A 288,358-nucleotide genomic window follows, 5' to 3' on the forward strand; every position below is an offset into this window, starting at 1 on the left:
CTATATCAAATAAGAAATAATTAGGCTTGCATAACCATGGAGGCAAATTTTGAAATGTCATGACAAATACACACAACGTCATGCATGGTTCTTACGATGTGTTCACTTGTGGTGCACAGTTGCAGATTCAGGAAACTGCCTTTACAGTCATGGGAGAATGTGTGATCATACACTGCAGCTCCCTTGCTGCTACCTATACTAACCCGCAAACAGCTGGGATGCAACTCTGAATTTGGGGAAATCAGGATAGTCTGGGCTTATCTTTGTCTTGGTTTCTCACACTGCCAGTCTGTTGCAGAGTACCAGTAAATGCAATGCACTTCCTTAACACACTGTAGGACTCATAATGAAATTTTGTGTCATGCTCTACTAAATGCAAAAATACTGGCCTTTTTGAAAATCCACTCTAAAAAGTGCTCCTGGTTTTAGGATTTAGCTGATAAGATAGACAAGAGTCTCACTCCTAGAAATAGTTCCATGTGCTTTCTTCCTTTTCCTCGTGCAGTTTAAGAAGTTGATGTCTCCTTTCCCTGACTTGTACTTAATGTTGATTTGTTCAGCTCACTGCAAATCTGCCACTGCTATTGCATATCAGCCACTTCCTACATTTCCAATTTCTCCATAGATAGAGGGTTTTCATATGCCAGCAAATTTTCAAACGAGATTGTTTCTCAACTGCAGTTTCAGAAATATGCTGTGTCATGCAAAAACATTAGAAAACTATATTCATAAGAATAAAGATTTAGTTGTGGAGGACAGCAAAGAAAAAATTACACTGTCTAAATATTGCAGTGTTAAAATGTGTATTCTGTCTGGGCACATTCTCATATAAATATTTTAGCAAATATTGACTATTTCTGGCAAAGTTAAAGTGATAGTACCAAGGTGTCCTGTGTAAAGAGTGCTAAGTGCTTATTCAACAAAGGCTAGGTTTCCACAGACCCAGTCCTGAATTAACTTCCCAGAGAAGTACACTTGTAACCCTGGAAGAGGGTGTCTTTAAGTCTTAAAACCCTACAAGTGATTCAAAGTCACAGAAGACCCTGCCTGGGTAAGCTTGGACTCATACACAGGGTCAGAGATAGAAATTCCCACCTGCAAGGAAGCGAGGGCTAGTTTCTCTTAAACTACCTTTAACCAAGTGTATGCAAGACTTTATGCGCAAGCAAGCTAAACACGCTAAGCTCTCACAGCACTTTTTTTTTTCAGTACAGGTTTCCTATTGATGACAAACATTCAGATGCCTCGGGATCATCCATTTTAATTTGTGTTTAGATGCTCTCCCATGTGTAAATCAAGCATGGTTGTAACACGGTGTATTTTGGGATGGGGATGGAAATAACTGCAGTTGTAATTAATGGGGCTGATGCGAGGGCAGGCAGCTGGGCAGGCAGGTGAGTATGCATCAGTGCTGCTTTCCCTTGCCCATGATTTTAAGGCACCTGCCTGTGCTGTTCACACCCATCCCAGGACATTTATTTTACTGGAGTATCTCAGTGTTATTACAGGAGGTGATAACAGAGGGAGGGGGAACATACCAGGCTTGCCTGTGACAAGCTGTGGGATGGTACACAATGGTTAGAGGGACAGGGTGCTACTATGAGCCCTCAACCTGTTGCCCAGAGGTGTGCTGGGGACACTGCAGCACAGTCAAAGTCTTGCAGAGATGAGCTGGGGGCTCCTGATGTAGCAGGAGCTATAAAGGAAACCTCTGTGAAACACCTCAAGGGAAACAAGGGTTGTTCCACTAAGAAGGCGACACGGCCAACAGCCCAGATGAAATGCACAAAGCATGGGGAACAAACAGGAGGAGCTGGAAGCTGCTGTGCTACTAGAAAGCTATGACCTGATTGCCATAACTGAAACTTGGTGGGATGAATCCCACGACTGGAATGTGGCTATCAATGGCTACAGGCTGTTCAGAAGGGACCAGCAAGGAAGGACGGGCAGAGGTGTTGCCCTCTATGTAATGAAATCGATACAGGGTGAAGAGCTGTCCCTGAAGAATAGCCACGAGCAGGTCGAAAGCTCATGGGTAAGAATCAGAGAGAGAGGCAACAAAGGAAACCTTGTGGTTGGTGCCTACTACAGGCCGCCTGATCAAGGGGAGCCTGCTGACGAAGCCTTCTTCCTCCAGCTCCGGGAGGCTTCATGCTTGCAGACTCTCGTCCTGCTGGGGGACTTCAACCACCCCAACATTTGCTGAAAAAGCAACACAGCGAACTGTAGGCAATCCAGGAGATCCCTGGAATGTATTGAGGATAAATTTCTAAGCCAGGTAATAGACACCCCTACCTGAGGGGATGCAATACTGGACCTGATGGTCACCAACGCAAGTGAGCTTATCAGTGATGTCAAGACTGGAGGCACCCTGGGCTGCAGTGATCATGTGTTGGTGGAGTTCACACTCCTGAGGGACATGGGAACAGCAAGCAGTACAGTCAGGACCCTAAATTTTAGAAAAACAAACTTCCAGCTCTTCAAGGAGTTAGTCAGAAGGATCCCCTGGGAAATGGTCCTCAGGGACCAGAACAGGGGAACAGAACAGAGCTGGCAGATCTTTAAGGACACCTTCCATAGAGTGCAAGAGCTATCAGTCCCCAGGTGTAAGAAATGAGGCAAGAAAGGGAAGAGACCAGCATGGCTGACTCAGGACATGCTGGTCAAACTAAAAAGTAAGAGGGAACTGCACAGGCAGTGGAAACAGGGACAGGTGTCCTGGGAAGAGTACAGGGAAGCTGCCTGGTTGTGTAGGGAAGGGGTCAGGAAGGCCAAGGCGCAGCTGGAGCTGAATTTGGCAAGGGATTTAAGAATAACAAGAAGGGCTTCTACATGTATGTCAGCCAGAAAAGGAAGGTTAAAGAAAGTGTACCCCCCGATGAACAAGAATGCCGACCTAGTATCAACAGATGAGGAGAAGGCTGAGGTACTCAACAACTTTTTTGCCTCAGTCTTCACCAGCAACCTCTCTTCTCACCCCTTCCGAGTCAATGGGGGACAACAAGATGGGGACCAGGGGTGTAAAGCCCCTCCCACTGTAAGGGAAAATCAGGTTTGAGACCACCTGAGGAACCTGAATGTACATAAGTCTATGGGACCTGATGAGATGCATCCCAGAGTCCCGAGGGAATTGGCTGGTGTAGTTGCCAAGCCACTCTCCATGAAATTTGAAAAGTCATGGCGATCAGGTGAAGTCCCTGGTGAGTGGAAGAAGGGAAATGTTGTGTCCATTTTTAAAAAGGGAAGAAAGGAGGACCCTGGGAACTACCAACCTGTCAACATCACCTCTGTGCCTGGGAAGATCATGGAGCAGATCCTCCTAGAAGCTATACTCAAGCACATGGAGGACCAGGAGGTGATTCGAGACAGCCAGCACAGCCTCACCAAGGGCAAGTCCTGCCTGACTAACCTAGTGGCTTTCTATGAAGGAGTGACTGCATCAGTGGACAAGGGAAAAGCAACAGATGTCATCTACTTGGATTTCTGTAAAACGTTTGACACAGTCCCCCACAACATCCTTCTCTCTAAATTGGAGACATATGGGTTTGATGGGTGGACTGTTCGATGGATAAGGAATTGGCTGGATGGTCGCATCCAGAGGGTCGTGGTCAATGGCTCAATGTCCACATGGAGACCAATGACAAGTGTAGTCCCTCAGGGGTCTGTACTGGGACCAGTGCTGTTTAATATCTTCATCAATGACATAGACAGGGGGATCGAGTGCACCCTTAGCAAGTTTGTAGAGGTAGTTTAAGAAAAACTAGCCCTCGCTTCCTTGCAGGTGGGAATTTCTATCTCTGAGTCACAACGGTGGAGATGGAAAACTATAAATTTTATCCGTACGTGCTGCAGGCTCTCCCCATGCTCCCTGCAGGCTGCTCTGGTGAGGCTGGCCACAGGCCATGCCTTGGCGGCCAGGGCAGTCCATTCAAAACTGACAGAAAGCTTAATTCATCTTAGTTTAGAAACTAACCCAGGGCCATCTTGTATGGTATTAATTTCCATGTAGTCAAAATGGGCATTCTGTGTCCTTGAGACTTTGTTCAGAAATTCAGGTGGAGAAAGGAGTGGAGAAGCAGGAGCTGCGCTGGTGCTGGCGGGAGAGACAGAGCCTGTCCACGGCCCTGCCCTCCCTGAGCTCAGTCACTTGCCTCTGTTTACCAGCAACCTGGTGAACAAACCCTCCAGTTAGTTTGTGCTTGCAGTTGAATAATTTGAGGTAGGTATAATCTTAAAGATGGTTATATAATCAGCAAGCCAGTAAAATCAGTGTGGAATACGACACTATTTTGCAGAGGTCTTGTCCTGGTTTCAGCTGGGATAGAGTTAATTTTCTTCCTAGTAGCAGGCATAGTGCTGTGTTTTGGTTTTAGGATGAGAATAATGCTTATAACACACTGATGTTTTGTTTGTTGCTAAGTACTGCTTAGACTTGTCAAGGACTTTTCAGCTTCCCATGCTCTGCCAGGTGCACAAGAAACTGGGAGGGGGCACAGCCAGGACAGCTGACCCAAACTGACCAAAGGGCTATTCCATACCATATGACGTCATGCTCAGTATAGAAACTGGGGGGGATTGGCCGGGGGGGCAGCAATCACTGCTCGGGAACTGTCTGGGTATCGGTCAGTGGGTGGTGAGCAATTGCATTGTGCATCACTTGCTTTGTATATTATATAGTACTATTATTATTATATTGTTATTATTATCATTACTATTTTACTTTATTTCAATTATTAAACTGTTCTTATCTCAACCCAGGAGTGTTTCTCACTCTTACTCCTCCAATTCTCTCCCCCATCCCTGTGGGGCAGGGGGAGTGAGCGAGCAGCTGCGTGGTGCTTAGTTGCTGGCTGGGGCTAAACCATGACAGTGCTGTAGCATATACCGCCAAGTATGTGAATTCAGATTTGCAATGTACATACCCATACAGAAAACACAGATGAACATATTAATCCACATATGCACAGAGTGCTTCCCAGTCAGATGCACCCATAAGACTTCATTAATTTAAGAAGACCTTGGTGAAATTCATGTTCAGTGGGTTAGAAATAAAAAAATACATATTTGTGTAACTGTTTGAGTGTAGGCTGTCAGTTTACTGGTACAGATTTTCGGTCATAACAACTAACCTTCCAGGTAAGTTTTCCTTTTTATTTATTTTAGAAGTTTATAATTTGGGACTGGAAAATAAGTAATTTCATGCTTCAGGTATAATAATATATTGAGACTTCTTATCCTCTCCTCACACAAGGAAATGTGCTGTTATTATCAGACATGGTGCACCCAATATGCACCCCGAGTCTACTCCTGCTAACTTGTAAGGAGAACTTCCCTGATGTCACTAGGTTTTGACTTTAAAACTCATAATTTATTCATTCTTGCTGAAGATGACTGATAATGTTAGAATGGATGGCGAATATCTCAAAAGAAATGAATTTTTTGTAAACTGCAGCATTGGTTTAGCCATATTTACAATGTTTTTGGTATGATACCACTGGCAATCTATATGAAAAACAAAGGCATAGCCTTTGACTGCCTAGTCATAGTGATTTGCTTCTCCAAAATGATTAACAGCATTTTAGCTCCTGGAACTATAAATCTGAAGGTCAGACTAGATATGTTCTCCATTTATAGTAATTATAATAGGATATTTTTATGAGGAAAAGGAAAACAGCCATTTCTGCAGTAAGGAAATAAAATCACTCTTCTTTGAGTACATTTTCCCTTGGCCACTGATTTTGTCTGAATCATGTTTCTTCAAAAATTTCAAATAGAATTTTCTTTTCAAACTGTCAAAAATAATATGTATAAGAATAAACAGATGTCAGCAATTCACAATCCACCTGTTAGCTGACATCTGTGGCGTCACATCATTGTATAACTTGCTGTGAAAAAAGGCTATTTTGGCAACATCACATTCCCTGATGCTAAAAGTGAGGAAGAAAGAAAAAAACAAAGCTCTTCATTTGTTTTTGTGTCTATATATGTGTGTGTGTGAGTGTGTGTAGTATGTATATAAATATATATAACTTGCCGCATGGATGGGAAAGTGCAAGGAATTCCCCCCCTTCCAAATTAAAAGAACACTTTATGAAATAAGGGTCTGGAATAAAGGAATTGTAGTAAGTGTGGGGAGTCTGGTGCAATGCTTTGGATCAAGTGTAGGTGGCAGATTGGTGGAAGCACAAGCAAACAAACAGTTGGTAACACTGACATTCTTTCTCTAATGTGACTATGTTGTCTGCCTGTTTATATTTGGCTGTGTAATGCTCAGATCACAGCAATGACTGATCAAGAATATGTGTCCTTTGTAAGCATGAGCAAAAGTCTTAATTTAATGTTAATTTAGTCATGTACTTAACACACTGGTTTGCCCTACATTTCTAAAAAAGGGCTCCAAAGCTACAACTGCAGTCTACTAGTTCACCACATGAAAAGCAAGTGCCTGCATTTCTCCTGCTTTCATGAGACATCACAAGTGACATGCCAAGGTGATGGGGACATTGTTGGTTTCGCCTTCATCATAATTATGCGGGCAAAATACCAATCAGGTTGCTAATATCTCGGCTCTGTTGTCATCAGCCATAAACCTAGAATTCAAACCTGCTGTCAGCAATGACAAAGGTAACAGTCACTGTCATGACTGCAGATCTTGTAACCTCTGTGTGCTCTTGTATACCACAGAAATCTGTTAGAAAGACTTAATATTGTTGCTTCTTTTTCTCTTTCCTGCACTTTTTAGAACATCAGCAAGGGTTATGTATCAAAAGACTATCTTCTATGGAGCAGCCTTGTTTGAGATCATTCCTACTTTAAAAAAAGGAATACTACCAGTTCCATATCCTGTGAATTTATTCTGGTAAGGTATATTTGGTTGACAGATTTTTGTACAAATTTCCCTGAGTAAAACAAGTAATTCTGGCTTTTGCAGAGTCTGATACAACTTTGAAGAAGAGCAGGCTGTGATGGGAGATCTAATTCATCTCAGTCTCCGTGCTGCCACAGATCTGGAGATAAATCTAAAAGCAGCGGTGAGGATGAGCCTAAAGAGACCAATTATACTAGTCAAGGTACCATGGACTCAGTGCCTACAAATGCTTCTTCACTCAAAAGGGATCAAAAGTCAAGGAGCCAAGGAAGATTCCATTATACTGGATGCACTAAATCTTCAAAGCCTCGCTTTATCTGTAAGAAAGCTGTAAGACAAGATATCAATTGTTCTACCTGATCCTTTCCTTAGATGTTTTTGGAAAGCTGTCTTTGGACTGCCAGCTCAAAGTTTTTCTTCTCTTAATTTGACAGGTCTTAACCAATGCTTCTCACGGGCCTTTCTCCCACAACCACTTTTAGTCATTTTTAAACTTAATCTTTGAAATTTCTCTGCTAGCTTTGGAGCTCATAGCTCAATTTTTTTCCCATTTCCTACCTCCATTCAGGCTAGATGATGAAATATTTACTTCCAACTTTAGGATATCCACTGAACCAAGGTTCTTCACCTGAAATACAGACCTGTGGATTTCAGGCCATGCATTCCCTTCAGCCCAGCAGAACACTGGCTCTACCTCCCCACCTTTCTCTCCTAATACGATGGGTCTGACTCGGGCCATTTTCTTGGGATGACAGTTCAGTTCTGCCTTCATTACTGAGAAGTCTTGATCTGATTCTGGAGAGTGTTTTGTAAGGTAAAGTCAGGCCTTATAAAATCTTCTGCCTAGCCAATGTGAGCTGTGGGCTTAGGCCTGGATCCAGACATGTTCCAAACTTTACTGACTTTAGCACAAAGCTACAGGTTAAAATTGTAGTCAAACTCTGAAGTGTTTTTCAGCCTCTTCTCTTATGATTGCAATTGGCAACTGCCCCAGTAAATTGTCAAAGCTATGCAAGGCCATAGTATGGACCAGATTTTCCAAGCCATCGAGATCACTTTGGGCTATTTATGCTGTATAAAGTGAATTTGCAGAGCACTATGATGCATAGATTTAAAATTCAGAAAGATGCCGTAGTTTGAGTGCTCTGCAGTTGTGAACAAAATACTGCATTAAATAAACCAGTGGCCTAATCAAGCCCGGAAGATCTTGTATCACTTTTTGTTAATTCAAGAGGTTTAGACTGGATATTAGGAAAAATTTCTTCACCAAAAGGGTTGTCAAGCACTGGAACAGGCTGCCCAGGGAAGTGGTTGAGTCCCCATCCCTGGCAGTATTTAAAAGACATGTAGATGGGGTGCTTAGGGACATGGTTTAGTGGTGGACTTGGCAGTGCTAGGTTAACAGTTGGACTTGATGATTTTAAACATCTTTTCCAACCTAAGCGATTCTATGATTCTAAGAAATCTACCATACAGAAAAATAACCCTCTCTTCACCTTTGTAGATCTTGCAAATGCATATTCACTCTCCCCTTAAATCCATAGCTGGAAGAGAATTAATAGCTAGGATATCACTAAACTGATGCTGTACAGTATGGCAGGGTGAAGAGGTTTATGGGTAAAAAATAAAAGCTCCTTGCTAGCATTAGAAAAAAGTTGTGATCCTTTACTGCTATCACAGAAGTCATTAGTCTAGCTTTTTTACAAATCTTTGTACTTTTCCTCACAGTCATGCTAATTGACACAAGTGATATCCCTACCTTTACTGAGTACTCAACACCTTCTACTCTCCCAGTAACGACTGTGGTAAAAAGTCATGCTTCAGGGTGTAAATTAATCACCTGCATTTAGAGACTGAGAAAGACTCACTCAAAAACCTGTAGAACTCTTTATTTTAATAAATTTCTTTCTAAACACGCTTCAGCTCCTTTTGGCTGGTTATAATGAAAGTTTTCACTTAAAACATGCAGCCTCTTTTTACCGCAGACCTTGACGGGGCCCTGAGTGCATAGCTGGTGGGCAAAAGCACGGAGCCGGCCGAGCCCAAGGCCAGGTCCCTTGCTGAGAGGGGGCTCATCGTAGCCCCTCGGTGCTAACCCTGATCCGGACCCGCTGCCTGGGCTTTCTGGCTCAGCCTCAGAGCTGCCCCATCACTGTGGGCTGGCTGGGTTGATCACTGGGCTGTGCCTGACCCTGGTCACTGTGTCCAGGCCTGCTCCAACCCTGACGTGCTGCTCAGCATCCCGGCTCCTTCTTGCTGAGGTCAGGGCTCCCGCTGGCCATATTACTGCGCTGGGCTCCCGTGCAGCTGAACTGGAGGAGCAGCCAGCCCTCGCAGTGCTGGCCGCTCTCTCCGGTCTTGAGAGGGTGACAGTGCTACGGAAAACCTCCATGTAAGCTTATGGAAGTCAGGAAGTGTGTTGTAAAAATGGCAAGACTTCTTAAACAAATGAACCATCTGAAAGAGCTGTAGGGGATAGTGGATTAGTTTCTAATAGGCTGGTTTAGGTTTAATCTGAACAAACACCTTTGGTTCACAAAATATTGTGAAGGGCGACAATTACACAGCATGTACCAGTGTTACGTAAGGTGAGAAAATAATAGAAATGATAAGGTTAATTATTAATGTACATGTGTCAACAATTCTTGGAGTCAGGACGAGCTCAGTCAGCGATATATCTGTAAGTACCTCAGCTTTGTTTCTTTTTTCCTGGGAAGCTGGAATAAAAGATAGTGAACTGTCAGCACTGAAATGGGGCCTTTTTTCAGTTTTGTTTTTGAAAGGTTATTCTTCCATTCAGTCAGTAGAATTCAAATGGCTAAGAAGCACAATCCTGGCAATACCTCTCTGATCTGTTGAAGTATCGCAGTTCCCAGGCTAAAGGTGAAGCAGTGAAACACAGAAATCTACTTAAGACTCCATAGAACCTGGGGTTTATTGGTGATGTCACGAAATGTAGCCTAGTCTTGGAATAATGCAAATCCCGCTTTTCCCCGAACAGTCCGCACGTGGCAGGGAGCTCCTGGGGGGCTCCAGGGGGAGCTGGGGGCAGCCAGGGTCCATCCCAACCCCGGCCAGGAGCCGGCAGCCGGGATCACTGGGGCAGCCCCAGCCCCGGGCGCTGGGCACCTCCCCAGGGACAGGCTCCCCAAGAACAGGTCAGGACGTGTGCCCGTGGGGGGCCTGGATCGGTGGGGCCCACAGCCAGGCAGGGCAGAGCTCTGAGGAATGGAGATCAGCCTTGCGGTGGGATCTCTGGGGCAGGGGCTGATGGCCTGGCGGGGCTGACATGGGGTCCTGGGCCCTGGGCAGGGTGGGAGAGACCCGAGGAGGCTTGGCAGGGACAGTAAGGTCCATTGGTGCCTTTAGGGCCCTGACACAATGATTAATTAATATATGCTGATCTTTTAAATGCAATTCAGTTTCCCTTGAGTTGTTTGGAATTGACTTACAGGAATTAAATAGTTTTAAGTTGAAGTGCAAAAGATTTTTTTTTTTAATCCCAAACCACTGGTAATTCTTTTTCGATCAGATGTTGTCATAATAAGGATTTTTAGTAGGTTTTATTTCAAAGGCCTTTTTTAGTACAGACTTTTTTTCCTATTCGGAATATTTTGATTTACATTTCTGGAAAGCATGCTGAAAAGCCCACAATTTAAATATTAACTGGTTTAAAAGTCTTAATTTTTTCTGGAACAATTGCTACATGTTGTTTAACTTCAGGTAATGAAAAGACTGTTCCACGGGATAGTAGTTAATAATCCTTTCAGCACACAGAAGCCCACTGCACAGGACTCTGCATTGGTTGGGCTGGGGAAGCAGTGGATGGCTAGTCTTGTTCTGACATTATACATTACACACTATCTTGTAATTTAATTTACCAGTGTTTCTAGGAAACTGTTTTATATCAGCCAAGTTAAATACCTAGATCATGTCTTTGCTCATACAGGTGCTTTCTGGAACTCAAACCACATCACCAAGAAACCCAGTTTCTGGGGATGTCTCACACAACTAAATGGAAACAGGATGGAAGGAAAGTCACAGTGAACAACAATAGTGAAGTAACCTGGCATGAACCCAGCACAGGGAGTGAAACTGGACTTCTAGTTCAGCTTCATGGCATGAACTTATCCCATCTTTTTGCCTGTTTGTGTAGGCCAGAGAACCTTACACAAATTGTGTTACCTGACTACGTGACAGCGCACTGCTCCATTGTGGTGACCTGGAATTCAGGTCCTTCTGAGCAAAGCACCAGGAATTTTAATCACTGTAGAGAGTTGGACTCCTTCAGAGGGAGACTGAGACAGACCCAGCTAGGTTCCTGTATAACAACTTCTGCTGGCCTGAAGAGCTTCACATTAAGGAGAAGGACCACCTGGGCACTTTAAAGCCTAACCTCTCACTAAGTCAGGCATCTAGGTTGCCAACAGAATATACAGGGAATGCTACATGATAACCTTCTGTAAATTAGTCACAGCAAGTTCTAAAAAGGTGTGTGTGGTTCAGATGTATCCCAAGGAACTAGGCACCTTCTACCCATTGGATTTCCTAGTGAGGAACTAGGGATTTTAATTCTTCCATTTGTGGTTGAAAGTTGACATTTCAAGTACTGCACAGGGGTTTATTAACTGAGGAGTACCAAGCCAGAGGTTTTACTTCCTTGTAAAATGCCTTTAAAACAGGTACAGAAAAGTAAATAATTGTGTCACCTGCTACAGAATGTTGTATCTGAAACTTGGAAATTTTAAAAATATCTAGTGGAAAGAATCAAGAGCAAGAAATGCTGAGCTTGTCTGATCTTCTAGCTGCTAAGTTCAAAAGCTGCAGGAGTCTAGCAGTGAATTCAGTGCTTGTAAAGTATGAGAAAAAAGCAAAAGATAATCTGTCCCTCTCATAAATACGACCAGGAAAAGCAATTTACCTTCACATTCAAAAGATATTGGGTTTTTTTTTTTTTTTCATTCTCAAGCCTTATATGATACAAGACCTTTTCCTAGGCTTATTTTAAAATATGATCTGCTTGAAGGCAATGTGCTCAGTCCCTGGGTGGGAAATATGCTTCATTTAAGTCAACAGCAATCTGTACTGCTGATTAAAAAGCAAGTGCTGATGGGCTTCACAGGGAGTCTCATCCATCTTGCCTTCACTAAGAAGCTGGTAGACAAAATGGTGGTGGGAGGCAGGGAAGGATGGTGGACAGTGTTTCATGAAACATTGAACAACAACAGCAACAACAACAAATCATGAATTATCTGTACTTAAAAGTTCCATCAGTGTGGAAAACTGGCTCTGAAAAGATCATTTCAAACTTTTTGATGATTGCATATCCTGGGAATTCAAATGAACTTTGTCACCACTGCCAGTTTCATAAAAGAATGAAGTCTCCAGCAAGGCACAGATGGTATTTCTGAATGAACAGATGATTATGCCAAGAGAATATTATGCTTGGAAACACATTTTGTTGATATGAGTAAAGCTGTTAGAAGGACAGCTATGGAAAAGAGGACGTAGCTCTTTATGGAACACCTGAATACGATAAGAAATTAGGCAGTGGCTAAAGGTTATTTAGCACATTCTTCAGTCCTACTCACTGGGAATTAATTAGAAACCTATCCAGAAATCCTGAAGATTAAAATGGTACTATAATTAATGAGAACCACAAGAAGATGTGTGAACAACAGTTAGATGGTAAACTGTATTTACCAAACTGAAAAGAGATTATGCACTAGCTATTTGATTTCCAAAAAGCACCACTGCAGAGAGCTTAGAAGAGGAGCCAAATTCTGCATTGACTTTAAGTGAAGCAAAAAAATGTTACGCTCATTGATGTTTACAGACTCATAAGCCCAAACATATGCCCCTCATTGTGCTCTAAGTTAATGGGTTTACAGTGGTTAAATGCATTCACTCAATTAATAAAGTTACTTTTGATTACGCCTGCGTCACCTACAGCCAAGGTGGGTTCACTGACTTCAGCGGAAGTGCTATGACTGTAAACCATGGATCTGATTTGACAAGAGGTCAGAAAAGGGTGCATGATCTTTTACATTACTGGGTTTGAAAATGTTGACTTCGTACATGATATGACTATTTCTAAGTGAAGGCTGGAAAAACCAGATTTGGATTCTGCACCAGGTTTAAATTCAAAGTAGCTCCCTTGAGGTCAGTTGGCTCTTTCTCGCAACTTTGAGATGGTTTATGTAAGGGATGAAATGTAGCACATGAGATTTTTCTCAGGGGTGAAAGATATTCAGCAGTATATCTTGCAGGGCCAAATTGTAGGTGTCAGCCTCAGCTTTTCCCATACATTTTCTTGAGCACAGAGGGCAAGCCTTGAAGGCAGATGACCCTGGTGAAATAGTACAATCTCTGTAGCTTGAAGGAAACTATATTCATCACCAACATGACAGCAAAAATAATACATGTCCCTTCGACAGCATTTATCCTGATGCCAGTGATGAAAATATGTGAGGGATTACCTAAGATATTTAAAAACTACTTGTGTTCGGTTACAAAATTATTTATGAAGTTAGGAATAAACAAGAGATTTGGATTATACTGGGGAAAAAAAAAGAAAAAAAAAAAAAGGAAACATACTCTTCTAGGTTTCTTATCCAATGTGAGACAAATGCAAATTTTAGTAAGGGAGCAATTAGAAGGAAAAGAAGAGATTACAGGAATCCCTTCCTCCCACATGCTCTCCTGTTGCTGTAGTTGAGTTTTTTGTGTTATTAAATGGAATCCATGGGTCAGGTTCCAACTCCATTTTTGCATTCGTGCAAGCTGATTTCAATGCCAATAAAGTCATATTAGTGCAAAGCAGTGAGACATCACCCACAAACCCATTTTGTATGTGTGAGATGAATATATTAGCTTCTCAGCAGATGGCTGTGAATTCTTCCAGACAGAGCATGTCTCGGCTTTCAAGAACCATTTATCAAAAGGAACACTGAATTGTCTTCAGTTCTGCAGCAATCACTCTGGGGGAGCAAGTACTAAATGGTTTAAAGATAAGAGGCAATCGTACTGCAAGCCATTGTCAGCTCCAAATACAGTGCCCATTGGTCTATGCATCACACTAGTTGGAACTTCATGGGCATCTATTACTTGTTGCTTTGTGATGAAAGAGATACATCTCTCTACCTGTTCCTTCAGAAAATACTCTTCTTTTAGTCAGTGGGGGAAAGAGGGTGTGCAAATTACATTTTGAATATCCAGAATTATTCAGCAGCTCCATTTCTTATGTTACTTCTGTGATTCTGCCATTTTGAAGTGAGAAGTGGCCAGTGGAAGTTAAGAAATAGGACATCTGCATTATGTAAACAAAGAAAATATTTCCTAGCTTTCTAAACAGAACTTTTCAATGAAGGATGCAGAAATCTATTTTGTAAAAAGTTATGAAAGTTCAGCTAAAGAGATTCTGTATAATATTGGTGAAATAATAGGATTACGATTTGCAATTTTAGAACGCGTTCCATTGAACAGAGCGCAATGTGCAGACCTAAACTCATGAGGCTTCCCAGCAATCTAGTATTGTAGATAAACTTACCTAGTGCGCTACATTTCTCCTACTCATGTAGGATGAAGGCACGCAGCATGTGGGGAGGTGCATGCTGAAACTCAGGGAACAAGTAGTAATATTCTTATTGTGGATTTTCATGAAGTCAGAACAGGATTTTCTAAGTGGCTGATATAATGCTATAGTTTAATTTTTAGAGATCTCATAGCAGACACAGTATGTGGGGAATGTATAATGAGCCATTAGAAAAATTAAAGCCTGTAAATATCTGAAGGGCACTGGTTATGTTTATTGGCTGTCATTTAGGGAACAGGAGACAGCTGCTATAGTACAAAATGAAATGTCAGAATCTTTTAATCAATACACATAGGAAGGGTATGCAAACTCTGGAACAGACAAAAAAGGCAACTTCCTTCCCTAATCCTTAGCAGTCCAATCTACAGTACTCTGTCACAAACACATTTCATATGTATTTGGTGAATACAACAGACACCATGCCGTAATGTACTAGAAATGTTAATAGTGCAAGTAACAGTTGTACTTTATTTTTACTGTATATAAATGTGCAATTACACTTTGCCAAGTGTAAATAACTTGGCAAAGATTAGACAAAAATGATCTGAGAATGGCATTACCAGACAAGGGTGTAGATCCGTATACTCAGAAATGTGCATTGTTCTACTGGATGGAAACGTCAGGACAGTTGACATTCAGAGAATGATGGACTACCCGATCCTTCGGACAGTTGACATTCAGAGAATGATGGACTACTTGATCCTTCCTGGTTTCTTTTTTACCCATGTGCCAGTGCAACTCCATGGAATCAGATGATTTTGGTGGCAATAGTAGAATTAGTGCTGCTTTATTTGCCAATAAATAAATGGAAAATCAGATATCTTTGCAATATCAAGTAATAGTAGCAATTTCTTTTGTAGGCATATCTTACTGTTTGTATATATAATTTTATACAGATAATTAAAATATATTTTTCTGATTAAAAATAAAACAAAACAAAACAAAACAAATTTTGGTGACAGAAAATGTTCATCAAGATTTGGCTAGAATGATTCCAAAAACCTAAAGTATGCATCAAGATTTCTATAGCTCCCATTGAAAGTAATATGATCAGATGTTCAAATAGCCACCAGAGGAAGCCAATATCATAAGTAATTGAAAAATGCTGCTAGTGCCAAGGACTAATACCCTAATGAAGCAACAGAAACAAGATTCAAACTGGGCAAAAAGGACAGTGTTCAAAGTTCTTTTCCACACAGAGTTTTATAAGTACAATTGGTTTATGTGAAAACGCATTTAATGGGTATATGTTTAGCTATTTTAGTAGGCAAATGTACAGAACCTAAGGCGGGATATTTTCCATAGAAGACCAAAGAAAAACCTACTCATTCATTTTCTGTCCATTCCTTTCTCTCCAGTGATCTGGAGGAAACAGAAAACAAAACTTCTTTGTTTTACACCACTTTATCAGAGAAATTGTAAGCAAAAAAGTCTGATCCTTCATCCAAAGGAGTGAAAGTACACAGAACCTTCCCATAGAGAAGGAGAAAAACCAAACGCAAACTGTGTGTCTTCACTTAGTGAAGAGAGGAATAACAGTTCATATCCTCTAATAAACTTATTTCTTGGCAAGAATGAAGAAGATAAAGTTTTCTTAACCATTAAGTTTCTAGTCTAGTAGAGTGGAGTATCTATGAAAATGTACCTCAACACTTATTAGAGTCATACTTTAATTCTTTACCTCTTTTTTTTTCCCCTCTCCAAAAAATGGGATTGCAAGCAAGAGAAGGTTGAAAAGCCATATCATCAGACCCAGCACTAGTTGCTCACAGATCCTACTGAGCTCATGTGGTACTGATAGATTGCACTGCTCAAAGAGTGTCGGCAACCAAGAAGCCTTGTAAGATCAAGGTCTGCTCTATTTGGGAAACTCAGTAAGTCTAATGGATCTGTGTATGTTTGGCTGGAATTGGAATTGATTAGGATAACACCTATGAGGTAACTAAAACAGCAATTAGCACATTGTTTCCTTAGGAAATTAGCACATCAGTTCAAATTATGTGGGACCCACTTCTGATTATTGCCTTTTGTTTTCCTTTCCTGTTTTCCTTTCCTGTTTTCCTATTTGTCTTGATCAACTGTACATCAAGAAAACGGGTATTGATTTTTGAAATGCTGGTTTCTAAAACCAAACAATATTAAAAAACAATACCTGGTCAAAAGGTCTAAAGTAAAATCCTACTCTCTGATTTCTCTTGGAGCAGCAAAGTAGTGCATTAAAATGTTGACTTGAAGCAGAACACCTTCAGAATTCAAATGCAGAGGATACAATTTATATACTTGGAGAGAATGAAGCTGTGACTGGCATTAGAATAAAAGTGCCAGTATCTTTTATAGAATCATAGAATCGTTTAGGTTGGAAAAGACCTTTAAGAACATCAAGTCCAACCACTAACCTAGCACTGCCAAGTCCACTACTAAGCCATGTCCCTAAGCACCACATCTACGTGTCTTGTCCTATCACTTGTTACTTGGGAGAAGAGACCTACACCCACCTCGCTACAACCTCCTTTCAGGTAGTTGTAGAAAGCGATAAGGTCTCCCCTCAGCCTCCTCTTCTCCAGGCTAAACAACCCCAGTTCCCTCAGCCACTCCTCATAAGACTTGTGCTCTAGACCCTTCACCAGCTTCGTTGCCCTTCTCTGGACACGCTCCAGCACCTCAGTGTCCTTCTTGTATTGAGGGGCCCAAAACTGGACACAGTATTCTAGGTGCGGCCTCACCAGTGCTGAGTACAGGGGGACAATCACTTCCTTGCTCCTGCTGGCCACACTATTCCTGATACAAGCCAGGATGCTGTTGGCCTTCTTGGCCACCTGGGCACACTGCTGGCTCATATTCAGCTGGCTGTTGACCAACACCCCGAGGTCCTTTTCTGCCAGGCAGCTTTCCAGCTGCTCTTCCTCAAGCCCGTAGCATTGCATGGGGTTGTTGTGACTGAAGTGCAGGACGCAGCACTGAGCGTTGTTGAACCTCATACAATTGGCTTTGGCCCATGGATCCAGCCTGTCCAGATCCCTCTGTAGAGCATTCCTACACCTCCAGCAGATCAACACTCCCACCCAGTTTGGTGTCATCTGCAAACTTACTGAGGGTGCACTCAATCCCCTCATCCAGATCATTGCTAAAGATATTAAACAAGACTGGCCCCAATACTGAGCCCCAGGGAACACCACTTGTGAGTGGCCACCAACTGGATTTAACTCCATTCACCACTACTCTTTGGGCCTGGCTATCCAGCCAGTTTTTTACCCAGCAAAGAGTACACCTGTCCAAGCAATAAGTAGCCAGTTTCTCCAGGAGAATTCTGTGGGAGACTGTGTCAAAGGCTTTACTGAAGTCTAGGTAGACAACATCCACAGCCTTTCCCTCATCCACTAAGTGGGTCACCTTGTCATAGAAGGAGATCAGGTTAGTCAAGCAGTGCCTGCCTTTTGCAAACCCATGCTGACTGGGCCTGATCAGCTGGCTGTCCTGTACATGCTGTGTGATGGCACTCAAGGTGATCTGCTCCATAACCTTCTCTGGCACCAAGGTCAGACTGACAGGCCTGTAGTTCCCCAGATCCTCCTTCTGGCCCTTCTTGTAGATGGGCGTCACATTTGCTAACCTCCAGTCACCTGGGACCTCCCTGGTTAGCCCAGACTGCTGACAGATGATTGAAAGTGGCTTGGTGAGCATTTCCACCAGCTCCCTCAGTACCCTTGGGTGGATTCCACCCAGCCCCATAGACTTGTGTGTGTCTAAGTGGTGTAGTAGGTTGCTAACCATTTCCCCTTGGATGATGGGGGCTTCATTCTGCTCCCTGTCCTTGTCTTCCAGCTCAGGGGGCTGGGTACCCCGAGAACAACTGGTCTTATTAAAGACTGAGGCAAAGAAGGCATTAAGTACCTCAGTCTTTTCCTCATCCTTTGTCACTGTGTTTCCCCTCACATCCAATAAAGGATGGAGACTTTCCGTAAAGCAAGGAAGGTAGTTGATGTGTATTGTTGCAATAGCGTTTGCTCAGTTTAAATAACGACCTAAGTATTAATTTGGGATTAGTGATGTACTAGACAGTGGACTAGAGAGCTGGGTTCATTACTTCCTATGCACACTTCCTGAACATTTTCAGCAAACCCCTTAATGTATCCTAAGCACTGGATTCACTTCTGTGCAAGGAACAGGTTACCCATGTTCTCAGATGAGATCAGTGGTTGTGGATTATTTGTATTTAATTGATTTGTCTTTGTACTTGAGGAGAATTTTTTTTTACTGTGAACAACATTTTATTTACACTGAATTATGGAAATATGACAAGTACTGCAGGTTATAGAAAACTAATGTAAGTGTATGAAGTTGTAACTTCTGCAGTCCAAACTTACTGAAAAAAAGTCTTTTCATTCTGTACTTAGCTACACACAAATTTGGAAAACATAAGTAAGATATCCTGCTAGGAGTCTTTGTGCAATTTGCTCTTAAGAGATCAATGATCTGCTGAATATTCTGCAAATATTTATGATTAACAAACTAACATCAACCAAGAAAAGAAACACTTAAAAATACATACCACTAACATGTAATTCTGATGTAAAATTAAAGGCTCATGATTAGGATTAAATTACTAATTAGAAAGGATGGTTTGCCTAACTTGTCTGCTAGGCCAGGACTTTTGGCATGACAAATAACAAACCAAAAGCACTGAGACAAAACTAACTGTTAAGTTGGAGATGTTCATCCTCTATGGAGGATCATGACCTGGTGATTAGGGATGAAAAATGAAAAAAACAAAGCAACAGTTTTAGAAGCTTGATGGAAGGAGAACAATCACCCCCTTTAACATATCTGCACACAAGATTTATAATATTGAAACACTCCTGGCAGAGTAACATGCTGGAAACATCAGGAAACAATTCTGGAAAGGAACAGTACAGTTTAGGTCCTGACCTAAAATGTTCTCTTCATATCTTAGCTTTGAACCAGTTGACCAGGTAGAAGAGGTTGTGATCTCTTCTGCAGTAGACCCAATATATAATTACAGAGGCATAACAAAAGTTAACTAGCCACAAAGCGTACATCTGTAGGGAGCCACTCACAGAGTTTTAGATTGTTTAACAAAAACATTCAGTGCAGCTGTGCTGAAACTCTATGACATTATTTTCATCTTTTAAAACTGCATTTCTAAACAAAGCATTATGTTCAAATATACTTTGTTTGAAGAGTTCATTTTAGCTGAAAATACAACCTATTAAACTGAAATGGGTTTTATGTGTTCCGTACCTTACCAGGTTGTGATAACGGCCACATTATATTCTGCCTTGTATAAATGCTTCAGAGTTGACAGCTTCTTAAGAAAGTGAACTGGAATATTTTTTCTTGTGACTCACCAAATAATTGGTTATGTATTAAAAACACAGGGGCTTTATTAGTACTCATAAGTGATGTATGTATGTCCCTGTACAATTTGATTTTCACTTCTGAAATGAGGCATTGGCTGAAACATCTTTTCACTTGCAAGTGCTGTATTTTTGCTATGGAAATCACTGAAAGAATACAACCCACCATGCGGTGGGTTAGCGGTGCTACTTTACAGAGTAGAGCAGCATCTTAATGGATTTGCTTCCCAACAACTCAAAGGAAGGAGAAGCCCTGTAACTGTCACTTGCTTTCCCCTTCAGAGGTGTCTGCATTTGGAATTGTCAACTAATGATGAAATAATTTTACTGTGAAGTCACCCCACTGCGGTATTTCTTCTAAATGTGTTATATAAAGGTCTCCACAGATGTGTCCAAAACATCTTGATGTTGAGACTGACAAAATCACTTTCCATAGTATTTTGTCTGCCTGCAGCAACTCTACTGAATGCAAAAACAGGACAGAGTTTTCTGTGAGTGAGTTGGGAATGCCTGGCACTGTCCACAGGTGCAATTCAGCCTTCTGCCTGTGAGGGGAGAGGCAGGGAGGTGCACAGGGAAGCCCTTCTCTCCGAGTTTTACATTTCTTGGAACTCATGTGTCAATGTCAGATACAAGAAACAGCCAGGTAGCAAGTAGCAAGCTGAAACTATGCACCTGATGTGGAAGAATACAGGTTGCTTGGGTTAGGGACAAAGCTCCTACTAAAATTCAAATATACCAGTAGATTTCAGGAAAGGAAAACTGGACTGGGGCCTGACAGAGGGGGCCCTGTGTGATAGTCTGTGGAACAGAGAAGGGAAGAAGAGGAAAGTTTCAGCCTGCTGAGTACATGCGGGCAAAAAATGTTAACTGGTTCACTTACAGTTGCAATGATTGTATGCAACTGGGGAATCATAAAGCATGCTGGGCACATAGGATAATTTTCACAGCTACAAAAAAGATGATGTGTGATTTTGGGACTTGAGAGATACAGATTTCAGAATAGAAGACATGCCTTAGTGCTGATCCTGAGACTAGTATAACACCATCAACTATTGAAGAGTAATACAAATCTCACAGGATTTTGTTTAGTGGAATGTTGTTAATCAAAGATAGAGTAAGATGGCAGTTTTCAAGAAGGAAGCCTGCACTACTTCTCAGAAATACCAGTATCTCATTTCTGGACAAAACTTTGTAATTAGGGAAAAATATTTCACACACAGAGCTCATGATAGCAAAATTTAGAACTGCTTATTGCAAAGAGTTCTGCTCATTTACATTCCCTGAAGCCTTTATACTGACTTAGGTAGTGGTGAATCAAGTCTTGTAGTGATCTGGGGAAGTAAGCTGACACTAATAAACACAGACTGTTTGTTCTGTCTTCAAGCAAATCTTTCACTTCTTTTATTGAATGTTAACAAGGCTATATGGATCTATGAGCCTGATTCATTGTTACATTATGCCAATCTAAATTAGGAATAATAGTACTTCAGGAATAACAATAGTAAAACTGAAAATAAAAGGCTTGCCTCAAAATTAGAAAATCTAGAAAATTTAGTAAAGCATAATACAAGGGCAAAAATGGCATTTGAACTTTGAGACCCTTCTTAAAACAATACATAAATGGATCAACCACTTGGCTTCATTTATTTTTCCCTATAGGACAAAAAACAGATCTTTGGTAGAAGATTATTATATTATTTTCATTGCTTTCCTGTTCAATTGCTTAAGTAAACAGTTTTATTTTGGCTCAGAATTATCTTATTTTCTTCCTTGGTCAGTATTTGTTACAGTGCCACGCAATCAGCTGTATATGAGCAACTTTCATTAATGAAAACTGTGATGAACTCAGTGCATTGAAATGATCTTTCTGGGGAAAAATCCTGACAAAACTGATACTCTCAAGCAATTGATTGCTGTGTCTGTGATCTCCCTTGAATGACCAGATATTTCTTAGAAGAAGTAACTAAAAAGATCAAACAGCAGTTCTGTGAACTCATGACAGATTTGTACCAAGGCCTTGTGGCTGGCTCAAGGGCATTCTTACTAATTAGTCTGATGAGGCTTTTAGCATTGTTAGTGCTGTTATTGAAGATGAGAGGCATTAATCATCAAGCCAGATGACCTGTTCTTGTTAGAGAGGTACAAATGACTAATGCACATTCCAAACCAGAAGAGACAAAGAAAGATGACGCAATAGCTATCTAAAGACAGAAGAGTAAAATTATATTTGGATGTGAAGCAGGCCAGAAATATTCCAAAACTACCAGCCTGAATTTTTAAAGTAACTTTGAATAACTATTTGACCCCTCCCAATGTCTAAGTGCATGATAAGTGAACATGAAAGAAGAACTGGAGGTGAGATCTTGATCTCTTTAAGTCAGCATTTTAACCCAAATGTATTTCCAGACTAAATAATGATCAGTAGTTATTAACAGTGCTGTTCATCTTTCCTCTAAAAATTGCAAATACTTGCAATCACTAAAAGCAAAGATACTATCTGACTAACGCGAAGCTTACCACATTGGATTATGCTATTTATTTGAACTAAAGAAAATAGCGCTGGAATGAACTGTGAAAGGTCATCCAATCCATCTTTGTACTCCACTGGTCCATTTATTCTTGTACCTTGGCTGTGGTAGTTGCCCAGTCTACCCAACTAATTCCTGATTTTACCAGTTTATACTGCTTACATGAACTAACAAAAATGAAAGAAAAAAAAATCTGCCAGTCTTTTCATTTCAGAACTGCGATTATTTCTACTCCTATCTCTTTACAAGATAAGTAGCACGTAACTGTATCTTTAACTAAAATCTGTCATAACGGAAATTGTGTGGGCAAATACGCTTATATGCTTTATTCCAGCTACAGAAAATAGAGGGTTTACAGATCAAGGCAGTCAAGACCCTGAAAGGGTGAAGAGGGCAAACTTAAAGATAAATGTTTCACAAACACTTTAAAATATTGCTTTTCAGTCTGGACATTACAGGAAGGATGGGGGGCCTGGTTGTTTTTGTACCAAGTACGGAAACCAGTTGCATAGAACAACATAATGGTTGCAAAAACAGCTGCCTCTAGTGATTTGGGGTTTTCACTTCATGCATCATTTAAAACACGTTGCAGCGAGGCTATTAAATCAGAATATACCCTTAAAACAGGACTGAAAAGAAGTGAGTCAGTGATCTTTGAGGTTTTGTGAACTCCTGCAGTGTTCCTGCCTAGACTTACTGGGTATGATTCAGTTGTCCAGGCATAAGCATGTACTGTCATTTGAGATACCTTACATATCTCACCTGTCTTCCATCTACATCTTCTGAGGGGTAGTGGTCTGCTGTACCAGGTCCAGTGTCACTTCTGCCAGCCCCATGCAGATGTCTTCAAAAGCCTACAGCATCTCCAATGGCTGTAGTCATTGTAGTCAGCTGTAGTCAGCAATAGACTGAGTCCTACCTACTGTATTCAGTGGTAGTTATAAACCACAATTCACACCCAAAAAGTGAAAAATGGCCAGAGAGTGTTGAGAGAGCACATTACTTCAGCCCTTTTGCAGGGCAGGACACAGGGAGACAGCTCACATTTTCATTGCATCTTGTCAAGATTTGATGATGGTTTTGGTAGTGGGGGAATCTGATCTCTGTGTCCTTCTCTACAGTAGTTCCAGAAACTTCCCAGAAGTTAACAGTTTGGCAGTCTCCTTGTCATATCTTCTCTTCCACCTACAGTTGCTCAGTTAGATGGACTCCCAACAGCAGTGTGATAATTTTGTTTCATTACAGTAACTGTGGTTCCACAACAGGTTTCCAGCATGTTCTGGTATGTTCACCCTTTATTACAGCAGATTTCAGCATCTGACCCTCCCTGTACAGTACAGCTTTCTAGGAACTTTTTTTCCAGCTATTGAAATATATCTTGTCTGTAGCCTGAGAGGCTTTGAAAAGAAATGTACTTTAGATGGTCCTTGTAATTTTTTTACTTACCTATATATCTTCTCATAATTCTCAATGAATAACTGATTAAGGGTCACACAAATACACATATATCAAGAAAAGTGGTATTCTTTATTAAATCATTAACTATCTTCAGACTACTGTAAATGAAACTGTATAGAAGTATGCATTGGTTCAGACCACTATTGCATAGAAAAGGTCTCTCTTCAACTCTAGAAATTAGCTTCTTGCCTTTATTCATCTTAAGAGTAAAAACATACAGTTTTATTCCTGCATAGGTGTTTTTAAGTTTTTGCTGCCTTCTATTTTATTCAAAGATTCTATTCAAAACCTGTAATATAGGGGTTGTTGAAACATTTTCCATAACATGATTAGCGCAGTGATAAGAAAGTTAAGAAAATCTTTTAAAATCCCTCTTGACTGGTTAAAGCTCAGAAGTCCTTGTGGCATCTTGAAAAAAAACTATCTAATCAAATGTATTGAGACAGCAAGAAAAGGAATTGGGTCTCAAGTTACGGCTGGTATGAACTGAAAGAAATAAAAGATAACCTTACCCTTCACTGAACCCGTTTTCATTTGGATTAGAGTTTGCCTTGCTCACCATTCTGGCCAATAAACTCAGAACTATTGAGCTACCATTTAAAACACCATTAAAAGGTGAGAATCATAGAATCATAGAATATCTCGAGTTGGAAGGGACCCATAAGGATCATTAAGTCCAACTCCCTGCTCCTTGCAGGACTACCTAAAACTAAACAATATGACTAAAAGTGTCGTCCAGACACTCCTTGAACTCTGACAGGCTTGGTGCCATGACCACTTCCCTGGGGAGCCTGTTCCAGTGACCAACCATCCTCTCAAAGAAGAACCTTTTCCTAATGTCCAATCTGAACTTCCCCTGATGCAGCTTCATTCCATCTCCTCTTGTCCTGTTGCTGGTCACTGGAGAAAGGAGATCAGCACCTCCCTCTCTGCTGTCTGCCTTGAGGAAGTTGTAGACTGTGATGAGGCCACTGCAGGTGAAGAGGTGATGACATGTAAGAGAGGTGAAGAACATGTAAATACAAAGTGATGGTAAGTAGGCAGGGGTTGAATTTGCAGTATAATTGCACACACAAGGCAAGATTCTGTTTTCCTTGTGCTTGTTCCTGCTCTTAAATCTCTACATATCTATTTCCCCAAGCAAATACTCTGTAAATAGCATGCCAGATATCTAGGTATCCTAAGGAATAAATGCAGTTATGCTCATAAGGTGAGATTGTTTGGACTGATGCCAGTCATGTGACATGTAATGCATGCTGACCCCAGGTGACAGAAATGAAGAGGGCTACAGCCCTCTAACTGTTCCTGGTAGATCCTCTGCTGCTCATATTTTCCGTCCCTCTTTCTTCCCATAGTGCTTCAGATTTATGCAAGCCCTGACTGAAATTCTTGTCTCACACAGGTTGCGAACATCGAAATGCTTGTGTCCAAAGACTAAATAAACCCACGTAAATGTGGGATGTTTAATACCATCTTATGTGGAGTAGAGATTTCTGCTCTGGTAAATTACCTTTATCTTTGGTTATCCTCTGCCATGTCATGTAAGTGCCCCTCTATAAATAGAGTGTGCTTAGAAACAATGGCTATAAGCTGTTGATTCATAAGTTTACTCTATTGGAGAGGTGTGCTTTCAGAAGAGCAATGTATAATTCATTCTCTGTTTTATAAAAAGGATTATTTTCACTAAAAAATAATGTTTTACACAAACAAGTCAGCTTGTGAGAGCATGACTACATTAATCAAAAGGAGAGAAAAGGAGTCACGTTTTGCTTTTGTACATCTATATATTTCCATACAGTGTTCCTTTCAAAACATGGTGAAAGATATGTCAGGCTCAGTTTGGGTTAAATGGCACAAAACTGTGTTTCTTCCAGCCTTCATTGAACACTGTGCTCTACAGGCATGCTCTGCTGCTTGAAACACCAGTACGAAGATTTGGTTCCAATAATAGTAATAGCTTAGTACATCATCTGCAGTTTGTGCACCATTTAATATGTTTCAGCAGACTCTTCTCTTCTTCCGTATGTCTTCAAATAAAGGAAGGAAAAGGCAGAACCACTACCTTAGTATGGTCCCTGGCCTCTCTTTCTCCTTGTGTTTTTCAGTTTTTTAGGAGGGTGCCATACCTCTGCTAGTGATTTCCAATTTTAGGATCATTGCTAAGGTACTTAGATAAACAAAGAAAATAATGAAAAAAAAGGAGAGACAGACAACTGGGAACTTTTGAAGCTCTTGTTAGCACACAGGATATCTTTCACAAACAGCTACACCAATTTCTTTCTATAAAAATTTTCTAAGGAAGTCTAAAGGGGCCAATTCTCTTTATGTTCTGCTGTAAATGAAGAGTTACTCCACCACATAAAGCGATGCAGCTGGTACAGTTAAGCGTAGGATTAGTCCCAAGGACTTTTGTCTCAAAAAAAACCCAGCTGAAAATACAACTAACAGTTTAATTCCTTCCAGATTTTTTTATGTGAGCTGCCTAATACATCTGTGCTTTTTAGCTTTTTTTTCTTTTCAAAACTATATATGACATATGGAAATGTAACAGGTTTTACAAGCTTGATTGAAGTAACACCCATAGCATCCAAAAAACTCAAGAAGGAAAAATGATGTGAGACAGTTAATGGAATTGATGGAATCCAGAGAAGCCTAGCAATAACATGGGCCAGCTCCATCAGCACTGGTGGGTGCATCACATCCAGTCCCATGGACTTGTGCATGACCAATTTGTTTAAATGCTCCCTAAACTGATCCTCCCCTACTGAACCTGTTTTCATAGCCACAGCCTGGGGTACGGGAAATCTGTGCTGGAACCCTGGGTTGGTAGTGAGAGCTTAAGAGATACTGTCTTACCATGTCTTCTGTAAAATGGAAATAACAATACTGACCACCTTTTCAAAACAGTTTGGATGCACTTCTGAATGCTATATTAGAATGACTTTTTATTATTGCTCTCGGTATGTATGAGTGAAAATGTCAGAGTTAAAAATCACATGTGGTTGTGATCAACCATGTAATCAGTCATGCTGGTTTTTATTGCCTTCAACTCTACTGCAGTCCTGTCTTCTCTCATCTGAACCATAATGTCAACACATCAAGGATCCTGTGGGGTGTAATATATCAAATGTAAGCATTTAACAAATTATCTCCTCTACACTTCACCTATGTTACCAGTGCACATTATTATGTAAATGCAAAGTGGAGATTGCACTTATATTTTTGCACTTGTGCATACTGCTTTGAACATATTCCTTTCTCACTTTACTGTGTGAAAAGCTTGGCATTATTGTCACCCTAATGTAGTGCAGATATTACCCTGATATTTGAGAAGACTGGCAGCATGTTATTTCCTTCCAAACTTTTCATAAATCCACTGGCAAATAAACAGACTGGGATCTCCACAGTTAGCCGTTTCCCATCCCTATGTCCATAGCCACCTGTTTTTAACCTGTGGTGAAACAGGATTGTCAGTAGCCTACGGCTAGCATTTCTCAACATCATTCCCTGGATTCCTACAGTATTGTAACCAAAGTGCTATCATTTTCACATAAACTCAAATAAGATTTGTGAGAATGCAAATATTTGCAGCACAGCTCTATGAAGCATCTGTGATAAGATTCTCAAAGGTAATTAGGCCTAACTGCAGTCTAGGTGAACCTCTACGCCAGAGTGAGGTGTCAAGCTTCCCATAAAACACAGACAGCTCTAGTTTTTAAAAGAGGGTTCTTCAGAAATCATATAGTACAGGATGCTGCCTCTACTATCTCTGATTGATATCCAGAGAAGGATGTTGTTCTGATGTGACACCACCTACAACAAGCAGAAAATACGGTGTGGCTGTTTGAGCAAAGCACTCTGTTTGTCTTTTACTTCTTTTATTGGTGTGTGATGAGCAGTCCATAACATTAATGGCTTGGTGAATTATTCAGCTGCAAAAATATTACAAATCCAGGCCAGAGTTTGTCAATGCATATTGTGCTGCCTAGAAAGGGAGAGGCTAATCAAAGCTGAAGTTTTATGGACTCCTTGATCACAAATGTGAAAAGAGAGGGGAAAAAGTCAACATTCCCAAGAAATCATTGAACACCGTGGACAGCCACTCCCTTTGCAGGTTTGAAGGCTATATTTCTATTGTTTAGCTAAAGGGCTCCTTCAATTAATATTTTATTTCACTGGAGAAGGCTGAGAAAGGTCCTTTGATACTAAAATATCATAAATTATGTACTCTTTTCAGGTGCTATGCCTTAATCAAGGGAAAAAGGGAAAAATAAACACACCCCAGGACAGACATGATTATTGGGTGCAGGTTCATAATTTACTAACTGTCCTCACTATAGAAATTCCCTAAGGATAATGGCCAACATGGTAAAATACTTGTCATCACCTATAGCAATAATACAACCAAAGTAACACAGAATCTACATCCAAATGCCTGCTGAGGCTTACTCTAGTGACGTACTCCCTCTGGGGAAAATTATTCAGGGGTCAGGCAAACCTATGTGATCAAATCTGTATGATTCAGATCAGAGACCTGAAATCACATCCTATGTCAGCCCCCTAACCAAAGTATTTAACACACTAAACCAAGTAACAGTCAGTCTCAGCTAAGCAGTTTTTCCTCTAATGCGTATCTATTGCAACACCACCCTCAGTCTTTTCACCCCCTAACTAACGTCTTAACTAGGTCCCGTCCTGCCTCTAGTGTAGTAAGTAATTATACAAAGTAGAACAGGTTGAATGGGTGGAGGAGAAGATGGTACTCCCTAGCCCAGCCAGTTCTCTTGGGTATGGAGGACTGAGGCTCAAACACTGTTTCTGAAGGTGATACAGTTAAAGCTAAACTTATCACTAGGAGAATATATGGAGTTTGATGTTAATCAAATTTAAACCAGTTAAATAAGTGAGAGAATGCCTATTTTGCGAAAACTCTTTTGGACTTCTGAGGTTACAGCTTGAGCTATGGCTCTAAGGTGCTTGTTATGTAGCATTGCAGTAGCATTTTCACAGCCTGAACCTAAGCTAACAGACAAATGAAAAAAAACCCAAACCAAATCCTTGCATCTTCCTCCTTCGTTTCTGCTTTCTTGAGTCAAAAAAGAAAAAAAAAGAAAATAAATCAAATGCTGCAGCACAACATGTGTGAGTTACATCAGGAATGGGTAAGAACAGCAGAAAATTCAGAACAAGCTAAAAGCACAGATGTGAAGAGTTCCAAATAAATTATGCAATTAAATGTATGTCTGAAGTTTATATAATTAAATACATGTCTAAAGTGAACAGATGATTAGTGACTTGCAAAAGTCATTAATGAATATAGAACATTTTAGTTAGAAGCTCCAGAAACTAAGAAAAAAATGTTTATTTTTAGGCATTTGTGGTCAATGAAAGGTTACTCTTTGTTTTTGAAGAAAGCTGTTTCAAAAGTTTCTGTCATCCTGAATCTATGTTCATAATGATAGACAGTGAATGCACAACACTTAGAAGGAGATATCATAAACAAGTCTAGTCTAAATGGAGCTTTACGCATGCTCAGAAATACAGTGCTATGCTACAACATTATTTAGTCAACTAAGCTGCCAGGGCAACATAACTCCATTCAATGTTGTGCTGGCGGCCCATTGCATACCATAGCAACACATAAGGTAAGTTAAACAAATGCAAGAGGAATGCAGGAGGAGAGCTGAAAAATCCTAATTCACAAAAAAAGTGTAATATAAGAGACAAGTTTTTGTTTGGGATATAGAATGGCTTCTACGGTGGAGACCATTTCCTTGTTGGCATACTCCAGGCTCTGATTGCAAATAGGTAATAATAACCATGGAGTACTTTCAGTTCAGCACTGAAGACTGCCATTTCAGAAAGCATTTGGGAATAACCTTTTCTCACTTTGATCCTTCTGAATCCTTTCTATCTTTTTCTATTTGATCTGCCTCAGGCCTATGTTTTTTTTTTTTTTCTTATAAGTGCTTAGGAACACATAAAGAGATGAATCAGTTACAGAAAAAACTTTCACTCAGTACTCAGTAGGTAACTATGCCAGTTTCATAACACTTGTCAATAGACTTAATCTGATGAAGCCTATCCAAATCTAAAATGGAAAAGACATTTCCTTCTGAATGGTGAGCTGTCTGATAATGAAAGAAGGCCAAAGAAATAGAGATTTATGGGTCAGCAATAGACCCATCCTCAGAAATAACTGTCAGCCAATTTTATGTCTTGCATAATTTCAGTGATGATGTATCAGTATTATCATTAGCACAATTGTTAGCACAAGACATTAACACAATGTTATAATTGTATTGTTATCTGAATATGGTTCCAGTCCCATGGAGGTCAATGGTAAGCTTTCACTTACTTTCACATGAGCTGATTCAGGTTGTTAAAGAAGCACAAGTAAGCCATTTGAATTGGATTCATCTCATCTAACTTTAGAAATCTAAAAGTTAAGCAACGTATCTAAGCTACATGTCTATGTTTCCAGTGTAATGAATGGCTAGATGCATCTCCAGAGTGTGCTTCATTTCATTCTGAACTCAGTGTCTAGGAGAGGTGGGAGGAATCACCCACTTTTCTTCCCTTGACTATAGTGAAGCCCCATCACTGTCTTGATTTGCTGCCTAAGTTTTAGATGACTAAAGCTGGATGATTTCTGTGGGATACAAATCCAATCCATACAGCATCACAGCCATGTCATTGTAACAGTACTTTTCTTCAGACAGCAGCAGAGGTAGACAAACAATTTTCATATTCTCTTTGGCTTAGTCAAGTTACAAGAGATTAACAGGAACAATATCATGTGGCAGAGAGAAAAAGTCAGTATTAGAAAGGCAATCAATAGTAAGACTAATGTTACAATTTTTTTTAACTTACCAAAATGAAGATCTTCAACTCATCTGTTTCTTGGCTGCTAGTGGTAGCACTTAGTTAAAGTATTTGTGACGACACATAATGTAGAGAGTTACATCAGTACATCTCACATCCATTACACTTGGTAAAGCTCTATAATACAAAGAGAAGGCTGGTATTAGGTCAAGTTAGTAACATGACATCAATAGTATGTCTCTAATTAACAACTGAATGACTGCCAAGCTCTGCAAATGGAGACAACACTAAATGGATCTCTCTGTCTCCCACCACTTATTTTATTACCAGATAGAGCTAGGATAATGTGTTTCCCTGCAACCCTACAGTCATGATAAAGGCCAAAGCAAAAGAGAAGAAAAGCCCAAAAAGGGGTATTAGAGGTTTGCTTGGAATAGAAAAGCTTATCAATTTGTCTGCCAGACATATGCCAAAGTAAAGTGGTGTGATCAAGAAGTGATGTATGAGGGACTTCTGTCACAGATGTAAAGATTCAAGTATAAAGCTTTGAAATACAATTATTAATGCTTTATATGTCCCTGGGGCAAGTCTTTCCTTAGCTCTGAAATGAACATCAATTAAAGCACATGAAGGAGATCAACAGGGAGTGGGAAAGCGAGTGGTTCAGTATGGAGGTGTGAGATGGTGGGGAATGTAATGCCAGGATCATCACAGTCTGCTTGGCTTTCTCCATCAAACCATAAGAGGGCATAGCTGAACACTAGGCTAAGCACAGACAACAGAGCTTCTGCAGGGGCAGCAGCAGCAAGAGCAAATGGAGCTTTTTGTAAATGTTTGTTGGAGCTGGTTTAGCAGCTAACAATGATTTAATGGTCTGGATCCAGAGAACTGGGCCAGAACATCTCCGTTATGGCCCTGTTGGAGGTTCTAAATTGTTTTGGAGGCACAATAATGGCAAAATACGGGTCCCATAGCAAGGAAAGGTATGAAGGAAGGTAAAATCATTGTATGGATTATTTCCTCCACATTCTACCATGTCTTTCATTCATATATATATTATGTACTGTATTCTTTTTTATATTTATCAATAGAAATATTTTGTGACTCCGTCAAGGACATCACTGCAATGAAGAGGGAGATTATGTTAGAAGCTGCCTTAGCCATGAAACATACTGAAAGGAACATACATCTCCTAACATTCCAGACAAATTTGAATGTGCCAGAATAGAGGAACACTATAACACCAAAAGAACTAAAAATAGCTCCCAGCCATTGCTCAAGACCTTGCTAGTAATAATTAGTGACGTCCTCGGTCTGATGCAAAAGGTAAACCACCAACATGAGACAGGAAGAAACTGGCCACATGGCAGAGAAAACTAAATAATGTGTTTTCTTCAACACAGGTATTTTTATGTGTAAAACACACGGTCTTACCACGAGGCGTACTCAACTTCAGCCATAACTTCTTTCCACTCCATGCCCCTCCAACACAGACTGGTGTTAGACCTTCTTTAAAATTCCTGCTATGTATTTTTCCTCTCAGTAGACATCCCTTTTAAATGTACCTTTATATTAAAAAAATCCATTAGGGTTTCTGCTCAATATTCTAAAAGTTGATCTGTAAACCTTTATTTTGTTTTTTAGAACTGTGCAACACTAAGCTAGAGTCTTTCAAGTATAATATTCTTCACCCAAGTCCCAAGGGATAAAAATGCTTAATACATGATCAAAATCAAGTGCTATTTTTTTCAGTGTGCATCTGACTTTTGATCTAATCTACAGAGAGAGCAGGCTTTTAGAAATGATGCAAGCTGACAATTGATGTCTAGCTTATTGACATTTAGAAGGGTAATAGTTTGCTGGCAGCTTGTCCAGAAGAAGTTTCCGAAGACTCAGTGTACACATCACCCAAAGCTCTCACTGAAGGCCAATCTTCAAATGTCACTGGTAGAACATAAACAGATGAAAGGTTATCCTAATTAAAGCTGCGATGGGATTGTTCAAGACTATTAAAAAGAGGAAAAGAAATATTACAAAAGTAGTCTAAATAAAATTTTTGGTAAGAAAGATCAGGCTTTTGTTGCTGGGTTTGGGTTTTTTTTGTTGTAGTTTGGTTTGGTTTTTAATTTGGAAACAAGGAATTTAAGACATATATTTGCCTTTTTTCAAGTACATTCGTTTAAGCTTGTATTAATTCTCATTTTAAACAGGTCTTTCTAAGCTATTGAAGGCTCAGAATATTTTTCCTTTTGGAAAAGGAATTTCCGTTTGGGAAATTCTTGGCAGGTCTTGCAGTAATAAGCAAATTTTGGCATTATGAGGAGCACCAGAAGAGGCTACATAAAAAGGCTGTGTGAAGGATTAGGACAATGCCAAGAAGAGGACTGACATCCTCTCTCCCTATTCACTGCTGTGTTGGATTCCTGTCCTGTGTTGAAATAATGTCTTACTACTGTCTATAAAGACTCATCTGCATCATCTTTCCCATCTTGTCATAAATACTTCTCCCTTTTTCAGCCTCCAGAAAACTCTGTGAGTGACGCTGTTCTAACATTATGATATGAGGGTACTGTATATGAGTTCTGCCAACTTGAAAATTCAATGTCTGTCTAATGATCTAAAGAAGCTTGGCCTGAACAACAAAGCAGTACTGAGGACAAAGATATTTGGCTACTTTTCCCATCGTGTCTGAACAACTCTACAGAGGGGAGTGAGGAAACATTGTACATAAACCTATTGTCTTTTAAAATATGTCTTGTGTTATGCAGAGCTATATGAATCATTATAAAATCTGTGAGCTGCAAGATGAGAGATATGTTTTCATGGCAGCCTCTTCCCCTCTTCCCCAACACTGCTCCCAAGTGAGTTCTGTAGCTCCCACCATACACTGTTGCACTGTCACCAAAGGGCTGCCATTGCAAGAATAGAAGTTTTCTTTGTTGTCAGGTAACTGGCATGTTGGTGTTAGCCCTGGATAGGCCATAGTAGAAATGAAGAAGTTCACAGGATAATGACTAATAGCACAAAACAGGAGCTCAAAAAGGAAACAGAGATGACTGGACACTCACTGCACTAACAGTTTTCACACCAGGGTAGTTGCTGTCAAGTCCTCAGCATGAATGACTGGTGTTGCAACCACATTTAGAAGAATTAGAAATGTCAGTATATGTAGCTTTCCATTCATATACCATGATTAGATGAAAAACAGCGGTTAAAATAAGAAGCATGTCAGCAGTGCGTAGACTAATTAATTCCTCACCACTATACCTCACCATGTGGTGAGTCAACAGGAAATTCTTTCTGGACTACAGCCATTTCCCCCGAGGACAGTGTGATGGTAGAACATTGATCTGTGCTGGGTTCGAGCACAGGATGCAATTATATGTACAGTTTCTGCTGGTATTTCAGCTCTTGAATACATTCCTCAACGTATACCCTAAACCAATCTGGAAAAAATTACTTCAAAGGAGCTGAAGCCGACAAAATGATTCCTGAAATGTCCTGAACTTAGTTCTAAATCCTACATGTTCCATTTTAGAGCTCTAGCTGTATTCTCAAAAGCATGTTGTTATGCACAGCCACAGAGCAGCAGTTCCCAGTCTTCAATTAACTCTTAAACATATCCACAGTGCGGAACACACTGTCCTTCCCATTCCCAATGTGTTATACCATGAGCAAACATGTCAATCTCTAGGCCTCTGTGTCTGTGTCCTACCAAGATTTCCTTCTCCAGAAGTGTCACCCACCTCCTGCCCCATCCATTTCCCCAGTCTCTTCCCCCAGCTGTGAATGGGGTCTCCCACAGCTTCACCTCTGCCCCACAGAAGAAAGCTGCAGTGAGTCCCTTCTTACTTTCCACAAACCCTACCCAAATGCTAATGGTGCCCTCACCCAGTATGCGACTGAGTAGAGAGAAGTGGCCTTGTGCCTCCTTAGCCTGCTGCTTGTTGAACCTGGCACTCCTCCTCTGTCTCTTCCCTTTGGAAAGCCTTCATCTCCTGGTCAGCCACGTGCAGGAAGGGCGCACTGCCGCTCTGTGGAGCCACGTCAGACTTTCAGTTTTCTCTCAGTCTTCCTAAAATCTGCTTATTCACAAAATCCTTCTTCACTATGAGGCTGTCTGTGGGGTTAAGGAAGCATGAATATTGCAGTTTTATAGCAGACTTGCTTTGAAGATACTAGAACTGCAATCTGATTTCAGAACTTTGCCTTCCTGCCAAAAACTCCACCTTCGTCCTCTCCCCCAAAATCCGGAGTTGCTTCAGAGCTGACATTTATATTTTTATGGACCTTTCTGCATCCTGTTTTGGATCAGGGATTCATAACACTTTTTTGCCAAGTATAGGTCTGCAGCCTACACAGCGACAAAACATTTGGAGATTTGACGTAAGAGTGAATATAGGAAGGTGCTTAAAAAGACTATGAAATTATGACAGAAAAATATTGCCAACAAAACCTGCCCATGTAACTTGGTATATTGGGCTGTGCTGGATTGGACAGCCCATTATGAATGTAAATTGCTTACCTATTAGCTTTTATTTCCATTTAAAGATAGTGTAAATATAACAAGAGGAATTCTGGGCTATCAGATAAACAGCTGACCTCACAACAAATATAAGACAGTACTCCTGCACCTCTTATTTAGAAAAAAGAAAAGAGCTGAAGAGGTTATGCCAGTGATAAGTACAGAAATGAGTGCACAGCAGGTTTGCAGCATGAGCTTACTGTGGATTTTGCCATGAGTCTGAATTAAAGCAGAGCATTCCCATTGTCACAATTTTAGTTGGCTTTTGTGTGTGTGTGTGTAGTTTCTTTTCAGAAGGTGGTCCAAAAATATTTACAATTACTTCTGAAGAACATCCCAACTCCATCCCTTTGGAATTCAGACTTTCTTTCTTCATAAATTGTAAGAACAGTTTAGGGCCTAACTCCACATCATTGAAAGCAATGGCTAGTTTCCAACTAATATCAAACAGATCTGGATAAGTATAGAAAGATCCACTTCAAAATATGTATTGCTATTGTCTTTATGAATTGCTTCATAGAAAGTAAAATCCTCCCTTAATCCCTTACCAAATTGGAATGACAACTATTTCATACATTATATGGAAAAGCTGGACATTTACTGAAGGGCAGAAAGGTCTCTTTTTCAAAAAAATACTCTTTTGCATGTAATTTCTCTTGTCAGCTCAGAATACATTAGCATGTGGAAGAGCACTAGGTAGGTCTACAGTGCTATTAAAAATCTAGGAATAAAAGGGATCAGTGAAATGGCGGACTAATGAATATGAACATCATCTGTATTTAATTTGGCAAGCTTAATACCTTAATTAATAATTTAAATGAATTTCTTCTTCAATTATATTTCTCAGGAAATATTTATTCTGCACCCACTAAAAGCTGTCACCTACACAACTTCAGCTAAATGAATATTGTGAAGGAAAATATTCTATTTTCTTATAGAGGGTTGGTAACACAGCCTGTTATTAAGTTTGCCTGACAATTTCCATTATCTGACTCTGCTTCCAATTGCTTATAACTTTGTTAGACTCTCACCACTTGCCTGCCAGGTGCTACTTCAAGATGACATTCTTGGAACATTTCATTCAAAACAGTTCAGTCAATTATGAAATTAAGATAAGGAAAGAACACTGATTTCCTACACTGAAAGTTTTATAGCAATATTGTTCTAGGAGTTGCTTTAAATGAAGACTTAAGTTGGCAGAAAGTCTTTCAGTGCTTGAGCAAATTTGCATGCAAAGTTGATGGAGTCAGCCTGATATTACTGGTTATGTGCTATGGCAGTGACAGGTAATTTCTTAAAACTGTCTTTGCTTCTACAAAAGATTGGGCTGTCAGACAGAAAAACATGTGGTCTGCAATATGATCTTCTTTCAGTAAGAGTATTTTTTGTCCCCAAAGACCATATTCCCTGATCATTTATACTGTTTTCATTTTACAGTGAGCTGCCTCTCCCCATGCAGGTGAAATGACAGCGGTCCAGATGGACCGACAGAACAATAGCTCTTGCATCCACACTAGGTGTGTGGTTTTCAGATGTGTTCCTTTCCTCAGGGATGCCATGGGGTTCTGGCCCAACATTTCTAGCTGAGAAGTGCAAACATCATTGCTAAGCAACCCAAATTTACCTCATAAATAGTTGCTGATGAACCTAGTCAACAGGAAGAAATCTCAGAGTGTTTTGATGGTACGTATGCACATACTGCAGCCTGCTCAGATGCCCTTAATGCCTCTCTCACCAGTCAGCCCACACCTGCCTTTTGGAGTAGGAAACTGTGCTTCCCATAGCCAATTTGTACAAATACACAAGTGCACAGATAGACAAAAACCTATGGAAATTATCCCTATTTGGATACCAAGCATTCTTATAGGTATATACGTCTTCCCATACCATCTCTCAGAGACAGCTGTATTTACAGGTCCAACCCTAGCCGTGCTCTGCTCACTTAGCCTTACCAGCCGCCAAGCTGCACTCATTTTTCCCTACACGTGTCAAAAGCTGCGCAAAGCTCGCCCTGCAGGCAAGGCTGGCAGGCTGGGCAGCTGCGAGGGAGGACTACATGTGGAGGTGGGAAGACCAAGGAAGGCTTGTCACTGGCTTCACACTGAGGACATCTGCTTTGTCCCCTTCCTAATCATCAGTACCTGGCAAGGACCCTTGCTTCCCCCTCTCACAGCCGCAGCTGTGGCACAATGGCCCTGCACAAACAAGTGCCCACAGCCTTTCACATCTTCTCCTATTCCTGCCCGGGAACATTTGCAGAGGTGGAGTGCATCCTTTGCTGGTGATGTTTTGCACTGTTTAAAAACAACAGCTCTTGATACCAGGTGGAGTTATTCTACAGGGCTTTTCTTTGGCACCATAGTCAGAGAGGATCTGCATGGCATCTCCCACCTTTTATAATCTTCATTTCAGGCCCCTTGCAGCCCCAGGTTGGCTCTGTTAGCTGTCTAGTTTCGGAGTATCCCAGGAAGGCCAGGAGATGAGGGCTACCAGCAACGATCTATCTATGTTTTGGGGGTGTGGAGGGGGTTACTTTGGAGCAGTCTCATCTGGTCCCACAAAAGCAATACCCACACAGGCTTTCAGGAAGGCAGACGTCTAGTAGCAGGCTCTAGGAGGACATTTTAGATACCCATGTGCAAAAGTGGGACAACATCTAGCACAGAATAAACTCTTTTTTAAAAGGGCTCTTCACCCTTGACTGTCCCTGATGGAGCCATCGGAATAAGCCTGGCTGGCCTGACCTCTCTCATCACCAGTGACAAACACAGCATCTCAAGGTGGGAGCAGCACTGTGCCTGTCCCTCTGTACTGGCCAGCTGTGCAGAAGATGTCTCTTTCCTAAAGAAGCTTTCTCCACAGAGAATGAGCACCAAACAAGATGCCAGATCCTTCCCAAGAAATGGCCGTTGCATATATGGTAGCCAGACTGTGTGGAAGACAAACTAGTTCATGGTGAAGACACAGGAGTGAGAGGGTCTGGCAAGGAGGGGGTATGCTGGAAGCTGAAGGTGAGGAGGGTTCGTGATCATCATGTGTCACCCACACTTCATGCCACAACCTGTACTGAGCTGTGCTTCTGAAGGACCCTCACTGTTGGGCTGACATCTGCCTCAAAAACAGGATGCACTTGGGATTGTACAGATCCTGTGCCATCCTGCCCCATGGCTGAGCCCACCTCCCACTACTGCCAGTGGGGCAGGGGCAGCATGAGGAGGCTGCGGGGCTGAAGCCATGGGCCCTCTGGACACCGTGCAGCACAAGCAGCATTTTGCTTGCAGGCAAAAGCCATCCCCGTTTCTCTACCAATGCATTACTCTGTACGTTTCCAGTGGCTGCAAGCTGTGTTACTGCCTGTAATAAACTGTAAGGCTGGTCAGGCCATGTACCCTGGCTGCTGGGGAGTAGAGGAGGTGTGTGGGCAGCCACCGCCATGCACAGCAGCTGCTGTGCTGTGCAGGTAAATGCTGTCAGCATCAGGAAATGTTCATCGAATTTAGGTCAGCCAAAAGCTGACCCACTGGCAGGGGAGGAGGAGAAGGACCTGCAATGTGGGTGCCGTTCTGGTGTCAGGAGGGTGTGTGGAGTAGACCAGGGGCAGGAGCCTTTGTGGGATGAGCGCTGGCAGCCTCTGGCCTTGCTCCTGCATGTGCAGCTTCCCTGATGGCACGGCGATCTCCTTGGGGCCCTTCTGGCTCAACCTGAGGGACCTCCTGATATTGCCCCAGGAGCGCAGCAAAGGCAGGGCACCACAGGTGACCTTCCCTGCTCAGGTTAGGGTTAAGGTTAGGGATAGATTTAAGGTTAGAGTTCAGGTTAGGGTTAAGGTCCTCTCAGCTGGGGCTTAGTGAAGATTACTTAGGGATCACTGCTGAATAGTGAGGGGGCTTAAGGTTCTTGGGATGAATTCAAGAAGAAAAACTGGGGAAAGAGGATCCTTAAGGAGATACCTGTGCAATTTTTAAAAGAGTGTGAGAAAAGTCAGATTTTAAGAGAAAGCAAAGATTATGGATCAAAGCAACAAAACTGCAACAGCAGGAGAGAGGTTTCACCTATATGTTCTGAAAATTGGATATTGAATACTTTTTGAACTAGCTAAGGCAGTACTGTCTTGTTAGCCAAGTTCCTCAGGTCCTTACGTGCTCTTGAACAACAGAGTGTAAGGAATAACTTGTATAATTAGGGTGCTGATATGACTATGGATTGTTGCCGGTGTTGAGTTAATCATAAGGTTAATAACAGTTGAAAGAAGAGTGGTGTTGGGGGGAATTTCTGAAATGTGAACTAGTGGGCTGTATCTACTGTTTTTTTTTTCCCAAACTTACACATAGGCAGTATGTGTCACTGATTTTTTATGACTAGAAAATGAGATACTAGGACAAAACCTAGTCTCTGATAACACCTGTGATCAAATGTGTTCACCTGTGCTAGACTGATCTAAAATCAAGTTTTCACATTGGGCTAATGGCATTATTATTTCCCTGTCACATGTATGTGTGGTGAGGTGAGCTATTAGACATGTGTGCCCTGAAGCTATTTATAGACTGACCCTCATCAAGAGATACATTAACTGCTGTGATATGGTGTAGATTAACACAAGCAATCAAAGGGAAGACTGTCCACAGGCAGAAGCAGCTGCTCCCTGCGAAAAGCCTACACTGTGCGATGTCTCCCTCTTATCTTCCAGAAGTACAGAGCACCAACAAGGAGTGGCTGTGCTTGTCTGCCTGGCCCTGGCTTTCTCTCTTTGAGTAGCGCCAGAACGCAAGCATGTTCAGTGGATACAGAGCTGAAAGGAAAAGAGGTTGCTACACCTTTTTGGTGGGAAACGTACACTCTCGTGATGGTGTTTTGGCTGCACTGTCAAGCTGAAAAAGGGAGGAAGGGGTATGTGCTAAGACTGGAGAAACTGCTGTATGGGGGAAGCAGTGTAAAGTCCCTTTACAAGCCTCTGTTTTCATGTTGCTCCTTGAAGTCATAGATTTTTCTGGGTTTTACGTCATTTTATACACTTGGTAATGACTACTTATATGGATTCCAATAATTAAACAAAAAATCTATGCCAGAGACAAAGTTATACAAAAGCTTCTTAAAGCAATACTGGCCTCACATAATCCCTGTTACTTTTAGTTTCTTCACTTCCTCCTTCTGTAGCCTATTCTACTTTGATTTATGTGGGTTTTTTAACACTGCTTTCAGCTATTTGCTCTTTATTACATGCATTATTCTAACCATGTCCCATGCAGAAAATATTTGTTCAAAGTCCTGTCATTGTGTCACACCAAGAGCTATTTGTTACACAAACATCTCCATTCAGATGCACTTAATGACAACCCTGTCATATGGCTGGTATTTGTAGTGCTCTCGTAACCACAGTACTGTTCTTAGATTCAAACCAACTTAATTGCATGAAGCCAAGAACATGTGTTTGATCAGATTGTAAGTGTAAGCAGAAGTTGGAAACTAATTGTTTAACAGGTCTCCACAATCTCTTATTAGAGGAACCAACAGATGTTAAAACAACCATATACCTGATATTGATTTGTTTTCCAGCTGGTTCTTACTTAACTGTGTCTTATGATACATCAGTGAGTCACCAATATATTATTTATGAAAGTAGGATGCATTTAAGTTATATTTAGAATGCAAGTGTATCTTACTAGAAATATAATATTTAGCAGCTCGTGCAAGGAATACAGAACAGAGCAATTACTGCTTATGGGCCTAGTTTTTACAAGGTGAAAAAGAGGGTGGTCATTTATATGCTTGTATAGAGAGTGTAAAGTACTGCCAGAGCAAAGAGGAAAGATATTACCTTATCTACGTTGGTGTTTGTGACTACAGAAAGCACACACATTCATCTTTTTTTGGTTTATAAGTGAATAATAATGAGATGAGGTCTCTTTGCATTATAGAACAACCAAAGAACTATGGTGCATGGTGAATTATACAATGTTAAGTTGTATTACAGGACAACCTCCATGCAATTTTAGGCATTTCTGTCACAGGATGCTTAGCGGTGACTTGCGGTGACTTGTCTTATTACTTGCTATACAGAACCACTGAACAAATAGTGCTGGATCAATTATTCTTGTATTCTTCCTGTGTAAACTGTGAATCTGGCAGGAAGTTACATACCTCTGAAATGCATTTAAATGCATGTCCTGGTTTCGGCTGGGATAGAGTTAATTTTCTTCCTAGTGGCTGGTATAGTGCTGTGTTTTGGATTTAGTAGGAGAAGAATGTTGATAGCACACTGATGTTTTGTTTGTTGCTAAGTAGTGCTTACACTCGTCAAGGACTTTTCAGTTTCCCATGCTCTGCCAGGTGCACAAGAAGCTGGGAGGGGGCACAGCTAGGACAGCTGACCCAAACTGGCCAAAGGGCTATTCCATACCATATGATGACATGCTCAGTATATAAGCTGTGGAGAGTTGGCCTGGGGGCAGCGATCGCTGCTCAGGGACTAGTTGGGTATCGGCCAGTGGGTGGTGAGCAAATGCATTGCTCATCACTTGTTTTGTATATTCTTTTATCATTATTATTATTATTATTATTATTATTATTATTATTATTATTATTATTATTATTATTGCTTTCTCTTCCTCCGCTGTCCTATTAAACCGCCTTTATCTCAACCCACGGCTTTTACTTTTTTTTCTGATTCTCTCCCCCATCCCACCATGGGGGCGGAAGGGTGAGCGAGCGGCTGTGTGGTTCTTAGTTGCCAACTGGGGTTAAACCATGACAATGCAACATGAAATGTATTAACTATGGAAAAGCACATAAAAGTTGAATGTTATATGTGTAATTTTGCTAGCGTACTTCAAGAGTTACAGTGAGTTGTGACTCTTCAAAAATAGTTTCCCAGTAGAGCAACCTCCTAGTAAGGCACAAGATGAAGGGTTAAATGAGGGAAAATTGGTCCAAAGGGCCTTCCTATACACTGGACTGAGGGTGAGGGGGAAGAAGGAAGAGTTGGTTGGTTCTTTGTCATTGTTAGTGGTAAAATACAACCTGAGAGAGCAGCACTCATGTAGAAAGCATTTCTATAACTTAAAAGCTCTAGAGGTACTCAGCAATATGACTATCTTCCTGTATTTGAACCTTACATAATGCTGGCAGGGATTATTCTACATCAGGGGGTAATATCTCTGCCTTCAAGCTACATCTTGTTGCTCAGAGGATGTGAGTCTGAATGATCTGGTCTGGCATGTGCTGTATAGGGGCAGTGCAAATGCATCTTTCCTTCTAACAGATTACCTCCGACAAGATTAAAGAAGGAATGAATCTTCATTATTATCAGAACCTCTTTTTCCCCATATATTTCTATTAAGAGTATCTCAATAATATCACGCTTATTTGAAATTTGTGTATTGGAGGATTAAATATTTTTTCTCTTGGCATGTGTCAAGTAATTCCTGTTACTCAAAAGAAAAGACTTAAAGATATAGGCAAAATCTAAAGTAGGCAGTTATTGAAAATTATCAGTGTCTAGCAAATTCCAGTATGAATTATTCATTAATAAAATACCTATGTTAAGTAACTTTACATACTGCTTCCACTGATCAAGATAGTTTGAAATTAGTCTTACAAGAGTAAAATTTGTTATTCATTGAATAGGTCACTAAAGCTATGAGACATGATTATGTATGGGATTGTAATTCTTTAAAGTAGTGCCTTCAATAATTAAAAGTCGTGCTGTAGAACTATCTGTTCGTGGTATGTTACTACCCTGGGTTTTACATCACTGTATAACTTATTGTTTTCAATTTGTACTATTTGCCAAACTTTAACTTTGGTCTGACACAATATGCTAAGATTTAAGGGGAGGTTGTTTTCTTTTCTTTTCAAATTAAGATAATATATCTGTTCTTGAGAACAAGGCAAGAGAAAAGTTTGTATTTCTCACATTTAAAGAAAACTGTATCTAGAATTTAAAAATGGACCTGAAACTTGTCACAGAAACCTTTGCATCAGGAATATGCCTTTGAAAAGTAGCCCAAACCTGTCCTAGTTATAAACCATTCAAAAATTTATATCTCATATATTCTCTGACTGCCACAGCTACTTGTAAATTATTCAAGTATTTAATAACTCCAGTAGCACTCTAAGAGTGACAGATCATATTAAACTTCTCAGATTCAGATTTCTTGGTGCTACTGCCTGTTCTGACTCCAGGAAGACAACTGGGAGCATGGAACTTTTTCCCCAGGGCGCTTCTCATCTCTTCCAACAAGATCTAGAATCATGCTGAAGGATGCTGTCTTAGAGAAACATAAGTGGGATAAGACTAGGAACCGCAGAATAGGGTAAAGGAGCAATTGTAGGATGAAGAAGCAGCTGCGACTTTAGCATGTGAGACCCTCTCCTACAGAAAAAGCCTTCTGAGGAGGAGGAAAAATGGACAAAAAGGGTCTCTCCCACCTCTCTCATATCAATGAAAGAGAAACCCAGTGTTTGAACTTTTTATGTTCTCCTTGAAGGAAAGATATATGTATTCACAAATCCTGTGAAATATTATTTATTTGTAATTCACCTATAGACATTCTTGGAAAGAAGAAGGAAAACACTTTAGGCTGGCATTTTCTTGACGTGCACAAAGAGTTAAAATATAATTTGTGACTAAGTAGGAGACTGTCACAGGGTGGATCAGTTGCTTAAAACAATGTTGAATCTGGGAATGTGTTGGGCTTTTTGAAACTATCTGTACTGAGGAGGGAGAGAGAGATACTTGCAACATTTGCTGTGAGACTTCACTAAATAATGCAGTGGATTAGATTCATGCTTCAACTCCGTGATCACCTTCATGTATGACATGGAAAAAGCATGGTATTACATGAAAGGTATAAAGTATTGAGAGCTTAGTTTTCTTAAAACAGACACTAGGTAAAGTTCCAAGTGTAACTACTGCAAAGATGCTTTGAACTAAGTGTCTTTGTACTGTATTTTGTTAGCATTAATAGAATTCTAACTTTCAGTAAATATCAAGTTTATACTAATGTACCTTATTGCCAAAGTATAGCTTATTACTATGCAAGTTCAGCATTTGTGCTACAAAGTTTACCAGACTTTTAAAAATGCACACATCTTCCTCACAACAATGTAAATATGATCTTTCCAAATTTGTCTCTGAAATGTTAGTTTTGCAATGTTGGTTCTCATATTTTAGGTGTGCTTGATGGAGCTGAATTGTACTGAATAAACTGCTGATCTTTCGTCTTTGGTTCACTGATTCAAGCCCACAATGAATTGCTGAGTAAAGTGAAGGGTTTTTCAGGTCGGGCCATATTGCATAACAACGAAAAGTTGCCCATGCCAGAATCTCTGCATATAAACAGTGTCTAGCCAGAGCAAACACAAAGGATCCCTACAGGTTTTGTCTTCTGGTTACTAGTCAGGACTGAAGCCCTGTTCTCCCTGCTTTTTCAGTGCTGTTGTCTATGCTAGCTGTATTAAAGCTATCACAGCTTTCTTGATTCTGGTGCAGTCATACTTTCATCCTGCTATCATCAGGTTATAGCTATATTTTCCTTTGTAGCAGTGTTTGAGTTCTTAGAGAAGTGACTTCTTTTTTATCTATAGAGTTAAGGCTTAGGGATAGCCTAAGAGTGTATCAGATGAGCTTTTGCTGAAAGCCAATGTAATGACAAAATTAAGCATGGGAATTACTCCATGTACATTTGCAATGTCTTACATGCATAGTGTGCCTGCTGTCATCCCAGGCGACTCTCAGGATGCTCTCCACAGCTCTTCAGCACCACTTCTCAGTTCCTGCTCTGCAGCAATACTGTCGCCATCCTGTTAGGCAAGCCTAGATGAACAAGGAGACAGTGCCCTTAGTTCCTACACCACTGCTGGGACAGATTAATAATGTTGCCTGAGAAATCAACTATTCCTTCCCTCCTAGCTAAAGGACTGGTTTAGAGCCAGGCTTGAGCCAGACTATTGGTTAAAAAGTAGCAATTTTGAAGAAGGGAGATGTGAGATCAAAGCAAGATGCATGCTCTACACAGAGCTTACAGACCATGGATGCAAGTAAAGCATGGCTGTGGAGGGTCATACTTAAGTGCCTTCCTCCAAGACCCTTGCCCTGCCATGCCAGCCTACTCATCCTCATGCCCCACATGCTGGACTTCGGCTGTCTAAAACTTTACCAGAACAGTGCCTTGAGACAGGGAAATTCACTCTTCAGACCAGACTTGCACACCTTTATTCTAGTTATCTACTGTACCTTGGGCTCTCCAAGGCAGTCAGTAGTGCTGACGTTCCTTGTGCCAGTGGAGGTGGCAAGCTGATCAGCAAAGTCTGTATGCCTGAAACTCATTCCATTGTGACTTTATGGTGTGTTGCTAATGTGAGTCTTCCTAGATCACAGTGGATTTGTGGGCACTGGATGAGTATACAGTGTTTGTCTTTCTGCCACCTCAGATAAGATGGCGATATGCCCTGCATTATCTACCTCCTTACAGACACAAAGTTAGTAGCATTAAAGAGTCAGCAGGTATGTGAGCTGATGGTGCTTCTCCTCTGTAGGACTATATCATCCCTATGCAGATGACCGCAGGCCACACAGAAGTTTTAGCAAAGGGTTAATAAATATGTAGCAGTGAAGTATCTGGACTGTAGACTTCACCCACAGGAAGTCTTGACAACTACTACTTCACTATAGTCTTGCAGGAACAGATCAAGCAGCAGTTCTGCTGAAGCTAAGAGACCCCACAGTGCGTTTTACATTCAAATGTACACATGACTGTTTAGCAAGTCTGCAACAGAAGCTGTCCTGAACAGTTACGGATGGGACAAAGAAAGGAACCAGCTCATGTAGGATGTCTGAGAAAACACACACTCCACTATGTTGCCCCATTTGAGGTGCCTGTTGTTGCTTGTGAGAACACCAAACTTGCTCATGCCTACCTATGCTGTTCAAGCAGTGTGTGTGACCCATGAATATCCTGGAGTCCTCAGTCTTCTCTCTGAGGGGAAGGAGGGAAGGGGAAGTCTGTCGTGTGGCTTGCTGTATCCAGAATATGTCCAGGGGACAGCATCCATCTTTGCAGAACTTAGCAGCACACTTGTATCCATGTGCTCACCACAACTCTGACCTTTCCCTATCTCAGACACACACACCCCTGGCTCTCAGCCCACCCATCCTCCTCACTGGCTAGTCTGGCATGATATTTGCTGGTGATCACTGACTCACTCACGCACCCACACTCACCCCAGTCGCTGGCACCATGGACACATTAGCCTCTGACCTGCAGTCTGACCCCAGCAGCCGCACGGAGACCTGCACACGCAAACACACACACAGAGAACAGAGAGCCTCTCACCCAGGAAAAGAGTTAGAAATGAAGCTTAATGAGAAGACAGACTGCTCTGATCTGTTTTTTCCCCCATACTTGTTCCTCCTCAAACCACCATGTTCCCTCCCATAGTAAGTCTCACACAATCCCAGAATGCTTCTCTCCCCCATCCCATAATGATCCTCATACCCCAGGGCAGGGACCAGCCCTGTGCAGTGCCCTCAAAAGCCACCCCCAGGGCCTCACGGTGCTGGGTATCAGCAGTCCGTGGGGCTGATGGTCTCCTGGGACAGCCCTGGGGGGCCTGGGGCAGAGTATTATTTATTTCCCCTGCCCCCCATATTTTTCTCACGGTCTTCTCAGAAGCAGGCTTTGTGTTCAAGGTGTGGACACACCAAGCAGAGGGGAAGGAGAAACACACAACTCTGCCCATTTTGTCTCAGACGTACTTGCATGCCAGCCCTTATGAGCAATAGCTCAGGAAAAGTAGGAACTTAGGAAAACTACCTCTACTGAATTAAGCTTTCAGACCCTCACTTCTCTAAATTTCATAAATATGGCAGCAGTGATATCATTTGCCTTTTAGTTTTGCTCTTGTGCAACAAACAGCTGAGACTAAAAGCACGGAACTTACAGAGCACAAGTCAATGGTATCTTACAGCAGAAAAATTGTGAATAAGAGCTTTCTCATACTGAGTTTCCAGCTATTTAGGTTGATTTTCTTTAAATCAATTTTGCTTTCTTAAACAACACTGACATAAATGTTGTTTATTCTTTGATTTCACACCCTGCTCCCTCCCTCAAATTAAGTACTGGCAAGCTAAAGAATGAATGGAAGCTTTCTCTTTCTTCCAAGCGGCATTGAAAGACATCTCAGAAACAAAATGTTTTATTTAAATGCCATGCGTGTATACTGTAAGGCATCCTACACCTTTATGCTAAAACAAAGCTGGGACACATTTATTTCTGTCATTCATAATGTTTACTTGTTAATCTGTGTCAGCTAGCAGTTGCCAGACAATGACTGTGCCTGGTCCGGGGGACAACATGAAATCTTTCCCAGCAAAAAGTACGGGAGAGGCCACTGCATGGGCATGAGTAGCAGGGCTTGGGACATCGTAGCAGGGCTTGGGACATCTGTCCACACTTCAGAACCTGATCCGGCTAAACGTGTAAGCCAGTCCTTTTGTGAAGAAGCAATTCCATTTATATTGGGCAATTTAAGTAAAATATTAATAAGGTGTGTCAGGACTGTACAAGAACTATTTGGACTTTTCAAGACCACAATTATGCACACACATGCTTAAATATTTATCAGATCTTCTTTGGGAGAATCTTCTTATTCTTCTCAGACCCACTGGTTCCCAGGATAGTCTCTCATCCCTCAGCTATGACAGCTATTTCTCCTTGACTCAATATGATTCAATGATCCAATACTGGTCATACTGAAATGCAAATTGCTTGATTTCATGAAGTTACTAGACTAACCAAGTGACTCTTCATTGGTGATAGTTCCTATTCATTACTTACCATTATGAAAACTTCTGTGTCATTCATAGACTGTTTCAGTGGGGTTTTTTTTTCTTCTTTTCTTCTCTGACAAAAATGTTAAATAGCATAGATTTCAAATAAAATCTTTGTAGGAAACCTCTGGAAACATTACTACACAATCATTTTCTCTTTACAACCGCATTTTAAAAGTCATTAGATAGCAAGTTTTTAATCCATCTAATGTTTTCAGGCTAAGTTTATAATTGTGATTCTAGTTTCCTAATAAAAATGTGAGATGCTATTATGGCAAATGCCTGACACAATGTAAAAAAATGAATACATTACTGATATTACTTATCAACTAGATCTATAATCTAAGAAAAATATCAAGTTCATTTGAAAGAATTTATTTTTTATAAAATAAAGTTGATATTTAGAAGAGGGGAATAAAATTCCTTATTAATGGTGATGTCAAACATTCTATTATTTGCCTAGGATTGAGATTTGATGGGTAGTTTGCCCTTATAAACTACTGGCTAAAGATAAGCTTTTTTTCAGTTCTCTGTAATTTCCCCTGTGTTTTAAACTTTATTAAAAATCAACATGCATATCTGAGAAAGCTTATTAGATGATTCCTTTTCAGTGGTCTTAAATGCATGTGGTTTAGGTGTCTTAGTAAAAAAAAAAAGAAAAAAAAAGACAAAAGAAAAAAAAGAGCTTTACTAGCTGCTATTTTCACATTTTTCAGGAGACTGTTGGAATGGTACTTCTCACTTCCACTCTTTAATCAGCTCAGTCTTCCCTCTCACTTGTGGAGTGTTGTTGGGGTATGCTCATTAAAATCATCTCTAGTCCTCTGCTATTACAAACCCTTTCCCCCACCATCTATTGAGACATTCTACCAGCTAATGGGGTTCATAGTTATTCTTAGCTTTCTGAAACAAAAACATTATGTACAGATATGAATGCGTGTGCTTCTGTGTATGGATATACGTGTAGTAACACTTTAATTATGTTATTAGTTTGGACACTGTTCTGTTTGCATACAGCAGCCATAATGAAGGCACGATCGCTTGCCCATACACTCTGCTAAAATTTTGCTTTGTGATCAATTTCTCCTCATATCATCATGCTTTGAAGTGGTACTTCAATAAAATCCACTGGTTGGAGGAAGAACAGGTGCTGCAGGCAGTGTGCTGAGGACCTCGGTAATAAGAACAGAGGAAGCGAAAGCAGCGCACTGTGATTGATTCACTAAACAGCTGTTCTGAGCTGCCTTCTACAGCTCTTAGCTCAGAGACATGGGTTCGATCACTTTAGAGAGAGATATTTATAAGTATGACTTAGATGACATAATATCAAAAATATAAGCCTAATAAGGCCTAATATTACATCACAAGAATATTCCAGATTAATATTAAATTAAAAAAATATTATTTTACTCTATTATTAAGTTGTTTGCTATAAGCAGAAATATGCAGCTTCAGGTTATAATGGCTGACGAGCAATATATTTAAGCTACTAGTTCCTTATTTTGACAGAAACTGAGCCTGACTTCTACCTCAAGCATCTAGGCATTTCTAAAAAGAGCAGAAAATGGTTGGCTGCAGAGAAGAGAGGAAGTGTAACGCTACAAACCAAAACGCAGTTACAAACGGGTTGAGGAATATTTCCCTTTTATGTCTGCATTTAGAAGAATTACAGGCAACCAGAGTTGAATGCTCCACTCTCCTTTGAGCATTTGACAGTCTCCCTTATAGGATACAAATAGAGACAATAAAAAAAGGCTTTACCTGAGTAACAGTTACAGATTTTATCTTTGTCCCACCCTCATCCAAAATCTTGTCTCCCTTACACTGCTCGTAAATAAATGACCACAGTTTCATCTAACATCAAGCTGTTTTTTTTTTCCAAAGAAAAGAGATTAACTGTGGCCAACTACAGTTTTTATATAAAAGAATAAATTATTTGACTCCAGCCAAATACACACATAGTGAATAGCATATCAAAACTACCTGTGTGCTAATTTGTCCAGAAATCAATTACACCACCATTCTATCACTTCATACATCAGAGAAGTTGTTGTCTGTATTTGAACCATCAAAAATATCAGTAAGGAATATATTTATGTATTCCAGAAAAGGAATAAGGCTCAAACAGGAGGGGATCTATAAATGATTTTTTAAGGGGGAGCACAACATTCTCAGCATAGCCAGGAAAGGGGATATGTTCCATATATTAGCTAGAAAAAAACACAGGTGATCCTTCTTGGATAAATTTCACATGTAAATCTTATTTCCTTTATTAGACAATGTGAGACCAAATCTTGAGACTTTTCCGTATCATTGTATGTTTTCTGAGTAACCTCCCACTAAAATGGTACATCCAAATGTGACAGCTTATTGAAATGCAGTGTTATTAACTCTTCCTGCATGTGCATCAGTCACATGAATCAGCATGACCTGTGTCTACTATTATATGCTTTAATTTAGAATTATCATGTTAAGCTCCATCTTTCACTACATTTCTACCCGGGTTTCTGATAAAACAATCTAATCAGCTAAAACAAGATTATATGGTAACTGTAGATGCATAGCATGAACATTTGATCCCTACAGGATTTCTTTATTAAACTCATTTTGTTTCTTTCATTAATCTTATTGCAGATTGTTCTGCAATAAAGAAAGGATGTAATCTGCCACTGACAAAGTGCTTCAGACTCTTCAATCCCCGTATCTTTCTTTTCAAAAGGCTTTTCCCTCCATGTTTCTTCTGGTTACTTAAATAAAAACCAAGCTGAGGGAAAACAGGTTTTGTAGGTCTTTTCATAAGCCTTTATAAAAACGCAGTAAAGTCAATTCAAGTATTTTTCACACATCCTCAGTCATGTTTTTTGAGGTTTTAATTTCCAAGCTTTAGGCTCCTCCCATTCTGTGTGTTTTGGTCCTGTCGGTAACTTCTTATAAAGACCTGTTCCTTTGCATTATCTGTATTAGCTGATAATGAGGCAACCTTCAAATTGCAAACTTTCAGTTGCCTGGTTATTGAATAAAATCTGAAGCCTTAAGCTGGACAGAAGACAGAGCAAAGTAGAATCTATTGAGCCCCAAATGCTAAGAGGTAATTTGTTTAAAATAGCCAACGATAAGAACTACCTAATGTCTCAAATTAATGCTCCTCTGTACGTGCATCACTCTTTCTGAGTAGATTGGAGCCTCTTCCCCATCTCTCAGAAGAGTGCCCTGAGCAGCAGAGGCAGTATGGTGTTCTGCAGTAGGACTCCTTTGCAGGACTATTTCACTTGCAAGCGATTAATTAAATACCCATCTGGTATATATTGAAGAGAGCAAGTAAAGTGAGCTTTGCTCCCCAGCCTGTTGGTAAGGAAATTTGTGTGGAAACTTGTGTTGTGCACTTTGCTCCAATGCTTATTCAATCTGAAATACTTGTGGATTCAGTAGCTGCAACTATCCCCCTTCCCAGATGAATACTGTCATTAGAGCAGTGAGTGACGTTCACATTTTCACTGAATAGTTCATTGAGCTGTCGACTATTTCATGCAAAATGAAACAAACATAGCACTTCACCTTATACCACCCAGGAGTCTGATTGCTGGATATCCTACAGGGGGGTGGGAGACAGGGATTCAAGAGCTGTCAGACAGAGGAGGCAATTAGACCTTAGATTTTTGGGTGAGCGCTCAAGTTGTTTGAAGACAAGAGAGATTACAACATCCCATTCTCTTCTAGCTGTATTCTTGCATAAACCCAATCTGTTCAGGTTTTAAATAATCCCTTCACCCAAATGAAAAGAACATGCCATGTCTGTGAATCCTGGCAGGATTTGTGTAAGATACACTCATCATTGCAGTGGCTGAAAAATCACTTCTAGTCATTGCCAGGACAGATCTGTAGGTATAAGGTACTCTACTATCAAAACCTTAGGTAATTAGGGAGTTTGGACATTGCCAGGATGCAGCAGTAGCATAGCAAAAATTATTAAGAACCACATTTTCTACTTAGTGAATGCTTTTATCAGAAGCCTTCCTTCATTTCACTGTACTCCAACCTCTACACTTAGAAATAAAGTAGGGAAATGCTGTTTATTCCTACAAGGTTATTGTGAAGTACTGAAATACTTCACAGTAATGAAATTCCATAATGCATATCGTAAATACAAATTTCTAAAGTAACTTCATGTAGATAGCAGGTCCTATTCACTGCAGTAAGTACTGTGGTGCTTGCTTCTTTTATGATAGTTCAGAACCACTTCTTATTGAGAGCCTTAAGTTTATTTTAAAAGTTTTCTCAAGAAATTTGTACTGATACCTTCTAAATCTTTGGCTTCATTTTTCTCTGTTGAGCTAGTTTCAAATGCTGTAGAATGCACTATATCTGTAAATAAGTCTATTGTAAATAAAGTTCAACCACACATATTACTAAACATCTGAAACAATTCCATAGGTTTGTGGCTATCAACAGTAGTAATAAACACTTAAATCTCTATTAACTAATGTCCAGCATGGAAGGCTGTTGAGAATGATGTTCAGAATTTCAGAGGTTTACACAATCATATATTTTGCTAGCATGTTCTCTACAATTTAAGACAGGTAAATCTTCCTCTTACAATCTGTTGGTAGGTCATGAATGCTTTGCGCCTCAGCTACTAGACCACCTCCCCAGTCTGCACTTACCAGCCACCAGTCATTTTGCTTCTGTGCTCTAAAGATGCTACAGGCCTGAGTGCAGCACAGGAAGGGTGAAACTGGTTTACATGGCCATATTCTTTCTTCCCACCACCACGGGCATGCTGCAGCTTACAGTTCTAAAATGTTTTGTCAGCTTAACTGTAGAAAGTAACTCAGCCTTGCCTAGCTTCAATTAAGCTTCTTTAAAAGGAAGCTTTTTAAAAAACTTCCAAACCAGATAAGTGCAGACATACATCAAAGGTAGCTTTCACAATAAATGTAAAGTAAAAGTAAGGTGACTTTATCCTTTCTGTGACATATCTTCTTATACAGCATTCCTCTTCGCTCCATCAAATGTTTGTCTGATTCGCGTACCTGTACCAGAATGGCACTTGCTAACTGCACTGTATTCAAAATAGCTTAGTGAACAGATTCACTGTTCTCATCAATCAGTCACTGGGAAACATTGTCACGAAGCATATACTTTTTTTAAAACACACCGGGCTTTTGTCAGTAATCTGATAAACTGTCATTGATTATATTCAGTGGAATACGTTATATATACAATGTGGTGTCTTAGTCCCTTTGAAAGCCGTCATCTTTCCTTCCAGAAACACTGAAGAGTATGGTGTGGAAATGGAAGAAGGACTATCTATTTTATTTTCTGCTTCCCTGAAAACCTTCAGTGGAGATTTTTATCTTCAGGTGAGTGATAGCATTATGGATTACCTTCAGATGTATTCTCTATTTTATCAGTTCTCGTGGGCAAGACATCTACATTGCCACAGCAATTCAATATTACATACAGACGTGTTAAAATTATATTTCAACTGCAGGGGAAAATGTTCGGGTGCCCTTGTGTTTCCTCCCAGTTTGTTTTCTAAGAAATCTATGCAACTGCAGCCTTGCTCTGTCCATTTCTCTCTGTCTGTGTTTTTCGATAACTTCCAAGGCAGGAAGATGGCACTAGTTTAAGAAAGGTGAGTTTTATGACATAGCCAAGCAGAAAGACTGAGGAGAAACAAAATGGCTGTAGTGTCACCTCATGATTTATCAAGTGTCAGAGAATCCAGAAAGGAGACCATAGTTACAAATTCTGCAAATGACAGCAAATGTTTCCTTTGGAAATTCATTCTTTAGTTCACAGTAGACAGAAATCCATAGGAAATCAGGCTTTGGATTCTGCTTCTGGACTATTTGCTTGGATTACTTTTTTTTTAAGGAAGCATATAATAAAAAGCCCAAGAACTTATAGAAATTCCTCTCTAAATAGTTTGCCCAACTTCCCGTTAGTCAGTGCCTGAGTTGGTAGCAGGCCTCCACTTCAGAGCTTCAGGGTTTTGGGTCAGTGAGCTGCCACTGCTCTCACACCTTCACAGTCTGCATGCCCCAAACTTCTGCATGTAAAATGCTAGGCTGGTCTGAGGCTTGTCTGAAAATTGGCCCTTTCATGGTATTACTTCAGTGAGATGGGCATTTTAAGATTTTTTTTTATTTTGTATTATACCATCAGGGGGAAAAATTACTATTCCAGAGAACATTTATCTGTTAGTTCAAATAGAGAAAATGTTAAAGAAAATATCCTGAGCTTTCAGCCCTAGAGCGTATCTAACCGAACTGTAAGCTGTAATTAAAATTTGCAGAAATTACCTTAGGAGCTAATATTTCCCCATCAATTAATATACCACAAAAAAGAGTAAATTGGACAAGTAAGTATTAGCACAGCTACACATCTGGGCTCATATTACCACAGTCTATATATCTTTTGATAGCCCTTACAGGGACCCTAGTACATACTGTGAGCATAGTTGTAGCTAACAATGTTCACCCATCCTACCCATACAGTCGGGAAGTTGTGGTGTTTCACAAGAACAGCACAGAGGCCCAACTCAAGGAAAAGCAGGAAGAACCCTTTAGCACCTATCTAAAATCTGTATCAGCAAAATGTAGGCATGTATTGGGTTTGCATGGCAAGGTTTTGGTAGAGGGAGGGCTATACGGGGTGGCTTCTGTGAGAAGCCCTATGTCCGATAGAGCCAATGCCAGCTGGCTCCAAGATGGACCTGCTGCTGGCCAAGGCTGAGCCATCAGCCCAGTGGTAGTGCCACTGGGATAACATACATGACAAGAGGGTGGGGGGGGAAGAGCACAACGCCAGCAGCAGTCAGAACAAAGGAGTGAGAATATGTGAGAGGAACAGCTCTGCAGACACCAAGGTCAGTGCAGAAGGAGGGGCAGGAGGTGCTCCAGGCATGGAGCAGAGATTCCCCTGCAGCCCGTGGTGCAGACCACGGTGAGGCAGCTGTGCCCTGCAGCCCATGGAGGTCCACGGTGGAGCAGATATCCACCTGCAGCCCGGGGAGGACCCCACGCCGGAGCAGGGGGATGTGCCCGAAGGAGGCTGTGACCCTGTGGGAAGTCCACGGTGGAGCAGATATCCACCTGCAGCCCGGGGAGGACCCCACGCCGGAGCAGGGGGATGTGCCCGAAGGAGGCTGTGACCCTGTGGGAAGCCCACGCTGGAGCAGGCTCCTGGCAGGACCTGTGGGCCCATGGAGAGAGGAGCCCAGGCTGGAGCAGGTTTGCTGGCAGGACTTGTGACCCCATGGGGGACCCACGCTGGAGCAGTCTGCTCCTGAAGGACTGCACCCCATGGAAGGGACCCACGCTGGAGCAGTTCATGAAGAACTGTAGCCCGTGGGAAGGACCCACGTTGGAGAAGTTTGTGGAGCACTGTCTCCTGTGGGAGGGACCCCACGCTGGAGCAGGAAAAGAGTGTGAGGAGTCCTCCCCTTGAGGAGTAAGGAGCGGCAGAGACAATGTGTGATGAACTGACCACAACCCCCATTCCCCATCCCCCTGTGCCACTGGCAGGGAGGAGGTAGAGAAATTGGGAGTGAAGTTGAGCCTGAGAAGAAGGAAGGGGTGGGGGGAAGGTGTTTTAAGATTTGGTTTTTATTTTCTCATTATCCTACTCTGATTTGATTGGTAATAAATCGAATCGAATCAAATTAATTTTCCTCAAGTCGAGTCTGTTTTGCCCGTGACAGTAATTGGTGCATGATCTCTCCCTGTCCTTATCTTGACCCACGAGCCTTTCATTATATTTTCTCTCCCTTGTCCAGCTGAGGAGGGGAGTGATAAAGCGGATTTGGTGGGCCCCTGGTGTCCAGCCAGGGTCAACCCTCCACAAGGTACCTCACGTTTTAGACATTGAAATTTTGGCATATCCAAGTGATGTGAATCTTGGTTCAGGCCTCTTCTTCAGTGGGACTCTGAAAGCTGCCACTCGCCAATGCAGCCCGCTCCAGTAGGAGCTTCCAGAGAGACCCAGAGGGTTGACCATTGTACAACCAAGTTCAGTGCTGCTCTGAAGCCCCATTATACCCCACTGCTTGTGGTTAGTTCACTCCCCATGAATAGGAAAGCCTGTTTCTAAATCTCCATTCTGCCCAATTTGGACTTTAGACTTCCTTATTAATTTTACCACATTTTTTGTTAAATACTGTGGGGAAGATGCTTTTGATCTGTCACACTTAAGCTCCCTGTGAAGTTTCCTCCTATTTCCTTTCTGAAGGAATGAAGTATTAGGGAAGGAGCTAGAATGTAACTCTCTGGTGAGAACTCCAGCAGGGGAGATTCCCACTGGAATGCTGGGTTATTTCTTGCAAAGGGAACCAAGACATGGGTCCCTTTGGCAAGAAAGGTCTGAGCTTAGCCGTTGTCTTACATAACTCATTCTAGAAGAGGGTTCGCCATTCTGCACAGAATTAAATTTTAGTTTAGTCAGGAACACAGCTCCTTCCTGATACCCTCACTGGAGTTTCTTACTGATTTGCTTAAGTAGTTCCCTGCATTTGCAAATGTCATCCTCAGGTTGCAAACACTTCCAATGGGGAACTTCCTAGTATGGGAATCATGAGCACGTAACACAGTGCTATGGATTCTGGTGAGCAGCTTAAGATTGACAGTCTACAATATGAATGTTCCACATGCACACATTGAAATAGGCCTCAACAGCTCGGCTGAAGACATAAAGGAAGCCCATGTTGGGAAAGGAATTTGGATTCAGATCAACTGAATCCTAGCTTTCACCCTGAACTCCTGTCTTACCCTTTTTACTGTCAGCCAGTATATTCTGATCCATCTGATCAAGGAATTATGTATATAAATACCACAGGACATCTAAAGCCTTTCAGCATTCCTGGATGAGGGCTGCCAAAACAGTTTGGTCCAGAATGTGTGAGATGATGGTTTGTCTATTATATCACACCAGCTATAGGCAGGTGGTCAACTCCTGGGTAGGTCCCTAGGTGCTAATAAAAGATGGTGATACTCCTCTTTCTGCTGCATGCCTAGAAGACTGCAGCAGGGCCTACACTTTCCCAACACTGTTACTACAAGTCTTGCAAATCTCCTCTCTGGTTACATGGCTTAAATGATGAGGGAAACATTTGTCATAAAGTATCTTGTTCTCTCTTGCAAATACTTTTTCTTTCCTCGTAGTTTTTGTATGCCATTTTCATCCTTCAGAAGGTCCTAATATTACTTTTCTACCTTGGAAAGTTTTGAAAACTTCAGTTTGAGATTGTTCCTCTAATGCACTCTTTCAAATTTTACTGTTAAGATGACCTAAAACCTTTAAGCAACTGATATTTTACTATCTCAGGATGCAGACAGAAACAGTAGCTGTAGAGATACTCATGGTATCAATAAAGCGTTAATGTTAAGGGCTGCCTTAGTCAGATGAAATACATGTAAAGTTTATTAACTATATAGCATACAAGGTTTGTGAGCCTTTCTCTTTAAATTCTTTGGCTGAAAAAAAGAAAAGTAGTTTCAACCTCTTCAAAAGTGGTTTCATCTTAAATACCCCCAAAATAACAGTGGCCTATTATTTTAGTCCCATGCTTTTCAGATATTTATCTATGCAGGTTTGTGCAGGTAGCTAAGAACACTCAAAATCAGAAAAGAGGGACAAAGAAAAATCAAGTTTAACAAAATTCAGGAAGTGATCATATGAGGCATAAATTAATGTTAAAAATGTAGACATAATTAAAAAAAAAAAAAACCTGAAACAACAACAACAACAAGAAGAACTAGACTTCTATTAACAATTGCTAGGTTTTGTTATTCGTTTTTCTTTAATAAATTTTTCTTCTGCTAGCAAATGTCAGTATTGATGCTCACAAACTCAGTTAGGAATGCACTGTGTCATCCTGTGCCCAAATGAAAAATGCTTATTGCATTTGCCTTTCTACATACTTCCCTAGGAGAATCTGAAATAAGCATTCTCAATTACAATTATGGCTGGTGCTATTTATTAGGGTCCGTACAGCCGTGTTATGCTTTTTTCTATTCCCATGTTCTCTTACAGCTAAAGAACAGTTTTAGCTTGCTGTAAAACTGTAATTTGAGAAGACAAAAGAAATACACAGGAACACATAAGAGCTGCCCAGCATAGCATCGAGATCCAACAATGAATATTTGAATTCCACCTATCCATCCCTTCCTGTCTTCCCCTTCCCCAGGTCTCTCTTGAGAAAACAACATATCATTGTACTATAATTGTGTGCATTGGAAAAGCAAAGAACAGCACCAGAATAAAGCCTCTAATTCCATCTAAATGTTGAAATTTTAAAAATGAAACTGATTTAATAATTTTGAGAAAATAACATGGGAGTACGTGGATGTTTTGTAAAAAGATTCATGTTTTATTTTTATCAACTTTTACTGTAAAATACCATTACCATTTCTAAAAAGTGAACTGCTTTAATGTATTACTTGTTTTGCAGAGTGAATTCCTAAGGCAAGCAGTGACTGAACTGTTAGATATGCAACTCTGGAAATTAGCATCAACACAGTTCCCTCACCATCTTCTTGGTTTGAAGTTCCAGGAGGTTCCACGTATGCTATTTGGAAGAAGACAGTTGACTGATTTTTTTTTACTTTTCACAGGCATTTAGCATTTTGCAAAACCACTAATGGCTAGACCTTAGTTTTACCCTTATACCGCCCAGCATTTAAATCCAGTTTGGCTATGCTTACATTAACATGTAACTTTGTACAATAAAAGTAGATCAGAACGACTGGTGGTGTGGTTTCTTGCCACTTTGTTATATATGGTTTGGGATTTACTTCAGATTGGGTAGTCAGGATATATACATGGTGCTCAGCTTTTGGAGAGGCAGCAAACTTTGTTTCTCCCAACTGGGATCCCTCTAGGAAATTCCTTCTGCCCTTTTTGTCTCTCATGTGTATGATGGTAACACATCAGTGTCTACATCAAGGCTGATGCCATCACCTGCCTGTTTCTCATCATGCTATTTCTGAGCAATTCTATGATGTCCAATGCCCAGTCCTTCTTATTCCAAGTTTGCAGTGCACTTTAAGGGATAAATGCTAGACCTAATAATGCAGTGGCTACATGGGGGAGTTAATGTGCATGAACTGGTGCCTATCCTCCTGGACCTCTCTTTCCCTGAGGGGAAAAATGAAGAGAGGTAGAAAAAGTGTCAAAGTGGTGATCAAATTCTCCAAGACCATCCAAAACTCTTATTTCTTGCACATGCACTACATCAGTTAAATCATGCAGACCTTTGGTCTCTCTGGGTTCTCAGACTATGGAGAGGCTGTTGGTGAGATCCACACACATTCAGCAGTTACAACTACATAAATTGCAAGGACAGCTACTCCCTTATCATGTAAGTCTTCGTGGATCAGTGAGACAGATTTATGGACATTCTGGCAGGCTTTGCCTGAAGGATCCATTATACCTCTGTCTTCTGCAATTCTGGCAGAAGAAAGAAAATTTGGACTCAGCAAGGAAACTGGCACCTTCTTTTCAACTAAAAGAGGATCATTCACAATATCCAGGTGTCCATATGCACAGTGGGAGCTGCAACAGAGCATCTGTCTCACTAGGTCAGGAGGCTTTTACCTGACAATGCTTATGTTCCATTTTGCAATGTCCTTAACGACATTCATACCCTTGCAAGAGAGACCCTCAGCTTTCGAGACAGAGAAGAACTGGTTTTTTTCTCTTCTCCCTCTCCAGCTTTCAGGAGAAATCATCTATCTGTCAAGTAATTAAACTTTTGGTTGAAACATTGTATTTAGATAGGAATTGTGTCTTTGATGTTTCAGGTCCCTCATTCTTTATTGTTTTAATGAAGTTAAAAAACCTTGAACATATATTAGGCCACCCGGTGGGATAGTCAGGGTCCAGCTCTCATGTGCATTAACTGAACAAAAAGCAGCAAATAGGAATATCTCCTCACCGAGTATGCAGCTGGGGTACTCTGATGTAGGCTGATGAGGATTTCACCTCAGAAAAGAGAATTGAACACAGTTTTCCAATGCTCTAATATTAGATAACAGAGGAAACATTATTTAAAGAAGAAATTATAACAGAATTTAAGGTTAAATTTGTGAATAGTCTTAGGACGGTAAATAAACTCCTTGCAAAAAAAGAAAGAAAAATCACCAGTTTCTATGTACATGGTCTTTTCAACCCCTTTGCAAAGCTCACAGGTTCTTCTGAGGGTACATATCCTTGCATCTTCCTAACAAAGAAGCAGCAAAAACCCAAACTAACAAATTATACCTGGAGGCAGAAAATATAACTTTATTGAGAGCTAGAACTTTAAGCTAAAAATGTGCAGAGATTCCAGTATGCTTTATAATTTATATAAATAAAATTCCTGATTTACAATGTTGGTCTCACATATAAAAGTTTAATCGCAAATACATTTGGTTCCCAACCCCTTCCCAGTGTTGATAAATCTCTCGGGAATTTCAATAATACAATTTTTGACCAGGACTGCCTAAGAGGTCAGAAACATAGGACAGGAAAGACCTCATCATTCAGGGGGTTCAGACCCTGATATTATAAGCAGACAGGTCACATAATCGCTTCCATGGAATTTCCTGAATTTTATTGTTTTGTCATACAGGGATCCTCTTCTCATTTTTATTGTATATGTATTAATAGCTAATTTATAGTAATTTGCTCCTCTACTAACATTTACTTTTAGAGAAAGAAGTTGTTCTTCCTCTTGTCAATAACTATTCCTTTTATGTATTTAGGGAAAGTAATAATCTCTCCCCTCAGCCTCTGTTTTACAAAGCTAAACAAGCCGAACCATTCTTCCTCTTCTCACACAGTGAGCTCTCCATGTCCCTGGTAAAACTTTGCAATACCTGTTCCACTGTACATCACTCATTATTAGTTATATTTATGAATTTAGGTGAGAATATACAGAAATCAGAAATAGAGAAGATCTGTTAGGTCATTATTTCCATCACTTTTCATTTCAGACTTTTGCCGCCACATATGTTTCCTACAAATATGTCTGTTCCAAAAGGTCAACAAACATGATAATTCTCAAAATAAAACTTAACCAGAAATAAACACGTAATCAGCAGGTAACCCCCCATGGTCATCAATTCACAGATAAAAATAACAATCTGCATTTGGAACCCACAAATGAGCAAGGACTGAACACAAATCTAAAATGAACTGATGTTTTTCTAAGAATTTTTAAAATCTTACAGAATTTAGACTTCACTTTGCCCATAATAGCAGAAGTTATACTTCAGCCTCTTGTATAAAAAACTTATTTGAGTCAACAATAAATAGCATACGATGCTTTAAGATATACAAGAACAATAGTAACATGGGTATTTATTTTATGAAACCTCACAGATTTTCTATTAGCCCTTTCAGCTGATATTCCTTTTTCGGAATTTACAATGCCATTGGTAATTGTATATTATACATCCAAAAACACAATTAAAGAGCTTTCTGTCCTAAGACATGAAAATAACATACCTTTGAAAATGCAAGCTTAATGGTACAAGAATCAGATAGCTAGAGATCTGTGTATTGAAAGAAAATTGAGAGATTAACTTATTTGACAAAGGATCTAAATTCAAATGAACACCAAGATGAAATCACTATTAAAATAATTTCCATCTAGGCAATGTGGCAGAAAAAGTGGTTAAAAGCCTAGCTAAAAATATCTACCGTGACTCAGAATCTTTGAAAATCCACAATAAAAACAGACAGTAATGTGCACCTGCGACCCTTTTGTTTTTTGTAAATGCTTTGTCTTCATTTTTAAGATAAACTATTTGCAATGCAGGACCTGAAAGTAGAAGATGCCAGAAGTTTCTAGCCTGCTGAGAAACAGCAGGTTCCTGCTGCAACAAAGAAGCAAACAGAAAAACAATCAGAGATCCTGTTTGTATTGGCTTAAATATTGCTTAAAATATGATATGGGCTGTTTGTTGCATTACTAGTAGCAGTCATTTATCTCTGCATCACTCAGCAAAGAAAATATGATGGGAACCAAAAATTCACAGTAGCAGCAAAAAGTGGTACAGACATTCAGGTGTTAAGTATAGAATGGGAAAATTTATTGTGAGGATTGTGTCAAAAACATAGGTACAGGAAAAAAGCTTTTAAAAATTGAGTTGAATAAAGGAAATAGTTCTGTATTTTTCCACCTTTCTTTCCAACATGGAATGGAAAAATTCTGAAATATTTCACTTTTGTCATTTTGAATATTTTTTTTTATTTTGAAATGAAATTTTTAAAAAATTACCTATACATATTTTAAACAAAAGGTAAAGAGGTACTGGAATTTCAAGATCAAAATGTGGAGGAGGACTTTTTCTTTATTTCAAATAAAAGGAATCATTAGGATTTTTTTTCTAAAAAAATCCCCCTTTTTTCTATGTTATTTGTTTATTTAATTTGGGATTTTCTTACATAATTTCTAACAAAAGACAGAATATTAACATTTTTATTTACACTAGTTCATCATTTTTATGGTAGTTAGAGAATTTGCTTGCCTATGTGTTTTTTTTAGTCTAGCTTCAAACAAAGCTGGAGTTGAACAAGAAATTTTCAGCAGCTGAGACGTATTTATATTGTTTGATAGCAGCCATGACACTTGTGCAATCCAGTCTTTCCTTTTTTTCACCATCAGACAGAAGTGCACCAGCATTATTATGCTGCCTACACCAGATGAGCAGGGCTATGATCCTCCTGATCCTACAGCACCTGTGTGGTTGTCTGCAGCATCAACAGTAAAACTTCCATCACCTTAGTGCTTTGTCAGTAGGCTCCCAGGGACACCTGCAGTTGTTCTTCATTCTTCATTCTAGGTAGTTTTTCTTAAAGCTGACAGAAAACATGCCAAAGGAATTCTGCCTGGTATGCCCAAGGCGAAATTACCAAATCTCAAGGCAATTTCATCACAGTGATTCCAGGAGTGAAGTACTTAAGGGGAACATCTGATCAGATTGCCAGATTCCTTCATTTTCTTTAATATATCAGCAAACTGCAATGCATGAATGCTTCATGGTCCTTTTAGTGCCATGCTTGCATTTTATCATCCCCCATGCTCCTTAACATTGCTTTTGCTGGGTACTAACCCTGCGTGATACCTGAATACAACTACTGAAATACAACTTCAAGTACATACCTTGACCAGCTGTTTTTGGGCAGCCTGTATGTCATTATATAACAGCACATACGCTATATCTATAGATCTTGGCTTAGTAAAAATAATTTTCTCCAGTGGCTTGAATTTAAATTTTGCACTTATTCTGAAACCACCTGGGAAGTAGTTTACTTTTCAGCTTACTGTATCTTTGTATTTTTCTGTCAGAGTTAGAACATCAGAGATCGAATGTAATATTTAAGAAGTGATGGGAATTCCCCTCTTATTATTCAGTTGGTTTTAGTTTGTATTGTTTTATTGGTTTGTTTTGTTTTGTTTTTTTTTTCTAATGGTGGGACCAGTTTTCTAGGTGGTTAAAAACCACACTTCCCAGAGCTGATTGAAAATTCATAAGGCTCTATCAAACACTGGCATGTCTTCCTTTTAAGAGCATATAACTATCCTTAGAACAGCATCTGTGAGGTATTGTTAGTTTCAGCAAGTTTTTTTTAATAAAAGTTATTGAAGACCTTTTTTTTTTTTTTTAACAAACTTTGCTTCATAAATCCACATGGAAATTTCATAGAAGGAAAGTTTTTAATTAGTTCAAAAGCAAGCTTGCAGCTGCATTTTTTTCCCCATGGTATATTGCCTGTTGGTTATTGGAGGCCCCCCTTTTTAAGATGATCATACCTTGACTGCTGTTAATTTTTACAATAGTGGGATGTACGATTTCTGTGAAATCATAGATGATGTCAGCATACTTCTAGTCTTCATACTGATTTACAGAAGACAACCAATGGCTCAATCACATCAGTGCATGCCCCTGGCCTGGCTCTGCTGCCTACAAGAGACCTCACCTAATCTTCCTTTGTAAACAACCATATGACTTGTTTGAGAATACTGAGGGAAATCAAGGGGCCATATTAGATTGAATATTGATCCCAAAGTAGTATGCTGCACTTCTCTCTTTTGTTTTTAATCACAGCACTAATAGCAGTCTGCTCTTACTGCTGCTCTCCAAGAGACAGATGCTTCTGGCGGCTTCCTGGTGCAGAGTGCTGCACACATGCACTTCTTCCCACATTAAAGATCTCATATGCTCTATTTATTTTGGGTTTTATAATGTCCACTGCAACTTGTGTGCCGTACAATAATTAAATAATAGAAAAGTTATGATTTTCTGTTTTACAGGGGCACAACCTCACTAATGTTGAAAGAACGCTGGAACTGACCTATGATTTATTTTATTAATGAAGACTACTAAGAAAAGCTTTCTGATGCATTTAATACATTTACATAGTAATATAAGCCTGTGACTGTGTTCATAACACGTTGCTCAATTATTGGTGTCTTTGAAAACAAAGCAAATTAATCTCACGTATACAAATCTGCATAATGTGTGAAAGTAATGCATGAGCTGGATAAGTTTCCTATACACTGCTGAAAACAGAACACGCACAACCTTAAAGTAAAATATTCTCCTCCAAGTCCCCAAATGCCTGGCAGAACTCTCAGTTAAAGAAGTCAGGGATGGATATTTAAATTCCAATGTCTAAGGAAAAAAAACTTCAAAGCCCACAGAGGGCAGTAAAAAGTAGATTACTGCAGACTGACTGGTAAAAAAACATTGATTACAGTGAAGAAAATGTCTGAGGGGAATATGGCCAACAAATTTGAAATGCTGGAAATGCTGAACTTACTCTCAGTAAAAACACATTCTGTATTCTTCCTAGGTTAGTATATAAGGTTATTTTCCTTTCACTTTAGTAAGGAATTAATATGAAACTCATTATTTGAAATTAATCTATATTTTGAGTTGTTTCTCCTAACAATTCTTTTTCTTACATCCAAAACCTTTTTTAAAGAAAGAACATAGACTCATCCACTGGGCAACACTTGCATTGCTTTCAGTGCATTTTCTGTGTAGCAATGGCAGGACGAGCCCCCCTCTGCTTTGCTCTGATCAAACTCCTCTAACAGCAGGCAGTCGAAAATACATCATTTGTCAATTGTTTCCTCTCATGGACCAAAATCTGCTAAGTCTTCCACTGACACAGACTGACTTGTTAGCAGCAGAAATGGCTGTTTGACATGGTCAGGGAAGAAGAAAGTATACTAGAAAGATAATGGATTTCAGAAGGATGGATATCCAAGGGCTTCAAACCACTCATGTCCACTGGCCATTTCTTCTGGAGTGTATGGCAGCAGAGCCCCTCGGGTGGTAAATGGAGTGGATACTCAGTGGTAATAATCACCAGTTATCAAGGATTGTGGGATATGGTTAGACTCTTCTTTAGAAATCATCTAAATGTCCCTAGCAAGATATCTACATATTCAGGACTTATACGGGAGATAGGATTTTGGCCATTATGAATTCCAGTGCGGGGAAAGCTATTTATACCAAACCTCCAAAGGCCTTTGCCAGTTATGCTTAATGAATACTAATAGTGAAAGTGGGATTTTTTTATATAACATCTTGGTTTATCAAATGTAAAGAGGCTTTTTGCTGCATTACCCTTAAATTCTAAATAACACAGCAGCACGCCATTAGCTGCCTCTAGAGTTAACAGGGATCACACTTGTGGTTGAAAGCACAGATATGATGCATCCTGGGGATCACACCTAGTGTAATTTGCAACAACTGAATTCATCACAGGTATTATCTAGCCCACTATACTGTCTCCAGCAGTGACAGAAGGAGATACTATTTGGAGACAGTATATAAGCCTAAACTTTTTGTAGTCTGTTCACCTTGTACTGCCCTAGAATCCACAGCTCTTGGATTCCAGATACTGCATGCGATTCCCAGCCTTTCCATTTACTGTTTAGGCAACTGTTGCTTATGGATTTTGCCAATTCTTTTTCCAACCTGCTGATGAGGTCTGCCTCCAGAACCTCTTTGGGTAATACTTTCCAGAAGACTACTACCCACTGTGTTTAGGCAAGTACTTTCTTTCATCTGTTTTACACTTGTAATAGTTTCACTGAGTTTACCCAGTACTGTGAAATTTGGTGAACAATCATTCTCATCCACTTTTTGTCTTACCTACTGCTTTCATGATTTTGTCAACCTCAGCCATGTGCCCCCTCATGCTTCTCTTCTCCACATTGAACAGTCCCAGCCTCTTCATTCTCCCCTCACAAGGCAGTTTCTTGCTCATGACAGTTGCCTGTCTCTGTACCTTTTCTAGCTCTGTCCTTCAGCGTTGCAGAGAGCAGCAAAGTGCTACCTCTGCCCCGATGAAGCCTAACACTTCATTGGCTTTTTTGGGTACTGCTGCACATTGAACTGAGGACTTCAGAGAACGGTCAACAATGACTCCAAGAGCTCTTTACTGAGTTGTATCTGCCAACTCTGAGTTAAGCTGCAAGTAAGCACAGTTTAGAGTATTTTCTCCAAATTTATTATCATATGCCTTGCGCCTCCTTCTCTTTCCCCTTCACTTCAGGGAATCTGTGTAATAGTCCCACTTATTCCTTATGGGAATCCCATATTTCTCAATCCCCTATGTCTTATTTCCTGTTCTAACAAAAACTTCCTTTGCCTTCTACTCCCATTCCCTCCAAAGTTAGTCTCCACAGCAGAGAGATTTATGTGCTCCACATTCCTGCTCCCACATGCCAGTGTTCCCTGCTTTACTCCACCATCCCATTGTGATCCCCACCCTGGGGTTTCCCCACTTCCAGCCTGTTGGGGTTCTGTGGGAACTGGTCCCCTTCCAATCCCTGCTCCACACCTACCTCCAGAGCAGGAGGCCCTTCCATGCTCCTTTTCCTCCTCTCCAACCACCCTCCTTGTACTTTTTTTCTATTTTAGTTCTCTGATTTTTCTTAAAATTCAACGGACTTATGTCCCCTGCCCCACCAATGTCACAAACATTTTTGTAAACTTTGGGACTAATTGGATGTGGGTTTTGAAAATTATGATACAGATACATCACAACAATTTTATATACTTTTTTAATCAGTATTTCAGACACTAGGTATTTTTCTCCTAATCTTTTCAGGTTTCAGGTTGGGCTCATTTTCCTCATCTTTCTTTCACAACTGTTTCTGAAGGAGTTTAATATCAGGGGCAATGAAAACCAATGGCAGTGGGGAGGGAAAAAATAAAGATATTTTTGCTTAGAGGCCTGAGACAGTATTGAGTAAAAATTAGGATGCCTCTTCCTGCACTATGAAGCACCAGTCATCCAGTTTCATTTTGTGCTTCCCAAAGCAGTGAGCTGGATAGTATCTTCTAGTAAAATTGTTCCTCTTCCCTTGAGCACAGCTGGACACACACACTGACCATGCCAGCCTTTCTGCTATTCTGAAGAACATCTCCCATTTGGGCCCCAGCCCGATAGCTGGATTCTCTTTGTGATGTCTCTCCATTCTCCTGCACCTAATAATATGAACTTTGGTTTGGTGTCCTCTCCTTGTAGTGTTTAGTTCAAAAGGATGTACAAGAAATGGTCACATAAAGGATCATAATCCATGAGGAAATAACCTTCTATTTACATCTGTACTAAAACTTCCAAGATGTATCCCTTGAAAATGACTTTTCTCCTGTAAGCAATCAAAAAAAAATTAAAAAAAGCATAGTCTACCTACCACACAGGAAGACTATGTACTTGACTATACTGCAAAGTTACCTAGGGCAGTGAACTTGACAAGGTAAGGGCACAGGTAAGGGTGCTGGAATGTCGCTTTGGGTTACACAAGGAGAAGGTAGAGAAGAGAGAATCTGAACACTGCTATCAGAGAGAAGAGTGAAAATAAACAATGAGAGGAGAAAACTGAGAGGACTGAGGTGAAAGTCTGAGAGCCAGAGCCAGCCGCTGGTATGTCACAGCCTCAGATCATCAGCAATGTGGAATTATTATAGGAGATACATTTGAAAAAGAAGGATTTTACTAGACCCTTCCCAACTAATGTGAAGAGAGATTGGTAAAGCGCTGTGCTATTCATGGAGACCAAAGCTGCATGTCTTCTGCATGCTGAGGAATTGTTCCTCATCTGTCATCTCATGGGGGCACAGCAGCATAGCAGATATTTAAACCCTTGTTGCTGTGTAGGAACAAAATGCAACTCTGTGGATATTTCTGCCGAGCAAAAGTGGAAGGAGAAAGGAACAGCACCCAGCTTCAGATGAACGTCTGCCTCTAAATAACGTATAGTTCACTGGTTGGCACAGCAGATGCTGCCACCACTTGATTGCTAATCTCCAATTTGGTAATCTGCGTCTGGGTGATGATGGTGTATTTGAATGCTGGAATTGTAAGAACTTGTTATCTCAGGCAAATTTTTTTTTTGTAATGTCATGCAATTTACAACAGCATGGCTTGGGTAAGAAAGATCCACATATGCTTATCTCTCCTTGTAAAAGCAGCTATATTTGAGAAGTTCTGAAGAGATTCCTCATAGACAAAGAAAGATGTGAGAATGATAATATAGCTATCCCTGAAGAGAACGATAATGCAGACTTCAAAAAAATACATGCTTTCTTCACCATTGTTTTAACAGAGGCATTTGTTGCCATGATGGACAGTCTCCTGCACTGTCTAGACAGTAAGAGACCCCAGTTGGAAGCTACTCTCCTGAGACTCAGGACATCTTTCGGTCTCCTGATTTATGGAGAGCTATATGCTGGTGAAGGTGCAAACTGTTCTAGGAAATTCTCCAGAGGCTGCCTACTGTTCCTGCAGAGCCCCAGCTGCAGCCAGAAATACATTAGCCCTCTGTTACCCCAAATCCGAGGCTGCACTCAGAAAACTGCCTTTTCTATTTCCCCTGCTGTTTATCTCAAGATCAATAACTTCAGGTGAAAGAATTACATTCTTTTTTTCCATCACTTTGTACAGTTATGCATGCTGCATAGCTTACAACTTTTTATAATGTATAGTGTGAAGGCTGCTGTTAGACATGGACTACAGAATGTAGTGTATCTCAGGGCTTACAGAGAACACAGAATGAGGAGACAATTAGCGAACATGATTCATTCCCTTTCTAATACTATAATCTTCGTGACATCATCATGTTTCTTAAAGTACTGCAGCAGAGTTGCCTACATAATCTTGTCTAATAATCTATCCCATTGTATGTCAGTCTGTGAGGAAAATTGCTTCCTTGCTCTCACTGTATTTGACATTACTGGCAAGCAACATTTCCTTTCCTGATTATACTCATCTACACGTAACTGAGCTTTTTTTCTGCAGTAGTTTTTGCTGAAGGCTGTGTTAGAGTTCAGATTAAGGTAAACTTCCAGTGCTCTCCTCTCATGTTTAGTGAAATAAATGGAAGTTTTTTAACGTGGTAATCTTGACTATACTCGCTATCACAGTATCTGTAGTCATCCGTACAGGCGTACTGTCACCAGAGTAACAAGTTATCGTTATACAGATGTTGTCTGATATTCTTTTCTGAGAACTTACTTAGTATTCATACTGTAAAGACGTTTTTTGTGCAGCAGCGATTTTCTGTATCTGTAAAAGCAGAATTCAGCAAAAACTCTGAACTCCTGCCAGGGTAATATAATTTTAGGCTTTGTAGTACGTTTATAAATCTAAAACAATATGGTGCTGTCACGTTTATTCTTACTGGTCTTTTAGGAAGGCAGGGAATGATAAGCCACAGCTTAAAAAACACATCAGAAACACCCATTCACAAGTACTTAGGGGGCTTTTAATTTCTAACAATTATCTACAGCTCTTAGGTTTGAAACACAGCAGTGGCTGTGAAAGGAGAGTGTGATCATGTCATTTCTCTTGCCACATAGATCTTCCAGCCCAGAAAATCATATTTAGGGGGCTCTTTCGCAAGCTCTTTGCCTTGGACCTGTCGCATTCTCATCTGTCTGCCCTGGGCTTCACTGGAGAGCTAGCGTCAGTTTGTCTCTCCCCACGCCTGGTCCACAAAACCTAGCACCAGAGCAGGATGGAGGTGTCTCCGGAGAAACACCGCATGAAAACGCCGCTTGGCATCCTCTCCCACACTTTCTAGACCTGATTTCTGAAGCTGCCGCTTCACGGGGGGGGCGGCTCTGAGGTAAATTGCCCGGCCCTGAGGTACGCTGCCCGGCCCGGCGCTGGCGGGAGGCGCCCGGCGCCGAGGTGAGGGGCCCAGCCCTGAGGTGAGGGGGCCCGGCCCTGAGGTACGCTGCCCGGCCCGGCGCCGAGGTGAGGGGCCCGGCCCTGAGGTGAGGGGGCCCGGCCCTGAGGTACGCTGCCCGGCCCGGCGCCGAGGTGAGGGGCCCGGCCCTGAGGTGAGGGGGCCCGGCTCCGAGGTGAGGGGGCCCGGCCCTGAGGTACGCTGCCCGGCCCGGCGCCGAGGTGAGGGGCCCGGCCCTGAGGTGAGGGGGCCCGGCCCTGAGGTGAGGGGCCCGGCCCTGAGGTGAGGGGGCCCGGCCCTGAGGTGAGGGGACCGGCCCTGAGGTGAGGGGGACCGGCCCTGAGGTGAGGGGGACCGGCGCCGACGTGAGGGCCGGGCAGAGCCCGGCCGCCGCCCCATCGGAAGCTCCCAAGAGCCCCCCGGCGCTGCGCCGCGCACCCCGGCTCGCTTCGGCGGGAGACGCCGCAGAGGAGCGCACCGCAGGGCTCCCACTGCGGGCATCGCGGCGGTTTCCGCGCCTCTCCTCGGACACGGCGGGGAGGACCCGGGCGGCGGGAGGTCACCCCCCGCCCCGGGGAGCCGCCAGCTGCCCGGCGCTGCGGGGCGCGAGGCCGCCTCTGCCCCTTTAAGCTCCCGCTGTGCTTTTCTGCGGCGCCTATTTTTAGCTCATCCTCTTGGTAGCGTCCAGCTCTGCCCCCTATTTCTCCGCGCTCCCCCCTACCCCCCCGGTGGTAGGTTCCGCACGCCGGCGGCGGGGGCACTGAGCATGTCCGGACCCGCTCGGCAGCGGCCGCCGCGCCGGGGCTGCGCTCGCGCGCCGCGCTCGCAGGGCGGGAAGGAGGGCGCGCGGCCGGGGGCCGCGTGAGGGAGGCGCGTGCCGTTGCCGTTGCCGCTCCGCCGCCGCCGCCGCTCGCCCGCAAGTAAGTTTGTCCGGGGGCGCGGGGCGCGCGCCGCCGGGCCGGGCCGGGGCCGGGCGGAGCGGGGCAGCGGCTGCCGCCTCCCCGCGGCGGGGTCGGCCCGCGGCGGGGGCCCGGAGTTCGGCGCTCCCCCGCCCCCGGGGGCTGGCGTCGGGCGGGACGCGCGGCGAGACGGGCTGCCGCTGCCCGCCTGGCTCCGCGCCCCGCCGCAACTTCTCGGCCGCCCGCGGCCCGGCCCCGCCGCCCCGGGGGGCAGCGGCTCGCCCCGCCCGGCGGGGTCCCGCCGCCTCGGGCGTGGGCCGCGGCCTGCCGCCTCGCCTCGGCTGGGCTCGGTCGCGGCGGGGCGGCGGCGGGGGGGAGCCCGGCTCGGCTCGGCTCGGCTCCGGCCGGAGCGCGGTCCGCGGCGGGGAGGGGCGGGAGGCTGCGCTCCCCCCGCCGAGAGGGCGCGGTGCGAGGGTGCCGAGCAGGTAGCGACTGGCGATCGTCGGAATCAGCAAGGCGGCGGTGCTGAGAGGAGCTCCTGATGGAACGGATGGTACCGTAGGAAAGAAAGTGTTCGCTGGGAGAAACTGTGTTAACGACCTAGCGCTTCTGCTTCCTCGCCTGACAATTCATTCCGGGTGTTCTTGTAGTTTAGCAGGGTTTTAGCTTACCTGTCAACAGCAAACGAACGCCAAACTATGCCCCGAGGTTGTTTTCCTCCGAAATGGGGATTTTGTTATTCCTTTAAAAAAATGCTTATTCTGTTGCTGTTCCTTTGGCATGTAAAGTCAGTTTGACTGCTGTTTGTTACGGATATGAGGGAATGTGAAGTTCTTCACTTGATGTTGAAAGCGGCATGATTTAGTTCACTTCTTTTCCCGTGCTCTTAAATGAGGAAAGGTTTGGGAAACTGCTCCCCTATTCAGAGGGGGCTCGTTGCTCTTTGCAGAGTTGTATTAAGGTAGCTGTCTAATTAAAATGATTTAATAATACGGGAAGGGCAATTTGAGGAGCTTTCTGTGAAACAACATCACTTATGAAAATTCTGCTGCTTGGCATGTCACTGGCGAAAGAATTGGACTAAGTGAGGGCCAGTAAGGTGCTCTTGGTGGACAGTCCGTCTTAATTTTCCTTAGACTGTTCCCGGTAGGTATTCTCAGTTTAATGACCTGACTTTTGACACTCTCACAGGCATGGTTATCTTTGCACATTGACTTAGATTTGGTGCAGTACTTGCAGAGATGAATATTCATATAAGCTTAAATGTCTGCATGTTAAGCCTCATCAAAATTTAGATGTATTTTAAAGTAGTTAAAGACCCAGAACTTGCCATCCCTACTGTGTGTATATTTTTGATTCTGTTAATTACTGTTATTGCAGTGGAGACAGGAAGACTGCTGTGTGGTTGTTTCCGTAGCTCTGCAACTCTTCCCCTCTTCCGAATAAACAACCCCCGCAAACAATAACAATTGATCTGTTGGTTTCTGAAAGCCAATCAGTGTGTGCGATTGGGATCTGCCTTGTGCATGAATAAGCTGCTGTCCTGTCAGTTCTGTTTTTATGAGTATGCAATAATGGGGGGAAAAAAAACCCCAAATTCTTGAGTAGGTGCCTTTTGCCTGCTGCACAAGACCATGAGAGAATGCAGCAGGAAAGAACAGCCTGTGTTACCTATGTTGACAACATAGTGAAAAATAAGGAGGGAAATTTTTATGCGTGGCAACCTGCCATTTTTTTCCTGTCATTAGGTTTGAGCTGAAACATTACTAGGTATTTCAAAAATATGGTTCAAAATATTAGAAGCCTTCGAAATCTGAGTGTTAAAAATGCCTTTCCTTATGCTCTTGGCGTCATAATTTGTTTAATAGGTGGCATTTGTGTTGCATTTTACTGTTATGACATTTTAATACTTCTCATTATAGTTCCAGAGCTCATACAGATTAATGGAATTATTTCAGCACCCTAACCAGATAAGCACTCTTTGATAGTCAAAGCATATGCAGATAGAGCATATAAGCATATCCTTAGAATACATGTTGTGGTATAATTCCTGCAGCATCTCAGTTGATTCTTCATTTCTTGTGCAGGTTTGAGCCCAACTACTGGAAATGAGAAAATGATTTGAGTGGCAGTGGGGTTACACATTAATTGATTGGGAATGTCTAGTTAGCAGCTGCAGCGTTTGCACATAGTTATTTTTTCCTTCAGGCAGAGAAAAGTAATGTTCTTTCTCCATGCATGTCTTCCCCTGAAAACTCTTATTTCTCAATTATTTGCTTAATCTAAGGAAATATTTTCCTTTTTTTTTTTTTTAATAAAGTGTGTCATCTTGCATTATAGGAAATCATATATACTCATCCTCCCAGGAGTTTGGGGAATAACAGAACTGTGGAAAGAGATGTTGAAATACCTTTTTTTTTTAGTCAAATTTAATTAAAAAAAAAAAGAGGTATTCATAATGCCCTAGGAAACTTTCATAGAGAAGTGATTATTCTCTAAGGTTGATAGCTGAAGGCAATAGTCTAGGATTGCCAGCATTACCTATCACCTGTTAATTTGCAAGAAGGTCTTTTAGCATTTGTTTTTGTTGATGAGCTACTGTAACATTTCTTCTTCACACTTTAGCAAGCTGCTGTTGTTTCTTAAGTTACTGTAGCAAAAATATTAAATTAAGCATATTGTTGAAACACATATGGGAGGTGACAACCTTACAGAAGCAAAGAGTTACTGCTGACAGGCATGGCTGGGTGTCAGGTTAGCACAAGATTGCTACATGTTCATGGATGGGTTCACTCAGGAGATACTGATACTTTTGTTTATTAGCGCCATTTACTTAAATTTAGGATGGCTTCCTCGTCTACTGCGGCAGATATTCATTAAGGTGGGGTGTCTTTCTCTGGTGTGTGAACTGTTGCCATCAGAGACAGAAGGAGCAGTTTGGGATAGGCAAAGAATTGCACGTGCTCAGAAGCTCTTGGGGAAGACCTTCAAGTGTTTGAAAAAGACACTGCTATCTTCAGTTCATCGGTGGGGTTTTGTGCCAGGAACAGATGCTCACGTGGTGTACTGCAGCAGTGAGCTGTAAATTACCCTTTTATTCTAGCATCTGCTTCTACCAGTTTTACCTTCTCCATATCTGTGTCTAATCTTGAGTATCTCCTGGATATCTATCTCATGATATGGATGTGTCATACATGTTCTAAGACAGGAAGTTATTGGATCTGTAGGTCAAAGTCTTTCAGATTGTGCAGAGACTTCTGCAACAGAAAGAGCTTATCTGTGGCTGCAGAAGTACAATTAGCGAGTCTCTCCTGCACGTGAGGTTACCGTCTGTATCTCTCAATTACCCACTGAAGTAAGTGATGACCTCCTGCTTTCGTACGTTGCTCTAGCAAAACAGAGGTAGAAGGAGTATTTGCTATTTTTTGTTATTCTCCTGCCTGTAATAGGGTTTGGAGAGGAAGAAAAAAATCAGAGAGAGAAGAGAGAAGTAGAGGGGAAAATACATAAACCTGTGTTAATTTTCCACAGCTATTGTACTGAGAACAAATTGAAGTTTTGGCTCCTTAACTGTTAAATGGCGTGAGGGGAAAGGACCATTCAACTTCATGTTGTTCCTCTTCAGGAATACACTCGCGTATCTTTATCATTCAATGCTTGAGAAGTCATGCAAAGAGAGGGGGGTTAGACACAGGACCAAAGGGAAGAGAGGACAGCTACCCACAAGCTGGATGTGTCTCGTAGTGGAGTTCCTAGCAGATTCCTGAACACATCTTACAACCATGCCATTTGTCACAAAACAAAGGCTTGTACCTTTTCGGGGGCCAGTGTAATGTGTTGTCCACATAGCTCAGGGATGGTAACGTGGGAAAAAATGGGATTCTGAGCAGCAGGATAAAGTGTGCTGTGGTGTTACATGAAAGTGTGTTTGTGAGTTCTCCTTGAATAGCTTGAGGCCATGAAAGGTATACTAGTCTCCTCTTTATTTTCTTTTTTCCAGTTGTTTTCAGGCTTGGACTGATAACTCTAAGCCAATTTATATATTTCTGGTAAGCTTTTATGACCCTTTTTTTTCCATATGATGGGGGCCCTGTTCTCCCACCACCCCCCAAGATTAGGGGTGAAGTAACAACATACTTATTACTGAGTAATAGTTAATCAACATTGGAAGCCTGGCTGACTGATTTGAAAAGGGGGGTTAAACTTAAAACTTGCAAAGGAACAAGGGGATTCCCCCAGCACAACTATGGACATTACAAAACCAGAGGGACATATGCAATGGCTTCCCATATAATAGAAATTGGCAGACTCTTTTGGGTAAATTCTGGGTTGAATGAGACTTCCCCCTTAGAAAAAAAAGTCACTCAATTTAAAAATCTGGACTAAGCCCATCTTAACACTTGTGAATGCATCCAAATCCATTGTGAGCTTTCCAGTTATTAATTAGCCTAAGTGTTTGCTATTAATAACTTACTTTTAGCTTGGTGGTGTTTTTATTCAACCTCCAGCTATCAGATCTGACTATCCTCCTGTTCAGAGAGCTATGTGTTGTCCAATAGTTTTTTCTATGAAAGTATGTATAGATCAGTGAAGACCTCTTCATAAGACTGAGCTCATCAAATCTCTTGCTGTTTATGTATTTTCAGTCCTGTTTCATTTTTGAGACTAGTCAGTTACTCTTGTTTTCCGTCACTTGGAAGTTACACCTGCTGCGTGTCCCGGATGCAAATGCTTTTCCTGAATGTGCGGTAACTTCACACACAGATAAAATTATTAGGGCAAAAATGTCAGTGCCCTAATAGGAGGGAGAGAACATAAACAAATCTTTAATGGTGAAGTAGGTACATGTTTTTTAATACTTCGCTAGTATATCTATCACTGATCGACGGTGAAAGACAAATGAAAGAGGAAATTTTGAACACTCTAAGCCAAGCTTAAGCTGATGTTAGCAAAAACAAGACCGTTTTCTGTGGAAGATGGTAACTTTGTTGGTCAGTGAATAAGAGCCTTAGTCATGTAAGATCCACTGTTCTAGTTTACACATTCTTCAGTAATCAGTGACCAAAGAGTAACACTTTGGGTCAGCCTGGGACATACCCCTTGCATCCCTGTAAAGGCACAGTTGAGATCTGTGCAATCATGGATGTGCGGTATTTCTTACTGAGCATATAAGGCGAAGCTGTAGCAGTTCTGTGTCAAACTCAGGATGCCTCTGGAAGACAAAGTATTGCCTCTTGGTAGTGTAGGTACCTTTTTTGTTCAATGGGACTATTTGTACACACTTTCATTTCGGAAGGTGTTCTTGCAGCCATCAGGACATTACTAGGAACCGTCTTGTCTGTCTTCAGTGGGTGATCTCGCCCATTAAACCACCAAATGTGGAGAAAAAAAATATGCTGTGTGAACACATAGCGTGGCTGCTTAATTGTTATGCTTTTCCTTTCTAGACACTTTATGTATACAGTTCCCATTCATTTCACTATGAACTGGAGTTGTGGAAACAAGAAGAATAATCGTCTGTCTCCTGTGCTCCTTTGTGTAAAATGTTTTTGGGATGCATAGATGTGAAACAAATTCATAGGTAAAACATAGTTCACTTGAGTACTCCTACAGATAATAAGTATCCAGAAACCTTTATAAAATATGACATGCACGTAAAGATAAGACTTTGATACTATAGTCAGAATTTTTTTTTCCCCTAAGGCATAACACAACCAGAAGCCGTGGAGACACCTTCTAAAATAACAGCAAATACATTATTAGTTATTCCTTAATCTAACCATAGCTGTACAAAAGCTTAGTAATAAATCATCTTCATATTTCATAAATAATACAGAGCATACTAAAGTGTTAGTATTTATAGTCACTGCAGTAAAATTGGATTCACTTATGAGTCTTCTTTATATTTCCTTTGTGATTTTAAATTATTAATATTGTTATATTTCAGAAATTGATATTTATATACTGTTGATGTAAACCTAATCTGTTCAGTTATCTGAATCTCTGGCAGTTGAATTCCAGGTTGTCTTATGCATTTTGTTGCACCGAAAAGCTAGGACATCCATGTTGTTGATACAAGCACATTCCAAGATGATTATCAATGATTATCATAGCTTCTGTAGAGACAGAGAAGCTGTAAGACCTTTTAAATCCCCTTTGGAGAAGGAAACAGCTCTTATCCAGGACTACAGACAGCAATAGCAAGGAAAATGGATGCAATGGGAAACAAAATATATTTGTTTCTTCTGGCTTTGATTCCCTTTTGGGATCTTATCATTAGTCTGTGTGGGTTTTGAATAATCTTCTCTGGGATTATGACTATATATCTCCCCCCCGCCTTCTCTTTCCTCAAGTCAGTATGAACACTAACTGCAGCAGAATGTTACGGCCATAGGACTAACGCTAATTCATTAGTAGTCAGTCTCGCTGCTAGATAAAACCTCAAGCCACTTGTGGTACTTTCTGCTTGAATATTTTTTCAAAGAATTACACTGATTTTAAGTGTGGACTTAAACCACTGATAGAAGCCCCACTCATACCTTCTGTTGCCATTAGTATATCACCATGGCAAAAATAAATTATGTCTTTCTTTGCATGCATTTTCCATATGCCAGAAAGGATGATAGTAGCAGGAATCAGCTGGTCTATGTGGAACATTTGAGTGTGGAACGCTCTTTCCATATGCAAACTGTCATACCCCCTTTTTTTTTTTTTTTTTGTCCCTTTTTTTTTTTCACTAAGGTCTGCCTCACCTGAAAGCTTGTAACCTGAGTTTATGCTCCACTAAGAAGTTTTAGCTGGAGCAGTGAACAACTTACCTCTAGATTGGAAAGAGTGGAATAGCTATGTGTAAGAAATTATAAGGAAAGTTTTGAAGTGGAACTAACGTTTATTAAAGCTTCACTGCTCGATCAGTTTTTCTGTTTACTACTTCCCAGTGTCTTCCTGTATGTTGTGTATCCCCACTGTAAGCTCTACAGTGGAGTGTGTGTGTATTTACTTGTTTTAGAGGGCTACCCCCATTCAGCTGTTTTTACAGAATTAAAGTGGGTGTTTTATGTTTATCTTCAAATTAAACTTAATACAGATTATCAAATTTGAGGCTCTGAATATAAGATTTTTCTTATATTATATTTTTCTTATATATGGCAGGTGTCCCTGCCATAATAGCTGCTTCATGTACTTCCCCAGTGTAACCTTGCACGCACTTTGTCCTCGGACTGTACCTGAAGTGTTGGGTGTAAAGCAGTAGCAGTATCGCTGTGCTGCATTGCTTCTGAGAATCTACCTCCAGGCATGGCTTTCCATTCAAAGCGTTCCTGTGTTCAGGGGTCCCAGAGGGCATGGCTTTCAGCTGTGTGCGTGTACTGACATCTAAGAAGACAGTGTCAGGTAGGGCTTACCCAGCGTTTGTTCTTTTCTGCAGCTCTTGTCTGTGGCAGTGGTGATTGAAAAAAGTGAAATTTTGCATATGTTGTTTGTGTTCTTAATGTCCTTAAAGCATTGAGACACGGGGATATGCCTGAGTTCAGGTAACCTTATAGAATCGTAGAATCGTCTAGGTTGGAAAAGACCTTTAAGATCATCCAGTCCAACCATTAACCTACACTACCAAGTCCACACTAAAGCAATCAAGGGTAGACTAGACTAAACCACATCCCGAAGTGCCACATCTACCCGTTTTTTGAACAATTCCAGGGATGGTGGCTCCACCACCTCTCTGGGCAGCCTGTTCCAACGCTTAATTACCCTTTCCGTGAAGAAATTTTTCCTAATATCCAACCTAAACAAACCTCCCCTGACGCAGCTTGAGGCCATTTCCTCTCGTCCTATCACTTGTTACTTGGGAAGAGCCCAACACCCACCTCACTACAACTTCCTTTCAGGTAGTTGTAGAGAGCAATAAGGTCTCCCCTCAGCCTCCTCTTCTCTAGGCTAAACAAATCCCGTTTCCCTCAGCCGCTCCTCATAAGACCTGCTCTCTAGACCCTTCACCAGCTTCGCTGCCCTTCTCTGAACACGCTCAAGCAACTCGGTGTCCTTCTTGTACTGAGTGTCCCAAAACTGGACACAGTATTTGAGGTGCGGCCTCGCCAGTGCTGAGTACAGGGGGACAATCACTTCCTTGCTCCTGCTGGCCACACTATTCCTGATACAAGCCAGGATGCTGTTGGCCTTCTTGGCCACCTGGGCACACTGCTGGCTCATGTTCAGCTGGCTGTCGACCAACACCCCCAGGTCCTTTTCGATCAGGCAGCTTTCCAGCCACTCTTCCCCAAGCCTGTAGCGTTGCATGGGGTTGTTGTGACCGAAGTGCAGGACCTGGCACTTGACCTTGTTGAACCTCATACAGTTGGCCTCAGCCCATCAATCCAGCCTGTCCAGATCCCTCTGCAGGGCCTTCCTACCCTCCAGCAGGTTGACACTCCCACCCAGTTTGGTGTCATCTGCAATCTTACTGAGGGCGCACTCAATCCCCTCATCTAGATCATTGCTAAAGATATTAAACAAGAGTGGCCCCAAAACTAAGCCCTGGGGAATGCAGCTTGTGACCAGTCACCAACTGGACTTAACTCCATTCACCACTACTCTCTGGGCTCGGCCACCCAGACAGTTTTTTGCCCAGCGAAGAGTATGCCCATCCAAGCCATGAGCTGCCAGCTTCCCAAGGAGAATATTGTGGGAGACGGTGTCAAAAGCTTTGCTAAAGTCCAGGTAGATGACATCCGCAGCCTTTCCATCATCTACCAGGCGGGTCACCAGGTCATAGAAGGAGATCAGGTTGGTCAAGCAGGACCTGCCTTTCATGAACCCATGCTGGCTGGGTCTGATCCCCTGGTTGACCTGCACATGCCTGTGGAGTTCGCTCAAGATGAACCTCTCCATAATCTTTCCCGGCACCGAGGTCAGGCTGACAGGCCTGTAGTTCCCCAGGTCCTCCTTCCGGCCCTTCTTGTAGATGGGCGTCACATTGGCAAACCTCCAGTCATCAGGGACCTCCCCTGTTAACCAGGACTGCTGATAGATGATGGAGAGTGGCTTGGCGAGCTCCTCCGCCAGCTCCCTCAGTACTCTTGGGTGGATCCCATCTGGCCCCATAGACTTGTGAGCGTCCAGGTGGCATAGCAGGTCATTAACTGCTTCCTCCTGGACTATGTGGGCTCCATTCTGGTCCCCATCCCTATCCTCTTGCTCAAGGGCCTGAGTACCCTGGGGATGACCGGTCTGGCTGTTGAACACAGAGGCAAAGAAGGCGTTAAGTACTTCAGCCTTTTCCTTGTCCTTGGTGACAATGTTCCCCCCCCCATCCAGCAAAGAATGGAGATCCTCCTTGGCTCTCCTTTTATGAGCAAGCATCCTGACTAAAATGCTGAAGCAAAACCAGCTGTCCTTGGAGCTGGGGACCATGAGAGAGAAGGTCTTGTCTTTGGATCAGACTAGGACTTGGATGAGCTGCCTGGACAAAATCTTAGTGTTGGCTGGATGAGGTTGTTGGAGGGTGGTGGTGGTGACAGGACGGGGCTGAGGGAAGATGAGAATGGTACTGGGCAACTGGGAGACGTGCAAGTAGTGGAGTCCATGTCTTGTGAGGGCTTTATGGAGTCCAGAAGGAATCCAAAGTTTCCAATTCTTCCTGTCCTGTTGTAATTCAGGCAAGCCCATTGTTACAGGTATTTCACCTCATTGTTCTATCTCCTCGCAACCCCTTACCTCTTCCTTTTATTTATTACTGTAAACTTGTATTTCTGTCCCTTGTAGGACTTAAAATATTAGAGCTGAAGCTGCCTGGATATACAAAGTGAATGAAGACTTTTCCATTTAACTTTAGTCTCTATGCTTCAAGTCTGTATTTGTAAAATGAAGACAATACTGGCTGCACAACACAGTATGATATGAGAAGGTAACTTCATTAATGTTGGCTAAATACTCTAATACTGTTGGGATGATCATGTTGGAGAGGATCATGAGGAAATGAGTACTTCTAGCATCCTAGCAGAGATTGAGTAGAGTACCATAAGGCCATGGATTGAACAACTCTGATCAGACTAGACACTGGATACCTTAACTGCTTACTCAGTAAATAGCGTCCTTGCTGTTCTCTGAGTGTTGAAGCAGCCTTGGTGGAAAGAATGCTATGTGAGCACATAGCTGAAAACTGTATAAGCCTGTTAATGCATCCTTGTGGAGAATATTGTTTAGACATTTGGTGACATTTGACAGTTCTTAACTTTGTGAAAATAGCAGCCACAGTATATGAGGGGTTGATACCTACTGATGTCCTCATCAAACTGGAAGCAGCCTTCTGAATTAGGGTGTCTTTGAAGGGGAGAAAAGCTCCTTGTAGTGATGATGTGACCATGGGAAAAGAGATCTAACAGTCCTCATAATCATTGCTACATATAAATAGTGGAGAGTAAGTAAACACAGATAGGAGCAAGTGAAACAGAATTAAGATACAAGTGGTCTTGGTTTTGGTGTGATACCTTTCCTTACACTCTATGAAGGAAATACAGCTTTATGCATCAAAATTATGTTACTTGTCTGCTGGAAGACTAATATATATGTACGTTGTATCCAACAGCGCTAGCAAAGGTCTGCAAAACGGGTGAAACTAGTGATGGTGGCAGAGGATGGAGTTGCCCAGGTGGAGAAGCTGCATGGGTGGAAGGAGCTTGCAGTGTTTGGAAGGAGAGTCATGTGGTGATGAAATGTAATCAGAGACTATCTGCATATCTAGTCTGGCATAGGAACATGGCACAGTGAACACCAAATTGTCTCACTGCAGTTCTGTCACCATCTCCTAATGTTCCTTTTAGTGTTGTAGTTAAGTTTTGAGTGAGGCTTAGATTGTACCTAGAGATCAGGCTTGACCTCACTGAAGCTTTAAAGGGGAGATATTGCAAATGTTGTACTGATAAATACCCAGAAAAGATACTCTTAATTCCCCATATGTATTTTCCCCAAATTCCTCTACTTTCTGTTTTCCCCGGTTTTCAGGGTCTGATATAAGAGACATGTCCTAAAACTGTAGCAGAGGCAAAATGCAAACTTGTTACTGCTCTTTCCAATCCCTTTTTATGCCCTCAGTCACTTCTAACTGCTTTTGTTTCTCATGTATATCCAGAACAAAGGTTTTGTAAGATATCTTCATCAATGACATAGCCAGTGGGATCGAGTGAACCCTCAGCAAGTTTGCAGATGACACCAAGCTGAGTGGCGCGGTTGACATGCCTGAGGGATGGAATGTCATCCAGAGGGACCTGGACAAGCTTGAGAAGTGGGCCCATGTGAACCTGCTGAGGTTCAACAAGGCCAAGTGCAAGGTCCTGCACCTGGGATGGGGCAACCCCCAGTATCAGTACAGGCTGAGGGATGAAGGGATTGAGAGCAGCCCTGTGGGTAAGGACTTGGGGGTACTGGTGGATGAAAAGCTGGACATGAGCCAGCAATGTGCGCTTGCAGCCCAGAAAGCCAACCTCATCCTGGGCTGCATCAAAAGCAGCGTGGCCAGCAGGTCGAGGGAGGTGATTCTGCCCCTCTGCTCTGCCTTGGTGAGACCTCACCTGGAGCACTGCGTCCAGCTCTGGGGCCCTCAGCACAAGAAGGACATGGACCTGTTGGAGTGGGTCCAGAGGAGGGCCACCAAAATGATCCGAGGGCTGGAGCACCTCTCCTACGAGGCCAGGCTGAGAGAGTTGGGGTTGTTCAGCCTGGAGAAGAGAAGGCTGCGAGGAGACCTTATTGCGACCCTCCAGTACTTAAAGGGGGCCTACAGGAAAGATGGGGAGAATCTTTAGCAAGGCCTGTTGCAATAGGACAACGGGTAATGGTTTTAAACTAAAAGAGGGTAGATTCAGACTAGATATAAGGAAGCAATTTTTTACAATGAGGGTGGTGAAACACTGGAACAGGTTGCCCAGAGAGGTGGTAGATGCCCAGAGATGTCCCTGGAAACATTCAAGGTCAGGTTGGATGGGGCTCTGAGCAACCTGATGTAGTTGAAGATGTCCCTGCTCATTGCAGGGGGGTTGGACTAGATGACCTCTAAAGGTCCCTTCCAACCCAAACTATTCTGTGATTATATGATGTGACAATGGGCAGTAGAAATTAATTCCCCAAAGGAAGAACTGCATGTCATCCTGTGTGACCTCCTTTGGGGAACATTAGAGACCACTGGTTGGAACCCACGGGGCTTTCTTCAGCTGAAATAAATTAAATATTAAGGAAAGCTTAAAGTTAGCATTGTTAGGGAGGAAATTGTTCCATCTGCATGAAACATGCAAAGGATCCCTGTCATTTCTTCTAAATTCTTACAATAACTGCTAATTGCTTTCTGCTTTCTAATTCTCCTTCCCAGTTATTTTAATTACAACTCAGTATGGCAAAAGTACCTGTCTCTTTTGCTGTCTGAGTGAATCCAAGAAGAGGCATAAAAATTAAAAAAAAAAACCCTTTTTTTTAAAATCCCTTTGTTTTTTCCGCTTCCTTGTAATACACAATCATGTTGTAGGTCAGCTTTCTGGTTTTAATTTTCCAGATACACACCTCTATGTAAACCAGTAGATCTTTTGATAATAGGAGGAGTTTGCTTTAAATAACTCCTATGACAAGCATAGTATCTCTTTTTTCCAAAGGTCTGTAAGTATTTTCAAGGTGAATTAATTCATGTTTGCCAGAATGAGCCAGATTTATACCTGTGTGAGGGAAAAAGCAGTCACCAATGTGCTTTAAAGCATATAAGTTAAGTTACTTTGTGTAAATGCATGATTGTTAGAAGGATTTTAAAGAATAGTTTGGATAAAAGTGAAGATAATGGCCTTTTGATGGGTAAATTAATATAAGTTGTGCCCATCTACAGAAATACAGACTGAGGTGGTATGAAGCAGTGAAGCTGGTGTAAGCAGCTTGTAGTTTTCCAGGTGCTTGTACCTGACATTTTATACTGTACTGCTTACACAGTGGCATCACACAAATTTCGGTGTGTCAAGCATTCAGTTTCCATGCCAGGATTAAATTACTCAAGCTTGTTTGGAGTTCTGGACTGTTGCAATTTTAAACTACTAGTGTGTTGTTATGTGTCCTTGTTTAGGAAGATTCCTATTTGATTTAATAAAAATTGAGTTGTGATAAATTAATGATTATGACCATCCCTGAGCCTGCAGCACACCTGAAGCCTGCAAATTTGTTTATGCTTAAGATACACGTAACCGATTAACTTGAATGACAGTCTTATTACATCTTCCAGTCTGTCCTTGGTGCATTGTTAACCATACCTCTCTAGCAGGTAAAGAAAGATAAAATGGTAGTATTTTCTCCAAAGAAACCGAATTAATCATCCACTTCTCGATCTTGGGCTAGAAATGCAACATTATTCCTGAAGGACTTCAGACTATAACCCTCTAAGATGCTTTCTTCAAACACACAGCTGTTGAGCACTTAGGAGGAACACAAGAAAGTCGTCTTTGTTTGTCTGGTAGATCATCATAGCTAAGACAAGGCTACTATCATATTGTATTCCTTAGCATGTGACATTTAGATAAAGTTCCTGTTCTTTTTTTAACTGTAATCTTTCGCGTTACTTTGTTTTGACGTTGTCTCAGCTAGGTTCTTGAAGAGAAGATACTTATATAGATCTGTACAGTATATACATCACTTTGCATGAACAAAAAGATTGACTCTGTGCAAATGAGCATTTACATTTATACAATGCAGTAATGAGTTCCTGTATTTGTAAGAGTGCATGACTCCTAATTATGAATCCCAGCAAAGGATCTGAAGTGTCCATTTGGCTCAAAACTTCTCCCTCCTGCCCCCAACTAAATCATATAGCCTGCCTCTGCATGCTTTGCTTTTCTTAAATCTTTAGACATTATGGGTACAGTTTTAGTATTGCTAATAGGTCACACTAATTTTCATGCTTTTTTTGTAAAAAATGCTGATGCAAAAAGTAGTTTATGTGAGACTACTAGGAGAACACTTTAAAAATTGTAGTCATCTGTGAGCCCAGTCACATAAAGCATGACTTGAGTATGGCTGGTTAAAGGTAAGCCACAAGAGCAACATTTAATTCCAAGTTTAAATTAAGGTATTAACTAATAGAGGTTGGGGCAGGAGATGACAGAGACTGTGGCTTGGTCTGTTACAGAGTACTGCTACATTGAAATTCATGCCTAAGCCTGTGTTTTTTTGCTCCTTGCACAAGTTGTCTGTGTCTGGAAGTTCTGATCCTTTCCTACTAACAGATGCTAATGTTGGAAGTCTTTACTATGAATTTACAACCTAAACCAAATAAAACTGTACAGAACAACAGTATTTCCTCGTTGAAACAGTGAAATGTAACCCTTCTTTTAAAGAGCTACTTAAGCAGGGTCTAGAGTCTAGAGCAGAGCCATGGGAGACAGACTTTGACTGACTGATTTTATTTTAATGTATGGAAGATGCTGGATAATTTTACTTTAATCAGCTCCACAAATCAACAGGTGGTGAAAGATAGGTTCTTCCCATGTGTTAGTGAAGGGTCAGAGGCTTTGAGCAATGTGTGGAGAGTATCCCTACCTTCTGTTCATCAATATGGAAGCAAACATTACATGTTTATATTTAGTAAAATTAAGTCCATATGTACTTTTTTGTCCTCTACCTTCTGGCTAATTGGTACTGTGGAATGAAGCTGCAATAGGCTTGACATCCATGCTACCGAGGGTACAAATCTCTATTTTTTTTCCTAATCGGTTTTAAAAGCACATAAAGCTTTTTCTGGTGCAGCACCACTGGTTTTATGATATTTTTTTACATGTGGCTGGTCCCTAACTTGTCTTCACCACAGTGGACGAAATGGGTGCAAATGTATTGCTGTGGGTGGAGCAGTGAGCAGACACTGGAAGAGAGAACTGGCTCTGTGATACAAATCCTTGAGTGCTTCAGCTGCAGGACAGATAGGAACAAATGTTTCATGTTTGTTGTTCTGTAGGGTGTCAAGCCAGATGTGGGAAGAAAAATAACTTGCAGGAATTAAGTTTTTACTTAATAGTATTTTGTGTTACTCCTTTGCTTTGCAAATTTCAAGTAGCTCTATTCTCCTTGCCGGTAAAATAAACAGATTACAGGAACAGAGCAAAAAAAACCCCTTTATACTCTTCCAATTAATTTAATTCCTGCTAAAATCCTGTTTATGTTTGGAAAGGAATGACATGAAACATTCCAGTTCACAGTTCAAATCTTTTGGTTGATACTGGCTCATATACTGAGTGACCTGAATAAAAATAATGAGTAGGCAGTAGAATCTTCTTTTGTTGAATTGCTCATTATCATTTTAAGGTATTAATTTTTTCACTTCACTGTATTTCTTACAAGGAGGATAGATTTAGTATTGTGGAGACAGTAACAGCATTTCCAATTCCGTGGTCATAGTTCTTACTTAATGCTATCAGCACAGTAATTTTTCTAGATGCTCTGCACAATGTATCAGTATGGGCCAGATTTTCCTCTGTGACTCAGAAGCTGTGGTAGTTATATTGGTGCAGGCAACTGTATCTCTTGCTTGTGAGGCTGTAGTAGTGGTAGTGAGTTTTCTATATGAATGGAAAATTTGTAAGCCTGCACCAACATTATAAAAACCTCCAAGAAGTGTTGAAATTTTATTTCAATTATGCGACAGTGTTCTGTTTCTGTCAGAGGGCTCTTCTTCTCAAGCATCCCCATATGCGCTTGCTTGCACTGTGTGCTGAAGGTAATTTGTGCCCTTGTATATTCTGTTGGGATAGTGGTGAAGTTGTCATTTTGGTAAGAACATACTCGGTCACTCTCAGTTCTCTTATGCCCTGAATTACGTTCCAGGTGCCACAGTTGAATATTGCTGGAAAAAATACCTGATGCAGACAGTCTGAGATTATGTGGAAACTGCTTGTAATGGTCATGGTGTAATACCTGAAACAGAATAGAGGAACCTATTTATGCACAAATATAGAAAGCTTGAATTATTCATCAGATGATGGTGCAAAACTAGTGTGTGGATCCTGCCAGGCAGAAAAGCAAGTGACTTTAACTGTAGTTCAACAGAGCAGTATGGGATTTTAAAAAAACACAGCTGTGGGGTTAATTATTACACTGTATCAGTTTTACCTGAATTAAGAGAAAGGAAGCAATATGATTTTTACATTAACGGGATGCTCAAAGCCAAACTGTAAAAACAGAGTCCTGCTAGGCGTTTGAGAGGCGCAAGAGAGTGTCTGAATTGCCTGTTTCCTGTGTGCTGCCTCTGCCCGTCGGGATGATGGTGTTCTCTGGCTCTATGTGGAGATCACAGCTAAGAAGGGTAATAAGATAAGGCCCTTCTGGCTAAAAAAGGAACAGTGGTGCTAAGCTTGAGGGTGAAGCTTGTGTAGGCTCTCCTTTGGACTTCCACGTGGAACTGCAAGAGTACGTAAAAACTCCTTTCCTCCTCAGCTAATGAGATCTAGGGGGTTCCCAAACTGGTCACCTCCTGTTTTAACCTGCTGAGAATAGCCCTGTAAAGCAGGAAGGTTTCTGACATTCATTCAGCGATCTGTCAAAAAGTTTCGTACCAAAGTGGGGGGAAAAAAAAAAAAAGAGATGATCTCTCCTAGTTCGGAATGAATAATTAAGGATTTTTAAGCTGCTATTTAAGTGGAAATGGACAAGCAGGAAATAAGTGATGTCTTTGTTCAATTCTCATTTCAATTCTATTCTTGTAATCCTAAAAATCGGACTTCTAAACAGTGGACTGAATGTCCAGTGTCATTTTAGTAGCACTTGAGCAAGCAGCACTTCATAATGATGTTATTGATATCATTATATAGAGAGTTGAATTTAATAATAAAAAATAAGGAATTACTTAATCTTTTTTGATGGTTTTCATATAGAAAAACAATTATTTTAATTTCCATATTAATAGTGACTTGAAAAAACATAAAAAGTTAGAACATTAAGAAGCAATAAATACGTGTTTCTTAGGAAAAAAGTGAGGAAAAATGTTAAACCAATTCTAAGTTTTAATTAGAGAAAGATTAACTGTATAATTGACTTTGTTAGCAAAGGTGTAATTAGGTCCAATTTGTTCTTCTGTATTGTAGTTGAAATGTCCCATCTGAGGATTTATAAACCTTAAAACTCTGCAAATGGAGACTGGAATACAGGCACCATATGTTTCACTTCTTCTTTCTTGTTGATTTTAGGCTGTTATCAATGCTCATAAATAGGCAATCCCAGATCCATCTTAAAATTGAAGTACTTGCCATTTTCATGATGTTTTCCCATGAGGTTTCTCTCTCTGAGATCTGTCTTTTCAATTATTGTTTGCTGTCATTTAGCACTTCTTGCACTTTAATTTTATAATACAAATGCTTCTGAATCCATCAGTTTATTTTAGTTTCTTCTTGGTTTCCATGCTGTTTTCAGTCCCAAGTAGTTTTTAAGGATTGTTCTCAGAAAATATGATTGGTAGAGTATAGTGAGGTTCAGAAAGCAATCGTAAGAGTTCATAGTTCCAAGCTTTTCTGAAAAATCAAAATAATCAGACCATTTATCTTTTGATTTTTTTTTTTTAGCAGAATTAAAGCTTTACCAGATAGAAGCTAGGGCTTTAAAAAAATTTAAGTATCATGGCGTAAATTATCTTCAAAATAAGAAAACTCTAGTATTGGTAGCATCCATAGTGATAAAAGCAATGCTTAATGGCTTCACAGTATGTGCAGTGCTTCTAGCTCCTGTCTTATGCCTAAATATGTAGTTGGCCAGAAAACAAAGAAAATGAAAGAAATGTCACAATGAAAGATTCATATTTTTGGCTACTTTCTTGCAATGCTAAGGCCAAAGCAGTGTAGAGTGTGCTGATATTTTTTTGCAGCTATAGATCTTGGGGATGAAGCTATTCCTAAGTGAATTCAATTCCAGTCATCGTTACGCTTGGTTTTCTACAGTGCTAAATTCCTGCTGATTTTTGGAAGTTCAAAAATACTTTGACCTTTACTGAAGCCAGTAGGAGCTGTTGTGTTTAGGACTGTTGAAATCAGACAGAAAGTTGCATGCCAGAGCACAGTACACACAAGGCCTAATCTCTCAAGGCTCCATTGTTTAATTGCTGTATTAGCTAGGTAATAGCTAAATTAGACCTCTTCTCTTGAATTGTCCGATGAAGGTGTCTATCTCTTTGTCTTTCTGTCCATAGATGAGAAGTAGCTACTTGACATATTACCTTATTTCCTTAAAATCGGCCTTCGCAAATACTCTGTGTCATAATTTTTCAGTCTAAGCTTGAAAATGACAACTTTTCTTTTCATGTTTTGTAAGTGGCAGTACAGGTAACTCAATTCTATTACTGTAATTTCTTTTTTGTTTATGTACATGTTATAGGAAAATTAAAAGCAGAGTCATTAGTAGGTGTTTGGCAACAAAAGTGGTAGATGTTAGAAGCATGCTAACAAACTGAGCATTTCTCCAATGAGACATTTTACATTGATCCTTTTTGAATTGATGTAGCCTGCTTTTGCAGTTCTCCAGTTGTGTTCTCAAATTTCCTGAGTTCCTAAATGAGAATCTTATGCCTCCCTTTTTGAAATGCTGTAGTTCTTACTCAATTACTTCCTTGTCAGTGTGGTTCATATTTTTTCTACAATATATCTCATTTGACAAAGTAAACCTGCATGCTGTTTCATTACTGAAGTGGTGAATTTTAATTGGCTTTATGGTTTAATTTCTTCTTGAGTGTGACTTTATGACATCAGTTTTATGAGTCAAGAAGCTACCTTCTGTGAGGTCTGCTTTTTCTCTTTGAGTGAAACAAATTTCTGTGTGCATGGTAAGTGCTGAACTAATTTTACGGGCTTTTGATAGGAATTTTGGTAGGTTTTTTTTGATCCAGCTCTGGCCTTGTGATATGACATTTCCTTACAAGTTCTGTAGTCTTGTTTTTCAGTGAATGGGCTGATGTTAGTATCTGGAGTCATTCGTCATACCACGTCCTTCCAAGTGCTTAGGATGAAGAATGTTTTAGGAGGAGCAAGTATTTAGGGTGGTTAGTGCAGCCTTAAGTGTTCTGTTCATCTTTGTGTTTCTTCCTCTGTTCAGATTTGAGTGGGTATAATTTTGGCTGCAAGATTTCATGCTACTTGTTATTCATTAAGTTGAAAACTCCATCTGGAGAAGGTATTAATCCAAAATGTTATTCTGATGCAGCTTGTTTTGAAGTTACTTGTTTTGGAGTAGGACTGATTTGACCAGTGGTATGCTAAATAAAGAGTGACTTCTTTAGAAATCCTTTTTAGTATGTTTAGATATGGCCATATACTTTCAGAGTGTTTCATGTCATGTTTGATATATGCTGTGTCTTCAGCATGTCTGTGACTTTGGCTCTCTCTCAAATATGTTTATCTTCAGTGGATTCATCTATTTTCTTACCATTTTTTTCTTTCATAAGGTCTAATAAAAAAAAATTGCCTTGACCTAGATTTCTTGCAAATTCTTTAGATGCTATTGCATATACTACTTGCAAATTATAGTTTAATATGAATGGGAAGGTTTCAATTTGTATTTTTTTTTTAAAATTGAAGTTTAGCTGTCAGACAAGGTATTGTGTCACTCCTCCATATGCAGAGTTTGAAAGTAGGTAGAGTCAGCCTTTTGTGAGCAATTTTTTCCGATATTTAAAATTCCTGTCATATTACAGAAGATCAGTGTGAAGTATTCTTGGAGGGAATAGTTTCTTCTTCTGTGCTAGATTAGTCTTGAGACCTTGTTTCCAATTTAAAAAAAAAAAAAAAGCACAGCAGCATAATTTCATATGGGGAAGAAAACTAGGGAAAAATGCATGGTTGAGATAAGGCAAAAAGAGAAGTTCCTCAGCGGCATCTTAGAGACAGTTTCATGAGTTGCAGTTTTTCATTTTAGGTTTTTTTGTTTGTTTGTAAACTGTTTTGAAAAAAGGAAAGATAAGGTAAGACTATTTTTGCAGAAAGAATGATCTCTTCTTATCCCTAACCTTTCCCTGCATTTGGCTGCTGCAAAATACAATAGTGAGGTCATAGGCATATAAAAGTGAATAAAAATGAGTAGTTATAAAGATAAGCCTAATCAGAGACAAAATCTGATACTCAGTAGACTCTGACTTGCCCGCTTTCCTCCCAGTCATCATGGGAGATGATCCAGTGTGCAGTTTTTCTATTTTCCAGAGCTTGTCCACCACCCTCCCCTTTGGGAGATTGTAATTTCTGGCAGCGATGCCTGCTAGCAGGGGCTTCTAGGACAAGATGTGGACCCAGAGCATGCTTTTGCCACTATGGTTGCAGATTGCATGCAGGTACTATTGCTTGCCATCTGGATCATTTTGCTCTCCTCTAGCTCATTTTTCTATACATACTCAAAATCAAGGCCCATATGTGCTGAAATTTATTCTTTCTTTTCTTCTCCCCGCCCCCCTGCCCTTGCCCTGTTGGGACAAGGTACAGAACGTGTGTGTTCAATGTGTGTGTTACATTCTCCCAAAGGTGGGGGCAGTGGACAAGCTCTGGAAAATAGAAAAACTGCACACTGGATCATCTCCAGCATGACCAGCATGACCTGAACAGTGCTGGTTTGCATTCTCTAACCCAGCAGTAGATTAAGGGCTTAGAAAGAGTAATTAATATTTAGCTTATTAAAAACCAAAATATGTAAACTAATATTTTTCTCAAGTTCTGTTTATGTATACTGAGTGTTTAATTTCTGTTGTCTTCGGCCCCCTTAATTTTAATCTTAGTGAAAGGAAGGATGTCAGTTCTATAAACCATATTCAGAGCTGTGAAAAACAGTATTGGCTGCAAAATGGTGTTCCTAATAGAAGCAAAAGTGCTTCCAGATAGTAGTTACTGCTTCCCAAAAGGGCAGGCCCATTGCAGTACCCTGCGCTGGGGTGACAGACGGGGCAAGCTGGGCAATCTGCTTGTCTCACTACAGTTTGCTACATATACTTAGTCCTGAGCCACTTAAAATGAAAATCACCATAAAACCCCGTAAGTGGGGTATGTGCCTCACTAAATTTAAGCATTTAAACATGGGGGTTCTGTTCAATTTATTCATTGCTGGACAAAGGGGTTTCAATCCTGGTCTGCATACATACATGTGCTGCAGGTATAAGTTAGTGATAAAATATAATAACTATCTTTTCAACCTTTTGAAATCCATTTTGCCAACAGATGAAATTGCAGTTGATATACCTAGATAGATGAGTTGTGATTTCTATATACTTTGTTTGGCAATATTGTATGCATTTTACTGTAAATTGAAGAAATAGGCAGAGAGCTCATGCTGAAACGTACAGTGTTGAAAACAGGGAGCCATTTGTATTCTTTGGACATGAGGTTCTTTAGGTGTGTCAGGATGATAAACAAACTCTACCATAATCTGATTTAGTAAGGAGCTTTCAGGATCACGAGTTAGCAGATTCATAATCTGACTGTTTGTAAACAGATACAGTTGTTGACCTTGTTAATTGTGGATGTGCTTCATCACTGTAAGTTTAGAAGAGCAGAACACATTTTCCCCATTACCTAAATTGCACAAATAAAAATGGAAGCCAGATCTTTCTGCCATATATTTCTCAAATAACTGCATTATCCCATAGCTGAAGACCTAGTGCTGTTTATATGTTCTTATGCAATGCTTTTAATCCTCAGTGATCAACATCCTTTAAGAATTGGAGCATCCAGATTTTCACTCCTGTTACTTTTATGGGCACACAGTACACATACACTTCTGCTGCTTAGAAGCCACTGTGTGAAATAAATTGATTAAGAACAAGCTGTATTTAAGGGTTCCCCTGCTGGACCTGTTGAAACCAGGACAATTATGCAAAATAAATTGTGTTCATCATTTAGCTGGCTAAGAAAAGAGGAACACCAAACTCTTAAATTCTACCTCTAAAGTGCTGAATGTTAGTTGGGTTTCTCATTAGAAACTGTCTTGAGAGGCAATGACTATAGTATAATTGCTTGAAAGCAAAACATCTGCAAGACTGAAACAACATCAGGTAGATTTGTTTTCTAATAAGGTACTTGAAAAGAATTAAAGTGATTAATATTTTACATGACACAGCAATAATATTTTTTCAGTCCAGTGGCTTGTATCTTCTGTTTCTCACACAGAAAGCACTAAACAAGTTGCTTAGTGGGAATATCTGAGACTTTTCATCCTCGGAAGTTTTCTTGCATGCCTTTTTCTTTCTGAGATTAAGCTGACCAAAAAAGTGACAGGTTGGGCAATGCAGTTCCTATTTTTTCAAGAAAATAGGGCCAGATTTCACAGACTACATCTTTTTGCATTTACTAGACCTAGTTTTATGCCCTGCCAATCCTGTCTGTACCTGTGTCAATAGTGCTTCTGTCCGTCAGTGCAGTGATGGTTTTCCTGTTGCAATTTGTATGGGAAGTCGGGTGCCTGGAGGGCGTTTCATATTTCATGCCCATTCAGGGTATTGGCACTTGATCCGTGTATTATAGCTGCAGAGTGAGAGTGTAATGGCGACTGTGGATGTACTACTGCTCGTAGCAACTCATTTTCCTTTTACATGACCTTTTCACCTCATGATTGAAATATGTTAAATCCAGCAACAAGTAGCTAGTCAGTGTGCGTTATTCAGAAGTGCTGGCTGCAACCAATTCCCACTACTAATAGAGAAGTAAACACTTGCTGCTTTTTTTTTTTTCAACCACAAGTATACCTGAAGCTGACCAAACAGCAGATGACTACGTAATGTCTTTATCTGAACAGATTTTAAATTATTTTATATTCATTGATTTGTGAAGTCTCCCAAAGCCTTGCAGGAGCTGCTGTATTTCTTTATACTTTATGGACTCCTGCTTCTTTCCAAAGAAAAAGACTACAGGCCCTGATTTTGGGGAGCATTTCACCACTGTGAAGGTGGCATGCAGCACATCATGTCCTGGCATATTGCTGCTTGCAATTAGTGGACAGATACTCTGTAAAGCATAATTGAGTAGCTCTGTAGGAAACTGAAGCATCTGTCTCCCACCTACTTGCTGTCTTGGCTTCACGCCTCTTGCATTCCTGAGAGCAGTGTAGCCTTGCTTCACTAGAAGAGCTGACTGGGACTTCTGGATGTGAAACCATCAAAGAAGGTATTTTGGATCCTGCCTTCAGGTGTTTTAGTCCTTCACTGAATCTGTCCTTACTCAGTGTGGTAGAATGCCAACTGCTGCTATTTTAATTCACACTAAATAACAACTGAGTCCATCGAAGTGAGTGGAACTACTTAAAAAATGAGGAGCAAATCTGTAAATTGAGTTTTAAAATTTGGTTCAAGGTAATCTGAAAGAGATTTAATGAGAAATAGGAAAACAACCATCTTGCAAACCACTACCTTTTTCACGTGTGCATGTGTGCACACATAGACCCATGCACAGCGCCTTAGTGTCTCTGATGGAAAATTTGCAGTCAGTTCCAATTTGACTTAACATACTCTATTCCTGCCCATTATTCACAGAAAAGCTTTGGATCTGAATGACCCATTTTCTGTATGTAATTGTCTTTTTTTCTCAACTAACTCTAACGACTATGACTGACTCTAGTTCTCCAGCCCCTTTAAAGAAGTAAAATAGAAATTCCGTGACAGTGATGATTGGTCTGCATGTCTGATAAGGAACTGTGAAACAATTTGCAATATGTTAAAAACCTAGGTGTTTCCTGGGTATATCCAGTTCCTGTTTTGGGGAAATAAGATGTCATAAACGGCAGAGTTCAGGAGAGAACTGTAGAAGAGAGATAAGCAAGTAATGACCAAATAAAAAAAACACATAATGGAAAGAAACTTCTTTTGGTTCCCTGAACATGATACAGAATGAAAAATGTTTACCAGTGTTCAGGACTAAAAAGAGAACCAAGTCATTCTGCCTTTCTTCCTTTCCGCTGCCTCTGTAAACACTTGCTTTTAAGCAGCTCTCTCTAAAACAGAGGTTTGTGTTTTTAGGCATTATCTTGCACATCGTCATGCTAGTACATGCTGCCTTCCCTACTGAGAAACTGTTACAGCATGGTGGACAATAAAGGCTGCCCGCTGTGATGAATGTTGGCTACCCAAGGGCAATGACATCCTTCTTGACTTCACTTCTGAGTTGCTGACTGTGCTTCGCAGACCTACATGAAAGATCTTAATAATAAATTGATCCTCAGTTTTGTTACTTACTCTTAACTGGTGAAATAAATTTAAAAAAAACTTAAAAAAAGGAAAAGTGTTACATTTTATTGTTGTGTACAAAGTAACCAAATAACACAATTCATTTTGCTAACAGGTAAGAATAAACTGCAAGTTAGGATGAGTGGAGGAAAAATGTTTATTTGTTCTTCTCTGCACAGCTTGGTGGTTTTATTTTTTGGTTTTTCTTTTCTTCCCGTGGCTTCAAAAAAATGTATTTTAGCATCTGACTTGTGTATGGTTGCTCCAAGCTGCTCATAAATTCAAGCTGATCAAGACTTTTCATTGATCAGACTTTGATTTCTTCTCTCAGTAAAATAATACCCAAGAATGCTGTATTTAGCTTCTTGTAGGAATATTCTTTTCATGTATTTAGGTAATTGTAGCAGTAGTTTTATCAGTTCTTGATGAATTCGGAATTTCAAAGTATTTCTAAAGGTAAATTTGTTTCTGTTTTAGTTGTCTGATGCTTGATTTTTATTTATTTTACATTTATTTTTTGGTTTGACTGCTGTTTTTCCTGGTGTCTTGAGAACTTTGTGACACAAACTGTAGCATTCTGATTATAAAGATTTTGCAAAGTTCTTTTGCTGTTGTTGCGTTTGCTACAGTTTTCAAATGCTGTTTTTTAAATATATTTTTTTCTTACAAAAAGAATAGCATTATAACGTTGTCTCTCTCAACAGAAGGAGAATGGAAATTGAGAGTGGAAAAATCCTAGGGTCAATTTGATTATCCTACAGCAATAATTTTCTGTTCTTTGGTATTGATGTGCTAGGTTTTTGTTACAACAAAGCTCCACTGAGGTTTTGCCTGCTTCCATCTTCTGGGTTGTTTCTGGATCTTTCAGATTCTACTATGCAACAGACATATTTAATTCCTCAGGGTGTTGAAGGCATGCAGGGTGGCCTATTGATTGCTTGTGTCTTACTCACAAAACCTGTAGTTAAGACTGACTTTATTGAACTTGCAGGCTCTTACAGGATAGCAGCTGCATGCTGCTGTCAAAACAGAACATTCCTGCATCTAGAACATGGAAAAAGTGATGTTTTCCAAAGATTCTTAAATATAAAATTTGATGTAGAATAATGTGCAGGAAGGCCAAGAAATAGATGCATGAACAGTTTCACTTGTGCACACTGAGTGTCTCAGCTTTTTAATTAGGTTTGCTAGGATTTGCAGGTTGCCTGGTATTCTTGCTTGCTGAAGACTATTGAATCTCTCCAAATAGGGTTTCCTGGGTGTCGTGGTTTAGTCCCAGCCAGCAACTCAGTACCACGCAGCCGCTCGCTCACTCCCCCTACCCCGATGGGATGGGGGAGAGAATCGGAGGAGTAAGAGTGAGAAACACTCCTGGGTTGAGATAAGAATAGTTTAATAATTAAAATAAAATAAAGTAAAATAATAATAACAACAATATAATAATAATAACAGTAATAATAATATACAAAGCAAGTGATGCACAATGCAATTGCTCACCACCCGACAACCGATACCCAGACAGTTCCCGAGCAGCGGTCGCTGCTCCCCGGCCAACCCCCCCGAGTTTATATACTGAGCATGACGTCATATGGTATGGAATAGCCCTTTGGTCAGTTTGGATCAACTATTCTGGCTGTGCCCCCTCCCAGTTTCTTGTGCGCCTGGCAGAGCATGGGAAGCTGAAAAAGTCCTTGACTAGCATAAGCAGTACTCAGCAACAACTAAAAACATCAGCATGTTATCAACATTCTTCTCCTACTAAATCCAAAACACAGCACTATGCCTGCTGCTAGGAAGAAAATTAACTCTATCCCAGCCGAAACCAGGACAGTATCCACCCCTTATTCTATACCATCTAAGTCATGCACAGGCCCTCCCCTTTCCAATGTGTTCCAATTAATCACCACCACTTTCCCTATCTTGATATACACACAGATATCATTCCCTTCGTCTATGGCCCATCCCTCTAAAATGTCCATTGAGTTCATTTAGCCCATGACTTTGGGTTCCATCTGTCATCACAGTCTTTCAGAGCAGGAGAGGTGGTGTGCAGTGTTGGACTGTTGCATGCTGAAGTCAGTTCTCATTCCAAAATGGTTTCATCAAAGTTCATTTTCATTAAGCTGGGCAATTCTTACTGCAATACCATTGATGCGGCATATAGCAATCATAATATACAGTATTATATACTTAATATTAACCTACTATATTATTATATTAACATGCAGTTAAGAGATAACATATAGTTAAGAGATAACATACAGTATTATAAAGCAATTAATATTATACAATTCAGTTCATTAGCTATTTTCACCCAAAATCAAATTCCCTTGAGGTACACATTGGGCTTCCCCATCCTTTCGCATCACCCACCAAGTGCACCCAGGTCCTTGAGCAAAAGCAATCCCACGAATGGGTTTGCCTTTGCCAGAGGGGGACGTAATCCAGACTGTCTTCCCCAGCATATTTTTCATGTGCACTACAGGAACTTTATCTCCTTCTACAGTACGTAAAAGTTTTGATTGGGCAGGGCCAGCTCGATTGGCAGATCCCCTGGTGTTGACTAACCAGGTGGCTTTTGCTAAATGCGTATCCCAATGTTTAAACGTCCCACCACCCATTGCTCTCAGGGTAGTCTTTAACAATCCATTGTATCGCTCAATCTTCCCGGAGGCTGGTGCATGGTAAGGGATGTGATACACCCACTCAATGCCGTGCTCTTTGGCCCAGGTGTCTATGAGGTTGTTTCGGAAATGAGTCCCGTTGTCTGACTCAATTCTTTCTGGGGTGCCATGTCGCCACAGGACTTGCTTTTCAAGGCCCAGGATGGTGTTCCGGGCGGTGGCATGGGGCACGGGATATGTTTCCAACCACCCAGTGGTTGCTTCCACCATGGTGAGCACATAGCGCTTGCCCTGGCGGGTCTGTGGGAGCGTGATGTAATCAATCTGCCAGGCCTCCCCATATTTATATTTCAGCCATCGTTCACTATACCCAAGGGGCTTGAACTGCTTGGCTTGCTTGATTGCAGCGCATGTTTCACACTCATGAATAACCTGTGCAATACTGTCCATAGTTAAGTCCACCCCTCGATCACGAGCCCATTTATACGTTGCATCCCTTCCTTGATGGCCTGAGGCGTCATGGGCCCACCGAGCTATAAATAATTCACCCTTATGTTGCCAGTCCAAATCCACCTGAGCCACTTCAATCTTAGCAGCCTGATCTACTTGCTGGTTGTTTTGATGTTCTTCAGTGGCCCGACTCTTAGGTACATGAGCATCTACATGACGAACTTTTACAACCAGGTTCTCTACCCGGGCAGCAATATCTTGCCACAATGCGGCAGCCCAGATTGGTTTGCCTCTGCGCTGCCAGTTGCTCTGCTTCCATTGCTGCAGCCACCCCCACAGGGCATTTGCCACCATCCATGAGTCAGTATAGAGATAAAGGACTGGCCACTTTTCTCTTTCAGCAATATCTAAAGCCAGCTGAATGGCTTTCACCTCTGCAAACTGACTCGACTCCCCTTCTCCTTCAGCAGTTTCTGCGACTTGTCGTATGGGACTCCATACAGCAGCTTTCCACCTCCGATGCTTTCCCACAAGACGACAGGACCCATCAGTGAACAGGGCATATTGCTTTTCATTTTCTGGCAATTTATTATACAGTGGGGCCTCTTCAGCACGTGTCACCTCCTCCTCTGGTGATATTCTAAGGTTTTTTCCTTCTGGCCAGTCCATGATCACTTCCAAGATTCCTGGGCGACTGGGGTTTCCTATTCGAGCCCGTTGTGTAATCAATGCAACCCACTTACTCCATGTAGCATCAGTTGCATGATGTGTAGAGGGGACCCTCCCTTTGAACATCCAGCCCAACACCGGCAGTCGGGGTGCCAGCAGGAGCTGTGCTTCAGTACCAACCACTTCTGAAGCAGCTCGCATCCCTTCATATGCTGCCAGTATCTCTTTCTCAGTTGGAGTATAGCGGGCTTCGGATCCTCTGTATCCCCGACTCCAAAACCCTAGGGGTCGACCTCGAGTCTCCCCTGGTGCTTTCTGCCAGAGGCTCCAGGTAGGGCCATTCTCCCCGGCTGCAGTGTAGAGCACATTTTTAATATCCTGCCCTGCCCGGACTGGCCCAAGGGCTACTGCATGAACTATCTCACGTTTAATTTGTTCAAAGGCTTGTTGTTGCTCAGGGCCCCATTTGAATTCGTTCTTCTTCCGGGTCACTTGATAGAGAGGGCTTACGATCTGGCTGTAATTTGGAATATGCATTCTCCAAAACCCCACAACGCCTAAGAAAGCTTGTGTTTCCTTTTTGCTAGTTGGTGGGGACATAGCTGTTATTTTGTTGATCACATCCATCGGGATCTGACGACGTCCATCTTGCCATTTTATTCCTAAAAACTGGATCTCTTGTGCAGGCCCCTTGACCTTACTCTGTTTTATGGCAAAACCAGCCTTCAGAAGGATTTGGACTATTTTCTTTCCCTTCTCAAAAACTTCTTCTGCTGTGTTGCCCCACACAATGATGTCATCAATGTACTGCAGATGTTCTGGAGCTTCACCCTGTTCCAGTGCTGTCTGGATCAGTCCATGGCAAATGGTGGGGCTGTGCTTCCACCCCTGGGGCAGTCGGTTCCAGGTGTACTGAACACCCCTCCAGGTAAAAGCAAACTGGGGTCTGCACTCTGCTGCCAAAGGGATGGAGAAAAATGCATTAGCAATATCAATTGTGGCATACCACTTAGCTGCCTTTGACTCCAGTTCATATTGAAGTTCTAGCATGTCTGGCACGGCAGCACTCAGCGGCGGTGTAACTTCATTCAGGCCACGATAGTCCACTGTTAGTCTCCACTCCCCATTAGACTTTCGCACTGGCCATATGGGACTGTTAAAGGGTGAGCGAGTCTTGCTGATCACTCCCTGGCTCTCCAGTCGACGAATCAGGTTATGGATGGGAATCAGGGAGTCTCGGTTGGTGCGATATTGCCGCCTGTGCACCGTTGTGGTAGCAATCGGCACCTGTTGTTCCTCAACCTTCAGCAACCCTACAATCGAAGGGTCCTCTGAGAGACCGGGCAAGGTGGACAACTGTTTAATTTCCTCTGTCTCCAAAGCAGCTATACCAAAAGCCCACCGGTACCCTTTTGGGTCCTTGAAATACCCTCTCCTGAGGTAGTCTATGCCAAGGATGCACGGAGCATCTGGGCCAGTCACAATGGGGTGCTTTTGCCACTCATTCCCAGTTAGGCTCACTTCAGCTTCCAGTACAGTTAGCTGTTGGGATCCCCCTGTCACTCCAGAAATACAAATGGGTTCTGCCCCTCTATAGTTTGATGGCATTAGCGTGCACTGTGCACCAGTGTCCACTAGAGCCTTATACTCCTGTGGGTCTGACGTTCCAGGCCATCGAATCCACACAGTCCAGTAAACCCGGTTGTCCCTTTCCTCCACCTGGCTGGAGGCAGGGCCCCTCTAACACTGGTCACAGTATTCGCTGTTCACTTCCTGTAAATGTGAATCAAAAGTCCCCTGATCAAGGTCGGAAGTAAAATTAGCCCTCTTACTCTGTCTCGGGAACTGCTCACTGGAAACTGGAGCTGCAATCTTCCTGGGAGAACCGCCTTTCCTAATAGTTTTTCCTTGCAACTCACGCACCCGTGCCTCTAAGGTTGAGGTGGGTTTTCCATCCCACTTTCTCATGTCCTCTCCATAATCACGCAGGTAAAACCACAGGGTGCCCCGTGGTGTGTATCCTCTATATCCTCTCTCTTGAGCATAGGGACGTTGACTCCTAATGGCTGAGACACTGGTCCGTGCAGGTGGGGAGTAGGACAGATCCTCTCTGAGTTGTTGGAACTCTTGGCATATTTTTTCAGACAGTTTTTCCACAGCCGAGACACAGGCCCGTAGGGAGGAAGAGAGCTTTTCTTCGTAGTCCCGGAGTTGTCTAGCCACTTCATCCACCGTTGGTGCCTCGTCGTCTTTCCAGGCTAGTATTGCCAACGAGTTGGAATACGATGCTGGTGCGCTCCGTACCACCTTCCGCCACATGGATTGTGTGCACCTGACTTCATCTGGGTCTTTGGTTAACTGCTCATCATTCAGGTCACTGTAAATCACCTCCAGCACGCCTAATTCCCTCAGGTACTGGATACCCTTCTCTACGGTGGTCCATTTGCTTGGGCGGTATAAAACATCCTCCTTGAAGGGATACCTTTCCTTCACGCTTGACAGAAGTCGCCTCCAGAGGCTGAGCGGTTTTGCCCCTTTTCCAATTGCTTTGTCAATGCCCCCTTCCCTGGAAAGGGATCCCAGCTGCTTGGCTTCCCTACCCTCTAAATCCAGGCTACTGGCCCCGTTATCCCAGCATCGGAGCAGCCAGGTGATGATGTGCTCGCCTGGATGACGACCAAAATCTTTTCGCATATCTCGCAGCTCACTCAGGGATAGGGATCGGGTGGTCACCATCTCATTTATGGGTTCTTCCTCCTCTGGTTCTCGTGATGGCCCTGGTTCATCTTCATCCCTTACTAAACGAACTGATTTCCTTGTGTATTTTTTCTTCTGTATAGGGGCAACTGATACCGGCGCAGGTTGGTTCTCTGGTTTAGCCGCAGTGCCTGCCACTGGGGTTGGAGTAGCCGCAGTGCCTGTTGTTTTGTCATCAGATCCAGAGACCCTCTCTTTCCCTTGAGGGTACTGAATAGTGTTGAACAGGGCTCTATAAGCATGAGCCAGTCCCCAGCATGTTGCAATGAGTTGTGTCTCTTTGGAGTTGCCAGGGTGAGAACATACTTCTTCCAAATACTTTACTAGTTCTTCAGGATTCTGCACTTGTTCAGGGGTGAAGTTCCAAAACACTGGAGGTCCCCACTGCCCTAGGTACTTGCGCATACGATCCCACACACCCTGCCACTCATAACTCTCCAGCCTTGGGGCAGATCTCTGGATGATATTCTTAAATTGCTTACTAACCTTTGTCAAAACCAAAACAATATTCCCAAGAAGTATCAATAGAAGTATCTTAACTGCCCAGGGATGTTCAAAATACTGAAAACTTTCTGTAATGAGGGAGGAAGCATTATAGAATAAGGTAATGAAGGTGCCATTCTGTAGTTCCTCCACAACAGACGTCTCTGAGGGAAAGGTATAATTGCTAACTCTCTCCATGAGGTGGTACCCGAAGTACAGTAATGACTTGTGTATAAAACCCAGATACAAAACCATGCTCAAGGTCAGGATTTTGATAAGGAACCTCCCAATCAAAACATCCTTAATCACTACAGAGCATAGCGCAATGCACAGACCAACACCAAGCTTTAACATGCACAGCCAAGAAAAGAACATGGTACAGATCAGATGAACTAATATCATGACCGGCAACTGTTAACAGACTCCTTAATACACTCTAGTTAATCTGTTCTTATCTCAAACCCTTCGTGCCCCACGTTGGGCGCCAAAAAGGACTGTCGTGGTTTAGTCCCAGCCAGCAACTCAGTACCACGCAGCCGCTCGCTCACTCCCCCTACCCCGATGGGATGGGGGAGAGAATCGGAGGAGTAAGAGTGAGAAACACTCCTGGGTTGAGATAAGAATAGTTTAATAATTAAAATAAAATAAAGTAAAATAATAATAACAACAATATAATAATAATAACAGTAATAATAATATACAAAGCAAGTGAGGCACAATGCAATTGCTCACCACCCGACAACCGATACCCAGACAGTTCCCGAGCAGCGGTCGCTGCTCCCCGGCCAACCCCCCCGAGTTTATATACTGAGCATGACGTCATATGGTATGGAATAGCCCTTTGGTCAGTTTGGATCAACTATTCTGGCTGTGCCCCCTCCCAGTTTCTTGTGCGCCTGGCAGAGCATGGGAAGCTGAAAAAGTCCTTGACTAGCATAAGCAGTACTCAGCAACAACTAAAAACATCAGCATGTTATCAACATTCTTCTCCTACTAAATCCAAAACACAGCACTATGCCTGCTGCTAGGAAGAAAATTAACTCTATCCCAGCCGAAACCAGGACACTGGGCCCAGCTCCCAGTGTGGTGTGTGGTTTTGGTTGTGTTTTTTTTTTCCCCTTTCTTCCACTTTTGTAGGAGATACTGTCAACTGAGTCCTTTGAAGCTGTCTCACCAGATGAAAGTGACCCACTCCAGGAGATTGTACCCCAAATTCATTAGCTTTATCTATATTTTTAACCAGCTCTAATCAGTTTCCCATATTACCCAAAATAAAGGCTTATTCTGGTTGCAAAACCTGAAATACTTACATTATCCTTCACACGAATTTTTTTTCAGTTGTTCTAGTAGCTGTCATTTAGAGTCCTAAGGATGTGCCAGTAGATGCGAGAGTCTGACCTCTTGTGATACCCTCTCCCTGAAAAACATCCTAGAAAAAAGTTGTTGCTGGTCATATGTTTGAAGCTAGTTTGGCAGCCGGTGACCTGGTCTTCAGTAGGGCTAGCTAGCATCTGGGCAGCCCTCTCCAAAACCCTGCAGAACAATCATCTGTATTTGGGACTATCTTCCAAGCTGGTGTGCTGTGATTGGAATTCATGAGTTACCAGCACTTGAGGAAATGCAAGTGTATGACTAACGACTCATGCAAAAAAAGGTGTAACTTGATAGATTTGAATTGGTGCCTCTCAGTGTATCCATTCCAAATATTTTGAGAGGAATGATTGGGTTTACATGGATTTGAGGCAAGAAAGAGCTTTCCAAAGAGAAACATGAAATAAATAAGGTGAAATCTAAAGCTTATAGTTTCTTCTCTTGAAAATTTGTGTTTCAATGTTGATAATGTACCCTTCTGTCACAGTTAAGATTTTGAGAGCTAAACCAAAGATAAGCATGTAGTAATCTAGATTTGCTATTTTGTTTTTCTCTTATGTATAAGCCCATTAGTGAGCTCTGAAAACTCAAACGCCAATAGAATGACAATAGCGAAAACAAGGGAAAAAAAGGGGGGGGGGGGCAGTTGTTCATTCTTATGACACAGGGCAAATGCCGTACTCATAGATGTTATAACTCGGGACTATGAGCTATAGGCTGTTAAGTATTCTGCGTACCCACATGTTTGATTTAACAGGTAATAAGGCATCTCAATAAGCCTGACTTGTCTAGTACTTTCTTGGAGATTTTATTCTTCCTTTACAAAATAAAGTTTCTGAGTCTCCAGCAGATCACTGCTCTTCCATCAGTTTACACAGCTCAGTACCAATGCATGTTATGTTTCTCTGTACCTGTCCTACAGGCAACATGTTGGTATAACAGCTTTGAACTTCAGATATGGTCATTTGCATCTCAAAGGAAAATCTTTGTTTCTGGAGATCCCTTGGTTGTTTTTACTGGACATCAAGATAATGGCATGTACTGCAGAGAGGACTATGCATGTTTGTGGTAGTAACTAATGGATCCCATGACTGACCCTTCATTTTCCCCCCACCAAGGCCACCCAAGAGGTACTACCAAAACCTTCCAAACAGTTAAAATGAGGTGGGTTTTTTATTTGTTTGGTGGTTTGTTTTTTTGTGTGTGGGTTGGTTTTTTTTTTTTTTTCCATTCAGACCATAAGTCTTCTACCTTTGGCAAAAAGATTTTTTTTCCTGCAGAGATTTGGTGAGTTACCATACTAATAGGTGCCAAAAGACAGCTTTCCAACTCTTGTATTGTGTCTCAGAAGAGGATCAAATTCCTGGTCAGATTTTAGCTAGTAAAATAAGCACATGCAAAGCTCCTTCCCTGCTCTTTTTTGATGTGAAAAAATCTGAAAAGAAACTTGACATTTCTGAATTGATTTCAACAAATTACAGGCTGTCTTTTTAAAATTAAACTAAAACTTCCTTCAGCATCTTTGCATTGATTAGACCTTTTGTAATCTCTTTGCTGTGGTGCTATAAGGCTCTTCCAGCAATAGGTATACCATCTTTGGTGAATCAAGGAACCTTCATTTAAGCAGTAGACAGGCTCAAGTGTTTATATTAAGACCCGTAATTCCCATGTTTAGCTTTCTGCTGGGAGGAGTTAGATACCATGCATAATTTTCTTGGAACATAGTTTAAAATACCAACATTATTTCCTTATTTTTTTTATTAATAAACTATTTGGTATGAGTAGCATTTTGGTCTGTTCATTCCAACAGCATATGTGGTCTGAGAGGTGTTTTTATGTACTTACACGGATCATATTCATGCTCAGATTTAACTCACGGTGTCTAACCTATCTCACTGCTCACAAATTTAGCGAGTCCAAATGCTGGATCCTGCACCTAGGCCGGAGTAAAGCCAGGCACAAGTATAAACTGGGAGAGGAGTGGCTGGAGAGCAGCCCTGCAGAAAGGGATCTGGGGGTGCTGGTCGGCAGCAGGCTCAGCGTGAGCCAGCAGCGTGCCCCGGCAGCCAAGGGGGCAAACCGCACCCTGGGGTGCATCGAACACAGCGGAACCAGCCGGGCAAAAGAGGCGATCATCCCGCTGTACACAGCGTTGGTGCGGCCGCACCCTGGGGCTGTGTGCAGTTCTGGGCCCCGCGATTTCAGAAGGACGTGAAGGCCCTTGAATGCATCCAGAGGAGAGCAACATAGCTGGTGAAGGGGCTGGAGGCATGTCCTACGAAGGACTTTGGGTTTGTCTAGTTTGGAGAAAAGGAGGCTGAGGGGTGCCCTCGCTGCTCTCTGCAGCTTCCTGAGGAGGCGAAACAGAGGGAGGTGCTGATGTCTTCTCCCTGATTCCCACATGTACTATCACTGGGTATGGTTCAAAGCTGCACCAGGGGAGGTTTAGACTGGACATCAGGAAACATTTCTTTACCGAGAGGGTGGTCAAACACTGGAACAGGCTTCCTAGAGAGGTGGTCGATGCCCCAAGCCTGTCAGTGTTTAAGAGGCATTTGGACAAAGCCCTTAACAACATGCTTTAACTTTTGGTCAGCCCTGAATGGGTCAGAGTTGGACTGGATGATCATTGTAGGTCCCTTCCACTTGAACTATTCTATTTTATTACAATTTCTTCGAACTTGTTATTAACACAAACTTTCACATTAGCAAGTCTGTTTTCCTACCTTTTTAAGCTACAGACAGGGTTTTTTTGTAACCTTTGTTAACTGTCTTTTCAGCAAAATGGAAGTTCATTGGGACAGGTTGAAGTGGTTACTGTTCTTGCTACTGTGTGAGTCAGATCCTGCCTCTGAAGAAAAAAAAATGAGATGAATGTGCAAAAATAGGGAAGGAAGAGAACAGTAAGAAATGAAATGCATCATCTGTTCCTTGTACTGACGCTTATAGAGCTGCTGGAGAAAGATAAGTATGACATAGGTACTTCAGAGGCTTGGCAAACCTGTCTCAGGTCAGGACTGTGTAAGACCTTGCTTTTAGCTGCCTTTCTGTCAAAGGCTCCGTTGTTGTTGCAGAGTATGAGGTTCTGGCAGTCTAGGTCTGACTTTTTTTCTTTTTTCTTTTTTTTTTTTTTGGGGGGGGGGGCGTGGGGGAAGTAAACTGAAGGCTTGAAGAATTAAGAGACAAAAGAAAGGGAGACACGTCAAGAAAATGAGCAGGAACATCCTGCATTCTAGGTGATTTTCAGAGCTTACCTGAAGCTGTAAGAGGTGGGAAAATCATCTCAATCTCTTATGGTTTATTTTTACCAGCTCTTTAGCCTGAGGGCAGCAAAGGTATAACAGCATTGCAGTATTTCCTGTACTTCTACATGACAGTGAGCATGGTGATGGTGGTAAAACATGCTGCATTCAGACTACCTATTCTAGCTTTAATGTCAAAGACTCTTTGACCCCACAGATGATTGATTGGTCTAGGTATTTTATTATTTTTATTTATTAGTCAAAGCTTAAATCATATGAGCTTAATGATTTTCACACTAAAATATATAGGAAGCTGGCTGAAGCAATCACGGAGCACATTAATAAATTCTTTTTGACAAGTGTAATATATTGTTGAGTTTCCGGAATTTACAAAGCCACAGGACAGGGAGTGATTAGCTCTGTAGGAACGCTAGGGAAAAAAACCTGAGAGAGGAACTGGATGGTAGCTACTGATGTAGACTGCTGAGGAAGAAAAAGGGAAATATCAAGCTGGAATATAGAACCAGGGTTGCCATATGTAAGATAATAAATAATTCCTATTTTACTCAGTTTTACATGGAATACTGTCTCCAGTTTTGGACATCCACATTTTAAAATGTGAAGAAGGACTGTCAGAAGTCTAGAAAACATGACCTCTAGGAAAAATTGAATTCGAAGGGGATGTTTGACCTAAAAAAGAGACACGCTGGGGAGACATGAGAACAGCCCTCAAATATGTGAAATGCTTTTGTGAGAAGGAGGGTAAAGAATTGTTCTCTGTGTCTGCTGGGAAAGTAACGAATAATGAGCTTGAACTGCGGCAAAGAATATTATTTTCCGGAACAAAGTTCTGACGTTTAGAATAGCAAAGCTGTATTTCAGATTGTATACCTCCATCCTTTGGGGTTTTTAAGAACAGGTTATAGTTAGGCCAATATATATTAGAAATGGCTTAAACACATCTCACTTTGCTTTGGGCAGAAAGTATAGAATAAGTAGTCTCCTGATCACTTTTAGTCCTCTTCTGTGTTCACTAAATTTCCGACACCCCTGTGATCCACTGATTCTTCATTCCACCTGTCTGCCAAACACAGCCTTAACATAGTTGAGCATAACATCTTTGGATGTTTTTAGTTTTGGGGTAATCCTCTCTTTTTCTCTTTAGTTTTTGCTCACTTTGTAAAATAATTTAGTGTGTCTTCTAAGAATTTTTTCTTCTGTGAGCGTTAATTTTGTAACTTCCCAACTTACTATGAATTCAGTTCTGCTTGGAAAGGAAAACAGTAGGACTTGGTCTGGTCTTTAGAAGTGGAAAGTCACAATGTGACTGCAGCCGGTGTTCTTTAGACTAGGACTGGGAGAGAGAGATTAATGAGGAATCACCTTTAGGGGCCACAGTCATGTATGAGCCTTTTCTGTTATGGTAAATCCACCTTAGCTTCAGCTGTGCTTGGTGGGATGAAAGCTGCATAGTGCCAAGAAGTGGAATACTTTAGTTATTTACAAAACTGGAAGTGTAACCTTTTGATCTAAAAAACCTGTTCACCAGTTCTTACAGATCTGGCCTAAAAGGTTTGAGTGACACAGTCTATAGTCTGCAGCACTCTTAGATCTGACTCCAGCTGAGAACTTCACTGTATAGTCAGCTTTCTTCTTGAAAAGGAGCAGAAGTGGAAAACAGCAAAACTGGATATATATAAATTGAGAGGAAAGTAAGGTATTGTAAATATTTTATATTTTAATTTCTGTATTTATGGCTTTCAAAAGATAGGATAAAAACCATTGATGTCATTAAATGAATGGCAGTGGGACAACCACAGCGACTACAAACGAAAGGGATTTTTTGGTGTTTATAATATAGGAATAAATAGGTAAACATGCCAGCTGATTATGGGAGACTTTTAGTAAGTGAACTGTCCGAGAAGAAGCATTTGTAATACAGTCAGGAAAATCTGCATTATCGTATCTTGGGATATATTCTTCAACCAGCTAATGACTAAGCATAAATACCCTTCACATTGTATTGAGTAAATGTCATTCTCTCTTTATTTTCCTCTTTTTGGACATCACAGACTAGATTAAGTTAAAGTGCTTGAGTGCCTATTTAATAAGAAATTGATATATTGAAATTACTATTTTATATCCTTCTGTACAGTTAAGTGACATCTTTTCTTTAATTTTAGATATAAGTAATTATCACTGGAACTGTAGTTAAAATGAAGATCAGTATGATAGCATTAGTTTAAAAGTCAAAATGTGAAAAACAGAATCCATACATTTTTAAGATTAATCTACTGCTGTTGTTGTCTACAGCATTTGTAATTGGGTACAAAAAAAATTGTAGTGCCTCTTTTTATGATGATAGCTAATAAACTTGTGTGCTTGACATGTTATGCTTTGTCTGTCCAAGTCATACTCACTCTACTCCCTTTTGAATTAGTCCAGAAAACTACAGCCAAAGCTCATGTCCTTTTCTTCATCCTCCAAAGGTTTCTGTCTTTGTTTTGGCTGACTAGAGACTCGGGTTTGTATAATTCTGTTCCCTGCCATTGATCACATTTAGCTGACGTTATTCTGGGGAGAAGAGGGCTTTTATCTGTTAAAAAAATACAATGCTTGTGAAATACTGAGCTCAGCTTACACTACCCCTACATTTTATAATAGTGCAAAAGAGTACAGGAAAGATAGCAGTTCATCTGCTTTGGTCCCAGGAATTGTTTTATCTCTACATCTCTATTTCTGTGGAATTACTTAGGATTCCTGCAGTCCTCCCTCCGCTGCTGTAAATTATATAACTATGATATATTTTTGTCTGCAACATTATCAAATGATATATAGAAATCTGATACACAGTTTCTCAAATGGCTTGTAATCAGACAGAAGTAAGACTGTTGTATTGGGTTTACGTGGCAAGGTTTTGGTAGTGGGGGGGCAGCAGGGGTGGCTTCTGTGAGAAGATGTCAGGAGCTTCCCCCATGTCTGACAGATCTCGTTCCAGATGTTCCGAGGCGGACCAACTGCTGGCCAAAGCTGAGCCCATCAGTGATGCTGGTGGCACCTCTGTGATAACATACTTAAGAAAGGGTAAAAAAAAAAAAAAAAAAAAAAGCTGTGTGTTAGCTGTAAGAGGAGCGAGGTGGGGGGGGGAAGAGAGAGGAATAACTAACTCTGCAGGCACCAAGGTCAGTGAAGAAGGAGGGGCAGGAGGTGCTCCAGGCACCGGAGCAGAGATTCCCCTGCAGCCCGTGGTGCAGCCCATGGTGAGGCAGCTGTGCCCCTGCACCCATGGAGGTCCGTGGTGGAGCAGATACCCACCTGCAGCCCGGGGAGGACCCCACGCCGGAGCAGGTGGATGTGCTGCAGCCCACAGAGAGCCCATGCAGGAGCAGGCTCCTGGCAGGTGCTGTGGCCCATGGAGAGGAGCCCACGCTGGAGCAGGTCTTCTGGCAGGACCTGTGACCCAGCGAGGGACCCACGCTGGAGCAGTTCTTGAAGAACTGCAGCCCATGGGAAGGACCCACACTGGAGCAGTTCATGAAGGACTGGATCCTGTGGGAGGGACCTCATGCTGGAGCAGCGGAACAGCATGAGAGGAAGGAGCAGCGGAGATGAAGTGTTATGGGCTGACCACAACCCCCATTCCCATCCCCCTGTGCTGCCTGAGAGGGGAGGTAGAAGTCAGGAATGAAGTTAAGCCTGGGAAGAAGGGAGGGGTGGGGGAAATTGGTTTTAGATGTGCTTTTATTTTACTATCCTACTCTGTTACAACTAACTGGCAATAAAATTAAATTAATTTCCCCAAGTTGAGTCTATTTTGCCTGTGCCGGTAATTGGTGAACGATCTCCCTGTTCTTATCTTGACCCATGAGTTTTTCCATCTTATTTTCTCCCCTTGTCCTGTTGAGGAGGGGCAGTAAGAGAGCAGCTGGTGAGCACCTGGCAGCCAGCCAAGGTCAACACTTTTGATTTTTATATTTATTCTAAATGTGGGATATACAATCTGAGAGGTTACATCTTTTGTTACATCTTTTCTGTGCAGATTAAGACCTGTCTTTAGAATGCCATTTAGAACTAACTTTACACAGGATACAAACATTTCTTAAATATTTTAAACTTTAATGATCATTTGAGAAGTTATAACCTGGATGTTGTCTTTGACTTTAAAGTCTGCTTATGAAACTACTGTTTGAGAGTTCACAGATGCTCTCCTTGTGCTAATGCAACCTGCGCTGTAAACTACGTCACTGAAGTGATCTGAGTTATTAAAATTTTTTCTAAAGTAAATACTAATTTTTAAAGATCTTTTTTGAGGGGGGTTATTAATCTAATTAATTTCAGCTGTCTGGTTTTAATGTAGTCCTATATGACATTATATTTGTACAACTAAAGGGATTGCAAACTGGGAGAAAAACCAGGATGAGACTGAAGAGAATAAGACCTCGCTTGCTACTGGAGGAAATTTGTCATTGAGCTATGTCTGAATGCAGCAGCCTGCCTGCTGCAAGTGATACTGGTTTCTTCAGCTTTGAGGAACATTAAGTTCATGATCCTTTTATGTCCACTTGGGATATTCTTGATTTTCCCGGAGAGGAGAGGGGTGGATAAATAGCACCAACTTCACATCTCATTGCAGCTGTAAATGAACCATTGCATCTACCATTTATGTCTCAGCAGACTTAGTTTTATCATTAATGTTCATTGACTTCAGGTGAGCTTTTGGAAAGGTTTTTTTGGCTACTATTATTTTCAGCTCCCCTCCCCAATCCCCCCCGCAAACTTCAGCAGCCTTTGTAACTCTTTGTAAATAAAGAATTATTAAATCCTGATCAGTCCTGGTTACTCCCTGTGAGTCTTCTCTGTATGCGTGCTCTTTTCTGTTCATTGGCACATCCACTACTTAATTAATAATAAATAATAGATAGTCCAGCAATTGTGCCTAGAGAAGGAGAAGCAGTCTTCCCCCTGCCCGCCTTAGATTTCCATGGAACTTAGATTTTAACATGATCTAAAAGCTGTAGAGGAATGTCCCTTTTTCCTGAAATTATAGGAGAGGAAGCTGTGTGTGCTGCTGTGAAGGTGAATGAGGGCAAAATACCCAGGGTAAATGGTTGTTTGGTTTTATCTGTCTTATTTAAAAATCAGTATATTTCTTTAGCATGCTTACAGAGAGCATACTAAGAATTTTTTTTCTCCTACTACAGTAGTTAGGATTTTCCTTGAATTACCTACAGGCAAAGGTGGATGATCTAACAGGGAATGAGTGGTAGAGCACACCTACACCACCGCGTTGTATATACTATGTGGATTTTGTGGCAGAAGCTACACTTAGCTATGACACGAGAAAGATATGTATATGGTATTGTACAGTGTGGGAAAGGAAGAGAAACAAAAGAAAGCAAATGAAGGATATTGTGAGGCTTTGGTGATCGTATTATTTTAAAGAATGAAAGACGAGGGTTTAAAAACAAAGGATGAAAGAAGAATTATCAGATGAGGTCACCCGAGCTGTCATGGGGATGAGCAGGCAAACTGGTAATTCTTTTTTGTTGTTGTCTTAAAAGCAGAAATACCTAACTTTATTTTGGAAGAAGAAAACATCTGTCATGGAAACAGTATGATTCAAATGAAAAGCATATAGCAGTCATAATGTAATTAATTTGTAAATAAAAAACTGGAAGTGTAAGAAGATTAAATTAACAAGATTATAAATGTAATCATAACAGACAATAGTATTAGATCTTTGGCGACTGTGTGGTTGCTGTAAAAGACCGCTGACAGATGAAATAATCACCATAGTCCAATATATGAAGTTAATTTCTATGTTTCTAAAATACTTTCTCTTCAGATATCACAAAAAACATATTAATGAAAAAATACAGAATTAATACTTCTGAATGACCATAATGTTGGCTGCCCTCATGATTTACAGTAGGCAAAATGAATTATTTATTAAACTCTTTATACTGAACTGACCTTTGAGCAACAACAGATGGCAGTCGGATTCATTTCACTGTGTAAGAATTGCTGTTAAAGATTTCATTTACATTTCAGATAAATCAGTCTTTGCATTAGTAACTACATTTTGGTTTTCTCTGTTTGAATAGGACTTCATTTTATTAGTTCATTTAATTTTATTTATCATTTAGTTGCTTAAGAAGCCACTGATGAGTTAGCTCCAAGAGCTGCCAAACTAAACCTTTGTTTACTTGAGTTTTAAGGTATACTTCCTTCAAGTGTTAAGGTAATTAAAACAGAAAAAAAATCAATCTTAGACTATATAGAGAATAAATGTGTTACATGTTTCTTAAAGGTTTGAAGAAGTTACTGCTTTTCATTTTGAAATGGTTAGTTGTGCATTATACTAAAAAGGCTGAAATAGAAGTGATCTGAGGCAGAGCTTAAGGCCAGAAGTAATCAATCTCACTGTTTGTATCCAAGGGCCATTACGTTTCTTCTGGTTAACCCTGTATGATCCTAGTGGCTTTGACTAGACGTGGCTTGTGTTTTTTGAAGCATAGCTTTTGGAAAGATGTTCTGATCCTACCCTAGCAAAGGGCTACTTGCTGTGAAACTGTTTCTCACGTTGCTTTGTGCCTTAGTTTTTTTTACACCGCTGTGTAAAGTACTTGGAAATTCAGGTGACATTTTCTTGCTTTATGTTTCGGATGTATCTGCGTATCACTCGGCTCCTTTTGCTCTGAGCAGTTCAGACTGTTAGATTAAAATAGTCTACACAGTTCCTCGGGTATGGAAGGGGGCAGACATCTGCAGGAGAAAGCTAGCGTTTTCAAGACAGAGGGCAGGAGAAAAGCACTGACCTTCTGCGGAACATCTGTAGCTGATCTTACCCTTTTCTTCTGGTTTGGGTTTTTTTTTTTTCCATCTTTTCGTATGTCTAAGGGTGTTGGTGAGTTTATCAGAATATTTTTTTTTTCCTAAGCACCAGAAAATCAGTAACTTTTAATAAGGTATGGTATTTAGGCTTAATGCTATATTGTTGAGACGCACTGAATACTAAGATTACATGTTTTTAATCTCTGATGGCATTGGGTGGGATTACTCAAAAGGCCTCAAATGTATGAAAATACAGTTTAGCAAAATAAATGTAATGTGGTTTAGTGGGTGATTTAGCTGAGTACAGGAAAGTGTTTGGGTAGTATTGCAACCTTTCAGAGGGGCCCGTCAACACAGAGGTCCTGCCTTTAGGGTGCAAGTATAAAGAACTTGGAGCAGTGTATTTGTTAAATATCGTATAGGCACTTTGTGACATACTTGTGAAGTTTGAATACTGTTTAAGAGCCTTAGATTCTTTTACATTATTAGTAATGTTGGGGTTTTTTTTTAAAGTGATTATGGTTAGTGGAGTACAGTAATAACTGGTTTTGGTAAGTGAAGAAATTTTGTTTCCACTGAGTGATTGCTTTGTGGCAAGGATAGAATTAGGAATATTTCTAGTTAACTTCCTGCTTTGCTTGTCTGTTGATTTGTTTCTCAGCGGTCTTCTTCCAGAGCCTGAATTAAGTGACTGCCTAGTGTTCCGTAGAATTTTCCTTTCCATTTTACTGTAACCATAATATGTATATCAAAAGCCGTCACATATTGTCTTTAATGTGGCAGTATATCAGAGCTTTCCTGAAGTGCAAAAATAGTTTCATCCCCATTAGCTCTCATTGTCACTTCATCATACTGTAATTTAAGTAAGCATGACCTGTTTTGTGTAAATCCATGTTCATTTTTACTTGCCTAAGTACTGAACTAGAGTTTTCTCTCTTATTTCTATTTTTTGTATTTTTTTTCTTCACTTGTTTGCTTCTGCAAAAAAATTGTAGAATAGTGATGCTGCTAATAAACTACTTATGTATTCTAGGTGTCCCCAATGCTATGGGTACTGGAGTCACTCCCTTTCCATTCTTTAGGTGATTACTTTTGAACTGGTAACATTTTATGTATAGTTCTTTTTATTTCAAAGGTAGCAATTCTCAGAATCTTTGGATTTGGTTGCTGTTTTGTGACTCAGTATTTCCCATTGCCTATGGAAGATATTTTGTTCTGCTCTTACTTTTCAAGGCTTACTGTGCATAGCAGTGTTTCATTTCTCAGGTCTTCCCTCCTCTGCTTATTGCCCCCTCCTAGCTTTCAATATCTTTCAACTCAACTAAGTCAGGTTTATATTTTGATATATTTGGTTCCTGTTTGCTGCTTTTAGTCCTGTATATAAATATATTGAATCGATCTCTTCTGAGAGGAGTTTAATATAATTTGTTTTTCTAACCTTTCAGAACGGAAATTTTGAAGTGTTCTCTTCTCGCTGTTTCCTTAAAACAAAAAATCATCTATATCCTGTCATCATACCTGTACCAGCATTATATTTTAATTATCCCAGCTTCAACCCTCATTTCACATCCCCTTCCATCTTTTTCCTTCTTTAAACATAGACTTACAGGATCACAGGATAACTCAAGTTTGAGGGGACCTCAGAAGGGCTCTAGTCCATCCTCTTGCTCAAAGCATGGTCAGCTGTGAGATCAGTCCAGGTTACTCAGGGCTTTATTCAGACAGGTTTTGAGAAACTCAAAGGAGGGAGGCCGTACAACCTCTCTGGGCAATATGGTCCATTGCTCAACTTTGATCATGGTAAAAAGCTCCTCTCTTATACCCAGTCAAAGCCTCTTGTTTCATTTCGCGCCCACTGTCTCTCATCCTCCCACCATGCGTCACTGTGAAGAGGCTGGCTCCATCTTATTGATAACCTCCCTCTTGGTACTGGAAGGAGCCATTCGGTCCCCTGAAGCCACCCCTTCTCCAGGCTGGAGCCACCCAGCTCCCCCAGGCTCTCCTTACAGGGCAAGTGCTCCAGCCTGACCACACTGGGGGCCCTACGCTGAACTCGCTCGAGTATATCAGTGCCCTTCTGTCATTGAGGGCAGGCTGCAGAAGTGGATCCGGTATTTCAGGAATGGTCTGGCGATTTTTGAATGAAGGGGGATGATCCCTTCCCTCTGTGTGCTGGCCGTGCTCCTGCCAACAAGGTGCGGGATGCTGTTCACCATCTCTGCGCCGGGGCATGCTGCTGGCTCGTGCTCCGCTCACTGCCCCCAGGGCCCTTCCAGCCTATGCCATTGCAAGAGTTTCTTCCTTCCCAAGTACAGGACTTTGTATTTGTCCTTGCTGAATTTCATAAGGTCCCTGTCAGCTCATCCCTCCAGCCTGTCCAAGTCTCCCTGGATGACAGCCCTGCCTTTAAGCGTATCAACTGGTCTCCCCTGATTTGGTGCCATCTGCAAATGTGATGACGGTGCAGTCCATTGCTTCCTCCATGTCATTGACAAAGATCTTCTTTTGTAATTCTGTATGAAAATTTTATGCCATATTTATCACTATAATACAATCGTTTCTTAACAGAAAATATTTTTGTTCTTGATACTTGTGCTCAGATTTGCATGGGTTTAAGCAGTTTGTGAATATCAGTAAATTACGCTTAAATATCTATGGGGTAAATGGAAAGGTTTACTGAGTTTTTGTGTCAGTTTTACTGTATAAAATGGCATCTTTAAGACATCATTTTAGAAATCACTGTTTCTACTAAGAAGTTTCTCATTTTGGAACTTGTAGCCTTCAGAATTTATCTCCAAGCAGATAAGTGATATTTCTCACCTGCTCCAGTGCAAAGTGAGTCTGCCTAAACAGCCATTCTTAGCAGTTTAATGTGGTTGTCTAGAAGGGAGCGAGGACAATTCTCCCAGGCTGTTCTGCCACTTTCCCCTGAAAATGCTACCTTCCACCAGAGAGGGACGAGGTTCAGCTGAAAGGCAGTAGCTGACACACAGTTACTCTTGCTAAGCCAGTAAAATGCTGTGGGAAACATTTCTGTGCAAAAACTTTCTGCACAAGGGGAAAAATGTCCGAAGTCTGAATTAATGTTTCATTTAATACATTTGTTGACCCTATCAGTCTTTTTTTCCAAAAAGGATATAGTTGTGTCTCAAGGAAAAGGCAGGTGATGCTGCCAGCAAAGTGTCTGCTGAGGTAGGTGGCAAGATATCCAACATGTTGCTCTTCTGACCTTTTTACCAGTCACCTTCAAGGGAGGATGCTTCACCTGCTCAGCAATTTTATACCTGTTGGTTTTCCTCAAATAGCTTGTCCGGTTTTCTGAGAAACTGTAGTACCTTATGTCATCACTAACATTATTTATATCCAGGAAGAGGCAGAAAGCATCAGAGCCCTTCAGTTAAAGTTCTTACGAACATAGAGGCAGTCTTACCTACAAATGTAAGATGCTTAAGATGTAATAAATGCTTGTGAATGGTGCTCTTTAGTGGAAACAGAGATGATCATCAAATGATTGAATAAACTGGGGTTAAAATTTTCAGTGTCAAAGTTCCACCGATGCTCCTGGGATCAAGAGTGACTGTGTCATTTTCAAATATGGGACCTGGGCTTCCAGGTCACAACCTAAATACTTCTGAAAATTAAATTAAGGAGCTTGAACCTTGCTACTTCTAAGAGAAAGGAACACCTGACTCAGATCTTTGTAGTGCATTTACAGATTTAGGCTCCTCATTGTATAATCAGCTGTCTAAATGGCTTGAGATACTTATTGTGTGCACTGGGGCAGAGGCTGAGTTGTCCTTAATCTCATCCATGTTCCACCTCTGAGCTGCATATCTGACAGTATAGGCATAACTTAGGCTCCCAGTTAGCCTGACAGTCAACTGGAGCGTGATTTCCCAAGACATGCAGGGAATGCGCATGCCCCAAATCCATTGATTTTCAATTGGAGTGGACACTTGGCTTACTTAGAGGCTTCAGAAATTCCCAATCAAGACAGCTAACTTGAAGCACGCATTTGTTATCCTCTCAATGTACAGTGACTGATGTTAGTGAGTGGCAGGGAGAATAATTACATGGGAAGAAAAATGTACTTCAGGCTGATGATATTTGTGCTGCTTGCCCAGCTGCAAGGCTGTGATTCTGGAACAAGAGGGTATGGAAAGGAAGAGGGAGGTTCCTTTTGACTCTTTGCAGCTGTGAAGGAGCCACACCAGAACAAAAAACCCTACACAAAACAAAGAAGGAAATGCTTTAGAGCATTAGAGCTGGTAAATTGAGACAAAAATGTCACTGCCCAAACCCATAATGAAATATGGTGCTGTAAAAATACCACTTCCTCGCCTGCAGGTAACAAGACATTTTACCTGGTGTCATTTTATGTGGTGTGACATGGAGGTGTGAAGTCCCCTTGAGCATCTTACGAATTTAGGAGGGAGTTTGTAGACAAAAATCCTCCTGTCAGTCAAGATCATGTAATCACAGCTTCTTCCTGATGAACAATACAGTTGTGTTTAGATTGTGCATTTAGATTTAAAAAAATCAACTGGGATAGAATTTTTTATTTTGTAAGCTACATCTTGTTGCTTTAAATTGAACATTTGGGAGTAGGGCAGAAAGGTTTCATTAGCATCAAAATTACATGTTGTGAGGGCAGCGTGCGTGCGTGATGGCATTCACAAGGGAAGCGAACCAAGGTCGTGAGCCATTGCAGCCTTGGTGAGGGAAGTCTTGAGCTGGAGGAGCTGGCGCCTCATGCACCTTCCAGTTGCCGTTTAGCTGCTCCTTAGGCAGTGAAGGACTGGAGTGCTGTGAACAGGGGCTGCAAAAGGGACTCGGTTTGTGGGGCTGGGAGCGTGCAGGGCACCCAGAGTGCTCCCCAGCCTGCTCTTCATGGTTGCTCTTCCCAGCTGGTGCAGCAGTTTGAGTCTCTGCTTCCAGTTCTGCTGGGAGCTGCATCTGGCACCTTCACATCCAGGCTGCTGGTGGGAATGGCCGACTCCTGCTTTGGGAGGCTAAGCTCATGGGGAGCAGCAGTGACACCCTTGTCACGCCCATTAGCACAGCAGGGGTGCAGAGCATCTCTGCTTAAACTTGCCTGGGGTAGCTTGGAGGCTGTACAGTGATGGTCTCAATGCCCAATAGGGATGTTCCCTGGCACCAGCTTGTCCTTGGCACGTTGGAGGCATCGACCCAGACGGCACACCGAGGGAGGCTGCTGCTGGCCTGGTGTGGGGCTGCAGAGCGCTTGGGGCCTCTCCTGGGGACAGGCACGCTGAGTAACTAGAAGGTCACCTGCATCCCTTGGCTGCATGGGTAGGAGCATAGCCAGCGGGTCAGGGAAAGATCCTTCCCCTCCATTTGGCATTTGTGAGACTGACTGTGGAGCACCATGTCCAGTTTTGGGCTCCCCAGGTCGAGAAGGATGTTGAGTTACGGAGACTGAATGAGGTGGTCAGGGAGCTGTAGCATGTGGCGTACGACGCGAGGCCGAGCAAGCTGGATCAGCTCGGCCTTAAAAGATGGCCAAGAAGAGACCTTAGTGCTGGCAACGAGTACCTGAGTGGAGGGTATAGAGGGCTATAAAGAGCGAGGCTTTTCTTCAAGGTACACAGCGATATGGTAAGAGGCAGTGGACGCAAGTTGTAACATGGAAAATTCTGATTAGGTATTAGGAAAAATATTTTCACCATGATGGTGATGAAGTACTGGAACTGGTTGCTCAGAGAGGTTGTGGAGGTGTTCAGGACTCCACTGGACATATCCCTGAGCAACCCGATCTGATTACACCTGCTTTGAGCTGAGGATTGGACTGGGCAGTTCCTCCCAAACTAATTATTCTATAATATTTTCATATTTCTATTTTTTACATGAAGGTTGGAATTTCTTTTTGTTCAAATAATATTTCCTGAGGGCCATACTTAGTAGGCCCATGCCAGGAAATTTCTTATTTATATTAACAGTTTCTTTCTGGAAAAATGACTGATTTACTAAGGTAGTCATTCAACAAACTGAGCACCAAAATGCAGGTAAGATGTAAATTTATGTAGCTGGCAATTCAGGAAGATCTTGTTTAGTTGCTTTGAGGCACCTGAATTTCACTCGGGCACATGAATTCTCCTTTCAGAGGCAGGGGCTTTTAGATCTTGCACTACCAGATAGCATTGTACCTAGCCCTTTTGTTGGGTAACTGCTCTAGCAACCTCAGGTTTAAACTCTACCAATAGGTTTTGGTCTTAGTTTTTTTTAACTTTTATCTTTCGCTTGTTAATCTTCACATTGTTTTTCTAACCTTTGTATTTCTATAAAATTGCCAGGTATTCTGTGAAGTTGCATTGGAAGATGTTTTCTAATGTACTTATTGTTCAGGATACTAAAATCAAGGTCCTGAGTGCTTGGTCTAAAAATCTCTCTCTCTTCTCATCCAGGTCAACAGAGACAGCCTGGTGCAGAGCAGTGCATTCATAAATGTGAAACAAGTGTACCATCATGTTTGGCACTAAGAGGTCAGTTTTCAGCTTTGTTGTTATGCTTTTCATCTCCAAAAAATAGTATAGCTGTGGTGACTCTAATCTGAAAATTTTACATTTTCTGAATGTATCATTATACAAAATACATGAGCTGGATATATGGCTCTTTTGGTTTTATTGGTTGGTTTTCATTTGCTGTACAGCTCTGATCTACTTTAATTGACAGGTATGTGGCATACAGGCCATGTAGCACACAGGCAAATAGTATCCCCAAGGCATTATGGGTCACAGCAAGACTGCCAAAGACGACACTATACTAGGGCATCCCTCCTGCTTTCTGGGTACGGAAAATAACACCAGGACAACAAAGCACCAGTGTAAGATAGTTTCTTTTCTGCCATTTTAGGGACTCCATACTGAATATTAGGTAACCTCCATCTCTTATTCTGCATGATTCAATGTCATACCGCAAAATGTCTCAAAAATGAACATTTTTGAATCCATGCCCTCTACTTCCTGCACTCTTAAGTGCTCCTCTTAAGCATCAGGTGGTGCAGTTCCGCTCCTGTATCCGTCAGCAGACAGCGTGGCCTTGCTTCCCCCGCGGTTTCTGCAGCCGCACAAGCCGTTGCGGCACCTGAGGCACCTTGCCAGGTACCAGCTTCTGCACCTATGGGTCTTCTGCAGGACAGTGTGATTTCTTCGTGGAACAAAGATGCTACAGACCATTCCTCCCCTGTGTGAACTCCCTGATTTTTTTGTGCTTGTTGTTAGGCTTCTAGGTTTTTAGTACAAGCTGGTCAAGGACTTCAACACTTGTGCCCCAGTCGCATGGCAGCCTAGTGAAGTGCTCGCCCCGTGCAGTGGCAGAGCACCTTTAAGCTGGTGCCTGGAGAAGTAGCTCACCTCTTCTGAATCGTTGGGAAGAGGGGAGGCTAGCTTGCCCTTAAGAAGTAGCACATATGAAGCAGCATCCTGTATGCCTACAGGAATCAGGGGTGGCAAATAATAAGAAAAAGCAGCTTGGTTTATCTGAGGCGTCAGGTCCTGCTCCAGCTGCGCGAGGCTTCGGTGTGAGCTGCAGCCTGGTCTGAGCCAGGGCGCTGCCGGGGGCTGCCCGTCCCCTGTGCTCCGGCAGGCGTGGGCACTGCTGCCTGCGGCGGCAACAAGTTCAACGGGATGTTTCGTGTCTGTCTGAAGTGCTGTTGGCATCCGGCTCCAGACCTCCATTACCTCGTATAGGAGATGCAGTACATTGTTAGGGTAACTTTTCAGGAAAGGGAAACTTTGGTCTTAAGGTAAGTACAGAATCTGTTGTTTTGTCAGTATGACGAGTTTAGGATAACTATTGCTGAGGGTACAGTAACAGAATTGCAAACTTCCCATTTGAGGATTTCTGCTTTTAATTGATTGCCTCTGCAGAATGTTAACACTCAGGTTAACCAAAGACATTCTGCTAAGTGAAATAACTAACCCACCTGAATATAATAATTTATTTTTGCCACTGTTTAATATTACCCCATATGAACTCCTTCTGGGCTGATCTAAACATTTTTTTACTCTCAGGATAGTCTCTTTATCTTTTCTTAGCATTATAAAGCAATGGCAAAATGAAGAATTGTGTTTGATTGGTAGCCTTGAAATTTCATTCTTTATCTTTTTTTCTCCCAGACTGAATGTTGATTACTATGCAAATGAAAATTCCTCATAAGGAATATTACAGACAATATGAAATTCTCTTTCATTTCTGCAAACAAGAGTTTTTATGAAAGAAGGCATATCTGGGGAACAGAAGTTCTTTGCCTCTCCACTGTACTGTGTTCTGCTATTTCTCACTTCACACATGCTGTTTCGAACCACTTAGAATAAGCAGAGGATTTCCTGCTTCTGGGAGGGAAAGAGGCAGAGTGGACTTCCATAATAGTAGCCTCCTATGTGTGAACTGTGAAATTACATCAAGCATTCTTGAGATTGGTACCGTATTTTAGTTAGGCAGTGACTGAGTACTTGTCAGGTATTTTGTTCTCCCAATTACAGTGCATTTTAAATTTAATTTTCATAGGTGACTGTTAATTGTGAACAAGAAAATCTTGAGTTTTTATTGATCATTTTTAAAGGTTCTAAACTCCTACAAATAGACTGCCTAAAACTATTCAGAGTTTTTTAAAATCTTGGTTTGATACATTAATTCTCTTCCTAAAAAGAAATACTGTATTTACTTGGAAATATCATGAGGAACAACGCTATTTTTCTATAGGGATGGATGATTTAAGGTTTATTTTCTTGTAAAATTAGTTTTTAATTAGTTCTAATAATACATTGCTAGTTATAATTTCCACAAAACATTTAACAAAATTACAAAACTCTGACTCAAAAACTGAATTATCTCCTGTCACCAGATCTTTGGAAGTTATCAGGTATACAGTATCTCAGCTTCTTTTTTTTATTTATACCTTTCTCTTAGTTTTGCATACAAAGTTTATTTTTAGTGGATAATCCCTGTGGGATGACCTGAATAATGAAGTTGGTAAGAGTGACTGTTCTATCAGAACAGCTTTGACAAAATTCGTATGAGGAAGATACTTCTCAGCTGCTTTATAAGAAGCTGTGTTGTTAATGTGAACTGACATCTCTAACCAAGAGGTGAATTCCTCTTGATTTCAATTTAATTTGAGAGCTGATCCCATGCTTTTAAATACTGAACTATGGTGGTTTCTCTGTGTTGTCTTGTATTCTGCTCTCATCTTTTTCTCTATCGTGTTAATTTTTCTTCAATTAATTAAATCTACAATAGACACCAGCATTGAAATAGCAGAGGTCAGTATGTATACCGATGAGTTTCTGATGTGTTGTACTATTCATGTTCTGTACTTATCTCAGTCTTGCAAGAGCAAATGCCGATACCATTGTCCTCCTGTGGAAGGCAAAAGGATGTAAATGGCTTTAGAGAAGGGATTTTTATTTTGTGGGAACCAACTTTGTGTGGAAGTTGCTCTGCAAAGATAGGCTCCAAATTAGCACATCCTCAGGATTTGCAGTAAACTCTGTCTGACTGTCTACCTACCACTGGCATCATGATGTTCAGGGGTACGCTAACCTGTGGTTATATACATTCTTCAGTTTGGAAACCTTACATTGTATAACTCATTTGAACTATGCCCATGCAGCTGGAGAGTATTTCTCCTGGATGGCATGCTTGGTTCTCTTTTCCTTCTCTAGCCGAGGTCGGAGTGCTTCAAAAGATGGCCTAAGTGACAAATCTAACCCCCAGCGCCCAGCCATTTGGTCCCTAAATGAGTTTAGCAGACTGAAGGAAACAATTGTGAGAAGCAGGAGGTGAGAAGTATGAGGACATTTGCTTAAGTGTATATGCGATATGACTCCATTTCTGGAGCTGCATCCATTTGTCCTTTTTTTCAGGAGCTTGGCACATGGCATATGTTTGAATTGGGCTTGTGGAGGATACCACCTTGGTCCTGTGAAGTGCACAGACTATTACTAGTATCTCTGGCTAATTAGAAGTTAGCGGTCACATCCAAGTCTGTCTGAGTTGTTTTCTGCCATAAGTGTGTGGTGTCTCCTTCCCCGTCCATTGGTTTGAACCTCAAGAAGGTCCGTAGAGCTAAGAGAGCAGCTAGAGCTTGTGTGATCTGTTGCCAGCGCTTAGGCTGTTGAGGACTAGTGTTACCAGGTTGAATTCAAATTATTTTGGAGGAAAGAGAGAAAAGGCGAACAAAAAGAGGGAAGACTCTGATCTCCAGGCACCATGATTGCCCTGATGTGAACTCAGGGTTTATTTTTATTGTGGTCTTCTTTGTGAAGAGTATTTTATTATAGGGTGTGACTCCAGCCTGAGGCGCCGGTGGCTAATGCAGCTGGTAGCTTCTGTTACGTGCCGATGGCTGGTTTGGTGCTTCGTGATGGATGGCCAGGTTGCGTGAATGGCAGTGCTCACAGCCTTGGCCAGTGGTCCAAGAGTTTCATAACACAGCAGTTATTTCTGGAGGCAAATCGTTTTCTTTCCGAATCGTATTCCAGTCAGCCATCCTGGAAAGTTACAGTGCATTTTCTTAGGCCAGGTCTGTCAGCAGCAATTTGAGTCCTGTGATAAGTAGAAATATGAAGCTTTCTTCCAGTGTCTCCTTATATTGGCATGTTTATAATCTTAGATGATAGCTGAGCTGGGCAAGTAATGTGACTGGTATAGAAGGAGGATGAAGAGATTTGGAAAGACATCAGCTTTTTAGTCACTGACAGTTACTGACTTCCTACTCTTATATCAGGTTTTGAATAGAAAGTTAAGGAAATAGTGTTCGTTTATAAGCTCCTGGTATAAACAGACCCTAGTGTTTTCAAGATAATATAAGCCTAGTTTCTTGTTTCCCCTTAACTGAAGAAAGGCAATGTTTACACATGGTTTCTAAATTTCATATTTTTTATTTGCATTAGTCCTGGACTGTTCCTGTGTTTGTTCTGATACCTCTGCCAGGTTCTAAAGCATGGCCAGTGGCAAGCCACGAAACTCTTGTCCATTACTGACCACTAAAAGCATGTGTCAAAGTTCTTTTCTTTGGGATTTGTAAGTGTGTGAAAATAATTATACCTGATTTGACCTAAATTCACATGGTGCTCACTACCCCCTTTCTTTTGCTTTTTAATTGGAAGTGGCACTGCTTGAATGAAGCTGTAACATGCTTTGTCTCTTCTGCTCTGTTAGGGAATTAACTTTCTTACTGCTGAACTTTGTTATGGTAGTGAACTGCATAATAATGATTGACATGGACTCAAATTTTAAGTTTACTACCATTTCCTAAATATGAACTTCCAATACCTTGCAGTTTTATTGCTTCGGGGCCTGGGGCTGGGTGATGCAAAATGGTAAGACAGCTGGGGGACTTGGTTTCTAATTCAACCAGAACAGACACAGTCTAGTATACAGATGTATATAGGGCAACAGAATGTGTAACATCCTATACTGACTGTCTCTTGTGTTTTTTTAAGGTTTGGGTTCCCCGCCCCCCTGCCCCTTTAACATACCTGGCCATTTTTTCCAGCCTGTGCTATGCTTAATGAGAGCTCAGATTTATTAATACATCACATAACTGTTCAGATGGGGTACCTCAAGCCTTCAGTGCATACATGGTGTCTCTGTGGCAGAATTCATCCTTCCAACATGAAGTGTGACTCTGTTCCGATAACCCGCAGCTTCTCTCAGCAGCTTTTGTTCTAGGTGTGGGTAAGCAAGGAGAGGAAGTGGACCTGAGCATGTTGATCCAGTTATGAATGATTGCTTGCTCACATCAGATAGCAGCAGGGAAGATTGTTCTTTTTCACCTAAAATGTTCACAATACCCTGGTGCCAGTTGATCCAGGATGTAAGGGGCCAAGTTCTCTGTATTTCCTGACAGCTTTACGTGTTTGTAGCTCCAGAACTTAACCATGCAGCAGAACTTAGAACTTCTTCCCTGTAGATTGGCAATTTATCTGTCAGGTGCTTCCTCTGTCAAGTCTTCCATCTGCTTAGTTTTCCTCTTTTCATTGGATTTGGTGTTTGCCACACACTACTTTCTCTGATCCCTTTACACCCAGTTTCCTGTTTTCTGTCTCTACCTTGTCTGACCATCTGCTGTGCATCTTCTGCCTCTTGCACTCAGTTCACCCGCTTGAACTCAATTCACCCAAATTCTTAATGATCTCCTTGTGACCAGGTCCATCCAGGAGTCTGCACTTGGGCCTCTGCAACGTGGTAGCTGCCTTAAACATACTCTTCTTGAAACCTTATCCGCTGTTAGCTTCCTTGAGTCTCGCCTCTCTGAATATTACTCCTCCTACTGGAGGGAAGAGGGTTTTGATCTTTTTTTACTTCCTCTGGTAATAATGAAGCTAAACCCCAAAGTAGCAATGTTTAACTAATGAAGTAGTAAGGTAACAAAAAATTGATTTGCTGTGGATCTGCGAAAAAAATCCTGAAGAGGTTACAGATTATGTGGTGGGTTCACCTCAGCCAACAAGCAAACATGCGCACAGCTGCTCAGTCACTCCACTGTCCCATGGGGTGGGGAGAAAAGAGGAGAAAGGTAAGAAGATTTGTGGATCAAGATAAAGACAGACTAATAGGTACACAAACAAAGGAAAATAAGGAATTAATTCACTGCTTCCCATTGGCAGGCAGATGTTTAACCACTTTCTGAAAAGCAGGACCTCAACACACGCAGTGGTTACTTTAGGAGGCAAATGCCATAACCACGAATGCCTCCCCTTCCTCCTCCTTTCCTTCAGCTTTTATTGCTGAGCACAACATCCGTATGGGTGTGGAATATCCCTTTGGTCACTTCTGGTCAGCTGTCCCAGCTGTGCGTCCTCCCAGCTTCTTGCCCACCCCCCAGCCTACTTGATGAGGGGGACAAGACAGGGGGACAGAGTGGGAAACAGAGAAGGACTTGACAGTGTGTAAGCAATAAGGAAGACATTGATATGTTTTAATCACAAATCCAAAACACAGCACCACACTGGCTGCTATGAACAAAATTAACTCCGTCCCAGCCAGACCCAGTACAATGTAAAAAGCTCAATCAGTGTTCATATACTGGAGCTTAAGCTCCAATAAAATGGTTGCATATACAACAAAACATAGAAAATAAATATTTTTAGTATGCCAGTCCATCTAATAAAAATTTGGCTTCCTATACATACAAATAAAACCACAAACATGTTAAGCTATGGTGAACAGGTTTTAAAAATTGCTTCAAGCAACTGCATCCTTAATTATAAAATGTGAATTAATATTTGGATGTAATCTGTTTTTACAAATGAAAATATAAAAGAAATTTCAGTCTGTTTAAATTTTTGTTAAGTGATTAACATTTTCTCAATTTCATTTTTACAGATGTCTGTTTTTTTAATAAGGCTCTGCTCTGCCTCGTGTAGAGCCTTCCAAAGGCATTTACTTGAGCTAACCAGCCAACCTGGCATGTATCTTTTTGTTAGTCACCTCCATTTCTACACCAACTTCATGCTGTAGCTCTAATACTCAGAATTATTTAATTCTCCTATTGTGTTTCTTTGCTATATCTTGGAGTTTTTCTAAGAGTGTCTGATTATTGCTTGCAGATTCTTTAATTATAGGATTACACTTGCCCTTAATTTATAACCTTTAATACCCTAAGTTCCTTCTTCAAAAGTGGCTGGCACTTGAAATTACAAAGAGGACCTAACATCTCAATGACTAGATTTTTTTTGTTGTTGTTTTGTTTTTCTTTGCATTGGAATGGTTGCGTGTTCGTTTACTTCTCCAGTTGATCTCAAACAATTAATGTGTGAGCAAAACTGCAGACACTTTGCTTGTTGTGTTTCCAGTTCCCTTACACTTTAGAAGATTCAGGAGGCACAGAGTTTCGGAGTAAGACCCTTAAGACATGTCATGTATGTGGCTGGGCTCTTCAGTGTACAGGGATGTGTTCCCCATTATGTATATGTACCCCAGTTCAAGCTCCTGCTGAAGGGCAAAACCCTGGCATTTCTGAAGTCAGTGAAATTCTTTTGCTCTTATTCTAGAAGTCAGGATTTCACCTGAATTTTCTAACAATACTTTTTACTAAGAGTATGCATGATGAGGAAAATATTAGGTTTTGCTTTTCAATAAATGCATTTGGAAGAAAAATATGCCAAGGTATAAACTGAAGGTTAGTCTTGCTGAAGTCAGTTGAAGGTACTCATGCCCCAGTTTAGTCACTTCTTCTTGCAGAGGAAAGCATGAAGATATTTCCCAGACAAGGATGAACTTTTCCTCATGCTCAGATTTCATGCTGAGCTTGGGCCTCAGTGCCCTGCAGATATGTCCAGTTGTTGGTAGGTTTCCAGTCTTAGCAGAACTGCTCCTGTTAGATTCTGGCTGTAAAAATAACTTTGTAAGTTTTCTCTCATTTTTAGGAAATGAAGTCCGTATATTAGAGAATTATCAGGGCTGCCACACATGAAACCTAGTCTCAATTTAAAACCACTCTAGTTTAATTTCAACTTAAATGTGAAAGGTACACGTATGGCAGTCAGCACCTAAGGGAGCTAAGTGGCATCATCTAGACTCTGCTGCATCTTTCACATGTAAGAATAGCTACACTGGTGGTCAGAAATACATTTTCTCTCAGGGGTTGCTTGCCAGATACATCTCTGAAACCTTCTGAAGCAGAACTGGGACCACATAATGAGAGCTGTTGTCGTGTCCTACAGACTTTTTCCAATACTGCTGGCAATTACATGATTTCTCAGATGTTTCCCTTTCTTTGGAAGCTTTTTTAAATCCCTGCCCACAATCATAACACTATATCAGAGTAAAAGGCTTTTCCCCCTGTATCTTTATTTCTTAACAAAAATCCCAATATCCTGATAAAAAACAAACCTCATTTCACGATGTGATATGTCTGTGTCCTGCTTGTATGTGTAAAGCCCCAGGGTTCAATTTTTAACTTGGTGAATAGTAGACATCTGCACAAATCCTGTTGTCTGCTAATGGGATTTGTTCATGCTGTTCCCTAACACCTTCTTCAATGCTCATACTGGTGATATATTTTATTACGGTGTTATAGAAGACACTTAGTAAAGTGTGTTCTGATTCTGCGTTCGGCAACATGAACCAGTCCAAGGGAACAGGACCAACTAAATGGCTGCGTCTGTGCTGTATTGCCGCAGATAGTGGTCATAGGTTGTTGGCTCTGTATTTATGTGGTCGTAAATTGCCTGTTTTGCTGACACTTTAAAGTAAATGAAGGAAAGCATCAGCACTGCTGGCTTTCTGGCAGGAAGCCTAAGAGCAGCTTGGTATGCCTTGTGTGTCTATCTAATGCCACTTCGATGGAAAGTTTTAATTAAGTGCATGTCTGCGCATGCAGAGAAGAAATCAAAGACACTTGGGAAAAAGAAAGTGTATCTGCTCCAGACACACTGAGGAGTAATTTGGTGAGAGCACTAAATGACTTTCAATTAATTGGAAAATATTTTCTTAAATATGTCCAGAAAGTATGAGAAAATCAGTCTGAAGAGAAGACTATAAAATTAGTCTGTAGATCTAATCCATGTGCTCCATACTTGTTGGAAGATGTCATGGTGATACAAGTCAGAGGTGTAGGGATTGTGAAACTAATCTGATATGCTGGATTTCATTAAGCTCCCAAATTATAATTATCAGAACAACACTGGAAGCTGGTTTCCCTACAGCCAGTATTTTTGATTTGTCATTTCTGTAACAGTTTCTAAGCTTCTAAACATGCAAAAATCCACTGTTAATATAATTTTTATAGCAAATCTATTATATAACTAGGTAGCCATATTAAAATTCTAGCTGTTAAAATTGAACTTATTACGTGGGAATTTAAGCTCTGTTTTCCTGGTTCTCATAGGAAGAAATTCACTCGGTTCTCTTCAGACTGTCTAAGGGGATGGCTCTTTATGAAAAGAGCAGTTCTGAGGAGCAAGGATAATTCATTTACCACTAGATATGGTGCATGATTTATTTTGGATAATGTTTGGTGTATGAGTCATTGTTCTGTCTGCATTATAGCAAAGCCAAAAGGGCCAACCCAGTTTTGTACAGGGCTTGTTAGGTCATACGGTATTCACCTGAATCCCTGTAATCTTTTTATGTCCTTGATACAGCATGACTTCCACTCTTTGATCCGTCTTTCAGCCAAGGTAGAAAACCTGCTTTATTATTCGCTTAACTTTTCTTCTAGAAGAAATGGAGCTTTCTCAAGAGCCAATCCAAAACTGTGCAATAAACTCCATGAGGGGCTGGGGATGACCATGCAGTCTTAGCTTTTGTCCCTATTTCATCTTCCATCTTTAATATAAGTCTAAGATACTCTTTGCATTAAATAACCACAGTGAACGAAACACCACCAGTGGCTTAACCCTTATAATGGTGAACTCTTTTGTTCCTCTGTATGACAAGTGGTTGGTCAGCTCCTTCTATTCATCTTATTTTAAATGCATGTTCTCCTGTGAACTGTACTGTCAGATGAAACCTTCCCTCATCCCCAAAGCCCCATTTTTTTTGTTTGTTTCTTAACATGGACAAGGTTATTTTCTGAACACAGAATTCTAGGTCTGATTTCCTAGTATCTTTCTCTTATTCCTGCTGATGTTTATGAAAAAGTGAATCTGAAGACAGTAAGATATGAGGCTGCTTTCTTAGCATGAATTATCAGATGCCATTTCAGATGTATACAGCAGATGGGGAGTCTCATGGGAAGGGGAGAAATAAATGCAACAGATGTGTCATGAGAGCAAAAAAGCTATTAATGAGGGTAGTTACAAGACTGGAAGATGCCATCAAAAGGTTATTTACCTTTTGGCAAATCATTGCATTTTGCCTGACTTTTTCTAATCTGAGAGATGAGTAACAGTTTGGCATTTATTATCAGAAACTAGTTGTAAACAGAATTATCTTGTTTCTCTGGATATTGTGGAGCAATGCTAGATGCCTCCACTGCTCATGACAAAGACAGACAAAGAAAGGAATCCTTATGGACAACATGGAGAAAGTCGAGAACCCAGAAAAATTAAGTATCTCAGAGTATTCCAATAAAAGGAATGAATGCTGTGGTCTTACGACCTTTGCTGTGGTCTTAAAACCTTTGTGATTCCATCACTTCACATTAAGTTAGAGCAGTAGTCCTCTGCAGAGTATAGGGAGACATGAGAAGCACGGCCCTTATTATAATCCCCACCCCATGCACCAGGCTTGCGCGCGGCTCCTCAGGCAAGCAGGCTCTGGAATTTGTTGCAGCAGCATGTGAATGCTAAAAAGTTCAGGAAACGTAAGAAAAAGACCTTTTTTTAATGTGAAGGTGGTCAAACACTGGAACAGGTTGCCATGAGGTTGTACGGTCTCGATCCTGGGCGATACTCAAAACCTGAGTGTTTGTGGCCCTCAGCAAGCTGCTGCAGCTGCGCTGGCCCTGAGCAGGAGGATGGACAGGAGGATCCCCGGAGGTCCCCACCAGCCTCAGTGACTCCACAGTCTGTTGCAGGCTGTGAAACACAACGAAATACCTCTACATTATGAAGCCTCTGAACCCCGAATTCCTGGGAGCGGGGAAGCTTTGTCCTACTGTTTGTCCCGCTGTTTGCCACTGTCTGTATTGATCTCTCCCTTAGGGCTGGTCTTGACCACCATCCCAGAGGATGCTGAGCTAGGCTGACCATTGGTCTGATCCAGCACGGATGTTCTTGTGTGTGTTAAAGAGGATACTGGGCTGACGGCAGATAAGGAGTAAGTCTAATTATGGAGGAGAGGAGGGTAAAGCAATGCAGCTATGCCTGCAATCCATGCAGGGCAGCCCAGGGAGAATCCTGACGTTAAGCCATGTTTCTCCTATGGGCATTGTAACTCAGGGCAGAGATGCTGGAAATCCTGCCAATGCCAGTGTTCCCAGCCTGATCCACCTGGCCTGCTGGTGGGGCTCAGCAGCTAAAGCACGAGGCAGGCTGGTGCCCTGTGCTCACCTCTTCTCTGTGAAAACTCAGCACAGCTTCCTCTTAATTTTAACTGCATTTAGTCCAGTTGTTGGGGACCTCACATTATCCAAAGAGCTAAAAAAATTTACGTTTGTGACATTTGACCACTGGGCAGCTGGGAGGCTTTGATTTGTGTTATAACACCTATTTACTTTCACCTGTTTAATTGATAGGACTATTGCATTAATGGTTGACATCTTGTTAAGGTATGTGAAAGGTTTGCCGCAAACTCTAAAGGCCACAAGAGGAGAAGCCAAAAAGGAAAGATTTGAAATGTGATACTTCTGAAGTTAGAAATGGAGATGAAGCAAAGTAAATTAAGTTAGAAAAACAAAACAAAACCTCCAAACCCCAAAGACTGATTCTTCTTCAACCGTGAATCCTTCTTGTCTTTCTGTATAAATGTCAGTTTCTTTATAAATAAACAACTTGCTCTTTTAAAATAATTGGTGATGACTCAATAGCTCATCTTTATTATTGTGTATTTTAAATATGCAGACTTCAGCAAGTCTAAATCTGTGCTCTTTGGGGAAAAGATAAGGCTTTAATCATATTCAGACCTAGCCTCTCTTTCATCTGGTAGTTTACTTGCTTTGACAGGTGAGTATAACTTTCTGAGATCTGTGTTTTGTTTTTAAACCCACTCACCTACTTATATAACTTTGCTTACATAGAGACTGTAATTTTTATTTTACCTTAACTGACACCAGTCAGATAAAGAGGCAGGTTTATAGACATTTGCAGTTTATTTACTATATACCAGTTGGTGTTTATAATATTGTCTTCTGAAAATCAAGTGTTTCTCATATAAAAAGGGAGGTAAGCAAAACTTCACATGGCAATGCAGAGGTATTTTTTATTATTGTTATTCAGTAAACCCCACACCGGCTACTGAGTAAAGGATCTCGACACTGCTGTTGCTTGGATATCTTCTGCTTTGCCCAGTGCTGATTGCCACAAGGCTGCAATATAGCTCTGCTCCTCATTTTAGTTAATGAGAAAGGTGGGAAAGCATGTAGTTTTGTTTTCTTAGAGGTTGTATGATGTAAGGGTTGTGGGCCCTCCTCTTCGAGGAGGCATTAAAGTACCTGGGTGCTTTGGTGGGGAGTCTCTGTAGCTGTGCAGCAGCAATGGGCACCATCCACTAATGCTGTGCTGTGTTGGGGAGAGCGGGAGCTGTCAGAGCCTAGCAGTAGTACTGAAGAGGAAAATAAATCAATTCCACTTGAACACGAGTGTGAAATTAGCACTCTGAGGTAAGGGTGAATATTTCTAGCAGCAAACAGCCAGCGGCTTGGCCCACGGTTAAAAGACAGCATTACCTTTCAAAGGCGAATGTGACTTTTGCAAGTGGAGCAAGACTTTGGCTTGAGGACAGGCATATCTACAAATAAATACTGTTGTTTTTTCAATCATTTTCATATGTTATGAAAAGCACTAGCAGCAGAAAGAATAACAAGCTGCCCCATATTGTGATGACGTCTGTCCATAGGAGGTCCACATGCAAGCTTGGCTTGCAGCAGGTAGTTTTCTGCCTGTGGTATCACGAGTGTCTCTATGCTATCACAAACAGCTATGTGTTATTTTCACTTTCCGGGCACCTGAGTTTCCTCATGCCAAAGCTGCCTTTTGGTCCTGCCCCTCTTCAGCGTGGCTTGTGCCAGTAGAGATCCAGGACCTCTGCGCTGAGACAAGAGCTTCTGCATGCATCATCTTTAGTATAAGGATAGACTTGCATTGTCTGAAATGATTCCAGTTCATAAAGCTGACATTTAATTGACATCAGAGTTAACCATTGATATCCTCAGCAGAGTTAGCCCAGCTTTCATGTTTTAATAACTGTGAACAGCATGGAGCCCCAGGTAGATTCCTTTCAAGGTAGATTCATTAGGGCAAAAAAGATCATCAGCTGTTGGTAATGGATTGTTTCTCAGTAAGATAAACGCAAATTCAGACATGCTTTGATCTGCCAGTGTAGGCTTGTTTCAATGACAAATGGAGCAGGTGAGCCATGGTATCCTGATTATTCCTTTTACTTCTGTTTTAAAAAAAAATCTTTGAAGACCACAAAGTGTTGGAAACACACTGTCCTATCCTCTAATGAGCAGTAGAAGTAATGAGATATCTCAAAACTCCCTCAGTGTCCACCTACTTAGCGTATACTTGGCTGAACTTCATCTCATTCTTTCAAAGTGACATGTGGATTTGGTGTTTGGTGTCAGTAGAGAAATACTAGAAGCAGTTTCCATCCATTTCCATCGTTCAGTCACTCATGCTGAGTGATAAGCACTGATCAGATCTGGGTATCTATTATGCTTTGTGATGAGCATATAATGAGATGGTCTCTGCTTTGCTGTATTCTCCTCTAGTCCATGGGCAACATTCATAAAACAAGGATGAGAAAAGTTTGGTGATGGCCATTTGTTTGCTGCAGAAAAATTTATATGAAGGAAAAAATACTATGTGGCAATATCCTGTCATGTATGAAGGTGCAGCAGTGGTAATGGTAGAAGCCCAGCTTGCCCATAAAATTATGTATTTCCCTGAAACCCCTTCAAGGGGTGTTCACATAGGGTGTGGGGTCTGCCTCTGTTCTTTCCCCTTCTGGTCAATAAGGGCTCTGCTCACAGGTACAGCTCTGGCTGCAGCTGCCGCACAGGAATAAGGGAATCCTTATTCCCTATTAATTGAGAGATTGTATTTAATAGAGGCTTGCTGAAAGAAAACTGCTCCTTTGGTAAAGCACAACATCTTTCTGTGGCTTTCACCTCCTGTTTGCATTGGCATCCTGAAATATGTTCGTTTGAAAAAGTATATAGTACCTTTCTATTAAAAAAAAAAAAATCGTCGTTCTCTGTATCTTATTTACCAAAAGCACTCCTTCGTGCACCACTCCAGAGAGATAGAAGATTTCTGAACTCCTTGTGATTCTGTACTTCTCACCTTGTGACATTTTCTCACAGGAAATATTTGCAGGGTATGTGAACGTTGAGAGTTTGGTCTCAGTCCTTGTGATTAGCAACGGCTAAGATGCATGCAGTTTTAATCTCAGAAAAAGTCGATTATGTGTTTCCTTTAATAACAGAAGTTATTTAAGTCTGGGCATCTTGTCTAGATAATATGATTACTTTGGGTTTAAATTGACTAGAGCGCTGAACACAGTCACATGAATAGTGTGAACCTAGCCTCTCTAAACAGCTTGTATACAAAAGAGTGCAGATATTGGCATGTGATTATGAAATAACTAGCATACATAATGATAATCAGATTTTTTAAAAAATAATTGTTCTTCTTTCCCTCAAGTGCCTCTCTAAATTCTGTCCAGTCCATCTTGTGAAAATTTCTGAAAGCCAGTTTATAGGAAGAGACTGTCTTCACAGAAATCATTACAGTTAACATGTGCTTTGCCACAATTTGGTGCATATTCTTAATAGTGAATGTAACTTACATAATGTACGAAGTATTTGGCAGATTTTTTGTTCTGTGCAGGCCTTTAATTCAGGATAAATGATCTGCTAGAGAACAAGGAATTGAACTTTCTACGGGATTTCTTAACGAAATCCTGTGGTCTTTGTTGTTTATGATGGCCTTGGATTTAACCCTTCCTCTCTTGTTTTGTCCATTATTATAGTCTGTGAATATGGAAGAGTAGACTTGGCAGAATATTGTGTTTTATTGTGTAATAATATTGAAAATCGAAATGAAATCTCATGTGTGTACCTAATTCACCCATTACAGTGTACTGCTAGAAGGGAAATGCTGTTAACTACAAGCTATGCGGAGATCATGCTGCAGACTTCTTTACGCGTGGCTCTTGTGCATCCTGCTACATTGCTGCTGTTTCATAGGTCTAGCAACTCCTGTGAAGCCTTGTCCAAAATGGAGATTTTAATCAGGGGATGAAATCCAAGGACAACTGAAGTAACTTGTGAACTCCCATTGGAGTTAGGGTTTTTCTTATCCTGAATGGTGGCCAGAGCCCCGTGCAGTTCTCTCTCTCTCCGTCCCCCCTGCAAGCCTCTGAATGGAGATTAAAGTAGGGTCAGGAAGGGACTCTAGAAAAAAGCTACAGTTCTGAATAGGTGTTTGAATGCATAATCTATTTAGTGAATGCCTTCTCACTAGTAGTTTTCTAAGATGCTTAAACCGTCTCAAATAGTGTGGGTACATCTGTTCTGATTTATATGATCTCAATATTCACATTATAATTGAAATGAAGCTAAGTTGATTCTAGATTTCAAAGTTGCTATTTTGCTTGTGACGTACAATTATTTCATGCTTTTTCTCTCTCTCTGAGTTGTATTTTTTCCTCAAACATTAGGAAGAGTCTACACTATCAGTTTAGATCAAATAACTTCTAGTAGTACTTGGATTGATGCCTGTATAAGGTAGATAATATAGTACTATTGTAAATTGTGTTGGTAGGACTTGAAAGACTATAAACAACCAGGATGCTGTTTTCAGGTTTCATCCAAAATGGATCCCACAGGAAGACCAGCCAACCCTGCAGCTTGCAGTTGTGGATTACTGCTTTAGGCAGCTGCCTATTGATTTTGGGGTGTGTCTGGCAGACCCAAACACACCAGACTTGCTGTGCATTCATAGCAGGCAAATGTGCTGCTTTCAGAATTCCAGTACTTGTCGAATTGCTGTCTGGAACATGGAATTAAATACTGATTTAGCATTAACAGTTCAGGAGATGGTGATCTTAACATTGTTTTCTGTGAGGATGTTCTGCAAAACATTTCTGTATATGTTGACGGACTGTAGTGCTGCTTGCCTAGTAAGAATGGATGGGTTAACTCCACCCCATGGGTTAAGGTTCTGGAGGAAAAAAGATACATATCTTCTATACACAGGGTATGGTAGATAAGTATTTTGGGTAGGTAAGCAACTCTACTTAAGGAATGTTTGGTAGCACTTGGAGATGGAAAATATTAGTTACCTTTATCGGAGTCTGTGTTAATATCAGCTAATTAAAACACTACCTCAGTCTGTTTCTTCCTCTCAAATAATTCATTATTTCATCTTTTTTAGCTGCAAATTTATAATGATCTAGTGCTATGTGTGTTCAGAGGTCGTTATTGCATGTCTGCTAAATGTTTGCAGTACTGGATATTTAACATTTGCAGCTTATGGTGCTAAAAATCCTAGTCATCCATGTCATTCATGGGCAGAGTGTTCTTGTGACTGGTGTTTGTGACCTTGTTTTTCAGAAATACTTTGTATTCCAGAATGCTACTTAATGTGTACTTAACTCTAAATAATGTAATGTGAAAATTTAATTCATTTACTGATTCATACGTGCTTTTGAGAGGTTTTTAAATTTTAACAAAACAAGAACATAATGCAAATATCCAAAGTATTTGGGAGAGCGAGTTAAAAGAAAAAAGAAATAAATTAAAGAAAGCTAGTTTGAGATGGAAGCTGTAGTTTTAAGAAGCATCTGGAGCCAAAATAACAGCTCACCTCTGGCAAAAGGGGAAGGGAGGGAGGGAGGTTCTGGCTTCTCCCTCTCATGCTCTGCTCCACTCACTCCCCTGTTCTTGCTACTTAAGCAAGTGCCACAGCTTTCCAGGTGATTGCCTGGCAGGTGGGGCCCACTCCCCAGAGCAGCAGAAGACCAGCTCGGGGGAGTGATGCTTCTTGCTGTGTCAGTGAGGCATAGAGCTTGATATCCAGAATCAGATAGTGCAGGGAAGACACAGGGCTAGTGCAGGCATGGTGGTGGGGAGGATGCAGAAACCCTACCTGATTTTTGGGGGTTGGATTCTGAACTGCACCCTTCTTTAGGCTGAGACAATTAGATCTCCCATTTTAATTTAAGACCCCCCCCTTTTTTTTTTTTTAGACTAGACTAGAATAGTTCAGTTGGAAGGGACCTACAATGATCATCCAGTCCAACTCTGACCCATTCAGGGCTGACCAAAAGTTAAAGCATGTTGTTAAGGGCTTTGTCCAAATGCCTCTTAAACACTGACAGGCTTGGGGCATCGACCACCTCTCTAGGAAGCCTGTTCCAGTGTTTGACCACCCTCTCGGTAAAGAAATGTTTCCTGATGTCCAGTCTAAACCTCCCCTGGCGCAGCTTTGAACCATACCCAGTGATAGTACATGTGGGAATCAGGGAGAAGACATCAGCACCTCCCTCTGTTTCGCCTCCTCAGGAAGCTGCAGAGAGCAGCGAGGGCACCCCTCAGCCTCCTTTTCTCCAAACTAGACAAACCCAAAGTCCTTCGTAGGACATGCCTCCAGCCCCTTCACCAGCTATGTTGCTCTCCTCTGGATGCATTCAAGGGCCTTCACGTCCTTCTGAAATCGCGGGGCCCAGAACTGCACACAGCCCCAGGGTGCGGCCGCACCAACGCTGTGTACAGCGGGATGATCGCCTCTTTTGCCCGGCTGGTTCCGCTGTGTTCGATGCACCCCAGGGTGCGGTTTGCCCCCTTGGCTGCCGGGGCACGCTGCTGGCTCACGCTGAGCCTGCTGCCGACCAGCACCCCCAGATCCCTTTCTGCAGGGCTGCTCTCCAGCCACTCCTCTCCCAGTTTATACTTGTGCCTGGCTTTACTCCGGCCTAGGTGCAGGATCCAGCATTTGGACTTGTTAAATTTCATCCCATTAATCATAGCCCAATGCTCCAATCTATCAAGATCCCTCTGCAACGCTGCTTGTCCCTCAAGAGAGTCAACAGCACCTCCCAGTTTGGTGTCATCAGCAAGCTTGCTGATGGTGCATTCAACTCCTGCATCCAGAGCGTTGATAAATGTATTGAACAGGACTGGCCCTAGAACTGTGCCCTGAGGAGCATGGCTGGTGACCGGTCACCGGCGGGATGTAGCTCCAAAAAGGGGCTGTCAGAAGTGGGATTCGAACCCACGCCTCCAGGGGAGACTGCGACCTGAACGCAGCACCTTAGACCGCTCGGCCATCCTGACTGACAGGATTCTGCTCCTGCTACTGTATAATTTGTGTAATTGTAGATATTTTTAGTGGTGCTATACTGTACTATTTTTCTCATGCAGAGGATGTTAAAAAAAATATTCTGAACTAAAATGTGTATTGTGTTGAATCTAATGTAACTGTAACTAATGTAACTGTGATGTTAATTTGGTACGTGCAGCTGTTTCATTCTGTGAGTACCTGAGTCTTAGTATGTTGAGAAAGAAGCAGGGACTGTTGCACATAAATTACATATACCATGTAGCAGAAGTTTGAAGGTGTACAGAAATGAATAAAAATGCAATAAGTTGCACAAGGGCATTGCTTAAGGCTGATTTATTTCCTGTAATGTGTATGAAAATCCCCTTGAGACAGGTACAAGTTATTTATGGTGAGAGTTCTCTGTGACATTTGAAAGGGGACTGTGACACTGAAATAAATTGTATGTCCCCATGCTGCATTTTTATAGAAGGAATTCATGTACTTGAAAGCTGCATCCAGGAAGCTCTAAACGTACAAATTTGGTCAGTATTTGGGAGTAAAAGTCAATACAGAAGGTAAGGAGGTATACTTGTTTGGGAGCATCATCTTCAAAATCTAACGGCTCTGTTTGGAATTTAAATTTAATAGAAAAATCAGATTTTGGAATGGGACAACCAGAAACTGACTATCAGAAATGGCAGGTATATCTCTGGCCCCAAATGTAATTATTCCCCAGAACCTGAAGGAACAATATTTTCCAATGGCAAATACAGTCTCTACTACTAGATTGGTCAGAAATTGATATTTGGTGCTGGTATTGGAGGAAAACAGTTGCTACTCTTTGGAGAAATCAGTTCTTCTGGCTCCAGTTTGTCAGTCTTTCTTGCCCTGGGGAGCCCAAAGTGCTGGACCCAGTACTCTGATGTGGTCTCACTGGTGCTTAGAGGGAAATAATGACTTGTCTTGACATGCTGGCCACATCCTTCCTTGGAGATACACAAGAGTTGACTGGACAAGGCCCTGTCTTGTCCTGACTTCAGAGTTAGGGCCAACATTGAAGACAGATCTACTCTGAGCAAGGTGTTAGAGCAGCTAAGTGCCAAAGGTCCCCTCAAGCCTAAGTTGTTCTGTGATTCTACAATTATGTGCCATAATTTTGAACAATTTTATGTAACAACACTCTTACGAATTGAGAGTATTAATGCTGTATCTTGGATATGTTGTTAATGTGTCCTAAACCTTTGCATTTTTACCCTTGTACTCATTCTATGGCAACAAGTAGTCTTCTCTGAGTCCTAACTGTACGGAAAGACTAGCCTATGTAACCAATATTTTTATAACATACTGGAAATTTTATTCTGCTTGTTATGATGGGAGACAGAAGGTATGCTGTAATGTATTTCAGCGTTCCAGTCTTGGAGAAAGAGTAGGCCTGGCTGACTGGGAGGGATTCCTTTATGGGCAGAGGTGCAATTTTCCCACATTGAGGATTAGTAATTATTAGTAATATTTCAATGCTGTGGAAGCAGGGACTTGGTAACAAAGGTCACAAAACCTGTTCATCTGGAGTCAATAGTTTTGCCCAAATTAGAGTCCTAGCCAATGGGGTGGTGGTGGGGTTTGTTTTTGTTTTTAGACCATAACTGGTGGAGTTGACAGAAACAGAATTATTGCAGTTTTGGTAAGTTGTCTTGTCCCCTGTAGCAAGATTAGCAGAGTCCAATAAGCAGAAATACAGATGGCAGAAGTGTGGCCATCAAAGGCTGCTCACAGAGTAGCAACTCCAGAATGCGCTGGGGTTGCAGCCTACACCCTTCCTCCTATCAGCACACAGCTGTGTGGGTCTTCAGCCAGCAGCTCCAAAACCTTATGTTCAGTACTTCAAGACACAGTGATGATGTAAAGCTGATTAAATAAATCTTGAATGGCTGGGAAAAGTAACTAAATAGGTCTTAATTTAAATCAAGTCTAAGTCATGAAGATAACATTACCTATTGGCTTCAAGACTCATGGATTGCACAAGGAAGGCTCTTCTTGCAGAACTAAGTGTGTACCAAACAGTGACCTTGGTGAAGAATCAGCCCAAGCCTACTCCTGGACAGCACCAGAGTCTCCTTTACCAGTGAGAATTTTTTGGCCCAGAACTTCAGTAGTTAACTCTCAGGCTGTTGCCCAAAACCTGCTGATCTGGCTAACTAGTTGGTCAAAATGTAGTGGTATTTAGTTTGCAAAGGGTGGATTCAACACCAATTGCTGACCTATGACTCAGTATGGCAACTGCTACTGGAAATTGACTGAATTGTGCTCTAGTAAACAAACTGGAAACCTCAATAAAAATTACGTATTTATAAAGATGTATGTATTCCCCAACTGCTTTGACACAGGCTTAACTAACTGCCTGTCCATCGCACAGCCAGACATGTTGGACTTGAGGCAGGAGGTTGTTCTGTTGCAGGATGTTGATGGGCTCCAGGAAACGTGTTCCTCAGCCACTGAAAAGAAGTCCCTGTGATGTGAGGTGTACTGGTATTATCCATTGGAAGGGTTAGCTCTGCTGGTTCCTGAGTTGTCACAGATGAGTGGAATGTACCTCACTCAAATGCTAAACCCATACACGCTAATGTGACAATGCCGGCAATGATCACACTGAATAATGGAGCTTTAAGTGCTGTTCACATTACAGTGAATTAATGGATTTAATCAGAGTAACAGGAAATGTTTTTTGGGGAAAACATCTTTCCTCAAATAGAACTCAATAAAATATTAGGATTTTTCTTGTATTTGTATTTTTTCCTCTTGTGAGTTTACAGCTATTATACCTGCCTGTAATGTCAGTTGATGAGGTCCATGATTTTGTGGATGTCACATGATGCTTCATAAAACTCTTTACAATTAGAAAGGGAAATAATGTTTGTAAATTCTGGTTTTATTTTGGGCAAAATTCAGAGATAACAGGTAGCAACAAGGAGGTTTCCAAATTCACAAGAGTGGCAAGACACCACACTTGGATGTGGGTACACAGTGTTTTCTGATTCTGCTCCAGCTTCTGGTTGTCATTCCCTAAACACTTTCTGCAGAAAGAGATTTAACTCAAGACCATTTACAGCTGAAATGAAGTGCAGAATGGTCAACTAAGCTGGCAGGTCTTGGGGCTGTAACCCAGCACAGCTGGGAAGAGAAAGTAGTATGTACTCATTGCCTAAGCTTAGATCCATACAACCCTGCCAAAAACCAGTGAAGATGCAGGGGTCTGAATTTAGCGGTGCTATGCAGTTTTAATACTGAATTTGAAATTGTTCTTGTAGATGTGATGGTAAAGCTTACTGTGCCGTAGTGATTTACACTGATGTCAGTGTACAGTAGCAGTCAATCTATTTAAATGATCTGGGTCCAGCATCTCCAGCATTGGAGATGAAAAGCATCACAACATCCCTTAATATCAAAGGCCTCTCTCCCCCTGTTTCTATCCCTCCTGTGTCACTTGATAGCCCCTCCTTGGCCATTCTGGGTTTCTCTCCTGCTTTAATCAAAGCCATTCACAAAATGAGAGCATCTTTTGTGCTTTTGTGCTGTTCTTTCTCTGAATAGGAGAGTTGTTTTCCTCCTTATGTTTCAGGGCTCTCCCTGTGGGCCCTGAAATACTAATACTAATTCAAAAAGAATGGCTGAATCCTGTGGGACCAGTGCATCTCCTTGCAAAGAGAAAGCTGAGTATGTTATATGGATGATAATGAGGTTAAACGTGGTCAAGTGGAGACGTGCTTTAAAAATACGATGCCTTTTCAATATTTTTATAACTTCACTTTTTGCCCCTAGTTCTGCAAATGCAAATGTGCTTAACTTTACAGGTATCACTACAGGTATCCTGTTGTCAGACCCTTTTGGTTGCACAAACAGTAATAGAAAGCAATGCATAGATGCATAGACTCAAAACGTTGCCAGGAACCTGGGAAGTTCTCTTGCTGTTCCATGTAATCTTTAGGGACCAGATTCACTCCCTTATATTAAAAATCTATCTATATCAGTAGCAGAAACAGATTGCGAGCTAGAAACAAGACTGCTGTGCATCAGATCCATGTCAGCTCAGCTGCCAGCTGTCTTTGCAGCAGAACTTCAAGACTTGTCGTGGTTACAGGTTGGAATGGGCTTGAGTAGTAATAGAGGCTTTGTCCTGGGTATATTCCAGCCATTCTAGTCAGAATTAGAGATTTGAGGGGGGCAGCTGAGGAAAAAAAAAAAAAAATCTTTGTCTTACCCTATTCACATGGGTCTTCTCTATGAAATAACTCATCCTCAAAACACCTTACAAGTACAAATGCTCGTAAACCTCCTTTGAATTAAGTACATTCCCTTAAATTCCCAAAATTAGTAAACTATGTTTGAAGATACAAAGCAGATTAAATGTGTAGAACCCTGTGGTGGTTATAGGAAATTTGGAATACTAGAGAAGGCTGGCATAGCATGTCTGCACTCTGTGATGATAACAGAAAATGCCTCAGGAGCGTATGTTATCAGCAGGATCCAGAAGAGGTACAGCAGCTGTGTGTGTGGAAGGGGAGGGAGAATTCCGTCTAGCCCCTGAAACTGATGCCGAGTATCAGCTTTTTCTCCCTTCCCAAATCACTATTTCGTCACGAACTTGAGCACCTACTGGAGAGCTCTTTGCTCTGTGATTGCTGCCTGTTGAACCGGAATAATTTTTTTCTGAATACTTTTAATTCCAAAGTGTAAATTGGGGAGTTCTTCAAGACAAAAAGATAGAACTGCCTTTGTTTTAATAATCATGTCTGCTGTTCACAAGAGTCATGAGTATGGGCTTTTGTTCCTGTTTAGGGTAAGGTGTTAACAACTGTGAGGATAGTGAGTGGATTTCTTGTCCACTTTCATTAGAATAAATGCAAATGTAAAGCCAAGCTCAGTCCTGTTCCCGACCTGTTCTCTTTCTGTCCGGTAACCTTTCAACTCCCATGGATAAAAATAGTTACATTTATGACTGTAAATACAGGGCATGGATGTGGGTGTGTATTTAACATGGTTGCAGTAAAAGGTAACTTGACAGCTGACACTGGGGCAGGACCTGACCTGCAAAATCCTAATTGCTAATTAATGAGTAAGCATCTAACCTGACTTTCAGCTTCCAGCTCAAGTGTTGTAGCAATGAAAGATAGCCTTGTGCTTGTTTGGAAAAGAAAAAGAAAAAAAAAAAGAATCTGTAAATCATTGGAGATGTGGTAAGCATGGACATAACTCATAATGATATAATAACTATATTTTATTGGTAACAGAGAATTTATTTTAATTTTTAGATGACAAATTCCTAAAATATTTCAAGCACAACTGCACACTGATACTCTGTTAAGTTCTGTCGTTATGTATAAAGGCAATAACAAACAAATTATTGAAGCTGAATAGAATCATAGAATCATAGAATGCTTTGGGTTGGGAGGGACCTTTAGAGGCCATCTAGCCCAACCCCCCTGCAGTGAGCAGGGACAGCTTTAACCAGATCAGGGTGCTCAGAGCCCCAGCCAACCTGACCTTGAATGTTGCCAGGGATGGGGCCTCCACCACCTCTCTGGGCAACCTGTTCCAGTGCTTCACCACCCTCATTGTAAAAAATTTCTTTCTTATGTCTAGTCTAAATCTATTCTTCTTTAGTTTAAATCCGTTATTCTTTATCCTGTCACAACAGGCCTTGCTAAAAAGAATCTCCCCATCTTTCCTATAGGCCCCCTTTAAGTACTGGAAGGAATAGAATAGAATAGAATCATTTAGGTTGGGAAAAGATCTTTAAGATCATCCAGTCCAACCATTAACCTAATGGTTAGTCCAACACTAACCTAACACTACCAAGTCCACCACTAAAAAAAAAGGATAGAGTAATAATTTCATGTTTCCTGGCTTGGTGGCTGGATTATTTTTAAATGAAAGTAAAAACTAGGAATCATTGAGGTTGGAAAGGATCTCTAAGATCATCAGTCCAATCGTCAACCCAACACCACCATGCCCACTAAGCCATGTCCCGAAGTGCCACATCTACCTGTTTTTTGAACACTTCCAGGGATGGTGGCTCCACCACCTCTCTGGGCAGCCTGTTCCAATGCTTAATTACCCTTTCCGTGAAGAAATTTTTCCTAATATCCAACCTAAACCTCCCCTGACGCAGCTTGAGGCCATTTCCTCTCGTCCTATCACTTGTTACTTGGGAAGAGCCCAACACCCACCTCACTACAACTTCCTTTCAGGTAGTTGTAGAGAGCAATAAGGTCTCCCCTCAGCCTCCTCTTCTCTAGGCTAAACAAATCCCGTTTCCCTCAGCCGCTCCTCATAAGACCTGCTCTCTAGACCCTTCACCAGCTTCGCTGCCCTTCTTTGAACACGCTCAAGCAACTCGGTGTCCTTCTTGTACTGAGTGTCCCAAAACTGGACACAGTATTTGAGGTGCGGCCTCGCCAGTGCTGAGTACAGGGGGACAATCACTTCCTTGCTCCTGCTGGCCACACTATTCCTGATACAAGCCAGGATGCTGTTGGCCTTCTTGGCCACCTGGGCACACTGCTGGCTCATGTTCAGCCGGCTGTCGACCAACACCCCCAGGTCCTTTTTGGCCAGGTAGCTTTCCAGCCACTCTTCCCCAAGCCCGTAGTGTTGCATGGGGTTGTTGTGACCGAAGTGCAGGACCTGGCACTTGACCTTGTTGAACCTCATACAGTTGGCCTCGGCCCATCAATCCAGCCTGTCCAGATCCCTCTGCAGGGCCTTCCTACCCTCCAGCAGGTTGACACTCCCACCCAGTTTGGTGTCATCTGCAATCTTACTGAGGGCGCACTCAATCCCCTCATCTAGATCATTGCTAAAGATATTAAACAAGAGTGGCCCCAAAACTAAGCCCTGGGGAATGCAGCTTGTGACCAGTCACCAACTGGACTTAACTCCATTCACCACTACTCTCTGGGCTCGGCCACCCAGACAGTTTTTTGCCCAGCGAAGAGTATGCCCATCCAAGCCATGAGCTGCCAGCTTCCCAAGGAGAATGCTGTGGGAGACGGTGTCAACGGCTTTACTGAAGTCCAGGTAGATGACATCCACAGCCTTTCCTTCATCCACTAGGAGGGTCACCAGGTCATAGAAGGAGATCAGGGTGGTCAAGCAGGACCTGCCTTTCATAAACCCATGCTGGCTGGGCCTGATCCCCTGGTTGACCTGCACTTGCCTGTTGAGCGCACTCAAGATGAACCGCTCCATAACCTTCCCTGGCACCGAGGTCAGGCTGACAGGCCTGTGGTTCCCCGGGTCCTCCTTCCAGCCCTTCTTGTAGATGGGCGTCACGTTGGCAAGCCTCCAGTCATCAGGGACCTTCCGTGTAAGCCAGGACTGCTGATAGATGATGGAGAGTTGCTTGGCAGGCTCCTCCGCCAGCTCCCTCAGTACTCTTGGGTGGATCCCATCTGGCCCCATAGACTTGTGAGCATCCAGGTGGCGTAGCAGGTCATTAACTGCTTCTTCCTGGATTATGGGAGCTCCATTCTGCAACCCGTCCCTGTCTTGCAGCTCAGGGGGCTGAGTACCCGGGAATAACTGGTCTGGCTATTAAAGACTGAGGCAAAGAAGGCATTAAGTACCTCAGCCTTTTCCTCATCCTTGGTGACAATGTTCCCCCCTGCATCCAGCAAAGGATGGAGATTCTCCTTGGCTCTCTTTTTGTTGTTAATGCATTTGTAGAAACCTTTTTTATTATCTCTTACAACATTGGCCAGATTGAGTTCTAGCTGGGCTTTTGCCTTTCTAATTTCCTCCCTGCATGACCTAACAAGATCCCTGTACTCCTCCTGAGTTGCCTGCCCCTTCCTCCAAAGGTGGTAGACTCTCCTTTTTTCCCTGAGTCCCCGCAAAAGCTCCCTATTCAGCCAGGCTGGTCGTTTTCCCCGCTGGTTGGTCTTATGGCACATGGGGACAGCCCGCTCCTGCGCCCTTAAGACTTCCGTGCCCTTAAGACTTCCTTCTTGAAGAAGGCCCAGCCTTTCTGGACCCCTTTGCCCTTCAGGACTGCCTCCCAAGGGACCTTCCCAACCGTTGTCCTGAAGGGGCCAAAGTCTGCCCTCTGGAAGTCCATGGTAATGGTTTTGCTGCCCCTCCTCCTTACGTCACCAAGAATCGAAAACCGTATCATATCATATAACCTGAAGGAGCTAAGTGTTGCAGCCTCGTGGTAATTAACTGATGTTAAAAGAATCAGATGCTGTTCTGTTTCCCAGACTCTCAAGTGGAAGAACCAGGGATAAAAGTAGTTCATCGCCTAACCTGTGCTGGAGGCCCTGTGTCCTATCTTGGCAGTTTCCAGGAAGGCTGAGACATAGTAGAGAAGTTTTAGCTTAAACAGGGCTAAACAGGGTTGGCTGTTAGACCTGGCTGTGGAGAGCTGGGTGTAACGGAAAGAGACGTAGTGGAGGGGGAGATCAAGAAGGGCTTGCTTCCTGCTAACTAGAGGGAGAACTGTATGGGATTATCTAGGGTATTGCAGGTGATTGGCTCTTCTAGATTTTTGCAGGGTAATAAACAAGCTTTGAAGAAAGGACAGTAAGCTGACTATGGCTTGGTTTCTATTTCCATGCAATAAAGGCACTTCCTACTTAGCAAAATACTATGAAAACTGTAAATCCCAGATCTGTTGGTACTGGATACTAGTAGTGCTTGGTACCTCCTTTTGCACATTCCAGCCTTTCCTCTCCAGATGGAAAGGATGGGGCCTGTGGCCATTTGCTCTCTGATACACAAGTAAATGTTGCTTCTTAGGTGCAGAGGACAGAGGTAACGCACTTCCAGCTGATTTTATATGGTCTTATTTGCAATAAAAAAGAGTGCAACGAGTGCAGCACTGCTAATTATACACAATGGCGATAGTAATAAATAATAATGATACAATATATAATATAATAAAAATTCTAAAATATCTAATAGTGATTAGCATATTAGAAGGTGTGGAAGGTTTCTCAAGAGTGTTGTATGTTGTCACGAATGCAGGTTTGTGAATCCTGCTGATTATGTCGATTCACTATGAATGAATGACTTTACACAGTTTGATTTAGTAAAAGTTGGAGTTCACTTATAGCAAATTGCAGAATTTGATTATAGTATTTTCTATAGCACTCAATCATCAATGATTAATAAAGTGATCAGACAAAATTGATCAAACAGTGACTTAGTTACAGATTCGAAGATGGCAAGGTTCACTCTATTACTACATAGAAGCACATAAAAGAGAATTAAATCACAACAAGTTAAGATGATTCATAAAAGCATTGCGTATATATGGACTAAAGGTAAAAAAGGGGGGGGGGGCAAAAGGGAACCCTCTCGTTGAGTCACGAGGTTCGGAATGGACCCCCTTGCTTTCTAGACGCCTTCTCAGAGAGGAGCCGAGGGGCAGCTGGGCCCACTCTTAGTCTCAGACTTGGTCAATGGTTTAGGAGAGTAATGCTGTAAGAATAGTACAGCAATATAAAACTCCTTTTAAAATTAAATCATACATGTACAAAACTACTTAAATTGATTCACGCATGCACACTTACAACTATAAATGCATATATGAAAATCGTATACCTGTTAAAAATTCCCCTCGAGTTTAGTGAAATACTCACGTCTAATGCCTTGGCATTTCTCAACGGGCGAGGGCAGAGTCTCGAGGAGTGAAGAATATCAGCAGCCCAGGCTCCGTTGTCGATCTCCGGCAATGGAGTTCTGGTAGCAGCAGACTTTCGGAGTCTGCTAGTTTTCTCTGACTCTGAGAGACATTTCGATCAGAGGGAGATGCTGGTGCGGCCCGCGGTGGTCCAGGAGAGCTCAAAGGGCCTCACTTAGGACTGCCGTTTATAGGATTGTGAGATGATTGGCTTTAATCACCAGTAAATTTCCACCCGAGCCACAATTCGGGTCGGCTTGTTGCTGGAATTCCAGCAGTGATGATACCACCCAGTTTCAAGGCTGTCCGGGGCAGCTGTTTGTTCTCGCTCCCCTCGTTAGCCATAATATGAATGTTGATAAGAACAGAGCCGCTCTCTGCTCCAGCCATGTAGGAGTTTCTGGTACAATTAAGGGGCGCTTAACTGACCAACTTGCTACACAAAAGCTGCGGCCTGGAATTCCTGAGATTGTAAAGCAGCTGAAGTAAAGGGGAAAAACAGGACAGAAAAAAAAACAGGGGCAGGGGGAAGATGTACCACCACATATGTTTGGAAACTGGAGTTCGTTAGTGCAGTTGTCAATACTAGAGTCTTGTGACTGTGTTATGTGGTATGTAAAATAAGCCATATGTTAAGTGCAAGATACCTAGCCCTTCACTGTGTACAGAACACAGTAACCCAGTAACTGGCAAATATTAGCCATCCCCTTAGACTTCCCTCTTTTTCTAAAAGCAAGATCTTTACACATTTGCCTCTCTTATCCTATAGAGAGAGAGTGTATTTTTTTCTTTCCCTCAAAAGACTTTCTTTTTGCATGATTAATATGTTCCTTGCATACTGTGAAGAGGGAATCTCTGCTTCTCTCTCAGATCCATGCTGACTCCCCATCGTTTGCTCTCCAAACTAACATAAGGACTATTTATGTTTTCAACACAAAGAAATCATGCTGGTTTTGAGTGTGGTTTTCTTGTTGACATTTTACAAACTGTTTCAGGCTCTTTTTAATATGTAGACAAACTAATATGTTTGCTTTTTGTGGTGTTGCTGTTGACATTTACTAAGGGAATTGCTGAAGATGTTAACAACTTCCCAGCACAGGCATGCTGTAATACAATAGTTCTTTGCTTGTGGTCTTGACACAAATCCCTCTTAACTGATGTTTTTGCTGAAAGTAATGTGATTGTGATAACTTATGTGAGTCGGGGTAAATGTGAGTCAGCCCTGGCTATTTTGAGGAGCATAAACGTCTGCTAAACTCCCTAGTGTTTTGCTTCTCACAGATACAACAACAAGAAGGTGCCAATTTATTGTGTGCATCAGAGCCTCTGTGCTGCACAAACATCTGCAGTGCAGAGCAGGAAGAAAGTCCACGAGGCGTGTTGGTAATAGTCTAAGCCTGATGGCCAGGAGAGCTAGTAACTCAACCAACAAAAATTGGTCAGTTAGAGGCTTGGCTAATTTTGAAGCCAGTAGCCATGAAAAACAATCACATAGCAGAACTTGCCCTTACATGTGTAGCGTATGTCCCAAGGGCACTGTAGGTTAGACACAGATTGATGTTACTGTGAGTTTGCTTTTTTAAGCCATGCTTTTGAACATGGGCACTGCCATATCTTTAATATCTGGTCAGTATGAGCAATTAACCCAGGACTATCCACTTAGAGAATTTATTTAACCTTTTATGTGTGAAGGTTTTGAAGACTCTTCAAGCAGGTTGGGTTTTGTTTTGGAATTCCTGATTAGAAGTATGAAGCTCTTACCTGCAGCCAGCCAGCCAGTCTAGTCTGTGGTCTGTATTAAAAATACTCACGTTGTTATCTACAAAAATCAGCTATAGCTTACAATCTTTTAGCAATATAGTATCTTTTTCTGACTGGTCACTGTGTATTGCAGCTTTGGAACAAGTTTTCTGCAAAACAGATTCCTATTTTAAAATCTTTTCGATTGAAAAGCATTTCTGTTTCTGGGATTATCCTGTCCTCAGCTGTTATATCCTTTGCGTTTTCAGTGAAATTGTAGAGAAACTCGTTTGCAAGACGGTCGTGCAGCAGCATTTTGGCCATGTTGTTTGTTCCATATCTGAGCCCTTTGGCAGAGGCTTGGAGAGAGGCAGTCTTTGTTGGTCTGCGGCTGTTTCCCTGCCTTGAGAAAGAACAAAAACTGTCAGGAAGAAAGATATTCATCCTAAGGGTAGACTCCAGTTACATTAAATAGAATAGCAGCCACTTGGAGATGGGACTGGAAGGCAGCCAAAAGGACACTGTGAAATTTTTCAATAGTCTGTCCCTATGCCTGTCTTCCAGTGATCGACAGAGAATGTAATTGCAACCTTCAAACTATTTACTGCAACCAAAAGGAAGTGAATGCTGTTCCGGTGCTATTTTAAAGGGTGTTGTAACCTAGATGAGAAGATACTCTTCTCTCAAATGTGCATGTTGTTCTACTATTGCAGTAAATCATTGCAGATATTACTACTTACTGGCTTAAGTAAATTGCCCTTTTGACTGTCTTGTATGCATTTTATAAGGAAAAAACTTGGCCTTGACCAGTGGGTATAACATGATTTCAGTGAGTGCATTGATTAGGGATTTCTCAGATGGTCCTTGCTGCCTGTAACGTTAGCTGGAGGCGATCAGCCTGGAATTGCCAGGTGAAGCCATATTTTGAGGTATTAGTGTAGTGACGAGATCAACTGGCGTTCCTTGTAATGTCTGCAAAAGGGTTTAATTATATGTTTTAACTTCTTTATGAAAATCTCTCAGGTTTATGTATGTGAAGGCAGATGGCCTGTGACTTACAGGAAGATTACAGCCTCATGAATCTGCAGCAATTTTTTGCATGTGTTTGCAGTAGTATCTATTTCTTCCTAGTGAGAGATCTCTGTAGCCTCATGTCATTGTATGTGAGGCGTAACCCATTGAACCTGGTGGTGCTACAAGGGCGTTATCTCAGCCGAAGTGAGATCAGGACCAGGTCTGCTATCACTTGGTTTCAGGCACTGCTGTTCCCTCCCCAGTGGGGTCTCTGCATATGTCTTCTGAGAGAGAGGAGGAGCTGAACCCTTTTTAATTTTAAAACATCGCATTTTAGTGAAAGCAGTGATATGGGGGTATATAAAAAATAAAAAAGTTGCATTACCTAGATGATTCCGTAACAAAAACCTCATTTCTACTGTCGAATGTTTGGGATCTTCTCTGTTAAATTATGTGTATTCTAATATTTTTGTAGTGCGTTGTTTGCATTTTCTCTCCTGCTGAAATGTACATTTGTATCTGTAATGCGATTTTAAAAAAGGCAACACCCTGCCCCTACTTTCTACACATAATGCTAGGGTAATAGTTGCTTCAGTAAATAGGAAAGTAAAGAGGTGGGAAGTGCCCTCTCTGAATGTGTTGTGGATGTAAAGAAGTAAAGATGATGTTCAGCTTCAGAAAGATGAGCTGTAGGATTCAGGATTCAAAAATCTTAGGTACTATAGGTACACGTAAGGGTTCAGTTACCATTGAATAATGATTTCACAAAGCTTTTAATGTACTTTATTCTCGGCTTCCCACTGAGTAACCTGCTCTGTTTTCCAGGTAGGTGTCAAAGTACAGGGCAGGTAAATGATCTGCCCAAAGCCCCATGGTCCCGCCGAGGCCATGGACAATCCCTGAAAGTGCCAGTAAGTATGGTACTTATTATGAGATACATGGGATGTTGCACAAATGTAGAGTCTTGTCTAAAGTCCCCAGCAACCACAGCTAGTAATTATGAAGAGCAGCAGTTACCACTGTGAGTAGTCCATTAGCTTCGACAGAAACTGCGTTGGTGCATTCAAGGGTAAAATAATGTCCTTCTATTTTTTCATTAAATGTAGGTAGGGCTGCATTCTGTGGTGCTAAAAATCTGGGTTTATGACATGTTGGCAGCTAAAGTGGTCTTCAGGCCAGATAGTTTTACCCAATAAAATTTTTTAACTGTTTGGCAGATAGAGGAGAAAGAGCCATTTAATAGCCACCTTTAAATTTGGTATTTGGTAAACGCACTAGAATCTAGAGCTCTGGCTCAGATTTCTGTCTTTCACTGTGCTTGTGCAGAGTCTGTTGCTTCTAAGGACCATGATCTATGAGATGAAAATAATGACATATTTTCTGTAATGTGGATTTCATGGCTTGCTGGCACAGAGCTCCTGGACTTAAAATGGGTGCTGCTGTTAGCCACGTCCATCCCAGGGGTCCTTCAGGAAGACAGGGCATCGTTCAGCCAGAGCTGCATCTTAACACCTCAGCGTTACACAGGCCTGCAGAGGCTGAGTACTTCCCAATCTGTTTGTCATGAAATGTCCATATAATTTGCTATGATAACTCCTTTCTGAAAACATCTAGTTGCTTAGAAGTACTCTGCTTTCCTTTTTTTTTTCCATCTCTGTGCAAATTATTGTCAGTAAATGAGGGCCAAGAAGACAACTGAATGAATAAAGGAAGGAGGCGAACAAAAGAGAGGTGAAAGGAGTGGGAAGAATATGAGAGGGTGAATGAAAACAAGGGACAGAGCTGAGAAAAAATGAAGTTACATATATATAAACAAACATTTTGATGGCTCTAGGAAATTGAATAGATTCGGGATTGTAAATTAAGAAAAGAGGGAGCACAACAGAAATTAAAATGTTTTAAATATGGGGAAAACATTCCAGGTGTCTTACATCACAGTAATAAGTTTTAGTTTCTTCTGAGATATTTAAGTGTAGAAAATCAAATTGAAGCAAAAATAGAAAAAGGAAGACTGAATAGTGAACTGCAGAATGAAGGAGAAGGTGATCAGAGAAGGAAGAAGAGCAGAGAGCAGAGAGGGAAGGCTGTCTAACTTCACAATGCTCTAGTGTATTTTATGCTCAAGGTCAATACTTAGGACTCCAAACATTTTCAGACTGCCTCTCCTAGTATTGATTTTGCTTTTTTTTTTTTTTTTAAGAACACAAATGGTCTCTTAAATAATTTTGTGTTTTTCATTCTTTTTGAGGTACGATTCAAAATATGGTAGTTAAAAAAATTATTTTGTATACATTGCAGCTGTCTCTTCTCATTCCACTCTCCCTTCACAGAAACGATGCATTTTTTTTACAGAGGGAAAAGTAAGATTTTTTTTCCTCTAGGAAAGTGGACAGCAGTTAGCATACCATAGGGAAGTATGGACTAGCTGAAAGTTTCATAGCTACTTCTCCAGGTTTTTGCAGGCATAAGGTACTATATATTCAGTTCTGGGTCCCCAGTAAAAGAAAGACCTGTTGGAGTAGGTACAGAGGAAGACCACAAAAATGATCAGAGGGCTGGAGCACCTCTCCTACAAAGAAAGGCTGAGAGAGTTGGGGTTGTTCAGCCTGGAGAAGAGAAGGCTCTGGGGAGACCTCATTTCGAACCTTCAATATATAAAGGGGGCTTATAAGAAAGATGGAGAAAGTCTTTTTACCAAGGCCTGTAGTAACAGGACAAGGGACAATGGTTTTAAACTAGAAGAGGGTAGATTTAGATTGGACGTAAAGAAGAAATCTTTTACAGTGAGGGTGGTGAGACACCGGACCAGGTTGCCCAGAGAAGTTGTGGATGCTCCATCATTGGAAGTGTTCAGGGTCAGCTTGGAGGGGGCTTTGAGCAACCCGATCTAGTGAAAGATGTCCCTGCCCATAGCAGGGGGGGTTGGACTAGGTGGTCTTTAAAGGCCCTTTCTGACCCAAACCATTCTGTGATTCTGTGGTTCTATATTCCTTGTAGCCCAGGGGCTCTGTCCTCTTGAACATCAAAACAGCCAGGTTAGCTCAGTTGGTCAGAGCATGGTGCTAATGATGCCAAGTTCACAGGTTCAATCCCTGCTCACTGCAGGGGGGTTGGGCTCGATGATCTCTCAAGGTCCCTTCCAACCCAAAGCATTCTATGATTCTATGATTTTCTCCATTGATTAGCTTATTAATTTGGAAAACTTTACCAGTTCTATTGATAACTGATTAATCTGATTAATTTGAAAGGAACTTCTCTATCTAGAAAATTCTGAAACTACCCTTAGTATCTCTTCAGTAAATGTTGTACTAGAAATATCATTGTTACCTTACTATCATGTGGTATCACTACAATACAAAACCTGTTGATAAGAGGAACACAAACAAAACCTGTAGCAGAACTCCTGTAGCATGACTGTTGTGGAGCCAGAATAATGCTCTTTGTAGGTGATTCTCTTGGGCTTTATTTTTATAATAAACTTTATATTTTTCAAGTTTACATCTAACATTGCTACATTTATAACACTGTGAAGATGATAGAGTAACTGAAAGAAAACATCTCTCCATTTATTTGTGCATCATGCTTGTTGTTTTCAGCCAATAAATGCACCTGTGCACTGATTTACTTGAGTGTAAAGGTAGCCCAGCTCAGCGTGATACTGCTGGCTTCTGAACAAAATGTTTTTGTAATTTGCCTTACAAGGAAGTGTCTTGATTGACATTTGCACTTTGTTTTGTTATAGGCAATAATAAGCGGATGCAATGCTTCCAAGGGTTAGAATTATAAAGTCCAGAAATCATCCTGCTAGATGTTTCTTCATACCATATTATCTGGTAAAAGCAGGAGTTAAGGAGCATCCAGAGTTGCTTAGCACCTGACATGATAAGGCTCTGAAATGGTATCTGCCTGTCCTAAGCTTCTGAATCCATTTCCACTGACATTTTGAGTAATTTTCTAACATCGTAACTAGGGAATGGTTGTCCTTGATTCAGTGAGCAAGTTCTTTCCTAAACCGAAACTTTATATATTCTCAAAACTCTATTTGGTTTTTCTGTGAACATGAGTTTAATCTTCCTGTTAGGTTTCTCCTGTTCTTAAATTTGTCTCCTATTTGTAGCCATTTTCATATTAATGGCAGCTTTACACTATTTTATGATTCTAAGTAAGTGGTATTTTAGTTGGAATGGAACAAAATCCAGTGTGAATGAGCTGATATGATAATATGCCAAAAAAAAAAGCAGTTATTTCATTAGAAGCATGTTTTCCCTATTCCTAGAAGCTGTCTTAATTTCAATCAGTAGTGTTAAGAACAGAAGATAGAATTCTAAGTCACTTACTAGTGAAGATTTCATTTCCTATACTGAAATATAATTAGGTAGGGTAATATCAGTGATAATGTCTGTCATGTGATATAGGAACATGTGCCTATTTGCACATATGCTGTCTCTGTGTATTGTATTACATATATGCACAATAATTCTTTAATTTGGATGTTCCTTACATAGTGTTTGGGTTTTGAAAACAGCGTATCTGTCTAATCTTCCTCATCAGACCTGTCTGTCTGATCTGCTCTGTGAATATATAAAAATGTGCATCTGGTTAATGAGTATTTTGTTGCCAGGGCCTGATTTTCAATGCCAATTTGAGATAGCTGACCTTTGTACAGGGGAAGTAAAGTTGTGCTGGTTCTTGATGTTCACAGTGTAGAAGAAGTCAGTGGGGAATATAGGCAATAAGACGTTTGTTTGAATCACTAGGAAGTGGAGGAGCAGAAAAAGGATAAGGTACACAAACCAGTGGATGGCATTAGAAAAGATAATTTAATGCTCATACTGCTTTTCGTATTATAAAGCAAAACATTCATTTAAAAGAATTTAAAAGGTGACGGTTTTATGCCTACCAAAAATATATGTATTTTTTTAACATAAAAAGTAATTAACCCATGGAGCTGATGCCACAGGAACAAAAGGTCTAGGGAGTACAAAACGGTACTGAAAAGTACAAAAAGTACATTCACTCAGTGGTAATGAAACACTCAGGATTTTATTAAGACAGAGTGATGTTTTTTCTGAGGAATACCAGAAAAATCCTCATTACTTGGGGAATGAAACTTCTGCCTGACTACAGTCTGGAGGAAGCTCTCCTTGGGCTCTGCTCATTGGTGCTGGCTGCTTGTCAGTAATAGGACCTCCATTCTCACCCTGGATTTCTACATTGGTTTTTATGGTGTTTTAATTCCCTTTATGTGATCGGGCTAAATCTGGACATACAACTCATGCTAGAAAAAAGTAGGCATAAAGTGAAATGTCATTCTAAAAGCGTTGCCTTCTGCCAAGGTTACTTCTAAGGTCACGGCCAAGCAAAGAGGAGAGTGCGGACACCACAGCTAGAGCCCACCACTCCATCCACTTCCCATTTCTTCAGTGAAGGAAAAGCACATTAGAGGAAGGTCTAATGAGTCACATCAGCTGGCATTTCATCTGCCATAATAATGGACCACAGTCAAAACATAATTATTTATATTTCTGTATGTGGTGTTTATGTACAATTGAACAAAAATTTACCCACAAAATGAAGTCACGTATTGCTATTACTGCCTTTTTGTTTCTGTTCTAGCTTCTCTTGGGTCATACAGAAGGTGTATGTTTTTATTTCAGCATAGAACTACTTCATCTTCTAGAACGGTTCTCATCTTTTTTCCTGGTTATTTTTGTTTCGCAGTAGTTAAATGTTTGCTCCATTATGCTAATGAAAGGCATGAGTTCACGTTTTCAGTGCTGCTTTATTACTGCCTGCTGCATACCCATCTCTGTCATCTGTTTGTTCTTAAACTTGCCAGTTCTTTTTAATGTGTTGCTTTTACATGTCTAAATGGATCAGTGGTGGCATGAGGCTGAGTGGGATTGAGAAATCTTCTTGATTTCTTTCATAAAAATTACTGACTTCTAAACTCTCTTTCAGAGTTTAATAATAACCACTTTTGATACAACAAAAAATGAGAGCCTAGACTTTTAAGAATATTCCAAAGAGGCTATAAAACAGACTATCAGATTACTGTACACTTGAAGTGATCATAGTGATAGAGAGTTGAAAAGAAAATTTGCATAACTTTTCAAACAGAAAAAGAAAAAAGACAGGATTGATATCATTATATCAAACGTTATGCTGAAGGGTCTTGCATTTATTTTCTTACAGTTCTATTTGGCCTGCTGGGCTAATAGAGGATGATAAATCATGCTGGACTCACTTCTTGCTCTAGGTTCCGATTTTCTTTTCTCATGTTGAACTTTTAAGCATAAAAATTTTCAGCTGGAGAAAGGATACTTGAATTGATCTGGTTATTTGATGGTTGCAAACAATTCCTTGAGAGTACGACTTAGAGCTAAGAACTGTAATGGCACTAAATTTAAGCAGTCAGAAAATTCCTGGATTAAATGTAAAGATGATGTCATATTGGAAGAGTTTAATTCCTGATGCACCGTTGAGTCTTAAATTCACTGTGTAACAGAAAAAATGTAACTCAGAATAAAAGGAGAAAGCAAGCACTACATTTTCTCCTGTGAGCCAGCTGGCAGAGAAGTTCTACAGCCTTCCTCACATTTTATACGTGGACTTAAGTATTCACATACAAAATATAGAAGTCATAAAATATTCCATATACAAGATGGAATACCTATGATTTTTTCTGAGGGACATTTCCTCTTTCTATAGGCTTTTTGTAGTGTAGAGTAATCCCCTGGAAGGTACAGGAAAGAACGTGAAAACTGATAAACTGAAGAGAATTTGAAAAAGGAATATGAAGAAGACGGATTGACATGTTATGGAGGTGATTTTGGTCCATGATAATATAGTAACACTTCGCAGTGATTAGACCCTGAGGATACCAAATATATCTTTATTCCTGTTTCTCGTCCCCACCCTCCCTTCACATGCATCACCCTGTGGGTTATCGGTGGACTTTCTGGTCATAAGATTAGACTCTCATTTGTAAGTTACATGAGCTTAATGCTAAGTCCCAGCTCCGAGTGGTTTTGTGTAATACAGGGGAGGAACTCCATTCCCTGTGTAGGTGAAAGGTCATTGAATATTGTTTAAAATAGGAATGACTTGAGAAAAAAAAAGCCTAATTCCCAGAGGAAATTACTGAGGCATTTAGTTGGATAAAGGAGCTTTTAATTTTTCTGCATTGGATGTCATCTTACAAAATTGCTGAGAATTGTGCTGCTGATGTTAGCAGAAGCAGGTTCAAGGCCTGGATGATTTCCTTGTTAATTGATGTTAGTGTTAGGAATTATCTCCCTATTTTAGCTTGACTTCATTCTTTCTCTTGTGTTCTTTATCACGGTTTATGACAGCAAAAAGGCTTGGAAAGGATTATTAAGTCTGTCCCTCTGCCACTTAAAACTGTTACCCATGTTCCATCTTTGTAATGATTGCTTAAATACCCCTTTCTGCCATCCTTATTTTGTAAGACTTTCTTTCTGTATGGGCATATAAAATAGTTCTAAAGGGAATGCACAAACATATTAGGGGAAGCTTTTTTCCCTCCTCCATATCTCCCAGAAGCCAGCCCCACTTCTGGAGCAGGAACACTATGATAATATATCACAAGCTTGTTATATTAATTACGGTACAATATATCACAAGCTGCTAAGGTCTTGTTCTACAATAAGGCTACCAGTTGTAACGACACCATGAGGAGATTTAATAGCATTCATGCAGAACCCACTTCGTCACTGCTTTATAGTATGTGAGATAACAGTTCAATAAATATTCTTGGCCAGCCTAGATGAATTGAACATTGAATATGAAATGTAAAATACTTCTTTGGTTTCTGGCCAAAGGTATGGGACTCATACTGTGCATTTGCAACTCCTGCATGATCAGGATTTGGTTTTGTTCCTTAGACAAATGATTATGTTGCTACATGTTGACTTCAAAGTATTTTAGTATAATTATTGCCTGTGTTGGAGCAAGTTTTAAACCAACAAACACATGTGACCATGTATTACTCGTAGAATATGATGTATTAGAATCATTGGAATATGTTACAAACTAAGTGTTCCGACATCAAAGGGAATTGCACATTTAGGCAATTCTATAATATTTTCTTAAAGCCGAGCTAAGCTGATTCCATATGACAGCAGTCTTAATGAGACTCAATAAACAGTACAGTTTGTAACCTCAGGCCAGCGGCTGAGCCGAAGCCGAGAGCAGTGCTACAGCGTTAGCGAACCCATTACTGTGAAAGATGCTGGATCCCAGAGCAGCCTGAGTCATTCATTGCAAAAGAGATGAAGCTCCAATAAATACGACTGAATATCCAAGGTGACGGGTGACAACTTTGTGCATACGTGATTTTCTCTGATTTGACAGTGCCTTGATATGGTCTTAAGGCCTATGGCTTACTAGTAGTCATATACATTTTTAGCCATTGAAACTTCTGTTTTACATTCAGACATTAACATTTGGGGCTTGTGGTTTCATGTAAGTATTAAAAATTTCCCTTGCTTACTTTTTGGGCCTAATTCTCAGAGCTAGCTAGTCAAGATCTGGAAGAACCCCTGTAAACTGTTAGGATAGTCAACAATGCTGAAATGCATATGTTTTTTCTGCCAAGTTATGCTTATTTTTATTAAATTCTTCTGAAGGTGAATTGATACAGGAGCTTGCATGGGTGTGAAATGTCTTCAGTCACTGATGACAAGAAAGTATTCTTGAGCTGCTTGTGGCAAACCCTGTTGCAGGTCAATTCGTTCCCTTAAGTTGAAAACAAAGAACGAATTACTCTGTCTTGATTTTGCTAGTCCTTTGATTTTTCCTATCTACTTTTTAAAAACAGTTATTTTTAATAAATAACCCTGAATTTGTTCTTTCATTTGGGGACTTTAGTATATCTGCAAGGAAACATTATAATCAGTTGCTGGAGCCAGATATAATATTAGCACATGTTAAAGCAAGCTCTCCTCTAGCAGTAATGTAATATAAACTGGTTAACATTCTGTGGTATTCCTGCTTTTGCAGTGATGTGGATAGAAATTGGTAACTGTACTGTATTACCATAAATTTACCATCCAACTGTCTATTGACGTATAGGATAGGATTATCAAATGCTTCCATTTCTTGTTTTGCCCAGATTAAAATTTGAGTATGTCGAAACTCCCAGCCTTAAGCTACCTTGTGTTTTCCAGCGTGGGAGAAAGTATTCTGGGATTTTGAGCCCAGCACGTCTCAAGGCCAGTTTAAATCACACAGTCACCTCCTGAGTCACAAGCTTCCCACAGCCATTGGTTGTTTCCTACCCTTAGGGCTGATCTCAGCCCATTTTCCCCCACCAGCACATCCATGGGCCTGGAGCCCCAGGAGGTTCCTCCAGAACCAGTCTGCATCCCCCGTGAACAAGGTGAGGAAATAGTGGTTAAAAGACCACTAGAGACAACATAACTCCTCTTTTAAAGTGATATGGCTCTCCTAGTCTTTATGAAAATATTCCTAAAGAGTCTCTGGATAACGGAAGTATATGGATTTATAAATGGATTTAGGGACTGAAAAGAATAGGAAAGAGCAGTGCTGTGTTGTTTAACCTTGAAGTGAACAGGGATGCTGAACCAACTCTGTGGCTGTTTCTATGCATCAAAGGTATAGACCAAATTAAACAGAAGACATGCTAGCACAGGATAAAAAAATTGGTATTGCGCAAGAAAATAGACAGAGATTTGTATACATTGGTGGGAACAGTATATAATGTGCTGGACTGTTTATTCATATTTCCCTGAGATAATCTTCTCAAAAGACCTTAAATCTGAGCAGTTAACACTGAAATACAGGCTGATAACAGGTTTAGCATTTATGCTTTTGATCTTCAACCTAGTAAGATGGCAGAAAAAGATGTTAAAATAACACGGAGCTAGTGCAAAAAGATTATGCAATCAGATGCTGTTGCCTATTTAGTGCAGTTAAATTACCAAATGGCAACAACAAAGCATAAGTTGTCATCTGCTGACATTTAATTCAGCGGAAAACAGGAAGAATGCACTGTTAGATAGTGATATCAGAATCACTAGGGATTTGCAGAGATACAAAGAGGCAGATAAACACAACAAAACCCAATATGGTTAGTGTCCTGGGCTCTATCACCACTTCACAAAATTATTCCGTTTGTATTTACAGTTGGGAATGATGTCCTCAAAAGGTGGTGGCATTGCAAGAAATGGTCTGGTGACCACTTAACATCATCACTCAGACCGTGAAGGGACAAACCTCAGTTTTTTTAATCACTGGAGGAGGGGAAATGAATGATACTAGTACACTATTTTTCCTTAGAAGGCATCAGGCATGGTACGGTGCAGACTGAGCTATCTGAGGCAAGTCACAAAATGCAAAGTGAACTTCTACTGGGTAGATCAAACATTCAGAGTTCCAGATAGCAGTGTCCATAATCTGAGATTATACAAGTGTTGCTAGTTTGGTTTTGCAAGCAGATTGATAGTTGGTATTTGAAATTGTTCTGTAAGTGGCTATCATTCATGGTTATCTTCATAGGAACGTAGTAAATGTTTCTTTCCAAAGGAGACTGGCATGAAAATAGTTGTTGTATTATTATGCAGAAGTGGTTTTATAGTGTCATTGCCTGTTGAGCATCCTTGCTAGGTTAAAATACACATATGGAGGGAAGATGTTTGTGGTCATCTTCCTTGCCTGTGGTAAGCCAGAGGTTTTATAGGCCTAAAGCTATTTAAAAAAACCCAGTAGGTAACTGATCCTAACATATTATTCAGGAAAATTTTTCCTTGGAGTAAGGCTGCGCATTTGAGGTCTGTAGTTGCTAAACCACGAATGACTTGGTAATAATGTTTATTAGTATTGCCATGACTTTTGAAATGTTTCTAGACATCTCTGTCACACAAATGTGATGCCATGGCTTTGTGCAGCTTGTTGCAATGTAGCATCTGGACTAATGCCAGGCCTGAACTTTAAAAGATCTTGTATTTTAAAGAAATTGGCACCTGATGCTTTTTCCAGTGTTGCTGTTTCTGCGCTCAGGAGTATGTGATCATTGACTTGGGGAAACGAACAGGGCAGCTATGCAGAACTCCAGAATTTCAGTTGTTCCATATTAAAAGTTGCTGGCATATTTATTGAATCCGAATTTATTGCTGTTTCCCATCTCCATAGAAGTTTAAAAGGACAAAAAGCTAAAATCAACTACAAATCCAGAACATAATCTCTTACGATGCATGTGTGTGTAGGCCAGTTTTCCTGAAGGTGTCCCATGGGAAGTCAAGGAACACTCCAATTTGCCTGTTGTACCTTGTGGAGTATTCCTGCCACTGTGGTAATATATCAAGAGATGAAGTAATTTGATTTTGAGTGGAGATGAATGAGGCACATATAATAGTCCATGCCTGGCCTCAGACATTTTCCTGTAGTGGAAGGAGAGCTTGCTCTCCTCTCCATTAGTGTCACCTATGTTTGTGGTGCCTGGGACAGATTTTTCGTGGGTGGGGAAATTGTACTGGCTGGGGTCTCATCACGTTGCGCATGTGATCGTGGCCATCCACGTGTGAAACCCACTACCCTCAGCCAAATGAGGTGTCAGCCACCCTTGCTGCACTCTTCCTTGTGCAAACAAGGCAGTGCAAGAGAAGACATCTCAGTAATCCAGCTAGGGCAGACTGGAGTACCGGGAATGAAGGGCAAGGAGCAGTGGCTGTTGATACCCTTACTGATTCGTTCTCCCTTTGCCTTCAGAGCTTCAAGCTCACTTCTGTGTACTTCAGTTATTAAAAATTACGTTCCAAGTTCCTAACTGCAGGCAAGTTTTTATGAGTGAGTGGTGTAGTTCTTGTGATCAAAGCATGAGCTTGTTTTTTTCAAAATAATATACAAGCATCAATGAATTGTTCCCATGTCTGTTGAAGCTTCTATCTCATTCTGAATATCGGAGAAATATTCCCCTTTCTTCTTTTCTTCTCAAATTAGATTTGCTGTTTGATTGATATCCCTTTTAGAAGGAAATTCAGATATGAAAGCCCGGGGGCAATGATAATCTGAAAAAAGATATTTGCTATCAGTTTGTGTTGACTTTATTGTTCTGGCTAGGAGGACTTCATTTGGCCTGAATAGCCATACTGGACTACTGCAAACCAGAAACTGGGTCAAAAATTAATAGTATTTTGTTAAATTGTCACTTGAGTTATTGTTGTCATCATAGTTATTTTGATGACATACTCAAAACAATTGATTGTTAGATGGTACAGCTGTTGTTCTCCTGCTGTCCTGCTGATTTTCTAAAATAAGGTTTATTTATTTAGATCTTAATTTATACATGCAATAAATGACAGACAGCTTTCACTCCTAGGTAAAGACAGAACTTCAGAATGAATTCAGATACTTTGAAGTATTTTTAACGTTAGAGGTTCCTTTTTAAGCAGAAGGTAGAAGACGCTCACAAAGGTTAGATTGCAAGAGACCTGAACTCAGAACATTGTACCCAGGAGGCATAAGGCCAGAAAGGCTCACATAAGTCAACACCACCCCGTTACAAACAAGGACAACTTCAATTTGAGCTTACTGAGAATCTTCTCAGTAGGGTTTTTGCCTTAATTTAAATTTACTTTTAGGGCACTGATGGGAAAGCCTGTTTTATTCACGGATAGTAATGGCTTAATCAAAGACATTGAGTCTGATCATCAATTGTTAATTAAATTTCTAATTATTTCTAATAAGAATATAAAAAAGAAAAATGTCATAGTAAAAACCCCTGTCATATTTTATTAAGCAAGTTGACCCTCTAATTTTCATGTTTTTGCAAGAACTGTAAAAATGTCCCTTTAAATTAGCTTGCAGCTTATTGATGGAGTGGTAAGGAAAGTAACTATTCCATCCTTTTTGTTCTAATGCCACAATCTCAAGCTATATCGCAACATCTTGCTGAGCATTTCTACTGCAGCTAAAGCAAAGCCTTCAGCACTGTCTTTGCACTGAGAGCGCCTGGATTTAGAATCCCTTACGCATGAAAATTCGTAACTAAATCAGTACAAGATTGATTAACCCAAATGCTTACGTATGGTGTTTCACGCATGAAAATTTCTGTTGTGCAGCTTCGGTGCTGTGCTTGCTTGCTCTACCCGGGAGCTGTGGTGGGAGAGGGCTGCGCTGGGAGCCTCGTGGGTCCGTGTGGAACGGGGCACGCGTCCCCCGCTGCAGGGTCCCCCGCTGCAGGGGCTCGGCAGCAGCTGAGGCGGTTGCTGCTCCTGCCTCTGCAGGAGGAAGCAGATCTTCTTACCCTGCCTTGGTGAGCCGGCCCCTGCAAGGAGAGGAGAAGGAGCCGGTGCCCGGCGACGCAGGCATCACTTAGCGCAGCCAGCCCGTGGCTCTGCAAGGAAAACAGTTTGTCGGAGCCTTGCAGAGCTTCACCTGAGGAGTGTTGTAAGAGACAGTGGTCCACAAAATTCCAAAATAAAGAGCAGGGAACAAGTATGATGGTTCTTCCTTGCCTCTTCCCATCTCTTGAATGTGAGGTAGTTGCCAGCTAGAGGATCTGAAGAAAAAGGAAAGGAGAAAATGACATAAAATAGTGTAGCAGTTACCATCTTCTATCCTAAAATGTGTAGAACCGGACAATTCTCTGAGGTGATTCAGTGAAGAGTTGAATTCATTTATTTTTTAAGGGGAACTGGAGTTTTTGATACTTCTATTCGAGTTTTTAAAATTAATCTGCGGTCTTTATCTGAGTACTTGCCGCTGACAGGCAGCAGAGGACCAGCAACAACACAGCTAGAGGAGGGGGCAGTTTCGCATGCGGTGCATGTGCTGCTGCTCACTTCTCTGCTGCGAATCCAGAAAGCTCATTCGTAATGCAAAAGGGAGGGTGAGAATGCTCTGCCACCTGCGTAGCTCAGCCTCCGACATGAAGATTGGCGCTGAAAATGGCATCAAAATGACACTGGCATTACCTGAAGACAAGGAGATGTACAACGACATTAAAACAATGAAAGGAATATTTATGGGTGAGGGTAGTATTACTAATATTACTAACGATAGCTGTTAGAGCTCTCCAGATGTGTGTCCCATTTGATGGAAGGTGGAAGGGGAAGAGGCAAGGGCGGAGGCAGGGCTGACCCTGATAAACCCAGAAACAAGGGCAGTTACGGCAGTCAGGTCGTGAGCAGTAGAAGCCCACAGAAGTGATATCAACTGTGTGGCAGGTTCCCAGTGACAGTGCTGGCTTTGTTGGTGTTGTTTCCCAATTGTTAGAGGCACAGTGGATAGCTGTTCCCTTCTCCCCTGGCCAAACACCCAACATCCTCCGAATTAGCAAAAGCCCAAGCTGTGTCATTTCTGTGTGGGCATTGCTTTGACAGAAATGGGCTTGGGGGGAAAAAGCAAAACCAACTAGCTCGTAAGGTGAAACGGTGTCACTAATAACATAGATTAGAGGACATCAGCTGTCCTCAGCAATTCAGAGTCAGATACCTGCACCGGCTCCTGTTATTAAAAATGTCGTTACATTGTATATGCAGATTTGAATTTTAGAAGATGAAAACAAGCAGTGATACAGGAGCAGCTGCAGCTGTGGCAGGAAATACAAGTACTTTCATGAATACAATATATGGTTTATGCTTTTAATAGTGTCTCTTGGTAATAGGAAGGAAAAGAGAGTTTGTGGAGTTGAAGACAGTGCAGCAGAGCTTAGTGTCTCCAGGCCTCGCCTTTTGTGAAGGATATTGGATATTCTCTTAACGTGGATACACTTAAATATGTTACTTAATAGCTAGCTATTCCATAGATATATGAAAGGACAGAGGAACTTTTGGAATGGGCTCCTTTTAGGAGCTCCTTGCTGTCAGGTTGGTTTTTTTTTTTTGTTTTGGTTCCCCCCCTGCCCCCCAGCAGTAGCCTAAAAATAGTTTGAACTATTGTGGGGGACTTCATAAAGATACATGGTAATATAATTTGAGTAGAAACTGCATGTGTTCTGGCAGGAATGTGTTAAGGCACTTAATGACTGTGTTTGCACGCTGCTAATTTGGACTGGTATTTTTAGTTGTACTCCCAGTAGGAATGGCACTGAGTTCTTGACAACATCTCAGAGACAGCTTTGATAGCTGACTCCCAGGGGAAGGGGGTACTATGGAGCTGTGGTAGCCATCCCACCATTAAGGTTAATGCCTGCTTTACTCTGATAAACCCAGTTTTCAGTTAAATAAAATTTCCAGAAACGAAACAACCTCCTAAAACTGCACATCCTGTTCTTTCCAGTGAGACATTTGATTTTTTCCTGGAAGTTCAGGGGAAGGGATTCTGGATGTATGCTAAAGCTGTATTTGTAGAACTTATCGTGTGTCCTACCAACCTTAACCTGCAAATTCTCGATTGGCATTATCTTGTTAGTTGTATTTGAAGATTGTGGTGTTTTTCTCCTTCTGTTTTTATAACAGCAAGTTGGGAAACGAGAGAGAAGTACTTTACAGAGCTTGTAATACTATGTAATAGACTTTATGAAAATCTGCAGAGATGCTCAACGAAGGGTTCTTCAGATAAATTATACAAAGAAGGGGACTTAAAAGGATGTGGTTTTTATTTTTCTACTTTATTTTACTTACTAAGACTGCACTGTGATAAACTGTTTGCATATTTAAATATGTCACATGGAATAATTCTACAGACTAATAACGATACAAATAATCTAGGATAAAAAAATAATTTGTGACATCAGAAATCATAACTTTGTGAAAATTATGTCTGTAGGACTAAAACAAAAGCTATTTTCAGTTTCTCTAATATTCATAATCAGAACTACTGTTCCATGAAGGGTTGTGCAATAGTCCTGTTGGGCATTCCAGGATTCCTCATGAGCAGTTCTCAGATTTCTAAGGACTGACTTTGTCCTTTTACTAGTATCTGAGTTTTAGAGGGCCAGAGCCCTTGTGATTAGTGCTGCTGGGAGGCCTGCAGAGTGCCTGGCTTGTATGCTGGAGAGAGGAGGACTGCTCTGATGTATTGGCAGTGGATTGCGAGTGACATGCAAAGTAAATGCCTGGATTGTTTTGAAAAGTACTTTTCTTTTTTTTGCTGTGATTTTGTTTTTCAAGCAACCAATTTGTGTTGGTAGCCCTGAGGATACTCAATTTTTAACCATGATTTCAGGAGTAGTTTTTGCTATTACTGGGATTTCTTTGTAATTGCATTTTTTTGGGTGGGAGTGTTTAGGGAACTAAAATACCCCCAAAATTGAGAACTATATTGATTTTTCTCCAGTAGCCTTTGTCATAAAAAATTCTTACACTGCATTTCTGCTGGGCACTGCGGTTTGCATATTATCCTGTTTTCAGTGTCTACTGCATCTTATGGCTTTTATTTCCAAAAAGTGCCAGCATTGGAAGGCACGTGTGGGGTACAAAGTACCTGCAGAAATATGAAATAAGGCATTCTGTGGGCTGCGGTGAGGCAGAGTGCAAAAGAAGCAGTGGCTGGATGGTGACAAATCCAAGCAAGTTGAACTCTCCATTTATGTATAGAAGACCTGGGAGGCTTTGAGCTAGATCACAGGTAGGTCCTGAATTTCTGCACATTGCTCTTCACTGTCCTCTAACTAAAAATATTTTCTGGAACGGAGAGTGCAGGCACCTTGCTTTGGACTTTCCTAATGCCTGCTGTGTTCAGTGCGTCTTTCTGTTGATGAAAGCAGAGCAGGTACCGCTCGGTGAGCAAACTGGGCTCTTTTGTGTGGGAGAATATGGAGACACTCTAAATGTCAGGTGAATGTGCTGGGTAAAATATGGGAAGCTGCTCAGATAACACATGCAGACGGTTACCAGAGATTGGTTGTTCTTGAAGAACATGGGAGGTAAGAGGAGGGCGGCGTAGAGGGGGACTCTCCTAGGGGCTGTGTGACACCAACATGCATACACTGTCTACGAAGCAAAGAATTTCCTTGGTATAAGTGCCCTTTATTCAGATTGGGTTTTGCCATCATTTTACATAAAGGCCAGTTTGTATCGATGCTGTGGATAATGAGAGCCACCAGGCTTGGTGGCACCTTTCTAACTTCTTTTCCCTGTCTCTAGTATAGGCAGATGTATAGCAATAACGCACAGCAGTGCTTGATCTTACGAAGTGACGGTGCTTATGATCCAGTGGCAACAACTGAGCACAAATTCAGCATGACCGGGGATGCACTTTGTTGGAGGGTAGAAAGGACAGGCTGCTCATGGGGAGGCCAGCATGGAAGCCATCCCCATGTCAGCAGGGCAGGCAGGGCTAGTGATGGTAGCCAGTGTGGGCCCCGAGTCCGGCAGTCACCCCACAAGCCGGTAGCGGTGGGGCAGGTCTGAGGGTAGGCTGGAAGGTTGGCTTGCAGGTTGGGGTCTGGATCAGTGGGTGCAAAGGCAGGCATGGGCATGGCAGCAGTGCCACTGCAACATTACTCTGCAACATTACTCACCCATACTGGATTTCCCTCCGATAAATTATTCCAAAGTTTAATTTCTCTTACTGTCAGGAAATTTCATCTTTCTAAGGTTTCGTTCATCTAAGCTCTGTTTGCAGCTATTGAATATTATGCCTTTGTTTGCACGACTGGAAAGTAATTTTCCTCTAAGCGTTTTCCATATGCAATCATATAAATTCAGTGACAATTCACCTTTCAGCCTTCCCTTATGAGCTGAGTAGATTGAACTTCTTTAATTTAGCATTGCAAGGCTTATTTTTCAGCTGCGGGGTTACTTTTGTTCTCCTTCGAAATTTTCAGGCAGTAAGTGGAAATAATAAACTTTATCATCAGAAATGTCATTCTAATCTGGTAGTGTTTTAATTCAATCATATATGAAAAGAGAACGATTTAACTTTTTTTTACTCCAGTGTTGGACCCAGACCTTTATGAGAAGGCAGGCATGGCTTTAGATAACCAAGTCTGTCTTTGAGCTGTTTCTTTCCAAGTCAAGATCTTTCATCCTTACTTGGAAACATGTTATCTTGGAGAACAAAAAAAGAACATTGATGTGACAAAACCTTTTTCAAAAAACCATGTTGACCGGCATTAATTAGTTTTCCTGCATCTAGTTATTGATAAGTCACTATGATGACAACGGTGAAGAAAAACCTTAGAGGTCTTGAATTTTTCTGTGGGTGGTACGAATACCTTTAGATAACAGTAAACACTATCACATTTTAATGAGGAGAAAAGATTTTGAACTAGCTTTTGAACCTCAGTATAAAGATTTACAGTTAGATTTAAAGTGTGCATGGGAGAGGAGAGGGAGGCCTTTTACCCTGTGTCTCTCTAAAGCAAAGTTTTGTGTTGCTGCATTGATCGTTGGAGAAAAATACTGGATTGAGCCTGATTCAGTATGTTTATTCCTTTATTAGAATTACTGTACAAAAAAGGATGAGTTGGTGACTTTGACAGAATTACACAATAAAATCTACTGTAAACAAGAAATCAGGTTTTCTTAATGCACTTGATGCCATTCAATGATATATCTTCCCAAATTTTATTTGCAGGGTGGTTTTTGGGCACACATACTGCTGCGTGGATTGAGAGCTGTCTCGCGGGCTGTCAGCAGAAAAGGCTGATCGTCTCTGCAGGGAGCTGGTGCCAAGCCGGGCGCCACGGGGCCATTAATTCCAAACTCTTCCACCATCTGCTTTCAGGAAATAGAGGGGGGAACATCACTGACCTTCGGGGTGTTCTTGCCTGTGGCTATTAGACAATCTTCGATAGTGCTGAGCCCTGGCTCTGAGCTCTGCCTGCAGTCCCTTTTCCTCACGCCAGCTCCTGCAGTGAGCCCAAAGGAGCCTGACCCTTTAGAAACTTTTTAACACATTTCTTCTGCATATTATAAAGCTAGTTAGAAAAATGATCGAAATGGTAAATCAACCTTTTTATACCCAGCGAGTAAGGATTCTGACACAAATCAAAGAATCCATCCAGGCATTTTTTAAAAAGTGAGCACACGTCCCATCTGCCCGGCCACTCCTGCAGACTCGGGTAGTGTTGCTTCCTTTGCTGTGATGGCACGCCTTGCTCCTTGTGGTGCAGCACAGGTCTGCGCTAGCTACAAATCCATATGGAGCTGTAAAATGGTGAGGAACCCTGCCTGCTTGTGCACAAACTCCTTTGTCTCAGCAGCACTTATCCCTGTGTGTGGCACTGAGCTGGAGCAGTCGTCCGGCTCGGTTCGTGTCCCAAAGAGCAGTGATAGCCTCTGCTAGCTCAGGTGTCCGGTATTTTTATATCAGACCCTGATTTCTGTAGTCTGAGAGGTTAAAGACTGGAAGGAATAGCTAAAGCACTGGCACAAGAAACGGTGTGGGATGAACCTTAAGCTGGAAATCGGGAGAATTTGCAACTTGGCAGGTTTGCAGTTTCATGAGAATTTTTTTTGAAACCCCCAGTATCCTTGCTGGAGGGCTGATCTGCTTCAAGATGTGGGTGGCCAACCCTTTCTGCCTTCTGCCGGGATCTCCTGGCCGTGCAAGTGAATTGTGATGAAAATAAAATAGCTGCATTACGTAAACCTGAATGTCCTTCCAGCTGGAGAAGAGGATGAAGCTTAATATTATCGTTGTGGTGGTCTCAATGGCCTTTTTTTATTGGACACATAAGACTGTCAGAATGGGAAATGAAATGCAGTTGAGACTCACGCACATCTGCACTGGCCTCTTGCACTTGTAGGATTTATTTTTGACTTCTTCCATTTGCTTGGAGTGCTTAAAGTGTCATTTGCAAAATTAATCTTTGAAATGGAGGAAGAATACTCATTGCATTTGCAGAAATGGAGTAGGGACTAAAAGCCTCATTCAGCAAATATTGCAGATGTCACATTGTGCTAAAAAAATTGGCAAAAATGTTAAGAATGGTTTTAGTCTGATTTTAAAGCCACATAAAAATTAATGGCCAATGGACATCTGAAACCTTTGAATATTTTGAAAACAAGAGAAGCCTTGAATTGTCTATAGTCAATCTGAATAGTAAAATAGTCTTTAATAGAAATATCATAAAGAATATTTTTATGAACTTTTAAATTAAGTTTTGTTCTTTTAAGTGAGAGATTAAGCAAGTAGCAGTCATGTCTGAATATTAGTTTGGTGTCATTTCCACTTGAAAAGCAGAAGAAAAGAAAAATCTGTCTGTATTTAAAGTAAATTTTGATGAAAAGTTTAGAAACTCCTAAACAAAAATCTTCAGCTTTTTTCATGAAAAAAAAAGGGGGGGAGGGGTTTAGGGACATTCTAAAAAATTATTGCAATCTCTAATTTTTTGTTTCTGAAAAACGTATTTTTTTCATGCTCAGGTGATAAAAATTTGCTGTTGATGGTTTAAGGAACTGTTCTGTGGAGCTATTTTGTTAGCATTGATAGCCAAATAAGACCCAAGCAAGTACTGGCAAAAGTTAAAGCCAAACACCTTCCTGAATGATTTATAACTTTATTACTTTATATATTTATTTTTTTAAGTCAGATATTTATTATGTCAGGTGATGTTCAGCATCCAAATAGTGACTGTCCCATCATAAAACTTCTATTCAAAACTGGAAATATATTGTTATTAAAATACATTATTTCTGCTAGAGTCTACCATTAAATGATGCATTGGAAACAGTTCAGTATTTGCTGTACAATATTATGGAAGGGAAGTAATAAGACAGCATCCCTTTTTAGTGGCTGAGCAAGTTACTAGTCTTAGAGTACATGTCGCTGTGTGAAACAATAGTTTAGTGTGGGATTTTTCTGTGGTCTTTTGTGAGAAGTGTAACAAATAGCAAAGAAGTTGCTCGCTGCATCAGTCTTTGAACTAGTCTGTTCTGGAAGAAAAAGAGCTTTCTGCACATCACACATTTACAAATCTGATGTGAAAATACGAAGAAAAGGAACTCTCTTTAAGTCTTCTTTAACCACTTTTGTCCTCAGAGGGCTGTCAATGTGTGCAAATAAAATTATTGCAACATCTTACTAGTTTCTGATTCTGCTTTCTCCCAGAGGCAGACCTGCAGGGGCTGGGGCATCTGCTGCTGCTCTGCAGAAGGACAGAGCTAATCATTGTATTGGCATTCAGTCTCTCCCTTGTGTAATCCTTGTCCCTTCCCGTCTTTCCATATTCGTTCTGTAAATATTAATGTGTTGTCTTGTTTGAATTTTAAGACCGACTTTTTTTCCCTTAAGACTAATTTTCTGTAATTATTTATGCTATTACCTGTGTCTGAAGGTTTGCTTAAAAGCTCTAAACTCAGTTTGGGGATTTAAAACAAAACACTTTTTCTTCCTTGGCAGTGAAGACTAAGGAAAGCTAGAAATAGTTTTTTATTAAAATATTCAAACTCATTTTGAATTCAGACAGCAATTCCTGTCTGTTCAGACAAATACTTGTTCCTCCTGTGAGGGCGGCTCCCAGTGCAATCTGATAGACTGGGTACTCATGCCAGTCTCACTTCATCAGTGACTTAAAAAGCAACAAAAGTGAATATATTGGGCAAGGTCATCTTGCAAGTGAGAAGGAACCTGGAAAATATCTGGAAACTTCCCCTGTTGTGGTACCTTCCTCATGAACACTTTCAGAGAGTTGGGGATCATCACTTCTCTCACTGCAGGCAGAAGACTTCCACCCCACCGATCTCCCTTTGGTGCACTGAGAAGCCGAATACTCCAGCGGCAGCAGCACCCAAGCCTTATTTTAGGCATTTAGTCTCTTCCTTCCCTGCTGGACACTGCCACAGACCCCCACTGCAGGGGTCCTTTTCCCAGCTTCTTTTCCTCTCTTCTTTCTCCTCCTCCTCGTCAACTCTTAAGGTTGCATAGCACTCAGGCTGCATGTGCAAAATCTACTGACATTTTAGTATTTATTTATCTTATTTTGGTCTTTCTGAGCTATCTGGAGGTGGATAACATAAGAACAACTCTTGCGTCCTTAGTTAAGGTACTGATAATTTGGAGCAGATGCAGCACCGCCATAATTCTTACCAGGGAATCTCAGATGTCTGCTTCTCTCAGTAGGCAGATGTCTACTTTAGGCTAAAATAATGCATGATCCCTAGAAAGAGATTGTACAGTAATCAAACTTTATATTTTCTTTTGTTTTCACAGTACCCTTAGGGGTAAAACAGGTTGTAGATTACATCAGCTGTGTTTCTGGGTTTTGGGTTTATTTTGGTGTGGATTTTTTTTCCTGCATTGTACTAAAAATCTCTAGGCTGTTATTAGTAAGGCACTATTTTCTGAGTGAAAAAATAAATACCACTTGACAGTTCAGAAGCTAACAGAATATGCTTTTAAACAGAAGAAGCCGTTACTCCAGTAATGGGTGATGGCAGGCTGGATGATCCTGACGTAGCCTGTCCAACTTTCACGCGCCAAGTGTTGCTCCAGCTGTCACGGTTTCTTCTGTCCGTGATGGCTGGGGTCTAGCAAAAGCAACATGAGCATTAAACCCTTGTATTCAGGAGGCTCATATATCTTAAGCCTTTATGGTGTTTAAATGGTTGCCAGGGAAAACAAAGGAGGGCCTGTTTGGAGAGGAAGGGAGTTAGAATCAAACTGGTTCCCAGTCACTTCTGCATGGGAATAGTGTGACACTGCAGCAACAGTAGCATGAATGGGAAATTTGTTTATTTTTAGCTATGTTACAGCAGTTTCCCATTTGTTCATTATTCTGAATGTAAGCTCAGTAGCTGCAGGCTCCTGTATCTGCGTGGGCAGTAGGAATGCGCGTAGAAAGAAAATGTACATTAGGAGCAGAGCTGGAGAGGTATTTAGCAAGAATGGGCTAACCTAGAGAAACTTGCTTCCATGCACTGATTATATATTTGCTCAAATCTTTTCGTTACTAGCCCTAATAGGGTCATCCCTGTTTGGGATGACGACAGTTGTCACCTTAGTAACTCCTTCCAATTTACATTTCTGCTGTGAGCAATTTTCTCTTGTGCCGAGGAATAAATCTCCTTATGCATCAACTGCACTGGAAATTTAGTAAGAAACAGTTATTTCACATTCCTTCTATCTGTTGTGCTTCTCAAACCTGTAACTACATGGAAGGAATGTGGAAAACAAAAATTATAACTCCTGTGATTCCTGACAAAACTATTAGCAAAATATTACTGTATTGGGGGTGGATATTTCTGAAACTGCTACTGCTGTGGCTACTTCTCATCAGGAAAAGTTTCTTTTTTCTCAAGAGTCCAATATAAGAAAAGAATATATGCAAACCTGAAATGAGTGGTGTGATGGAAATCTATTCAAAGGACATTTGCAACTAGAACTCCTACTTTGGAGTAGCTGGATTTCTGTGATGTGCAAAGCAGGGTGCCTGAGCAATACTTTGCTCTAGAAGCCAGCTGCTGAACCTCCGCTGCTGGGCTTGGGTTTCTTTTTTTTTTTTTCCTTCTTCCCCCCTCTTCTTGTCACTGGTTCTTTATGTTGGCCAAAGACACTTTGTCCAGCTTTTATACATGAATTCTCAGATTTGGGTTAAGTCTAACAGCTTTTTATCCCTTTGTAATTAAACTGCTTTTATGCACTGTGTCATGTGGTAGGCTGTGACAGAAGGCTGTAACCAGCAAGAATGTATTTTTTTTTTTCCCCTTGGGGAGACCCTTCGACCATGAAGTGCTTGTAGGAGACACATGGTAACCAGCTCTGCACAGCATCACAGCCTCCCCTGTTCTCCAGGGACATGTTGGTTGGGCAAGCCAATGAGTTTCATCTGAAATGTGGAGTTCTGTAGGAGGAGAGATGCTGCCTTTGTGCAATAAAATGCATGAATTGCCAGTGTCAGAGAAATGAGAGGGGAGGGCAGCAACAAAGGTTATTTTCGTATACCTCAAATCTGACACATTTATGTAGCACAGACATACAGTCTGGATAAAGATCCCAAGGTGGAAAAGAGTGCACATCCACTGCTCGATGGTGAAATGAGAAAATACAGCCTGCATTTCTAGAGTATCGCTCTTAACTGTTGCCTGGGCCACATGGAAATTGTCAGAACAGCTACAGCCTTTTAACTAGCAGCCTCTGAAGGAAGGTCTACATATGTTTGTTTCTAAATTAATACAGCTTAAAAGAAGACCAAGAATCTGCTATGGTGCATGCAAATAAAGAGGTGCTTATGTTGATGTCTATATGCTTCTAGCCACACAAGTGCCACGCCGACACAGATCTAGGATTTCCAAGTTGAGCTTTCTGAACAATGGCAATTTCATTTTGCAATGTGTTTCTGCTCTGTGCTGGAATAGATCCAAAACTTTCGGAGCAGCATCACAGAATGAAATTGTGTGAAAGCATCCATTTTCAGATTGGAAAGATTAATTTTTTTATTTGGCATCTCCCTTTGGAAGTGACAAAAATGTACCATGAACTACAGAAACTTTTCCACTGAAATCGATACATCTGTGTGAAACATTTCAGCCTTGATGAAACAGCATAATTCTGTTGGGAAAAAAAAACCCAACACCCAAAACATTTTGTCAAGTTTTGACAAGATCTAGTCTCTTTTCAGAGAAGTCTCAGAGTAAATGGATTAATTCAAGCTGTTTGCTTCTCTTTTTTTCCTTAATAGGACTATTTTGCCATAAAGATATTTTAAAAAGAAATATACCACAGCTTCCAGCCTTCTGATGCAAGCGTGCATCTAGCACTGCCTGCTAGGTGATATAAAAAATGACAGGCCTGGAACCAAATGTCTCATTGAAAGCTAACATGAACAAAAATGTCAGTCAGGCTTACAAGTGATAGCCAGAAAAGCTAAAGGTCTCCCTAGGTGCCCTTATCATTTGTTTTTTTCTAATTTGGCAATGGATGCTAGCAAAGTCCGTTTCCTCATGTTCCTCAGACTACAGACCTGTGTATGAAAGAACAAATTGACAAAACTGTGCTTGGTTCAAATGCATGCTAGAGAGTGATACGTAACTCTTAGGTACAGGTGCTGGTGCTGATCAGCCTGCGGCCCAGTCGTTTGGCACATGAAGAGTGGCAAGCAGGCTCACTTTTGAAGAGGAAGAGCACACAGGAAAAATGATCACCTGAGATGCTGTTAGTTTCTCCCACTGTAGAGGATTTTTGTCTTACATGCTTACGAGGTTTGCATCAAATTTTGAATGTCCTCATGATCTGGGAACATGGTTTTGAGAGTAATTATGTCAACTTTGATCTGCAGTAAGGAAAGCCTGTGTTTAGATTGACCAAGTGGAAGACGTTTTTAGGACTTTCAAAATCAATAGGAATAATAACCTGACATAAGATTGGAGGTACTTGATTTAACGACAGGCCAATGAGCCTACTCCTATCCCACATGCCTGTGAGGTTCCCTGGGTGAGACAGCTGTCCTCTGCCTTTGTTCGTGAGCTCCCAGAAGATTGCATTCAACTTTTCAGCAAGTGTGGGTAGCAGCAAGGATTAGGTGAAATAGTTCTTGAGACTGAGAAACGTCTCTTGAGAATTACAATTACTGAAAAAGGAAGCGTGTCCCTGTCCTACCCCTGGGCACTGCTTGTGTATGAAGTGAGGAAGGCTTGGGGGTGAACGCACACCACCCTTTCCTTCCCAGCTATTAGGCTGTTAATTCCAAGCTCTTCCCCACTCATGCCAGCATGACTGTCCCGTAGGCCAATTACTTTTCCCATCCCCGCTGACTAAAATCTACTGCCATCAGCATGAGGGCTTGAAGGCATGCCTGGGAACATTAATTTGCAGGTCCCTGAGAAATCTGGTCTGTTCCCATTTGAAAACACCACCATTGATTTATGGTGGAAAGATTTCAGCTTTTTAAAAATAATTATTATCATCAAGTGAATGTCATCTTTGCAAATTACAGCAGTAGACTGTATCTTCACTATATGCTGTTAAGGTTTCTCATTTTGCAGGACCCTCCCAAAACTGTGTAAGACTCTTACTGAGGTGGAAGCAGTATCAAGTGTGACGTTGCAGGAGAGACCTTGCTAGCAGAGGTGGAGACCTTGCTAGCAGAGGTGGATTCTGAAGAATAGAAGCAACTAATCTGTGTACATGCAATTTTATCAGTCCTCCACCTGCAGGTAGAGAAATTTGTGATAGTCTGAAGTGAATGAAGCATCTGCACACCCTTTCTCTTCAGATCTGCTTGAACAGAGCTACTCTAACTTAGAGAGTTTCTAGCCATAGGTCTTTGCAAGCAGATAAACTGAAGCCTGTGTTAGCATGTGGACGTAATTATATTTTCTTTATTCACTTACAGATGTTTCTGTTACAGTCTGTCTCCTACAAGAAATTTTATGAGTGGACGTTTCTTGACTCCCGTTGGGGATTTGACTTCTTTTTGGGGTGTGCACACGAGGAGACACCCAGTGCTCGGTGGTGCTTCTGGGGACCAGATGCACTGGCATGTGTAGTCTGTTGCACGTTACAGTCAAAATTGTCGCTGCAAACGTTCCTTGGGTACTCACGGGAGCACTGTGTGGTACACATGGGTCTAACTGGTTAGGGCTTGTCAGTTGAAAAATAAACTGCTGCTTTAATAATGCTGTAGTGCCTTTTTCACACTGCTGGTTTGAAAATACCAGGTGATACATGCACAAAAAATATTATTTTCTGCATTGATCAAGCTTATTGAAAAGAAAGTCATTTTACAAGTCATGGGCAAACTCCAGCAAGCTGACTTACCAAAAGCAAACAAGCCAAAACCTGGAAGCCCTATGTGTGAAACTAAAATTTATTTTGGCTTTCATGAATAAACCCGACTCAGAGTGAAGTCCAGCTTACTGTAAAAGAAAATTTGATATGGCTCTGTGGCACAGACGGGCCCACACGCCGGGTGCCCAGCTCCCTTCAGCTGATCGTATCCTGGGCTGCATCAAAAGAAGTGTGGCCAGCAGGTTGAGGGAGGTGATTCCACCCCTCTGCTCTGCTCTGGTGAGACCTCACCTGGAGCACTGCGTCCAGCTCTGGGGCCCTCAGCACAAGAAGGACATGGACCTGCTGGAGCGGGTCCAGAGGAGGGCCACCAAAATGATCCGAGGGCTGGAGCATCTGTCCTACGAGGCCAGGCTGAGAGAGTTGGGGTTGTTCAGCCTGGAGAAGAGAAGGCTGCGAGGAGACCTTATTGCGGCCTTCCAGTATTTAAAGGGGGCCTACAGGAAAGATGGGGAGAATCTTTTTAATAAGGCCTCTTGTGACAGGACAAGGAATAATGGATTTAAACTAAAGAAGAATAGATTTAGACTAGACATTAGAAAGAAGTTTTTTACAATGAGGGCGGTGAAGCACTGGCACAGGTTGCCCAGAGAGGCGGTGGAGGCCCCATCCCTGGCAACATTCAAGGTCAGGTTGGACGGGGCTCTGAGCACCCTGATCTGGTTAAAGCTGTCCCTGCTCACTGCAGGGGGGTTGGGCTAGATGGCCTCTAAAGGTCCCTTCCCACCCAAAGCATTCTGTGATTCTATGATCCCGCCGGCAGTGTCGGGGTCGCATCCATCGCCGGTTGCCGAAAGCCGCCGTGCCCGCCGGCAGCAGCTGCGCCCCAGGGGCCGCGGCACTGCGGGCCCCGGGGCCGCGCCCCGCCTCGGCAAACGCCGCCTTCCCCGGACGGGCCGGGGCGGGGCCGGGGCGGGGCGGGGCGGGGCGGGGCCGGGGCAGCCGGCAGGTGGCAGCCCCGCAGCGCTGCGCAGCGGCGCCCGGCGGGCCGCCCTCCCCGCCACCCCCGGACCCCCTCCGGCCCCGCCACCCCGCCGGCCCCGCGGCCCGCCCGGTGCCGCTCCGCGCCTCGGCCTCGCACCGACAGCGTGCGGCAGCCTGGGGGGATGCGTCTGCCCCAGCAGCAATGGCAGACTGGCGTTCTGTTTCCCTTCTGCTTTCTTTGGGCTGTACAAAATGTTTTAAAAGCCGCGTGTAGCTGTGTTTCAAAAAAAACCCCAAAACCTCCAAACCAGCGGTGGAAGCCACCGTCCTCCTCCTCGGCGATGCGGTGCCTCTGCCGAGTGTGCCGCGCCGCAGGCCGGGCCGGCGGGTGTCCGGGCTGGCGGGTGTCAGGGCCGGCGGGTGTCCGGGCCGGCGGGTGTCTGGCGGGTGTCCGGGCCGGCGGGTGTCAGGGCCGGCGGGTGTCCGGGCCGGCGGGTGTCTGGCGGGTGTCCGGGCCGGCAGGTGTCAGGGCCGGCGGGTGTCAGGGCCGGCGGGTGTCTGGTGGGTGTCCGGGCCGGCGGGTGTCAGGGCCGGCGGGTGTCTGGTGGGTGTCAGGGCCGGCGGGTGTCAGGGCCGGCGGGTGTCAGGGCCAGTGGGTGTCAGGGCCGGTGGGTGTCCAGGCCGGCAGGTATCCGGGCCGGCGGGTGTCAGGGCTGGCGGGTGTCCGGGCCAGCAGGTGTCAGGGCTGGTGGGTGTCCGCGCCGGCGTGCAGCCAGCGAGGGAAGGGCACTGGCGTGGAGGCAGAGGCGGAATCCTTTCGCAGGGTTATGGGACCATTCGCAGTGAAGCAGCACGTAAAATAAATCGTTGCTCTGGGCAGGAGCGGTGTTTTGCTCCCTGGGTGCTGCCCAGGACCACAGGCTGAGCCAAGTCCTGCCCTCACGGCTGTCCCCAGCCCCTGGATCTCTGGCTTTGGGGGTAACAGATGCTCCACTCTGCTCCAGCCCAGCCGAGCAGCACTTGTAGTGCCACGGAGGACATAATGATAGCGTAGACAAGAGACTGGCCTGGGCTGTTTTGCTTCTTGACTTTTTACCTCTTCGGAGGTGACTGGACTGTCTACAAATTTGCATAAATGCTGGGAAGATGTGGGGCAATAAAGTCTGCCTTGGAATTGGAAAAAAAATGCCTCTACTTTTGGCTGTGTAGCATGGATATCACAGAGGAATCTTTAATTAGCATAGGCCTCTCAATAAGAAATGGTATTTCCATAGGTTGCAATTAATTGAGCGTATTTGTGATTGTGTGAAAATGTTGCACATTCTGCTTTCTTAAAGTGCAAATATATTCATTTACTGAAACTGTTCTGTATATAGGAGGTGAATAACTTTTTATGAAAGTTGAAGTAGACTCTTACATAGGCCCAGAGATTGCCCAGGTAGATGTTTCCCTCCCTGGAAGCATTCCAGGTCAGGTTGGACGGGGCTCTGAGCACCCTGATCTGGTTAAAGCTGTCCCTGCTCACTGCAGGGGGGTTGGGCTAGATGGCCTCTAAAGGTCCCTCCCAACCCAAAGCATTCTATGATTCTATCAGTTTATTACCATACTCCCAGCTTGTATGCACGTGGAAAAGTGTCTGTACCTGCAGCAGACTTGGAGAGCTTAACGAAAGATGAATATCCGGGAAGGATCATCAGATGCTTTGACTTGGGAGTGACTTGCAGGGGGCAACTCCTCCTGTGAAACCACAGTATTATTTAATAAACCTGACAAAGCAGACAGGACTTGTATTTCAACCATCCAAACCCACACGGTGAAATGTGACAGCCCTGCAAAGCTCTGCTCTCTGAAGAGCTTCTGTTTTAATAACAGCTGTCCAAGATGCGTTTGCTCCTCCTGGCTGGACAGAAAGTAGAACGTCAGTAACGCAAAAAATGTTTCCCCTTCTCCTCCTGAGGTACTGCTTTCCCCATTCCTCCCTCCAAACCCCCACTTTCTGTCACAGGCATCCTGTAGGACTCTCCCCTTCTCTGCAAAAAGCTGCATTTCGCACCAGGAGAAGCTATAAGGGCCCCTTTCCAGTAAAATCTCTGTACAGTTTGGGTGCTGTGGGCGTACCGGCCCATGTTTGTAACTCCCGACACTTTTCTGTTTCACAGACCTCTCTGAAGGTCTTTGGACGCACCTGAAGTCTTCAGGCAACTTAGAGGAGATGTAAATTAGCATGATTTTACAATTCTTCCTTAAAGCTGTAAATAAGATTTGAAAAAGCAGGTTTTCATGTGTCTTCAACCAGCCGCCGTGTCTTAGGTGGAGGTGCCCAGGCGCTGGCAGCGGGGCCTGCAGCGGTGAGGAGAGGCCGGGGCTGCCCCGTGCCGGACACAGCCGGTTCCAGCCGGTTCCGGCCGGCTCCAGCGGACCCACGGCAGGGCACAGCTGAGCCCCTCAGCCGAGGCGGTGGTGCCTCTGTGATAACGTGTTTAAGAAACAGCAAAAAAGTATGGAGGAGGTGGAAGACTCAGGAGTGAAGTTGAAACTGGGAAGGAGGAGGAGGAGCTGGGGAAGGTATTTTTAGTTTTGTTTTTATTTCTCACTATCCTACTTTGTTATTAATTGGCAATACAATTACATTAATTTCCCCAAGTCAAGTCTGTTTTGCCCGTGATGGTAGTTGGTGAGCGATCTCCCTGTCCTTATCTTGCCCCCCTTTTCCGTCTTATTTTGTCACCCTGTCCTGCTGAGGAGGGGGAGTGAGAGCAGCTGGGTGGGCAGCTTGCAGCCAGCCAAGGTCAAACCACCCCACGCAAACATTGCTTTACTGCAGGTGCCATTAAGAAGACCGGATTTTAAAGCAAAGTTTTTGGAAGGGATCTCTTGAGATTTAAAAAATAAAACAAAAACCCATGTCTAGCATCACTTTTTGTATCTAGACTCAACACTTAGACTTTAACCCTTGTTTGTATAGAAAGCATTAAACAAGTTTAATTTTCAGAATGAATGAAAACAAAAGAAACAAAACCACTGTGTTCTTCACGGTGCTTGTTCTGTTTATTTTGATAATCCATTTAGGGCCAGCTTTAGAAACTTCTTCATGACTTTGGCTCGTTGGTTGTGATTAAGCTGCTATGTTTCATGGTCCATTGCTTAACTTGCCTCAAGAACTGATAAATATATCACTAAAACCTGGCACCATGTCCAATGCAAATACAAGTTGTCAGGCCAGTGCATCAGAGCTGATCTTCATACCAAGCAATGAGAACACAGTCACTTTGGACAAACATTATTCCCATGTAGTTGGTTTGACTTGATGTAAAATATTTGCTTTAATGAGACGGAGACTATAATGTATCTTATACTTCGAGCTTTATACAAAGAAAAGTTCTGAGAAATTTCTCAGCTACTAATGTGTTGTTGCTTTGTTTTCACTGGCTTTAGTGTTCAGAAATAGTTTCCCATACACCCCATGCAGGAACCTAAATAATGATTTAGTGACTAGGATGAATAAAATAAGTATCTGCTCTGGTTACTTAACGGAGCATTTAGAATAAATTACACTGTTTAGAAAACTGCATGTAACATCAAAGTCAGGATTTATTTCCACAAAATCCTATTACATTCCAGGCATCAAACTGAAAGAAGAGCATCCATTGTCCGCCATGTGGGTTTTGTTTTGTTTTTTTTTTCCCCCTGCATGTGACTTATATACAACCAGTGGAGGCATTAGGAAAACAGGTATATATGCACATCAGCATATAGATGCACAGAGCATATATATGCACATTAGCTCTAGACTGTTAATTTTATGAAAGGAGTTCTTCCTTTGTTTCATTATGGCTGTTTTCCTTTTCTGTCTGGTTCCTTTCCTCTCCCAGAAAGCTAAGTTTTGACTCAATGCTGCATTCTGGAAAAGGAAAATCCATGGAATATGTTACACTGAAAATCAAGAATACAAACAATATCACGAGCTATTTTTCAGATACAGATGTTTGATCTTCTTACATCTCCTAATTGTAATTTTGTTGCCATTTGAGGAAAGTTCTGATTTGTGAGCATTACTAACAAAAGCAACCTAATCCCCAGTGGACAGCATCCGCCCATATGAGCTCTGTGCCTGAATCCAGAGAGTTGCGCAGTGCTTGGCACACAGTATTACCTTCATTGACATGACATGTTTTTGGGACCTCACTCTGCTGTCAAATTTCCCTTGGCTCCCGCCTCATCAACGGAGAGATTAAATCACCCTCAATCAGGTAAAGTCAAATTAATCAATAGGCAGGTCCTGTGATTATCTCTTCTTCCATTTCCCAACATTTAAACAAATTCACAGAGGCTGAGCTATATACAGATGTACTTTACAGAATGTAAAAATATACATACATGACTTGATAACAAAACCCAGTTATCTCAGGAAGGATGTGAATTCCTGAAGTACAGACTTGGTGCTTGGGCAGTGGAAAACAATACACTTTTTACAGGGAATGAGGGGCTCTCCAACATGTGTTTGCTTCAGGAATATATTAATTTGTACCCTTTTAAGACGTTGAGGTGAAGAAGGAAAGAAAATTACTTTAATAACAGCCTGACCCAAATTTTTCCATGATTCCTGAAGCAAAAGGAATTATTTATCTGAATTTGTTTCTAAACAGAAATTAAGATCGTTTTCCCTAAGTGACTTAAACTCGTTTCTAATCCCCTAACAACCTTAATCACCAAATTTAAAATGTTGTTAAAAATCTGTTTAAGGCTTATTACTTTGGTCGTATTGCCATTAATCCAGTGGCACAATTCTTAGTGAAATCAGTGCAAAATAACTTTGTTCACATACTGTCATATAAGGGCATGCAAACAATATGAAAATGTGTTGCAGGGAATATGTATCTGTTGTGGTGTTATATGGTATTGTATTTTTTCACACAGGAGGCCCTTTAATGCTACCTTGACATTCATCAGAAGAGTCTGTGCTGCAGCAGCATCCTTGAAAGGATACCCAGCCTAGAGGGTGTCCACTGGGGCCCTTCTCCATGCCCTGACCCAGATTTTGGGGAGCTGTGTCCCCCGCAGGCCATGCTGTCCTGTGCCTCTGAGCATTCATGCCTTTCTGCAGCCACTCTCCTGTGATTGCCCCTGGCAATCTGTAACTGGTGCTCTGGGCTGGGAAGGGTGAGAGGGAGCGTTTGCTGCAGTGGGGGAAGGCAAATGCACTGCAGTACCATCATACTGTCAGCAGCACTAGGCAGCCCTGACCCCTGCAGAGACGCAGCTGCTGTCTAACAAGACTTGCCATCCTCAGCCTTCTTCAGGGAGCGTGAACTTGTTTCTCTTGAACCTCTTCATGGTCACACCATCCTTGGTGGCCGCTTTGGTCAGAGGGCTCCCGCTTGGTCAGAAGTGCCTGGTGCTGGTGCTATCCCTGCAGATCTCTGCCGAGGGCTGCTGGTGATACCCTCTTCTCTTGGGGATGCTACCGATAGGCAGAAGAGCATAAGCGAAGATTCCCATGCCAAAATTGCCCTCTTCCCAGCAGACACAGGCAGCTGTCATGCCTGATCTGGTATGATGCTGTGTTCTGTATGTAAGAAAGAACGGTGTGCCCTGCTAGTGTCAGTGACTTCTATTATGGTATGCAATATAAGAGCACCAGGGGCCACAGTGTGACCATACAAGCTAAGCTGTTTGGATATGCTTCGACAGACTTGAAGTGATTTATACAGAGATATTATTCAGAGGAGGGCAACAAAGCTGGTGAAGGGTCTGGAGCACAGGTCTTATGAGGAGCAGCTGAGGGAAATGGGGTTGTTTAGCCTGGAGAAGAGGAGGCTGAGGGGAGACCTTATAGCTCTCTACAGCTCCCTGAAAGGAGTTTGTAGTGAGGTGGGTGTTGGTCTCTTCTCCCAAGTAGCTAGCAATAAGACAGTAGGAAATGGGCTCAAGCTGTGCCAGGGGAGGTTTAGATTAGATACTAGGAAAAATTTCTTCATGGAAAGGGTAATCAGTCAAGCATTGGAAGAGGCTGCTCAGAGAGGTGGTGGAGTCACCATCCCTGGAAGTGTTCAAGAAATGGGTACACATGGCACTTTGGGACATAGTTTAGTGGGCATGGTGGTGTTGGGTTGATGATTGGAATGATGACCTTAGAGGCCCTTTCCAATCTTAGTGATTCCTAGTTTTTACTTTCATTATAAATAATCCATCCACCAAGCCAGGAAACATGAAGTTGCTACTCTACCCTTAATTGGTTTAGTGATGGACTTGGTAATGTTAGGTTAATGGTTGGACTGGATGATCTTAAAGGTCTTTTCCAACCTAAACGATTCTATGATTCTATGATTATGGTTCTTAGAGCTTCCTGGTGGCAGCAGCCTGAAAGGCCCTCTTCTCTTGTTTTCCTTGGGCTGTTCCGAGCAGGTCACAGAGGTCACTACAAAAGTTAGACATTGGATAGTGAAAGAATTAGGTCTCAGTGACACCTGGGGAGACACAGCAACAGGTTGACAATGATGTAAAACTGATGGGCTCTCTGCTTCCAAGGTATTCCTGACATATGTTGGAGCTTTGTACTGTTGTACTTTCCTTAGCAACTAAGCATGATTCGTGCAAACTCATCTGCAGTAATAAGTCCCTGATAGATTCCGTGCACTCCTCAGAACTCCTGCTCTTTAGAAATGAATGCGTTGTTACTTCAATTTACAGTGGTCTCAATATATTTCTCAGTTATTCCTCTTTTATTCTGGGTTTGTTTGGTTGTACTTTTTGCATACTTGTTTTAAAAGGATGGGGATGAAGCAATGTAGCTCTGTATTTCTTGTTCCCTCCTGTCCTCCCTCCAAAGATCAAAAGGGGAATGAATCTGAATTTCCTAAGTCCCTTAATATTAACAGAATTAAATTCTCAGTGTGACTGCAATTTTAGGCTGAGACTGAATGTTGAGAAGAATATTTGTAGAAAGATTTTCTGTTGCTGAGGTGTTGATTCAAGTTTTGTTTCTTTGTATTTGTGCTCTTAAAATGACAGTTCTGACCTCTTAATATCTTATGTCTTCCAGATCTTTTACCTGGGGTGGTTCCCTTGCTGGGTTCATCTGGGCATTTTTAACCTAATTAGTTCCCTGATAGCAGAGGTGCCTCAGGCACTGGTAGTGTCTTGCTCATTGCCGTTGTCTATTTACCTCTTCAGTTTTCCTTTTAGTGTCTTCAATAGGATACTTCAATTAAGTAATATCAAGCCTAAAAGTGGAGAATTTTGATGAAAGAAAAAGGAACTTGGTCAAAATGGTCTATTATTCTCTTGTCTAGTGGCCAAAGTCTGAGGTTCCTTTCCATGAAGACAGATAATTTTGAAGGAAGAGAGGACATTTTTTGCATGCAAGACATGTTCTGCGTATCTTGCTTTTCTCTAAAACCTGTGGATGATCTTTTAAAGGCTGATTCTGTCCCTTCATACCACATGGCATCTCTTTTCAAGATCTGAGGAACTGGCACTTCTCAAAAGGCCAAGAGCGTAAACTGACCCCGAGATGCCTGGATGGGAGCGTTGTCTATGCAGCAAAATGGAGCCTGTCGTAGGGTTTGAGCTCCTTTTTCATGTTGTATTGAAATATGGGGCAATGTGTCCTTCATACATGTGAACAGAGCTGTTTAACTGACTGTTGTCCACAAGTGCTCAGTTTGTTTTAAAATTATTTTTTTAACTCATGTCTGGATCTTGTATTCCTTTTGGGTAGAGTAGTGGGAAAGCCTGGCAGTGCACCTACAGAGTTTGCTGAGCTCTGCATTACAGATTTTAGCCTTTATAGGCAAACTTGACATTATGACAGCTGCTTCTAGATTGAGTGGTGCCTGTGTTCCCTTTCCGAGCTCCTCATTGTCCCAAATGAGGACCCAAGACATACCACTGTTCCTTCTCACCCACATGGCTTTGTCTCCTTCTCAAATAACTAATGCCTGGGTGAGGTCATTGCTATATGGCTCGGTCTGCAGCTAGAGAGCACCATGGAGCTTCAAAGTTCTCCTTGGCCCGCCTGCTTAGATGTAGTGACAGGCTGTGTGTTAAGTTAGACTTCAAAACAAAACAGATGCATGTTTCTTAGTGGTTGCAGAAGGGAAAGGTGATGATGGAACTACTCCTTAGAGTTCACTAAAGATTTTGTCTAGTTTGTAGTGTGTTGATGGCTTGTCATCTGTCTCTCTGGGGGTTGTTATTTCCCTTTGTTATGCCCAGAAACACTGGGAAAAAAGGAACAATAAATAAGATGGCTGTCTTACTAGCTGTGTCTACCTATACTTGGAAAATGAACAACTTGGACAGCCATTTAGCTGCTGAAGGGAAAGCACTATACTGTATCCTGGAAAGGGCAAATCATGTGTTCCATGGTGACAGAAATGGCTCTTTCAAGCAGAAAATGTAAGCCTTTGGGCACTATTACACTGTGTAAATTGAGCTGTAGTAGTCTGTTAACCAGCAGACAGATCCATCCTAGGTTTATGCTTGAGCACCGCAGAAGACTCCAGAATGCGTAATTGTTACCCATGCTGGAACTCAGTCTTAATAATGATTTTTACTGTGTAACTCAAAGTTAACATTTTTATTTCAAATGATGCTTTTCAAAGGCAGCTTTATGTTCAAAGTACTTAATTCATTTGTATTTCTATAATTCATCATGCTTACTTTGAATAAAGAGTATCCTAAAGCTGTGTCTCCCCATGTATGGAAAGCCACATATGGAAGTATTATAAAAAGTAAAGTGAAATTACTTTGACTTGTTTTCTTAGCTATTTCAGCTACATCAACAATTCAGCAAAGATACAAACCTGAGAAGTTGGTGCACTGCCAGCTTCATCAGTCTGTACTGTTGTGGAAAACTTCCAAGCAGTTTTTCATGTTTGCTTTGGCAAGTGGTTACCAATGGGGATGGATGGTTGCTGTATGTAGCAAAATTTTGGCGTTAGTAGAGTTTTGTTTGTTTAATCAGTGTTTACCAGAAACAGGCAGAGAAGGGAGGCAAAGCTGCTCAGAGATATGGTGTGGCTTCTGTACAAGGAGGTAGTAAGCAGGGACTCTTCAATTTCAGAATATATATACACACACACAGAGGTGCATACATAATATCTGTAGAGCATCCATTAAATTTAGCTGTCAATAGATTTGAAATTCTCACCTGACGCTGTAGGGACACGCAGGTTCTTTTAGGGTTCCTTGGCAGAATAAGGACTGATCACAGGATTGTAGTTATAATTAGAGCTTTATTATTACATAAAAAGTTAATAATCAGCATAGGTTATTGCTATCTAAAGTTTCTAGCAGGTAGAGTATGCTTTGTGTGACAGAGCATTCTTAGCAATTATCATAGTTTTCAGTTAAACAAAATTTCTAGTAATTAGTGCAGCTTTCTTGTACTGTCTAGAGTTTTTAGTTACCTGGACCGTCTGCAGATTGGGTCAAATTCTTAATCAGTGTGCGATACAATAACCATAATCTAGACTGAGACTATACCTAAACCAACATAAGTCACTCAGTCTTGGAGGAAGCAGGCGATGGTGGGGGCGTCCCAGACCCCCAGGGGATCATGGGTTTTGCTGTCCAGCAGCAGTTCTGGTCTGTGTCCCACTTAGGACTTGCAGCTGCTTGATTTTGTAGGCAATATCTCACGTGCTGGTATGCTTCCCTGTTCCCTAACAGATGTCACCACGTCCTGGCGACAGTGCTTGGTGGGCAAATGATCTTGTTGCAATGCTGACAAAGCGGGGTTGTCTGTTCTGTAATGGAGGTCATCACATCCTGGTGACAGCCACAGTGTTGAAAAGGAGAAGAGAGAAGGAGGTGATGCATGATCAGCACGCTGACATATTACGGCTGTTTGTCTTAGAAAATGGTGTTGGTTATGCTAACCATATTACTGGAGTCAGGAACAGGGGGTACCAGACACAGAGACAGAGGAAGTCATTTTTCACCCAAACCAAAGTAAATTGCCACAGGTTCCCACAGAGGCCAAAAACATAACTAGGTTGAAAAAGGGATCAAACACAGAGGTCCAGATATAATCGCTTTGATCTATTCAGCAAGTTCCTAAGCTACCAATTTTCCGAAGGATAAATACAGAGGGATAATTTGTTTGCCCTTTTTCTTATGCTCTCTCTGTAAGTTCCAGTTTTTGGCTACTCTTGGGAATAGAATTGAGGAAGAGCGTTCTTCTGGTCGGTATGGCAGTTCCCGTATTGTCACAGTTACACTGGGTATGTAAACCACAGGTGAAACAATATTTAAAACAAAGAAAAAAAAGAAAAAAAAAAGAAAACCACACTTGTTCTGCCATTACAGCCATATCTGCTTAGCTGGGCTGTGCCTGCCTGCCTGCCTCTTCCTAAGCCTCTGCACGAAATTAGGAAGGCCCATGTAATATTGATGAGCCTGTGAGTTGATTGTGATGAGGAACACAGGATTGCTGCTGGCTCTCTTTGACGCCCAGATTTACAGTGACTTGCTGGAGGATAAGACTGGCATTTTTGTAGCTATTGTAACTGCTGTTGGAGTTTTGACTGCTCAGCTGCAAATGCTTGATCAAAAATACAAAAGTAGTAACTATTTGCATGCTGTTGGATGTGTAGAATAACAAACTGCCAATTACAGTGCTGTTCAACATTAATTTTTGGAAATACCAATTCTGTTGAAGATGTCAACATATTTGAACATTTTGCAGGTGGACAGTCTAAATTGCACATGCTCCTCTCACAGCAATATGTGTGCCATATGTCTCAGAGTTTGCGTAAGTCATGGCAGCAAGGAGTATAACTGTGCTGTTACGAAACTTGCATGAAAATCAAGATTTTTGGTATTCAGGAAACTGTGGGCATAGGTGGAGTATCAAAGAGCTTTTATGTGTAGTTGCTTTGTGCTTAGTTTGCAATCAAGTAAGGCATAGATCTTTTAGAATGATTTGAGATCATTTTAAGGAGATTTACAGTAGCTGTCTGTAATATATGTTACATCAGGACTGATAATTATTCATGTGATTTCATAATGCTAGAAGTTACTTTTGTTCTGCATCTTGTTTCCTAAACATTTTAATGTGTTTTCTTCAGAAATCATATCCCGCAGAGAGAGTAGCGAGCAGTACAGCAGGTATAATGTGCTCTTGTAAACGTTTGAAATTACCAGTGTTCACCACGTGCCAGGTACCGTGGGAATTGAAGGAATTGCTGTTTCTGAAGTTACTAATGCCAGTTAGTTTCTGATTTAATGTGGATAGAAGGAAAATTGCTAGTACTCAAAATTGTATTAAAACGTAAAAGAACATCTTATGCTTCTCAAGGCTTGTTTTTATAGCATATTTTTGCTCTTCTGTTGAGGCATTGAAAATATCGCTATTCTAAACTGGTATCTCTGTGATAAAATGGTTTTGTTTTTGTTTTTCAATTAAAGTGTTTTCAAAATTACAGAAAACACTAGGAGTGAAGAGATATTTTAAAAATAGCATTATTTCTAAACCAGAACTGCCCAAGACTTCGGTTGCACAACTGCAGAAGAGGACCAAGAGAAAAGTGCGATGACTGTTACCCTTTTGATTTCCAGTAGGGCATTTCCCTTGGTGTGTCAGAGAGGATCTAGCCCAAGCGGCTCTCTGGGTTAGATCATTTAAATCAACTGTGGTCAAGGGAGCTGAATGTCAGCAGGTTTTGGATCAGACCCCTGGGAGAGTTAAAAGCTCAGAAATAGTTAGTTGTTCAGGGTTTTTTTCCTTATTGCTTTAAAGATGGTATGCGCATTATAATTTATATAATGACCTTTTTGTAAAATTTCACTTAGTTCATGTATCCGAATAGCTTTTGTATTACTTTTGTTCATACACATTCAGATTACTAGAGTACAATGAAGTTTCAGCACAAGTGCCTTTAATTTTCAGTTCTTACTAGCGCTATGAACCTTTGCATTTGTAGCTGTTCTGCAGTGTTGGGCTATGAAAATTTCCATGACTGTCTTCCATGCTTTATTTTAACTACAGTTAATTAGTGAATTTAACTACAAGAAGAAAAGAAGGAAAGCTAGAATAAGATGAAGTTGCATCTTTTTTCCTTATTCTGCCTAATTTATATTGCAGGTGTAAGAGTTGATATGTTAGTGCCCAAAGAGAGTATTGGAAAATTCTGCTGTATTTTGTCTGCATGCCTTGTTTGTATATAAGGACAATTTCAAGTGTCTTTGTAATAACAGAGGCAGGTTTTTATACTAATCCTAAACCTGTGCATCCAACATGAAAAAAATACAAACTTATTCAGTTGTTTCTCTCAGAGGGGTCACAGTGGGACCTAAACATGAAATGGTCATTCAGTGCTTTTGATCAGGGGCATACTCTTTGTAGAAAGTGATCAGGGCCATACTCTTTGTAGAAAGTCTGTACAGAAGTGGCACAGAAAGTCGGTGAACTTGGAGACTCTGAGCCACGAGGCCCATGGGTAAAGCAAGCGTTGTGCCGAATGTGGACACCCAAATAGTGTACGATGGCTCCTATTCCTGTCTCCTCCATCCTTCTGGCCTGTCTTCCAATATCGGTGTCACACATGAAGCTTCATGCTCTGTGTCCAGTTACTTCATTGGTTTTTTTCCCACCATTGTTTTATAACAAATAACTTTATAGTGCTTAAATAAAACATTACAAGTCTTGGAAAACATTAGAAGGCCCGAGCCCCACTTAGTAATTGAGAAATGGACTACATGAACTCAACTGGTAGCTGAACAGAAGGTGAAACACAGCAGATAAAACAGTATTTAGGAGCTGGACACCTGTTTTAGTGTTCTGGATGAAGCTGACTTTACCAAATGTATGACTGAGTGAAACCAGCACAGAACATTAACAAGAAGGAAGACTACAGCTTGGAGACAAGGATAAGTTCCCAGCTGCATTAGGAGAGCAAGCACAATGTGTTTTGTCATTTACAACTTTTAATGAGAAATTAATTCATTCTTATTCCATGTGCTCCCTGAGATATGAAGCTCCCCAAAGCTCAGGACCTAATGCAGGCAGCACATTTTCTGAAGCCATATCTGCTTCATGGTCGCCAGAATGTGCTGCAGGACTGCTGCTTGCCTGCTGTCAGTGCCTCGCAAAGCTTTTTATAGCCAGCCATAGACTTGTGATGGTGAGTAGCATGTTGGTGTGAGACAGTCTGCTAATTGTAGACAGAGAAATATGCAAACTGATCTACGTGTCTGTGCTTTGCATAGACTGAAGAAGTGTCTCAGCAAACAAAACAAAGTACGAACTTCCAGCTCTGTGCAAGAAAGGCTGTGGTAAACTTCTTTTCCACAGGAGCTGTTACTAAGGGTTGCTTGAATTGCTTCCTTGAGGAAGAAGGGGGGAGGAAGGAAACATCTTGTGATCCAGCAAGATACGAAGGCTAAATTGAAGCAAAATGGCAGGAGTGCTTGACCTTGCTTCACCTTCTGGCTTATCCATAGATTTTTTCCCACGATCTCTATTAATTTAGGTTGTCTGTGCCACTTATCTATGCCATCGGCAGTGATACAGCTCAGGAGATGGCTTGCAAAGCAGCACACTCCCTGTCCTGTATGCTGTGTAAATCCAGTCTTCAAGAGAAATGTGTGCAAATTCCACATAGCATTCCTGCCTGTGATCTTGGAAAAAATCTTGCTGTCCTGTCTATTGAGTGTCTCCTGTATCATGTTGTCACTACAGAAGAGTACTACCTGTATGTTAAAAACCTGGCTGAGCAGAGGTGATCCTGGCCAGGCTCCGCTTATTAACAAGTCTTATGAAGAGCAGTTGAGGGAACCGGGCTTGTTCAGCCTGGAAAAAAGGAGGCTCAGGGGAGACCTTATTGCTCTCTACAACTACCTGGAAGGAGATTGTAGCGAGGTGGGTGTCAGTCTCTTCTCCCATGTAACAAGTGATAGGACGAGAGGAAATGGCCTCAAGTTTTGCCAGGGGAGGTTTAGATTGGATATTAGGAAAAATGTCTTCATGGAAAGGGTTGTCAAGCACTGGAAGAGGCTGCCCAGGGAAGTGATTGAGTCCCCATCCTGGAGGTATTTAGAAGATGCGTAGATGGGGTGCTTAGGGACATGGTTTAGTGGTGGACTTGGTAGTGTTAGCTTAACGGTTGGACTTGATGATGTTAAAGGTCTTTTCCAACCTAAACGATTCTATGATCTGCAGCTGCGCGTGAGCCCGCTGCTCAGATCAGCTCCCGCTGCTCTTCTGCTCTTCTTTTCGCACAGAGCCCACAGATGTGCACGAGCTCGGCTGGATCTGTGTAGTTTGGATGTCAGACAGGAACAGGCTTAAGCAAAGGCTTTATCCATACTGCATTTTAGGCCTAGATCTGTCTTGTATCTCAGCTTTGAAGTGTAAGGTGGGGATATTTCTTCCTTGCCTTACGGCAAAGATGGTAAAAACCTTTACTGATAACGAGGCTTTCTAAAAGGCAGATTAGAGCTGATTTTTATAAAATCTGATGCATATTGTATTGAAAAAAAATGTTAAGGATCAGATACGTGTATGTTAGCTACACTGCGTCTGTGATGGGGCGTGAGCTCCCTCCATGTGTAACAGAGGAAAAAAGACATGTCACTGGACTTCTTGCGTGGGAAGAAAGATAGCTGTCATAGTTTATAAGAAACCTAAAGTAAGCATGGACGGAGGACCTGACAGCTGACCTAATTAGAGAAGGGCTGGCTGTAATGAGGTGTGCTCCAGCAAATTAACTAGTTTGTCCAAGCTAAAGGAGCCTCAGTTTGTGGCTGGGTGTTAAGGAGAAATACTTCTTCGCAATATTGCTTAAAGCACAGTTCTGGAAAATACAGGTGTAAGCGAAGAATTTAATAACAGTATCAGTACATACTTCTGCTACAGATAACGTACTAGTAGGTATCAATAGACATACAAAGACTGGGGTATTATTTAAATGTAAAATATTGCTAGCCCTGGTTTATATTTTCATTTTTAGATGAGACTTTCATTTCAGATTAAATTTCATTTTGGATTAGATTTTGTCAGCTCTCCAGATTCATCTGCATTTCTGCTAGTAGTAACAGGTTGCAATTAATTGTCCCTCTTATATCGCAGGTGCAAAAACCTTCTTCCAATTTTCTTCTGTTTTGATCTTTCTAGCATTGCTTTGTCAGTCAGCCATCATCTGACTTAAGCTCATCTTAGCATATACAAATCCTTTATTTTTGACAGTTTCCAATAATACTGACAGATTGGTGTCCATTTATTAAAATGGACACTTGATTTGAAATCCCTTGGTTTCAGATGTCAGTAGATTTGTGGAATAAACAGTTCCATTTAAAAGAATGTTAGGTTAAGAAATTTTGGGGTAGTAAGACTTGCTGTCAGATTCTAGGTTCACAACATTTTTGAACATGTGGATCTGATCATCTTTTAGAGATTAAAATTTTAAAATACCAAACCAAGTAGTGCATTAATACAGTATTAGACTAGTGTATTCTATTAAAGCAGAACAAGAAGTGTAGTAATCCAGTTAGCATAATACACTAGTCCACAGTGATGATATAGTAAGACAATCAAGGAAAAATATGTGGACAATATTTCAGGTCAGTCTTCCTAATGGAAAAGATTTATTTAACTTGCCAGTAACATAATCAACTCTTGCTCCAAACACAATAACAGAAGATTGTAAACTTTTAGGATATTAACACCACTCATCTTGCTGTAGTAATGAAATACTCTAAGTTGAGAAGAAAAAAAAAGAAAATCTAACCCCCCTGAGGCAATCCTGACTCCTCCTGACTGTGCTATGCAACAAGCAAACACTCCCATCACAGATATTTCTTTTTTAAGAGGTAGGTATATCAGTTATCATGCAGCTTTTCAGCGTACTGTCTGGAATTCAGAGCAAAGCAAAATTATTTCTGTGTGTAATTCTCCATGACGGTGATTCAGAGAAAATTCTTAACCCTGTCTCTTGATCCTAAATGAAATCAGTGCTGCGGGAGTGTGTGCCTTTGCCATCTCTGCCGCTGGCATGGTGTTTAGGAAGGCTGATCAGTCTTGCAAATTTTTGTTTTGGTCATGGGGCAGACAATTCAAGTGGAAGCTAAAGGAGGTGGCCAGCTCATTGTACGGTGAAGCACTACGTAATGACCAGCAATCAACTACGGGCTAGGTTGGTATACAGCCAGGAAGTCTCCCTCTTCGGAAATTGCTTCCTTATGACACAAATTAGTTCAAGATACTGCTGTCCCCTCTACTTAAAGATATGAGTGTTTGTGGTCTGTTTCAGTGGAAAGGAAGGCAAATTAGTTTAACACAGATTATGAGAGCTCTGTGGTGGATTACCACATCTCAGCCGCAGAGGAGCAACTCCTTTAAATCATTGCTGCTGCTTGATAGGTGGACATTTGACCGTATCCTTATGCATGACATAGATTGCTATGCTGAGAACGTGCTTTTTAGACCTTTTATAAATTTAAGCAAATGCTTGCATTGTTGGTTGTTTTGAGATGCAGAGGACCAGAATCTGGTTTGCAGTTGCCCCTCCAAGGTTGTTTAGTCCTGTTTAAACCAGTGGGCATACTGAGTTCAGTGCCCCACATTCCAATTCATATATTGTGTATCCCTGCAGAAGATTTGCTCAAATTAAAGTAGCTTAAATATTCATATGACCCAGCTTTTTAGACTAATTACAGAGAAAAGAAATTAAAATACATAATCAGATCCTTGCACGAAGTACTGTAAGAAAGCTTTGCAAAAATTCCCCTGAGAAGAAAAAGTCAAGAAAGGTTTTATGTACCACTTTCCAGTCCCTTTAATCTTGAGAAAAAGTTCTTTTACTTATAGTGACAAAATTGTGCAAATTGTAACTAATTATCCTCTGATTAGTTTCTCTTTACTCAGCTTTTATGAAGGGTGGAGGAGAGGAGATTTGTCTCCGGGTGTGCTATGCATTTGCTTTGCTTTGCCTCCTTTTCTAGGGGATAGGACAAGAAGGTTTGGCGTAAGCCTCAATGAGACCATCCAGTGAGTAAAAAGAATGACCACTTCCACATGGCATAAAAAATTATTTATCTGTCTGTCTTATCTTCTGTGGCTAGTTGGGACCGTGCTGAACACAGACCAGAGACCAGGAGTAGCTGGTAGTGGATGGTATGATACAACTTTCTTCTTCTGCCCTTGGTACCCAAGCAAGTTAAGTAGAGGAACCAAAGACATTAATGAACGTATCCCTGTGTGTGGTAGATAAATTGTGCTCTTCTAATTATACTGATGGGACTAAGAAACAATCTTTCTCCGGGTAATTTGGGCATAATTATGTCAATCCCATAGTCCTGTCAGCTATAGTTATGTGTCTTTGCTGTAAAATGGCAGTGCTGAGGTGCCTTTTTTGAGGCTGTAATGTCAAGACAATCCATAACAGGTTTTCTATTTGTTTAAACAGTGCAAGTTTCTTTATAAAACTCTCTGCTTTATATTTAAAAGATCTTTGTTAGCAAGCGGTGTACACTGATAAAATGATGAAGGGAGAAGCCAAGTCACTTTGATTTTAATGCTCAACTAGCTGCTCTCAGAAATTAATACATTAGCTATCACTTCACTGCACCTTCAAAGAACAGTATTTAAACCTTCCTGACATTTTTGCCTAACATTTTCCTTAACTGTAGGTAATTTATAAACCTCTAAACAAGTATGAGTCATCCTGCTTTTAAACTCAGTGACTCTTCTGCACTGAATAAATATTGCTAGCCAAGAAAGGAAATTTCTCTTCAAAGAGAAGCTAAAAATGTTTTTAGATTTATGCTGTCATTCTCTACCTCAGCAAAGCCGAGCTTGCATATGTGTGTGCTCTAGATGCACTTTACATTCTCTGGTGTTTGAAGCACGCGTATGTGTGAAACGGTTATTGTAACAAAGATGCACGTACCTTGAATAAGTGGGGCTGTGCTGAGCTCTTATTTGATGCGGCCTTTAGGATGTAGCTGATGACCTTGCTGCACTCCCAGATGGGACTTGTGGTAGAGCTGACCTCCTTGCGGAGGAAAGGTGAGGAGGAGTTATCTCAGAGATAAGTCCTTAAGCCCTCCTGTCATTGGTGGAAAGAAGGTAGAATTTTGCAGATATGCCTGGTCCTGGCTGGCCTAATGTATCACTGAGCTCTCTGGACACATGTGCTTGTCACTACACATGTTTTATAGCCTTGCTTGTGTCACTGAGGTTGAGGTTGATCAGCACTGTGGTACTTTCACAGTATCATTTTCCTATCCAGAACAAGCAGTGATGCCACTTACTCTTGAAGTTCTAACTCTGCATGTAAGGTGTATATTCGTATCAGCTGCTCTTCAGTTTTGAAGTCACTGACAATAGGTAATGAAACAGACTCTGAGAGCCTACCGCTCAACATGGTGAGAAATTGGGATCAGATCGTTGTTCTTAAACATACTGCTCATTCCAGCTGTGCTGCAGGGTTTTTAAGTATATTTGGTATCTTGTTATTAGTCAAGCCAGGCAGAGGAGTCACTGATGCTGAGCAACAAAGAACTAGGAACATGCTGTAATGTATGTTGTAGCCTGCCAGCTTATCTCTAGTATGTCTCTGATCAGAACTTGAACCTCTCTGTTACCTTGAAAGGCCCATGAAAGGCCTTGCCTGAGTTGTCCAGTTGGCTGTGCAATGCCAAGTAGTGGTAGATCTGCCTCTACCTCTGTCTCCCCTCCTGCAGCTGCCCTGAGGTACTCTGGCCTTTGGGAAAATGCATAGAAAATTGTGCACTGCTGAAGCATACTTTGAGTGGAGGGGTTTACTGGGTCTAAGAGCATCCTGACTGATATCCAAAACGTGTTACAGATCTGTGTTCTGCAGTAGTGTGTTACTAGCATCTAATTCAGGTTTGAGATGGACTGTTAGATTTAGGTGTGTGTGGGAAAGATAAGCAGCAGCAATATTATTAAGACTTTGTTTTTATGGGAGAAACTATTTGCAAGTTTGTAAGAATGTGAAACACCTGACCACTGAAATACTCTGGAGTTTGCTTTATTGCTAGATAAAGTAGCTCTGGTTCAATACCTGAACTCCTCCATTGCTATTTTCAAACAATACTTTGGAGTGTTTTCACATTTGCTTTCAAGCCTTTGGTAACTCATGTCAAATACTGTCAAACAGAATATAGCTTGACTGTATCAGATTTATTGGATGATTAGGTTATTGCAGGAAAAGTTTCCCACAATTGTTCTTTGCTTTACTTGGAATAAATATCAAGAAGCATTTCAAAATCAGTGCATTTTGCCATCCTTTGATGTTCTCCAAAACCCCATCATGTGGTGTATGCAAATACTGTTTGCAGCAGTAGCTCATATGGGCTTTGAACTCCACAAGAAGCCAGTAAAGTAAGTTGTCTGAAAGAAGTACCCTGGGGAGCCTAAAGGTTTGTGGCCAATCCACCCCGTGATGTGCAGAGACATATGTAATAAGAGGTTTGTAGGGCTGTTCCCTCCCCTTCTAGGTGAGCATAATTGGAAGCAGCAAGATAAAATTGGAATAGGGAAGGGGGAAAAGGAGCCCTGACTGGGGAAACTTTTTTTAGAAGCTGTTTCTCAAAATTTTACAATTTTCTTAAACAGATCCTCAGAAACAGATGGCCAAATCCATCAACTACATTTGTCCAGAGTTCTTTTTCTGCTATTAACTATGTATTAAAAGAAACAAGTATAAAGATAAAGCTAAGAAATAGCACTATATGGGAAGGTTTTAATGATGGAATAACAAATTATGTAACATCTCTTTATTAGCAAACTTTATCAGTAGAAATCTAAGAAGTGGAAAAACTTTTAGAAACCTTATTTTCAGAGAAAAATACTGATCCTACTTCTGTTAAGTATCAATACAATAAGCAATTGTAGATTCATCAATACTTTCAGAGAAATCCAGATGTTTTAAGATTATAGTACTCCAGTCATAAGGAACTGGTTGCAGATTAATAAATTCCTTTTTGGAAATATTCCCAAGCCTATTGGATGCTGAATTTTGTATTTTTTCTTTAAAGAGGTGTGGTGCTGCTGGTGCAAGCGTCCCACCACTGCCTTTCTTTAAATATTGAAGATCTAGTTTTGCTCCTTTTGAAAACAGTAGATGTGTTGCCACTGATAGGAGGTGGTGGGGAATACAACTGTGTGAAACTGCAGGTTTGTGTATGATTCACATCAGTGCTTAATTTGAGAAATCTTAGGAAATGCATTTATATCTTATTTTTCTCCTCTAACTGTTTTTATTACTTCTTATAAGAGCTTTCTATTGCATTGTTTTTGCTAAGGTGAATATTTTACATTGTTGAGAACGCAGCATGTATTTTAAAACTACTCTTCAGTACTTCTTATTTACAATTACAAGAGCCTTATTCCAAATGTTTTAAATCATTGGCCTGTTTCTTACACTTAGCAGTTGTATTGGGTGTCCGTGCCAAGGTTTTGGTAGAGGAGAGCTTCAGGGATGGCCTCTGTGAGAAGAGACCAGGGGCTGCCCTGTGCTTAACACAGCAGGTCCCAGCCAGCTCTGCAATGGACCCAGCGCAGGACACAGCTGAACCCATCAGCCAACCTGGTGGCACCTCTGCGAAAGCATATTTAAGAAAGGGCAGAAATATGGAGAGAAGGAAGACAGAGGAATCCAAGGGAAGTAGAAGGTCAGAGCAGAAGGAGGTGCTCCACAGCAAAGGAACTGTGGCCATAGATGAACCCATGCTGGAGCAGGTGCTCCCCCGAAGGGACTGCAGCCTGTGGAGGACCATGCTGGAGCAGAGGAAACAAATAAGAAGGAAGAAGCAGCAGAAGAGAAGAGTCGGAAGCAGAGAGCAGCTGAGAGAAACTGCTGTGCTCTGACCCCTCCTGAGTTGCCCATCACCTCACTGAAGGGACTGAGTGTAACCTGCAGTGATAACAAGGGGAGTGAGGACCAGGAAGGGGGAAGGAGAAGGGTCTGGAATGAAGTTTAGGCTGGGAAGAGAGAATTTTTTTCCCTAAGTGTACAAATATTTGTCTTTTTTGTTTGTTTCCCAGTAAGTGAATCATTAATTAAATATTTATGCTAGATGACAATAAATGACCCCAAACTGAGGCTGTTTTGCCTGCAACAGTACTTGGTAAGTGATTTCCCTGTCTTTATTTCTACGCACAAGTTTTCTCATTCTCATTCTTTTTATTTTCTCCCGTGTTCCGCTGGGGACAGAGGGAGCAAGCAGCTGGGTGGGTGCTTGGCTGCCAGGTGGTATCAACTACCACAGCAATCTACATCTTTGCAGTTCTTCACACTTGCTTTTCCAGTATTTGTTACTGTCTGCCATTGCAAAAAGTCAATTGTCAGTGGGTTTTTCTGCATCAGTCTTCCATACACCCATATACTCTATAATACCTGCAATTAAAATGCATTTCCTTGCTAATTTTTTTTTACTGTTTCCAAGTATATTAAACATAATGAAAATAATTTACTGATGCAACATACCATCATGTTTTGGTGCCTCACTATACCTTTAAGTTATATTTCAGACTTGCAGGGAAAAAGTGACACTCTTGCTCCCAGTGATGCTCCATTTGCAATCAACTTGCCTTCTTTTGCTCTTAAAAAAAGAAAATGTGACACTGACTGGAAAGGGAAGTATCTAACAAATGTCACAGAACAAACTAGAAGGTTTGTGTTGAAATTTGTATGATTTTTTGAGATATAAAATCTCTCTTGACAAGGGATAGGCATAGAAATGAGCAATTTTTCTGTTGAAAAGCAAAACTGTGATGATTATTTTTGCAGTGATAAGATTCTGACCTCAAGCTGCTGCTTTTTGCAGAGATAATTTGTCACCTTCAATTGCCAATGGTATCTGGGCAGGTAGCCCTTTTTACTTATGCAGAATTTATTTAAAGTTTGGGTCTAAATTTGACCCTTGCTCACAGTTAGACCTGTCAGTGGTATGTGAATTATGACAAGAAGTCTAATAGGATTTTGAAGGCAGGATGTTATTTCAGCAATTATGAATTTTCCCTTGTGAAATGCATTAAGCTGGGGGTGCCTTCAGCCTCTCTTGCTAATCCCAACAGGTTCTTGTACAGCCCTAAGGATCCAGGATGAAGGCAGTAGAAAAAAAAATTAGGAATTACACAAAACAGGAAAGAATTTTTCAGATTAAATAGTGCTCTAGTGTGGAATATTGCCACTGTGGGATTACACAGTGAACCCTGGACTCCCAGGAATGAAGTAGCAATAAAACCAAAATATTACACTTATTTTTTCTCTCACAGTAGCCATATGTTTCAAGTTACTCTTAAACTAGTATGATAGCTTCTGGAAGAGCCCAGCTGTGTTGTGGAGAATGGAAGATGCTGTAGATGCCAAAGCTGCTAAGTCTTGAAATGCAAAGATACCAGAATAGGCCCGTTTGTGGCACGTTTTTATTGAGAGGAGCTAAAACTTACTTACTTTTATTTGACTTTCAAGATATGAAGGCTAGAAAGGTAATAGAAGCGGATAAAATTAAGGTTCTTATTTGTTTGTTCTATCCAGTATCTCTGAAAAATAGTGAGAAGATGAAAAGTTTGTTCAGTTCTGAGAATATATGTGTTGCCTTTATGGCCTTTATTATAAATGGCTGGAATGGAGTCTTGCTTTGTGTCTCTGTTTGCAAATAGAAAGCCAGATTGTATTTTAAAGCAGTCCACTTGCTTACTTCATATTAGGTGTAGGAAAGTCGAAATATATGTATCTCTTCAGTATTTATAGCCTTTTCAATGTTTCTCAGAGTTCTCAGAGTCCCTCAGGAGATGGAAAGGAGCTATAGGACAGTTTCCACTGAAGTAAAAATTACTATGGCTTTTGCTAAAACAGGATGTTTTCTCCCAGACTAATCACTTTACTGTAGTATTTGTTGTGGTTTGCATCAGAATTGATGAAAATAATATATATAGCAAAAGCAAATCTCACACTGTGGTAATTGTTAAAGAAAATGGGAAGTATTTGTTGTTAACTTCTAAAAATAAGAAATTCAGTTTTTTCTAATCATTTATGACTGTCACTGGACTCTTAATGCATAGTCTTGCTAGTTTCTACTCCAGTGACAAACTGTCAAATGAATACATTCTTTTTCATTTACTCATCTCTTATATGTGAGAACCACCAGCTTTTGGGCTTGTGTAAGAAATTTTGAAAATATGCATTTGTCTTGCCCTAACTTTATAAAGGCAAAATCCAGAGAAATTATTTTTAGAGGGGATGGGTACAAAGAAAAAAAAACTATATTTGTTAGAAAGGGAGGAACACACTTTCTTGATTTTTTACTCTGCCATGTGTAATCATCCTGTAAACAAGGAAATACTGAAAAAGTTGTGTTCAGTGCCATTAGGATTGTCATTTTATTAGTATGGCTATGTATTTTTTCCATGTCCTGAAGGTAAGATATACCACACAGTCCTGATCCACTGAAATGGAAAGAAACAGACAGACTGACTTTGAACCAGGTCATACATTCAGTAAAGAGATTATTAATGCCTGTAAATGCACCTTTTAGCTCATTTGTTCGAAGATGAGGCAAGCCTTTTCTGAGAGGGAATTTTGCGTTGCACACAAGGTAAAAGTACCTTTTAAGTACTGGACCCCAGGTAGGGATTGGGGAGACTGTCAGGGATTTTGGAGACTTTAGGAAGAATATGAGCAGAGGTCTTCCGCTTCTATCAAAAAATATTCCAACCAGCTGTAGCTTGGACAATGTGATGCAACTATCACTTTGCTTTCTTTTGAGAACACTATGTGTTATTTGAATCAGTATCCATTTTGAAGGCAATATGCAAATTCATTGTAACTGTTTAGTTATATTCTTTAATGGCTTTTGGGTTTCTACATTTAAATGTGTTCTGTGTTTTGTTCTGTATGACTGTGTTTGCCACAGTAATGTATTGCTCTATATTTTTGTTTAACCACAAAAGGAAGAGAAAGAATATTAAGGAATTCTTCTAAAATTTAACTTTCTGTTCATTAGCAATGAAGAAGCTATATTTAGATTACCTGGCTATATTTTTCATTGTTACGCATTTCTCAAGAAGGGAGTTCATAACACTTGATACAGTTAAATATGGTCACTCATAATTACTGTAAACAGTCACACTGAAGTCCATCCTGCATAACTCAGTGCTGAGTTGCCCTAGTTTTATAGTCCCCAGAGAGAGAAAGAATAATCTCTAGGGAGTGTTTCAGCTCTCTTGAGACCTGAATTGCAGTCTGGAGATCTCTTTCTTCCATAAATGTGAGGTCTGTAGGATGACATTTCCAGTTTCAGTTAGGCAGGATGAATCCAGACCTATTTATGTAATACAGAAATTTCTCTCATAGGTAATTTGAGCTTATAAGATACATTTCTTTTGCGTTTCAGCAGAAATGATGCCTGTCGGGGGGTTGTGGAAGGCACACGCCGTGAACAGAGACAGTGCTGGCTGCTGCTGTTTGAGCAGCAGGTAAAGGAGCACGTATTGTACCACCTCTTACCCAACCTACGTTATGGGTCTTGTCCCATTCAGTAGCGAGAGGAGGACAGTTATGCTCTGATGCATTGAAGACCATCATGGGCAGTGGCATATGCTTACATGTCTGATCACCTGCAGGTCAGCAGGATAAAGCAGACCTACAGTAGTGTTATTAAGCCGATTAGACTAGACAAATATCTTCCTTGCTCTTCTGGTAGGTTTCCTTAAATCTTTTCCAACAGAGCTGTTTCTGTGAAAAGCCCCTGCTCCCTCCACTGCTGGATATAGTTGACATTTTAAGCTTTTGCCTGGGTGCTGTGCTAATGGGCTGCCAGGTCCAGTTCTGGTTTGTGTTGCTGGTTCATTTGGAATGGAGTAAATTGGGAGGCAAGCTGTCAAAACATGCCATGGAGAGGAAGTAACACCATAGTAGTGCAGCTGAATGAGAAGAAAACATCTTTGTCTGGATATATTGTAAATCGTTGCCCTTTGTTTTATCTGAGCCTTCCCCAAATTTTTCTTTAAGAAAGGTTCCTGTTCTGACATTAACAATACCCTGTTTCTGTGAATTTCTGCAAGATTCTTCTAGAATGTCAGATAGAAAAGACATGCGATGAGTGCTGTGATGTCAGTCTAAGCCCTCCGTGCAGCCCACCGCTGCAGGCAGAATTTGTCCATGTCCACGTGATGTTCTCTGACTGCTGATTATGCAACATTATGATAACATGACATAAAAATGTTCCCGCAGAGAGAACAGAGGTTCACAAAAAATTTCATCAGTTCAGAGTTTTTTCTAAAGCATCCCTAAAATAGCATTAGTACACTGTAAAACTAAAGTTCTTCCAAACTTTTTTTCTCAGTCTGCTGAAAAATGAAAATAGAAAGAGAAATAATGTGATGAAATAAATGAGATGCAAGAGTGCAAAGAACAAAGGCAAAAGTTACGAAGAAGTAAGATGTAGGATGTGTAGGAAGAAAAAAGACAGAGACTAAAGAAAGTGATAATGCACACGAGCCAAAATGTATTATTCGTTGAGGACCAGTGTGATAACTTAAAAGTTGTGCAAAAAATCAAGAGCAACTTCAAAAGGAAGAAGCAAAGAAAAAATTTAGTGGAAAAACCCATGGAAAATGTGAGATTGGAAGGATTAATTTCTCATAACCTTACATTCAACTGCATATAGCTTCTGCTCACATTTGCAGTGGCATACAGAAGTCTTATGTTCTCATGACATGAAGGTGTAGCATTAATGGTTTTGAGAATTTACGGTACATGTCAGTTAATATTCTTCACCAACAGTATATCTTCTGTCAACTAACTGATCTGGGAGAACATACAGGGGAGTGGAGTGGACCAATTAGCCTAAAGGAAATCCAAAGTTTGCCCATTGCAGACAGGTGTGTCCTTTACTATGCAAATGTTAGATTTAAATTTAGAATTGTGAAATCTTTAGAGTTCTTCTAAATAATGGGACTAGCTAGTGAGGGACACATTATACCTGGTGGTGCTGTAGAATGAATGGCCACATCACCCTCCACATATTACAGGGTGGTGAATAAATAAATAACCCTCAGTTCTTCAGAGCTTTCTTCAGCTAGTATTTCATTTTATCCCTCAGTTTACAAAGGTGGGTATTTTATTACTTGCCCTACTTTGCTTCTCCACCACGGACGATTTATGAGCAGGACATATATAGAGTTATAGACAGTTCTTTAAGCAAATTCAGTAAGAGGCTGACAAAATGTTTATTTTCATTTTAGGTAGTTAAACATTAACATTCCTACCTATGGCCAAGCTTTATTTCTCTGGCATAGCTCTGCCAGGTTCCAGGAAGTCACTGTCTGGACGCAATGGGCATGATTCTCATTCTCCTCAGTAGGCAATATGGTCAATAGATAAAGGGATGTTAAACCAATTGGTATAGGGCTCAGATAGGGCTCAGGTAGGGCTTAAAATCTTGAAGTCTGTGAATTTGCCTCCAGTTATGTATAAGTTTCGTGTTCCTGGCAGAGTGGAGTAGTGAGGTTGCCATGGACGTTTCTGTGTGCCTACGGATTCCAACCTTGGTCAGAGCAGGTGATGGTGGCAGGGGAAATGTGCCACAATCTCTGCTAGCACCTGCTGTTTTTTCTCCTGCCTACAGAAATGCCTCAGTTCCAGCCTCATGAGTGTAGTGCTGGATCAAGAAAATGATTCTGCTTCTTTTTACAATGGTACAAGAATTTGGCCTTAATGTATGTTGGGGCAAAATAGATTGTATCCTGAACTGAGTGAAAGTGGTCTTCATGTCATCTTCCCTCACTTGCACCAAAGGAACCCCTAATGAGTTTGCAAACTTACTTCTGCTTTTCTGTTTGCCACATGAGGACCTTAGTTTCTGGATTTTCGTAGCACCTTTCTTTATTGCTGCAAGTCATGGTTTCTTAAACAGCTTATTTAAGATGGGAGATGGCTGCCGTAATTTAGGACTAATTCTTTCAAAGTCATCTTTAGAAAAAGAAATAAGAAGTTGGCATTAAAAATAGTGATGCTTTTTTTAATGTTTTTCCTTTGCACTAAGGATTTGGAAAATATATCAACTGAGGCGTATGACTTGAGGTATATTTAGGCCTTAACCACTGCCAGTCAGGCTTTGGTAATCTAGAATACTTGTTGTCCTACAAGGCACAAGAGGATGCATAGGTACTGAACACGCAAGGAAAGCAACTGTTATGAGTTGCATGGATGCAACAGATACGTGTCGGCCGTCATAGGGGGAAGCATGCTTATACTTCTGTGGTATCCCTGTCCACTCAAAGGAATGAAAGGTGAGATCTACTGGAAGGAGGAGCTACATGGTATTTACTCTCTTCTCTTCTCAGAGGCTTTTGAGGATGCAGTGTTAGCAGGGTATCATTTCTGCCTTTCCTCAGGAGCAGTGGTGGAAGCTCCACAGATTTCATGGTACCTGAATCCTCCTCCATGCTGCCGTGCATGTTCCCCTTTTGGCTGGTTACTACTTGTCCTTTTTGAGGTGGGTGTTCTGGGGAGGTGCAGGTGGGGATACAGGTAACAGTTCCTCTGGTGTATGCAGATACCAATTCTAGTTAACAAAGAAGTGAGCTGGGGTGAAGCAATGAGCACTGGGAATGAAATATGGCCCTGAGGAAGAAGGGGTCAGCTTGGGTCACACTGTAGGGTCTTCCTTTCTGGATCCGTGTAGTGGACAGGCTCGAGGCTTGGGTATACCAAGATACCTTTCAGCTGTGGGTGGTTTCCATGGCATGGAGCTTTAGAGGACACTCTATGGAACTGGTGCTGTTTTGGGAAGCTGTGGGCCAAGTATGAGGCTGTGAACGCAGGAAGAGAGAAGGATAAAAAACAGGGGCAGGAAGGAAAAGCTTTGTGAAAATGGCTGTGCAGAGACAGTGGCAGCTTCTCAGTAGCTGTGATTTACTAATAAATAGACTTGTCACAACTCAGCTTTGCTACAAATGTGGCTTGGCAGGGAGTGAGGAGGGGCCTGGTCTTCCAAAGGAAGCTCAGGAACCGTATGCCCATGAACCACATGCCAGCCCCATCTCTGCATCCTGGACCCCCAGCTCAATTTGTGTTAATTAGATAGACCACACATTCCATGGCTAGGGGTCCTTATTAAATGCCATAGATCTATGGCAATAGAAATAAATTTCTGGTATCAGCTATGAGACTTCAGTCAGAGAGAGACAGTGTTTTTTGTAATTGCTGTGGGTGTTGCTGTCCAGAACTGCTCGGTCTCCCGGTTAGCTGCCTTCACCTTGCGTGGCTGGTGGCTTCTGCCTTGTCCTTAGTTTTCTCCCTTTGTATTTGATGGTGATTGCGACCATGGAAGATGAATGGCACTGGCAGATGCCTTAGGTGTGCAGTGCAGGCAGGTTTTGTGGAGGAACCCTCCTGCGCTCTGCCTGGTTTATTTCTGATTTTCAGAAGCCCTGCTACGTTAGTCCAGAAGCCTGCCCAGCACACTGCGCCACACAGGTGGAGGTGTGAGCAACTGCCTGGTTAAGATGGGGGTGAAGTCATTCACTCTGTTTATGAACAACCCAAACTTGAATTCCAAACTTTGAAGGTTAATACTGGATTAAACATTCTGGATGCTGAAATTAGACTCCTGAATCAATGCAAAAACTTAAAATTAAACATTACTTAGCTTTGGTTCTGAGCGCTAAGTAGCTCTAATTTCAGTACGTGTTTCTGTGTGTTCAGTGCTTTTGAATGTCATAATGTTCCTCTAAATAGGAATATGTTTGTTTCACTGTGAGCTCCTGTGCACAGGGCAATTCATGGCCTAAAATAATAATTCCATTTTACTGCTCAGTATCTGATTGCATTGCCTTTCAAAGCAGAGAAATCTGCTGAAGAGAAACATTGGTGCTGCAGAGACCAGAAAAGGGAGACAACTTGTACTTTTTCAGTGGTCTGATTCTAAACATTCCTCCTGAAGGCACAGCAAACAGGTTAATGTAAATAATGAGAGAATAAATGTTGTACTTCACTGTGTAACCACTTTTTATCTACTGAAGTTGGAAAATACCTACCAAGCTGGTATACTTGACAAAGCTTTACTTTCCAAAGCGCTGTGGATACAGTATGTACACCCATTTTCCTGATAGGTTGATGCTAAAACTGTTGCTAAGACAAAATTAATCGGAGTGCCCATGCCATGAATATCACAGCACATCCCTTTTCCTCTTGTTTGCTTATTTGTGCTTCTTAACTTTTAAAATGCTATCTAATTTCCTAGCACGCAAGTTCCTGCAGCTGGAACATCTGCAACTGAGCACAGTGGGCTTGCTGCATGTTTCAGAGAAAGGTGTTCCACCCACTTGATAGGTGTAGGGGAGTCGGGAGATGTTGTGAAGGATTAGTGGCAAGCATGGAGAAGTGAATCTGTAGCTTTTCAGCTGTGAGGATTCTGACCGGTGATCCAACAAGTTCCCTAGTGGGAAGCTGATTTTAAGCACTGCCTAAATTACTGGAGAGAGGTGATTACTGTATCAGTTTGCTGATGTATTTGCATTCGTCAGTAAATTTTACGGAGAATGGAAATTCTGTTCCACATTTCTAGATACTAATTTCTGCCTGAGCGTATTCTTTCAGTTATGACCATGTGCTTTAATGTGTATACCCTCCTGTCCCTCTTACATTATGAGGGAACAAGACAAGTTGCAATGAGGCCTTTTTCCTAGGGACAACGCCAAGCAATTTAGTGTTGGGTTTGCAGGTGGTGCTGTACATATAGTTTCTTAGAAAAAAACAAGCTGAAAAAATTATAGCATGATTGGTCTAATTTTTTTTTTCTTATTTGGGTACATTTTTTTGTAAATTCTTTTGTGTAATACAAAGAAGGATGTTAGCAACCCACTTACTTTAGGAAATGAGCGTTTCTAATGATGCACTTTTGTTTCATAAATTGCAGAGAGGAGAAATTTGATTTGATGGATTTTGAGGTGGAAGTGAAGAAGAGCAATGGACAGGGCCTGTACTAGTTATAATGCTGTCCATATATTCTCCTTGAAAGGACGGGAAGAAATAAACCATTAGAGAGGAACAAAACCACATTAATAATCTTTTATAATAGCATAGAAGTTAACATCATGGGCTGCATAATGTGTTTTGGTTTGTTTTGAAGGTGAGCTTAATGATTGATGCTGTTTTAGTAAAGGAAAATGGTGAAACCTAAGGTCATCAGTGATATCAGTTTCTAAATTTACATTCCACCTTTTAAAAGTCTGTTGAAATACAATATATGTCCCTTAGATGCCATTTCTAGAAGGAAGATTTAGACTAGGAGTCAGCCTATTCCGAACTGAAACCTTTATTTTGAGATGCAGGTAAGAGGCCAAAACGATTAAAATAATCACTGAATTTTACTGTTATGGCTTTTGGAACATTAATTTTATTACAGCAGCTGGGAATCAAATAGAAACATAAATGCCCTGTGTCTTTTTTTTTTATTTTTTGTGAAGCTTTGTTTTAAAATATAGTTGTCACAAGGATGGATCACTCTCACATGACGTTAAACATAACAAGTTTAGGTGTAGTCAATGATACATCACTTTATGGGGTAAATAACCAAATTAGTTCATACTTTTATATTCCGTCTTCCTGTAAATGACAGCTAAATGGGGATGAATTGCCTATCTGTTTCCAAATGTCACATTTAGCCACCTGCTTTCTGAACTTCAGAGATGCTCACTAACAGCCCTGGTATTACTTTGCCTCCCTGTGCTATTTATAGTTAATGTCAATGCAAGAAGTCATTTATTTGTCAAACTGGTTTTCTTCTGGGAAATTAGGGACATATGCCTCCTTTCAAAATTGACCTTCAATGTTTCTAACCTACCTATGATCAGAAAAAGAGGCATATTGAAGCTCCCCAATTTCCAATAGGATTAAAACTATATTGTTCTCTAAAACTGCAAAGTGTGATTCATGGGGTCTATAAGGCAGTGATCTCTTTTGCAAGTTTTCTTTCAAAAATGCAGTTTCGCAAGCCTGTTATTGCTGATAAGTTTTGCGGCTTGCTACCTTCTCACATCTCATGTGTCAAGCTGGCTCTATGAGCTAGCTAGCACACTCAACAACTGCTGGTGAAAACGAAGAGCATGAAAAATAAAATGTGACTTGCAGAAAAGTTGGAGAATTCCTATTTATGTGATTGCCCTGGATGAGTCAGTGAAGTAGAAGTGAGATGGCTTGTGGTGAGGGAAGGCAACTGGCTCCAAGAGTTGTAATTCCAGCCTGTCCTGTGTGGCCTATTTGGTAGGAAGCACAGAAGATGGGATGAGGGGTAGGGAAAAGCAGTTACTTAAGGCGTTCCTCCTCCACAGAGTATCTGAGGGTGAAAGAAAACAAAACCAAACCCTTGATGTAGTTTCTTGACAAGCTTAACAGCTTTGATGAAGGGGGTTGGCTACAGCAGTGGCAATGTGGCCTCTTTGACAGTCTTGGTTCACAGGGTAAAGGAAAGTCAAGAGACTTACACCTGGAGAATGAAATGTTCAGCCTTCTTTTTTATTAATTTCAGAGCTGAATTGATACATTCCTAAAACATACAGTTTTATAGCAAGCAGGCATTTTAGATCATAGCACCGATTAAACACTCTCCTGATTTGGCAGTTGTGAAGGCACCAGTAATTCTGGAGTGACAAGAAATAAACTCTGATTACGAGAGACAGGCACTGACCTGAGAGTTGGCTGACGTCAGTGTCACGGCAAGTGGTTGCTGGGAAAGTCACTTAGAAAATAGATTGGTTTTGCTGAGGGTTCCTGGGATTAGAGTGACTCTGCAAAGAAATTATTTTTGAAAGGTGCTGTCATTTCTTAGTGTTTGCTGAGTACAGGAATATGTTAAAAACAGCTTTTCCTTTTGGTCTATGGTATCTGAAAGTACTCACAGTTTCTGAATGGAGTGGGCTTTTTGCTTTAAGACTGGTGACAGCATCCTGACTGACAAAAGTGCTTCTAACTTTATGCCTTGTTTTTAAAGCTCTTTTGTTTTCTCTTAAGCAGGCTAATGAGTAAACAAATTCCAGCTGACTTACAAAGACACATGCACGCTATTACATTAACAGAGGGGATATCTTTTGTTTTAAAGCCATTTGTGGGGGAAAAAAAAACCCCAACAAAAAAACCCCAAATATACAATGATCATGTAAGATGCTACATGCAGCCAGGCATCTGTGTTGACCTATTTGGGGATCTGGAGAGCCCCAGGAGTATGTCTGTGGTGAGGGGCTTGCAGGACTGATATATTTCAGTGGGCATTGGTCCAGCATCAAGCGCAGCATCTTTCAGGCTGAAATCATGGGTTTGTTTCTTTGGATCCAGCTTTAGGAAATCTGGGGAGGGAAGTGGGAGTAGTGAGAGGTCATGGCCTTATTAAATGTGTCTCTTGTATTCTGTTGCTGTACAATGATTGTTTACTTTTAGGATTTCCCTGTATAATTGTACATCTCTAAAATGGCAATGGAAAGTCTGTCCCATACAGACTTGTTCTTTTCTGTCCTAATTTTTCAGGTAGCCTGAATAAGGTGGTCATACACCAGAAACTAAAGCATACGGACATCAATAATCTCATACTTTTTGTGTGTGTGCATAACACCTCAGTCTCCAGAAAGATTTAATCTGTCCATTGGGTCTTGCTTTGCCTTCCATGCTGACGGCACCCTGTTTCTCTTTTCCTCCCATTGCTCCAGCAGAACAAAGCAGATGCAGGTGGGGGTACTTTAATATGGACTATCAGGGGTGCAACCAGAAAAACACTCCTAGAGGAAAAAGAGGAGCCCTAAGTCTGAAAGGAGACTAAATGAGTATCCATGTCCTGCAGTTCATTGCCTCCCAAGAGAAGGAATAAAAAAGGGAGGGTGGAAAGGAAGAGGAGAGGGGAGGAACTGAGGATGCAGAAGGCATGGGACTCCCAGAATGGACCTTTGGGGTGGGAGGAGAGTCTGCTAGAGCAAGGGGGAGAGAAGTTGAAATGACAAGGCAGGGATGTCCCAGCTCTATAGAGCACATCTTTCATGATAGATCCCTGCCCTCCTGAGCGAAGGCCTCTGTTGGGGGGTGATAATTTCAAACTGCTGCCAGGATAAAGGCCTAAGAAGCAAAAAGGAAGTGATTTCTTATTGGAGTGTTGTGTGCAGCCGGTTTAAATGGATTTTGTAGCCATTATTTGTATTCCTGATTGAAATGCACAGGCTACTACGTCTGCAGTAGTTCTCCTGACATTTCTGTTCTTGGAAGCTTTCCAAAATCTGATTGCTTATATTACTTCTCCATCCGTCTTTTTGTCTTTAAAAAAAAAAAAAATCCCTCCCGCAGAGAAGAGTCCATGTAAAAGTAGTATTGAAGTGGCTTAGGTCAGTTCCATGAATTTTCTTATCTGATTTTTTCTTATGTGCTTCTTCAGTCCTGTAATCATGGAGGAAGTGGAGCAATATGAATGGAGAAGTACTAGAAACAAGGAAATTAAGATGGGGGGGATCTTTGGAGTAGAGCTGTCCACTTGATGGGAGGAGGAGGAATGAGAAGGCAGATAAGCATGGGAAGCAGGAGACTTGCTGTGGTTTTACTGGGTTGGCCAAATGAAAGACACCACTTACTGTCTGCCGGGTTTAATTTCAGATCCAGAATCGTGGGCCGTTTGTATGGATGTGAAGACAGGGAGATGAAAAAGAGCTGTAGTGAGTTAATATTGTCTTTGTTTGGAAACTTTTTAGGCATTTAGTGATAGGAAGAAGTGATAATCAGCAGGATTGTTTGGTTTTGCAGTTCTGCAGTGCTCGACAAAGCTGGAAGCAGCACCTTGAATTTTTAGTTGTCACCCCTAGTGAGACAGTTTTATCAATGACTCTTCTCTGGCAGTGGTGAGTGACTAAATAATCTGTTCCTCTGTGCAAGTGGTGAACTAAAGTGCTGATGAATAAACAAGAATATCAACTGTAAGAAGGTAGCAAGATGGATAAAGTGTTTCCTGTCAGTCTCCTGTGAGGACCCTTAAGTTGTGAATGGGGGAGTGAGTCTCAAAGGATAGTCAGTTCAGCTCCACTAATGACTAGTGAACAAAATGAGAGGAGAAAATCAAGTCTTCTTTGGACCAACACGGCTGTCTACAAGTCTAGCCTCAAATATCTACCATCAGTAAAAAGTTTAAAATGTTAACATTTGACTGATGATCTCATCCACAGTACAGTTGTGAGCTTCATCTTAAAGCTTTGAAAATCCCTTCTCTGAAAACCTTGTGTGATTTGTGGAAGAAGCCCCTCAGCCTTACGAGGGGCCGTGCAATGCATATTGAATGCATGTGTGCAAAAGTGTGTCTTGGCGTAAAATTGATTTGTGTTATCTCATTCCCTGCAGCCATTCAAAAAGACAATGAATTTGCCTTCTAATTTCTTGAAGATCTCAATTATACATTTAATTGCTACCCAGAAGGCATCTTGGGCAGGAGGGTACAGTGAACATGTGGCTATTTTAAAATGCAAAGGCATTTTAGTTAAAAAGAAAGAAGTAAGAAAGAAATCATATCATCAGATGGCAGTGGGAGCTATTTGGGAATTTTGCTTTTGCTTAGATCTTTCCCAGGTATTGTAACTATAGAACTTGAATAAGAAGTTCTCAAACCTTTTTTTTTTTTTTTTTTTTAATTAATCTCTGCTAGAAGCTGTATTTTAAAGAAATCTGTACTGGCACCGTGGCAGGTTTAGAAGATCAGAGTTACAGTGAAGGAAACCCACAGAAGTAGTGATTTGCTGCATTACAATTTTCTCTTACGGCACTGCTGCAGTTTCCCAGCCATTAAAATTCTGCTGCTGCTGTTTGAGTGGTGGGAAATCCTGAAATGGCTGAACAAAATGCAGTGAACACTTCTTTATCTTTATGCTTCTAAAATATATTAAATATAATGCTGGGAGTAAAAAATACTCTTGTGAAAGCAAGTTTAGCAGATTCCAGGTTCAGCTGGCAGCTGACCTGATCACGCAAAGATTATTGGCAAGTGAAACTGCTCTTTTTTACCTTTAGGACAGCGTTGTGCAGCTAAGGCAAATATGTGTTTCTCCAGCTTGCTGTGCTCAGGAGTCTCAGCCTTGATTTTATAACAGACCAGCTGACCAAAATACTTGTAGTTTGCTGATGCTGATTATCAAGCAAGAGTTTTAGCTCTTGGCATTATCCTCAATGCAAAGTTTTCCTTCTCTGGGTATGGACAGCGGTGCCTTTTGTCTCCATGCAGTTGTGCAGCTCTCATCTTTGCTCACAGGACTAGACCCAGATGGAGTTCTGTGCCTAAGCACATGAAGACCTTGATCTGGTGGACATCATCAGTAGCTGCTTAATGGACTGGCAGCAACGCCTCATAAAACACAGTGTCTGGTACTTTCTTTTAAAAGGTGCTGGGAGAGATGTAGTTACCCCATTTATAGAGCAGTTTGGTGATTCGCTGGGGCCAGAGATCAATTTTTGATGTGAACAGTGCATTTAACCTTGGCCATATTACATAGAGGCAGACCCTCCTCCTCCCCCAAAAAAGGCACACGGGCAGATTTTTGCTACTCAAGTCCTGAAGTCCGTCTTGAAAGTCCTTGTAATACAGATGGCTGCTCTGAACAGATTCAACTCTGTAACTTATGACTTCACAAGCTCCCTCTCGATTTTAGGTTTTCTCTGTTTGGTACTTCCCTGCCCTGTTGAAATTATTTGTGTTGGGAGGAATTTAAGCTTGATTAGACCATAGAAGAGATGCAACCAATGCAACGTGGGTGCCCAGTACAAGACACGGACCTGTTAGAGTGAGTTCAGAGGAAGGGCCACAAAAATGGAGGGCCAGATGGCTGGAACAGCTCTCCTGTGAAGAAAGGCTGAGGGATTTGGGGTTGTTGAATCTGGAGAAGAGAAGGCACTGGGGAGACCTTATTGGAGCCTTTCAATATATAAAGGGGGCTTATAAGAAAGATGGGGACAAACTCCTTAGTAGGGCCTGTTGTGATAGGACAAGGGGTAATGGTTTTAAAATGCAAGAGGGTAGATTTAGATTGGACATAAGGAAGACATTTTTTATTATGAGGGTGGTGAAACACTGGGCCAGGTTGCCCAGAGAAGTTGTGGATGCCCCATCACTGGAAGTGTTCAAGGTCAGGTTGCGTAGGGCTTTAAGCAACCTGATTTAGTGGAGGATGTCCCTGCCCATGGCAGGAGGATTGGAACGAGATGATCTTTAAAGGCGCCTTCCAACCCAAACTGTTCTATGATTCTGTGATTTTATCCATTTACTTTCTTGAAATAAAATGTGTCAGCCATTCTGAATTCCTGATTGAGCAATGCCATTTTAATTTTACTTTGGTTCAGCGAATCCTCTTTTCATGTGCTTTGGCCATATTTTGTCTTAGCTTCTTTTTCTTCCATTATGCACTTTTTACAGAAAATGTCTGCTTTTGCTTTCCTTCTCTAAAAGTCCGCTCCACTTGTAAATGAATCAAATGAGAATTACCAGATCTTTTTTTCCAAGAGGCCTATGTTTGAGTGGATGGAAGATGAGACTGATCAACACAGGGATTAAAAAGAGATTTATTACTGTGGATTGTAGAGATTCTTGTATGGCTCCTGAGCCAGTAGCGTTGTCTTTTTTGTTTTTCTTTGCTGAGAGAATTGAAAAATAAAATAGATCTGTTGTCTTGGCCTAACTTGCCTCCGATCAAAGATAGCTTTAAATTTTTTTGATGGGACAGTTTTCCCTTAGCTAAGTGCAGACTGATCTAAGTAGGACTGTGTTTCCAGGTTAAAAAAAGTGTATGCTTTCCTGCAAAAGTATGCAAGGATTGTTTGGCTTTCTTATTCCAATTAAGTTCCATATTGTAAATCACTATTATGTTACCTATTTGCTATTTAGCATAAGCAGAATTGAAATTATGTCATCAAAATGATTTGTCTCTTTACTTCATCATAACAGCCTCCTGAAATGATCTGTGATCATTCTGTTCCTTCTCTACTCTGCCTGTCCTTCCACTTCCCTCCCACACTCTCTTTTTCTTTAAAGTTTTATTGCTAATTCTTATTTAAAAATATACATATATATAGGGCTATATTATGGGATGCAGATTTTGGTTCCCGAATAGTTTTTTTTTTTTCTTTTCACATCCTGTAATTGATTTTCACACAGTGAGATTTAAAATGACACTGGCCCTACCAGCTTTTTGCTAAGTTATATAAATTCTTGGTTTCTCAGCACTCTGTAAAGATGAAATGCAGTAGCTGCAGCACGGATGAAGAGGTCAGTTCTCATACATAAAATACTGTGTCTACCCTTTCTCCACCTGTATGTTACACATCCTATATTTTTTATAGGAGCAGATGATTAATTCCTACCACATTAACATTAAAAGCTTTATATTCTCAGAATATGTGTACTTTTATGAATTACTGAATTCCAAGCCAATTTTCTTCTGCAGTATATAGTGCAGAATAAATGGAATGGAAGGTCAAGGAACTCTGTATTTTGTTCACCTGAATTATGAGTACTATGATGTTAAATGTATGTCATTTAGACACCCAATTATTTTGGAAAAGCTGTGGGACTGGATCTGCAGGAGGTCACTGTAATGATCAGTACCAAGACAGACACTGGACTGGTGCATGTAATTCATATTCCTGTCTGATTTTAGGTATCTCCAAGTGAATCTTTTGTGTTGCTCTAGAATACAAACCTGGCATTAATCTTACAGCCAAACTAAGTCAGTTCAATCTGGATTCATTTACCAAACCCGTGATTTTTTCTAGAGGAAAGAATTACTTGACACAAAATTTGGGAAGCATAAGAATTGACTAATCCAAATCTTGACCTTGTCTGGGTTGTGACTTTGGCAGAAAGTTTATTTTTTAAGCCTAAGCCATTCTGAAAGTGGAAATCTTGACTGCATGAAACACTGGAGCTTTCAAGGGCTGTGCTGAAGGAGCTGGGCACAGGTATTTATGCTGCCAAGATTTCAAGGAGAGGACCCTGCCTGGCACACAGAGCTGGAGCAGAGCCATTCGTACACCACTGCAACAGGCAGGAGCACGGGGTAGCTGCTGGCCCTTTCCCATCTGTGCTCGATGAATGCAGGTGCCAAGCAGTGCCTGTCTCCAGTTTGGATGGACAAGAGAGTAAGGAACTCTACTGCCTTTTCCCATTTCTATTCTTCCGAGTTTGCTGTAAAGACTTACAGAGGTTTTAATAGGTGGTTTTTTGCAGGCTAATATGGTAAGAAGTTAGCCCCACCGTTACTGGGATCTGAACTGCGTACACATAAATGCAGAGGGGTATTGAAGAGCATGGAGAGAATAGGATACGGTCTCTTCATTTTTTCTGTTGATTCATGTTCCTAAATTCTTCCCCTTCCTCATGTTTTTGACATGTGAGTGAGAGTTTTTATCTTTCTGTTCATAAGAGCAATTAGCAAGGCTTAGCCATAATATTTTGATTTCCTAATAGTTACTTTTCAGAGAAGATTAGCCAAGGAAAAAAACACACATTGTGAGATTAGTTAAATAAATCACGAAATCCTGCCAATACTTCCTGAAAAGAAAATGTGATTTACTGATTCTTATTTTGCATTTAGACGAAAAGCTTCTGATTTATTCGGTAGGACTTCTAAAATCTTGACAGTTTTACTGCATGCATCTAAATGCAGCTTCCATGTTTTAGCTTGTATGCTGTTTTCTTACAAATTCTGATCAGGTGGTTGTTTAACAGTTCTGCCTTGGAGCTGAGCTGTAGTTAGGAAGCTAAATGCATAAATGTTTCCAAACTCACTCGCTTCATTTAACATGCTGTGGCTTCATTTGTCTTCTGGGCTCTGGTTTTGATCACTTCCAGCTGTGTTTAAATCTCTCCTTGGCTTCTCTTTTCCATACTGTCAGACACTAGCTCCTCGTCTCCTGTACCTTCTCTGTTCAGCCGCCTGTTGAGGCTTATGTCTGATCATGAGGATCTTAACCTGGCAATTCCAGACCAGCCTTGAGGTGCTCTTTATTCTGGACTAAGGAGGAAAAAAAGCCTCACTGTGCTTTGGAAATCCACGGTATAGTGCTTTTTGATTGGATTCTTCTTTAAATAATGTCATTTACTATGATGCCTATAGATTGCTAGTGTCTGGTAGTGAGTGTAGCTGCAGTGCTTATAGCAATTCTGCTCTCTGGGCTTATTGATTTAAAAATAATAATAAAAAAACCTACAGGGCATCTGTGTTCTGCAATCACTTGTGTCTATGTTTCTCCAACTCTATTTTGTGTCATTGTGAGTGGAAAAAAAATTAGGAAAAGATTGTTGCTTGTCACAGGCATAAATCTAAATGGTGATTCGAGGGAAAGGTCATCCTTTTCTGCTGGTGAGGACACGTCTTTACTTCAGCATGAAGCTGAATTATGGTTTTAGGTTGTCTTCTTGAATCTCAGTATCATCATGTGCTGCCTGTAAGTCCCACCTGCAGAAGCAAAAAGAGAAATAAGCAGTGGCGAGGCTCTTCATAGTGTATCTGGGCACGAGCTGCAGCCCAAGCAGCAGAGGCTGACAGCCATTACTGCCATCACAGAAGTGTAGGTGGCTGCCCGGGAGTGCTGCTAGTCTTCCCCTGCCTCCCTGTTTTTCCTTTCTCTCTCCCAGTGTCTCCCCACCATCTGCAGCTGAAAGGTTAAGAAGATACCCAATCTGTGGATAAAACTCAATGACCTCTTTCATACTGTTGCAATGGCACTGCAGCATTTGTGAGGACTGCCCTTCTTGGCATCTTCACTTAACTTCTTGCTGGCAGTGTGTTCCTCCCCGCTTGATCCATCAAGGTTGTACTGGTAACTGTCCCTAAGGGTCAGGCAGCCAATCTGTAAATCTCTGAGAAGAAAGGAATAAAACACCTGTGCCTACTGCAATGCGCAGAGCCAGGAGCTGTGGTCCCAAAGATCCTTCTCATGCCCATGACAGAGAGTGTCATTACTTAAGACACAATAGCTCAAAACCACCACTGGCCCAAGAGAGTTCGTTCAAGCACGGGAGCACAGATGCAAGATGCATCCTGAAAGAAAGTAAGGAAAAAGCTGAGTGGGATCGCTTTGCTTTGGTATTATGCAGAAATGTTTTGCTTACCAGGAGCTGAGCCTTAAGGCGAGGATCTGAACAGGCTTGTACCATCCCAGGCACTTACCTGCCTCTCAGGCATCATAGAATCATAGAATGCGTTGGGTTGGAAGGGAACGTTAGAAGTCATCTAGCCCGACCCCCCTGCAGTGAGCAGGGACAGCTTTAACTAGATCAGGTTGCTCAGAGCCCCATCAACTACTTTGTGTTTATTAATGCAGTTTCTCACGAGGCTTCTAGATGCTCTGCAACATAAATAAAGAGTTTTGCTCTTTAAGTGTTTTTACAGTATAGCGGCTTGGTAGATACAGAAGGATGCTAGCTGGTCTCCTCTTAAATCTCACCATGTACATGTGCCTACTGAGACGGCTGGTCCTCAGTGAGCTGTGACCCGCCTCCACAACTAGTTCAGGAAATATGGTTCTACCATACTAGGATGCTGAAAAGAGTGCAGGTACGTTAACTCCTACAAATCTGATCTTTCTTTTTACTATTAAGATTCAGATTGAGATTTACATTGCACATGTAAAAAAAAAAGAAAAACTGGACAGTATCTGTTGATAAGCCATGCTGTGCATTAGTGGTCACCTCATTCCCAGGATGGAGACAGCTGATCCATCCTGCTGCTGGTCTCAGTGTCAGGCAGGGACGCTGCTGAATCAGGGCCACTGTTGGGAAGTTGGGAGAGACTCAGAAATACACAGCTGGTTTATTAAAGACTGAGCAATAACACACTTCATCATGCTGCTCTCTTAATTTAATTTAATTGACTGGCAACACTTCTCAGAAGAAAGTTCAGCTTCTGTGAAAATGCTGACAAACTTGATAACTGCAGTACTTGATGCCAAGGTGGGTTTATTAAACACCCAACTTAAAGATGAAGCCTTCAGTCTGTACCTAACAAAATGAACTTTGCTGTATTTTAAAAAACCTTTTCAATATTTATTGATATCATTACTATGGATATAAAGTAAAACATTCCCTTCCTTTCTTAGGCAATTTCCTTTCCTAATGTTAGAGTTTTTCTGTGATATAGAAACAGGGTATGTATATTTATGGTAGGAAAGACTGAAATATATCTTTTGTTATTTAAATATTTTAAAATGTGTAAATCTTTTTAAACATACACTTTTTTAGAATCCTACATCTTTACAAAAATCTGAACTATGTAAGTACTGGACTATGTATTTATTTTGTTTGTCACAGTTGTAAGTGGAACGCCCACCCTGTTTGCTTCATGCTCAAGGCACGTAGATGCCTGGGCCACCCCCAGCAGCCCGCAGTCCTGACACTGCACGGACACGGTGTTGAGGGCACTTGCTGCTTTGTCCAGCAGGAGATTTGGTGGTGGCAACATTTTGTATAGTCTAGAAGTGCCTTACGTTCAGTAAATGGGAGAAATCAAAATGAATGGTGACACTTTTATTAAAGATAGATATTTTAAAATAGTGGAAATTGCTATCTAAATCTCTGGTGGCTTCCAGCAGCCAGCAATATGTGTTGATCATTGGGTCATCAAAGCACAGTGGCTTGATAACAGGAGCAGAAAACAGGATTACAGGGGAGAACTTGAAAGGACTCAGGACTAAGGAAATTTCATTTGTAAGGAAACTTGAAAAGAGAAATTGGCTGTCATAATTCTTAGTTTAAAATGAAAGCAAAGACGAGAAGAAAACTGCACTGGTGGGAATGAAGAGAGCCTTCACAGCCCTCATGAAGTCTGTAGGCATTGTCCATTGTAAGCCAATATCCAAATAAAAAATATATGCTTAGTGTAGGATAGATACCAGCAGTGACTCCTGCTTACAGCTCTGCAGACCTAGAATTTACTGAGAGTGGGAATTTCCACTGTGATCACATCACGTTTATTTTCTGTCCCCACAGTTAGGGTATGTTGAAATTAGTTGAAATCTCAAACATTCTCATAATATAAAAAACGTTCATGTTCTTGAAGGATTTTCTTTTTCCTTTTTTTACGATAGTTTGTTGTCCCCAGAATACGTTTGCTTGGGTTCAGGTTGAACATAATCTCTGTGCTTGCCTGAGCCACTTCATTCTCCCTGGGGGACACTCGTGCCCTGGTTCTCGCTCCCGCGGCTCTGCAGCTCCATCCAACAGAGCTTCCCCCGCTGCACAGCCCCATCTACGACCAAGGCGGTGTATCGTCGGTGCTTGTGGGCTGTGCTTGGAGGGTGAAGACGTGAAGTAATGTCTTTACAACCTTTACACTCTTGTGGGCACAAAGTAAAAAGTTGTTAAAAATGTTCCTCCTACTACCACAGAACTGAGAAACAAAATACTTATGTGGGTTTTCCGTTTGTTTTTAAATATGTAGGCACTATTTCACAAGCTATCTGTTCAGCTGTATGTTTCTCCTTTATATATAGATTCTCTTAGTACAACCTGTTATTAATCAGCTTATCAAGTGGCATTGCTTACTTCTTGGGATGACAAGACATGAAAACATATATGCTCGAGATAGTGTTTTCTCAATAGGTGCAATTAACAGACTTCCGATTTTCTAATTGTGTCTGATGGGACCTTAACAAGGCTCTATATCTCTATTTCCTGTGTGGCTGCAGCATCTGAGTGAATAAAGTATGGACAGGCAGCCCCAGTCAGCCCTTTGGGCTGTTCTTGGAGCTCTGGAAGGAATGCTGGTACTACTTTGCCATGTTACTGACCCCAGGTGAAAAGTGCAAGCTGGTCGGGGTTAGTCAGAGCTGAACACAGAGCAGGATGGTCTCCTGCCAGAAGGGTAGGAGGATAATTTTGTCTTGTTTAAGTACAAAATATTCTTGGATCTTTGAAGATGTTTCTCTCCCATCTGGTATAAGCTTGGCTAACCTGGTTTATGAATCATAAATGCAAAAAGAACAGGGCAAGCACTTTTTCAAACCTGCATGGCTAGTGCCAAGTGAAACTCCCTTCAAGAAAAAGTAGCTTGGTTGAACGTGTTTTCAGTGGAGGGTGTGGTGTATGTATCAAATAATAGTAAAAAAAGCCAACCAATATAAAGCTCATTTTATACAATCTATACATTTTCAGCACATTTCATTAAAATGCTAAACTTATACTTACTATTCAAAATACTGGAGTTATGCATGAGTTGAAAGGCAAAAACACAATTCTCCTTTGGCTATGATGATGAAAGATTTCTCATTTTGTCTAGTTTCTAATTTGCCTTTGACAAGTTAGGTGCTTCCACAGAGATTTATCCGATATTATTATATCCTGCAGAGCACTCTAAGAACCAATTTATGTTCCTAGCAAGGAGAAATGCTAGATGTTTTAGTCTCCTCAAGGAACAGCTTCTGTCTCTCTCTTCACTGTAACGAGAGTCTGCCCTTTGTGAGTTGGTGCTAATTGCTTTATTTTATGACAGTTGCTTTTCGTCCTGTGAGGACTTATAGAAGAATATATTATGCACACATTGCAAATCTGTGTAATCTTGGTTTCAAGGCTAACCTATATTGCAAAAGTATGAAGACATGGTATTTGTACAAATTGGATAACTTAGTTGCCTGTTTGGTTTACAGTTTAAGTTGCTAGCCTTTGTCCAGTCTTGTCATTGACCTGTATTCAATGAAGACAGGTGGGTGCTTCCAAAGACTTCTAAGTATTAGATATTTTTTCAGTCCTAACATCTGTGTAATGTGCTGTGCCTGGTTCTTAGAGAAGTGAAACAGCCTTAATGGCTTTCACAGTGCAGCCCCATAGCCCCCATGCCTGGTGGGAAGCAGACAGCTTTGCCCAAAGGGCACTTCAAACCAGTGTGGGGATGAGTCTTGTGGCTCTAGGAAGAGGAGGGGGAGCTCCGTTTGGGAAGGAGCATGGGGAGAGTTTGGATGATCACCTGTGAGATTTGTGTCTTCTGCTGCCTTGGACTGACCCCCCTTCCCCAGCCCCATGCTCTGGTGGCAGGTCGCAGAGCACGGTCTTTGCACTTTCTGCAGCATGTCCTAATGCTCAGACTAAAGATGGAGGCTCTCTTGCTTGCTGCAGCTCTGGTCCCAGGACTGGCTTTCACAGCTGCCAAGCAGTACTGTGTAACATGACAGTGGCATGTCATGGCGTGACAGGGCAGGCTGCCTAGCTGCAGGAGGAAGGCCAGACCGGAAGGTCCCCACTTGCCTGAAGGCGCTCCAGCTGATGGGCTGTTGCACAAAGGGATGCTCCTGGCTGGATCTCACTCACTGTTTATTTATTCTCTTTTCCCCTTTTACAAAATACCTTTACAACTCACTGAATTTTCAATGATGAGATCAGAATGTCTTATCCCATGTATGTCTTGTGGAATACAGATAATAATGATGGTTTTATATTTTGAAAGAAGTCTTTAAGTTGTTTCACTGTGTACATTTCAAGTTGTATGAGCTACCAGGCAAGGCAGAAGAATGTGCAGATTTGCATTTCCATGTCTTCGGGACATGGTTTAGTCTAGTCTACCCTTAATTGGTTTAGTGTGGACTTGGTAGTGTAGGTTAATGGTTGGACTGGATGATCTTAAAGGTCTTTTCCAACCTAAACGATTCTAATTCTATATCCACAGCATGTTCTTCAAAACTGAGCAGCGGTTGCCTGCTGTTCTGATGCCTATTTGTTGAGATGGTAGAACTAGAACACACAAATCTCTGGTACTGTAAGAGCATTGTAACTTCCAGCCTCCTCTGCCATCTCTTTGAGAAGTTAAAAGGCCCTTTTGCTTCCAAATTCGACTACATAAATGTATGCATGTTATGATTGCATATACTGTAGCAATCTCAGGAACATTAAATGCGCAGGGGTATTGCAGCTGACTTGTAAACAACTTGGAAAACAGTCAAGCCTAGGGTTGGAATCAGAAATGTAAATGCAATTGCCTAAATTAAAGGCTATGGATAAAACAGCTTTGTTGGTATATAAATTACTTGCAGCTAGCACAGAAAATAATTGATATTATGACAAAGTTACTTTTATGGAAAAATGCTACAAGTTTATATGGCTTCACTGTACGTGAGGTATTCCGTATGTCTCAGGGTATGCCACGCAGCTCCCAGACCACTGGTTACACCTGCTTTTGAAAACTCTGGATTCAGTGTTTGGGAGAGAGAAGATGGTAATGTAGGATGTGGTCCTGCATATTATAGATTGTGTGAAAATCTCACAGTAATTTTCAGGGGAATAGGATCTGGGTGCTCGTTGCATGGCCTATAATGAGATTTCAGAAATAGCTCCTTCTAATCAGGTGAAGTAAAGACTTTTCTTAGTGATACAACCTTAAAATAGTTTGAAGAGTTCGAATCCATCCTTATAAATAAAGTTGCATTAGATATAATGCTACAGCATTAATGAGACAAATAAGAATGAAATAGAAATTATCATCATTTTAAAACCATTATGCAAAATTTTTCTGTGCTGAATATGACAGAGCTGGAAATTTCAAGACCCATGCAAATTGTACTAAAGTAGATCTGCATAAAGCATTGGAAGAGCTTTTGTGAAAATGGAACTAGTGGGAGTTATTTAAATAACAGTATAGCAGCTATTAACAAAATAGCAAGATTCAAAATAGTAATTTACTTTACACATCTCTTCTAAAACATGTCCAGAATCAAGATAACTGTCAGCAAATAGTACAGCATTGCAACCCCAGCTCTCAAAATCCTAAAAGAAAAAATCAAGAAATTGTCATCCCTGACAAAACACACACCCTAGTTGCAAAGCGTATTACTTCCACCATGTAAAGCAGCTGTAAAATATTATACAGCCATGGCGAAGCCATATGATCTTGAGCTCTTAATCCTTACAAAAACTTAGGCAGGAAAAAAAGAATGAATTGTATATGCTGCGACTATCTGAGTTACATTGTGTATTTAGCGTGACCGCTGCCATCTTCCTCTCCATCATCATCATCACCTCCCTCCCCACTTCTGCCATGCCCCATCCTCCTGCGAATGTACATCTCCAGGCCCATCTGTGGTGTGTAGAGCGCTTTGACTCCTTTGCCCGCGGACTCACTAACGCTTCTCTCCCAGGCAGTGAGTATGCCTTGTCACACTTGAACCACAAGTGGATTCTGGATTCTCCCGCTTGGAGTTCATGGATGTAACCTGGCAGCAACCAATCTATATGTCTTCTGTAAATGGTCCTCCAAGGGTTTACCTGTAGCAGTGCTGTCATGCTCCCAGGAATAATCACAAGGTTTGTGTTCATTTTCCTAAGTCTTTATTCTGTGATGTGCTCTTGAAACACAAGGCGCCAGTGTTGTTGGTAGAGTTTTGTTAAGAGGGTGTGGGTTGCCTATTCCACACATCACAAAAACAATTTTTCAGTCAGTTAGATACTCCTCATCTTTTGCCCTGGTGGAAACTTCTGGTTTGGTATTAACTTTTTTTACAGAATGAGGGGTGGTGTCAGTTTTCTTGGATGTGCTGGGACCACTTCCTTAAGGGTGACTGGGAAGTAGAAAGAGGGTGGTTTTGGTTTGCTTTCTGGTACTCTGGTAATTAACAACTGTTGTGTCTTTAATTTGCATGGTAATTTTTGATAGTGTGTGTAAAGGAAAAAAAAAGTGTTTTATATGCTTGCTCTACATGCTCAGATACATATGCTGGGGGGTATAGAGTTGAATGATGTTGAAATGCCACTATTTTTTTCCACATAGCTTTTGTGCCAGCACTGTTTTCTTTCCTGAAGCTAGGTTGTGTTGTTGATACATACCTGCCACTTCGAATTGCTATTTGGGCCATGTAGGTGTGAAATCATTCCTAATCCTTTCATAACGCTGCCCGTGTGAAGGTTGTCTTGTTCCTGTTCTCCGCCATTAAATGGTCTCATAGCTGCTTGCATTATCAGAAAACTCTGATGCATGTTCAACATGTAAAGTAACAGTTTGAAGGGCTTCTCTGGGTTTTTTTTGTTTGTTTGTTTACTGATAGACATCTAGTTCAGCGGTGTGGTATTTTCTAGCTGCTTTGTGGTCGTTGCTTTTGTTCCCCTCTGCAATTCATAATGACCAATTCAGGTTTGCATTGCAAGTATGTTACACTCAGTTGTGTGTCCTACTTATATGGTAGTGGATACTTGGGGATAATAGAAGAGAGAGCATGTATTTAGTGGCTCTTTCCCTGTGAAACCGCTCCTCCTTCCAGCAATCCTTGGCTCGAGGAATTTGTGAGCTGAAGTACCTGCATGCTTCACAGCCCCTAATGGATGTTTTCTGCCTGACTCGTGTCATTCATTTATGTACCGAGCGATACTCCTAGCCTGCACAATTATTTCCATCATGCAATTTTGTACCGTTTAAAGAAGTACTTCTTTGTGTTTATTTCCAACTTGCTGCTTGCCTTCATTTGGTGCTTCTTAAATGGTCCATGGTGAAAAACCATTTGCCACCCCCCTTTCCCGTGGCTGATGGCTGTAGAGGTCCCTGCGCTGGTCTCCCGCTGGCAGCTCCTTCCCACAGTCTGTTTCGTCTCGCCCCATGAGGAACCGATTCATTGTTATCACGGGTGGTTTTTGTCTGTATCAGTCTAATCCTGCTATCTTCTTATCTTCTTTTCGGGGTGGGGGCGGGGGGGGGGGGGGGGGGGAGGGTGGCCAGAGCTGCAGGTGGTATTCAAGAGCATTAAACAAAAAAATTTCCAGCAGCCCTCCATGGCATTGCCTCACGCTGCAAGAGTGCAGAAGGAGCCTCAGGCAGTAAATGGAGCCTGACTGCAGGCCACAAGCCTTTTACCTGATCCCTCCAAATTGCCATAGCAGCCAAAAAATGCTGGCCATGTGCAAATGTGGATTTGTGTGGAGGCTGCGGTGGGGGACAGTGTGTCCACAGGGGAATAAAGTAACTGGTTTTGGGGCTAGTCTGTGCAGATGCCGGGGGGTTAGGCCTTCTCCTGTGTATAAGTTGTCAGACCTTTGCAGTGCTGTGTTGAAAAGAGAAGTTTACTTTTTTCCAGAATCAGATAAATCCTGGCTGTCAACATCAGTTTAAATCACAAATTCATAACCAGCTCTTCTGGGCATTCAAAAATACTAAATGCATCTCTGAAGAATAAGCATAACTCTTCAAATGAATGCTTTTGCTTCTCCTGTTAACTGTGTAGTAAAATCTCTGCAATAGTCACAAGGGGCACAGGAAGATTTTTTTGTATTCAGTAGATAAGAATGAGCTAGGCTTTCCTCCAAATCTTTGTTGCAGTAAGGGATTTTTACTTAGAAAGTCACAAAGACTGAATTGTACAGATTCCCAGCCCCTGGGACACTTCGTATGCTTGTTTGTTTCCACCATAAATGGTTTAAATGCTTTTCCCCTTTTCTTTCAGACTGGACTGCCAGCCATGCTTGTTTAGAGAATAATGCCTTATTTTTTTTCCATGCTGCTTTACAAATTTCAGTTTGCAATTATAACATGAAAAAGTGCGTGGATTGTATTAGGAATAGAATAGGTTTGCGATAGTGAATGACAGAGATGAAATCCTAATGTTCTTAAAATCTATAGCAGATTTCCCAGAGAATTCACTAGTCCCAGGATTTGAGGACTTCCTATATGTATGGACTGCCCAGAAGACTTGGTGGTCAATGCTCAAACACCCAACCACCTGACCACATTTTCTTTCTGAGGGAAATGGTAAGAATCTGTTCAAAGTGACCCGTTCCTGGGAGGTGCTGCTGGGGAGTGCAGGGTGCCAGCTGGTCAGCAGGAGGTAAAAGCTGGAGCCATCTGTTAGGCTGTTTTTAAGATGCCGTAGAAAACTTTGCAGTTGTATGCAGAGGATGGAAGGAGAAATAAAGTGCAAGTTCAAAAGCTAGTCAGTGTATCTGCCTACAGGTATGTCATATCACACAGCTTGGAGATGCACATTCCTCCTGGATGAGCTAGATGAGCAAGTCCTCTGCAATCAGTAACTTACAGGGTGCTGAGAGGCAGATTTGGGTTTTGTGCCTCTGTCTGGTAGGTTAGAGGCACCAAGGAGTGACTGCATAGAAGGTCTTAGATGGCTGGAGTTACTGGGTGTCCTGGTTTCAGCTGGGATAGAGTTAATTTTCTTCCTAGTAGCAGGCATAGTGCTGTGGTTTGGATTTAGTAGGAGAAGAATGTTGATAACACACTGATGTTTTAGTTGTTGCTAAGTACTGCTTATGCTAGTCAAGGACTTTTCAGCTTCCCATGCTCTGCCAGGTGCACAAGAAGCTGGGACGGGGCACAGCCAGGACAGCTGACCCAAACTGCCCAAAGGGCTATTCCATACCATATGACATCATGCTCAGTATATAAGCTGGGGGGGAGTTGGTTGGGAGCAGCGATCGCTGCTCGGGAACTGTCTGGGTATCTGTCAGTGGGTGGTGAGCAATTGCATTGTGCATCACTTGCTTTGTATATTATTTTATCATTCTTATTATTATTATTTTCTCTTCCTCTGCTGTCCTATCAAACTGCCTTTATCTCAACCCATGGGTTTTACTTTTTTTTTCCGATTCTCTCCCCCATTCCACCAGGGCGGGAGGTGAGCGAGCGGCTGTGTGGTGCTTAGTTGCCCACTGGGGTTAAAGCATGACATTGGGGTGAACGACGTCTGTTCTAGGAAAATACAGCAAGATATAAATGCAGCAAATGGGGGTTTAATGGGTTATTAGCAACAGTGCGACTGAATTACACAAATAGGTGTGTGAAATGCGTGTTTGAGCAGGGTTGTCTAAAACCAAGGTGCTGCTCAGCCATGTTCCAAGCAAACACGGCATTTCCAGATCCACTCAGCAGCAGCTGAATAACCCCTCCTCTGGCCCTACTTGAACTTTGACCCAGGATGGGTTGTCCCAATTAATTATCAACAATTGGGCCTTCATAGTCATTCTATCTCCTCTGAACTTACCGCTTTTGCTGTGAAGGTGCCTGTCTGTTTTAACAGCCAAGTGAGAGCACAACCATTATTTCACAGAAGCTGCCAGTAGCCAGAAGACAACAGTAGTGACCAGCTCAAGGTTTCACACCTCTCAAAGGCTGCAGATTTTCCTTTTTTTGCTGCATAGTTTTCCCTCCCCTGGGACTCCTATAATTTAAAGACAGATGCAGAAAAAGAAAATTTCGCCCCTTCTACTTCAGATCTCTGTCAAGTTAGGACTTTGTCCTTGATATCATATATGCATTTCCAAGCCTGACTGGTGCAGTGCTGACTGAAATCCTCACTGGCATGCTGTCTGCCAGATGTCTGCAGCAGTGTCATTTTGGGTCACACCAGGCAATATTGGAAGACCTCTGTTGCCCATTGTTTAAAAGTTAGTTGAAGGCTACTACAGACTACATAGAGTAAAAGATAAAAAAGATTTGCCACAGTATTTCTTATATCTTTTATTTATTTTTCTACAAGCAGACAGACAAAGCAAGAATCAGGAATGTGATCCCAAGGCATTTCACATTCAGATTCCTTTCTGTCAAAGAATATATCTTGTTTCAGCCTCACTGTGCAGCTTTAATATAAAAAAAAAAACAAAACCAAATGCAACTCAAAGCTAGTAATAAAGTAAGGTGCTGGAAAAGGGTCAGGCTTAAAATGAATTCATTTTCTTGGCTTCAAAACATGCACAGAACTCAGGCTCTCTTTGCAAGACATGGTGGTCTAGTGAAGATGCAGTTCAAAGGCTGCAGTGTTTTTTCAAACATATCAACATATATCAATATACAGTTCAGGTAGGCTGAAGGAAGATGCATTTGAGTAAGTTGCTTGTTTTTGTCAAGTCATTCCTATAAAGTTGTGTCCTTACTTGAACCTGTGTCCTACTCAGCTGACCCTGTTATTGCAGAGTCTGGATTAATTCAGACCCTGTATCTTTCTGTCTTTCCTGGCAGCAAAAGCACTGTCACCATGCTCTCTCAAGAACAGTTTGACAATACTATGTGCACTTGCTTGCCTTTCATGCTCCTGTTCTTTAATTTTAGTACTCAAGTACCTATGACTCTGGAAGTCTTGCATTTAAATGATTCTGGATTGCAAGAGTAGATAACTTTTTGGGCATTAATTTGCTATAAGCATTTTGACCGAGTCTTTTATTAATCATAAGTCACCTGAAAAAGGCCATGTGACATTTTTAGTGCTCCGATGACAGGTATTATCCCTTTATTCCTATGTGATTCTAGAAGAATAGACACAGTGTATTTGTAACAACAATCTCGTGTTCCCCACAGTGCAGCAAGCTATTTTATTGGCTACCTCCACACTGTAATTCACAGCTTTATTAATTGGACTGTCCTTCAGGCAGCCTTGGTGGTGAAGAATGCGTTCATAACATAGTTGAGAATATAAATCATACTGGTATTTTTCAATTTGTACAATTTATTTCAACTCACCTGCTGTCTGTCCTCTGGGGCAGAGCACAGAAATACATCATGCAGGACATATGACTTATCGATCCTTAGGCCTCACTTGCCTTGGTTTGAGATTATGGAGGTACTAAACATTTTGTAGCTTCTTTGCCCACAAATATCTTGCACAACACAGAAGCAAGACACTGTAATCACAGTGGAAGCTTTGGTCTGAGGTAGAGCATCACTTCTTGAAAACTAGTGATTTTTTTTCCCAAAAGTCATCCTTTAAATCTTAAAAGATTTCAAGTGGTAGGGAACTGAGAGATCTTTTGTATCACCTGAAATATGGCATATTCAACAACATAGCAGAATTTAACATCATAATGGAACACCATTTCATTGTTAATGAATCACTGAAATATTCCAGCCTTCATTTTAGGTAAATACATTGGACCAGCTGTAGGCTTAAAGCTAGAACTGCTCAAAACAAGCTCTCTGTTTCTGGAGCATCATTTCAAACAACGGAGCTTTCTTTTCTTCTCACAATGTTTACTCAGAGAGGATGCCCTGCCCAGTCTTACCTTGATTTTTATATGTATCAGTGCTCATAGAAGTACTCAGTTAGTTCATCCCAAGCTGTTCAGAATGGTGTCCACACTGACTCCATATATGGGTCCATCGACCAAGATCCTCAACGTAAAGATAGTTTCATCACAGTGACAAGTTGTTCATCCTATATCTGTAGGGCTCTCTACATTAGCAGGAGCTAATGTAAGCAGCTGGTATATATGGAGTAGTAGTTAATTGTTTCTCATAATGCCACTCTTAGAAGTCATTAAAATAAGCTACTGTGGTTACTGTACACTAAAATGAACACAGTGCATAGTTAAATCAGAACCCGTCAAGGCAGGATGCCGCCTATATCAGAAGTTTAGATGAGTTCAGGAGTAATTAAGGACAAGCCAAGAAAAATAACTCTAAGAGCTAAAAAAGGTGCATCATCTAACTCAGGACACCTGTAAACCAGAGTTTGCTGGAGGTGGGAAGGATATCCTGGGGGAGGTGGCACTGTGCACCTGCCTGTACTCTTTCCATTGATGGAGTTATTAGAGACAAGACATGTGTCTAGATGAACATCTGCTTTGACCCAGTACAGCCTTTCTTATATGTAGGAGGGATCAAGATCCCTGTCATCCTGAACTGTTTGTGCAGAGGCATTGGAGCTGAGGAGTGTTGGTTCAAAGACAAGACACCCTGGGCCAGTCTAGGGAAAAGGTTATAGTGGAAGTAGTCTTTCTCATTGGACCACCTAGAGAAGTTAATTTTTAACTGCTAACTTTCTAACATCCCCTGGACTAGCAATACCCCACGTGAGTGTAGTAATTTCACTTTCATAGTGTCATTCATAAAATTCTACATACATTTTGATACTTTAATATAATCTTCCAGAGCTTGATCATGACCTGAAGATTTTCCAGTCTACTAATAGCAGTAATTATTATTAAGATATTTAATCAGTTAATCTCTTAAACTAGCAGATTCCATTCTCAGTGCAGGAATCCATACTGTTTAAGTGCAACCAATACGTGGAGAAAATGTTTTAAAAATAAGGAAACACAGAGTTAAGAGGGAGGCTGCTTAGCATTAAATTGTTACCCTAATAAAATTATCCTTTGGCATTACAGAACTTCATCATTTTACTTCACTTACTTCAAAATTTCAGAATTATTATGACCCCTTCGTCTCAGATCAAGATCTCACTGCAATGCCATAAACCTTTTTTTTTTTTCCAGGATCAAATCATGTAGTCAACTATATACATTTATAGAGACTTAATTTAAGAAAAGTGTTGACAAAATCCAATGTGTATGTAAGTGAGCTTCATTGTAACAGAGCATTTGTCCCTATTCAATAGCTCTGGTAGCATAATAACCTCTATTTTATGTTGCTAGAGATAGAGGAGATGCCAGAACTATGGTGATTCAGTGGTGGCAGTATACTCACCACCGCTCTGAAGTAGGATTTGAGAGTTTTTCTAAGTCTCTCTCCCACAGAACTCTGATAAAATGACTAGATTTGGGGAGGACTGGAGAGTGATAATGTCATTTGCCTTGACTTTAGCAAGGCTTTTGACACTGTCTCTCACAGTATACTTGTACCTAAGTTACGATGCTATGGCTGGATGTGTGGACAGCTAGATGGGTAAAAAACTGGTTGGATGGTTGGGCTCAGAGGATAGCAGCTAATAAGTCATACTCTACCTGGATACCAGTAATGAGTTGAGTAACACTGATTTCTTCTGCAGGACAGAGAATTTCTTTTCCTCTGTCCAGTGCTGTTGCAGTGCACAAAATGGTACTTGGGGTTACTGGGGTTCTTGAGTTTTGGTGAGAAACAACATCTTGAATCTGTTGCAGAATGAGAAATGCAGTTGTAGAGCTGCATCTCAATTCAGAAGATTGTAAGTCAGTTCTTTTCTCTTGAGACTTTCAGCAACTTTGTGCAAATTATTTAATTTCTTTGTGCTCCCGTTGTCTGTGGAAACTTAATCCAGGCAACTGAATGGTAGGTTAATTGTGGGCAGCTCATCTTCTCTGAAATAGATTAGGGACTGATCCTTCAAGCAGGCGGATCTGAGGGCAGTTTACCATTTGTAGCTACATGTGAGATGGAAGTGCTTTAACTGATTTAGCGGGAGCTGAAGAGGGAAATCAATACAAGGCCTAATTTATCACTGCTGTTCTGTGTTCTGCTGTGACATGCACGAATTGTTGTACAATTAATATATTGCTGTTATTCTATACATAATCTAGGTATAGGATGATGATTAGTAATACTTTATTGCCTTAAATTGCCTTTAGATTAAAGAAAAAGTCCCAGTCAGTGGATATTAGTGGGCCAGGATGCAACCCAGTGGCAGCTGAAGCTCAGACACCTCAGCCCAGTAAATCTTTGCTTGCCACTAAGACAGCTGCTTCTGAGGAGGAACAGAACAACGCCACAAACACCCAAAGGCGCAATCCACGGAGGAGTGAGTTGAAGAGATATTACACCATTGGTGAGTTTTCTTTCACAGAAAAAATCAAATATACTTATTAAAAAGGCAAGGTCTTCCTGTTTATTTATGTTTTATTTCTTTTGGCTAATTGCAGTTGGCTACTAAGATTACAAATGCCCACAGTGAGCTTTAAGATGTCATATCTTCATGCTGATGTCAAACTATCCTGAAGAATTAACCTGCTTTATTTATCCTGCACTGTTTACAAGAATTCCTTCTTCTGCCTTTTTTTTTCTTAAGAACAAGTATTGAAGAAAGCATAAAAGCAATTTTGGGAGGAAGGATGTAGGAAGAACATAGTTGCCTTTGACAATGTATTGCATCTGAGTTTTGGCAGAGATTGTTTAGAAGGCTCCTGGTTAGAAAGGATTTCCAGTTTGGAGAGGGAGGAAGCCTGCTGAGTTTGAAGGATTAATTAGGGGGGTTTCTGGGTATCTTTCCCTGAATATTTTGGTTTTCTCTATATTCTTCTGGGATTTCAGCATCTACATGATTCTTATAAAACCATATTAGGCACCCTAGAAAATGCTTCATAACTCGCTTCCCCATATATCGTTTTGGAGCTGGGCCTGACTGATTCCTTTGGCAACATTTTGCTTCTCACCTGATTAAAACTGAGTGAGGATTGGCTTTGTGATGTTGGGTTCATTAGTGCTTGTCAGAGGCAGATGTGCTAATGGGAGAGGTACAAACGAGGGATGGATGCTAGTGCTGTTTTTTGAAGAGACAAAATGTCAGTAGATTTAAGAAAAAGAAGTTATGTATTTTAATTGTACGTTTCTGTGCTGTTAAATTATTGCAGTATAATGTGATCATTTCTTCTGCTCCAAGGTAACTATTTGTGTGTCTTTAACTTGTCTAAAAGGTAAAGAAAAATGCGTTGCCTTAAACATCTTTCATTGTGCTATGTCTGAACCCTTGAAGTTGGCTGTCATTGTAAGTTATGTTGTTTTTAAAGAAGGAAACTGCATTAGCAATCTACACATTTTAATAATGAAGGCTGGGCTGTATTTTAAGTGGTGAATGATTTTATGTGTTTGCATTTTTTGATGCCCTGCATTCAAATTGGGCTGCACAACTGCCTTCTGGAAAGTCATAAAAGTTTCAATTATCACTCAATCCTGTCTACCGCAAAGTAAATAAAAATGAGACAAAGTGAAGGCATTGATGGGTTCATTAGTATCTTGGACAATAGGTCTAAAATTTTACTTTAAAAATCGCAACTTGCATAATCCTTCTTTAAAGAAGATTCTATCGTATCATGTGGGAGAATAGCGCCCTAAAATAAATATTTTATACTTAAGTATAGAACATGTTTTCTGACAAAGCTTAGTTAAATCAGTGCACTTGAGTGGCTTTTTACTTTGAAATGTATTCTCCAAGAAATATTGCTCTATGGCTTTTTTTCTCCTCCTCCCTCCAAATAATCTTAAAGGAATATCAAAGACGTGCCAAGATTGCTTCATAGCTAAAGCAGGGCATGGAATGGGGGAGTTTTGCATAGGAGTAGTAATGAAAGTAGAAATCCACCACATCATCAAAATGAGTTCTTAATCTAACTCAGGATTAAAAAATATTATTGGTAAATTGACCATATATGAATGTTCTTCTGTGATCACCCAAAACACAATCTGTGTGGAAGCACAGACTCAGGTTCACATTTATCTATTTGTTAAATTTGACTCACCTGCATTTTCTTTTGGGAACCTTTACAAAATCCTTATAACGTGAACTCCATCAACGTTAGTAACCTAGATGTGCTTCTAGTGATCACAAGGTCTGAGCAGCAGTTGCTCAGGATCTAACCTCAGTGCTGGAATAACAGAATGTTGTTCATCCATTTGATTAATTTGTTTGAATGTTGTGCAGCACTTGATTTGACAGACTTGTTGACTGGAAAAGACCTCTGAAGGTTATATAGTCTGGTGTCCTGCTTGAAGTGGGACTTCAGCCAGCACTAGATCAGAACAGCCAAAGCTTTGTCTTGCCTAGTCTTGACAATCTCCAGGGGTGGATACTTCGTAGCCTCTCTGCGTATCGTGCTGGAACATGGACAGCGTGTCCATAGATAACAGCATTCACGGGCAACTTGCCCATAAACAGATGCTAACGTTTGTGAACAACAGTTGTAGACCCTGGGGAACTATGAAGGGAACAGACCACAGAAGGTGGCCAAGCTTACATATTTTTCTTAAATATTGTCTTCCGTTATCCTTGTACAGAGTACCAGGTGAGGTGGCCTGGCTGGATTGACCCAGTATGGGAGATGTATTGGTTTTATGTTCTTATATATACAGCCTTGTCTATGTGGAATGTATAAATCACAAGGAATAAGTTTTTAGAGCTAGCGTTACTGCACACTACATAATGTTTGCAGTTTGCTGACAGGCAAATTGAAGAAACAAGAGTTTCTCTGTATCTTTACAAATGTTTAATGGCACACATTCCTGAATATTGTGAAAATGAAAGGTTTAATCTTGGATAGCACAGTACTGATAGCAGGTGAACATGTTTACTGTACTGGCTGAGTTGTTCTGATATTGAGTCTATGGCTTTGATAACCTGACAGAAACAATAATTATTTTCTTAGAGCTCCCATCAACTTCAGCATACTTTAACTTGATTTGAAAGTAATTTCCTATGACTTGTCTCAAAAATTATTTCTAATAGTCAGTCCAATAAAATAGTTCGTTACTTTCTGAGGATGAATGTACTGACACACCTGAAATGGGCTGGGACTCAAATAAAAAAATACTGGATTTTAGTGATGTTTTGTGTACTGTTGGCTGTTAAATGGCTTAAACAAGCACATCAGACCTGTTGCCAGCCTAATACAATTACACAGGGTTTTACCTTGCTTTGCCCTTGTTTGCATGTTGTTCTCTATTAAAAGCAATCTGTGTCCAAGATCGAGTAACATGAACTAATCATTACTGTGATAAATGGATTAAGAAAATGTGTTAGAAGACTAATGCTCTCAGCTGGCTTTGCTTCTTTTGTTTTAAAATTAGTATTCTGTTACATTAACCTCAGACCAAATTGGCAAATGACAGTGTTTATGGTCATGACTAATGGAGCTTGAGCAAACAAATGCCAATTGTGTTTTGTGTTACTCTCATTTTCCTTAACAACTTATTTTCAGTAATTACCATGATCTTCAGTGTACTTTGTAGATATGAGAACTGAGCTCAAATCTGGATATACCAAAGAAGTATGACATCTGTATTTAGACATGTACATACATACAGTTTTTATGTTTTAAAATGTAAATGTCAGCATCACATTGCTTATTAAAACTTAACTTCAATGCCTAGCCAGATTTGTTAATGGCTGCCCATTTTATTGAATAGCCATGCAGCTTAAAATTATGTATAAAGAAATGTGTAACCAGCTTTACTTTATCAACTCATGAAAAGACTAAAATGAAAATTATTTTAAAAAATGTTTTTTTAGTTTGCTATGCGGAAAGCACTTCAGAGGTCTTTATATAAATCTCACTCTGCTTTGCAGACCCAAAGACACATCAGCATTTACCTTGCACACGCATGCTTTGCAGAAGAAATTGTAGCAGCTTGTGTATGCTTGCAGCTACTGTGAGCAGATGCAGGCAACTGTCTAACAGACTGTGTTCCTAAATACTCTGTAGCATCAGAACATTTTTTAAATTTTTGTATCACCTTATGTGTACACAGATTTACCTTGGACCTTCTGAAAGTGAATGTGTAATAAGGAAGGTATTTCCTTCCTGGTAATTCCAAGAGATTTTAAAATTTCATCAGCACTGCTCCTACCTTAGAGAGCTATCCATAAGGTACTTATTTTGCATTTCATCTTTCCCACAGAGTGTATCTCAGATGCTTCCCAAACTTAATGAGTGCAGTTGTACTTTTAAAAAGTGGGGAAAAAGTAGGTAAGAGAGAGAAGAACTGAGGAATAGGCATTGGGGAACAAGTTGTGTGCTTGGATGAAATGAAACAGAAAATGGAGAGTTGGTGAGGGGGAGAAGTAATTCTTCCATATGGCAGGCTCAGCAGGCAGGAAGGCTCCTGCACCTCCAGTGCTGAACTGGTGTGAAGAAATTGAGTGGGAACTCCTAGATTAATAAGGCGAGTGTAAGAAAAACAGTCTGCATGGTGGGTTGGATGAAGTTTTTTGGAGAACTCTAGAAACAGCACCCAAGACACTTAAAAATAAAAAACTAAAATTAGACTTTTTAGATGCTTCAGGCACTTAAAAATTCAGGCCACTTATTTCTGAAGTGCTTATTGTTGAGCAACTCCCTCAAAAGAGAAAAAGAAGGTATCTGGGTCTTCAGCACTCTAAAAAGTGGGCTGGAATATTATACAATGGAGAATTATATGGGTAACCTGAATTCAAAGCAGTAAGGCTGTATCAGCTTAATGCTGTGTCCAGGCTACAACTAGCTCTTTTTAGCTGGCTTGCAGTTAGCCCGGGTGCAGCATCACAGCTGTGTTGCTTGTAGGACCAAACTGAAGGGTTATAGGACCGTGCTTCATGGTATGATGCCTCAGGATATATGTTTAGCAATTTATTAAGGTGACTGAAGTAGCTAATGTTGTTACCCTATAAAGAGATGCACTTGAGGTTTATACTCTGGTTCTCATTAAGCCATGAAAGCCCGGTGTACAGTGCTTAGATACCTCTAAGAGGATATACCCACTAGGCTATCTACCTAGTAACCCTAGTTTTGTAGATGTAAAAGGCCTTCATTTGTTCTGTTTGCCATTAAAATAAAACTGCAGCACTGGTATAGCGTAAGTACGTTATTTAAAAATAAGGTGGTTGAATAAAAATATTTTCCTGATTCTAGGAATAGGGCAAAAGAAATCACAAAGCAGGACAGTAGTTCATACTAGGAAATGTTGTTAGAGTACAGTGCTGGTGGAGAGAGGAGGAATGCAGCAATTTTTACTGTATCTTCTAATATCTTATAAAAACCTTAATGCAAAATGTTGCTTCTGCTAGCTTAGAATCATATAATCATAGAGTGCTTTGGGTTGGAAGGGACCTTTGGAGATCATCTAGCCCAACCCCCCTGCAGTGAGCAGGGACAGCTTTAACCAGATCAGGGTGCTCAGAGCCCCGTCCAACCTGACCTTGAATGTTGCCAGGGATGGGGCCTCCACCACCTCTCTGGGCAACCTGTTCCAGTGCTTCACCACCCTCACTGTAAAAAACTTCTTTCTAATGTCTAGTCTAAATCTATTCTTCTTGAGTTTAAATCCATTATTCCTTGTTCTGTCACAAGAGGCCTTATTAAAAAGATTCTCCCCATCTTTCCTGTAGGCCCCCTTTAAGTACTGGAAGGTCGCAATAAGGTCTCCTCGCAGCCTTCTCTTCTCCAGGCTGAACAACCCCAACTCTCTCAGCCTGTCCTCGTAGGAGAGGTGCTCCAGCCCTCGGATCATTTTTGTGGCCCTCCTCTGGACCCGCTCCAGCAGGTCCATGTCCTTCTTGTGCTGAGGGCCCCAGAGCTGGACACAGTGCTCCAGGTGAGGTCTCGCCAGAGCAGAGCAGAGGGGCAGAATCACCTCCCTCGACCTGCTGGCCACGCTTCTTTTGATGCAGCCCAGGATATGGTTGGCTTTCTTCTTTTCTTCTCCAATCTGTCTTGCAAATGAGGTCAGCAGAAATCTTAATAGAGAAAATATTTTCTGCTCACTTGACCTGACCATATTAGTACTCTAGACTTCTATATTCCTTGAATATCGACATGTTACCTATTCAGAGCAGTGGAATTAACTGATATAAAAAAAAATAGCGTGGAAGAAAAATGAAGCTTTTGGGATAAGCAGCATCTGAATAAATACATATTAATTGACTGAGTTTCCAAAACAAGTGTCTACTAACTAATGGCAAAGTGATAAATAGGAAAAGACAGACTTTCTTGTGGGTTCCTAATTGTCACGAATGCAGGTTTGTGAATCCTGCTGATTATGTCAATTCACTATGAATGAATGACTTTACACAGTTTGATTTAGTAACAGTTAGAATTTACTTGTAGCAAATTGCAGAATTTGATTATAATATTTTCTATAGCACTCAATCATCAATGATTAATAAAGTGATCAGACAAAATTGATCAAAACAATGACTTAGTTACAGATTCGAAGATGGCAAGGTTCACTCTATTACTACATAAAAGAGAATTAAATCACGACGAGTTAAAATGATTCACAAAAGCATTGCGTATATATGGAATAAAGGCAAGGGGGGGGGCTCCCGTTGAGTCACGAGGTTCAGAATGGACCCCCTTGCTTTCTAAACTCCTTCTCAGAGAGGAGCCGAGGTGCGGCTGGGCCCACTCTCAGTCTCAGACTTAGTCAATGGTTTAGGAGAGTAATGCTGTAAGAATAGTACAGCAATATAAAACTCCTTTTAAAATTAAATCATACATCTACAAAACTACTTAAATTGATTCACGCATGCACACTTACAACTATAAATGCATATATGAAAATCGTATACCTGTTAAAAATTCCCCTCGAGTTTAGTGAAATACTCACGTCTAATGCCTTGGCATTTCTCAACGGGCAAGAGTAGAGTCTCGAGGAGTGAAGAATATCAGCAGCCCAGGCTCCGTTGTCGATCTCCGGCAATGGAGTTCTGGTAGCAGCAGACTTTCGGAGTCTGCTAGTTTTCTCTGACTCTGAGAGACATTTCGATCAGAGGGAGATGCTGGTGCGGCCCGCGGTGGTCCAGGAGAGCTCAAAGGGCCTCACTTAGGACTGCCGTTTATAGGATTGTGAGATGATTGGCTTTAATCACCAGTAAATTTCCACCCGAGCCACAATTCGGGTCGGCTTGTTGCTGGAATTCCAGCAGTGATGATACCACCCAGTTTCAAGGCTGTCCGGGGTAGCTGTTTGTTCTCGCTCCCCTCGTTAGCCATAATATGAATGTTGATAAGAACAGAGCCGCCCTCTGCTCCAGCCATGTAGGAGTTTCTGGTACAATTAAGGGGCGCTTAACTGACCAACTCTCTACGCAAAAGCTGCGACCTGGAATTCCTGAGATTGTAAAGCAGCCGAAGTAAAGGGGAAAAACAGAACAGAAAAAGGGGGAGCGGGGCGGGGGAGATGTACCACCACACTAATCTTGTTTGTGAGAAAGTTTCAGTGGGTAGTCACTTTAAATTTAGTTGGGATTAGTTTAGTCACTACTACTAATTTAGTACTTCAAAATGTATTATTGTGAAAAGAAGATGGATCTTCCAAAGAATTCAATGGCATATAAATGTAAGTAATGACTGGTCAGAAGATCTATTATTAATGCACAAAACAGTATAAGACAGTGTTTATAGAGTGATTGAGAGTATAATAGAGAAGATTTTATGAGGAAACCTAAAACAAAAACTTTTTTCCGAGTGATTAGTAAGTCATAGTCTGTTCCTCCTGTTATGAAAGGGAGAACTAAATGAAAACTGATGAGCTACTATTTAGTGGCTATAACTATACCTAACCCTTGTGCTATATGCTTTCGATTGAGGTAATCTAAGTCATGACTTTTACAATGATTTGGAAGCATAAATAAATGTCACATTGTTTATACGTGCAGTAGATTCACTTTTTTTTCTGTTTACATACATTCCGGGCCGCTTCCATAAAATTATTACATCCTTTAAAATATGTCAGAGCTACAAGATTAAGTGTGAATTCATCCACACTTGTTACTAAATTTATATGGTGTCACACTATCTGCTAATATAGAGTTATTATGCAGAACTAACATCAGTTTGAGTGGTAATTTTATATGTCAGAGATCTCTTGTCCTGATGGAGCTTTGTCACTCATGGACCAGCTTAGCCATTTTGGAGAGGCAGTGTGAGAGCACTGTACACCGTTGGTCAGATATCACAGTGAATCTGCTATTGGACTCAAAACTGGAAAAGGAGAACATTGTTGCACCTGAAAATACATGCTCATTTACAACCAAGCTGAGAATCTTACAGGGTTTGTCTCATGGGACTACTTGCTATTGTAGTCACTGATTAAAAACAAACTTGGGGGCTTCCTCTTGCCTTCTCCTCAAAAATAAGCATCAACCTTACTTGAAGGGCAGACATTGTGGCATTGTGGTTGTTTCTTTTTTTCATGCTCAAATCCCTTCCTGCTCTGAGAGATTTTATTTGGGGTGCTCTAGAAATACCTTACTCCTTGTAGGGGACATTATCTGATAATTGGTGTATTTACTGTAGAGAGGTTTTCCTGCAAAGAATACTCCACTTTCTTTCCAAACATGTCTTTGAAAGGTTCTTCTTGTCATTTGGCAATTGAATATAGTTGCTTCTCCTCTTCTACATAACTGAATGTGGTTCCTTTCTGTAGTAGCTCCTGAATATCCAATTTTTCTCCTATTTGCGCATTTTCTTGTTTGTTGCTAAAACTAGCAAAGCATGAAACATAGGTGGGCATATTAGAAGTTGTTGGATAAGCAGTGGAGTTTGGTGCAGTAGATGCTGTAAATCTGGGATGCATCCTCTCCGTTTCAGAGAAGGACAGATGGGAGATGAAGCTGCCAGCTCTCTCTCAGAGGATCCAGGTGCTGTTCACACACATTTGCAGAGTCTGACTCTGTCCCATTCAATGCACTTACAATTTCCTTATTGAACACTCACTGTTTTTTGAGGAACACCATTCTGACTGCTTCCTTTCAAATACAATCTCAGAAACTTTTAGAGGAGGAGGCCATTTTTCTAGCACCTCATTACCTGTTTGTGAGTGATAAGGAAAGGGAAATAATTTGTGGAACGTGTGGATAATAAGGGAAGTGGCTTTCATAGCAACAGTAACTATGCAAAATTCTTACTCATTCACCTCTCATGAAGATTTTTATTACTGATTCCGATCACATAGCTACTCTGGATGAGCAAGCAAGCGTTTGTTCATGTCTTTGTTTTTCTCTTTTTTAGAATTTAAAACTTGGAGCCATTAAAAGCCGTTTTTTAGTGTTGTATCCTTCTTTTGTCCTTTACAGATACTGTGTATCCTTTGAATATAAATGAGTTCTGAGCTATAGAAACAGCATCCACCAGAAGAGTGATGCTCATTAATGTCCTTTCATCTCAGCATGTCCCTTTTCTTAGCATCCTGGTTTTGTTTTTCATCGTATAGAATGCTATCATATCATCTGCTGAGTCATTTTGGGCAAGAAGTATTTCATGATTTTATGATTTCCCTGCTTTACATGAGGACAAAGCTGAAATCTTTTATAGTTCTATAGTCAAGCTACTCAACTTACAAGATCAGCTAACAGTATGTACTAAAAAAAATTTGAATCTCTGGGGGAGGGAAAAAGAGAAACTGATTTGACCTGTATGCTCTAGGCTGATAGAGGTGCACATCACCTTCAGTCTCCCTGTCATTGGAGATCTTCTGTATAACGGAAAAATGACTGAAAAAAAGGATGTGATTTCTAATACTTCAGATGTGCCTTGAGCACCATTCTTTTGAATATTGTGAAATAGTGGAGTCTTTCTTCTGACAGTAAAAGAATAAACAAGGAAAATGTGGATTCATTGCTGAAATAGTTGGGTGATTTAGTGATAGAAGGTGCAGATAAGGCTGAGGCTATTGAGCCTGGAGACAGGGTTCAGGGATGACAATAATTACTGGTAGTGGGAAAGGGCCAAGTCAGGGATCTCTTGAGAAAAATCTTGATCCATACAAGTTCATGGGACCCAACAGGATACATACGAAGGATGCTGAAGGAGCTGGCTGAGGTCATTGTGAGGCTGCTCTCTATCATCTTTGAAAGGTCACAGAGGCCATGTGAGGTCCATGATGACTGGAGAAACGCAAATGCTGCACTGCTTTTCAAAAACGGCAAGAAGGATTATCCAGGGAACTATAGACTGTTCAGCTTCCCTTTTAGTCCTTAGGAAGATAGTGGGGCAGATACTCTTTGAAGCTATTTCTGGACAAGTGAAGGAGAAGGTGATTTGGAAATAGCCCGTGTGGCTTTACCATGGGTAAATCTTGGGAAAGCTTTTCAAACTTTATTGCCCCATGGGAAGAAGTGAAGAGATCTATGGATGATGTGAGACTGGTAGATACCATCAACATTACTTTTAGCAAATACCATGTTTTGTCATGGTCATCATCTTCCAACGCATCCCTGTGTCCATGTTGGAGCATTATGGCTTAGGTGGTTGGACTACTTGATGGCTGGAAAAACTCAAAAGGCAATAGTTACCAAGACGATCAGGGGCCCTGTGAGGAAAGGCTGAGGGAGCTGGAGAAGAGACAGATCCAGGGGAACCTTACAGCGGCCTGCCACTACCTGCAAGGAGGCTACCAAGAAGATATCTAGTAGTCTGATTTTTGCAGTGGTGCATGGCAGAATGATGGGAGACAATTGGCCTAAATTGAAATATAAGAGGTTCAGACTTGATATAAGGAAAAACTTTTTCCCATGGGGAGAGTCAAGGAGTGCATCAGGATGTACAGAGAGGTTGTGTGGTCTCTGTCCTTAGAGGTTTTCAAGACCCAACAAGGTAAAGCCCTGAACAACTGGGTCTGATCTCATAGATGACACTGCTTTGAGCAGGTGATTAGACTTCAGACCCCCTGAGGTCCTTCCCTGCCTGATTCAAACTTGAAATTCAAGGAAGTGAATTTTAGCGCATGGGCAGAGGGCCGTTCCTAGCTTACCACTTTCATCAGCAGAGAATGCTCTCCTCAGCCACTTGTAAGAGCCCAAATTTTGCAGTCTTCATCATGGACTGCTAGGCTACATTGATTTCCAGTTATTTTATCTGGTAAAGTTCTCTACGAGAAGAGGCAATATTATCACACCAAAGCACCTGTTGTGATTATTCATATTTTATTCCTTCTGAAGTCAAATGTGAGATTTCCAAACAGCTTGATAATTCTAGACAGCTAAAAAAACACACTAAAACTGATTATAAAAATTTGTGATTTTTTTAAATTAAAAAGTTTAAAGTAGCTGAAATAATTACCTGGTTTTCTGATTCCCCACTCTTAACCTTTTTTTTTTTTTTTTCTTTTTTTTAAAGTGTAGGAGGCACGACCAGTCTCTGTTGCCATGAACAGTGTTTCGAATACTGCGGTTGTGTCCAGGCAAGGTGGCCTGTGCTGGTGGGGTGGGACTGTCTCCCTCCTGTACAAGCAGACTGTTTTTCTGTGAGTCTGGCAATGATCTAATTCACGCCATTCTGGGACACACTGGGACAGACCCTACCCACCGTTCCATATTTCTGGGTCCTGAACATGAGGGGCTACCAAATGTGTCCCAGCGCATACTGGGCTCCAAATGAGCTGTTTGAAAAGCTTCCTCTTCTGCTGCCAATTTTTTTTTCTTTTTTTCAACTAATTTTTACCCTTTCCTGTATTCAAGCTTTCTCTTTATATTGCTAGGAAAATAAGAATGAGATGTGATCTTCAGGAGACACGAGGTGCTGGGTTAGGTTCATCTCCAGGACAGCTTGCTATGAAGTTCCTTTTGGATTTTAACAAACTGGCTTGTTATTATGCTCTTCCCCCCCCGCCCCGATCCTATGGGAACTGAGTGTTGTTGCCAAACCTTGATTTTTATCTTGGGCTGTGAAGAACAGTTGGATTTTATCATGGAGTTATTGTACTGTTGAACGTTCCACAATTACAGAGCATTAGTATGCATATAGGAGTATACAAAGAATTTAAAAGTGTAAAATATTCAACATTTATGAAAGAAGTCTTTTTATAAATTTAGATACTAATTGGCCAGATATGTTCATGAAAACTAAATAGTGGCAGCAGCCCACTATGTTTCCAATGAATCTGATTAATTAATATGCTTCAGAGAATCTTTTATTCTTTTAATTTGCAGAAGATAGAATGACAGTCTCTTTCCTCTGCCAGAGGAAATGTGGCAACCATGATTTGTTCTAAGAGTTGTTGATTTGCAGTTTCTCAGCCACCGTAGCCATATATTTGCTTAAGAACATGTGTGACTACTTGGCTATATAATTAGGTGCTTTTGTGATCTACCTACAGTTTAAATTATGTTGTTCCCTTTTCATTGTATGTAAACCAGTGTTGAGATTGGTTCTTCGATAGTTTGCCAAGCTTCTGATATTCTTGCTCTGCATAAGACTGAGAGAAAATAGGTCCTCCATGCAGTCATTTTTGAAAACATACAACTTAACTGGACTAAGAAAATTAAATGATGTCTTGAGAAATTGGCTTAAATTCATTCTACAAATTAAATGACAAATGTTCTACCTGAGAACTAGAAACTCTTGTTTTAATAAAACATGAAACACTGATTGTTCACAGATCAAGATTTTCCAATGTAGCTGCTAACATTAACGTCAGCTGGGTATTGAAGCCTGCTGGGATCTCGGAGAGAAACCAGCGCCCGTGTGAATCCTGAGAAAATACTGAATGACACCACTGCCGATGCTGAGCTAACAAAAAGTCACATACTGGTGTGGCCCAAACTCAAGTTTAGTAGAAGGTGGTGAATCCACACAGGGTTAAAACTACACAATCCACAGCTGAGTTTGATTTGACAGTTTTTAGGTAAGGTAGAACAACTTTCTCACGTTATCTGACATTGATCTAATCCTATACTGATTTGTTGTGGGTTTTTTAATCAATATTAAATACATACGTTCCAAACCTATCAGATAGAAGAGGATAATATAAGGATTTTAAAAGATAAAGCTTATTTCTTATTAGCAAAGATTTCATTGTCTGCTGGAAAAACAAACCAAGCCAAGTAAGACAAGTAGTTTGGCCTTTTTTACATACTACATTTCTCTTTAAGGGTTACAGATGGGATTGTAACTCCTCACAAGTAAAAAGCATGAGACTTAAGTTAGATAATACAAGAAGTAAAGCACTAACCTCAAACCCTACAGAAGTCTTCTGCAAGAGAGGAAGAATATGTTTTTCTGTGACAAGGTTGTTCTGAAAGATTGGCTTTTTAAATGAGAATACGCTCAGTGAAATAGCATATTCTTAGGAATAGCATGTCCTTATTACACTTGATTGTAACTAACCTGCTATAAAACACTTTTTCCAATAAGCTCCATTAATGAAGGTGGATTGGGTACAGCTCAGTGTCTCGGTATTCATTGAACAGGGTTCCTGTGTTTGATGGTCTTTTAGAAGCCCCATCTCCTTCACTATTTTACTGCCATAACACCATCAAATGGATTTTCTTATTGCATTTACCAGAGACAGAAAATGCGTAATGTCATTTTCTTTTGGATAGTTTGCCAATTTCTTCTTTGGGGCAATAAACAATTTTCTCTATACTGGCAAAACCAACATGCTCTAAGTTCGTTCTTTTGTAATGATTGGATTTTTGTATTTTTCTGTGATGGTTTGCTAAATGACAGGGACAACTTGAAAACAGGATGTTTAATTTTATTTTTTAAACATGAATGGTAAGCTGTCTTACGTTGGGAGACACAATTCTTTAATAAATTCTTCATTACAACTTGTATCTATATTGCTTAGAGAAGAAAGGCTGAGAGATTATTTCATATGGTTGAAATCATATGTCTGAGGAATCTACAATTCATCTGAATAAACCATGAGTTAATAAGCTCTGCTTGTGTACAGGAAGACATATCCGATCGCAGAGGTAGAAGTGTTGGAGATGAGGAGTGGGCAGCACTGCAGGTATGAAGAATGTAGGGTCAGTGAACCATAGAATCACAGAATGCTTTGGGTTGGAAGGGACCTTTGGAGATCATCTAGCCCAACCCCCCTGCAGTGAGCAGGGACAGCTTTAACCAGATCAGGTTGCTCAGAGCCCCGTCCAACCTGGCCTTGAATGTTGCCAGGGATGGGGCCTCCACCACCTCTCTGGCCAACCTGTTCCAGTGCTTCACCACCCTCATTGTAAAAAACTTCTTTCTAATGTCTAGTCTAAATCTATTCTTCTTTAGTTTAAATCCGTTATTCATTGTCCTGTCACAACAGGCCTTATTAAAAAGATTCTCCCCATCTTTCCTGTAGGCCCCCTTTAAGTACTGGAAGGTCGCAATAAGGTCTCCCCGCAGCCTTCTCTTCTCCAGGCTGAACAACCCCAACTCTCTCAGCCTGTCCTCGTAGGAGAGGTGCTCCAGCCCTCGGATCATTTTGGTGGCCTTCCTCTGGACCCACTCCAACAGGTCCACGTCCTTCTTGTGCTGAGGGCTCCAGAGCTGGATGCAGTGCTCCAGTTGAGGTCTCACCAGAGCAGAGCAGAGGGGCAGAATCACCTCCCTCGACCTGCTGGCCACGCTTCTTTTGATGCAGCCCAGGATACGGTTGGCTTTCTGGGCTGCAAGCGCACATTGCCGGCTCATGTCCAGCTTTTCATTTGCCAGCACCCCCAAGTACTTCTCCACAGGGCTGCTCTCAATCCCTTCCTCCCCCAGCCTGTATTGATATCAGGGGTTGCTCCATCCCGGGTGCAGGACCTTGCACTTGGCCTTGTTGAACCTCATGAGGTTCACACAGGCCCACCTCTCCAGCTTGTCCAGGTCCCTCTGGATGACATCTCGTCCTCCTGGTGTGTCAACGGAACCACTCAGCTTGGTGTCATCTGCAAACTTGCTGAGGGTGCACTTGATCCCCCTGTCTATGTCATTGATGAAGATGTTAAATAGCACCGGTCCCAGTACAGACCCCTGAGGGACCCCACTTGTCACCAGTCTCCATGTGGACATCGAGCCGTTGACCACGACCCTCTGGATGCAACCATCCCGCCAATTCCTTATCCATCGAACAGTCCACCCATCAAACCCATAACTCCCCAATTTAGAGAGAAGGATGTTGTGGGGGACCGTGTTGAACGCTTTACAGAAGTCCAAGTAGATGACATCCATTGCTTTTCCCTTGTCCACTGATGCAGCTACTCCTTCATAGAAAGCCACTACGTTGGTCAGGCAGGACTTGCCCTTGCTGAATCTGTGCTGGCTGTCTGGAATGGCCTCCCTGTCCTCCATGTGCTTGAGCATATCTTCTAGGAGGATCTGCTCCATGATCTTCCCAGGCACAGAGGTGAGGCTGACAGGTCAATAGTTCCCAGGGTCCTCCTTTCTTCCCTTTTTAAAAATGGGCACAACATTCCCTTTTTTCCAGTCAGCAGGGACTTCACCTGACTGCCATGACTTTTCAAATATCATGGAGAGTAGCTTGGCAACTACATCAGCCAATTCCCTCAGGACTCTGGGGTGCATCTCATCAGGTCCCATAGACTTGTGTACATTGAGGTTCTTTAGGTGGTCTCGAACCTGATCTTCCTTTACAGTGGGAGGGGCTTTACCCCCCTGCTCCCCATCTTTTGGTCCATCGATTCGGGAGGGGTGAGGAGAGAAGTTGCCGGTGAAGACCGAGGCAAAGAAGTTGTTGAGTACCTCAGCCTTCTCCTCGTCCGTTGATACAAGTTCGCCTTTCTTGTTCATCGTGGGGGTATGCTTTCTTTAACCTTCCTTTTCTGGTTGACATACCTGTAGAAGCCCTTCTTGTTATTCTTTACGTCCCTTGCCAAATTCAGCTCCATCCTCGCCTTGGCCTTCCTGACCTCCTCCCTACACAACCAGGCCGTTTCCCTGTATTCCCCCCAGGACACCTGTCCCTGTTTCCACTGCCTGTGCAGTTCCCTCTTACATATGTGCAGTGAAGCACCAACACAAGAAGAAAGCTGCAAAAGGGTAGGAGTGTAAGCAAATGAGAAAGGAGCCCAAGGAGCAAGGAGGAGAGGAGCTACAAAAAAGTTCACTTGAGAAGAGTGTAAGTACTGATGCAGTATACCAAAAAAGCCCCGTCTCAGGCCATAATCCAATATTCTGTTGATAAAATCAGCCATTGTACTTCTGATTCTTGTTCTGCTGATGTTGTTCCTGTCAATCACATTTGGTATTAAGACATTTTTAATTTTAAAGAACAGGGAGAGAACTTCTAGCTAATTTACTTTATTAGTAAAAATACAGAAGTCCCATTTCAAATATATTGATAAGAAGTGCTTTCCTTCAGTTATACTCTTGTGAGGAGGAAAAGGTGGAAACATTTAGCATGTTTTAGATACCCACCCACTTGTAGACTTGATACTTGCCCCTTTTCTGCTGTCAGGATGTGTGAGTATGACGTAAAAATAGAGAGGAAAAAACCTAAATATAATTTGATTTTTAGTTGCTAGAGACTTCAGTGGGATTATGTTTTTCTAACCAATGCACATAATATGTATGAATACAAAACTATGTATAGTAGCATCTGTTGCTTAACAGCACAACTGATGTTTCAGTTGAATGTTCATAAGCTACCTGTAAATTAGTATACTATCTCTGTGCTCTGGAAGACAGGAGGTTCATATTATGGTGGTTTTGTGAGTTCTTTTTCTTTTTCTTTTTTTTTTTAATCACAATGTATGGATTATTTTATCTTTGCTAAATGAAGCAGTGAAAAAAAATATTATTTCTACAAACAGGACAGATTGTTAAGATTTGCAATTATTCTTATTTTCTGGGGGTTATATTCCATGATCTTCATGCTCAGCTGCTCAGTGAAGCAAGTTCGTCTTCAAACCATCTGCAGTAATACTACAGCTTTCTTCTGATACTTATCCTGTTGAAACCTCCCAGGTCTTCAGTTAGCTTGCTGGTTGGTTGCTTAAGGCAGAAGTATCAGAAATATGGAGCATATGTGCAAACTGCTATTATTTATACCAACATCAACCCTGAGATGCAATGTAGGTATGTGTTCTTCCCCAAATGTCAAGCCAGCAACGTGCCTGGAGAGGGCAGCACTGTTTTAAGGTCCAAAGCAAAAAACAATGTCTGGGTCAGTTGGCTTCTTCCATCCCAAAGCTTCCTGCGGAGGCCCTGTGTAACGCCGGCACTGAACCTTCCCACGAGCCAGGCACTGAAAACAGAGCTTTAGAAGGCTGTATAACAGTGCCACCAGGTGATAGCATAAAATTTAGGGTTTGCTGCCAGAGTAATTCAATTGAACAATTATTTGCAGGTTGACTCTGTTGTAAAGCATAAAGCATAATTTTCCTCCCTAGGCTAGTGTGTGTGTAGATCTTCAGACATAGCTAACCCATCTTTGCTATAAGATCCATCATAAAGACTGTGTCTATGTATAGGGGTTTTATTGGTGGGTTTGTTGCGGGGGAGAGTGGGTTGCTTTTGGAATTCTTTGCAATTTTTGTGTATTTCAGAGAGGCATGTTCAGGTTGTGGCAGAAGGATCCGTCTCTCTGAGTTTGTTTACTTCTGATACAGCACAGATGAGAGAAGAATCAGGACAATATTCTAACAAATATCAGTCTAATGTTATTTATGTGAAACCCCAAGGCATACGGGATAAATGTATTAATTGTTACTGATGCCAGTTTGAATCTAGGTTATTTAGCATCAAGTAATGTTATTTGAAAGCAAATTTAATTTATATGTGACATCTGTGATGATCCTGCTGGAGTGATTTATGTAGGAAAGTTGCTAGGAATGTGATTCCATCCTAGTGGAGAAATTCATAATAATAAAAGAAGATATTTGCAACTCTGAGGAGTTTGTTAGCTAACTAGTGTTACTTGTTTGCTAACACTTAAGACATGTTAGCATAATGGGAAAGCTGTTGTCATGCAGTCTACCATCACAGCAAGAGCAAATTAAATAAACAGGAGCCCCTTACAAACACAGTATATTCAGGAAGCACTGATAAAGGTAATACAGGATGATTAAGGTTGTAAATAATTTTGTCTTTTGCTATATTTGTGTTTGTTAATAAAAACAGCGTCTTCAGTTAAAGTGTAATTGGATTTCTTTGCTTCAAGCAACCTGACCCCAATGCATATCCCACTCAGGGAAGTGCTGCAAATTGCTGAATTAATGGAGGGTGGAGGAAGCAATGTGTTCTCAGTTTCATACTTGTATTCCTTCTACCAGAGCTTCTGCTTTGCTAGGGTGTAAGGATTTAAAGAAACAGAGAACAACTCTTCCCACTCTTTGAAGTCAGGAGTTCAGGAGAGGGAGGGAAGAAGATGTTTGCCTTTTTAATCAGCTTCAAATTCACAGCAAAGAATTGGTGGAGAATTACTTTCTTTTTGTAAACTTCTATAAACAGTATAATTCATGCTACATGTCCTAAAGTTTGTGAGAGTCCTTACCCATCATTTTGTTATTTTCTGTGAATTTTGGAGCAGATCCTTCTTCACTTGAAAAAGTGGGATTGTATGCAAGATAAAGGCATTCTAAAGCCTCTTCCTTCTCTTAGTAAACACAACTTGACAGAAGCATAATTTGTAAACTTCTGTAGTAGTTGGTGGGGTGGAGGGTTTAAATGTACTTCTGTGTTGTTCTATTTGTGTGATGTAGTCAAAGCCATCTTGATGAGAATGTTTTTGGTCTGTTTAGGCTGTAGTTGGACAAACAGTTGTAATCCCGCTGCCATCAATGCTGCACAAACAGGTTCAGCACAAACTAGTCAATACAAATAATTTCTGTTCATCTCAATATGGTTTAAAATCTTGTTTCAGGAGATTTTCTTTCACTGGTGCAAGCAAGATCTAGCAATTTGCCAAATTTCTTAGCAGAACCCTACAAAAAGGCTGTTGTAATTGATGATATAATTTAATTTATTCAGAAACCAAGTGTCTGTCTTCCAGTTCCACAATGCTCTAAGTTTTGTATTGAAATATACACAAATTCCTGTTCAAGTAAACTGAACTACTCTGGTGAAATTCAAATTCAGTCACTATGACCATGGGCTGAAATGAATGGGTAGCTTGCTTCTCTTGTATGAATGCTGATCCCCTTTGTTTTCATAATGCCAGCAGTATCAGCAGGTAAATTAGTTGCTTTGCAAAGCACATTATCTGCTCTGGTATCTTACAACATTCCTTGTTCCTGATTCCAGCTCACATTTCTGATTACTGTCTGTGAGCAACCATACAGATATATGAGGGCAGACCGTCCTAATCAGAGAAGTAAAATTTCCTGGTAAATGGCAGTACTGGCAGCCTGGTAGTTTGTACTGACTGGAAATCCTAGCAGAAGTCACTGAAGTTGGGAAGAAACCACAAGTTTCAGAGGTCGCGCACATGCTCTGATACAGGCTGTAGGAGGTTCTTCATAATAAATTATGTATGACACCAGTCAAGTTTAGTGTTTCTTGATGGCTAGTGATTTAAGAGTTTTTCAAATGCAGCAGATATTTGTATGCTGCAGTTACTTGGGGGGAGGAGACGATAGTTAGTGCATTGCACATTCCACAGGAAAATTAGCTGTTAGTCAGTTAGCCACTTCAAAATATCAATGCCTACAAATCTGATTATTGAATTAGATTAAATGCCTTCCACTTAGCCACATAGAATTTGTGAACACAGATAATTTAAAAACAAGTAAGCTTCACAAAATTTGAGGGCAGATACAAAAATGTATAATTTATTTAATGTACAATGCAAATATAATCTACACTACTACACTGAGTCATGATCCCTAGGTAAAAGTATAAATCTGCACAAGCTCTCAGTGTTTGTGAATTTTACTCTGAGTTTATTTACTTCATCAAAGCTTTAAGCAGAATGTGGCCCATCACTTCTGCACAATGCTATTCAGTAGGCTGTATGGAGTACGGGGGAAATTGGCTTCACCTGCATAAAGGTGTTGTGTTAGGATGTGATTCAAATAGCAGCATGGAATTATGTTGGTAGCAGGAACAGCCCGACAGCTCCCTACCTTCCAGCCAGGACACGTGTGTGCATAGTGTAGTGCTCGAGCAGAGAGGTGTGTGGGAGAGAAGGAGATGCAACTTGCTTGCTTCTTCCCGCACTTCTTGCCCCAACAGATACGCACCAACAGTGGAATAGTAAATTAGCCCTGCTGAGTCCACAGCTTCAATCCAAGAACTGAAATGCCTCTTACAGCTTTAATGATTTGCTAACTTAATTGGAAACGTTCAGTTCTGCTTTGTGTAGCTTTTTTTGTGGTGCCCAAATGGTGTCCACATCTGCTTTTGGACCCTCCAAATATTTATTTTTAATAAACAGGTGCTTTTTAATAATTATTTACTCTGTGTGTTGTGTTAATTTTTCCTTTAAAAAACCCCTAACCTTGAACAACACTCAGGAAAGAATTCAGCCAAACTACTTGACAGTATTGAAGCTAACCTAGGAAGGAGCAGTTTGTACTGTTAGTAGAGCTAATATGTGGCCCTCTTGGAGACCACTGACCTCTTTTCAAATAAAAATGTGCAGTGAGAGCACACTATCTGTGAATTTCTAATAACGTTGTGAATCGGGATCTGATGACTGAAGTAAAACTTCTCAAGGCACAAACTGGAGTGGAAATGAGGTTCTGGTTGCTGTGCAAAGCAATCAGCAGCAGCAAAGGAAGTAAACCTCTTTGCTCCAGATCTTTCTTGCATGCGGTTGCACAGTTGTTGTGGTTTTGCAGCCATCCACCCAAAACCATCTGTAGACATCTGTCTTGTGCCTATGTGTAACCAAATCAAAGAGATTTTAACTTCTGCTGTAACGTTAATGTGGCAGCAAAAATACTTTTTCAAGATGTAAGTGTAGGTCTTCTGTTACAGCTCCTGCTCTAGATTGTCACTGAAAGTCCAACTTGTGAGACACAAGCTCTATGTCTATCATGTAAATAAATGCTGTGATTTTTCATAGCATTGATAAATATGAACATAAACTATTTCTGTTATCTAGAAAAGGGATGTAAATGTGGAAAAGTGGCTCATTCCAAGAGTTAAAAATACTTCTGCATGTTCTGTTCTCAAACCCTAGAAGATTCCGATTAAGAACATCTTTCTCTCTAAATATTTTACTAATGAGCACATAATGAATTAACTACTTCCCTCTTCATGCAAAGTTTCTCAAAGATGGGACACTTACTGAAATTTGATAGTGAGGACACCTTGGCATTGTTAAAGCACATGATTTACTTCTGAGTTAAAAATTTTGACTGATTCAAACTAATTATAACATTACTTTATTAAGCAATGACAGTATCTTGAATGAACACAGTGTCTTCCCAGTAGCTATCTCATATAGTAGTTTATGACTAATAGTGAGTGATCCAACTCTTAATTACTGTGACACATGGGAGTCCCATTAGCAAACCTCCTGTGCTTGGTGGGTTACAAACAGGACAAAAGATGTAGTCCCTGCTTCAAAGGATTTCCATTCTGAGAGGCTGCCGAGGAAGGCACAGGGATGAGCAGCACGGAGGACACAGTGAGCGTGTCCATGCTGTGCTGGAGCTGGCCCTGTGGGAGCAAGAACCAGCCCAGAAGGCTGGTCTGAAGACACCTGCCCTGCCTGTAGGTATCTGGGTTTGTGTAATAAGGTGATAAACTGAGCCAAGGGGATCCAACCATAGACATCAAGGTGCAAGTTGTGGCTGCGCAGAACTGCGTCTCTTCTGATTCCACATCACCCTTTGCTTGTCTGCACAAAGCTTTGCTGTAGCATATGCGTTTACCAAAGCAGATTAATACGAGTTTGGAGATCTGGGCACAGTGCTGTGTTACATGCTAGGCAGGTAATGACCGCAGCTTCTCTTTACCGTTCTCAACATTGTTATAGGCAGTACAGCAAGAGACTTAAGCAGCAGCTTAGTGGAGATTTGGAAGTATGCTTAGGAAAATCCTTCCAAGGAGCAGCACCAGAAGAAGAACAAAAGTACTGGGGAATTAAAAGTAGTTAATTGAAGTTGGCCTAATTGTCCTCCATTGTGAAAAGACAAACAGCAATTCACCTTACAATCTCATGTTATAGCCATGCATGTCCTCTAGCAAATGTTTTTTTCTTCTGAAATATTAAACTGCAGGATCTATGTCTTTTTTTTGGTGTAAAGATAACTCAGTGTTATGATATTTTGAATTTGCAGAAGTACTTATAATTTATTCTTGAGAGGTTACATATCATTCTGTGATACTGAAGAGAATATAACTAGCTTCCCAACTGAACACTGACTTAGTAAAAATGAAAAAAAACCCCAAACAAAAAACCCCAAACCTTAAACTCTTAGGAAAAGTAATGTTACCCTTATTTGCACTAATATGCTGCAATTCTGCTAGTAAAAGCTCATTGAATTAACAAGAGGATATTGAGCTTTTCCATTCTGGTCACTAGCCCAGAACTAATTCGGGCTGGTGGCTCTGAGTGGGGATATGTGCCTCTGGAATTAACTGGTGATAATGGGAATGATTTCTACTGGTCAAGTGTGTCATAAAAGACTATCCCAATTAATACTAATGAGCTGCTGTAGTAGCAGCCATGGTACAGAGACTGAAAGGTGAGGAATAAAGTAAACATTAGTCTCTCACCCGCAAAATGATCTCTCCAGAGCTGCGTTTAACCTAATTGGTAAGAAGGTACTGACAATACGCTCTGGCTGTGGTTGTGCAGTCTATCTGTCATGCTAATAAAGCAGGGTCTCCAGTCTTCAGTGCTCCAGTCTAATGTACCCATCATTGCCATTACATTCTATCACAAGTCATGGAGAACAACTACAAAATCAGTGGTGTGTGGCACAAGGAAGCATTTTATTTACTCATGGCGACAAAACCTACAGTTCAATTTGAAGATTGCCTAACCTGTGCTTATACCTTGGAAGGCTGTCAGGCATAATTTCTACAAGACAGATGTGGAGGTGCTGGAGCATGTCCAAAGAAGAGCAACAAAGCTGGTGAAGGGTCTGGAGCACAGGTCTTATGCGTGCGGCTGAGGTAACTGGGGTTGTTTAGTCTGGAGAAGAGGAGGCTGAGAGGAGACCTTATTGCTCTCTACAACTACCTGACAGGAGGTTGTAGCAAGGTGGGTGTTGGTCTCTTCTCCCAAGTAACAAGTGATAGGACAAGAGGAAATGGCCTCAAGTTGTGCCAGGGGAAGTTTAGATTGGATATTAGGAAAAATTTCTTCACCAAAAGGGTTGTCAAGCACTGGAAGGAAGAGGCTAGTGGAACCAGGGAAGTGATTGAGTCCCCATCCCTAGAGGTATTTAGAAGATGTGTAGATGTGGTGCTTAGGTAGAGAGGTGGTGGAGTCACCATCCCTGGAAGAGTTCAAAAAATGGGTGGACGTGGCACTTTGTGACGTGGTTTAGTGGGCATGGTGGTGTTGGGTTGATGATTGGAATGATGATCTTAGAGGTCCTTTCCAATCTTAATGATTCCTATTTTTTACTTTCATTATAAATGATCCAGCCACCAAGCCAGGAGGCGTGGGTTTGCTACTCTACCCTTAATTGGTTTAGTGGTGGACTTGGTAATGTTAGGTTAATGGTTGGACTTGATGATCTTAAAGGTCTTTTCCAACCTAAATGATTCTATGATTCTAATTGGCGCTTGCCCAAACTTTGAGCATATAAGCACCCTGAAAACAGGCAAAAAATCAACAGAACATGCCTTTTTGTTTCCTTTTTCCAAATATTTGGTTACTGTACAGTTAAAGAGAAAGCATCTATGCACTTACGACTTTATGGTACGTTAATTCAGAAGTGATGCATCATTTATGAATGTGTGTAGGGATTCAGAGACAACCTGCTTCCAGCCTCAGACTGGTTATATGAGGGAGAAGATTGCTTGAGGACCTTCCTTTTATTTTTTGCCCAGAACCATCCTCCTGGGATGAAGCTGGAACAAGACCCGTTCAGGCTCATACAGAGCACGCTGCTGGTGCCCAGGGAGCGGAGTGAGCGAGCTGCCTGCTCTGCCTCGCAATCCCTGCAGCAGTCACTCCCAAAGACTGGGACATTTGAGTGTTCCTTAGATAAAGTGTCTTCTCAGCATGCACAATCTTTTTGTGTAGCTTTATTCTGCCCTTGGCGCACACAGTTAGGCCTTCAGGGTTCGGTTATATATTTAAATGGATACAAGGTCTTCAGGCACAACAGATTGGAGATTTATGTGATGATACAAAATGAACAGAAGTGAGGTGATGAGGGATCTGTGATCTCTAAGCATGCAAAAAGAACTGAATAATGGAAAGATGATCTAAAATAAAAAGAAGTCTGTGTCATGTTTGTTATATATGTGTTTGCAGCAACCACAAAGATTCTGACCGGCTGCAAAAGCACACAGAACGCTGTCACTCTGCCTGAAAATATTTTTAACCTTTAAAACTAACACACAAACATCCCGGGTTTTTTTTATGACTGATTCCTTGCTGGATCTTTTACTCCTACTTTCTCTTTTAGTTTTGTACTCCAAATGAGATCATTCCTATTAGCCTATGAAATTCAGCTGCAGTGGTGAACTTGTATGGTGACTGATTCTTCCTAGAATAGCATTTTTAAGGGCACAGTGTGTTCAGCAAGCTTCCTTCTTGACATATTATGTGGATGACTTTCTCAGACATAGGTCAGGCACAAATCCTGCTCTTTTGACATGGCTTGGTCCCCAAATAGCATTAATGTCATATCTGCAAATACAATGGGGCCAATTTGCTAATAAAAATCACCAGCGACATCTATCAACTAGATTGAATTAATCAGATTACTGCCACTGTGATAGAGAATATAATTATTCGTTAATGTGAATTCTGGGCCTCCAGTTACACAATCAAAATGGCACTTTCCCACAAAGATGACTTCAGATGGTATTTGCACGCCTACATCCCTAGCACTGCCTGGTTTCACTCACTTCTTAGCAAGGCTATATGAATTGTGTGTCAAGCATAGATTTGGCACTTCCAGTATGTTTTGGGGAGAGTTTATAAATACAGTGTTGTGCCTAAAATACAATGTTGTGACAGAGCTTTTCTTTTGCTAAGTGAGTTTGTTTTACCATGTTAATCATTCAGTTTTATATGAGATGTTAGCTGTATAATAATTCTGAGGAAACAATCATGTTACAGTGTGTTTTAAATAAATCTATGCATTAGGCTTCTAGGAACATAATAAATAACTTGTCATTGCCTTTTTTCTTTTAAAATCTGTATACAATAGTAGTAGTTTATAATATAGCAGTAATTACTGGTAATATTCATATGGCTTGAGAATCTCACAGTTTCACTATGTAAATCCAGAAAGGGTTTTTTTTCCTTCAATTTTTGATAGAGAAAAACACATTAGACAAAATCAGGAACAAATATGAGTTCATTTGTTTTCTCTCAATAATTTGGGTTTTTTTGTTGTTGGGTTGTTGTGGGGTTTTTTTTGTTGTTCATTTATATATCTTCTCTTTGTATTCATTGACTGTGACGATTTTGAACTTTCACAGGACTGGTGAGTATTTTACTACTCCATGCTAGAGTAAGTCTAAGATTTTCTTTATGAAACAATATTAGCAAAACCAGCAGACCCTGAAGGAACAAGGAGAAAAAAAATTAATTTGACCCCACAAAAAAACCAAGCAGCCTGTGCTGTCTCTCTGGCAAAGAGGCTGCTTGAGGACTTTCCTCCAGCAGCTTGCTTTTATCTCCCCGGGCTAATGGGAGGGGAAAGAGGGACCTGTGGCACCTGGATAGGGAAGGCCTGGATGGGAAGTATGATGCAAAGGTGTGTGAGCAGCATTGTGTGGAGCTGCTTAGGATGCAGCTGGATGTGCCTGCCATCCTTGCCAAGCACAGCCTGGCTCTCACAGAGCCGTTCGGCATCTCTTCACTTTAGTTTTCAGTGCTCCCATTTCTGGAAGACTTCATTAGCTTGAACTGGCTCGGACCCAGCTGAGAGAAGGGTGATGAAGCCATACATGCTGAGAAAATTGGTGCAAAACAGTGATTCTGCTAGGCTGAGCAGAGCTAAGAAAACCTCATTGGATTTAGCTGACTATGCAGTGCCATTTGTATATCCATGTTAGTCAGTTGTCCAGTGTGCCTGTGAGCTGCTTGCCCTGGGTAACATGAAGTGGTCAGGTTGTCCACAGATCCTGGAAGCAACAGCAGTATTATTGCCCTTGAGTTAATAAGCTGTGCTGGCTCTTCTGTGCTTTTTTTTTAGGCAATTTCAGATACAGTGGAAGCTAATGGATGTGCTGATTTCTATTCTCCCTGGATAAATGGAGAACGAATTAAACATTTTTTCAAATAAGATAGTTGGGGATATTAAAAGTATCGCCTTACTTAGGTTTTATCATGTGCAGGATTGCCTTGGGCAGTAGCTTCTATTGTCTCGTTATCTCAGTGCATTGAAGTATTCAGCTGCTCTTTCATGTAGCCTGAATGAAGGCTGTTAGCATACCCATTAAGTTTAAGAACTGTCATTGCCTAGAGACAATATCTAACATTGTCTGGAGATCAAAGCCTTGATTGATGGTAGCCATTAACACCATCTCACGTTAAGATATCTTCATGTCCACATAGTCTATCCAGACCAACAGGTTCAATATCTTTTCAGTTAACCTATGTGATCCTGCATCTGTGTTCACCCCTGGGCTGGGAAGACAGCTGAACTGTTTCATTGGTGTTACTCAGTTTGTGGCTGGCTTACGCTAGGACTGTCCTCTGGGGCTTCCCCGACAATGCCAGTGTCACTCTTCCAGGCTCTGTCCTTTCATTGGTACCAGTAAGGACACTTTGAAGTCAAGCCATGGTGCCATGCTGTGGAGGAACGGTGTCTGTAGGCGTGGAACTGATTGAGAGATTCTGCATTGCTTCTTTGCAGTATTTTACAAATAAGATAAAGGGCTTCCCATTTATATAGTTAAAGTGCATGGATTAAGAATTACTGTAGTACCATCATCTGGATGCCCCATGTGCCAGGACTAGATGAATGCAACACTAGAATTGTGACATCTATTACCACAAAAGTTTGTTTACAATTTAATATTATCCCTTAATTAAGAAATTTACTTACTATTTTTTTGAAGGATGGAAGAGTTATGTGTTATGGTTTCTGTTCTTAGCTTGTTTATTATATGATTACAAAAGGTTAATTACAAAGATGCCTTCATTTCTGCAGTGTATTGAAAGCTCGTCTCATCCTTCCTGAGTTTAGGGGTACGGCTTGTAATATCAGTAGCAGTGGCTGGGGTGTGGTGAGGGACAGGGAAAAAATATCCCCAAGCTTTGGGACAGGTAAAAACAGAAGTAAAGAGCAGAAAAGCAAAGAAAAAAAGGTAGAAGAGATGAATAGGAAACTGAGTAGACCTCATACTCCAGGGGCTAGGATGCCCGGGATAAACTGAATCTACGTAACTTAGTGTTAAAGCAGGTTTATATATATTCCTTACATTTTCACGTATGCTTAACCAAGTAAGAACATAAGTGGTTTTTTGTAAATACACAAGATCATGCCTTAAATGTCCAATCTGTAAGGTCAAAGTCAACCTGTCAAAAGACATTTTTTTTTATTAAATATGCAGAATGTACCAGGGTATACACGAATCCATGGGACCAGGCAGGATGCATCTGAAGGTGCTGAGGGAGCTGGACAATTGTAAGGCCTCTCTGTCATCTTTGAAAGGTCATGCAGATCAGAGAGGTTCCTGAGGACTGGAAAAAAGCAAATGTCACACCCGTCTTCAGGAAGGAGGATCTAGGCCAGTCAGACTCACCTCAGTCCCTGGGATGGAGCAAATGGAAGCCATGTCCAGGCCCACAAGGGATAAGGTGATGACTGGGAACACCCAGCATGGATTTACCAAGAGCAAATAGTGTCTGAGCAAACTGAATGCATCCTCTAATGAGATGTCTGGCTCACTGGATGAAGGGAGAGCAGTGGATATTTTGGAGTGACCTCCAGAGGCTACTCCTGACCTAAATTATTCTGTGGTTTTGAGCTTATAGTCCATGGACTCTTGTGGATCCATGCAAAGCTCTTAGGATACTCACATAGCAATGAAGGTTTAGGTCTTAAACTGTATACCTGAGACTTGTTCTTCCTGAAGATACTGGCCTTGGTCCACCACTGAAAAAACCATAGTGTTTTATTTTGTCTTCAATTAAAAAGTAACAAATTTTGCTGTGAACTGGCTGTTTTTAACACCTCACTCTTTTGTTATGTTCCCATCGTACTGCTGTGGTTAGACAATACCTTGTTGTGAAAAAGCTGTTTGGGTCACCCTGCATATTACTGGTGAAGACTTAAAATAGTCTTGAGTCTGCTGAATAATTACAGTAGCGATGTGGGATGCTATGGCCCGTGGACTGAGGATCTTGACACCTCCTGTCTTTAATGGTGACTCAGCTCATGGGAGACCTATCCAGAGTAGCTTGAAGTCCTGTGGGCCACGTAGTTGGGACACTGGTACCTGCAGAAAAGCATGGCCAAGAGGGTCAGTACTTTGTCCATGCTGTTCTGACTAGAGTACTGTCAGCACTTACGTGCATCAGTGACTTCAGTGTCAGCATTTCCCCCATCGGTGAAGGGGAGAAACAGAAGAGGTTTTGAGGGCTAGTAATTAAAAGAGACCTACCGCTGAGGCTGGGAGCTGTTTGGAGAGGAGGGGTATCACAAGAAGCAGCTACCAGGCAAATGACAGACTATATTTTGGATCTCTGTGTTTCTGAATCTGAAAATTCATCTTGTGGTTCTAGGTAATGATTGCAGATGGAAAATAACACAACATAGAAAAGCTTAAACTATAAATAAAAATATATGAAGGGGAATTGTACAAAGCCACGATACTGTATCCTGAGGTTTTTTTATTGTAGAGCAAAAATGCTTCTGATTCTTCCTTAGGTAAATGAATAACTTGGATTTTGAAGTTGGATTTTTAGTTTACCACTGTCTTTTGTCAATTTGTTTAATAGTCCTGTTCTCAAATCCAAAGCCATCTGAAAATTTTTAGAAGAAATGAAACTGGAAAGTATGCATGCCCAATGCTAATTAGTCTATTTGAAAAGTAAATACTTTCCTTCTCATTTTTTTTTCCCCCAAGAAGACTCTCTAGAGATATGTGGCACATCAGTGCTTTTTGTCTGGCAGGAAATGCTAACCTAGCATATAGCAAAAACTTCTAAAAGGGGGATGGACCAGCTCAGTCCAGGAGGTTGGAGCTGTGCAAATGAGATTTATGCAGCATTTAAATGTGGGACAGTAAGTTCACTGATGTTTGTTATATGTGATTTAGACTGACTCTGAAGTGTACAAGATATAATTTGAATATCTAATATATATAAAAACACTTAAGTCTTTGGGATTCTCTTCTTCCTATTTAACCAAATGAGAATCAGAAATATATATGGAAGAGAATGTTTTGGTGTGTTTATATTGCATGCTGTCTAGACAACTGTCTTTATAAAAGGAATATGTTCCTGCTTTTTTTTCTAAATAGCAGTTGTTTGCTCCTGGGGCTAGTTGTTAAACAAGGGACCCAGGGCAGCACATGTGTAATCCATGAAGCTGATACCTCAATGTCTGTAAATGATACTGCAGTGTGAGTAGGAAACAGATTTGGGCATTCAACACAGGGCTAAATATGAGTGTAGACTGCTAACTAGGTGCGCGTACAGGGTATGCAGCCTTGTGTGAAAAAAAAAAAAGCAGACTTGTATCTCTTTCTGTAGACTTTTTCATTTTAAAATATGCCAGAAATGTATGTGGCTCTATTACTGTCTGGGGACAAGCTGGCCATTATTCAGGTGAGAGTTGCAAGCGCTATACATTACCAGAGCCCTCAGACCAGATTTAAGAGGAATTTAAGGCACACAGACACTGTGTTAGGCCTCTGCAAAGGAGTGAATAACTTCCATTCTCTTCAAAGTTCAGGCTGAAATCCTGAACTCAGTAAAATGGATAGAAAAGTTCTGTTGATTTCAGGAAATTAAGATTTCAACTTTAGAGTTTCATCTTGGGCCTATCAAAGTGAATGAGTAATGCCATTGATTAGGGTGAGATCAAGAATGAGTCACTAACCCTCTGTAGTCACTAATGGTAAAATATAGATGGTATCCTTTCTGGACCTTTTAGGATCTTTTTCACATGAACTTCAAAAAAATGATGATAAATGCCTATGTAAATAACCTTGGTAACATCAGAAGAGAACAGTTTTCTGCCCTCAGGGAAGACTATGGGAGATAGGGCAGATTCGTTACTAAGCAGAATGAGTATTTTGGGGGGCTATTTGTTGGGTTCTTTTTTTTTTTCCTTTTTTAATGAGGCATCAGCTGTTTACTAAAGACTAATTAGAAGAAATTTGTCAGCATTTGTGAATTTGTTCCTTTCATGATTCAGGAGATAAGCTTGCTTTGTTCTTTCTCTTTTCCCCTCTCTCTTTAATGAAGTGTTGCTTAAGAAACTACTAATTAAAGTCTTTTGCACCCATATTTGATGACAGTTAATTTGGGACAGAAAGTCCTTCTTACTGAATCTCTTTCTGTCATGAGTCCATCTTGCAAACAGGTTGGCCGAAAGGGTATGTTCAGATCCAAAGCGTATCTTTGCACATCAAGACACATGTGTGTGCCAGGTCAGACTGGGATGAAGGGTCAGCGTCCGACATCCAGGAGGCTCCTGACGCTGAGTGCCGGGTGCTTGCAGCCTCAGGAGGTTCCCCGTGCTGCTGTGGTCTTCGGGTGTCTGAAAGCCCTTGCTCCAAGAGCTGAGACTCTACTGGCCTGAAACTTTTTGCTAAGGTGCAGAAAGGTGTTTATAGGATCACACCAGTGCTTGGAGCTGGCTCATTGTATTTGCAGTGATGCTGGAATAATGCATTTCTGCAAGGAGAAACAAACATATAATTCCCAGAAAAAAGACAGCGAGATTGGATCTTGTTTAGGTGTCCAATTCATGTGGCTGGGTTTGCTTACAGCTGGTGTGACTTACATTTAGGTGGTCAAAGACAAATAACGTATTTAATATGGAAAAAAGATCTCTAGCCTTGCTTTCATGAGCTGAACCATTACTTGGATTTGGAGTGTTTGAAGATCTTAGTTTTTGATTAGTTCTGACTTGCATCCAGGAATAAATCCAGTTGTGTCAGAGAGGTTTGGTTCAATTAAGCAACTGAGTTTTCAGCATGTTCATTATACTCAGATGCTGATCACCCTGAAATTTTAATACAACAGGCAGAGAGTGTGTACTCGTGACAACCCATTTACGTGAATGCACATCAAATTTTCCTCTGTATTTTGTACTGGAAGGCCTGATGTGCTGTCAGCGCAGGGGGAACGCAGGGATTTTCCTGCTGCTGTCGCTGTTCAGATGAAAGGTGAGAGGAGCCTGCCTTTCACTTTGTACTTTGAAAGAGCCAAACCTGTTCCCCCTCGTTGCATGGTCAATACCTGGCAGGTGACTGAAATGCGTGGCGGCCGGTGGCGAGGGAGGTCGAGCAGCTGGTGTTGGGCTGTCCCTGCTGCCTCCCAGCTGGCAGCTCCTTGGGAGCGGCTCCTCAGCTAAAAAGCATCACTGTGAATTATTTTCCATCAATCAGGTTGTTCCTATAAAAAGGTCGAAAACAGGGGAAATTACTTCTTTTTAATTATGAAACTATGTTTTCCTGGTGGGTTAGTACCATTAGAAAGCTGATTTAATTCACTTTTCAGTGTTTCCATTGGCTGCAGCAACAAAGTAAAACTCTACTATTTTTTTCTTCCTGCATAATGCAAGACAGTTTTAGACTTTGATTTTAAGGGTAGATAAAATTGGTTTACGCTAAGTTGGAAGTTTTATTAATACTGAGTAATTCCTCAATGTGCAAACTCAATCTTCCCTTTTCCTGCTCAACCCCAGCCTTTAACTCAGCAACTTAACACAGATAATTTCAACACTTTACAAAACAGTGAGTGCATTGCATAACTCTGCAGTGTACTGGTGCAGTGAGTGACCCTACAAAAGCCATTTCTGCCTTGCTCCTCTGCTTGTATTTTTGTTTTAGAGAGGCAGGAGGTGGCCAGAGTGTCTGCTTTATATTGCAAAATGGGAAAACAATCCTAATACAAACAATCAAGTTACAAGGCTAGACAACCCTCACAAAATGGTCACAATTAAAGAAAAAATGTGGTGGCTCCAACTGTATAAACTTTACAGCTTAAGATTGATACAATAAATCCTGGGACTCTGACTGCAAGCCCAATTGGTAAATTTTCAGAATTTCTTGTACAAGTTCAGTGAATTGAGTAAAATGTTTCTGTAATACATCTTTTTTTTAAAGTATGGACACCATATGATCTTCCTCAAAAGAGACCTTCTTGGACTTTTTACCTTTCTTCATGCTCGCATACCACTGTCTCTTTTTTTTTTTCTCCAGGTGGTCCCTGGAGCATCTCCCTTAAGCAAGGTCCTGCCCTTGCCTCTTCTCACCATTGCCCTTTGGCCCTTCTTTGCCTGTACCCCCAGATGGGCTTGATCTTGGATATGCTGTGGCTGCCAACACAAAGGCGGGAGAGGAGGCTCCCCCCTAAATTTCCCTTCGTGCCTACCCTCTACTTTTAGCAGTCTCATGTCTTGTTCTCACCCCTCCTCAGGACAAACAAGCGGGTCAGTCTGCTACAGCTTTCCTCCCTACCTGGGCCTGCTTGCCAGGCGGCTTCCTCTGTTGGAGGCACCATGGAAGATTAAATGTGGCTCTTGAATGTGGCTTAAGCTGATCACTGCTTACAAAGTATTACTCAGACAGAGTAAGAGTGTCATAAGGGTTGTCTTTATCACAAATTTAACTTTAGGGAAGTGAAGCATGAGTAGTAGGAAGAAGTTTGGTGTCCATCAGCTGAGTGCAGACAAAATACTGTGGTTGCTATATTTTACAGGGAAACTTCCTTCTGCAAAGAGGTCCTTAGGAAAATAGCAAGGAATATCCTGGGCCGCTCAACTGTAAAATCCACTGCTTTTGTGGGTGTACTGATTTTGGTTTCCATTTCTAAAAAGCATGGGTGAAGGAGTTTGGGATTTGCTTTCAGTGATATAGGTGGCTGCATGAGCGATATTTTGTAAAATTTCAGTGGAGTTTAATTAAAGGAAAATTGGGCAAGTCCGAGCTAGTGTGTAGTGCTGATCTTGCCTACCTCCCCAGACTACAGATTGTAGATAGTTCTACAGCAAGTCATCCGTAGATATAGTTGGCAATCAGGCAGAGCCCTAGCAGGCAGCATATGTAGCTTCTCAGTTTCTCAAATAATGCAGACATATTGTAAAAGACTACATCAGTATCTCTTCAAAACCTCTTCTGTGTCACTGCTCCTAGCTGTCAGGTAGATCCCATTTCTTCAGCAGCTCCCGCCATACAGCTCATGACCCACTTCTCGCCTCACATGCGTATTGAAGTGCCCATAGCTTCAATCACTGCTGTCTGCTGTTGGGGCCGTGGTGGTGGGGCAGCACCTTCCTCACTGCACGTCCCAGGAGGCACTGGTGTGGATCCTCACAGCCTTGCCAGCGGCTCTGCACGCAGGCAACTTCCCTGCTCAGCTGCTCTTTCTTGCTGTGAGCATTCCCCCTTTGAGTCTTTTGCTTCCTCTTACGTACAACCTGAAATACAGGCTGACAGGTGTCGGTGTTGTGGCTCTCCTGAGGCGTAAGAAGGCATTCAGAGCAGGGTGACACCGTCAGGGGTTCTGCTTACGGGGTGTTGGTTGCCGTCCACTGCAGCTGTTCCCTGTTACAAGACACCAATGGGGGCAGATTTCTGCCTGTGTAGATGATACCAGTTCTTTTTACAATTACTTTTTCCATTATTCCTTTGTCTTTGTTAACAGCTGATGTTTGCCTAGTTTAGATCAGACTCTTTCAATTTCTCACTTATCCTAAATTGTTGTAGCAACAACAGTAGTATTAACATGTGCTGTGGTTCAAACTCTGAAGGAACATGAATATTGAATAAGAATATGACTTGCCCTTCACATTTCCAGGGTTTGAAGTGTCTGACCCCTCATAGCATGCTTGTTTCTCTTATGTCCTGCCAGATTATTTCTGGTGCTACTTCCTGACTTGTCTGGTGATCCTTAGTGTACTGCTTTGCTGTACTTCATTGGAGACATTGTTATTTTAGGAGAATCATGTCCCTTCAGATTAGTCATTTAGAATGTACTGGAGAGACATATGTTTATATGTGTGTGTGTGTGTGTATATATATACACTGGTATTTATATTTTTAACTCTATCTTCAAAAGCCATGCAGGAAAAAAACTGAAAAAATAGTGTTTTGTAAAACGCACTGAGAATGAATCATTAGAAGAAGTTACCACCTTTTTCACTCTGGAAAGTAAACAGGTACATGAAGGCAAGATAACTTACCAGAAAAAGGATATGGGTTGTCATATGAGGTAGTGATGATGACTTAAGGCGAGGCTGGTTCTGATAAAAAAAAATGCTGAACACTTAAGGAGTCAATAAGATTTCATTATCATATATCATTCTTCCAAATTTCTGTATGACTACATCTTTCCAACCTCTACCCCTTCCTTCCGGTACTGTGTAAATCGGTAAATCCTGGTTAGGAATGGGTGTGTTCTGGTGTCATCTGCTTCCCTTCAGAAGTGAAGTAAGTGCAGAATCAAGCCGAAGACATGCTTACAGGAAAAATTAGTTCAGATGAACTCCATAAGAATCTGAGCATAATTCAGTACAAATTAGGTCACTGTACAAGTAGGTGACTCTGTAAGTACTGTTCACACGTCTGTGTTTTAGCGAGCAAGGCACAGGTCAGAACTAGAGCACCCATGTTGTGCCCTGCCTCTCCCCTCAGAGCCTTCTCCTCTCCCAGGGCATCCCGTTCTTCTGGACTTCTTCATCTCCACCGCCTTGTACCTATCCCTCCCAACGTGTGTATGGGTGCCGCAGGCTGGTGGCTGGTCCCTGCCCCATGGCTGGGGGAAGGATGGGCCAACTAGAGGGTTGCTTGTCAGGAGGCACTTAGTGCTTCAGCATTAGCTCTTCATGCCTTGCCTGCAGCCTGCCATACTGCTGCTGGCAGCACACCCATGATTACAAGGAAACTGCTGTACCGAAAATACTTGTACCATAAATAAGAGGTTTGCTGCATTATGCTGGACTCAGAGGAATAATCTTTCTGTTCCTCTTTGAAGGAAGAAAGAAGAAGGACACCACCATTTTTTGTGGTAGTTTTATACTGCAGGACGGAAAGATTAAAAAAAAAAAAAGACAGAATTTGATTTATTTTAGCTTAAAAAAAAGAACTGTGTGGAAAACTTCAGAGATTTGAATGTAATTTAGCACTCGGTTGTAAGTGGGCAGGAGAACTGCACATTTCTCTTCAGTAAAATTGCCAGGAAGTGGCTGTCTTTAAAATCAAGGACCTTTTTGGCTGAAGGAGGACGATGCATCTTTCATTAAAAAGTTGAACTACCCATTATGGCTATTTTTATGTATTACAGTCAATTTTGGTATTTTACAAAATGCGCCTGAACATACCTTATCCTTAAAAAACTGGGAAATCATTCAATACGTGACCGCAAAAGCAGTTTGCAGCCTGCCCTGCCAAAGAGTCAGCAAATCCACCGACAACAATTTTAATGGTCTGTTAATAAAGATCAAGTAATATTGTGATTGATTTGTTATTGCAGGGTTTTTTGATTGGTAAACAAAACAAGACAACATCAGTTCAATATTGCTAACTCCATTATCTGTTTTGTTTTTGGTTTTCACCTGGCTCAGCATTTGTTGCGTTTCCAAGATACAGAATAAATTCTTTACCAATAACTCTCTGCATATATACAAGAAAATCTGTTTTTACCTTGCTTCTTAAAGGAAGGAACACTAATTTTTCTAAGTGAACTTGCTTATGAATTCCAAAACATATATTCCTTCATCTGATTTCAAAATGGATATAAAAGTTCTAATCCTTAAAAAGAAAAGAATTTAGTAATTTAAATTCCTCATCTCAGAAAAATGCTTTTTATTGTTCTTTGAAATGTACAGTCAGTTAAATGTCTAACTAACTTCAGCAGGGATAATGCAAAGTCAAGCTAGTTGTTTTAGTTGCAGATCCACGTATGTGCATTCATAGCCTTGTGTAAAAAAAGTTCTTGTGAATTTATTTAAGTTGTATGCTTAAATAAAAGATGGAATTTTTACCTCGCTGTGAAAATGAAAAGCTATTTTCTGATTAGTAATTTTTAGAAGTTTGTTAAACCTGTGGAGAGGGAATCGCTGCTGATTAATGAAATTGCAGTTGATTCACTAACATATCCAGTGCAGGAAGGTGTGGGCAGGATGCATACTGCCTTTTGGCTAGAGCAACCAGAGTTATTGCATGATGCTTGTAGAAATTACTCAGCTGTGAGGAGAGGGAATGAATGTTACATTGGGTTGCATTCTTTTTGTGCGCATAATTTACCATCTTTTCCTCATTCATGGCGTTACAGTGCAGATCATGACACTGCGTTAGCTTTAGTGGGATTTTGCTTCAGCCCATGGCTCATATGCTTGGAGTTCACTGCAGACCGATGTGCTGGGATATTAAAACTCCACTGACTGTAGAAGATTTTCTGAAATGTGAACCCAACTGGAGGATATTGAGTTCGTTGCAAAATGATTTTCCTTACATAAAGGAAAGGTTGACTTTTAAGGTTTCAGTTCCATAGGCACCTATATTTGGGGATAACAGGCTCCTTTGCACTGTGTATGCAACCAGGAAATATATGTTTGCAATAGACTAGTTTCTTGTCAAATTTGTTGCTGTTATTTCTAATCTGGACCAGATGTGAAAGCCAGATAACAAGAATTAAGTTCAGAATATCAAAGAGTGAATAAGTAGCATATATACCTGCAAAAGAACTCCATTTAAATGTGCTAAATTGATTAGTTCTGATATAATTGTAAATCAGTACTTTCAAACCCCAAAGCACGTTGTGCTCACTGGAACACAGAGCAGAGTAACAAAGCAAGACTGTTCAGTCATTTTTGGTACTTTTAATTGATTTTGCTGTATATGCCCTGCCTTTTTAGATAATGCTTTGTCTGAGATGAACTACGTCTATATGTTACTGTGTCACAATTTAGTATAAACTTTGGAAACACACATGACAAAACCCAAAGTTCCTATAAATCTCACATTCTACCAACCAGTCTCTTGTTCAGGTTCACGTATTCTGAAGACCATGTTAGAGATCTCTTGTTAAAGTGCCTTGAGCTCACTTGGCAAGTCTGGCAGGAAAGGAAACATTTTCTTTTCAAGCCTACTTTTATATGTGATTCCCTGTTTTGTATGTGATTCATCACCAATATCAAGATCAGCATCTTGTCCTCTACAGAAGCCTCACCTTTCCCCCAAAGAAAGCAGATACCAAAGGAGGTGCATGGGAGTGACCTAAGGCACTCTCAGATGCAAATTTTTATCCCAGGTTGCCAATGAATATCCAATGGAGAGTGCTGCAAAGGATCAGCACTCCCGATGTCTTAGTCAGTCCCTTATACCTGTTGGGGCTTTCTTCTAGTGCTACTGAGAGCACCCCAAGCCTGTGCATTACGTGGATGTCCAGGGAACGCGGCCCTGAAAGTGCCTTTGGATCCCTCTCATTGAGCTGATAGGGGTGAAGACATAGACATAAACCAGGTCAGAATGGGAAAGCTAGGGATAACTTGGAGCCAATCGAAATAACAAGAGACACTTTACAAAGCTAGACAAAACACTAAGAGCAGATACTCGTAAATTAAATAACGTTATTGAGGTAGGTTCGTTGGTGGTTGGGTTTTTTTTCTGCTGAAGAAAAGTGGAGGAACAGAAGGGATCAGAGCAGTAGCTACTGTGCTTTAGCTGTTCCCAGCTGGTGGCTGGCATTTTAGTGGCATTCCCAGCAGGCATAGTTCAGAATAGTTGTTTGATTACTGTAGACTGGGGCTCTTGATGAACCATCCTTAGAGTAACAGTGATTCAGCAGACTGTAGATGTGGTTTAGAATTTAACCCTATTTTTGTAAAGTGCCTAACACACACTTAGTTTGTATAAAAGTAATGGTGATAACCATAGCTTGCTTTGGGACTGTGCTCAAGTGTTTCAGGAATATCTCTGGCATTTCAGAGTTTTATATAGCGATTTTATCTCCTATATAAAGCTGTGTAGCTATGAATGCAAAAAACAGAAAAGAAAAAATTGAAATAATTATTTCCAGAATACCAGGTATTACAAAAGATTAGCAAAAGAGTTTAGTGCTCAAAATACTATATTAGTATAATTAGAAACAATCTGCTATGGGAAAAAAAAAAGATTAAAATACGAATCTCCATGAGTGTATAATAACCTCACTATAAATTATTATAATGTTCAGTTATAAGTGATACCTGAAATGGCAAAGAAGATCTTGGGGCAAAAAGAGGCTTTACTGAATGATTGCTTAAGTTTTTTAATTACAAGCAGCAATGTAGGAAACATTTCTCTTCTAAATCTTCTTCCTCCTTTCCCAGGAGGGAATGTTTATTTTGTTCCCTAAACAACTTTTATGTACCATATATGTTTCATTATTTTGTTCCATTCTAGTATGTGCAAGTTGCCTTTAAAAATGATTGTGATATCTATATACATTAGACTTATTGAACATTTCCAATCTAGGATAGTCTGTGACAGATGAACAGATGACAGATTCTATGAATCATAGAATAGTTTGGGTTGGAGGGGACCTTTAAAGGTCATCTAGTCCAGCCCCCTTCATCTGGGGGCATTTTCGATCTCTTTGGCATCTGGCAGCAGGTCTAAGTGTGAGCTTGGTACCATCTATTAGAAAGAACTCTTCGAGACAGCAGCATTTTCAAATATGAAATCTAAATGTATGGAAGTAGTAACTTGAAACTCTTCCTTAGTAAGACAGCAAGAGCAAGAAAAATAACCTAATTATAAAAGTTCGGGTAGGCCAGTGTTCTAACATAAAGTTTCAACTAGAATTTTCAGTTTCTCATTCCTCTCCATGTCAAGGTAGTATATTTTCACTGGAGAATTATTCAATTTACCTTCAAAGGATTAAAATATATCTTAGGGTTTATTGAGATAGCTTTTTTAAAAAAACACTTTTGCAATCTACTGAATCACCAAGAATGAGGATGTCAGGTTTATAAATATGAATTAAGGACTACATTGCTACTGTTAATGTCACAAATAGCTGCAAGCATATAATCTCTCCAGAAAATGTAGTTTTATTGCACTGTGTAATTAGAACAGTTGTATTTGTGGCTTTGAATTCCTCACTGCTATACAGATTTATTCCTACAAGTCTCTATTCTTATGGTTTCATTTTACATCCCTAGGATGTTTGGATTTAATCAGAATGTCAACACATTCTGCCACAGAAGGAAGACTGGGGTTGAGTTTTAATACTGGAGGCTTGGCTAGTTAATGAAATTGATGTGTTTGCTGGAACATACACTTGAGATTCCCTTGAAAGCGAGCCCAGATCTAACATTTCCAAGACAAGTTGTAATACTTTCAGCCAGAAGACCAAACCTACCATCTGTGAAGCTGAAATGTAGTTTTGCTGTGATTTGCAATAAACAGACCAAGGTCATGTGAAAAATCTGCACATTGGCAAAAGTCTGATGAGGGGAATCTGGGGCTGAGGATGATAGTGCTCGCCTTAGTGATGAGGGATTCTCATGCAGTTCCTCCATTGCCTGCAACTTTTGGGTTGTATTTTCATATGGTTCCAAGGTCTGGCCACCTTGTGAGATTAAAATGTGCTTTGCTTCAACTGACTTTGTCCTGATGGGCATCCCTTCTAGCATCAATATTGCGCAAACAATTTGCAGTCAAAACTTAGAGCTTTCATCCACAGTACTCTGAAGTCACTGTTAGAACCAGAGTTACACCACCATCACAGTCAGGCTGCTCTTAGTGCTTGAGTATAGGTTCTATTGCACTGCTTCATGCATTACAGGAGAAGGATTCAATTACCTTTAAATAAAAATGAGAAGTCAATTAAAATGGATGTAGTCTTTTACTTCAATGCTAACTTAAATTCAGGGGTTGGAAAGTTATCAAAAAGATTGCTTGTTGCTTTTATTTAAGTTCATTGTTGATAGACAGGAACCACAGCTCCTATTTTTAAATGTGCTTTCCTTATGTAGTACTGCATATCATTTATCCTCTATTGCTATGAAATATTTGGTTAACCAATTACTATTTTAAGAAAAAAATAATTTTGTCATAGAGAAAGCAAATGTATTCTGTTAAATATCCTTCCTGAGAACTCAATTTATGAGGTGCTTTTCATCCTGATAAAGCAATTTAGCCAAGGTTTGAAAAGCTCCAAATGAAGAGAAGCTGTGTACAGCTTCCATGGACTCCCAAATGTCATTTTTCAACTACTGGCAAATATGCTCCTTCTGTAGGCATATAGGTACAATGCAGAAATTTAAGGGAAGTAACATCAAAAAGATCACCTGCAGATTCAAACTGCAGTGAAGAGTGTCTCTCTGGAAGGTAAAAGGGACTGGAGGAGAGCAGGGAGAAATTACTACTCTTGTCAAAAGCCCCTTTGACAGCTTATGTCTTTACTTACTGGCAAAATCTGTGGAAGAACATAGCAGGTATAGCTTGTGATTCTAGTTTCTTTATATAAAACTGTGATTGTCATGGGATACAGCTTGCAAGACTGAAGTTCTCGGTGCAGTGTCTTTCCTGAAGGATCTGCCTCTGGTGGACCAAGAGTTTCTACAATAACAGACTGAAGCCAGAATTGTTAGGGTTCACACTATTGGAATCCAAGTTGAGTCGGAGATGATCTTCAGCTCCTGCCTGTCGGTTTGGTAGGCATATTTATCTGCACCCATTACTAAGGAAATTACAGAGCACTCTTTCAGAAGCATAATAAATGAGAACATCATGTCCTTAGAATACACTTACACTTTGATAAGTGATCGCTACCTTAAAGCCAAGTGGAGAGCAAATATATAACTTATGCTTTACAAGGTGTGGTAGGGGTTTTTGTGTACAGTGCTGTCTTATATACAAACAGCCTTCATGTTTTACCCTCATTCATGTCTGATTTTGGGACAGACAGGTCATATAGGGCTTTTGCTTTAGAGTCTTAGCCTTTTCTTCAGAAGATTAGAGACATGATTATAAATCTGAAGATTTTGTTCTTTTTGAAGTTGATTGCAAGCAATATAATTTACTAATCTTTGAGGAGGAAAAAATGAGAAAAAAAGAAGGAAAAAAAGAGGGACCAGTGGTGAATGCATTTTGAGGAAAACTGAAAGGACACTGTGTAGGCCTGTATTGCATATGTTCCTGAATAAAATTGTAAGAGTTCAAAGACTTTGAGACCCATGCAGTAGGACAGGAAAGGAAACCACCTCCAGAAAAATGGGATTAGATTCACTTTGCCTTTTGTCTGTTATGTAGCCCACCAGCCAGACCTAGTAGGAACTTCACACCAAATGAAATATTACTGGAGCAATGGGATGCAAATCATAGAATTGTAGAATGATTTGGGTTGGAAAGGACCTTTTAAGATCATCTAGTCCAACCCCCTGCCATGGGCAGGGACATCTTTCACTAGATCAGGTTGCTCAAAGCTCCATCCAACCTGACCTTGAACACTTCCAGTGATGGGGCATCCACAGCTTCTCTGGGCAACCTGGTCCAGTATCTCACCACCCTCATCATAAAAACTTTCTTCCTTATGTCCAATCCAAACCTACCCTCTTTCAGTTTAAAATCATTGCCCCTTGTACTGTCACTACAAGCCTTGGTAAAAAGTCTCTCTCCATCTTTCTTATAAACCCCCTTTATATATTAAAGGTCTCTCTGGAGCCTTCTCTTCTCCAGGCTGAACAACCCCAACTCTCTCAGCCTTTCTTAATAGGAGAGGTGCTCCAGCCCTCGGATCATTTTGGTGGCCCTCCTCTGGACCTGCTCCAACAGGTCCATGTCTTTCCTGTGCTGAGGGATCCCATAGCTGGACGCAGGGCTCCTGGTGAAGTCTCACCAGAGCAGAGCAGAGGGGCAGAATCACCTCCCTCGACCTGCTGGCCACGCTGCTTTTGATGCAGCCCAGGATATGATTGGCTTTCTGGGCTGCAAATGCACATTGCCAGATCATGTCCAATTTTTCATCCACCAGTATCCCCAAGTCCTTTTCCACAGGGCTGCTCTCAATCCCCGAGTCTGTATTGATATTGGGGATTGCACAAACTCAGGTACCGGACCTTGCACTTGGCCTTGTTGAACTTCATGAGGTTTGCATGGGCCTACTCCTCAAGCCTGTCAAGGTCCCTCTGGATGGCATCCCTTTCCCCAAGTGAATCAACTGCACCACTGTCTTGGGTTTGTGTGGCAAGATTTCAGTAGCAGGGGGGCTACAGGGGTGGCTTCTGTGAGAAGCTGCTAGAAGCTTTCCCTGTGTCCGACAGAGCCAATGTCAGTCGGCTCCAAGACGCACCCGCTGCTGGCCAAGGCTGAGCCAATCAGTGACAGTGATAGCACCTCTGTGATAATATAATTAAGAAGGGCCGGCGGGGGAACCCACAACCCAAAACACTGGGACACAAACTGCAGCTGTAGTGAGGAGTGAGAATATGTGAGAGGAACGACTCTGCAGACACCAAGGTCAGTGCAGAAGGAGGGGCAGGAGGTGCTCCAGGCACCGGAGCAGAGATTCCCCTGCAGACCATGGTGCAGCCCATGGTGAGGCAGCTGTGCCCCTGCACCCATGGAGGTCCACAGTGGAGCAGATATCCACCTGCAGCCCGGGGAGGACCCCACGCTGGAGCAAGGGGATGTGCCCAAAGGAGGTTGTGACCCTGTGGGAAGCCCGCGCTGGAGCAGGCTCCTGACAGGACCTGTGGACTCGTGGAGAGGACCGCACACTGGAGCAGGTTTTCTGGCAGGACTTGTGACCCCATGGGGGACCCACACTGGAGCAGTCTGCTCCTGAAGGACTGCACCCCATGGAAGGGATCCCCACTGGAGAAGTTCATGAAGAACTGCAGCCTGTGGGAAGGACTCACATTGGAGTAGTTGGTGGAGAACTGTCTCCTGTGGGAGGGACCCCATGCTGGATCAGGGGAAGAGTGTGCGTCCTCCCCCACTGAGGAGGAAGGGGCAGCAGAGACAACGTGTGATGAACTGACCACAACCCCCATTCCCCGTCCCCCTGTGCTGCTTGGGGGGAGGAGGCAGAGAAAATCAGGAGTGAAGCTGAGCCCAGGAAGAAGGGAGGGCTGGGGAGAATGTGTTTTAAGATTTGGTTTTATTTCTTATTACCCTGCACATGTTCTCCTCTCTCCTACTCAGTTTTGATTGGTAATAAATTAAACTAATTTTCCCCAAGTCGAGTCTGTTTTGCCCGTGATGGTAATTGCTGAGTGATCTCCCTGTCCTTATCTCAACCCACAAGCTTTTTCGTTATATTTTCTCTCCCCTGTCCAGTTGAGAAGAGAAGTGATAGAGCGGCTTCGGTGGACACTTGGCATCCAGCCAGGGTCAAACCACCACAACCACTCAGCTTGGTGTCATCTGCAAACTTGCTAAGGGTCCACTCATTCCCACCGTCTATGTTGTTAATGGAGGTATTAAATAGTATTGGTCCCAGTATGGGCCCTTGCAGGACACTACTCATTACTGGTTTCCAGTTGGACATTGAGCCATTGACTATAACTCTTTGGATGCAGCCATCCAGCTAATTCCTTATCCATCTAACAGTCCATCCATCAAACCCATATCTCTCCAATTTAATGTCAAGGATATTATGAGGGACTGTAAATAATTTACTTCATCAACAGAGCTTCATGAGTTGGTGCCTTTTAGGTGGTTTTGGAAAAAAAAAAATCATATATAAGTTAGGGGGGCTATATGATTTTTCTCAACCATGTAAGTATGGACTTTCCCCTATAATATGGCTGGAACGTCCTTCATTGCAGTTGGAAGGGACAGAGGACTTCTCCTTCCCACTGAGATTCAGGAGGTTTCAGAGATTTTTATTTTTAGTTTTTTCTAAAAGCCATGGACTGGCAGTCTCCATGCTGTGGCTTAGGGTCATAGGGATTTCTAAGAAATTACTTCAGATTTCATGCCACTAACTAAAAGAAGCTTCTAGCTGGGCTTCTGTGATCCCCACCCTTCACAGCTGGATGGGGACATCAGCTATGTGCCGGCTGGGACTTGATGTGACAGAAGACTTCTCAAAACACATCTCAGCATGGCTGCTGGCCGCTGGTTTCCGTAGGGCTTGCATACTGGGGGCTCTTCTCTTTGGCAGTCCATTTCTGAGGGGATAAAAGAACATGTTTTCTGAAGGCTATAATAAGTGTTCAGTGTTTTTAAAGAGAACAACTTTCCATCCAGTAAAGAAATAACATTTTGTTTATTTAAAGAAAAAAAAAAACATGGAAGGTCAGTTACAAAGGGAGAGCTGCATGTGTGAGCTGCTTGGAAGTATAAAATTCTGGACAAAAAGTTCTTCCTGAGGGGTTCCTCATTTCGAGTTCCGAGCAAGATCTGGTCTGTCTCCGGTGTGGCTGCAAGGAAAGATTCCCAGATGTGGAAATGACTCAGAGGAAAAATGTCTAGAACGTCCAGAATCTTTTGCACTTTTCCAGTTCTTCTTTCACAGAAATGATCATACATGTTTATGGATACCGGAGAAATTTCTCTAAGTGTTTATTTATCTTTTCCAATCCCACCCTGCGTCCAAGGGGCCAGGGGCAGAGCTATACTGCCTGTAGGTTGAAGAGTTGCCCAGAAGGCGGCACTGCAGTCAAAGTTTGATGACAAAAGATAGAATAAAAATTGAGGATGATCCTTGGCTAAATATAACTGAGTCTTCCACAGTTGACACTGAGAAGAGCGTGAGCCATGGGGTGACTTGCAGCTTTGCTAAGTTACGTTATGTACGAGCATTTGGCTATTTCTTTTCGGGTTGTGCCATTGTTGTTGCCACGTGTGGCATCAGTTTCTCATAACCCATGTGGATGGAGGCTGTAAGCCCTTCCACAGAGGTCAACTCATCACAGTGCCAGCACAGGATTTCCCAAAGAGGAATGGGGAACACTGAAATGTTCGTGCTTCCTCAGTAGAAAAATGATAATCTGGTGTCAAGGGCCAGAGGGCTTTCTAAGCATTTCTTGGTGGGATGATGGGGGGGACACACAGGGAAGAAAAGCTGAAAAAAACAGCTCAGTTTCTATGTCCTGCTGGGTCTTCACCTGCTATTAACAAGTGCTGGTGGAAGGTGGGAGGAGGGTGTCCCCCTACTGCGTGTTTCCTACATTGAAATTGGAGTTGTGTCTTCCAGCACAGTTTGGCTGCTGCAAAGAAAGGTAGTAGAAAGAATTGCGGTCATCAAAGAGGGCGCAGAAGACATAATTTCTGCTCCAAAATATTTTTAAAATCTAAAATCTCATCTTATAATTTAAGATGGTGCAGAATTGCACCATATTATGTTTCATCACTGCTGAGATTTTCTTCTTCTCTATTTTTCCTTGTCTCTTTATCATTTTTTTCTTATCATTCTCTCATTCTTATTCCAGTAGGCATGTACTGTATCACAGCAGTGCCTGAAGAGCTGTTTATGCAATGTGAGCAAAAACCTACTGCAAGGAATATGTAGCTTTAAAAGTAAATCAGCAAACAGAGAGGGGAAAATAAAGTATTTTCTGGGTACTCAGATGAGGCAGAACACATGCCTGCAGTCACAGAGGAGGACTTACTCAAAGGTTGGACTTAAGAGCTTCAGTAAAGTATGAAGAATCACACTTCTTAGGCTTCCCGCAGTAGTTGATGTTATTTGTGAGGAGATCCTGACCTGCTTGTTACTCCCTGCATGCTGTTTCCCAGAGGTCACCTTCTCCTGCTCAGGGGGTTCCATCAAAATCAGAAGTGGGGGAGAGAATGAAGTGCCATGTGTGAATCTGTGAATTAAGAAAAACCTTTCAAGAGAGCAATAAAAATTGCATGGACATGCTTCCTCCCTTCTCTTCCAGTAACTGTGCCCATGCCTCCACTGCCCCCTCACAGGATTATGTATGAAATGTGTGGTATCATGCAATTTCATGTATAATGAGGGAACTCTAATGCTGCAAGCATAGACTGCTAGAGAAAGTGGTCTTTTTACTAGGTCTACTCTTTTTCCTTAAAACTCTCCATCTCTGATATTTGTTATTTCAATACTGTGTGGATTTTCAGATACTGATTTTCCATGCCGCAGAGACTTGTTATAGTCTCCTTCTTTTTGCCTGCTCACTGCTAGGTTTTCCTCCTTCCATATAAATAGAAATTTGTGAGCTGTGGGTTAGAATCCACCATGGAAAGAAATGCTCTGGAAATAAAGTAGCTAACTGTACTTTTTGTGACTTTCAAAGACATAGTTTCTTATATGCCAGAGAAGAGGAAGCAGTGAGTAAACAAAAAGCAAGAAATAAAAAAGTAAGACCTCCTACACTCCAGATTATGACAAAGATAAATGTGAACCTAAGGTCCATTGTGTGGTCTGAATACTTGCCAAAACAATCAGTCCCTTCTATGGCTGCATACTGGTATTACTGGTTTGCAGAATCCCCATTAAAAAGGGTCTTGCATAGGAACCAAGAGCAAGGTACAGTTTTGAACAGGTATCTGTTGGAACATTCTTTTAAATGAAGTTTGACAAAATGTACTGTATTTAGACTTGTACTTTTCCACCATCAAAATGTTACATCTCAAAACTCTGCAGAATGCCCTCAGGGAGACACACATTTCTGTATTCGGTAAGGAGGCAAGAAAAGGTGTGTCTGGCATGAACAAATCTTGGTCAAATGCTTTATTTTAATTCTTCTACTGCATGCTGGGTTTGCTCTGAAAACAATTAACAAGAGAATGTTCCCCTTTCACTTTTCTCTTGATAAACCCTCTTCTGCCCAGGGTACTAGCCAGTTTATTAACATTTGGAAATAACATTTTGTAGTGGAATAAGAGAAGCAAAGTGCAGGACTTGCATTAGCACCACAGGGGTTCTGCTGTAAAATCTCATGGATCCCCACTCAGTGGTTTCCAAACATCTCACTCTGTGCTCTTCAAACAACTTCCCTCTTGACCCGAAAACAAAACTGAGTTAAGAGTGTGACCCAAGAAACCATAAGAAATTGGCCCAGAGCACCTTTTTCATTTTTGACCATGCCCATTGACTAGATTTGCGTGCCTTAAGTGCCTTTGAGTTAAGCCATTACACCAGTACCATCTCTGATCAAGTACTTCTGCACTGGAGGAATGTACCAGCATGAGACTGCCCTTTGGAGAAATTTCAAGGATATGATTTGTAAAGCTTACCCCCAGAGATTGTACCTTCTTAGAGGTCAGCAATGCAAGATTTGTTCTGTACATATAAGGAATTCATTCAGAGTATGTGAATCATGATACTGTGTCCTTTCTTTGGAAAATCGTATCAGATGTGGTAAATAACTGCTTCCGTCACTTGTAAATTTTGTCCTGCAGAACAATAGCCGCAGGTTGTAATGGAAGATAGGACCTTAAATGTTCACGCTCTTTGGCAAACCTTTTTAACAGTAAAAAAAAAAGGCCACAGAACTCCATTTCTTGTGAGTGGAATGGTTCTTAGCTTCTTCCCCTGCAGTATCCCCACTGAATGATCCAGTACACAGTCCTTCATATCAAAAGGGATCAAGTGAGGCCAGTTGTTTAAGAAAAGCAGCCTTTAAAGATGCAATTTGATACTAAACTAATACACACTTTGGTAACCGTCTCCTCAATGCACCTTCAGGCACTTTATGTATATCGATATCATCAGCTGTATAAAACTATTCTTATTAGCTCAGACAGTGGTTATGTGGGAAAAGAGACTGTTCTCATCAACATGGATATCAAAGATAAGGGAGGGAAAAAACTGAAGCATTTAGCATTGTAACTCTGAAAAACAGCTGTACTTGGTTCATGGCAGGTAACATAATGTCTCCTTGAGAAAACTGGGTGAGTCAGGCAGTTTATTACTTTTTTCTAGTAAAGCTGTTTTAATTGACAGCTATATTTTGAAAGGGAAAAATTGTTCTTTTGGGGTTGTTTGTAGACTTTCTTTTTAATACTTTGCTCACTGGTTATGTAAAGAACAACATTTCCAAGTGCGCAGTCCACAATTTGTTTATTGTCATACATGAAAACTTTGCCACTTACAGTTTTTTGCTGACTCCTTGCTGTGAGAGTTTGATCAGTTATTAGAGAAATCAAATATTCTTTCCCCAGCACTGCAAGAGCTCAGTCTCAACTTCTGTAATGCCCTCTTTTGCCTGAGTGCACCATATTTTCATTACAGAACCAGCCCACTGAACACCTAAAAACTTAGAGAAGTACAATGGCATTAGTTAAAATATTTCCTGTTTTATATAAATGAAACCATGAAAGAGGAAAAAAAAAGACTTCTGAGGAATGTAAATTACTAAAGTACAACAGAATCAGTCGCATGCTACCTTGCTGTAAGTAATGAAGTGGCTCACGGGATCATTCAGCTGCTAACTAATGGAAGGATTTATTGCACTTACTGGTAACTGTTCTCTGGAACTCACTTCTTTTTTTCCCCTCCTAAAAACATTATTACTACCTGTAACAGGGAGTAAATGTAAAGAGTAGTTTCTCAGGGAAGTTTGGGTGTGGTTGAGCGTCTATCAGTATGAAAGAAAGAATGAAGAGCATCATCTGAAAATGTTTGGAGATCATCCCTGTGGTTCTGTTTGCACTTAACCTTAGACTAATATTTGGATTTTCTTCTTGAAGCCTGAGTTCGGGAAAACAAAAGGCAAAGACCTTACAAACAAAGCACTTTCAAACACTAGAGATCAGTCTGAGGATCCTGATATTACAGAAATCCAACTCTCTGCATTATATATGTAGCTGGCAATAAAATACTGCCCCTCACAGAAGGGGTGACTGGCCAGCATGGTTAGGCTTTCATTACCTCAGAACTTCTGCAAGATTCTGTTTGACACTAAGTCTAGAAAAGTGTCATGTCCTGGTTTCGGCTGGGATAGAGTTAATTTTCTTCCTAGTAGCAGGCATAGTGCTGTGGTTTGGATTTAGTATGAGAAGAATGTTGATAACACGCTGATGTTTTAGTTGTTGCTAAGTACTGCTTATGCTAGTCAAGGACTTTTCAGCTTCCCATGCTCTGCCAGGTGCACAAGAAACTGGGAGGGGGCACAGCCAGAAGAGTTGATCCAAACTGCCCAAAGGGCTATTCCATAGCATATGACGTCATGCTCAGTATATAAACTGGGGGAGTTGGTTGGGGGCAGCGATCGCTGCTCGGGAACTGTCTGGGTATCGGTCGGCGGGTGGTGAGCAATTGCATTGGGCATCACTTGCTTTGTATATTATTATTATCATTATTATATTGTTACTATTATCATTACTATTTAACTTTATTTCAATTATTAAACTGTTCTTCTCTCAACCCAGGAGTGTTTCTCACTCTTAGTCCTCCAATTCTCTCCTCCATCCCACCGGGGCAGGGGGAGTGAGTGAGTGGCTGCGTGGTGCTTAGTTGCTGGCTGGGGCTAAACCACGACATGTTAGAAGAGCAGTTCATTTTATGGGGAGTGACAGAGAATGTAGTGGTACTAACATCTGCTTATAGGAACGTTTTTGTTAAGAAAAGGTAAAAAATCAATTTCGGAGGAGGAAAGGACAATAGTGCTTTGCAATAAAACAAACCATAGCTGCTCTGCTTTTTCATAGTTATAAGAATTTTTATCCTCAAATGATGCAAAATGCCTTTGTAAAATGCAAGAGGCATGTCAGACCACAAAATTGAGCAAGATTTTCCTATCTGCAATATGCCATGGCAATCTGCCTTCTAAGGTCTAATTACCTCTTTCAAAAGACTTGTGTGATTGTGAAAGCTGCATACAATTTCTGTTCCTAATTCTTTTTCTTTAGGGTAATAATGGTGATACTTGAAGCAATATCTTGCTGTCCAAACAAATGGAGAAGAGTTTAAACAGTCAAAACACTGCTGTGTATATCAGATGTGTAATAAATTGTGTTTCCTGGCACAGAGTATCATCTAGGCTAACCAGCCAGTGGTGCTGTCACAGAATATCATTTAGGCTAACCACCCAGTGGTGCTGGTTTGTTGACTGAGACACCATTGTCCTGAGTCCGACCAGTTTACAAAATGGAAAGACAGCGTCCACATCCAGGGCATTTTGGTCATAGTGTGTCACGGGTAGCACTTAGTTATGGTGGACGTAGATCATTACATTGCTCCTGAAATCCCTGTTTATATCACCACTAGAGGCTTACTCCCCTCTGCCATTTCACTCAGTAAAAATCTTTTCTATGCATCTGCCAAACCACTCATCAAGGGCCCTGCAGCACTTGCAAGCTTGTTTTGCAGGCTTACGTGCAGTCCATGTAGGAGGGGCAGGGAATATTTATGGTACCAGCAAGTCCTTGTGTCATCCAGTCTGAATAACCTTGGAAAGTGAATGCTATACCTTGTGCTCCCTGATGTCATCACGCCTATTAAAAGTAATATTAAATGTTAAGCCTGTTGAGAAATAGTGAATTGTAATATGCTGTCTACAAGTTCTAATTGACCTCAACATTTTTGATCACATAAGTAAACACTGAATGCATAAAAAGCATATAAAGCACACTTTAAAAAATCAGACTTTCTGCTGTCTTGTTTTCCACCTTCAAAATGTAAAGGCAAAACACTAGCCTTCACAGAAATTAAGGAAAGGCCAATAGTATTCAGTGTAAAACTTACTCTACATCTCATTTGAAAGAATACTGTTTCTCTGTGACTTATAAAACAAAATACATCTGATACTAAAAGAATAATAGCTTGAAATAAAATATTTAATGCCAGAAGTGGTGTTGAGTTTGATGTCCTTATGCAGAGAATGCTGAATACAAATTACGTAGTAAAAAGCCTGGAAACTTTATGGTACTGAGGCTAAAAGAATTTTTTAGAGGAACATACCTCAATTTAAGAACTGCTCATTACTTATAAATTGAAAATGTGCATCATATGAAAACAAGTGGTGCACTTACATTAAATAAAAATATAGATGTATTTATTAGGGCTTCTGACAGTTGAATTTCATAAAAACAGAGAAAATACAATTCCCTTAAAAAATACAAACAAAGTTAAACAGTCAAATAAAGAATTATATACAAAACAGAATAATCATGTAGAATATTCTTAATCCAGAGGACATGGGAAGCATGGAGGATACTAAGAATTTAAAATATTTGTAGGTGAGTGGACATTACGCATCTACTAAATCACGCCTGTGATGTCTGTATTCACCTTTGAAGCAAAATCATTTCATCAGAAAGGATTTCAGCATCAGGAAGCCAGTATGACTTCAGTTTGCAGGAATCTGTTTCGATTATTAATTGTTTGGGCCACTGGTTTGTTTTATATCTGTGTATTTTAAAGAGCCAAGTACAATCTCAATGCCAAACAAATCCAAATTCTCTGCCTCTCTTCACTTTTCCTAGAAGTGTTGAAAACAGAAGTCAGAATAATGACGGTAGTTATTAAAATACTTTATTCGTTCTGATAACTCAATATCTGATTCCTGTGGTCTCCTGTAGGATCTGCAAGGGCTAGTTCTGTGCTGTCACTCCAGTTGCACTATGCTGCTGAGCTATCAGAAAGATGCTCAAAAAAACCCCAGCCAGCACTCTCCAGGTATCCCATACTGTCCCATCAGCAACAAGTATGTCAGGAGAGAAAACCGAGTAGCAGTAAGAGAGGTAAGGTAAAATGTAGCCTTTTACCAGTTGATACAGCTGGTGGTTGAACCAAATCAATAGAAAGTGAACCACGGTTCCTAGGCAATTTCTCAAAGTGCTGAGCAATCAGAACACCCGAGCGTTGGAAGCTTAAGTCACAAGTGATCATAGCTGTTTGGCACAGTCCTCAGATTTCTCTCCATTTGGGCATGGAACACAATTTTTTGGGAAAGAATTGTGGTCATGCTTATAGTCTCTGTGCTTGGCCAAAGAAAGCAAAGTAACAGCTCCTAGTGCTTTGTGCTGTGCATCAACAGTACGAATATCTTCCCTCTGACTGTGTTTTAAAACTATTTTAGCTCAATCTTGTACATTTTGCAAGCTTATTAGAGGACTGACTCTGACACAGTTGTAAGACTTTGGCAAGCAAATCTTGGGTATTGCTGCTGCTGTCTTTTGGTAAAGTATCATATTCTGTTTGGTAAGTTATACATGAATAGATTATACTTGATGATAGACTGTTTCCATGTTCATTTTTTAAAAAGATGAAATATTCATACTGGGTTACAGGCTTTTCTCAGTAACACTCTCTTCTGTAGGCCACTTAATCTCTCAATTGTAACAGTTCTTCCATTCCTAACAATAACATTGCATGACAGTAAAATATTATTTTGGATTACAAAAAATTTAAAATATGAACTCTCTTCCTAAAAGCCCTGAATTCTGAAGATTCACTTTAATTTTTGGAAACCAAAGAATCACTTATCTTATGTCTGCACGTGGAAGAACAGTGCTGTGAAACTCCTGTGCCAAGCATTTGTATTACAGAGTGTGAAGCAGCATCTGTGGAGTCAGGGCGTGGGCAGGCTCCTCTCCCTGCCTGCCAGCAAGCTTGGCAGTGCAGCTGTGCCAGCACAGAGGGATATTTGTTGTGCTAAATCTAAAGCTGCTGTAGGATACATTCTCTGCCCTTTCAGAGTCACAGTTTGCTTATCAGGCCAGTGTACAGCCACTGTAATATACTCGTGATGTTTGGCAAAATCTGGTGGTTGTCCTTCAGTTCTTTCTTTTTTCCATGTTTGCTTTCCTCTGTAGAGCGCAACTTCAGAGCCCTTAATGCTTAGACATTTGAGAATCTCCTGACAGTCCATTTGGATTCTTTTCCATACAGGTTCCTGACTTTGCTACTCCATACACTTTATCTTTATGACTCCACTTCAAACAAAGTTATCAACACCGGCAGTTGGTGAGATTTCCAATTTTCTGGATAAGGCAACTGAGAGGGAGAAGCCACACCAACTTCTATTCACTTCAGGAGATTAAAACAGGGAGAAAAATGAAAGCAAAGTAATAGCCTTTCTCCCTTTGTGCTTCAAGATCTGTAGCAATTGAGGTGTCTCGTGTCTCTCTGAGCCCCCAGACCTGTTCTTCTGAGCTTCTTCAGTCAGTAGAGGTCACCCCCTTCACACTTCAAATGACCCAAAGAAAGAACCTGTGGAGGACTAACCCTGGTTCCGGAGCAAGGGGACCGGGGCAGGGTCATGGCAAGACCTAACATCAGAATGGCCAGGCGGGATGAAGTAAAGGAAATGTTTTGCTCATGTCCAGCTTAGTGTCCTGTTTCCCACAGTGGCCAGCAGCAGGTGGTAATTAGGGAAAGAACACAGAAGAGGACAAGTATGGAAAGACGCTTTGCTGGTATTTCCTCTGAGCTTTAGGCAGTCTGTGGCATAGGGACTTCCAGAAACCAGAGTTTGTATCTGCATTCTTGTGCTTAATGGGTCTTGATGGACTTTCTATGAATTTTTCTAAATACTTTCTGAACCATTCATAGTTTTGGCATACACAACATCCTGTGGTAATGAATTCTGTGATTCAATTATGTTGTGTAACAAAATGTTTCCTTTTCTTTAAACCTTCTTAGTAATTTCATTAGATGCCCCTACTTCTCTTATCATGAGAAACAGTGAGTAGTTTTTCTCTGACCTATTTTCTACTTACCTACATTGTGTTTTTTTCTCTGCTTTCCTAGAGAGAAGCAGCTTGACACCTTTGTTGCTCTTCTCGGTACATTTTCTGAGTACATTGCATCTTTTTTTTGAGACAGGGTGACCAGCAGTACAATCTATATTCATGACAAGAATGTAAGGAGTAGTGTAACTATATTCTTCTAATAATTCGTATTTATTTTTCCTTTCAGATGTCTGTTGACTGACATTTTCATATATCATTTTACTGGATGGTAATAGCTCATTTAAAGCTCATCACTATGTGTATGTGTAAACATAGTTATGCACTCAGAGGAAAACTTGTCTTTGCATTTATCAGCAGTGCATTTCAGCTGTCTTTTTGTTTATGATCTGTATTATGAAATAATTTTTAACTTTTTTCAGTAGATTTGACTTTCCCACGTCATTTTGTATCATCAGCAAACTTCGTCACCTTCTTGTTCTCTCCTCTTAGCCTAATAATCCAGTAAGTTGAAAAGCATGGATCTCTGTTGGGCTGCACTGATAATCTTTCTTCCTCTGTTGTGAAATCTGACCTCTTGGTTACTGTACTTTAAAGGATATTAAATGATGAGCCCTCTCATCCTACAACAGCTTCATTTCCTTGGTGAGGGACTTTGTAAAAAGCTTTCTGAAAATATAAGTACACTGCTATCAACTGATTATTCTTATCCACATGCTTATTGACTCCTTCAAGGAAAAACTATAGATTTACAAACCAAGACTTAAAAATTTTGTTGATACTTCGCTATTTTACTTATCCAGATGTCTTCTAATTCTGTTATCACAATTTAATTTCTTCATGAATTCTTGAGTGACACCAGAGGTCCTTTACTACCACAGAGTCCATCAAAGCTTTCTGTGCAAAAAAAGGAAAATTACTGGTGATCTAAACCAAGTCTAAAATATTAATTTTTTTTTCAGAATTGTTTTCAGACTCCTGATAAAGATTATATTTAATTACAGCAATTAAGAATCTGTCAGCACTACTGAACTTCAAAATGAACAGCTGTAATTTTGGTGCTTGAAGAGACAGATGAGGAAGACCACAACAGGGTATTTAATAATCTATATTTAAGAAGAACTGAGTCTTTATAATCAACCAGTATTATGGTGGGTTACTAGTAAAAATTAAGCAATTGCATTTTATGCAGAGTGAGACTTACTTATATGGCCCTGGTTTCCTGCAACAGCATCAACATCTCGGCACTCAACATCACTGCCTTATTTCTGCACCAGTGCGTCAACCCAGCTGATTATCTGGACTAACCATTCAGACTTCTGGAACAAAAATGAGACAGCTGCACTACACTACAGTTAGGGTACTGTGCTACTAGAAAGCACACCTTTCTTCAGTAACCTTGAGCTCTGAGCCACAGAATCACAGAATCATAGAATTGTTTAGGTTGGAAAAGACCTTTAAGATCAGGCCTTCAACATCAGATTAGCAGGAACTTGAGAGGCAAGTTCCATCACTATTCAAATATCTGAATTTTTCCTTTTGTATTTAATGAGAAAACAGATCAAGTCTAGACAATAGTTTTTTATCCCTTCTATTCTCAGCATCACCTTTCCATTCACTGAGGTTTGTTGACCTTACTAAGGTTCATGGCTAAACCAGTACCCTCTGTATCTTTCCAACCTGGAACTAGTATAATTCATTAGCATTAGGACCTGTAGTTGGGGGAAATAAGCTTTTGACTTTTGCAAAACACAGCAACCTGTTTCCTTGATGAGAAGCATGTCACTAGTGCTTCACATTTAACCACTGTCAGCCAAATCACTTACCAATTCTGAGTGT

At 41.2% G+C, this 288,358-nt stretch overlaps 1 non-coding gene across 1 annotated transcript; it reads right to left on the minus strand.

The window, feature by feature from the left end:
- Positions 1–138,549: 138,549 nt before the first annotated feature.
- On the minus strand, positions 138,550–138,632 carry TRNAL-CAG (transfer RNA leucine (anticodon CAG)). The gene has a single exon. It is a non-coding gene; the product is annotated as a tRNA-Leu (tRNA).
- Between the last annotated feature and the right edge of the window lie 149,726 nt (positions 138,633–288,358).

The sequence above is a fragment of the Pelecanus crispus genome, chromosome 2, assembly GCF_030463565.1.
Source record: "Pelecanus crispus isolate bPelCri1 chromosome 2, bPelCri1.pri, whole genome shotgun sequence".
Classification (NCBI taxonomy): Eukaryota; Metazoa; Chordata; class Aves; order Pelecaniformes; family Pelecanidae; genus Pelecanus; species Pelecanus crispus.